This window comes from Molothrus ater, chromosome 3, assembly GCF_012460135.2.
Source record: "Molothrus ater isolate BHLD 08-10-18 breed brown headed cowbird chromosome 3, BPBGC_Mater_1.1, whole genome shotgun sequence".
Taxonomy (NCBI): Eukaryota; Metazoa; Chordata; class Aves; order Passeriformes; family Icteridae; genus Molothrus; species Molothrus ater.
This window is the reverse complement of record NC_050480.2, coordinates 14,250,080-14,538,437: the sequence shown is the minus strand read 5'-3', so window position 1 is coordinate 14,538,437 and position 288,358 is coordinate 14,250,080. Positions and strand designations below refer to the sequence as shown.

At 39.5% G+C, this 288,358-nt stretch overlaps 1 protein-coding gene across 3 annotated transcripts; it reads left to right on the top strand.

Annotated features, from left to right (window-relative positions):
* The first annotated feature begins 88,037 nt into the window (after nucleotides 1–88,037).
* On the top strand, nucleotides 88,038–97,416 carry ETAA1 (ETAA1 activator of ATR kinase). Of its 3 annotated transcripts, XM_036380854.2 has the most exons (7): nucleotides 88,038–88,250; nucleotides 89,795–89,932; nucleotides 90,199–90,275; nucleotides 91,810–91,928; nucleotides 92,228–94,037; nucleotides 94,257–94,368; nucleotides 96,156–97,416. In XM_036380854.2, exons 1-7 carry the CDS (start codon nucleotides 88,067–88,069, stop codon nucleotides 96,269–96,271), a joined length of 2,556 nt encoding a protein of 851 aa, XP_036236747.1. In that variant the 5' UTR covers nucleotides 88,038–88,066; the 3' UTR covers nucleotides 96,272–97,416. The 3 variants fall into 3 exon arrangements, with proteins under 3 accessions (XP_036236747.1, XP_036236746.1, XP_036236748.1); XM_036380853.2 differs by having other exon boundaries at nucleotides 92,228–94,368; XM_036380855.1 differs by lacking the exon at nucleotides 94,257–94,368 and having other exon boundaries at nucleotides 96,156–96,272.
* Nucleotides 97,417–288,358: the final 190,942 nt, after the last annotated feature.

Genomic DNA, 288,358 nt, shown 5'->3' with positions numbered 1-288,358 from the left:
TGCACTCCATGAAGCACCACATGATGGCTTGGAAAAGATTCCAAAGGTCTTAGAGCCTAGTAAAACAGAAAGAGTAGGAAAGGTCAAAGACTGTGTACTAGTTGGGTAAAATGAAAGTGTATTTGTTATTTAATAGTTTTGTTAGGAAAGCAAGCAAAGCCCCAGGGCTGAGCTCTGCGCTTCGCTGTCCAAAGCTCTGCCCAGCGACAGCATTCCAGGTAATAAGCACACCCAAGTGAAGAGACCTTTATCCAAGATGATACAGAAGCATCCTCTGTTGTCACTCTACAGACTCTTCAACACCCACAGCAAAGTTTATGAGCAATCTGCATAATAAAAACCTACACCTGCAGTTCAGTGACCAACCACTGTGCAGACCTGAAGATGCCACTCACCACAGCCCTACTACAGCAGGGGAGCAGCCTGTGCTGCCTGGCTTTGTAGCTCAGACAGAAATAAAACTCAGGGCAGCTTGCAATCTAGAGAAGGTGTTTATTTTAACTTCATACACATTTCTAAATTTAAGAGATCCTTTAATATGCCATGTAGTTTTACCTTTTTTTTTTCTTCTTCACTGAACAGATTGAGAGAGTAAAAAATCTCAATAATTTTTTCCGAGATGTTGGTGATGCCAAGCCAGAAAAAGATCCTTTATGTTTTATGCTATGGTGACACTGCGCTTACCAGAGGAAAAACTTATGTCACATGCAAAAATCAGGAATTCCTCTTTTTTCCCTAATGCCTACTAGCACACTGGCTGGCACGTGAGCAAACCCGCCAAGAGCAATGTTTTGTCCAATGTAATTTTCATCTTCCAAAATTGCTTAGTCTGACTTTTCATGCCACTCACAATTTATTTCATGATGTGCACAAACGTTTCCATGAGCAGCACACCTCTCTAAGGCAATGTAGCTAGTGCTAAGGAAGGCTGCAGCTCACCCATGTACTGAGACCTGGCTGTGGAGCATCAGCAACTGGGTGGTGAGATGGTATTTTCAAAGGGCTATCCTTCAGGAGTTAGAAAGATTCTGTTTGCAAGAACACTGCCAAGCAGAGCAGGTAACATTACTAACTGCATAGCATATTTTTTATACCCATATGCACAGCCTGAAAATACTTTGTTTTCTTCTTTTCCTCCTTTTTTACACTTAGACTCCTGAAACCAGCTTTTCTATTGATGTAGTAACAGGGGAATACACTTTAACTTACACTTTTCTCATAAAGCAGATGTCTTTTCTTGTGAGAATTGGCGTATTTTTACCCTTAGAATGATCTCTGCTTTTATATGCCTAATTAAATTTTAGCGGTCCCTTGCTTAAATAAAGATTTATTAGCTCTTAAAATAGTAGCATAATTCTTCCACCTACACACTATCCTTTAATGCATTTACAAGCAGACTGGCTTATTCACTAAAAAAAAAAAAAGAAAAAAGTGGATGATTTAATGTTGTTATGTTATTGGTGTCAATTACTAAACTTCACAATAGAGCTTTCTGAAGATACTACTGTTTAACCCTGGAGCTGTAAAAACACTTGAAGAAAGAGAAGCTGTCCATCTTAGAGCTCAAGTACTCAAAAAAATTCAAACAACAGAGGCAATCAGCAAATTTCAGTCCCATGTTCGGACTCTGTCATAGTTGTGATATGAGCTGACACAATTGTCAGTTGAAGGAATCCAGGGAATTATTTTAAGGAGCTGACATTTGCATCATCAGAAGCACCTACTTATATGTTACTTCTCATTTCTCTTTATGAATGAGAAAGACAAAACCCATATATAACAGTTTTGCACACATAAATTTATATATACTTATATTTATATACTATATTATATAATATATTTATATACTATATTATATAATATATTATAATATATACTATATTTATATATAGACAGAAAGACAAATATTAATACAGGAAAGTGCTGTGTTTCCCAAATTGTTGGAAATAATTTCTTTATAGTTCTGGGGTTTGGCTTTTTAAAAAATCCCATTTATTCTCTGGGATTAGAAGATTAGTAGTTTGTTGGTCTTTCATTAGTTTTACTTTATTACAGTCGTGCTTGCTAAAATATTTACGTCACAGGGAATATCCTTTTCACTGAGCTGTAAAATCTCACCTTTCTACCCTGCACACTGACATCTTTGCACCTTGTAAACACCACTACTACAAGCAATTGTGTTCCATGTGTTTGTCAGATTGCATCAGGAATGCTAAATTTCATCTTCCTGCTATAGTTTTAATATTGTTCAGTAAAAACTAAAGCTTTTGGTAATTTCAAATATATTTTATGTGCAAGAGATGACTCACTCATTCAATTTCACTCTTTTACAACAGAATCTCTTTCAAAAGTCACAAAAAGCATGTCACTCAAAAACATGCAATATATGAATGTCATAAAGCTGGCCTCACAAATAAATCAGCATAAAAAATCCTCTCTTACTGAAATTTGTCACAGTAAACATCAGAAGCTGTAAAGTGAGACTAATAGGAAACTGCCTTGTTGTGCAATTGGCGTGTGTGTGTGTGCCCAAACATACACATGCACACACACCCCATCCACAGCTTTGTACTTTTCAATATATGTGCTATATGTTCAAAGAGCAACTTGCTACAGCCAAGATGCCATCAAAATCTGGAACAGACATGAGTGAAAAAGCCTGGAAAACTTTACTTTGAGAGTAACAGTGTTGTAATATTAGTACGTATTGCCTTTACCTTGCAATCTTAATTACAGCCACCAGCTGCTGAGAGTACCTCTGTTTTTCATGAATGTATGTCAAGGTCTGTATAATTTGTTAAATACATATATAGGATGCTAATGAATACACACAAGCCAAGTCATGTGAAAACCTCTGTGACCAATAGTGACATTGGAAAGAAGGCACCGTGGTCAAGGCTGGGCTGGAGGAGCACATGTTCTCTACATCCAGGGCTGTTCTTCAGGCAGCCTTTGGATGATGCCTGGATAAGAAAACCCTGCCTGATGAAGAAGAGAGCCACACACACATTCAAGACTAGGATTTATCATTGGGAGCCAAGTTGGCCACATCTACCTGGATTTGATTTCTGGACTCCCTCTGACACTAACCCTAGGAGGAGTACTCCAGGGGCAGGAAAATCTTGTAAATATGATTATTGACAATCCTGAGCAAGTTACTGTTTTGCTTGTTTGGAGAATGCAAAATTTCCAGCTCAGCAAGTATGTTACTGATCTGAAGATATTTAGGTATTTGAAGTGCTAAGACCCTCAGAGAGACTTACTCAAAAAACACCAAATGAAGCAACTCTTGGATCATCAGTCCCGTGAGGAGGAATAAGAAGTCTCTAATTCTGTCTGTTTTCCTTCTCTGTTTTTGAGGTACAGGTAATGGTATCTATTCAAGATGCATAAGTATGTAGAACATACATATGCTCTTTTCTTATCTACAAACCCACAATTGAATGCTTATACAAAAGAATCCTCTGAAATAGTTGTTTCTGTAAAGAATTATTCTCCTATATGATTATGGCTGCCAGGTAGGACAATACTGTATTTCCAGGAATGGACAAAAATGTAATGGTATTTCCCTAACAGTTCCATCCCTTGATATCACTGCATATATTTAATTGCTGAAGACATGATGTTTCAGATGCTAAAACATGGAAACAACAGTATTGAAGCAAACAGCAAATATATTCCACTCTAATGGAAGACCTCTGCTGCTTGATGACCAGGCTGGGATGCTCAAAGGGATCATCCAGTTCCTAAGAAATTCCATAGGAATTATCAACGAAGTCTTTTCAATTGCTGTTTTTTAAATAAGTCACTTCAGTAAGGGGAAGGTAATGATTTCTAGTGGCATCTCCCAGATTTTCATTGCTTGCATGCCTTTAGCACCATGATCCCCCAGCATTCATAATTGCTGCACACCTTGTCACATGTCACTGGTGACATCTGCACATATTCCACTTCAGCTTAGTAGACATAACCACTGCTGCTTGCAGTGGGCATGGAAGCTTTAGAGCATTAGGGGCTGGAGAAGGGAAAAACAAAACAAAGCACAGTACCACAAGCATGCACCCGACACCCTCCAAAAGGTGAATCAAGTGTAAAACAAAGGAGCCACAGGTGCAGCTGGCCCAGCTGGGTATCTCCAGGAAGGGTGAAGTCCTTCCTCCAGCTAATCTGAGCAGATAGTAGCCCTCAAGTACAACAAAATCATGCCATGTTGACATTAAACAGATCATCTTAGCAGATGGAAGGAGAAATGGCGGTTCATGAAACTCACATAGCATTGGGGAAGGACTGGCAGGAGGTATAAGGGAAAAAAAGAAAGAAGAGGAATAAATGGAGGGGATTGGAAGATACAAGTCATAGCGGTTCTTAACCGTTACAGTCAATGTTGCTCCAAATTTATGAAGCTATAGTACTAAGCACACAAATGTAACAGAAAGATATGGGTACATACACACAGTCCACATTTCAGCTCAGTGGGGAAAATAAAAAAATTTTCCCATTGTTCTCCCAATAGTCATTCTTGAGAATGAGAGGACACCTGAGCAATTTTGCCAATTGACCATAATTAAAAATCAACTTCTGCTTCTGCTGAAATAAGTGAGGTCACAGAGGACACATTTAAAGGGGTAAGAAAGATGGACTGTAGGATATAGCCCTTTTCCATCTACCCATAAAAGCTCCCTGCATATACTAATTTCTGTCTTTTTTATGAATTTAACAACAGAAATAATGATTGTGTTATTCAGATTCTGCCGAGAGGAATTAAATCCCCAAACTTTTATATCATCCCATTTAAAACACTCTTTCATTTGTGGTGCAGTTTCTTGTGCAATGCACCACAGAATGAGTCTAAAACTAATCCTCCAAATGCAGTAAAAGTCTCATGCAGCATCCTCAGAACTCTCCCACTGGCTTGCAAAATTACATTAAATGACTTTTTGAAGAAGTGAAGAAGGAGCTGCTGCTGGGACATTTAGTCTATCAAAACACAAATAATTAATGGTTGAAAATACGTTTTGTTTAATAATTGCTGTTCTTCATTAGTGTGAACCAAGGACACAGACTATCTGAGACAATAGCATCTGCACCCCATATTTCATTATCACCAAACTTCACATTTCACACAAAAGCATAGCTAGCAAAGCCTTACAGCTTTAATTAGTTTCTGCCATAGCTGTGAAGGTCAGCCAATTATTGTGTGTGAAATTTCAATATGAAGCGGCTGAATTGAAGACAGCATTGCAACATTGTGAAACTCTGCAATGCTGTAAATCTAGCATGATAGAAGCTTTTTTTCAAAGAAAAACACCCACAAAATAACATAAATTAATCATCAGGTATGCACAGCTTCAAGGCTTATTGGCTAATTTAACATGTGTTGGGGGGAAGGTAATTTTTGATAGCATATTATGCTTTACTAGGTTTCTTCTTATCAGTGTCACCAACCATGACAAAACACTTAGTTGGGTCCTCTTATTTCCTCTATTTCCATGAGGAAAACACAGGGGTTTTCTGGGATTCAGAGTCCGACTGTCAAAGGAAAACAATAGCATTGAGCCAATGAACTTCAGCCATCTAGAATGAGGGTCATGAGATGTAGAGCATGCCCTGAAAACCAGGCCTTTCAAAAGTTGTCTCATTTAGACTCCAGTCCCATGGTTAGCTTTGGAAAATCTTGAGTCAAGGGTACATGTGTGTAAAAACCTATATGAGAATTTGGATTCAAATGATACATAAATAATCTATGCCCCAGCTGGCACTGAGGAAGTATTAAAGGATGCAGAAGGATGCACATACCTCTAACCCAAGATACAGCCTCTTTGCACATGCCATTCTTGCCAAACACAAGTAATTTATGCAGTGTGTTGTGCACTGGGATTACAGATGTGCAGAAGGTATAGCCCGAACTGTGAATACATTCAAGGCCAGCCTTACTCTCAAATCTGGACAGTGGTTGTTTGTTAAAAAGAAATATCTTTTGCCTGTTTCTTGTTTTTTTTAATAGATGAAAACTCTGAGTAAATTTTATCATTTTACATAGTGAACAGCGAAACCTTCGAAGATGCACTAGAAGCTATTTCTTTTTATTTGGGTACCACCAGATGACACATTCTAGTCAAATAATAATGATACAATGGTTCTATATACCTCTAGCTCCAGTGAGCTAATGAGATCTGTCCTTGATTATAAATTTACAAGTGAGATTACTGGGTTTCAATGGGAGAAAAAAAGGAGGGCACAAAGCTTAGGGACTGGATTTATTTTGTGTGTTGTTCCTATGTTTAAGTCCTTTTTTTTTCAATGAAATGATCTTGACAGAAAATATATGCAAACCCATTTTTAATCTAGCCTGGGACAGTATATGCAGCTCTAGTAAACACCATAGTTTTATTCATGTGGAAATACCTGCATGTTCATATGTATATATGCACATCACAACCAATTCCCCCTTTCTGTGCCACATTTTTTCCTGCCATTGGGCTGACCAAGTGGTTGTGCAGAGCCTCTGCAGACAAAGCAAAACCAGCAAGGCAGTTTTACTGCTCAGATTCTCTCCTGACTTCCTTCTTTCCTGGCACAAAACACATTTGCAGCTATAATGTGACTCACAGCAGTTATTGCCAGAGTTTTTTGTTCTTTCTTTTTAAAAAAAAAAATAAAATGCATAGCTAGCATTAGATATTCAAGCATCAGTGCATATATTCCTGGAGTTATCAAAATCCCCAATTTTTGGTTGCCAGAGAACTGTATCCCAGGCTGCAACAAAAGCAGCCTGGGCAGAAGGTCACGGGAGGTGATTCTGCTCTTGTGACACCCCACCTGGAGTCCAGATCTGGAGACCCCAACATAGGAAGGATGTGGACCTAATGGAAGGAGCCAAGAGAAGGGTCATGAAGGTGATTAGAAGGATGAAGCACCTGCACTGTGAAGACAGCTGAGAGAGCTGAGGTTGTCCTGCCTGGAGAAGAGAAGGCTGCAAGGAAATCTTACTGTGGTTTTCCAGTACCTAAACAGGGTCCAAGAGCACTGGTGAAGGACTTTTGACAAGGGCATGGAGTGACAAGACAAGGAGAAGTGGCTTTAAACTGAAAGAGTAGGGTTAGATTAGATATTTGGAAGAAATTCTTTACTGTGATGTTGGTAAAGACTGTCACTGATTGCCCAGAAAAGTTGTGGTTTCCCCAAGCCTGGAAGTGTTCAAAACCAGGTTGGATGGGACTTTGATAAACCTTGTCTAGTGGAAGTTGTCCCTGCTCATGGCAGGGGAGTCAGAAGTAGAGGATCTCTAAGGTCCCTTCCAACCCATACCATTCTATGATTGTGTAATCATAGATTATTTAGAATTAAAACCATCACCATGATAAAGAAACATTTTTCTTGCCTCTTAAATAATGCCTTTTCCAACATCATCAAATAAATCCATGCATGGAGATATAAGTTGTTTAGTTTGCATTGATGCCTTCTAACCAACAAAGGCTGAGCTGGCTAGAACAGGTATCAAGGGTAAATTAAAAAAAAAAAAAAAAAACATAATGGAGATCCCAGGCCAAGTCTACAAAAGGAAAAAAAACAAAAAAAACTTGTAGCCCATAACAGGAAGGTATTTTCTTTTACTTTCCTTAGATAAGAGTGGCTAACAGCATAAAACCCAATCTTGAATTTCTAGGTACTGCTTTTTTACTTCTAAACACCAAAGGAGTTAGTTATGCCAGAAGTAAAAATCATATGCCAGAAGTAAAAACCAGACATCTACCATCCACTACAATATGAAACATTCACTGAAATCTAAAATAGCAAAAAATAGAAAATAAATAACAGTAGCCCCAAAGATGCTAAAGAAAATGTGTATGTATATAGTTTTGTATGTGCATAAGTTAACTCCATCTTGTGCATAAGATACATTATTTCTCTTAAAAGAAATCAGTGAAAGAAAATAATCTAAATATATTGTCATTGTTGAGCAACCCAATGCAGAATAGAACAGGATCACCTGAGTAAAAATCAACTCCAGAACAGAGGTGAAAAAAGAAAAAAACAGCCAGACCATGCACAACCAATACACATTCACAGAGAAGAAAACCAAATTATTATTAGTGAAACAGACTGAAACCTTTCTTAGGCAGTTCACCCAAGGGAGCAGCAAAGCTCAGTAGCTTGGCTGAGGGCATCTTTTACTAAAGGTCAGGCAAAACTTCAAGAGAAACCTTGGGGATATCTTAAAGTTGTTCCCTAAGACAGGGGATGCCTAATAGAGGTGGAGAGTTGAGCAGGTTTCACTATGTTTATTAAACACACACTAAAATATTGAATATGATAACATTTGCTGAGCTAAATCAAACATGCTCTAAGTGTGAATCAAATCATCATTAGACAATGTAAACAAACACTCGACACTCACAAAGACACAGAAAGCCTTTCTTGCAATCCCAGCAATTGAACCCATCCCCAGAAACACCCCGCTGGCACCAGGAGCCCCCAAGCCCTACTTGGTTAAGGACACTGGGGACAGGCAGGGTCTTTGTGAGAGAAGCTCTTCCTGCTAAGAGTCTTCCATGCTCACTGACCCCACCCTGGCTCTGCTCCAGCCGCAACACTTCCCTGCAACAGGGTCTCCACTCAGCCCAAACCACCAGGGACAGGATCTCTTCCAGTCAGCCTTGCCAGCAGCAGCTGCTCCCAACCAAACAGTCTCTCTCTGGAGAAAATGTTCTCTCAATGCCAGCCATGCTACAAGAACAGTGGCTCCTAACATCAGCAGTCTCCTTTCAAGAAGAAATACAGGGAAAATCCTCACAGCCAGTCTCTTCCCAATGGGAGCAGTTCACATGTTGATCCAATGAATAATTTCAAGCTGGAAGATAAAATATTTAAAGCGAAATAAAGGCACAAGATCTTCAGATGTTCACAGTTTTCAAGCCAGCCTTCAAAGCTCACAAGCTCACTACCATTTGCCAAGCAGGATCAACATGAAGAGTATGTTTAAAAGAAACATGAACAATTGCACCACCAAATCAAGAGGGACTTCAAAATTCAGCAAAAATAGGAGAGAGTGGAACTGCTGAAATGCCAAGGTCAGTAACTGCAAGCAGAGGTCCATCATGGTGCCATGCTCTAATGTATGATTCAATTGATGCCCATATTACACAAGGAAAAACCACAGGAATTGTCATATTGGACAGAGCCCTCCATCAGGAAGCCAATACAAAAATCTACAGTGCTTAAGCAAAGGAAATCCTCTGGTGAACAGATAGGGTGTAGCACTGTCCTCACTGTCCTAAGTTTCCTCCTTACCCTATTAATCAGAGCACAGTTTATGTTCCAAAGCCTGAAGGTCTATTTGCCCTCAGGGTTGTTTTTATCTCCATCTAATATGAACATGCACAGAGATGTCTACCTGACCTAAAATGAGAACTGTGAAATATGACCAATTTCCATGAGGTTACTTATCCACTGCCTGCAAAGTGATTCTCTTAATCCATTTCAACTGACTCTAATTTTCTGAAATAACTTCTGATTCTTGTTTTTGTGGAACAGTTAACAGGAACGCTTAACTCATCTTTTTTATACCATTCTACAAATCCAAGCAGAGATGCACTGTTTCTGTGAAGAGGATATAGGCAATCCAAAATTCCTCACTCTTGCTGCAGGCTAAGGGCACGTACGCAGGCAATTGCTTTTGGATCAGCTGATGTTCGATAACTTTTTAACATTCACACCATTGAGCATCTCATATTCAGAAAAGCCCATTACAAAACTTGCAGTAATGCTTCTTGTTGATCAAAAATTTTTTCAGAAGTCCAAATAAGTTCTCAAGTGGATCTTTTCTAGCCATATTAAATGTGCAGAAAATAGGACAACTAGTGCCTGTGCTACTTTTTGTCTTCTGGTATAATAGATTCCTTTAGCACTTTCTTCCCAGTGGTTCAGCCTCTCTACTTTAAGATCCTTCACAACTCTTATGCATATATTTTCAGATGGTTTATCATCATGACATCATCTGGTAGTAATATTTCTTTTATTGACAAGTCAATCAATCAATCAATGGCTCATCTTTACTGGCTGAAAACTGGTATTTGCTCAAGATATTTGAAATGAAGATAGAAGCAGAAAAATTTGACTTCTCTGCAATGTCATTAACGTATCTCTATGGCAGTTTTTCTCCTTCACAGATACATTGAGGCTTTGAATTCATTGCTGTTTGTGCTTATCTGATTAGATTTCTCACCATTTCTTTCCTGCAGTGTAGTCTGGTTTCTATAAGACCAGTTCAGTTTTCAGAAGGATGGTTGTCTGCTGCAAGTCACTTCTTCAGCTTAAATTTTTATATAGGCATGCAAGATTTCATACAGTGTGCTTTGAAACAGCACAAGTTTGAATAAAGCTTTTCAAACTGTTCCTCCCAAGATGTCACTTAGAGCAGCTTTCTCAAATGTTGAAACTATTATCATGCTGTGCTGGCCTCTTCCACCCTTCACCTTCTGCTCACCCCACCATAAGCCCACATCTAGGGGCAAAGCTCCATGGTGCAGCCTGGGCAAGAAAGGTGTACATGTATGGCTGGAGCTCCTCATGTTACATCATTCTCATTGAAGGGAAAAAAAAGAAAAAAGAAGAAAAGGAAATTCTGTTTCTGATCCTTGTTTTTGTGAAGATACAATCAGAAATATGATCCAAGAGCGCTGACTGAATGCTGTCTGCTCATGCCTTGAAATGTCTGGCAGCATGAGTTGTCACATGATTTTTACTCATTTTTACAGTCTTTCTCCTTTGATCTAGTAACAATAGACAATGGGATGCATCAAGTATATTTCAAGCTCATTCCAGACCCTCAATCATAATACAACAAGGATTTCGATTCTTAATTCTTTTTAACAACTGACAACTTTTTCTATGGTATACTGTCAACACCCTGTCTGTCTACTTCATCTGGACCTTTTTGGATGACTGGACCAGAAACATGGGAAGCTATTTTTCCTACCGAGCTTCCAGTCTCTAGCAGTGCCACTGTATTTTATCTGGGCCACATTCCTACAGCTAGACTTCAGCCTAAAATCCCTGGGCAAATATGCTGTGCATGCTTCAGCATTTTGCTCAACATCCCTGCCCTGCAAAACAGTGCACCAATGTCTCAGTGGCAGTTTTACACAAGTCCACAAGGAAAGCTGTGTCTGAGAAGAGAATAGCCCTAATGGAATGACCTTTACTGGGACTTGACACCTGCTACCTTGTAAGCTTCTTATACACAGAGCTTAATCCACCTGGAGGCTTTTTTCTTGATGGAAGGTGATAAAAAAGCTGTTAGTCTGTAAGCTCTGTCTTAAAATCAAAGCATGCAAGCTCCTTGGTATTCTGAAGCTTAGGGCACACAGAGGGGAAAATATTTCTTAGTTCAGGAGAAATTCTCAAGTTGCTTATTAGGAATGAACCCTGGTCTCAGAAACACTTTATTGGTATGAAAGTAAAGAAAAGGCTTCCTGATAGTAAGAAGGGGCCCCATTCTACAGACAAGATAATGTAATATTGATCATAAAGCTTTCCTCAGCAGACAAAAAGAAAAAAGTAGCCCAAATCTAGAAATTTACAATCCACCAAGGATCTAGCAGATTATATTCTGGACATCTTAAATGTGAATGCTCTAAAACATGCATCAATCTACAGTGATGAAAACCTGCTCCCCTCTGATTATAAATAATTCCCTCTTTCTTTGAGACAATCAGGGTCTAAATCAAAAATTTCTATCTGTGTGATTTTTTAGAATGATAGAAAAGGGGGGAAAACAGAGTAAAAGACAGGCCCTACTGCAGCACTGTCCTGGCACAGCTGTTGGGAGAAGCCAGTACACAAAGACTTAGAATAACAACAGAAGTATTATTTGGCAGTTAGCTTTTAGAACTTAAAGAGTAAAAAGAAAAAAAAAAACAACCAGGAAACAAACAAAACATCCAAACAACCTCTGCAAAGAACTGACCTTCTAAACAGATGATCTTCCTGAACAGAAATGATCTATCACTAACTGCTCAAACTGTAGAGGCAGCACCAGTGAGAACTGCAGAATGAAAATGCAGTCGTGGCTGGGAGCTGAACTCATGTTCTTCAGGTCACTATTTCTCGCTCTCTTCTCCCACTGTACCAAATGCCATCTCCCTCAGGGAAGCAAATCCTTGGAGCTCATCTTCCCTCCTGCCTGAGCCAAAGTGCATCAAAGCCACCAGCTCTGGCCTTATACAACCTGGAAAAGGAAATTGTACAAACCCGTTATTACACACCATGAGAGAAAGCTCGAAAAAGCTCTCTTCAGCTGAAAGCTTTTCCTAGCAGAAGTTTCAATTTCATGCTCCCCTGAGCACTGTTTCCAGGATTTTTATTTTCTCTGCAGGCTAATGTTGACAATCTTCCATCACCCTGGAATCTTCAAATACTTTGTCCTTCTGCAGTTGGCTCAGGTGAGTAGCTTACTGTTTTAAAGGGTTGGACACAAAAAGTTCAGTTTGGAAAAATTTATAAGGAGATCACTGTTTAATAAATGCTGTGAAATAAAAGGAAGATTTTTTTTTTAATTGTTTTTATTTCTTTTAAGGTGGATGACACATCTGTTGATGGCTTTAGTCACTTAGATCCAAGGTTGCTTGCCTGTGAGATCAGGGTTTGTGTTTGCTACACCCCACCTGTGTCATAAACACCAGGCTCTAAATGTAGCAGTAGCTAACCTTTGTCTGATGGGTTTTATAAGGTTTTATATAGGCCATTTATATGAAGTGAGTGGAACACTGATCCTCCTGTTCAAGTGTTCTGAGATTATACAGTATTAGCATTGCTGAGATTAGTCACACCGTGGCTGCTGTTAATGTAGATTGTTTGATACAGAATATTTCCCACTATACACAAAGCAGCTCTGTAGGAAAAACCAATTCAATCAATTTGAGCAGCCCTTCTTGTGCTACATTGGTATATTATGTATTGGACAGATAAAGTTGTGATTCTATCTAATATATTCTTTAGCTGGTTTGACTGATGTACTGAATGAATGGAGATACCTAATGCTATCCAGTCCTGCTGCTGAAAGATAATGGTATCATTATTTGAAAACAGACCGAAAAAGGGAATGGGGGGTTTAACCTCTGCTTCCCACATCTGGAGTAAAGATGGACGGTGCAGTGTGGGAAGGAAGAAAATCAAGCAGAGGAGACTTCTGACAGCAAGCCAAAGAAAAGTGGAAACTGAGGATGATGAAAAGCTGATGCAATGCCATCAGCTGCAGAAATTGAGGTAAGCCAGCCTCATTTTCAAGAGGTACCCTGCAAGCGGCAAAACACTTAGATAAGCAAATTATCTGAGCCCCAGGCTTTTTATTCTTTTCACAATTTTTATAAATATTGATTGGGATGGTAGAAGCACCTATTTCCCTGAGAGGGCCACCACATTCCCTGTAGCTGTTTGCACCAACTGGCACAGGTGAGAACTTGCAGGTTCTGTAGTGGCCACTCTAATGACAGTGCTCCACAACTCTTGGCCTGTCAGATTTGAAAAATAAAAAGGAAAAGAATGTTTGGGACTTAAAAAAAAAATCAAGTTGATCTTCTGTTCTAAATCTGTAAACAAGTAGCTATTGTTTCCAGGGTTCAGGCTGACTTTCTAGCACTGGCGATGTGCAGAGCATTTAAAAGCACATCAGCTTTTACATAAAACTCCTTGGAGCCAGGAAGGGGGGCAAGAAATTCTCTCCTATGTTGTATTATAAGAGGAACACAAAAAGTAGCTCAGAAGAATTATTATTATAAGACACAGCAGATGATGGAAGTGCAGCATCACAAACAGTTAACGTGTAGTCTGTCATAAATGGAAAAGTCTGAGAAATGGAAGCCAATGTCATAAGACCAGAGAATAATGGTGTCATCAGGTGCCATGTTTTGTTAAATCTTGTATACAAACTCCTTTGATTTCTTCAGTCTCTCAGTAGCTTTGTGTTTGTTGTTCCTGGTGGGTTACAATAGTGTGAGATTTACTGATGACATACCTCAGTCTGGAAGCAGCACCATTTATAGTACTTCAACCCAATTTATTATTATCAACATACATCGGGACGCTTTGCTAGTAATGTGCTGTAGTCACTTTTTGGGTCTAGTGCTGATGCTAGTTTAAAAATTAAGAATATAGTTTCCTATACCAAAACACTCCTATTCAGTGACAGCGAACAATAGTCCATCTAAGGAATGCATGCATATGGAAAGAACCAATACATAGTGTTTGTAGAATTTTTCATAGCAGTATGATCATGAAGACTTCAAATGAAACAGGTACTTGTGCAGTTGGGACTGCACATAGGCAGAAAAGGTGGGTAAATTTTTTCTCAGCTAATGTAGTTACTTTTTAATGAACCTCCCCAAGGTCTTTTACATAGATATTTGTCTCAGTATTAAATACAATTTTTTAAATTGAATTAAAAAAAAATTAGAATTAATCTTCCCATGTGATTCTATTTATTTTTACACTTTGTCTCTATGCTAATTTTGGTGTGTTTAATTAGATCTAGCTATGTCCCACACTGCTCATCTTCAGCAGTACTTCAACTATTACATCATCTCAGCTGTTTTTCCTATATAAATGTTCTACATGTAGAAATCTTCAAGTAAAACCACTTGGTTTTATTTCTTAATCACACTATGACATGATGATATTTATCAAGTTCTATAAATGAGCTACCATAGTTACACTAAATTTAATAGTATTTTGGCTTTTTTTTTTGTTGTTGTTGTTCTTTGTGCAGGGTTTTGTTTGGTTGGTTTTGCTGTTTGTTGGTTTTGTTTTTGTTTTTCCACCTTGTACAAGAACCTAACCTTTAGCAAGATAGTAACTAGAAGCCAGACTGTCCACTAGGAGCCATCATCAGCTACTGCCTGTAAGGATGCTCCAGATGACCTCCAGAGTAGTTTTCTGAAGGAAATTATTCCACATTTCTATTAACTTAATGAAAAATATCATGTGAGCCTTGTTGAATCAGAGCATTCTTCTCTCAGCCACCTTTGCTTTGCCAACAGAGACACCAAGTCAGGAAATTTTAAGCCTGGAGATTCATATCAATGAGCCTCAGACATTTAACTGAGATGGCTAAATTAAGAACCTAGTTCTATGTGTCATTACCAATATGAATTTCAGAATGACACCATGACTCATGTAAACTCCAGACCTATCAATAGGGAGCAAGGAATAATAATCATATAACAGAGTGTTTAAAGCAGAGGGATGGACTTGGAATACAGTTGCTCCCCATGGAGAGCCTGAGCCTACAAGGAAGGATTACCAGCATTTTCTGAATTTCAGCTTCCACAGCATACATACTTCTTTCAACATTTCAATATACACTCTTTTTTTCATGTTTATCATCAATATTAATGCCTCAAGAATTAGAGTAACAGTGATACTTGAAGTGGTTCCTACAGTACTACAGACTGAGCCAGTATGTTTCCAGATTGTTGACTGATGTCCATAAATTCAGAAGAATATTTTAAAAAGCACTGTATTTTTTTATCCTCGTGTAAAACTGCAACCTGCTAGATTAATATTGTATATCTGATGCTATTTCTCAGGTGTCAAATCTTTCAGTATATGAACTTGCTGCTGAAATTTCAGGGAAAAATAACAAAATAACCTGAAATCTGCCGTTACCTACAAGAACAGTGAAAATATTATCATTTCATTACCATTTCTTTCCAAACAGATTCTCAAAATTAATCTGAAAAAAATGGTAAATATTTTCCCATCTTTACAATAAATGAAGGTATCTGGATTTTAACATACACCCACTTTCAAGGAAATATAACAGGAGGATGTATGCTGAACAGTGCGCTCATTAATTTCACAGGTTATAAGAGGTTTTTACCTTGAGTAATACCAGATAAATTTTTCTGAACTGATTTGTAATGATAATTTGATGTATCCCTAAAACACCATCAACAGACCCTGCATCTGCCTGATACTGATGTTAAGGAGGAAGAGGAACATGCTCTGAAAGATTGATGCCTGATCTGAACTGAACTGTCCACTGCAGAGAGAGATCTCTACTGGAGATCCCTACCCACATCAGGCATGAATTCAAATTCAGTCCCCAGGAGGTTTTCAACAGCAAACCCTGGGCAATTTTCTAAGAAATTTGTGCTTTATTAACAAAACTTAAGATCCAGACTAAGATGAATTTAATGTGCAAAAATTTCTTTCTTGCCTTGGCACCTCCAATTTTAAAGAGCTTGTAAAGCCCAGAGACAGTTCCTGGGTAAACTAAAAGGGTTCTGCTCATCCATAGCCACACAACAACGCATTCAGTATTTTTCCAACTTTTTATAGCAGATTCAGAGATTATCCATTTTTACTTTGTGAGGAACAGGTCACTGTTTTCATGTGTAACAGCACTGACATCTTGAAAACTACAGGGTTTTTTCCCAGCCATGACATAGGAGCTCTTTAGCTAAATTTCTTTGTGGCATGCATGCCACAGATTTTCCATCCATGCCTTTGATTTGCTTCATCTACTGTCTAGGAGAAGGTTAATGACTAGGAAGTATAAATAGGATAATTAAGATAATGCTAAGATGAACAGCCTGACATTGGCTTTATGAAAAGCTATGAAAACACTGATTTTGGATGAGATATGTATAAAACTAAGAAAGATCAGAATTAATGCTAATTAATACTAATTACTTCATTAGTTTATGGTGGGGGGGGGGAAGAAGACAGGTTTTATCAACCGATTGCTAATAAAATTACTTTTTGGTTAAAGGCAATAACATTGACTGACACACTTCCATAACGTGTCTGAGTTACCCAAAAGAAGGTTAGGACTCTGATTATTGCATCACATGATGAAGAGTAATCCACTTTTGAATACGAACAAAAGACATCCATGTGCTGATCTCTAAATCAGCAGGAGATATGTGCAAGATGATAAATAGTTGGCAGCCACAAAGATAAAATTAATAATTTAAAAAAAGAATGCTTTAAGCAAGGAAAAGATGGTATATTTTTAACAATTTGAAATCTTCTAGAAAGAAGCCTTCTTAGTGTAAGCATCTGGTATGCTCAGATAGTAAACATTAGCAGCTTAATGCAAAATTAAAAGATAAGGTGCTTTGGTTTGTATTACAAAAGTAATAAACGTGAAGTTCTTTTCAGGCCTTAAAATGAATCTACTAGCATGGTTCCAGTGGCACTCCTCAGCATAATCTGAAATAAACTTTCTTTGATAAGTCTCCTGTCTCTCAAACACTCTCAGAATTCTTAACTCCAATGTAGTAGGGTCTGTTTCTGGCTATTTCTACTTGAAAAGTCATTTTCATTCCTTCTGCCCCAAACCTTTCCAAGTGTCATTCTTTAGGAGAGTATTTGGTTTCCTAGAGGCTTCCTTGATTCATCCCCTTACTGTGCCCCTGTGCCATTGGGTCAGTTTCCACAAGCATCATATTACCAACCTGACATAAGTTATTTACTGTAACTCTTTTAGATTCTGGTAACATCTGCAGCTGGCCAAAGTCATTCTTGCAGCATTATACCTTAAAGCGTACATCTTATTTTCTACCATTATGCCTTGAAGTGCCATCCACCTGCAGTGTCACCATGCAGTGCCTGTGTTTGGGGTTGTGTTCTAGCTGCTGTTCTCCTGCAACTAGAACAAATCTACCTCATACTAAAGGATATTTAAGTATTAATCTGATGTGCTTCATCTGAAACACACCTTGAGCTCCTGCCTGTCAGGGGAAACTGTCACTGACAAAGTATATTGGCGGCCTTACCACTAGGTTGGACCAGTCTCTGGAAATACCTCTCTCTTTTATAGTACCACCACCAAACCTAAAGCAAACAGCAAAACCGAACTCAGACAAAGAATTATGATCGGAAAAGCAGAATGAACATAAGCATGTATGGTACCTTTGTAGATCCAAGAGAACTGGTAGCAGATTAGATTAGCATTTTCTTTCTTTTCCAAATCACGTTTTTCTTGAATGCAGTTTCCTGTTTATTTCTGTACCAACCTTAATGAGTATTTTGACCCAATGTACCTTGTGATAAATGCCGTAATCATCCATTTGGAGGCTGTCCCATGTTCTCAAGACCAGAGATTTTTGGATGACAGCCTTTTATTTCATTTTCATTTGGCTTCTGTTCCTAAGCACTTTGCTTATTATCAGGCCCTTTTGTTGTGTGTACTCCAGTTTCATCCTACTAATTGGCTACAGTGTAGGTCTATGATCCCTATCAAATTAACTTCTACTGTAATTGATCCTGCTAGAATCAAATTGCTTGCATAATCTCCTCTTTAAGTCATGTTTTCACTGCTGTACACTTAGTATCAAACTTTCAGTACTTTACACTTTCCTCAGTGACTATGCATCTATAGCTATCTTGGACAAAAGCTTCGCTTACATAAAAATTGAATTGAATGCCTTTTTATAACCACAAAACAGCTGACAAAATGGTCAATATCTAATGGTAAAATTAAAAACCAGTCCACTCAGCTAAGTTAGTTGACTTTGTTCATTTTAGTTCGATGAGAGCGTTGGAGTAAGTGGACATAGTAATACTCAAGATTTCCCATGGTGGTATCTAGGCATGGGTAGTTAAGAGTTTCCTTATGGATAGGTTAGCAAACTTGTAGATGGCTGGGAAACCCACTTCAAATGCCCAAGAGATTTTATATACTCAGTCATTAAGGCTCTTATAGCCAGTGAAACCTTCACCTAAGCCAGGCATCTGGCCATGCTGTGGAAACACATTTCTTTTGGTTTAAGTAATGTAATAAGAATCCACTCAAAACCCCAAAACATTGTTGAAGATTTCCATACAGATGTTGTTACCCAGAACAAAGACACGATGAACAGGTGCCAGGATTCATGGTGGGGAAAAAAAAAATACAGAAAGAATGAACTCTTGGCAGTGCTTAGGGGCTGAGTGAAAATAATTAGAACGGGAAGTACAGTCAGCTCAGTAAGAAGCTACTTTAGCACTCCTTTTGCTATTTTTATTTGCACTGGTTAATACCTTCCTACGTCTTAAAATAACTAGGCCAGCTTGTCAGAGGGAATGCAGAACAGGGTGTTAATCTCATCTCTGCCTCACAATTCACCAGGGTCAGCACTTCCTAAATTGGAATTATATATCCTGTCCTATTGGATGATGTCAAATAGCAGGTTCTGTACATTGTTTTAATGTTAAATGACAGAGAAAAGTCAGATTTTGGCAAAACACAATGGACTCATAGCAGTCACCCACTCACTTGGTGGCCTTCAGCAGCTGCTAGCATGAAGTATCCAAAACTTTCCAGCACCTTTTAGTTATTACAAATTCTTGGAGAAACTGATTAGTATAAAGACTTTATTGCATAATAGATGATAATAGAGAAAGTTCTTCCTTGTGATTAACTAAGCCTGGCAGGCACAATATGCATGCTAGGAATTTCTTCTATAGAAAATTACTACAGAAAGCATCAAAGTATTCCCTTTCCGTTTGGGGTGAAACTTCTAAAAGATCCTACAGTATCTTCTGACAAGCCATTGGGTGCCTCTGAGCACATAAATTGCACTAAGATCTGGATACATGGAAATTCAGGGCAACTTTTTGTCAGATTAGAGTGACAATGATGAGGAAAGGTAGGTGAGATACCTAGTTGTGGCTCAGGAAAAAAAGACCCCAAACAACAAACTTGTATTAATTTATTCCTACAGACAGGTATTTCTGACTTTGAAATTCCTATTTTTTTGCATGTGTATCTCTCATTGAGTCTTCTTTTTGGAGTGCAGAGCCAGCCAGATTGAGAAGGGAAAAATTGAAGTTACTTAACAAAGAGCCATTTGCATTAATGAGGTAATAGGCATGTTTTAATCATGTTTCTCTTATTACCTGAAATAAAAGTTATTAGAGGGCATAATTATTTGGGTTCATAACCATTTCTTTATTTAGAGTTGCCTTATGAAAAACCTGCCTTTAGTGAAAAGACTTGCTTCCAAATATTCAGTGAGTCCCATAATTTTAAACCAATCCTCATTTCTATGAGTGATACTGAAAACAAGAGCAATTGTTCTACTAGAAAACACCTAAGCCCTTCCACTTCTCTATTTTCACTTCATTCACACACCATGTATCTACACATTAAAAATACTCAGAATAAACATGATTTTGGCTGCACAGTTAAAAAATAATAAAAGCAAACTTACAAACAATTTATCATATCAATTCAAAACACTGATGATCCTTCTCCTCCAATCCAGGCTAAAACTGGAACCAAATAGAGCCCAAGGTTCTATTTCATTTTCAAGAGTCAGACAGGGCCTAAACATGCCACTTTACATAATTCTTGGTCAGAGACATTCCTTTGCCCTTATACGCATGTACAGGGTCATCCATACAATATTCGTCTTCTGACCTCAGAGTCTGCCCAAAATCATGTTATTAGTTAATGTCTCATGTGCAAAAAACTGCAATAACCTGCAGGAACTAGAGAGGACATGATTTGTTAATGATTTCAGAAAAAAACCCAACATCCACTTTTTGCCTCTCTTTGCACTAGAAAGAAACACCACATACATACACAATCAGCTAAGACTAAATAGAGACCTGTAAAATGTTATCTATTACTCTGTATAGTCAAATTGCTTTTCTACACTATGTATCCAGTTTACCTCTACACTGTTTGTTTAAATGCAGCTCACTCATTACACTAACAACAAACAGAGGATAAAATTTTTCCTTTCAAAGCAGAGTAGCCTCCACAGGACATAATTTAACATTTTACACTGAGTAGAGAGAAAAATTTGCAAGAATGTAAGGCTTACTATAAGATGCTCTCTATAAAAATATAAGCAGAGAACTCCGTACTTACACCACCGAGGAGTACAAACTTCTCTCATAAAACTCCAGATACCTGAATAAGTCTCTGTGGAAGAGCCTTGCTGTCCTAGACTCCCTCTCCACTTGCAACAGAGACAGAAATAAATTTCCTAACGTGTGATAAATTCCTGTCCTCCCTCACAGCCTGTAACCAAACCTTTCCTTCCTCACAATATCTCAGTGAGACTGAGAAGTGCACATGCAATTTCTTTCAGTTCTTGATTTATTATCTACATGGAGACAAATTATGGCTGCTTTATAAGAACACAGATGGGAAGAAATGGCCTGGGCTGTCCCACCAAGACAGTCCTCTCCTCAACTCTCCATGTTTACTTCCCCTGAAGTATTTGTAGAGAGCAGTCACAGTCCTCCTCAGCCATCATTCTGTTAGTCCAAACAAGCTGGAGTCCTTTGTTCTCTCCTTATAAGATAGCTCTGTATTTTCCTGATCACCCTAGCAGCCTTTTTTTGACACTTACTCCCTGTGGAATTAATCCTTCTAGATTACATCAACCCAAACCACACACATTTCTGTGGATACAGCTCATTTTGACCTTATACAGCAACAATACTACTTCCAGGTCCACTGGAAACACTTGGTCTCACCCTTCTCTGCATCCTGGTTGCATTTTTTGTGGTGGTGTCAGGCTGGTGAATCACAAAACTCCAAAGTTACACAAACAGACATCAATCTGTCTTCTTCATTCATATTTCCATGCACAGCTTCTGGCTAGTCATGCCTGTCCCTTAGCTACAACAGTTCTTAATGAGTTAAATGAAACAGGCAACAAACATTTTTGTCCTAGCTTCACTAGCTGAGATATTAAACACAAACTGAGATTGTGTTTCCCCAGGATTAGCCAGCCCCATTCGGAAGCACAAAGCCATCAGCAGCACAGAGCCATAAGGCTAACTGATTCTTCCCACCAAGAGTAGCCAGAAGTTTGTGCTGTCTCTTCTTTTTTTTTTTTCTTTTATTTCTGAAATATTTTATTCAGCTTGCTAGAATGACTGAAACCAAGAAATCCAAACAGTTTAATGATACAAAGTGGTTCATATTAGTGTCTGTCTTGTTTTTCTCAGTAGTTTAATGGATCAATATTAATGAAGAGAGAAGCTATAAACATCACTAATGAGGATGAAGTCGAATATCCCTCACCAGAGCTGTAAGAACTTGAGCTTGCACCAAATGAAGATGACATCCACTATTAAAGGCTGCATTTTAATCCAGCCACAATAATAAAAGTGAAGTTAGTGCTATTGGTAAATTTTAATAGATGATGTCTTACAAAAGCAGCCTACTTGAAATTCAGCCCAAAGACTAAATTAAAGTCAAAACCCTAGTCAGTTAACTGTGCTATAACATGTGAAGAATTGATTTTCTTATTTTCAGCTGTCAGACCTGCTACAAAGAATGAGTTTTAATTCTGGGGATGTTATTAAACTCCTTGCTTAACTGGCAGAAAAATGGAACCACTAGCTAGGCAACAGTGGTACGGCTGTCAGAGTGAATGACACCTGTCAGAGTATGATGAATGACCCTCGCTGCCCCACAATCCCCTGCTCTGTCACTCAGGTGAGGGCCATTAATCTTCATTGAGAGCCTGTCAGGCCAGGCAGCCACGACGACAAAACGTCTTCTCGCATTTGCCGCCACCACGCACGTAACAGTGCAATATTTCTATTGTCACAGCGATGCCGAATTAGCATAATTTATTATGACTTCCCTCCCCCCAAGCCCCCTCCCCACCCAAAACCCAAGTAGGGGAGAGATGTGATTAGACAGATGGAGGGTAGGCCCAGACTGCCAGCCCTGGAGCCCCCCGCAGTGCTTGATGAGGAGTGGAGCATCTCCACAAACCAATCAAAAAGCTGGCAGTTCAATTACAGAGTAATAAAGGGACATTCATCATTCAATTAGGCACCTGTCATGGTTTCACAAAAGGGAAAACTTCTAACCTGAGACTCCAGGGAGAAGATGCTACAACCAGGAGGCAGAGAAATAAATGAAAAAAGGACAAAGTCAATTACTGGCCAAACCAGACAGAAGGAAATATGTTAAAATAAGGGAAAAGTTATCCCTGGGCAAAATTCAGAAAAGTTACAAGACCTTACAAAGATTATAAAGGGCCAGCATTAAAAGAGCTATGCCATGCTATGCAGTGACATGCACACTATCAGTTTTCCCCCCTTGCCACATTCAATGAAAGCTGAATTTGATCATGAAGAACGCTTTAGGGAAACAGGATTATGGTTTAAAAGCCCCGATATTGTTACTGCACACACCATCTTTAGAAAGAACATGCCTATTCATCTCACCTCATTGCTGTGCCTTGTTTCAAATGCTATAAGCACCTGGGGTTATTCCTCTTATCATGTTAAAACATTAGTGATTCCACTAACCACTGACAAACATAGGTAAACCCTTTTTGAAAACAAACAAAGAAAGCAGAAGCCAAAAAAACAAACAAAAAAAAGAAATCACTAACATGGCATATAACTGCCAAACCTTTGGCATGTACACCAGAGAAACTAAGCAGGCTTGTTTTATTCAAAGTTATTTTGTTCAATTTATGTGCTTCTTAGTTTGCAGAAGCCAGATCTTGAAAGTTATCAAAAATTAGAACATGGCAGAGATGAGATTGTTTGTCAGGCAGACTGGAACTAATGTGGATTTATCCTGTTCTGCAGCTGCAAATAACAGGTAAAAAAAATAATAATATTAGATTGCTGAACAGCTGCTTGTGCAATAAACTCTGTTAAGTTGATTACCTGCCTGCTAAGAAGGTTTATAGTAAATTGCAATTCTAACATTAAATTATCAGAGCAGCTAAGGTTTGATTTGCTTGGAAAGATGTAAGGCTAATCCAAAAATGTTCTTTAGAGGTGATGAATGAAACCCAGTACCACCAGCTGGAATGGCTAGAAAAAGCTAGAGAGTCTTGATTTTAATCCAACACTCATTTTCAGATGGGCTGTTCGAATCCTGGTGCCTGCTTACAGAGAGAGCACAGGGGCATGAGGAAACCTCCATTTATCACTGTACAGGGTAATGCTGCCTGACTCCTCATACCCCTGCTCCATCACAGTGAGCCCAGGAGCACACCACACTAACACATCTATAAGGTTTCCAGGAGACAAGCTAGCTCCTGTGTGGGGTTGCAGTTTGACATGTGCATGTGTCACATCGCTCATGCGTGGGTCAGGCTGCAGCTCTGAGTGCTCATCTCGTATCAGACCACAGGATTTACATCTCCAAACTATGTTAATGATTTTTAACATTCTATCTAAGTGAGTTCATGTAGAATAAAAATAAGGAAACTCTTTGGGAATATTATGTCAATTAATGAAGACAACAAATATCATCAGATAAATATTCTCGGGTTTAGCATGTGACTAACTCTAAACACCAATTATGTGCAGCAATAGTCAAAGCTGGTCTTGCTGGGGAAAGGGCAGAAATCATCATTCTGCAGTGTTTTCTTTACAAAAGGATCTGAATCTACAGCAGGGTGCAAAATAACATGAACTACCTATTTGTGCATTGAATACATTCCCCCATGTCTTTCTGTATTTGCATTCCAGTGCCTAATGAAGTTCTGATCCAACATAAAAAAGAGGCTAACAATGCCTATGTGCCTTGCCCACAGGAGTGCTGCAAAGATAACTCTGGTAAGGTTATAAACTGGTTTGGAGATGAAACATGCTACATAGCATAAATACAAGCTGCAGCATTGTGTACTGTCCTTATTACACTATTTTGAAGAAGTCATCACAGACTGTTGCATCAGCTTTCCCATTACACCAGACACAGGGATTTTTGTTTTCCCCTTTTGATATAAATACATTCTAAATACAAGTGTGCAAAATCCAGAAGGTGGAAGAGAAAAAAAGGTGCCAGAATTGCTGAACCTCATAATTTGTAATTCCTTCCCTATCCTTCCCCCTAGAAAATACAGTTCATCAATACAGTGGCTGCCTTTGAGATTAGTTGCAGTGTCAAGTTTTTCAACAGAAAAAAGGCAGGGAATGGTGCATGTGTCTCAAAGGTGTTTGATGGTATTGGCCCTTGAGGTTTTCTGCATACAGTTCCACTGCTGCTGTGCAATGGTACAAAAAATTAAAAGCCAAGGGTCCAGGGAATAGGTTACAAAATTAGTAATTTGTTGTTCCTGCTTTGATGTCAAACAGAAAACAAACAGAAATAATATCCCTTTCAGGAAGTCTAAAAATAACAAAACAAAACAGAGTCAAAAATACCACAACTGGTTTCAGATACAGAGTTGCAATTATCAGGCTCCAAAACATCCAATTTGCCTTCTCTTCTGCACAAGCATACATCATAAACAACCTGGGAACTTAAAGACTAAAGGCAGGGATTCTCAGAAGTCCTGTAAGAGGGACAGTTATGGAAGCGGGAGAGGAAAGAGCATGTCTGATATATTCCGAGTAGGTCACTACTATTTGAAATTCTGTTTTGCCATATAATAACAACATAGTGTCACAATAACTTACTAAACCCTAAAAATTAATTAAGAACTGCATAAATTATTCTGAGTTTCCAGTGTGGTAGCCTTTAACAAATCAGGTTCTCCAAGGCTGTCATGTCAGTGATCTGGCTTACTAAGTCTTAATAAATGCAGCACGGTTATCCAAATGCCTTCAAAGAGCACAATTTACCTATCTTGTTCCTGTGGATACTGTACAGTTACCTCAAGAAACAGAATTTCCCAGGGAGGAAGTGTTACCAGGGGTACGCGTCAGCAACACCACCAAAGGAAAATGAGGATATAGGGAATTAAAAAAAGGTAATCATATTGAGACAAAAGGGAAGACAGTAAAGTACCAGGACAAAAGCAGGATGAATAATTGATGAGCTGGTGGTCTACAGGAGAGTTTCATTACTATTATCCTGCAGGTTCATTAAGCACTGTCCCAGTCTTGTCTTCAAAGGTTCCTCCTGAGTTTTGATTAGGTGCTGCAAGTCTTTTGCTTAGACATCAGCACTTCAGGCCTTCAGTGGTGACAACCATTTCCTCAGATTCAGTCCATTCAGCCAAGCACCTTTTGGAACTGCTTTTTATTCCCCTCCCACTAATCACAGGTCCCTTACCATGACAGCAAATCTTAGTAAATAATATATCAAGATAAATGATAATTGTTCTGTTTTAAGTGTCTCCTAATGAGCATCATAAATTAAAAATTAATATTGCAAAGACTGTATGAATAGCATCAATGCCATAAACAGAGCAGCAGGGATCAAGAATGCAAATGAAAGTGAAATGTGCCCTTATCCACCCCCCATATGAAAAAACTCTGGAGCCAGAAGACTGTAGGCATTACAAAGCTAATAAATGGCTTTAATGAAGTTCTGTAACAGGCAATTTCTTCTTAATCTTCCTTTCACCTTCCAATATTTGGCTCTTCTGGATTGTGACATTTCTTTTGTTGTGTTTTTTTCCTCTTTAAACCATCCCTCAAGAATTATTTGTTTCTTGTGTATGTGCAAGAGTAATCTCAAATTAAAGCATACTGCTACAGCAAAACCTGGAGAATGGGCTGGTTGAGAGATTGCTGATCCTGATGATCATGCAGAAAGCTAAGGCGATTTGGCAGAAGCCATTCTGTTGTGTGACGTTGCTATTACCATTGTGCCTTCTATTCAGAGAGTGCATTCAAGTGGTGTCTTTTTCTGGGTGACTGAATAAGGTAAGCTTAGCTACACCCTTGTACCTCCACGTTTCAGCTAGAAAGAAAGGAGGCAGCTGGAATTTTTACCCTTCCTTCTTCCAAAGCCTCAGTGTATTCAATTTAGATGTAGCGAAAGTATTTGCACAAGCAGTGTTTGCCTCCTTTTCTAATGGCTGGACTAATCTGTAGCTGAATCCCACCACCTTCAGTTCTGTAAATACTGAAACTGATCCTTTTGAAGCAAATGTCTTTGAATACTGTATTTGTATCATCATGGTGCTAATTGTTCCTAGACAGTTAATCAGGTCAGACTTTGAAAAACAAACAACATACTAAGTCAATAATAAGCTATGAATGGCACAAGGAACAAGTTTGTGAAGGAATCTGACACTAGAGAGGATTAAAACACTTTGATAATTGGCTTTTTTTTAAAGACATCTGGCAAATCTTCTAGTCCTTGTCCATAACTAACAACCAGGGGAGTGCAGAAAATAAGACTGAATCATTCAGCACAGACTGAATCAGTAAAAATTTCATTTCACCACCCATTCTATCCTCTATCCTAATTCCAATCCTCTCCCTTTTTTTTCTTGCTTGCCTTTTTGTCCCCTCATCTAGCAGCTCTGAGGTAAGAAAAAGTAACAACAGTGTGTTAGCCTGCTCCCTAAATTATACCAGACGTGGGAATAGTTAAAGATAGAGAATAGAAGTTATACATTATGAAGAAAAGCAATTACTGATAAGAGGCTACTTTTCTGTCTCCATCATTTTTAAGCCTAAAGCAATGGAAGTGCTAGCCACTACTCTGTAATTAAGGCTGAAGTCTGCCTTAGGCTGAAGAAGTTGAACTTCTTTCCATGATGCATCCTGTACAAATAGAGAATATGCCCTTTAAAACACAGAATTACTTTGGAGAATTTATAAATATTTCACTTCTATAACAAAATTAAGACACCCTTGCTATTGTATTGTTCCTGTTGAAATAAGTACCAAAATAACTCAAATTTGAGATACTACAGCAAAATCTCAGCATAACAGAAATACTTTTTTCTAGAGCAAATGGTTCTCTTACTTTCTCTTGCACACTGTCGGACAGGACTAAGACACCTCTTAAACAAGACTTCAGTAATATCAGAAATAACTATACTACTTCTTAACTTCTAGAAGTTCAGGATTTTCTTAAGTTTTGTGGGACATTTATGGTCTCCTAGTGTTAGGACTTCCTCGGTGGAAGTCTTTACTTCTTCCATCACCACATCTCAACAATTCAGAATTGCTTGCCTGGGTCTGTTGCCCTGGCAGAAGTACAGGCAAAGCCATTATAAGCAGAGAGTCATTAAAAGTTGGAGACTAATGTATCTTTGAAATCCAATTTCACCTCCTTTGGGACAACAAACAATAAAATCCATTAACCATAACTGTATGGTTATCTCAAGGCATCACGAGACAGAAGAATTAGTGCTATTCCAAATTTCAGGAAGCCTGAATTTGTTTTAAATGTGATTTTGTTTCTAAGGTATTTGGATTGATAATTTTCATCTTTACTTAAAATATTACTGTAATGTCAGTAACCTTTAGATTACTAAAACAGTCCGACCACGGTGAGTTCTGTTTTAATTGGCTGGTGATATCACTGCAGCTACACTTCATTTATTTATGCCAAATCTACGCCAGCTGAGGATCTAGACATGTCTGTTTGCTCCCTTGACTTTTTTTTTAAGTCCATGCAAACCGTGAGCATTATACCCAAGTGCAATTCCTCTTTTCTACCAACGATTGGTTTTGCACTGGCACCCTCAGGTTTGATCTGTGCTGAAGACACCTGCTCTCAAGGCAGTGAACTGGGACCACTACCTCATTTTATAAGGGCCACTGAGCAGCTGTCACATGATAGCAACTCCCAGGCAGTACTGATCTGTAACAAATCTGAGCTCCTGACGCAGAGGTGAAAGGTTCTCTATCCAATTACCAGCCCCCTGAGTGAGACACTACTGTTTTGTCTTGAAAACATAAATAAATATATGCAAAGCAATAAACAAGAATTAATTAATACAAAAGTTGCATCACTGTTAATATTTTGCTATGCACCAAATCTTGAAAATCCCGTATATCACTGCCACCAGCAGACATTCTGGGCTCTGGGCCCGTGTAAAAAGCCTATTAAGGATAGACTGAAGTTATATTCCCCCTTCTTTATTCTTACATCCCTAATAGAAAACAAGACTATCCACACAAGTTTTCCATGAGGAAAGAAAAGAAAGTGGTCGATTTCATGTTCTCCCCTATGAATTCACCTATGTAAATAACATTTTTTCTGCAAATGGGTCACTCATAAGCATAAAAATACCCTTTTTGTGTGAAATAAATAATTTTCTCTGCCTGCAAGTTCAAGAAAAAAAAGGGCACTTCACAATTAAGAGCCTGATAAAATGAGCTATAATGCTACTCAGTTGGGGCTCAGGGAAGAACACACTTTCCTTTGGTTCCATGCTATTCACATTATTCTTGACAGTGTCAGTAAGCAGCAGCAAAAGAGTACAGTCTTCCTTTATTTATAGTAATACTAAAGCTGCAAGAGAATTCTTATTTTATTCTCTTCCAAATATATATAATAAGACATTTACCTTAAGCAGCAATAATAGAAAAAGCTGCCTTAATGATTTCATCTTAATAATTTACTGCAATTACTACATAATTATATCAATGTCTCTTTTTAATTCTCATAATACAAGCTTTAACTAAGGCACCTTTTAACAAAGGTAAGGAAAAAAGTTATTGGAAATGAGTCACTGAAAGTTCATTTTCTCTTTTAGGCTTCAAATCATGCCACGTGTGGCCCTCTGGGTCCAGGTAACTGTGGACTGCAAAGCTCCAGGCTGAGTGGCAGCTTGCCATCCATCTGCCCATCTTGCCAGCATCTTTCTCTGTCCCACCCAAGAGAACAGGAGTCTGGTAGAAAACATGCTGACAAGAGAGCAAATGAACAAAAATGCTGTGCAAGTCCTAATTTCAAGCAGCAACTTTACACTTTTTTTTTGAAACCCCAAACAAAACACAGTCTTTTGCTACTATCTCCAACAATTTCTACAACAATGGCTGTCCAGGCTTGTAACAATGACAGTGGAATCATTGACTTGGCCAAATTGAATCATTTTTGTGCACTTGGCAGAGGTTTCACAGAGCTGTTGCACTACAATCCATTAATGCTCTCACCTTCCCCGGCACAGACAGCCTTGAAGGCAGTAGAGCCAGCACTGAGAAGAAGACCCCCAGTATCGGTGTTACAATCCCCAATGTCTGGGAAGAATGATTGGCATCTGACTCCATTGATTCAGAAGGCTAAATAATCATTATACTATATTATCTATAACTATATTACACTAACAAGAACTATCACTAACTAACTAGCAAACCCATGACTCTCTGTCCGATTGTCTCGACACACACATGGATCCGATTGGTCAATGAATCCAAAACACTATCACCAGAATCCAATCAAGCAATCACCTCGATTAAACAATCTCCAGAACACATTCCACATGGGCACAAACACAGGAGCAGCAAAGGAGATAAGACTTGTTTTGATCATTCTTTTCTCTACTTCTCTCACAGCTTCTCTCAGGAGAAATCTGAGATCAATAAATCTCTCTCTGTTCAGAGGACATGTGAATACCACATCCCAGGGGTTAGCATAGGGTTGGGATCTCAGTTCCAAACCCCAAGTCTCCCCTTGCCTTGCTGTGAGGCTATAGGCAAGTCTTTTTTCAGCTTCCTCTTTGCTGAGAAAGCATAAGGGTATGAGTACTCTTCTCAAGCCACATTTTAGATTATACATCTATAGATGCTGAACAATGCTATTGCATAAAAAAGGAGGCACTCTGTGTGCACAGGAGAACTTCTTTGTCCCTTGTGAGTGGGACCACTTACATAACAGAAGTAAAAGGAACTCTCTTCTGTGACTTTTGTGCACCCTGATGTACTGTGCATTCATTTCCAGAGTAGCAGTAAGCAACATGCAAGAAAAGGAGAAATAATGCAAAGTGTCAAGGGAAGGAAATATTTTTTTTCTTACCAGCCTTTGTGGATTAAACCAGAGTCCAACTTGGCCCTTCAGGCTGCAGGCTGGGGTCAGCATTTGCCTCTTAGAGGGAGCTGACTATGACGTGGTGAGTTAGTTTTTCAAGAAGAACCATGTAATCTCCCTCCTGCACTCACACAGCTGTCAGGAGGGGGCTTCAAGGAAACCCAATGCAAAAGTGCACCAAACAGCTCCCAATACTGCCCTATCAAAACTAAACCTGAAATCATGGTGTCATTTACTCCCCTCAGATGAAACCACAATGGAGAGCATTCAATAACAGATACATTATGGACACTTGCTAAGAAATTATGTTGCTCCATAAACATTTGTTGGGAGTCTATCACATTCAGGGTCATTCACACTTCAAAATATTGTATATAACACTGATATTGATCTCTGTTTTAAGAATGAGTAGCAGGCCTTCCTTTAATATTTGTATGCCTTAACTTGGAAAACATTTCAAAGTTGACTTGTGCATTAGAAGATTTTAAGATAGACACTAAAAGAGAACATGATGTTTACAGACCCAAACCTAGATTCCCCTCTATTGCCATGTTTAAATTTTTAATAATAGCATTTAGCCTTTTGGTATCTCATCACTCCCAGAGGGGCAATAAACTTGCTTTAAAGAAATTTACCTCCCTTGGTATCAACTGTCAAGAATCAAGCATTCTACACTTTATCTCCAGTCTATAAAGATTGTGGTTTGGATTTTTCCCAGCTAAAGAAAGATAGGATGCCATGTAAGCAATGCTTACTGACTTCACAAGGAGGAAAATATAGTAGAAAACTAGTCTTGACAAGACTCCTAACTTCCAAGCACCTAAAGCTTCATATGCAGTAAACAGATCTTGTCCTACACAGTATTAGCCCATGCCAACAGCCACAAAGTGAGCCTCAGAAAGCCCAATACAGTATTCACCAAAAAATCAAAGCGAGTTGGATCTGTCCTTCAAGATCCAGAGGATTTGATTTATTTTTAAGGAAATGCATTGGTGACAATTGACAGGGTTGGAATGATGAGGAGGGAGCAGGAAGGGAGTGCCTTTCAGCCTACCTACTCTATAAATCAAGCATATTATTCCCCCAAATAAATATATAAATGAATGACTATTTTAAAACTGATTTGCCAGTTTTAAAGTCAGTCCAGAAGGAATAATTTTTAAGAAAGTTGCTAGTAAATGGAAACAGGTGGCTATAATTTGACTTAAACTGCAACTTTAACTGTAGAGTTTGCTATCATGAATACTATAACAACAGATGCACAGTTGCACCTTGGGATGAATTTATTATGGCCTGAGAAACATAATCATGCCATTCAGACCATATTTTGTCCATATGTTCGTGTGGTTTACACCCCTGGTTTATTGGCATTGTACTTGGTTATATAGCAGGAGATTCCCAGGATCATAATTTGCACTTACTGTTACAATTCAGGAAAATCCCTTTGTAGCATGGGTTTCCCATTAAGGCACAGACTCCCTTTCAGAGCAGGGAAGGAAGTCCTGGGTCACAGCCTTTGTGAGCACTGACAAAACTTAACATCACTTTACATCGCTTTGGACGCCCCTCATACAAGAGGTGTTGCAGACCTCAAAGAAACAGAAGAGAAAATAACCTGAAGAGTACAGGGACTACTGTTCAGGACATTTTGCAGTTATAAAAACATAAATTTTGCTGCTATCTTATCCTGTAATTTATGGGATGAATATTGTAATTCATTGACTATCATGACTTATCTTTTATTCATATAGTTACTATTCTATTACCAGAGAGGGAGGTTTGTCAAAGGTTAATTATTTTAAATAGCTCAGGCAAATTTATTTTGATTTGTACAATTTTTGAATAATCAAAGGACTATATATTCATACTGCCTTATGAGGATTCATTTTTTAAAAAATAATATTCCTTGATGATAAAGTCAGATTAAATAATTGCTTTTGTAAGGACCAAACCCAGATTCTTCCAACTCTAAATGTAAAGAAGCTAATAAAAATTGGTAATGTTTTTTCTCCCCTTTCAGTTTTACTGTAAAAAAAATCCCTACCAGTCTTACGCTGCTGAATTATCCTTCCCTCCAGCAATCTATTTAGAAGTAAAGAGCATCTTGCCACAATCTCAAGACCTCTGTCCCCAGGGAAAGGACTATTCATTTTAATTGCTTCCAAAGCACCTATCACAACAGACTCTTGATCTCTGCTTCAGCAATTATAAAAAATAAGTAGGACCATAATATTGAACTACTGATTGCTCAGAAGTTGCCTACTGTTCTGTACCTCTTGGCTCCTAGAGATGTTCATTTGTTATCAACTGAGACAGCCATTCATCTTCCAGCACCTAAGGTAAAAGTAGAGATTTTGGAAATGATCAGCAGATCCACTCAAACAGAAAGTGCTCCAAACACTCAGAGCTAAATCCCAACATTGTGCTGCAGAAATATCTGCCTTTCTGCTGACCCACAAGAGAAGCCTGATGGCATCTGGAAAAAAATGTGCAGTGGAAGGCTGTGACATGGACTAGTATCATCAGGATGGCATTACACCCTTAAAGTCTTTTAAACACAAAACTTATTTTTTCTCCTTTTAAGAAAACATCACTTTGCCTATTTCTGTGTCTGTTTCCCTATAAGCAAAGTGGGGAAATTGATACTTAACCTGTAGGAGGGCTGGAAGTTTAAATCCATGCACAATCAAATGCTGTGAAAGCCTTAACAGAAAGTGCAAAGCAGGTGTTCAGCACTTACTAAAAAAATAATTACTATTATACTGAACTTCTGATGAGCCTGCTGGAGCTTTAACAGCAGGGAAGATGATTCTCAAGGTTTGAAGAATCTTCATCTGGAGCATTTTCTGCACTTTATGTTGGTACCTAACTAGTAAATGCTGCTGTTGAGACAGAAATGCTCCTTGGGAGGGTGCAGTATCATAGCAAGGGAGGCACAGCTGCTGTATCAGCACACCTGTGTCTTGCAATTCCAAACTAAAATTTAAACCAGGTATGGTGTGGACCAGACTTCTGGAGGGAGCTTCACTTTCAGCAGCTGTGATAACCAGGAGACCACAGCATGTAGCCCATACTGATACAGACAGATCAGACCCTGTGCTGCTGAGAAGAGTGGTGCTGCCTGAGAAGCCAACAAAGCACTAGTACACCCCTGCCAGTCTCCCTCTAGCCCAGCCAGGCAGCGTGGGGCACATAACCAGCCCATCCATCCTCCCTCCATGCCAGGCCTTAGGCAACAGGGCATGGAGAGGGGTGGTTTGGGGCAACAAAGAAGGGAATAGATCCTGCCACCCACCTTGGCTTTAACACAACTGCTCTGCACCCCTGGAGATATTTACCTCCCCCATCTGAGGCTCCCATGGGGGAAGCACATACATCTTGGCGGGTCTTGGCCACCCAGTACCATCAGGACTCAAGCCAGCTTTCACTGGCTCCTTCCCAGCTCACCACCACCTCCCCCATGACAGGCAAGGTTGCATTCAAATTCTGCCCTCAGACAACATTGTGCCTTAGGGGCCCTATGCCAGCATCTGCTAAGACTTTAGCCAGGGAAGACAACCGCCTAAAAAAAAATCTACCTTGATTAACCTTGAAGCCTGGTAGCTGGAAAATAAAAAAATGTCCTATTGTTCTATGGTCTCTCAACTCTTCGTGTTTTCATAAACTCTTGGACAATATTGGGGGTGGGGGGAGAAGCAAAAAACTCTGGGGAAACAGCTGATTAGATTCTGGCAAGGCGGACCAAACATCTGCTTCAAACAAAAGACATCTGCATATTTCACATTTATTTTTCATAATTTACAGAAGCAACCTGCCAAAATTTAGCAAGGGAGAATAAACTAGCACATAATTAGCTGAAGTTTGCTTGCTTTAGAAGTTATTAGCATGAAGCCCAGTAGCTCACCTGGGAAGACATAAAGGAATGTAGATAACTACAGTTTGATTTTGTAAATTCAATTTTCTATCTGCTGTGCCAGGCCAAAAACCAACGTTGCCATGCCAATTAAGGCAAGCCAGCAAATGTCCTGATGTCCCCATGCCACACAGCTGTCTCAAAGGCATTGATAACCGTGTTTATTAAATAAGGATCGATTAGACAGACATTTTTTGCTCCAGTTTATGGGGTAAAGAAGGCTGCAGGTCAAAGAGCAGAACAACACCAGGGTTTTTTTGTAAAATCAGGAGGCATGCTATGTACTGTGTGTATAGATGGTAAAACAAGTTCTGGGGTAGTAGGCATGAGAATTTTTCGAGGCAGCCAAGGAGTCTTCTTTAAAAACACAGGAAAAAAAAGATCCAGGGATGTATCTGCCCTCAGTGAACTACACTTCTTCAATTAAATTTTGCCATTTATTGGATCATTTGATAGCTAATACAATTCCAATTTTAATAGAGTTAAGAGGAATAGTATGGAATCCTGAGGTTTTGAAATTCTGCCTTGAAATCAATAAGTGCTTCACTAAGTATAGTTACTAACTCAGTATTTGGCCTGTAAGGGCAATAAACAGAAACAGGCAGAACTTCAGAGTGAAAATCCCGCCTTTGCTACAAATGGGAGTGAAAAACTGCTGTTAACTCTGACACAGGCAGGGTTATACCCCAGAGTTGAAACAGGAATAGAAGACAATAGGGAAGGACTTTTTTGCAAACTCCAAATTAAACCCAGGTTCATAAAGCATCTATAAATCTTCTGGATGAACCAAATGGAGGTTTGCCCTTCTCTCTCCAAGGAAGGATTTATTATTTCAGACAGAAACCATGGGAAACTCACTCACTTGGACTGAACTCTGCTCCACGTTTCAGATTTATTTGAACCAAAACACAGGGAGTGAAAATTTAACTGCCAAAAAAATTCTGTCAAGCCCAAAGGAACAGAAATTGCCGGATACAGCACAGCTCTAAAAGAATTTCAAGCCCCTAAATCTGAGCTTTATGGCTTGCACCTTTTCATAGCAAGAAGAATCCAAGATCCACTTTCAACACTATGAACTTTGTAGGAGTGGGGGGGAATATATGAGAGAGTGAACTAACACCAGTCAGATCTGAGAGGGTTAAGTTTTAGGATTTTGCTTCTGAATGCTGAAGGACTTGGGCAAGAGTGGACACAGAAAGACTGGAGTAGGAACCTCTTTGTACCAGATTGAAACATTCTCACCTAAATGCAGATCAGCACTCTGAATCATGCCCATTACTATCTTAAGACACTTTCTTTTTCCCCATGCAGACATACTGCAATTGAATCACACAATCAAATCCATCTAATTTCACTATATAAGTGACAATCTCTAACATAATCATCTCTGCAGTATTAAGTCATACAGATGCAGCATTTGGACATGTATTAAATCTGACTGTTCCATAATAGCCATCTTATATGCTGAGTTTCCGCCACCTTTGCTACCAACACATTTCAATAAGATAATCTCCTTTACAGGTGAGGAAAACTGAGGCTTATAGTAGCAGCACAATATTACCTGTTGGCAGAGGCAAGAGCAGGCCAGAGATCCCACTGCAGTGCCAACAGCAATTGCAACATTATTTTGCCTTTTAAAAAATGAATATTAAAAAAAAAAAAAAGTTTCAATGGAACCAAGCAACTAAAAGTGTGCGAAAACCTACATTTAGTGCAGAATAGGTCCAATTAGAGATAAAAATAAATAAAATATTCACTCCTTTCAAACATGTACTTAGTTTTTATTTGAAGAAATTCCTAATCTTGTTTGTCTGAGAGATTCAAGATCACTGCTGATGTTCTAGGTTTATTAAAATGGGATTACTACAAAACTGAACTGCTTCTTCCAAAACTACTCTATTTAATCAAAAATTTGGAAGTAAAAATGTAATTCCAAAGAGTTAGAAGCAGCTCACTAAAGATATCAAACTGGGACTCAAAATCTCGGGACTTTTCATTTTGCAGTGAGAACACTGGAATATTGATCTTCCAGCCAGCCTGTAACCAAGCTTGTGTTTACATATTTCAAATTCCCCCAAAATTTCATGTTTTATCCAGATGTAGCCATTCTGAACAAGTCCCATCGAACTTGAAATGGCAACCAATCCACTGGTGCTATGGAACTTTGCTAGAAAAGACCTCTTCCTTCAAACTCCATTTACCTCATTACCGTATTTCAAATCTTCTTAGCTACTTCATTTACTCACATCTAAACACTTCCAATTTGGTCAACACAGCTGACCCATTTCCACTGCCTTGCTTGAAACAGTCACAAGACGAGCTCCTGTTGCTTGTTCAAACTGCTAAGCCTGTCTTGATGCCAGCTCCTTACAGCCACTCTATCTCTGACAGAATCATAATCTGCAGAAACACTGAAAGCAAAAAATAACATTTTTTTTCACTGCTCTGGACATAGTGCAAGAAGAGCAGAAACAGATAAGGACAGTGGTAAGCAGTAATAAGCAGCCTTGCTCATAGAGTGGATCTGTTGCAGTACCAGTTGTGCCAGCAGTAGCTTCCAAATAGTGAAACTGTGTGGGTCCTTTTCTTAACATTATGTTGGATCTCGCACATATGACTTCCTTCTCCTGCTTTGTCATTATTAATTTTTTTAATTCATTTTAATGTAATGATTAAATCAAAAGGATTAAATGTTTAATGGTATTTAATGTTTCATTCCCATACATTAATTTGTCATGTATATATATTTTAAATTATTTAATTAAATATGTAGTAATTAATTTTAATGACCAAAATTCTCCTGTGGGTTAAATAGAAAAGGAGGCATTGAACATAAATTTGTAGAGTAAATAAACAAAACACAGACAGCCTTGTAAAGCAGAAAGAAAAACAATGTTCTTATGGCTGATCTGTTTCAAGAATGTTATGAATTGGAAGCATTTACTATTTTAAAAATATTAATCATACACTCTCTCAATTTATTTACTTATCTATGTTCTTCATGTAAATCTTTCTCGAAAATGCATAAACTCTTCAGAATTATAAACAAAATCTGAAGTCACATCTGGTATTTCACCTGTTCACACTGTAATTACTAACTTTGCTGAAAGCCTAAGAACTGGAAGTTTTCATTTCTATCTGCACCTTTTAGGTGGGATAAAACTATTTCATATTTTGTACAGAAGTATATGAGTTTCCACTACATGAGGTAGGCTGCAAACATGCCTGTATTCCTGCTTTGACCTCATGGATGTTTGCCACAAGTTTCCTCACATTTACAACAAAAAGACAACAAGAGCAGATACATTGTGTGGCTGGGTATTAAAATACATAAATGGCTAATGAATTCACATTCCAATACACCCTATCATAAGCTTTTGACTACGTAAACCATCAATCTTGTGTCACTGTTCCATGTTGTGTCTTGGAAGACTAAAGATGCAGACAAAGTCAGAGAAGAGCTACCATTGTTTAGCACAATACAAGTAGGAACTAAGTAGTCTCTGCAATATCCTGACTATATGCCGTGTATTTTCCCTCTTCTGCAAGCTGATTTTAGTTTACTTTGTCATTTGAGATATCCTGCACAGCCCAGCAGTCTGATGCTTTTCCTTAGTTTCACAAAGAAAAGGCTGAGCAATTTTCTTTTCATTTTTAACACCTTCACAAGACTAAACAAGGCCTGACACAAGCAGAGATCCTTTGATGGTACCCAGAAATCACTTCTTGTCATCTTATCACTCTCTACAGCTATGTGACAGGAGGCTGCAGTGAGATAGGTGTTGGTCTCTTGTCCCAAGTAATGAGAAACAGAACAAGAGGAAATGGCCTCAAGTTGTTCCAGGGGAGGTTTAGAATGATAGAGTGCTTTGGGTTGGAATGGACCTTAAAGATCATCTCATTCCAATCCCCTGGCCACGAGCAGGAATACCTTCCACTAGACCAGGTTGCTTCAAGCCCTCTCCAACCTGGCCTTGAACACTTCCAGGGATGGGGCAGGTACAGCTTCTCTGGGCACCCTGTGCTAGTGCCTCACCACCCTCTGGGTAAAGAGCTTCTTCCCAATATTTAATCTAAATCTGCCCACTTTTAGTTTAGAATGGTATTACAAAAAATTCTTCAGCAATAGGGTTCTTCAACACTGAAATATTCTTCCCAGAAAAGTGGTTGAGTCATCATCCCTGGAAGTATTTAAAAGACTTATGTATGTGGCACTTAAGAGTCATGGTTTAGAGGTGGACTTGGCAGTGCTGGGTTAATGGTTGGACTCGGTTTTAATGGTGAGACTCCATCTTAATGGTCTTTTTTAACCTAAACAATTATATGACTGTCTAAGAACTGTGAGAAGAAACAGTTACTAGTGATGCACCTTGATGTCTTGCTACAGATCTTTCAGTGATGCCGCACCTCTGTCCTTCTACAAGTTTCTTTTTACTCACCATTTGAAAGCAGAGAAGCCATTTATTAAAAAAAAAAAAAACCAAAAAATTGTTTCCCACTGTGAGGGAAAACATTTTTTTATGAGCAATTAACATTCTCTGAGTTCACAAGAAAGCCCCACACAAGTCTAACACTGTTTATTTTGTCCCCTTCCTGGAATAAAGATCAAAGCAAAGGGCAGTTTTCAACTCCTTCAGGAAGAAAATGAAGTAATGCATATCTGCAAAAAGCTCAGAGTGCCCTTTCCAATTCTCATCAGTGCCACAAAGACAGGTGAAGAGCAGTGGTCATACTACAGGCCCTCTCATTACAGGCAGTCACAAAAGGACACAGACAAGTGCAGCAGTAAAGTTTGCTGATGACTGAATTTCTTTCTGGACATTATCTCCAAAGGTAGGTGTGCTGAGCCAAACACACTGAAATGCTTCACATTACACATCCTTGAGGTCTGCTATTCTGGGCAGAGTTTAAGAGTCCATGGGTTATGCAGAGGACCTGGTTTTATAAACCAGCAGGTACTAAGCTTGGCTGCTAAGCATATAATGACACTCTGAATTGCAATACATTTGATCATCTCCCAAGCTCCTTTGGTCACACAGAGCCTGGGAATACACTTATATACCTTCAAATGCCTGCTAAAAGGCCCACTAATTTCTCCTGCAGCATCTCATCATCTTGCACAGCAATGATTATTCTTTTTTCTTCTCCACTGCAGCCACAGGACCATTACTAGGCTAAGAATATGATGAATGCCCCAAAAAAGGGCAAACATACATTTCCAGAGTTAGCACTAGTCATTTTGGAGCAGGGTTTTAGGCTGTCTTGCCGGCAGCAGCAATTGGAAGATTCAAGAAGCAAAAGCAGGAAGGTTGCTGTTTTCCAAACTTCCTTCTTCCAGCAAGTGCATTTAAGACCTAAAGGGGGGTTGGGGGGGGCAGAATCTATCATGACAACAAAATCCATGCTGATCAGCTCTTGTGCTAGCCCTTGTCCCTTCTTTCTGAAAGCACTGGGCTAATTCACCAAGGTTATTAAAAAGGGCAGGCAGTTCTGCCTTGCAGCAGAGCAGCTGCTTCCATTGGGAGGCAATCCCCTCAACACTGCTCCAGCTGAAGCTGTAAAGTCAACTCCAATTTGAAAAGAAGATGCAGGTATTGTGCTATGTTCTTTGGGAAATGCAGTGACCAAGGCTCAGATCCCCTGAAATCCAGTTCCTCCTGACCAGAGGATATGAGCATTAAATGATCTATGTCTCACTCTATAAAAACAGCATCTCCAGGAGCAAAAAGCCTTCTCATGTGCCAATCTGGTTCTGGTAAGGGTGTCATCTGGTCATAAATATTCCTTGGAGATTTTCTATGCAGTCACTGATCTGAAGCAAATCTGTTTGGACTACAGAATTTTTAGCACAATATCACAAGCTGCTGCTGCAGTACACACAGAGCTAAAGCAAAGAGGATGGTTTTTTCTATCAAAAGATCTCTTTTGGTGAAACCTGAACAAAAACATCATATATTGATACTTCTGTAACAGAACAAACAGAAATGAACACCAGCTGAAGAGGAGGACAATGGCTATATCAGATGACAAACTGATGCAGTCATCATATTGATCAACACCAACAGCAGCCAGTCAGTTCCTCCTCTTTGGTGAACTACCCATGAAGAATTGTTTAATTACAACAAGAAAGTGTTAAAAACATGTGCCTCAGTGGCAATTCAGAATGGGGAAACTCAGAAGTCCACATCTGAGGAGTGGGCAATTAAAAGAAAAGGCAAAACAAAAGAAAACTTGCTAGGAAGGAATAAAAAGAGATTAAAAAACCCAAAAATGCAAGTGTGGTAGTGGACAAAAAAAAAAAAAGTAGATTAAATAATAAAAAGCAGGAACAAGTTTGACAATAAAAATGTACTGCATAATTCAGGCTTGTAGAAGAGTATGTGAACAGAAATAATCACAAAAGGTACAAAATTCAACATGATCACTTGGAGGGTGGGAGGTTTTGCAAGCAAACACACTACAGCAAAGGAGAATCTCAAAACATTAGAAATAAACATTGAAATTTTATGCATTGAGTTTCAAGCTTGTTTATAGGCTTCACATGTTCTTGCCTCTTTGTAATCCTAAGAAATCAGACAGCTGCATTGTACACATGGTATTTTCAAGTGACGGTGACATTTCCAAAGGAGAAATCTGTTCAACAATTTGGTATTTGGGTATCTGTTATGAGAAAAAAGCATCAATATCAATCCCAGTTGGAAGAAAAAAATCATACCTAAGGCTTTAAGTACAAAATCATTAAAAAAGGGAAGGCCTTTTTAAAATTACTTCACATTGACTGATTTATCTTTATAAATTATTGTAAGCAGTTGCCTATATAAAGTCAAGACATACAAGAAGAAAAAGGCTGTTTCTTCATTTCTTCATTTTTTTTCCAAGCTTCCATCAAGGTACAGTCAAAAATAAAAGAACAGCTGAATAGCTTCAATTAATCAAAAAGCTAAAAATTTCATGTTTGAAGGGTTTTTCCACATCTTTATCAGTCTGATTTCAACTTTCACACAAGTTCCCAAGTAAAAGTATCACACCATCACCCCAGGAAGTGTGGGGTAGAGAGAGAGGAGGGGAGGGGCAAAGAGAGAGGAGATACAGAGCAGCAGAAAAGGTCAAACACTCCTGCGCTTGGGTTTTCCCTGACTCCTTTTCTTCACATGGCTTCTGCCATTAACTTACTGTAAAGTTGGGAGCAAAAGTACATCCTCTGTGCAAAGGGTCTAAAGCAGCTAGGTCTGGCAAAAACTCCTCTAAAAGTCAATACTCAAGCACCCACAAGTATTTGTACTCCCTTTCCCTGTACACCTGAAAATTGAGAAAGTCGGGGCCTGATCCAAAGCCCACTGAAAGGTCTCATCAACTACAACAGGCTCCAGACCAACCTGAAAAAACAAAATGCTTTTCTTCAGACTGAGAAGCATATTGATGTTTTTTCTACATTTTTTTCAAGCCTCATTAAAGCCACAGGTGTGGGGGAAACTGTAACTAAACAGTAACAAAAATATTAAAGACTACTTCACCTATGGGCCTGGGAGGGAGGTTTTGTTTGCTTTTTTAACCTAAATATTTCTTTTGGAAGCACTAGAAATGCAGAGAAAGACAAAAGGAAAAGGGTTACCTCATTTCTGTCATGATCTCATTTTTTATCATAGCCACTTAGTCTTCTGCAAGGCCTGGAGGCACTCAGAAGACTGAAATACTTCAGCAAAGAATAGGCGAGGGGTAAAAACTCAAATTACAAACAAAATATCTATATAGCTTGTGCCACTTCTTCCAAAGCTCATTTCATGTTTGGGCCTTCAAATAAGGCTGCCCTTCATTGGCAGCAGAAGCCCCTGTATGAGGTCCAAGCAGAAGTCTATCAGACCTGCCTATGAAGCACTTTGTTTTTGTTTTGCTCTGCAGCAATTCTTTCAGCTTAAAGTTACTGACTTACCCCCTGTAAAAATACTTCTTGCAACCTGTGACGACACTCTCCCTTTTTACCTGAAGTTGGTCTAGCTCCAAAAATTATGGTACATCATTGAAACACTCTGAGACATTTTGGCGGCAAAGTTTATTTTTTTTCATAACCACAGATGGAATTTCTTGGGGAAAACCGACTGCCAAAATGGCCAGGGTCATTCTGGGATTCAGTCAAGATGAATGTTGCTACACCTTGCTTTCCTTGTATTTCTCTGAACAGCTATTGTCAGCCGCACAGCCCTCTCCTGACCCACATCCAGCGGCTCTTGTTGTAATCTCCAGTGAGCAAACCTCCCACACATTCTTCAGTAAGATTATCCTGTGTGTTACACCTGAGGAGCTTCACTCTTTGGAACAACTGCCAGACACTCTGCTCTGTAGCAGTGAAGGATTTCAGAAATGAAGGTAGAGAATTTTAAGGTTATTTCCCTTGCAGGAAATAAAGTGCTTTCTGTGGCCTGGTTTAATTTCACTTCAGACTCACAGATTTGTCAATAAAAGAAGCCAAAATAAATTTTCTAAGGGCATTAATCAGAAGTCCATCAGGGTTCATACAAAGACTGATTTCAGTAAGCTTTTTACCAGACCACAAATAAACAAAGAACTTGCAAAAATAGAGACAAACTTCAGCATAGTCCAGTCTTGTAAGACAAACTTATAAACCCCCAATATTTTCCACTATTTATTCCTTTGATTCTTTCAGGACTATACACTTCTCTTAGGGAAGAACATCTTCATACAGTACCATATTGTGTGGACTCTCTGAGCTTCACTAACTGGTTCTTCAATCACCTAAAACTCTCCTCTATACCACATGGAAAAGGAAACAAAGGTTAAGTCTTTTACAGAGCAAGCTGTCAGAAGAGCCATCAGAAAAGGGTATTTACTGAAATATGGTTTGAGTGACAGTAAAACTTTTATCAGTCTTTGTCCTCCTTTATACAGTAGTCCAGGTCCCTTAGACTGTTACAGCAAAACAACCTTTAAATTTAAGTGGGGTAGAACAAATACTTCATAAAATAGAAATGTGAAAATTTACAGGTTTTAATAATTTCTGGAAAACTTACCTGGACTCAGGAGACATATTTAGAATTACTCTCTCAAAGCTTTACATTTTTATTCTGCTGTAGATATTTAAGCACATTTGCACTATTAGCCTGAGTGCTCAAGACTGAAAAGGGAAGAAATGTTTTAAGATGATCGTATACTCTAACTTGGCATTTTATTTCTTCACCAATATTAACTTGATACCTTAATTTCATTTCATTTTTTATACAGTGACTAGGCAGAAAGCAGAGCTGTTTACAGATAGACCTGTGAAGTCTTTTTGTACAATACATCTCTCATCACACAGACTGGAACAGTATTGTAGTGTAGTGTGTGGGGTAAGTACATTGTAGTGCTCCAGGGCCAGATTTACACTGTTACTTTGTTTGGTACCTTAATACTTTTGCAGAGATGGTCCAAAGTAGTTAACAACAGAGAACAATTTGTTTCTCAGCACTGATGCTAAAACAGCATGACAGAATTTTCCCACTCCTAACAGAAGGAGTCCTGCACTCCTAACTCCTGCAGTCCAACAAGTTTTTATACTATTTTGATCTCTAAACAGGTATTTTTCTCATTCCAGAAATCACTTCCCTGAATCTGATTTTTAATAGTCTCTCATAGCCCTGAGTATTTATCTGTAGGTGAATATACTGAAAATTCAGTCATGAAAAACATAAACACCTCTTTTCTTATGTTGGATAAGGGAAGGTATAACTTTATGATCATTTTTCATCTCACTGATAACAGTAACGTTTTGTTATTTCAGAGGGAGAACTCTTCCCTTCAGCAGAGGTTCTGGTCACAACTTTTCCCCACTTCCCCCTTCCCGGAAGAAAATATTCATCTACTGGCATGCCATAAACACACTTTTGCATTTATAACAAAAATGTAAATGATTCAAGCACTAGCAGAATCTTGTGTGTTCTGGCAAAACTGCTGATTTTCATCAGAGAGAAAGTTTTGGCTCAGGTTTAGAATACAGTACATTCTTTGGCACAAGGGACTTGCAACCTCTTTGGGAAAATGCAGGCCTGGGATACCTGCCTAGAATGGCCCATGAAACATTTACCTTACCAATAAAAACAGAGGCCCACTTAACTATTTCCCCTAGGGGCAGGTATTCATCTAATCACATCTGGAATCCTTTCCTACTTGGTTCCTGCAGCTAATGTTGCTCTGTCATGATCTGATGGTTTAATCCTAGTTATTAAACTGCTTATTCTAGTTGATAATAAAAAAATGTGGAAAAATGCCTGCCTGTCAATGCCCAAGCCTCAGAGCAAACACTGTGAAGTGGGCCCCCTGCTTTCTCTAAGCAAACAGGGAACACCATTTGGAATTCGGAGTCACAAAGAAAAGCTGTCAGATCTAATGAAAATATTGGCAAATTTACGAGGATGATTTTTTTAATCCCTAGACAAGAAAAAAAAAACAAATACACAACAACAAACCTCCGCTGTTGCAAGTCTAATTTTTCTTACTATGCACAAAGAACTTCTTTTCAGTGGTCTCAGCAGACAAAAAAAATATAACACATACATAATGCATACATAATATCTGAGCCAGCTGTGATATACTTTCACTGAAAATGTTTTTAACAATAAATGATTTGTTAACAGATGCATCAAGTTCTTCATGATTTTACAGGAAAAAAAGCAAAACCACAACTCCAAGTCCTTATTTCCCAATGCTTCATTAAAACCAAATATTTTTAGATCCAAATGATAAAGCTTTGCCAGCAGCCTCTGCTGACTAATAAGCCATTTTCTGTTGAAAACACAATATTGATGTGAAAATTGCCAACTAGCTTTTTTCAAAATTATATTTATATAGCTATAAATAAAACAGACATACCAGATAGACAACACACCACATGTGAAAACAAATTGAACTCAGTAAAGCAAGAGGTTTCCATCTCCATCAACACAAACCTGAACCTTGTCCACACATTCCACAGTATGGGACTAGATGGATTTGTCAAAATCCAGCAGCACAGCCCAGAAGTAATCCATAGCACAATTCATTCCCTGCCAAGCAGTATGAATGTGCACTAATTTGATCACAAAAGATAATAACCTCTAAAAATCACTGACTTCAAATAAAGTCTGAACTGTTAAATACAAAGTTCAGACTTTTGATTTCTGGCCCCACGTAAAATTCTTATTTCAGACTTCAAGGCCAAGGCCATAATTTCATCACTCACTGTCCCATTTAGAATATGTTTTCTCTCATAATTTGTTCATCCAATTCATTCATCACAAATAGGCATGGAAAACACTGTAGCACTACTGCTTGGAGGTTCTTCTCCAGACACTTTGACAATAGTTCAGGTCTCACTTCCCTCATCATGCCAGTCAATTCTGATTCAAGATGTAGAAACTAACAAGTCAGAAGAGCTCTGTGAAAAAATACACAAGTTTCCATACAAAATAAGATATTTTCTGGTAAGAGAACAAGATGCTAATTTTCCACCTGTTCCACTATTATTTATTGTTAATGGAAGGAGACTAGAACAGAAGCTCTATTCTTTTTGCTGCAGAGGTTTATTTTCTAAATATCAGGCAAAAAGTACATCTTAGAGCTAATTTTACTGAATGATTTCAGTTTTATTAACTTTAGAGAAGTACTACTGTATTATAAATGATAACATCTACTGTCAAGATGATTATATGAGTTTATCTTTTGGTAAGACTCTTGTCCTTCCTCTCAGACAAACAGCACATCTCACTGTATGTCTGTCCTGGGGTAACTTTATGATGCTTGTATCCCCATTCATCTCTTTAGCCCAGAAATAAGTTTGCACTTTTAAGACTGGTTCTGAGAGTGAGGCTGGGGAGAAGAAGTGCGGAGTTTGTTATCAGAAACTGTACTTGCCCCTCCGCATCCTGCTCCTGGACTGTGTTGACTGCAGATGGACAGACAGTAGGACAGAGCTCTCCTTTGCTTTTAGCTACTTCTTTTAGCTAGCTGAGGCAGAGAAGTTCCCTAAAGTGTGTTTTTTCTTTTTCTTGGAACTGTTTATACCTGCTCTGGACAGAAAACCAAGAAGACCACTAACAGCTCATGCCTGTGGCCCACGAGGGCCCAGGATGTGGCATTCCCAGCACAGAAGGGTAATGTAAGAGACTGAGTGAACTGAGCTACACCCCACAGAAACGACTCTCTTGAATTTGCCATCTCTTCAGAACAATGAGAGGTTCAATTGTTTAATATTATTAATTTTTTCATGTTTATGAGTACTTTGCTTGTTAAATAAACAGCTTTTTCCACTTTTCTCACAGGAGATTTACCTCACAAACCCATTGTGGGGGGGAGGGTCCGCTTGAATTTGCTTTCTAGAAAAGACCACTTCAGAAGTTTCCTCCCAAAATCTGCCCTAAACCAGGACAATGTCCCACCTTGAAAGACATCTCAGAGGTTAGGAGTCTGACGCTAAATAAGGGTATTTACAGATTTTGGCAGGGTGAGAAGTCCAACACTACCTGTCACTGCTGCTGCTGCCCTTAAAAGGACTGAGAAAAGTCACAGCAACAGTGGGATTCAACAACCTTTGCCCTCAGTTAAAGGATAGAAGCTGACCATCAAGGGTCATGGTTACAGCTGAGTGTTCCCAATCTACAGGGCAAGCCTCTTTATGCTACCAGTTTTGGTCCCCACCTTCATCACAGTCAGAGGGCTCAGATTGCCTTGGCTCCATTGTTTTGCTGGGATAGTTTCCTGCCATTTTAGCACAAGCACCCAAGCTGAAGCAAAAGAAACAGCAGAAACACAGGGTCAGGAAGTATCAGCAGGCTATTAGATCACCTCATCCATCTTGTGGTACCTCATCTGTAACTACCTAAATTAGAAATACAGTCTCTTTAGTCCCATACATAATCAAGAGAGAAAGATTCAGACAGAGTGTGATTCAAAGTGCCTAGGGTTAGTCCTTTCACAGGAGGTTTCAGAATGGAAGCTTCAGCCTTCCCCGGCAGAAGACTGCAGAGATTAACCTCTAAAATTAGGAGTGTAGATCAAGCCAGAATGATCAGTCCCTAAACAAAACAATTCTTGAGTTGAATCATCCACTTCTACCAAGATTTACCTAAAACAGGCAAAATTAAATCAATGCCTAAAAAATATATCAGGAAACCTCAGGGCAGGAATGACAAAGGCATCCATAAGCTGCACACAGGCTAATGACATCCTGGCAGCCATCTGGCAGGAGAGGACTCCAGTTCCTCAGACCTGCTAATACCTATTTCCAGCAGCATTTACTCACAGAGGCAGCCGCTGCTCATTTGGCTCCTGGGGCTTCATGGATTGCCTCACCTCCAAAGGGGCCAGAAAGCAAGAATTTGAATTCCGAGTGCCTTTTCAGGTAACACATCAGATTGCCTGCTGCTATGATAACGGACAAATGGGATAGTCTAAGATGCTCCCAGACACAGATGCCAGGGCTTGGCATTTCAGATAGATCAGTTCTTTTATTTTTTCTTTCTGTTAACAATGAGCAGGACAAATGAATCAATTGACCACCTTTGAAGGATGTGGCACTGTATTTGAGGAACTCTGTGCATTGCTTGAAATTAATGGGTTTTTATTTTCCCTATGCTCATCTCAGCAATGTGTGTTCACAACAGAATGGCCAGGTCTGATCCAACATCCAAAACTTCTTAACCTTGGTCCAAGTCTCAGCCATTTAAGCCAATGGTAATGATCCTGCTGGGGTCAGTCATCTGTGATTATAATCCTCCTTTTTTTTGGTAATCACCACCCGAGAGCGCTGCTCCGATCAGAAGAGGACCAAATGCTGCCATGCCATCCAAGCCACATCTTGAGACACAGTATACATTGCCAATAATTAGGTTTTATTTACTTTTCTAGTAAGAAACACAAAGAGTCAGGGTGTGGTGGCAGTGGTTTACTGACAAGCTTGATGTGAGCTTCTTATGAACTGCTAAGCTTTTGCTGAGTAATATTGACACAACACAAAATGACTGACTAAAAAAACCTTTAGACTATACCATATGACTGTTTCAAAACCAATGGCAGCTTTTTGACAGATGCTTCAGAATTTCAGAAGTAGACCTAAAAAAGGCAGATTAATGAGCAGATGATAGTGATGTAGTAAAGTTGCACAATAAATGAAACTTAGCAGATGGCTCGGCAACTATAAAAATCTCCAGATTCCTAGATTAGATAGACAGAGAGGACACTTCCTTTATTTTCTTAAATTATTTCTGCCTTTTCCTCATGACTTTGGCAGTATTGCTGCTATCTTCTTTTTAAATAGTGCAACTTTCCAAATTTATTTTCCCTTCTGCTTTAAGCATATTAGATCTCATCAGACAAACTTTCTACTCTATCACCATGAAGGAAAACATTAGGGTGCACATTCAAAGCTGCATATGCACAGCCCCATGTTTCCTAGGAAACAAGTGATTGCTCATCTCTGCGCCAAAATAAATGGATGCATCAGTTTCAGCTTCCTACAAACATTAGTACTTGGACTCAGGACAGAATGCCAGATACCCCCAGCACACTATCAGTTGTGGTTGTCATCATTCTGCCTCTGCTGCTTGTCGGCAGTAGAGGAACCAGCAAGCCGGTACGAGAGCTGTGACAGATCTCCAGCGCAGGCAGCAGTGGTGCCGACCTGAGGACAGGCAGTCAGAACCACCAGCGCTGCTCCCTGCTCAGGGCCAGCAGAGCCACATGCATCCGTGGGTGCTCCCCTGTAGCCATCTGGGGAGGAAGGAAACCAGTGCCTCCCACCGCAGGACCTTCTGTTGGTCTTTGCAGAGATGGACAGGAGTCGCAACCCAGGAGTTTTGGCTTTGGATTATCTTCACTGGCCAGCTCCAAATTTAAGGCAGCCATTCTGACATAAACTGAATCTCCCTTGGGTATTTCCACATTCCCAAAAAAGATACAAGATTTCTCTTCTTTCATTACCTCCAGAAGGTTCCTCCCTTTAACATTATTTACTTTCATGATTTTATGGAATTATTTTTTTCTTAAAACCATATTCCCAAATTGACACTGATGTATTTCTAAATAACATTTTACTTCTGACAATTCTGATATTGATTTAACACTGTATTCCAGGAACCTGACTCTTAATAGCAGAGTTACTGCAATATTAAGCTAAATGCTTGTGACAATTTGACCCTCAACGCCAATACCACAGTAAATAGAGCTCTAGCTGATTCCACAGAAAGGGCTATTAAGGAATATATGAGCACATTTCAAGTGTTCTGCCATTTCAGTCTCTCAATAGCACATATATTAGGAGCTCGACTATCAAAATCCAAATTTTCTGAAAACTCCGTGTCATCTGAAAGATGGTCATGTCCCCTGACATCTATTAATTGCCCTGGAAATTTCCTCATTATTCAAAATGTCGATTATATGAACTTATTCAATGTCTCCCCTGACATTTGGATAATCAAGGTTGTATTGCATATGGGCCATTCTTGAAAATCTTTGAAGACAACTGACTACCCTCATGAGTAAAGGTTTACAAGATCAAGCCATATAGCATGTATGAAAAACATTCATCAAAAATAACATCAAAATAAGTTCTTGTATATGATCAAATGTTAGTATCAATAAATGAGTATCATGGTAATAAGGCCTGAGGGTATGGGTCCTTGCTAATATAGCATTATTAGTACTTGATATTGATCAGCCAGACAATCTGAAACCTCTTAAATAACTTAACTGCTTTTTCTTTAGAGAATGGTAGCATAAGTTTCACAAAAGGCTACTTTGCAGAAATGTGATCATTTAAAATTTTCCACTACTTCTTCCCTGTAACTCTTTTCCATGAGTTGCTCCACTTTGTCATTGTAAAATCTTCATAAACTGGATAAAGGCAAGCTCATTAAAGAAAACCAGGGGGAAATAACCAATATACACTGCCAGAACAAAAATGAAACACAGTTTGGAAGCTCAAAAGATGAATGCAATTTTGCTGCCAAGTGAAGTAAGTTACATGACCCCTTTTGTCACAGGATACCCAATTCCGTGAGTAAAATGGAAAAAAAAAAAAAAAACATTTTACAGGAAAAAAGCATTTGCATGCAGTGTAAGCAAAAGTAACCATTCATTCAACTATTCATGCCAACAACATTGCTTCTTTAACAAGTGTTTGGGTGTGCAGGGCAAGGTGCTTAATTCTGCTGCAGCCTGGACCTAAGCCAGCTTCTGTATAAATCTTACTCATGGCAACCTATTGGATGGGATCAACAGCACAACTTCCTTCTTGTCATTTCTTCTCGCACTTAAGAAAATTGAGGTTTTTTTACTTTACACACTGATGATTATATCCTCTGCCCTCGCAGCACTGAGGAAGGCTATAAATAAATTTTCATAAACTGTAACATTTTATGTGCATCCAAAGAAATATACTATTATTATGAAGACTACCAGTTTCTTCTTTCTTCATGTGGGCAAAAGAATAAAGTCCTGAACCCAAAAATGGTTTCCTCCACTGCTCATACTTCCTACAGTAAAAGCAGCATTACAAAGCTGTAAGTCCTAGACAGCCTTCACTCTAGAACAGTCTCTCAAGTTTAACTTCTTGTTTCACTCATTCCTCAGCTATGCAGCACAAGTGCTGCAGTTTAAGTCTATGGAGAAAAGAAGGTGTTTTTACCTGCGTCCTGCAGGTCTTTTAGGTTTGGATCTATTGCCTTGGATCTCACCTCTTGTTTTGGCTTAACAGAAATTTTTCGAGGTATTTTACAACCGGATGCAGGAGGTCATAAATAAAGCTTGAGAGCACCTTATGTTTACACTGAATATTGTACATGGATCTACAGTGTAGTGTCACACACATAAATAAATGCCAAGACTAGCATTCTTTTCTGACAAACACATAAATGAATGTTAGGAACGGAAATGTTTTCTCTCTCTTGCATTTTTTTCTCCTCCTGTGTGCAGCTTGGTTAAAAAAATCAATGGGCCCATGCAGCTAAATGGCAGCATTATATGGCCTACAAAAATCGTGCTGTAGGATGCAGAGAGGAAAGTGTTGTTGGTCTTAATATTGAGAAAAAAATGTATTAGAAGTCCTTGAATGCTGTTATCTTCCTTCTGTTTAAAATTTGCAAGAGATATCTTTTCAACTTAATAATGTTATTTGCTAAATGCACATTAGTAGCGATGCCCATCTAGGGATAAATCCAAATTGCAGCATTCCAATATGATAATATAGTCCAGCAACAAAGAAAAAAAAAATCTTTCTCTGTTCTCTAAGCATTATACACTTTGCTTTAGGGCATAAACCATACATTCAATTCCCCACCAGGAGTTGCAGCAGCTTTACTCCAGAGAATTACCTGGGTGGTGTTCTGCCCTCTGTTATGGGTATCCAAATACCCTGCTGGAGGAGGATGAGGCTAGGGGCAAGAATTCAAAATTCAAAACCCAAATACCCACCTCACTGAGAAGGGAGGGATTCAGAGCCTGCAGCCCTACACCTCTCATCCCTAAGGTGCCTCCCTTTACTCTGGTAACAGGAGAAATCACACCAAGACTCTTCATCCATCAACCACAACATGTGAACATCCTCCATTCACTCCTCCAGCATGTCTTGACCACAGATTATGCACAGGTGCAGGAGTCGTCCTCCTCAAAATCACCCCAGTGGAGACAGGCTGCATTCCTGGGGAGTATCTCCATATCAGAAAGAAACCACTGCAGTATTACCAGGTGCCACCTTGCATCAGCAAAGCATTTCAGATTTATTTTTTCCCCCCCACAAGCTTCAATTAAAATCATTATATGACACACAGAACCACCTGTGTCTTCCACGTAATCGGGGTGGCAGGAGCTGCTTTTTGTTCTAACCAGGTGTCATGAGGGAAGTAAGAATCCCTATTCCCTCTATACTAATTTCTGTTTAAAAATAAACAAAACCAATACCAACAAAAAACCATAGCAAGACTTTATAGGTCAGATAAAAACATCCAATTACTGCAGTCAGAATTAGCACCTCCTCAATGTTCAAAGAGGGAGCTTTACACACTGTTCCAACTTCACTCTCTGTTAATCATTACTTCACTTTCCAGCCAGAGGAAGCATCAGAGATGTGCTCAGCAGCCTAATTTCTCATGTATCTGACAGAAGTACATTTAAATGCCACTTGTCAGCATCTGAAAGATGACAACACTTGCTTTGCACACTAGTAACAGGTGATTAATTCAGGCTACAATGCAAATGAAATATTTGCACAGCAGTAGTCCAGCCAGATGGAAACATATATCAAGGCACAAGTTGATCTTGGAACACAGTTACTAACATGCTGTATTAAACCCATTCCCTATCTGCAGCATCAAAATTTTCAGCCTGTGCATTTATCCAAGATCAGATGAACTAATAACTACTAGAAAGACAATTAATAAATGCGATAAGATCTTCCTTTGGGAAGAACACTAGATTGCTCCATTAAGATTATTGCAGCTGCAAACGTTAATAAAGGCATATCACTTTGCTAATGGGACCATCACTTCCAGAAGATTCCTTCACTGTCATATAAACTTTATATGAATGCAGCTAATTTGAGTTCATTTACTGGATCATACAGTGCCAGACTTCTCACTGCAAAGCCTCTTTTGCGTTCATATTTTGTAACCATACCCCTAATTGCACTTCCATTTCTGTCCACATTCTGAGCTGCTATATAACAGCATTTCCTTCCTAAATTAATCTGTTCTTTTGTATTTTGAAATTTCTTAAACCAGTCTTTTTCTGAATTAATTTCTCCAGAAAGGAGAACTGCATTTTGTCAAATTTTCAGACAGACTTTTTTCCCACAATTCACCAATTCTTCCCTCCCCGCTTCCCCTCTCCCTCTCAATGCAATTTAGGTCATTTGAATACAGACATCTCCAAGCCATGGGTGCAGCCAGGGTATCACACATAAGTGACCTACAAAGAGGTCTGGTGGGGACTCAGCTGAAAATGTTCATCCTAAGGGATTTAAAGAAACATCATGTAATAAACAACATTCTTTCTTCCCACTCCAAAGTGATCACATAAAAGAATTCAAAGTGCACATCTTCTTGGCTGCATGCAAAGTCATTGCTTTATTAATTTATGACAACACAACAACAAGATGGTAAATAACATCTAAAAGTAACAGAGGGAGAAAAGGATTTCCCTCTGCTATAGAAAGGCAAAAGGGAGCTTCAAATGTATTTAAGGAGCCAGAGTTATAACCAACACATTTTTCAGGTCCAGAGGTTTGTAATTCACCCCAGAAAAATTCACCTCCCATAAATTTCAGATTTATATGCAGATCTCAGAGGAACCTGGAGTAAAATAAGATTAATTTCATGAAAAACTGCTGACAGATAATGGAGTTGTAGTCCAGCCTCCTGGGCACATTCCTTAGGCAACAGAGTAAGCTACTGAGCATTGCTCCTCGCTTCTCTGCTTATAGTTGACACTTAATGCATATTTTTGTGGAAATTAACAACTGCACACCATCCCTCCTTTAAGCCTCCTATACACACATACATATATATATCTGCTTCTAAAACAACTGGTATGAAACCTACACTACTATTTCTTCAGGAAACAGAGGTTCAACTGAAGGATCTTCCACTAAATGAAGGTTTGAGCTGAAGGTAGACACTGGGAAATCTGTACACATGTGTTTATTGTCCCTATGTAGACAGTTTTGCTTCGAAAGCAAAAAGATTCTTTTACATCACTGCATAAAAAACAGGGGTCAGAGCAGCAGGAGACTCAAGAATTACTGGGCACCAGAAGAACTAAAATCAAAGGGAGATCTGAATTTGGAAAAAAAAAATCATGTGCATTCCATGAAGGAGTCTTTAGCATTTCTAAAGCTGTCACTTCAAAGAACTCTGTAGTTCTTACTGGAGCTACTTACTACAAAATTCTGATAAAAACTAAGTGTTAGGTGCAAAAAAAAATCATTTTGAGACCTTAAAAAAAAAGCCCACAAAAAATTTAATTTCCAATAATAGGATATAGGATGTAGAAAGGACCCCTGAGTCACTGAGTCTACCCCTCAACCACCCCACCCTGAATTGCAAAACTCAGGAAAGACAACACCCATCTCCAACAAGCAGGCTGGTGGCACTCTTTTGAACCTTTTTTCTCAAAGGGTATCCCTCAACTGCCAAAAAATACTTGGGAAATCATAAGGCAGCAGAACTCCATCACACACTAACTTCCTGAAGGTGCTCTTTCCTCAGCTCCACAGAGGATTTTAGTTGGCCTCAAAGTAGGATATAAACACCAGCCCCGACCTGACAAGATCTCAGGCACAATATTCCTTTCTCAGGCCTTGTAGCGTAACCTGAAGTCCAAATTGCTCCTGCAGCTCTGTGCTCCAGAGGAATCCACAGGTGAGCCCTGAGACCTCTCCTGGTCAGCTGACAGGGCTCTTCTTGGATTTAGCATGAGGATCCCTCAAACACAGCTCCCTAAAATTTCCTCTTGTGGTATGAAGCACACAATGTGTCTGCTTAGATGGGGAAAGCGTTGTCCTTCTCTCTTTTGTATGCTTTCTGCACCAGCTGTCTTCAGGTTGCCAGATTAGACCTGGAAGTTTTCAAGTGCTTAATTAGGAGAACCCAATCCAGGTTTGACTTTGCTCTGCACGAATTTCCTAGGTCTAAACTATGTTTGTATTGCAAGCCGTATTCCTCTGGTTCAGCCTTCGGCACCAGCCTGAGGTACTTCTTTTCTAAATCTCAAAGTGGATGATGAGGAACAGACACCTGCAGAGTATGGCTGAACATATCTGCTGGCACAGCTGCCCTCAGGATGGAAGGAGGGTCTCTCTTATTGACAGAGGAAGATGCCGAGAGCAAACAGATTCCTGGCTTAAGCCCCTCAGCTAAGTGCTTCATTTCAGTGTGAGATAAAGCCAGCCCATTTCTACAAGACACTTTTTAGGAAGTTTGACCTTCTCCAAAAAAATGACACACAACTAACTTCTAGCTGTGATGCCCATTACAAAGCAGAACTTTCAACAGAGAAACAAGACCTATTCCTTCATACGCTGCCAAATAAAACTTCTGAAAATTTGTTTCTCCTCCTAAACAATGGTGTTTTCTCACTCAGTAGCTATCACACTCTCTGGCTCTCTGATACAGATATTTTTTCTCACTGTGCTCAGGGCTGAGTAGCTTGGTGGGGTAAAAGCCTGTACAATATTAAGAAGTAACTTTAGCACATAAAATAATTTAAATAATTTCTTTCTTATTTTCTACCCCATAAATGAACAATCAGGTTTTCTTTAGCAACAATAGCTTTTGCCACAACCCTAGGGGTGGGAACCTAAACCATATGTACATAAAAAAGGTAACCTCAAGTTTCCTCTTCATAGCTCTGATGTGGAATACCACAGGCACATTTAGTCGATTGTCCTTCAAATGTCTTCTGTACATGTGGGTTTTTTTTCCCCTTTATGCTTGAGAAGATCTCAGAGATTCAGCTTCAGGGAATGCAGTGGAGTTAGACTCCTGTTCATTTCTGTTAGCTGAATTTATGTTGTAGGCTTCTGTTGGGAAGTGTCATATTGTTGCATGATCTTAGTTGCATGTAAAGTGGTAGTACTCACACTGGCTTTTCCCTTCCAAGGAAACTGCATTTCTTTGGATGGCTATCACTCAAAACACTTGGCACTAAATCCAGAGAACTAGCTAAATTGCAATGTTAATTATGAAAGAAGTGGTGGTGAAGTTTTCATCCTCCTCTTTGTCACACTGTTTCCTCCAGCAAGAAGTTCTGCATTGACAGTATACTCTGGCCAGAAATAAGTCCCCATCAGAGGAGTGAACCCAAAGATATAAGAATCTCACCATGTGCCACTTCACACACAGAACGCTGTAGGTTTTGCTCCTCAAGCTGAAAGTACATCTCAAAAGACTCTACTTCTCTAGATTTACCCAGAGAAATATACTATAAAAGCACATTGCTGAGGTGAGTAGGTGTTAGTCCAAGCCTTGTAAGTTAAAAGTAACATCTCATAACCTCTGCTTAATGTAATGGGTAGTCGAAGAAATGAAGCTAATCCAGGCATAATGATTAGTCTTAGTGTGAGTCATGACCCTGGCAGATGCATCCTGAACTAGCTGCAATCTATATAATGCATTCCCAGGAAGACCAGACAACAAGAAGTTGTATTAGCACATGGTGTTAATACATGTACCAGCAGCCTCAAGCCCAGCCAAAAAGAGCAAAGGTCTTCATTTACTAATATTCTTAAAAGGATAGCAATTTGTCTAAGATATTTATTATGCTTATCATAATCAAAGAGCTTGATTTCTAGAATTAATCCTTTTATTGCTAACAAAAAATTTTACAATGAAAAAAGGTTGCTAGAGTGGATGAAGTCTCTGCAATCCTATGCAATGCATAGGATTAGCCATCAGCAATACAATTTTTCCTCCTCCTTCCCCTACACGGTGTCAGGGTCATGTAAAGTCAAAACACTAATTATAGGACAACATCAGTAGAAAGCAAAGCAAGCTTAGCTGGCCACAATGGAAACACAACAGAGGCCAAGGTAAACCCATCAAAACAGCATGATTAGGCTAAAACAACAACAGGAGACTTGTGAAATCAAGAGAGAGTATTTGTGCCTTAACCCACTTCTGTATTTATGAGATTGATTCTGGAGATCTGAATAGGTTATTGTAAGAAGGGAAACCAGAGCAGGCAGATTAGGACTGCTTGCAGGATCCTTTGAGGGAGATCTACAGGTTTGAAAGCATTTCATGGGTGGATTGTCATTCAGGAAAGGCAATGCCCCTTCCAATGCAAGGGAACAAAAATGTTTACCTAAATCGGAGCTATCTGGACTGACAAGCCTCATGTCTCCAGGCAAGAACAGGAGATATGGAACCAGTTTCTTCAGCCTGGGAAAGATCTTTTTCCTGGAGAGCTCTGAATGTCACTCAGCTCCTGACTTTTTCAATCTGTCAGACACTTTGAACAGAGCTGCTGCTTTAGGCTTTCACTGTCTACTCCAGATTTTTTCTTCCCTTCAGAGCTGTCAGTTCAAAAGGAAACTAGTCTGGCAACAAACTGGACTTTTCAAAGTTTGTCCTCTATTTTTGGTCATGTTCCAAATATTCTTTAAACAGCCATGGTTTACTGAGAAGAGGGAGCTGTAATCATCAGGCAAGTTTTGCAGTGCACAGTACCTGGACTTTGTATTGCAGGAATGGTGACATGGCTGACAGGACTAGGCATGTAAAGGTCTTAAGAACTCCAGTGGCAAAATTGCCAAAGAATTAGAATCAGTATTAAAGCATTTTGGTATTCAGCCTGCTTGTTGGTACAGAGCAGAGCAGCAGTCTAACAAGCTACTACATGCCTGTAAACTGAGTAGAGGAGCAGGTTAAATTTTAGGTCTAATGATTGCTAACAAGTTCCTTTTTATCACATCTTTAGCCTCACTTTAAAATATCATTTGAAAGGACTAGACATACAGTTTCAAATCAAAACCCAGCTCTGGATTCCTCATCTATTCTATCATTTCTTCCTAAGTTGCCTGTCACTGCAGAGGCTGAATACCAGCTAGCCTCACACCGGGGAGTTCAGGTGTCCTCCTGACCTGTACTGCAATCTAGAATCTGTATGGAGAGTAAGACCAACTGGGAATGGTGCCATAAAATTTCATTTGCTGAAGAGGCTCTTTACTAAATTAAACCAGTCAGAACTAAGCTGATTCATAAAAGCATGCTGCATTTTTTAAAACTCCACTTCTAAGTTATTCTCCCATTGCTTGAAAAACATACACCTATTGATTAAGGCCTGTCCTAACACACAGTAGCTCTTCAGTAATGCTGAAGCCAGAGCAGTTGTCAATATAGGGTACCTAGATCATCCAAATAAAATGAAAGATCTTTAACAGTCATGAAATACAGTGACTGGAGATATTGGTATAGCAGAAATTCCATGAGAAAACCAATGAAATGTTTTTATTCCTGCAAGCTGGGTTTGGTCCAGCTGAGGACAGTGCTTTTCCTGAGTTAGGCTGTGCAGGTAATGACCCTGCTGCATGTGAGAGAAAAAAAAACAAACAATAGTCAGTAACCTTGAAAAGAAGAGATAAAATTAGTTCTTCACAGTAAATTTTCTCTACATTATTCTAGGCAACTTTCTGGAGTCTTTCCATCCTTAGCGCACTGTAAAACAAATCCAAGCATTACTTTATCCTCTGTAAGTTCCAGGGCACTTGCAGCAGGAATAGCATGAATTCTTGTATTAATCTGTCCTGGATAACAAGCATTTGCTGTACCACTCTGTCCCCCAGGAATGAATGTCCCAGCAACTTCTGGACCCAGATGTAGGGCCCAGAGCAAAAGCAGAGGCATATAGAAAACTGACTATGGTCTGAGTCATACTAATTTAAATTCTTCCTATTCCCATAGTTTCTGGGGAGTCAATGGGTCAGAGGCTCACCAAGCTACTGACTGCCACCCCACAGAAAGCTCTTCCCCTCCACATAGCAAATAGTCATAACTAGATAGGTTCCTTCCTCCCAAGTCTCTTGCAGGTTTTAATGGCTCACAGAGAGACCTGATCTTGGTTCTGGGCTCCAGCAGAACAGAAACAAAAAGGTGGCTCCTAAAAAAGATGTCACAAATGAAGGCAAAGTATAAACCAGCACACGCCTAAATGGGCTCAGTGTTTTAATTTGTAGTATGCTCACCCCCGCCCCCCTTCCCGCCCCCATAATAGCAGATTATTATTCACCTACAGTAACATCTGCTCTTTTGCCACAGTCTCACCAGTGTCAGAGCTGTGCTGGAGCAACTTTGATATCCCCATCCAGGAAAACCTCCAGTGAGGCACAGTAGTATAATGCCCTGGCCATTGAGAGTTGTATACACCAGATGGACACTACCAACCAGAGCACTTTAAGCACATACACCCTACAATTAAAGCAATCAGTCAGCCTCAAAGAGGAGAAAGAAATATAAGCAGGGTTTTTTTTGCAAAAAATTCAGCTTCACAATAAAAGCTGCAATGCTGCTCTTTCAAAAGGTAAAAATTGTTTAATTTCATTAAGAGCATTAATTCTTATTTTTATTTTCTGACTTTGTTTGTTGTTTTGTTGGGGTTTTTTTGTGGCACGGTAAACTACCAACACTGATATTGTCTATTTACTATTTTAAAATACCAGAGGCCTATCTTTAATTCATTGAAACAAATTTATTGTCAGATTCAAGACTGAATTTTTTCTCTGAATTTATTTTCCCCTTGAACCTATCCTTCCCCACCCTAAAGTTTCAGACTCTGCCACAGAAAAGCAATGCTGTTTCCTGAGCTCCTTTGTGCAGAGTATATACAGACACCGCTCTAACCTGTATAACTTGAATTACTCCCTTCAGCATTTATCAGGGGTTAAAACACCCTTGGTAAGCTGAGGAGTTAAGTCCTCTGAGAATTCTCTCCCATTCCTGAGAGATGTTGCATTGCCTGGAAGCCCCCAGTCACAGACATGTTCTCCGTCAGCGTTGAAGAGGGCAATCTGGAAGGGCTAAGTGAAGCAAAGGCACAATTAATGTAGTCCTCAACCCAGGGGCTGGTCAGGAAAAGGAGCTCTATAACAGCTAGAACCTTCCACAAAGAAGAGAAATATACCTGCCTGGCTGCAATTCAAGGTCCTGTCTGATACAAAGCGGTGCAAGTAATTTTGTGGCAACCACAGCAATGTATGCCAAATTTGTTTCACCATTATTTCACTTTTCCATCAGATCAGGGTGCTAAAGGTGATGTGCCAGCAGTTTAATCAGTTTGCCCCTCAATTTCTTCTTCCTTCCTGGCTTTTAGTATCTCATCTGACAGCAAGCTGCCAGAGTTCAAACAATCTCGGCAACACTCACAAACCATATCCTTTTTGTTGTTCATTTTACAAAATTAAAAACATTAAACATTAATGTCTCTTGAGTTTCCTCTCCCCCTCAACCCTCCCACCTCCTGAAGTAAAATATGGTTTTGTGATTCCACATCAGAAGGAAACAATACTCTGTTGTGCCCAATACTTTGTGGGTGTGGGTGTTTTCAGGAACCACATCTGAGAAGAAATCCCAGAGGTTATTGCAATCATTCCTTTCACTCCTGGGTACTCAAGCACAGGATTGCCTGCAATCAATTTGCTCTTGCATCCTCGTATTAAACTCCTTGTGTATAAAAGTATCACCAGCACTTTCTATATTAATCTATGTAGCAATGTTCTAAAGAGCTTTTTATTATGCTGCAAAGAAATTACAATGCAGAGCAAAAGCCACTAAAGCCTACCTGAGCATTACCACCAAATATGAAAGTTGGGTCTGATCCTTCATCCAGTGAAATGGAGGAGTCTTGACTGCACTCACTGACTTTTCAGGGAAAATTCAGGTACATGTCTCTGTAGTCTACCCTAATCTTATAACAAGGAGGATTACAAATCTACAAAAAACATTACAGGAAATTACATCACATGTAAAGCATATGAACAGAGATCCTGATTACTTTCAAGCTCAGGTTTTTGTTGGTTTTTTGGGTTTTTTGGTCAGTTTTTTGGGTTTTTTCTGGGTGGGTTTTAGCTTTATTTTTTTTGTTGTTGTTTTGTTGCTGTTGTTGTTGATTTTGGAGTTTCTGTTTGTTTTGTTGTTGTTGTTGTTGTTGTTGTTGTTTGGGGTTTTTGGGGGGTTGATTTGTTTTTTTGGTGGTGGTGTTGTTATTGTTATGGGGTTTTTAAGATATCAAATACTTGAATCAACAAAGATCCCAGCATCATAGGCTGGTTTACAAGTAGCCCTACAAGAGGGTTTAGCCCTTGAGCTCTATGCCCTGAAATTTTCATCCGAAACGACCCCAATATTTGCTAATAGTATTAAATGTACTATTTAGAACTAGTGTTTGGGGAGCATGAGGGATTAATACAAAAACTTGACACTACTTTCTCACCTGCAAATTAAGGAACTCATACCACTCTTCTGTCTAGTCTTCTCATTCCCAGACAGAAAGTTTGTCAGGCATTCTGAGCTAGTCTGTTTCCAGCTACACACAGGAAGCATCTCTGCAGACAGCATTGCTGGATATAAGTGAAGTCCACAGGCAATAATCTTACATGTGGCCTTTGAGAATTTTCCCTCTGGTTAACTTTTCTACAAAGAATATATGAGCAGGACATGATACTTCACTATATTTTTAACAATTTTCAAAAAGGTTGGGAGTGTAGTAGTTCAATTCCAAAAAAAAAAAACAAAAAATTTTCAATTTGTGTGCTGAGCTGTGCCAATTGAGAGGACAAAAATCCTGTGGCCCTGTTTCCTCTTCCTGGCTGGACATGCACACAGACATTTCTACATCGTACATCAACTTCTTTTTAGCTCCATGTGCCTTTCCCATGAATGCTCAGGCACCAATTGTAAAATTCACTTTGATGAACATCCTGAATAAAGCACTGTAGTGATTCAATCCCAAAATCATACAAACCTACCTAAAACAGAAGCTTCTCAATATTTGAGTAACTATACACAAAATTACCACAAACCAATGAAAATGTACATTCTATCTGCCCACTTGTGGTAACTTGTGCAGGCTGGATTTGATCCAAATATCTTGCAGGGAGATTCGTTAGCTCTGCGTTAATCCTTCACATCAACTCTAATCCTCTCAGTAAACTGTTTGCATTTTGCAAGTTTTCATCATAAATGACAAGGAATTTTAGGTTAGATATCAGACAAAACACAACAATGTAAGAAAGGAATAAATAAAGCAAAGCTATTCAGGGTCTGACAGCACTGAATAAGCCAGCAATATCACCCATAGGGCAAAAATAAGAACAAGAATGAACATGGGACTATATGTAGCAGGTTTTCTAAAATGCAATATAGGTTTGGAAGAGCCATAAAAGCAAGCCACACAGTAAGCAAATGCAGCTGTAACTGAAGTTTTATGAGTGATGGATTCCAAGAGTAGAAAAAGAAGCAACTCTAACCAGAAAACTGTAAAAACACGGGAGAGTTTCATGCTGCTGCAGGATATTTGAGTGTATGGAAAGGGAGAGGAGAGGAGAGGAGAGGAGAGGAGAGGAGAGGAGAGGAGAGGAGAGGAGAGGAGAGGAGAGGAGAGGAGAGGAGAGGAGAGGAGAGGAGAGGAGAGGAGAGGAGAGGAGAGGAGAGGAGAGGAGAGGAGAGGAGAGGAGAGGAGAAGAGGAGAACCCTGCAGCCTCTGAGACCAGTGACAATACTCACAAATGGTCACACAAATGCTCAGCATATCCACAGATATAACCCAGCCCCAGCGGCTTTTCTCACACATTATAAAGTCTTCTTTCTAAGGCTGGTTCATCTTATTTATTTCTGTTCTTTTTTAGTCATTCTGTGTAACTGACCCATTGATGGCAAAAATGCTGCATCATAACAAACACAGATATACTTTTAAGACTTCAAAGAACACATCTTTTTCCTGACAGCCTTTCAGTATAGCCATTTTGGTATAGTAACAATCTTTGTCATGAAAATTGAATTGACAGTGATCATAAAAGAGTGAAGTTCTTTAAACAGGCCATTTTCCAAGGTATTGTCAGGTAATTTATGTATTGTTTTAGGCTAAATCTCAAATAGCTATCCACAAATCAGTATCAAAATTATGTGCTGCATCAAAAGCAAATCTGAATTTGTGAACTTAAAAAGAACATGAATGAGAGAAAAAACAGTAGCAGAAATGAAATTCAATTCTGTTAACAGTTTTTCACTTCAGTTTCAATTTACACTGTGTTAACCTAATGAAGAGCACAGAAAGGAGATCATCACATCTCAAGTGTTTATGTTTATGCACCTGCAGCTTAGAAAAGTTATTAATACAACAGGGATTCTCCTGTTACACTTTTTACTTTCATCATTCATGCATTTGCAAATATAGACCTTTCAAAACTCCAACAGCAGTGACAGTACTTCCAGCTGCACAGGATCTACTGGTTTTCTGAAGGCCATCAGGACAAACAAAAAAAGTCAGCCAAAGGTTCTTTTTTAACAGCCACACAAGCTTTAGGGCCCAGCTTTTTGTGCTCCTAAGCTCTGGCTTAGAGCTCACAGAGTCAAACCCTTAAGTGTGGTATCAATGAAAAATAAGCAGAGGCTCCAGAGCAGAGAATAGCAACTTGAAAGCCCCCGCCACAAATCACCCATTTCTGGAGGTACATGGACTCCATCAGTTGCATATCACAGAGTTTGTGAGCATGCAGCACTCAGACGAAGCCACTGCTTGGTCTGCTCAAACAATTTCCTGCTGATGACATGGGGAAAAGGTAACAGTGTCCAAGAACCTCTCTTTCCCCTTTGGCTTTTGAAGTCACTTCTGCACTCTCTGCTCATGATCTTTGATTTCCAGCATCACAACTGCACTGGGAGAAGCAGAAAGCACACATATTTTTTCTCACTTTTCTCCTTTTACTGGTGAAAGAGCAGATGGCACAATGGCAACATATTCTCCTGTGACCTGGGAGATAGAAGTTTACTTCTTTACTGAATTACCCCCAGACATCCCAATCCCAGCTGGGACACCCCCCAACATTTTAAACCAATACCACCTGTGCTGTTCCCTCATAGTGAGGCTATCAAGATCTGTCTCAAGCTGATGGAAGCACCTTCTGAGTAACGTCTATGAATTCTGGAAAGCACTTTAGAATTCTGACTGTATCTTATCCTCTTGCCAGCTCCTTTGATTGTATAATCCTTATGAGACTCTCTTCAGACACTGTACAACCTGCAGCATAGGGTTCTGTTTGCAGAGGCACCTTTTCCTTTCATTGAATCTGCCTCTAGCCTGACCTGTCTTCACTGCCCTGATAACACAGAATTCAGTCCAAGAACAAGGACAGCATCATTTCTTGTCTTTTTCTTTCCTCTTCTACACATTCTAACTGAAATACAAAGGGTCATGGCTGCCTACTATATGCAGGATCTGCCTGGTTTTAAAACAGCAAAACACAGGCCTGGTGCTCTTTAACAAAGGAATAGTGTTCCATGAAAGAAACCATGCCACAGGATGCACAGTGTCATGGCATGCCCATCTATCAGATTTCTTTCAGACTGGTTCAAAGTTTGATGTCAAAAGAGAGTGGCTAAAGTCAATTCCATATTAAATAGTATCAGGCCTTTAGCATTACTTGAACACAGGATTTTCAAAGTGTAGCTTTATAAATCTCTACTTTGTAAACTGAGTGCTTTTCAACTAGAGCTCTAGAACCCTAGAGAGCTGTCTTTAGGAGGCTTTGATCTTTCTAGAGCACCTATCTTGTGTATCTGTAATTGCCCTAGTTTAACAAGGCTCATAACATTTCAAGAAAGAAAAAACCCCTTTTATTAAGTCTGTTAACCTAAGTGACCATAGTGATGGAATGTGTTGCTGTGGGTACCCTGTAAATCCCCTGAAAGCAAAACCCAAAAGAAGAATCTCCTTGATGAAATTAAATGAAATATTTATTAAACATGTTGCCAATGTCCCAGGTGGTATGAAGAAGCTTTGTGGTATGCTGAAAGGCTTGATCTTTCTAAGTATTATGAATGCTGATTTAAATGATTCGGTGAAAGCTGAGGAAGTTATGGCTGAAATTTTGGCTAAAGATGACAGGTCCGGGTTTCAAGTTGCACAAAGCAGTCTGAGGGATTAAGCCAACAAAACCCACTCAAAGATATCCAGTTTCAAAAGGGTAATCTTCGTATCAGTGATTCACACTCAGACAATGGTGAGGATTCCTCATTACTCTGATTTTGCCATATTAATCTTACTTTACAAATACATGCAGTGATTTATATCATGTTTAATTAACTGATTGAGGGCTCCTGTGGTAAAATGGCATCACATTAAGCTCTGTCCTTATGGCAAATGCGAATCACATCTTTAGCCTTGCAAGAACAAAATATCATGGGATTCACTGATGACAGGATGTAGGAATTGAAATAAGGTCCCTCCTGTTGTTTGAGAATCCAGTAAGGGTGGTTGCCATATGCTCATCATTTCCAAGGGAAAAAAATGACAGGATAGAAGAAAGAACTGCTCTAGTTCATCCAATATGTTCAAATCTCAGATGAAAATGATTGTACAGCAGTTCTGTACTGAGGCCAAGTTTTACATGAAAGTGCATAACAAACTTTCAGGTTTTTTTTTTGTATTTAAATAAACTGCTGCATGAAATGACTCCTTTTTTGGAGAAAAAAAAAAAAAAACAGAAAAAAGAGATGAACTAAATAAAGAAAGGCTTCTCTGCCAGCAACATAAGACAACACAAAATTAACTTAGCTTTTGCTATGAAGAGTTATTCCCCTCAAGCATTCACAACCTGTTTTTGAAGATAAAAACTACAACTGTTATCGTCTGATAAAATTAGATGTTGTATATAATTTGCTACTAACATTACCAAGATTAAAAGCCTTATGTTATTACAAAGTTTCTTAAAATTCAGAAAGCATTTTATTTTTAAAAGCTGTCTTATTAAGAGACTGCAATTTTTATACTTACAGTGAACCTTGCATCCAGTAAACTCCCTAGCCACTGACAAATCATTTTACATGAGTCACAGTTTGCTCCCAGGAATTCAGTGGATTTTTGCAATTTGTTTCTATGGCAAAGAAGATAGTAGTGGGATGGGAGAAGCAGGTTTTGCATTTTACAAAGCTAATATGCGACTTCAGAATGTTCTCATTCCTCTCCAGGACCAAGACTTTTTAAATTTTACACACAAGAATGAGAGATGAGCAGAGTATTTAAAAGGTGGGTAAGTAAAGCACTCAGTGCTGCCTGTTTCGCCACTCTCTCCCATTTTCCACAAACTGCCTCAGGTCCTAGTCTAGTCCAAGACATCAGGGACACATCAGGTCTCAAGACCTCCTGCTTGCTAGCAGGATTCCACTTTACATAAACAGTTAAATGCACAGCAAGCAAACAACTCAAAAACCTCATTCAGGGCACTCTGTAAATCTTCAGGTCAGTCTGTAAATCTCATGTTCAAGTCCCCAGGCCTGAACCTCGATTTTCCACATTCCAGGTGAGTGCTCTGACCGATCGCGGTGCTACCTGATACTCCAACTTTGCCATCTCCTTCTAGTCTCGACCAGAAATTCCATCCGACGGCTGACAAATCTCTTCTGATGAGTTTCTTTGAAATCGATACCTGCTTGCAAAAGAAAAAGTTTCAGTTTCCTCAAGCCAGCCTTTTCAATCAAAGAAAGAGAAAATTCCCAACCCGTCCTAACCATTTCACTGACGGCTAAAATTGAGCCACTTTTTATAGCTGGGCAATCGTCAACTGGGCTGGTGAGTTTGGCAATGCAGCCAAAATCAAGGGGTGACATTTTTGCCCACAAACACCTGGGCAAACCATCTTTCCCACCAAATGTGCTGAAGTAACAAATCTGCTGACTCTGTAACATCGTGCTCCTGTGCCCCCTCTTCGTCCTTTATCAGAAGTCACTATGCTGCACTGCTGCTAGAAACATTAACATGGCTTTGTGATTAGAACAGTTATGTACACTTTACAGTCAGTCACGTCATCCTGCCCTTGTTCAGGTCTCTTAAAACTGAGTAGAAACAGGGTAATTATTTTCCCTTTGTGATATATATATAAATTTCAAATCTCGTCATATATCTTCTCAAAATTTCACCATGAAGTAACCTTCTCCCTTCTCTCTGTGCCCATTACAACATTTGATATTTTTAAAAGCTTTGAAATTGTTTTCCAAATGTGAAGCACTGACAGGATATCAAAACCAGCTTGGTTTGTGCTTACTTAGTAGGAAAACTGCTATCACAATAACTGCAAATAAATGTGTAGTATTTCATATTTTCTGTTAATAATTTTTAAACTGTGCAGGGATTTTAACACCTGTGCCATTAGTCGATGATAATTTCTGAAGTTCTGAAATGCATTTTTAAATTTAAAACATAATTTCAAAGGTATTTTTAAATAAAGGAATTCAACATAATCTATAATGATTTCTTGCCTGAAAAAAAAGAATGTCTAAATATTCTAATAATTCTGATCCAATGATAGGAGAAATTCAAATTTGATTGCACATAGAAGAGCATTTTGATGCTGAACAAACTGATTTTAAGACACAGATATATCTGGTTTCATATTCTGAGAATATTTTCACATTCTATGGAAAATTAGCTACCTGTAAAACATACTTTTCATTTTACTGTTTTAACAGGCCTTTTAAAAGTTTAGCAATATTTAAGATACAAATATTGATAGAGACAGAGATATATGTAATATAAAATATCCTGAGCAAGGATGATTAACTATTTTTGGCTAATTTTTGCCTAAAATTTACTATTAACTATTTCGGTAGCTAAACTGCATTTCCCTTCAAAAATAGTTCACATTTGAATTTTTTTATATTTAGAGTAGAGCTTTAAGCTATGTAAAAGTACCTTGAAATATGTGCAGGTCAAAGTAAAGCTTCATTTTAAATATTTCAGACTGTTATAGTTACTGCTTTGAGATAATGTGACATTTACAGTAATTGCTGAAATTCCAATTACTTTAAGTAAAAGCTGCTTCTTTTGCAAGCTGTAAAAATATAAAGGTGCATTGATACTGCATTGCTGGAGACAGAGTCTGCAAGTAAAGGCAATTAAATGTGAGTTTGATGATACACAATGTACTGGACTAACATTAAAAAGACTTTTCCATGTTTGACTGTTTACCAGTTTTGTCTTTAAATAATAGTCTTCTTTTGGCATGTAATGTATATCTGCTTGCACTAAACATAATTTATGAATATTTTAACACATGTGTACTCAGTGGGGTGTATTATCATACTGATATAAATAGAATTAATGAGCAGTCAACCTGCCACATGTCATGACATATGACAGGGCAGCCAGAGCATGGGAATAATTCTTTCTGTTTCATATTAGAGCTTCTTTTCCCAGTTAAATTTTTGTTCCCAGATGACAACAGACCTAATTTTCTAAAGACCATTTACAAAAATAGTAAGAAATTACAAACCTGGACTAATTTATCATGGGTCATTTCAAAGAATGATTATTTTTATGCCATTTCAAATGCTTAAATAAACTTCAAATGCTTAAAGGAAGCAGCTTTTTTTCTGTTAATTTTTAGGAGTTTCACAATGAGAGATTAGATATCTGCCTCAACTTTCCTTCTTAACAAGCAAACATTTTATTTGTTGTTGACTTTGAATTTGTTTCAGTGTCATGTTATAAGTTTCATCTGTTAAGGGTCTAGAATAGAATGACTGCCTAAATACAAAGATGAAGTGTACCAGGTAAACAGAATTACTTTGCAGAAAGAGATACAGATGCACGTAGGTAATATCCTTTTAGGCAATTATTCATTCTAATTTCAAAGGCTAGGTAACAATCTGATGAACATAACTACTAACTTTTTTTGGATAAAGATATAGAATAAGTTGGCAGAACACACAGAATACAAGGCTAGGCCAGATTCCCTGTTTGGCACTTTATTTGAAAGAAATACTGAAGTGTAATATCAATTCTGCTTACAAACAGCTGCTCAGTCAGTTAAAGGCTAAGGTTCATAACAAAATTAACAAATTAATATCAGTCAAACTGACCAGCTAATATCTAATTAAAGATTGCTGACTTGAAAAGTTTTCAGCAAAGAATGCAAATGCTCTTTGATGTTGCAGTGCTGGGCTACTGACAACAGGGAGGAAGGTACATATGTTGTTCCTTCTTCTTTTTGATTTAAAATCACTTTTTAAAAAATTACTTTACTGCACATGAATCTTTGAAGTCTTGACTCATTTTCCAACAGGAACAAGAGGGTCTCCTAAAGATGGATCCAGTTCAGGTTTGAAGACTTGAAAGACATAAAAGAGACTTATATTGGAATAAGGAGTTGGAACAATTATATTAAAGAACAAGGAGACACTCCAAGTTTTTGTGTCCGAATGTTTTTCCCGGCAGGGCAGCATGTCCCTTGGGAATCCTGCTCTGTCACTCTCAAAGAAAAGGGGCACCATCTAGTGCTTTTTTGGAGGAAAAGCTGCTAATACCAGTAAGGATGTAGCAGGGGAGGAAGGAACACGCGAGGGGGAGGGAGAAGAAATGACATTCCATTTTTTTCAAAAGACAAAGAAAACCTGTTGGCCTGTTTCATCTTCCATTTTGAGGCACTGCAGTATTTAGCTTCAGGCTGTAAGTAAAAATTGTCAGCTTTCACAAGGTGGAAGGATGGATTCCTAACAGCTAAAATAATATATACAATTTAAAATGGAGAGGGAGTTGGTATACAGATATTTTCCTGCTTAATAGGTATTTCTTCTGCCTATTACTATATCAAAACATTTCCCTATCACTTCTTTTCATTATATAGTCCTTCTTTTATTAATCTAAACAAAAACCTTTTTAAGTAACATTAATTTCCTTGAAGACTACACTGTGCTGTAGAGTTCTTGAAAATGTTCTTACAAATCATCTTTCCAGAGTTCACCCATAGAGATTGTATGAAAAATTATTTGTAGCACGAAATTGTTTACAGTGCAAGAAGATCAAGTTAACCACTGGCCCTGCTACAAAAAAGCTTGAGAAGTTTTATCTGATTGGCAAAATATGCTCATATCTGAGTCCAGGGAAAGAGTGCCCTTTGATAAAATTTCACAGCACTAAAGTCTCATTATCTGAATGATTTTTGAAACTTTTTTGAAAACAACTTAGGGGGAGGGACGAGGAAATATTCTTTTCTGCTGTAGCTTAGGGAATAGATGACTTTGGAAGAATTGTGAAATAGTAGCTCAATATTGTTTAATTTACTGCAACTATGAATTGACAGAAATTGTATTAGTCAAACTAATAGGTTCTCAGTGAAAATAACCAATGTTTCAAAGGTACATCTGCTCTTTGGGAGCCCCAGGCTGGAAATATTTGTTGTGAACTACAGGAGCTGCTGCCTTCAGACACCCAGAACAATCCCAGATTTACACAGAGTCAGAGCTCAGGACATGCTGAAAAATTGAATGTGCTGATACTCCAACCAGAGGCCCCAAAAATCACAGTTAAAATCAGTGCTTGTTTTTAACTTCTGGGCATAATCTTGGATTCCCTGGGTGCTTCAATCTCTTACTCAAATGTTTTTGTAGCAACAAGGGAATGTCAGACCAGTGCATAAGACTAAATAAACAAGAAATATTTCTAATAAAATAGTGCTGAGCAAAGCAAATATGTGGCTTGGTGAGTAATTCTCAGAGGGAAGCCTATCTCAAGAAACAAAAATATATTTTATGTTGCTATAATGCTTTTCTTGTGAAGTTGATCATGCCTCTTAAGAAGATTTCTCACACAGAAAAAAAAAATGCAGGTACAGAATTAAGAGAATTGACTAAGAGCAGGTAAATGGGGAGCAAATATCAGTAAAAAATGTCAGATTCCCAAATCCTAAATGGGGCTAGGAACCACATGCAGGTCCTGACAATCATGAAGGAGTGCTCTGGTCTAGTGGTCTGACTACAGGATGGGGAACCATACTTGGGAGATACTTGCTCTGCAGAAGATTCAGCACATCCATTCAGGGCTTGCTGTATGGATATTCTGAGCACCCTTGTTTTCTAGTGAAATCAGGAGCTTGGAGCTTCTGGTGTTCGGATCATGGACCCAAGCTGCTTCATTTTAGGCACCTATATTTCCAAATGGCACTATTTAACCTCTCTGCCTCAGTTTCCACATCTGTAAAACTTGATAGCTATGCTTACCTTGCATGGGTGTCAGGAAGATTATTTCAGGTCTCTAGAGAACTTTGAAAAGGAAAAGCAAACCAAATTGAATTTATTATTATTTGTCATTTTTTTATCCCATAAAATAGAAGTCAGATGCAGCCCAGACTGTGAACTATAATAAAATGTTCAACTAAGTCTTCCTTATATCTCTAATGACAAAAGAACTGGTGAATTCAGCATGGCTTTGCAGGAAGAAAGCAGCTTCCCCATCTACTGACTTGGCAACACTCGGGGTAAGTAATAAGTTTATGTCTTAAATAACCACTATATTTACTTAATTATTATTATTCTCTATGTTTCTTTATATTTTTAATTCAACTATCAGTGCAGTTCACTGTATTTCTGATGATTAAAAAAAACCGTCTCTTAAGCAGAAGAACTTAAGCAGAGGGAACTTACTTCAGTGGCAAGAAAAAAAGTTGCCAATAAAATCTCTCTTTGGGGTTTTCCTTGGTGCAGAATGAGCCTCATAAGATTCCAGCCTGACTCAGTCTTGCCTTGGCAGGTTTCAGACCTTCTAGAATTGATAAAATGAGCCCATTAGAAAAGTCTACATGAGTTTATCTCTAAATCTGAAGAATAATGGGACACTTTACCTAATACATCCCCTTTAAAAGTAGCCAATTGCCTCCATGTTGGGTACTTTCACAAACTCTTAATGTATCTCCAAGTTTTTTGTCTGAAGTTTCCCTTCCCTTGCTCAAAGTATGCCATTTTTCTCTGGTCTTCCCAGTGTCACTTTCCAGACTCTATAGCTCAGTGAAACCCTCTGGTAATGACAGCACTGGAGGGATAATATACTTTCCTGATTTCCTGTTAATAGTAGCACTTGATCCAGCAATGAGTGCCAGCTCAGTGGCAGAAGGATGCTTTAATATTTTCTACAGGTAAAAGGATCAGTTCAATTTATAGCCTCGGCTAACTCAGCAGTTTTGCTCTGTCTTGGCACAGAAATGGGTGTTTTAGTTAAAACAAAGGCAAAAGAAAAGAAAAAAAATTCTCCTTATTTTGCTCAGTGTCCTGCCAAACAAAGTACAATTATATTTTTCTCCCTGAAGTAACTTGTGAAAACTGCAAAATGCAATGAAGGAGTTAAAATAACTGAGGGGAAGGAGGGAAAATAGAAGAGGCTAAACAGCAGCATCAAAAAGGAAAGCAATTTGGTTTTCTATTTTATTAAGAGACACATCATCACAGACTATCCAACAATACATGTACCCTTGCTGAAAAGCTGTTGATATTCTACATTAACCTTTGATAGCGAGAAGTGTATTTCCCCTACTGTTTTCCACAATAAATTACATTCTATCTGGCATCCAAAGCACTAGGAAGTGTTCAGCCAGCTGGAAGCACCAGATTGGCCCAACATCCCTAACGTTCAGATTATAAATAAAGGGTACCTCATACTGCTTGTGTAACAGAAACGAGAAATGCAGAGGAAAGGCAACTTCCCCCCTGCCCACAGAAGCAAAAAGAGTCAGTTGGGGAATGAAAAACAGGAATTCCAGAGGGCAGGGTTTCTGCAGCGAGATGCAGTCTCCAGCACCCCAACCCTCAGACAAACGCAGGACTTCAGCAGAGAAATGAGACTTCACCATTTGCATGTTTACTGAGGATTTGCACATTAAAAAAAAAGCCAAGGGGAAGTATATCTGGCTCTGCTCTTCCCAGATGGTATAACCACACAAACACAGACTCACACAGACACATATCTTCCCACTCTTTAGGCAGCATTGTCTGTTCTCTTCCAGCCGTGAAAATAATTAGCTCAACCACAACCTCAGTTTCAGAGGATGTGGTCAAATGTGGCATGCTGCATGTTTCTCCCACACCCTCAAATCAAGGGATATTATGGCTATAAGTATGTAACAGCATTGTGATAAAGTTGAGGAAAACCCTGCCTGTTGTGATCTGGAAGGTGAAGATATCAAATAGGAAGAGAACAAAAGACAGTCTGAAGGCACAAACTCCAGTATCTGAGAAAGTTTATAAATGGGCTTGTTGGGTCCAACTGTTCTCAAGGAAATCACTTCATTAGCTTCAGTGGGAGCACAACTGAACCAGTGCTGAGAGCTGCTAAACCAACTCTAAAGATGGAAAAATTAACCAAATCTATTTATTCTAAGGGCTAGACTACGGTGGTCCCTGTTGAGGATGTAATGGCAAGTCAGACACAAGGAGCTGTTCTCCTCACCACTTCTTTTTGGTAGGGGCTGGCCACAGCTGCAGTGCCTGTGCTCTCCTGAGGGCCAGAATTAGTCCCAAATTGGTATATTCCATCTTCATTATCCCAGCTATTATATAAACATGACTATATGCTTGCTTACTTAAGCTGAAAAATGGAAAAGAGGAATTAAAATTAAGGTTAATAGAGCCAGATGGAGTATTCCCCATTTACTTCACCCTCACCATGGCTACTTCAACCCTTCTGCCTTGAGTGGATGCTTTCTCCCATAAAAGCCCCGTTTTTCTCTTTTCCTCTCTTCTCTCTTCCCTTATTTTTTTCCCCTGGTGTCCTCTTCTCTCCCTCTCTTACTGCTGCTGTGGCTGTTTAAGTTTCTCTATTTGTGGTGCAGCTCGAAATTTTTGATAGACACTAATACAGGAGCTGTCTTTCCCATATCTATTAAACCATGGGTAACAGCTCTGAAAAATTTTATTGATATTATTTTGGAAATTTGCTTTGTCTTGTGTTGAATTTCGTGACTGGAAGGATCTTGAAACTGGGCAAAGAAATGGCCAGAAAGATCTCTGCTAATCTCTGCTCTCTCCCTAAAGTTGGTCTATGCCTTATTTGGAAAATTTCCATTTAATTCCCCTTTAGGCAACTGAGATGCTGCCTGAAAAGCCTCTGATCTGTTGGGATTTGTAGGCCTGAAAGGGTTGCCGAGGTGAAACACATGCCACAGAATAAATCAGGTACCCTGATTTATTTCAGGAACATGTATTTGTGATCTGCAGGAGGACAGAGGGGAGGCTGAGTGCAAGAATCAGAAGTTTGGTACTGCCTGTACATCCCAGGTTTAGACAACTCTTTCATGTTGTCGTGGCTGATGTTTCCCATGCAAAAGGTAGTTTGTTCAAATCAACTTCTTGTCCCCCAAAAGATTGTTCGGAGTTTTTTTAAAGAAATGGTGCTCCATCCCAAAGAAAAAGAACAGATGTACTGTTTTTCTCTAACACTAGTTATACCAGTATGAGATTTTTCAAAGAGAAGAAAGACACAGAGAAAAAGTTTTGAAGAGAGAGGCAGATCCACAGCATTTGCATCCATGCTTTTTTTTCACTGTTGGGGACAACTTTCTGCACAGCTTGTTTAAGGATTCTGGATAGTGTAGTCCCAGCAGACATTTCCTGTACTAAGACATATTCTCATTAGAATACATATCCCAAAAGGGAGTATTCAAAATATTATTTATCTGCATATAATCACTGTATCACGCCATGTATCCTTTATTTTAATTTCCACTCGCTTGCTAATTACACACCACACTGAAGGTCTCACAACTGCTCCCCTTTCAGCAGCTTTGTTTGAAAAGTGTCTGGCAATAATCTCCCAGCAGTGTATTATCATGCCCTTTTCATCACACTATTTAATCAATAGGGTAATGACCTCATATAAGCTAATTCCAGGACCTAGCCATGCCATGCTAAATAAATGAAACAAACAAAACTCTAGGCTACATGTCTCCTGTTTTAAAATCTTGGATGTGAACCATTCCAGCATTAAAAATTATTATAATATATAGAAATGGCAAATTCTTCACATCTCTTGCCACAAAAAAAAAAAAAAAAAAAAAAAAAAAAAGAAAAAAAAAAGAAAAAACAAAACCATTCTACACTACTGTAGGGAAATAGCTGCTTTCTTTAAACTGACATAATTGCAAAACGTGTGTTTTTGGTCAAGTGTTCACAGGAAGATTTATACTGATAACACTGACAACAACCCATTCCCCCATTATATCATGTCATCACTTACAGGACCAAATGGTGACCACCACAGCTAATGGGATGAAATCACATGCAGCACACTTCCAAAGCAGAGGTTGGAACTAGAGTTCTTTTCAAAAGGACTTCTGTTGCAGTGAGCAGAAGGAAAGCAGCTTCTCTCCATTTCCTGAGCTGTAAACTCACAAAGTGTGGTTCACTTTGATTTGCATTCCATGTCTGGATTATACTCTGTCTAATAAAGTGCATGTGAGATGTGCTTAGTAATGTGTGAACCCTGGAGCACATGTAGCATCACTCTTGTGAGGTGATTCTCTTTTCCAGAGGAATGGGGGTAGTAAATTGAGTCTGTCTGCTCTTTTTAACCACCATTTTTCCTAATACTAGTAGGAATTTAATTTCAGAAATAATTTTTTACATTGAATTTTGCTGTAACTGGTCAACAGAGAGAGGAAACAACTGACTGTCTGGCACATGGAGTGACTGCGTATCCCTTCTATTCTTTGGGAAATCAGGGCAAAACATTCACAAGACCACACAAATTTCACCCCATAAAACCTCTGACAAAATGGCTAGGAGAGAAAATAAACTGTTTTCATGACATTAACGCAACTGGAGTAGTTCAGGGACACCTGAAAAGAGGATGACTATGCATTAGAAGCATAAACCACATAATTTTGTGTTACCATGGCATTATCACCATACACTGCTTTCACATGAATGCAGATCCCTCCTCCCTATATAGTGTGAAAGAAAAATAATAGTTTTTAATCTGTTTTATCCCAGATATTACCTGAAACCAACCATATACCTTGAGACAAATTTTTACTGGAAATTTTTTGCTGCATCAATGCCACTTAGGTTCTTTTGGCACCTTCCTTTTAGGTGTGTTATGAAAATGACAATGTGCCAGTCATCCAAGCTGTCAGCACCAGCTAAAATCTGTTCTGAGGCAGAGTAATTTACACTTGGATGAACACCTCCCAAGAAATAATCATGTAAATACCTTCACGATGAAATGCAACTCATTGCTGGTTAGATAACTCCTATAACGAGCCTAAGTGTGATCTGTCCCAAAGATCTGAAATTGCTTCAGTGCAAATATTCTTTTAATATGATGTAGATGTTGGAAAGGTAACTATGTAGTGCTGTGAAACGCTTGCTGTGTTGCAAGATATCTGTTCTAGACTACAAAACTGCATTTTGGAAAATATTCTCTCAAAATGTCCTACATGACACTAGTCTGGCAACGTAGGAATTTTAAAAAAAACAACCCCCTCAGAACCCTAATGAACTGAAACTCTCCAACTAGCCCATTTGGTAGTCTGGCCCCTGCAAAACTATTACCTTTACTTCTGATGCAGTGGAAGAAATAGCAGACAATAGCAAAAAATGAAGGAAGTTGTAAGACTAAGGAAAGAGAAGAAAGAAAATTCCAGACACCTCCTATTGAGGTGAATTAACTTCCAACAGTGGATGGTTTTACTAGACATTAACTTGATCCCTGATACTTATCAGAAGGCTTAGAATTAGGCAGTGTGAAATATCATTGCCAGGTGACACCACCTTGCCCTCCCATCAAAATCCTTATCCAAAAAAAAGGACATATCATTGAACTATTTCTCTAAGCCATCTTTACAGAAAATAAATTATTCCTCTAATTGTAGACATTGCACTCCACCATTTGTTAAATTCAAGAAATCCTGATGCATCTTGTGATAGGATATGCTTCTACAATGGCAACACATCCCTCCAACAGATGAACAGGAGTGGCTGGAATGAAATATAAGACCCTCTGTCCTTTGAGGTGCTGCTCAAAATCTGACAGAGGGATCAGGCAGGACAGGATGGTAATGACTTGCCTTCACAGCTCATCACTTTGATACCAGGTAAATTAGCATTTTGGTATTTCAATTGCCACCAGTAGTTTCTAAGATGACATTGACTTGAACAGTCTTGCAAGAGTATTTCTTCTCTGTCAGGTAGTTTTGAGTTTTGGGGAGTCTCCATATCAGGAAAACACCATTGTGTATATTTTCTCCTATTGCTTTTGTTCTGCGAGCATTCTTTTAATTTGAAGGCAAAACATCTTATTCCGGAGCATTCTGCTCATGCAACAATATTAATTAAAAAATATCAGGTACTTACTGAGCAAGTAGTACAAGGTCACAGCCTTCCCTTCAGCCCTGTAAGCCTTTCTGCAGTCAGAAGGCAACAGACTACCTTGGTCTGTCTGTTTTCTATCAGACATCTCTATTTTACAAATAAAAAGAAATGAGAAAGATGAAGAAAAATCAAAAACGTGGCAACTTTTCCTCAGATATAAAAACACAAAAAGTTTAAAGCCATGCATGTTTGGAAAGAGAAACACACAATCTAACATATTTATGAAATGTTTTACTTTAAGTCCTAAAAAAACAAAACCAAAAAAACCTGAAAACAAACAAAAAAATCCCACCAAACCAAAACAAAAAATAGCTAAAAAAACCCCAAAACCATTACCTCCATTGTGCAGGTTGCAGGACTTGACCATACGGACAAGCTGCATGGAAAGGACATCTTATCAGAAATGGCTCTAAGTCATCCAGAGACCTCCTGGTGTCTGATCAAGGATTGAAGGAGTACCCCAGAGAAAAGTCCATCTGATATAGATGGAGTGGAAACAAATAGAAAAATCTAAGACATCAGAGCCTCATATTTTTCACAGTTTGGATGTGTGTCAATATTAAAGTTAAAAAAAAATAGGGATTTGATAAAAGGATCTGATAAAAAAGCAAAAGAGGCATATAAGGGATAACTAACCTGATAGAGAACTAAAAGGGATAATCAAATTAAAGTTGATCCACATGGGTTTCTGGAAAGCAGATTTTGTCAAGCTAAATTGATACTATTTTCTGATGTGATTACAAATGGGACTGCTAAAGGCAACCATTTTGATAGATGCCTGTAAGAGAACTGGCTTTGCATCACACTACAGTTTGACTGAAAAGCTAAAAAGCATAAGAGATGGGATTCATCCACACTAATTATAGCTGTCTAAAAGTTTGCCAGCTTGTCTTAACTTCTCTATGTTCCCATTATACTCTATGAAAAGAAAAAGACACTGTCAAAAAGTGATTTATGGTTTTTCAGATAAGTCCATCTTTCTGCGAAGGTCTCCATCTCTCTCCATTGACTATTAAGAGCTTAGAAAACTAGCAATCATTAGAAACTAATTTTTGGATGGCTAAAATGAGATACAGTGAATCAGAATAGCATCCTAAACTACTTATAAACTATGCAGATATATAAACTATATCTAACCAATCATTATGTGATTGGGGAACAAGGCACTAGTATTGGAATTGGCTCTTGCCTCCTAGACTACTTTTCACTTTTTTAAAAAAAAAAATTCACAATATGGGAAGATGACTAAAAAATGGAAAATCATGGAGAAGACAGTTGGATTAGGTGACCGTAACCAGATATTATGTACCTCAGTATAGCTAACAGGAAGGCCATGGATCAAGGAATTAGTACAATGAGACAGATTTAATGAGGAAAGACTCAACTCTGGAAAAAAGAGATCCCACAGAGGAGGCAAGGTTTTGGAATCACAGGCCATGACAAGTAACCAGATTACTATGAATTTTTAGAGTACTGCTAGAGTACTTCTAAGAGTACTGAATTTTTGGAGTAACAAAAAGCTACCATACTCATCAGATGTATAAATAATACTAAATAGGAATCGGGAGGTTGTATTATCTTATTTTGCATCAGTGAACTGACTAGTAGTTTCACTGTGTTCCTGGTGTTGTTTTAAGAAAGACTGTGAAAATTTCCATAGATTATGAGGAAGCCAGGGGAACAATTATGGTATTAGGAAACATGTCTTACTACAAGAGACTCGAGGCACTCAATCAATTAACTTATAAGAGTAAAAGTTAAAGGATTATTTGATCACAGGCTACAAGTGCCTCCCACAGGGAAGAAAAAATTGATAATAGAGGGCTCTTCAATCTAGCAGGCAGAGAAAGAACAAGATCGAAGGGCTAGAAGTTATAGCAAGACTAATTCAGTCTAAAACTAAGGTGTAAATTTTAAACATTTAGGGAATAACTTGAAATAACTTGAGAAGAACTATGATTTTTTTATTTTCTGTCACCAGAAAATAAGTTTTAATCAACACTTGGCCTTATTAGAACTTTATACTTCTATTTCTAAGCTTATTAATACATTAATTCTAAGAATCTCAGAACATTACTATGGAGAAAAAGAACACATGTTGTAAGCTGGGAAGTGCTCACTGCAATTCATAAACAGCCAAGAGATTTATTTTCCATTTGACCACCAACTGACAGACTCTCTACCATGAAGCTTCCCTAACTGATACACCTTGTCACTACTCCACACTGTGCAAACCTTTTTGATTAAAGAGTACTAATTCAAAATGGATTGCACTAAAATTAGGAAGCAGGAAGAAATCATACTTTGTAATTATCCCTTGCAGAAATTCCTTAGTACAATACTTCTGAGTCATTTTAGGCATGCCATTGTTTTCCAAATGTAAACGTAAAACCCAAATCACAACATGGTAAAGATCTCTCGGTAGGCAATTAAAAATCAATCAGCAAATTAGATCAAATGAACAAGAAAATAAGGCTCAGAAAGACATTCGTTCTAATTAACATAATATTAAGTTAGAAAAGACCTTTTCATATATTAAAAAATTGTCTTTATTCCAACTATCAAACCAATCAATAAAAGGAAACACTTATTTCTTACCTTGTTATCCCCATGACCAAAGCCAAAAGGAAATGACAGTAAGAGTGAGTCAACTGCCTGTGCAACTGTATTAATTTCTTATTATTTCTAGTCTTGTTAGCTATTTGAATCCATAATTTAACCAGATTGTATTAAATTTATGGGGATTCTACCTATATTGTGCTTGCTCTATACTTGCTGTGTCTGTTAAGAATCTTCGAGGTTCTTAAAAATAAAACTAATGTGATCAAAAGTCTCACCTAGGTTTCTCCTTAACTAGATGACTCCTAACTAAAGCACAGGGCTTTACCATGGAGACAGAGGATGTCAAAATAAGAGAAAAAGTAGAGGGATTCTTAAGTCTGTGTTGGGGATGATAACATATACTCTCAGGGAAGGAAATAGCATTATAGGACACCTTATTGAATAAACCTCTCTGGTTAAGCGGAAATGCTCAGGCAATCAGACAAGGAATGGGGCATGGTTGAACCTAATTAGATAGATTGCACAGATTAAAAATACCTGCTATTATAGGACAGTTCCTAAAATATTTTTTTAAATGTCATATTACTCCAGCAAAGACCAACCATCTCAACCTTCTGGACATACGCCACAGACTTGTGGGCAATTTGGCAGCTGGGAGATGACCATGATTCCCAGCAATCCAGTGCAGCAAACATGTGGATGGTTCCCTGCCTTACCCACAAGTAGAGCATTGTGCAGCCCTTCACAGATGTTAATGTGTTATCCAGATTCATAATATCCAGTGACCCCTTTCCAAGCAAACATAACTTCCCTGTCCATCTCATGAGACAGGCCTGGTTTGGGAACAATCCTTGCACAAGAGCTGCATGGGGTGCAGTGTTACAGGCCAGGCAAGACACAGTTGTGTTATTTACTTTTTTGGGTGGGGGAAAGAAATCTAGAAAGTGTGTGTAATGGTTTAGAAACAGGCTTTGCAAACCAATTCCACAATGAATGTATTTCACTTTGATTACCCCTTCTAGCCTGTAACAAAATTGAGGCAGTATTTTGTTTTGCAGAAATTAGTACCTTCAAGACCTGCAGTGGATTTATTATTTCTGCTAGGGCTTGCACTTCCTTTCTGATCCATGGCTGTAAAATCCAGAGGGACAGAACAGCACAGAAAATTACTGCAAAGATGTAGTGTGACATAGGAAGAGTCAGAGGCATTATGTGTGAACAACACGACAAAAGGAAAAGCCATCTGAAAATAAATGAAAAAAATAATAATCAAAAGGGTGTCTAATTCTTATCTGGGCACTTGTTTGCTCACTCTATGAATTCGGATGACCAAGCCATGGCATATAAAGCTGGAAGGGACACTGGGCCCAGAACTCAATCCTGCTTTAAGGAAGGTGTCATTCCTCAATGAATGCTTGATGAAGCCATCATTCCAGAGAAAGAAATTCTTCCACCAGAAAACAAGTCAGGCATCAGAAACATAAATTTTTCTCTTGCTTCATTCCTGAAACCAGGGCTCTAAAATTCCAAGTCAAACCTCTATATCCAGTACTAGCTTGAATCTTGTCACCAAAACAACTAACAATGGCAGTTAGGGCACCTGTAGGGCCATGAGGAACCAGTCCTAGACTTCAAATCATTATACAGTGATTACAAAACCACTATTGGGAGATGGTAACTTCTAATCACTCCAGCATTAAAATCAGCAGAAGTTTATGTTGCATAATAAGAGTAACACACACACATGGAATAGGGAGACTTCACTGTTAAGCATTTCCATGTAAACTTGACTTATAGTTAATGGAATACAGGCTCAAAGGATAATGCATAGAATTTATAAAATGAAAGCCTCAAAAAAGGCACTTTGGTAACAGAAATTGTTTTTTCAATTGCAAGCAATGTTCCCTCGACACAAAAATAGTCTATCCAGAAATTGCTGAGTATATTGGAGAAACAGAGAGAATGACTGCATTTCGAGAACTTCATACTAGTTTGATCATTGATTTTTTAGTAAGCTATTTAGGCTAAACATTCTCCTGGAACAGATGTATCATCAAAAGCTAAACCTGCTTTAAATAAATAAGCAGTGCATATTTTCTTCACTAGAATTCATGATCAAAAAGCTCTCCTCTCTCACCATCCACTGCTTTGTGTTTGGTGCTGACAAAATGCTTCACTAATTTACACTGTAGCGTGTGAGAGTTTTAGCAGGTTGAGGTCTGAAATACAGCTTAGTTTTTGTCACTGATGAAAAAAAAATCTACAGGATATATAGTAGATCCACATTTGCCAGGCTTTCCAAACAAACTGGAAATCATTCTTTCCTGTTCTTTAAAGAACTCTCTAACTTGTTTTCCTATAAGGAATAAAAAAATTCCAGAAACTAAGAGAACAGAGCAGAAAACCTATTTGTCACCACTTGATAGCCCGGAGCTATAATATAGCAGGATCAACAGATTTAAGCAAAACAAAACAAAAGAAAATCTTGCTGCCATAATTTCTATTAACAGTTTTTGATCCTTGTTTATATCTTCTCTTCATATATTAATAATAAGGTAGCAGAGGATGCATCTCAGCTGGGAGAGCACATCCTCCATGCCACAGCAAACAATAATAGTATGGACATGAGTAAAAAACAGCGAGACACTCTGAAAGCTCCTTGGCATAAGGAGAGACATAGCAAATAACTGAGTGGATGGGTGATGACTGCCTCAAGACTCCTCCTGATAATTCCTCAGTGCAAGCCAGCATAACACTGATGTGCCCAAGTGATCATACCTGTTCCAGACAAAGCTGTTGAGCTGTATCTAGGCAGCAGTGCACTGAAACTGACTGGCCCAGCTAAGGTTTAAGGCATAAGTCTCCTCTGTCTTGCACAACCCTGACTCTTCTCCTCAATGCAGTTCACTCTGATCCCTGGACAAGAGCTGTGGAATTAAGTCTACATTACAATAAATACCTGAAAGGCCCTCCCAACGACTATCTCCAGTTTTCTGCCAGGGGTCTGAACCTCCAGTGCTCCCTACAGATCTCTGCAACTTGTAGTCTGTTCATTGCCTGACCTAATTCTTCTAAATAGCTCAGCCATTTTGGCTGACAATTTCCTCTAAATGCCCAGACACCAAGCAACGGAAAACTTTCTTTAAATTCCAGTTAATGAGCAATGGAAAATGTCATTGCAATGAAGTTATGCAGGTACTTAAGTGCTCTGCTGGATCAGGTCTTTGTGAGCCACATTTTAGTCCCACATTTGATGAGATGTTCTGAGTGTGATTAATAAATTAAGATGAAGCTCTATGATAAGAAGAGGGGAAAAAAAAAAGAAATATATGTAAAATATTTTTAATGCTTCTATGGTTCTTGGATGGCATGGCAGAGAGAGAGGGAGGAAAAGAGAATGCAAAAGCATAAACTAGGCTTGTGTAAATTACTCTGACATATAATAGCTCTCTACTAAAAATTCCCAAGCAAGGCTACTTCAGGTATTTTTAAGGTCATGTATCATTTACTGTCTAGGTCAATTTATGCATCAGCAAAAATTGCTGCAAACCTTTCTGGACAGCACTTTAAAATTAAAGGTATGTGTAACTGTTATAGCCATATTTTTTTCCTCACCAGTTTCTGCTCTGCGACCACTTCACCTTGGAAAATTAAAGTAACATTCTATAATAAGTAAAGTCAGTATGATATTTCAAGGCAAGCCAAGGACAAGCTTTTATAACTGTACTATCAAAATGCTATTAATAAAAGCAAAAATACACACATGATGCCTGCCTTCCTCTATGGATGGAAAAAAATATTATCCATTAAGGTAACATTTCAGATATTCTCTCAGTTTTTCCTAAGGTCCCAAAACCAGCAAGGAAACACAAATCTCTTCTTGTTAACTCATGTAATCACACAGTGCTCAATTTTAGCAAACATTCCAAGGCTTCTTAAGATAACGTGGATAAGCAGGATTTCTGGGATGAGAAAAGGTGGAAAATATTGTACTTTCATAGTTAAATGTTATAAAGGTATCTTGTTTCATTTTTGTTTGGGGATAAAGATGTATTTATAAATGCATCTTACATTAAGCATCTAAATTCTCTCCTCTGTTCATATAGTTCCCCTCACTGCTGTACCATGACTCCTTAGTTTTCCCCAGGACAATCCATGCTACAGTAAGTACTATTATCTCCTATGAAACCAGACATAGCAGGTGAGGCAGTGCAGCAGAGAAACACCCAAGCTGGCTCTGAAGGGGAAGAGCTGGCTAGAAGAGATCAGGTTCCCTGAGTTACATCTCTCAGTGCCCATCTGCAATCCCTGAGCTTTGCTGAGTCTCCCTCTGTAGAAACACATGACGAGACATATAGGTACATAGACATTACTTAACTGCTCCTTCCTTAGGAGAAAACATGTTTTAAAGTACCATATAATTGTCCTTAGTTTTAGAGTTTGTACCCACACCATTTTAAAAACAGATTAACCACAGAAAATATGGCTTGGAGAATTTGCTTCTTCACCTGGTCTCAGGTGATCAAAATGCATAGACACATGTTTTCATTGGAGATAAATTATGAACATGCGTGTGTTTTGCTTCTTTCATTTCCAGTGGTTGAAAAGAAATTAATTTCAAAATGAAACACTGCTCACTTTAAAAACATCACAGAGCATTTAAAAACATACTAGAAAAAAAGCAGTATTTTTCAAATTAATTTCATTGTTTATAATAACTTCCATACTCTCATAATTCTTGATATTTTCATTGAAATCATTATTATTGATTTTCCCTTTTCCCCAGCCCTAACAAGAATGAACGATTAACATAGTCACTTCCCTTTCTTTGTTATATTTATGCAATACATTAGATATTTTGAAAAACTCACTAATGAGACATATTCCGTCCAAGATAAAAATCCTCACTTAAAAGTTCTGGGTTCAAAGGACTTTAAAAATGAGACTTTCTCAGTCCTTTTTTCAATGAATTCATTACACCAGTGGGAAATTCTTAGGAAACTTCTCAGATCTGCCACATTCATTTAATTTAATTCTAGATTTTGTCTCATAAAATACAGTGAAAAGTTCTCAGGCAGTTTATACTACTATTAAAAACTGAGCTAACTTTATTATTCATTCAATCTCCTGCATTATTTATCCCTTTTGATTTGAAAGTAGGACTCACAACTGCAGCACTAGGAGTTTGCTGCAAGTCCCTGGAACACAGCCTCACCACAATTAGCCATTGATCCAGCTGCTCATGCCACACCAAGGGAATGCAAACTCCCTCCTTAAGGCTACAGCTCCACAGAGAAACCCTCCAACATCACAGACTTTTAACACTACATTCCTAAACTTAATAAACAGTATCAGCTCAGAGTTGAGTTCTTAAGCTGCAGTAATATACACACACTTTTATTCATTAGGAAAGTGGGATTTCTTTCCCATTATAAATCTGTTTATCTTATCTATACATAGAGATTATTTTGGGTTTTGCCATCTTTTGGTAACACAACTTTACACAGGCTTAAATTGATGCAAAAAGATCTCCCATGCAGAATGAAACACATGTTAAATATGCTTCTATTTTTTCTCCAAAATGCATTTACTGCATGAGTAAAACCTCACAAGTGTGTGAAAGACCTGTGGCAAATATTCACATTTTATGAATGGGGCTAGTGAACAATGAGCTCAGAGAAAGGAAGAAATCAAAGAAGGCACTGCAAAATTTGTAACATTCAGTGAATATGACAGATGTTACTTAATTTTAATTACTGATGACAGTATTTCAGATTATGCTTGTTAACAGAAAGAAATACAAGGTAGACCACTGTACAGTACCCAGCTGCTAAGAGGCTGCCAGAAAGTGGTAGGAGACATCAAGATCTAGTAGTACTTTCTAGTAAGTGTGTCAGTTTCAGTGTTTTGCATTCCCTTAAGATGTATCTGCTGCTACTGTACAAAATTTCTTCTCAGTATCTATTCCAACCATAAATAAGCAGCAGGTACCTTACATAGTGCCTATTGCATGAAGTCCAGGGAAGCCATTTTTTAATAACTATACTGCAAATGGGCAATGAAAATATCCTGCACAGCTTTGCCACACTTCATGCTGATGTACAGACCTACCCACATTGGTATGATTACAAGACAGTAGCAATGTTCAGATATCTATGATGGATTTTGAAGCCAAAATCTTGACTTGCTTTTTCAGTCCTCTTTGTATTTTACAGTCTGCTCGATACTTTACAGGTCTGGCATAAACAAGTTAACTACTCAAATGTCACAACTTTCTGTGCTTGCTATAAATTTGCTACATATGTGATATTGTTTCTCTATTTAATACATAGTACCTATTTTTTTTCTTGTTAAAATGTGCTCTCTTGGCTTTAATTACACATGAGAATGGAGAAGTGAAAAAAAAATATTGTTTGCCTGAGGCCTCAGGTGAAAAGAAAAGGTTTCATGGCTCAGGGAATCAGTCTTTAGTGACTTCAAAACTTCTTACTCCTGATCCACCCTGAAACCCACTGCTTACATGTTACAAATTAAGAATTATCCCAAAGTAGTCCCATTAAATTAAATGAAAACCAGGGAAAAAAAAAGAGTAGTTCACTCCTTGACCCTATATGCTTAATAGATATGTTTTTATATTTATTTTTAGAGGCTCAGAGAGGAAATATTCACATTGTTACATAACATATACATATGTTTGCATTTATACTGCTTAAAATAATGATGTAGTATCACAGTCCCTCAGGAACCCCAAGCTAATTTCTTATCTACCAAATTTAGGTTCTGTAAGCCTCTCTTCACCAGCATCACCTGCCTCACTGGGATTAAATGATTTATGCCTGATGGGTTTCACAGAATCACAGACTCAATTAGATTGGAAAATTCCTCTGAGATCATTGAGTCCAACTTATGACTGACATGTCAACTAGACCACAGCACTAAGTGCCACAACCAGACTTTCCTTAAACATCTACAGGGACTGTGACTCCCTGGGCAGCCCATTCTAATGCAACCACTCTTCCTGTGACGAAATTCCTCCTGATGTCCAACCCAAACCTCCCCTGGCACAGATTCATGAAATTTTCTCTCATCTTGCTGCTGGTTGGCTGGAAGAAGAGACCGACCACCACGGGGCTACAAGGTCCTTTCAGGGAGCTGTAGAGAGTAAGTAGGTCACCCCTGAGCATCCTCTTCTCCAGGCTAAACACCCCCAGCTCCATCAGCTGCTCCTTGTAAGAATTGTTTCCTTGACTCAGTTTCATTGTTTCCTCACCAGGTTCATTGCCCTACACTGGGCTCGCTGCAGCATCTCCATGTCCTTTCTGAATTGGGGGGTCCAGAACTTGACACAAAAGGTGGGGTGCTGCTTCATCAATGCCAAGTATGGGGGAAGAATCACCTCCCCTGGTGCCCTTCCCCTGTGCTCCTGCTGGCCACACCGTTCCTGATACAGGCCAGGATGCCACAGGCCTCCTTGGTCACCTCTGCACATGCTGGCTCATGTCCAGCTGCCAGTGACCACCACCCCCAGGTCCTTTTGCTGGATCCCGTTTCTAGCCACTCATCCCCCATCTTCTATCACTGAATCGGGCTGTTCTGGCCAAAGTGTAGAACCCCCCACTTGGCCTTGTCGAACCTCAGACTATTGGTCTTGGCGCATCAATCCAGTCTCTCTCAGATCCTTCTGTAGCATTCCCACCCACCAAGGTATCAGGCCAGAATTTCCTAACGGTATATTCGAGGCACCTCAGGCCAAGCCGACAGCAAGAGTCCGCAGGAGGGCACATCCTGCCTCTCTGCCCATGGCTGAACTTTTCCTCCCCCAGCTCTAGGGACAGCCGGGTGTCACCGCTCTACGGTGGCGACAGCGCGGGGCAGGAGGACCCGGCGGCGCCTCACGGCCGGCGGGGCGGGGCCTCAGTTCTCCGCCGCTTCCGAAAGCCCGTCCATCCGCCCGCCTCCACAGCGCGGGGCCAATGGCCGCTTGAGGCGGCACGGCGGCGGCCAATTGGCGGTGGTCTCGCGAGCCCGGCAAAATGGCGGTGCCGTCGGTAGCGGGACCGGTGCGGTGCCGCCGTAGCGGCCGCCATGCCCAGTAGCCGGCGGAGGGGGCTGTCCCTCGGGCCCGCCGCCCTGAGGAGGCGCAGCGGGGGCGAGGAGCAGCTGACGCGGCGGCGGGCGGAGCTCCCCGCGGAGGAGGGGCCGGTGGAACGTGGTGCGAGCCGAGGCCTGCCCGCCGGGGAGGCGGCGGTGTGCTCGCCCCGCGCTGCAGGTACGGCGGGAGCGGCCCCTGGGGGCCCCGGCCCTGCCCGCCGTCTCTCGAATCCGCGGGGGAGGCGCGGCTGAGCCGTGAGGAGGGGTTGGTGCGGTCTAAATCTCAGCTCGCCCGGCTCGCGTGCCCTGGGAAGGGGCTGTTACTGTCAAGGGCAGGCTGAGCCAGTGTGCCCCGGGGGCCAGGCAAGCCTTAACGTGTACGTACCTGGTGTATGTTAAGAAGAGCATTGCCAGCAGGGCAAGGCAGGTGTGCCTGCTCCTCTGTTCAGCCCTGGTGAGGCCACATTTGGAATACTGTGACCAGTTCTGAGCTCCTCAGGACAAGAGACATGGAGTTCCTGGAACAGGTCCATCAGAGAGCTACAAAGTTGGTTAGTGGTTTGGAGAATGTCTTTTATGAGGAAAAGCTGAGGGAGTTGGATCTGTTTAGCCTTGCAAAGAGAAAACAGGGCACATCATCAATCTGTGTAAATATCTAAAGGCAGGGTGCAAAGAGGATGGACCAGGCTATTCTCAGTGGTGCTGAGCACTAGCATAAGAAACAGGCAGAAAATGATGCACAAGAAGTTCCACCTAAATATAAGGAAGATCTGTACTATATGGTGACTGTGCACTGGAACGGGTTGCCCAGAGAGAGTGTGGATATTCCAGAACTACCTGGTCCCAGGTAGTGTGGAGAGATATTCCAGAACTACCTGGTCACAATCCTGTGGTGTGTGCTCTGGGATGACCCTGTTTGAGGGGGAGGTTGGACAAGGTGACCCACTGTGGTGCCTTCCACCCTGACGTATTCTGTGATTCCCACAGCAAATACTGAGAACTAACTGAGGAGAGGATAAAACCTTTATGGCCATGCTAGGCACTTCAGGGCAAAACATCCTCTAAGATGTTCCTCCCATAGTAATAGCATCTTCTAAATTATTTCTGTAGGCTTTCACATCTACAGCATCATTTCTAAAGGGTAGGGGTGACTAGCTGAGTTTCACTTAGGGTGTTTAGTTCACTTATTGATCAAAGGCAGTTGCAAGCAGGTTTTGTATACCTACATTCCTGCTTTTAATAGTCCTAGCTGGAAGGGCCCAGGGGAGGAAATATAGACAAATGTAGGTTATGACCCAGAATAATTTGGATGCCCATTAAAATAGTAGTTCAGCTCAGAGTCTGGGTGAAAGACACAAAGCAAGCAAGAATACAAAATATTCTCTTATAGAGGTATACATAATTTTTCTCTTAACATAAGATTAAGTCAATGTAAGAACTGACATCCTTACAATCGGATCTTGGGTGGAAAGGTGTCAGTATCATGTAATTTTCTCTTATCTCTGTGGAGATATGATTGGCAAAGCTAAGAGTCCTGTATTTCATGTCTAGTTTTGTACAGTATTCCTGTTGTGAGTAAAGGAATCCTGGTGAGTGTGAACTTGATTGTTATTCTTGATGTTCCTAATGCATCTTCTTTTGCCTTGACCTGTTCTGTGTTTTAAGTGATTTTTGCCTCTTATTTGTTGTTTTCTAATAAAGATCCTCTTTCTTTTTACACAGAACCATGTTTACATAAAACACCAAAGAGATCATTGAGTAGAAAATCCCGAATACCTACTTTCAGCTCTCCTATTAATGACACTGAGACACAGCAAGAAATCTTTTGGGATTCTCATTCACCAGTTGCACACAGATTAGGTAATACTAAAATCCAGACTTCAGGGCATCTGTTTGAGGCATGCAGTGGGAGTGTAGCAAAAGTTATAAACGATTTCTTGGAAAAAGGTTATTTTCTCTTATAATGATTGTTTGATTTTACTTTCATTAAAAACCCATAAATTCTTCAATACAGCACTGAATCAAGCTCCCATGTCTATAGGTTTATTTGAATTATTTGAGATGTACTGCACTTCATAAACTGGATAGATTATTCAAAATTTCAAGAAGTTTGTTTGTTTTCATAGGCAATGGAAAAAGCAAGCAGACTACCAGTAGATGTGCGGTAGAAATTTCGGAAATTGTTAATCGTATTGCTCCTCAGGTAATCGTAACTTTCTAAAACAATGCTGTGCATGTGCACTAATCAAAAGAGAGTAGTGTTTCAGCCTTAGCCTTGTTTTAGTTACAGTAGTGTCATGGTAAGAGTTGGGCATGTAGAAAACTAGTTTATAGAACGGGATTGAATTAAAATAGTAAGCATAGCATTTACTGATTGTTGTGTGAGTCACAGATGCTGTAGAAAAGGGCACATGAAGAGACTTGCAGCAGCTCTATTTTGGAAAGCTTTACTTTCAGAATGCAAATTGCTGCCCTTGGTCTTAAGAATACTGTTTATTTACCCTTAATTACTCATCTGTTAAAAGGTAAGAGTTTTTTCAAATACTAGATTGACTTGGCAGTTGTTTTTAAGCATTTTGAAGAGTCTTGATTGACTGCTGATTTACAATGCTGATTTTTGATGACCAAGATGAGAGATATTTTGCAGTAATATAAACATAGTAACCTTGCTTCAATACTATAAATAATTTTCCTCTTTACCCCAGTATCTCTTGCCCTTTCCCTCTTGCCATGAACCTGATGTCCACAGCCCAGAAAGTCAAAACCAAAGTTCTGTTGCATTTTAAGTACAAGAAGAAAACATTTAATTCCTAAAATAGATCTGTAGTATTTAGCTTGCAAAACATGCCTGCTTTTTTGACAGGGCTGTTTAAAATATATTTACTGTTTAGCGTATTTGTGATAAATTTTACTAAAAGAATTGGAAAGTCATTGATAAGGAGTGCCACTGCATGCCTTTTAAATAATTACAGTTCTGCCATAAATGTAATCTGCTGCTTATATTCTTTTTTAAACAAAAATAAATTTTAAAAAATGTTAAATTTACTAAGAATAAGATAACCTATTTAAAACTACCCTAGTTAGTATAGTTCAAATTACTTTTGCTGGCTTACACACAGTAATTTCCTACATCCCATTGCTCTGCTCCTCTAAACAATTCATCACAGTATTGTATCTCCTTCATTTCAGAATTCAAATTCAAGCCTGAACTTTGAAGCTCTGAAACAATTTCATTTAGTTTCTAAATGTCACTTAATTCTGTTTAAAGGCTCTTTTTGTAAATTAGTTGTAGTGGAAGAAGTCAGATTTTTTTCTGTAAGCATACAGAATGTAATTTATTTTAAGGTCTCTAATTTGTTTGTGCTGCTGGCCTCAGCGAGCTCCTTAGTAGTATACTAAAGTAAACTAGATGACTGCTTGTAACATGAATGTGTGTAAACCTGAATTAGACTACTAGACTTGCATGCCAAAAGTATAATTCAGTTATTTTAATTGAAGTTCTGCTTTAAATTGATATACTTAAAGTGATGCAACTATCAGTGGACAATGTTGCAGTAATCTCACTTAACTTGTTTTTGCTCTTACCTGTGCTTTTCAACAGGCTTTATCCAGTTTATTTAGTTAAGCAACTTTTAACTCATGTAAGATGTGTGTCTAATCCAGTCTTTATCTGAAATAAATTTCTAAATAAATTAATAATCTAATTTCTAATTTCCTGAATAAATCTAATTATTCAGGATGAAAAAGCAGGCTGTAATGAAGACTCCCTTTTAGGAACATGGATTGGTGAGGATGCTATCCCCTGTACACCTATAGTAGTAAAAGGGCGAGCTAGGACAAAGTTAAGTTGTACAAGGTAAGTTACAGTTTTTTCTTGCTCATCATAGCTGGACTTTCATGAAAAGATTATGTGGTCTTCTATGTATAGTGAACCATATAATTGTACATTAGCATATAGAATGCTTTTAACTGTGGGCTTGTTATGTCTTCTTGCAGGGGGTGTATATTGACTGCATATTGGAAGCAGTGGGATTTAGTCATACCTTTGTAGTTGTTAAACTATAGAATGAGCAGCTCATAGGGTCATGTAACTGAACTTGGCCAAACTTTCTCAGTAGCTCTGACTTTATTTTCTGTATTTTCTTTTTAATCCAGAGATCTTAAAATAAAAAATCCTGAAGAGGAACTCATGAAATTGGCTAAGGAGTTTGATAAAAATCTAGTCGAGTTAGATGCTGTTCAGGAACAGGAGAAGCTTGGTCACAACTTCATCCAGAGCACCTCAGAGTCTTCAAGTAATTCTAAAGATGAAATAAATACGAAGAACCAGAAATCACTCCTTGGTGAAGGATCTGAAGCAGATCCTACTGCGTCCCTGAAACCAGTTGGACAGGGCATTGGCATCCCTGTGGCAGAGCCCTGTCAGTCCAGCAGTCAAAAGTCTGTAGACCTTGAGGCTGAAGTAGCCCTTCATGCTCTTTTTGACTCTTCTACCCAGAAGTGCAGCGGACAGTTGAGCCAAGGACTGTCAGATATTTCTTTAAATAATAGTTTTCATAAAATTAAAAGTACGTTGGAGGAGGAGAATCTTCCTGAGAAAGTTGAAGAGACACAGCATGGTAATTCCGAGGCATATCAAAAAGATACTCTGTTTGCAGTAGGAAGCATGGACCAGACTGTACCAAAAGCTGATACTGACATCCTGACCAAAAAAAATCCTCCTTCTTTGAAGACACAATTGGTAGCCTCTGCTAAGCTTGCTGGAGTAGTTAATGATGACTTTGATGACTGGGATACAGATCTTTTGGCAGACGACTCTTTTGTGATGCAAATAACCCAAAATCCTGAACTGCTAAGTACTGAAGAACCACCACAAATTCCTGCAAATCCATTTGTGCATGATTTCAGTGATGCTAGCAGAGCAAAGCAAAGAAGTAGTGGCAATTCAGTAACTCTTTTGGGGACTATGAGCAAATCTAACTGTTTGCAGTATTCACCTTTGAAACATTCTAGTAAAAATTCACAACATGTAAAATCATGGTCTTTACAAAAGCCATGTAAGACAGAAAACGCCAAGACAGAGACCAAGGCCTTGCATGGTAAATGTGATGTTAAACCAGATAAAACTAAATCTGTTTGGAAGAGTACCCAAAACAGTGATTTGAACCATATTCCTGTTTCAGTGCAGTCTGAAATGGAGACTGGAAACGAATCTACTAAGCCTAAAAGCGATGCTCTTCTTCTTTTTCCTTCAAGATTTAATCCTCACAGACAATCAGCAGGAAAACCTGGGAATAACACTCATACTATTTCCTGTCAGTCATCCAGTGTTTCTACCAACATGAAACCTAATGGTCTAGCCAAAGTGGTTAACCAAGGTAATACAGGTCACTCAAATCAAGTTGAAATACCAAAAAAATGTCCTCTGTCATTTGATGACTGGAATGAACCGAAATTCTCTGATGAGATACTAGGTATGTTTTGTGGATCCGATAGTCTTTGGGATGCAAACTGTGAGGATGATGAATTGTTATATCAGGTGTGTGATGATATAGAAAAGCAAACTCAAAGCCAGGATGTTAAACAAGGAAATGAAAAAATTAAAACTATTCAAGGAGGTAGTATTAATTCCAGATCAAATGCTGATAACAGTTTCCCAGCATCTAAACAAGGACTACCCAATCTCCTCTTGGTGCAAAAAACAAATGCAAAACAAGAGGCTCTCTCACTAAATGATGCCTGTAGGAATTCATCAAAGACAGTGCATGGGCTGGCCACAGCAGGTCATGTCATGAACTGTAAGAACATCTCAAATCCTCTGACTGCGATCTCGGGTCCTTCTGTGGAGTGTAAATACACACTCCCTAAAAACTGTAATCAAGATACTTCTGAAGATACTGCAAAGACTGTTTCAGGGAAATGGTACAGGTCAAATTCTGTGCCAGCAGGAGAGACAGGTTCTGAAGTAAGTCCTGTTAATGCAGTAGATATTTTTAGTAGAAAAGCACTCGACAGCTCACATTTCTTGTATAATGCGGGAAAGATTCCAAGTAGCACCTCTGGTAACAAAACTTCACTTGTGCCTTCAAAGTTTAAGTTCCAAAAGATTAACAATTCTCAGGGTGGTCATCATGTAGGGTCTGAAAGTTCAGGGAATCATTCTGGCATTGGAATTACTCTGCAGGATTTGGAAGGAAGCAAGAATCAGGTGAATGTCACTTTGCACCGCAAGCTTGACAATAAGAAATCACCTTTCAAGAGGCATCTTTCAGAGTCATTTGCACAGACTACATCAGGTATTTGTCTTTATTGTATCACTGTTAGACCGTTTGTTCCCTTTCTGTAGTCAGAATGTCAGAGAAATTCATACTGTACTGCAGCTTAAAACAGGCTTCAGTATTCATCTATTCAGTTGAGGTGCTACCAGATGTTCTAAGGAGAATCTGGACTTCATTTTCTCAAAAATTAAATTGTCTTGATGCATATCTTGAATTCCTGTCCTTCAGGACACCTGTTTCCCTTCCACTTCTCTAAATACCTCACACCCTCTCTCCATAGACACTCAGGTTCCCTAGGATCAATTATAGGCTGATGCAGCACTCAGCATACCATTTTCTTAAACCATTACTTAAAAATACTGGTATTTTGATGCATAGTAAAACCCTAGTTAATGATGGGACAGGGGAAGAAGACACCAGGTGATACGGAATGCCAGTTTCTTTATACTACTGTACACCTGGAATTTGGAACCTCAAATCACTTGATACTTTTCAGAGCTCAGCCTCTGTTGTTTGCTCTGTGGCTGAAATTGCCAGTGAAATATTGTTGTGTTATCAGTCTAAATACTAAGATGCCCTTTCATCCAGAAGAGAGGTCAGTCACTTCTTTATTCCCAAGAGACCATCAGTAATAGTCCATGCTCAGTGTTACTTACTGGGGAAATGGAGAACCAGTCAAGTACCAGTCAGTCTCATTTTTACTTGATCTCACAGCTTGGCAAAGTTTTAATCAATATTTATTCTGATAAAACATGCCTTTAAAAGTGTCCTGTATTAACCTCCATTATAAAGAAGCAGTGTTGCAAAAGCAACAAAACAATCAATTATTGAAGAATGAATATTTTATGTTTCTTCCCCAGCAGAGAAGCATATAAATGGAAAGTAGCAATTTTGGATTATAAGGGGAAAAAAGCAGAGAGATAACTAGTTATTCTGTGGAATGTTCTAGAGAGTAAGGGAATGAATGAAGATAGCATAGATTTTCTGTACAGATAAACCATAGCTTGCTTCATCTTAAATTTTAAGGGAAAGGGCGTTAACAAAAAAATTGATATTAAATGGTCCTTTTGAAAATTGCTATTTAATTTTTCATGGACACTTTTGTGAGCAAATATACTCTTTGTTCTATTTATTCACTTCGAATACTTATTAAAAATACATTAATTGGAAATTGGTGTATAAAAAATGGTAAAATTATTGATATGTTCAAGGAGTGTTCCTGTTTGTTCCAGTGAGGTCAGGATTTTATAGTATGGGAATTTATAGTTCTGTAACACACCATATAAAATGCTATGCTTAGCTATCATGTTCTTGTCTCCTTTGCCAATTTTTATTGCTACTTTTGACCTTTTTTCAATCTATCTTGTTTTATTTGTGTGACACTGGTACTGTATCTGACCCCTGTATCTATAATATCTCCATGTTCATATCTCTGCCTAACTCACTAAATTGTAGAGCCCTTTTCACTCTGATAGCCTTAATTTTCTTAATCCATCACCATCTCCTATGTTGACTCTGATGTCATAAGGTTCACTTGAAGGGCACCCAAGTAAAGTTTCCTTGAAGCAAATGTGTGCATCCCAGTGTTTTCATTGGGAGGTAGTAATCAGTAGCACTACAAAGGTCATGCATCTTTCCCCCTTCCTGCCTAGGGGACAGGATAGATGAGCCTTTTTTAACTTGGGTGCCCAGTGTATCAGAATAGTGTCCTCCTGCCATAGATCTTCAAACACTGGAAATGGCTAAGTTAAAATACTTATTGAACAAACCTGAAGCTCCTAATACATGTTTTTTTTTATTTACAGTGTCTGTGGTAGAACAAAAAAATAGAAAATGTTCTCAAGAGGAGATTGAAAGAAAAAAACAAGAAGCTCTTGCACGAAGAAAGTCCAGAACACAGGCATTCTTTAAAGATGCTTGAACTTGGAGTGTATTTTGTCTGTGGAGTAAGCTTTTGGTAGGGAAATACTGTAATGCTGGAAGACACTTTTTGAACTCTGTTCACAGCTATTGATGGCATGTATTTTCTGGTTTTGAATATAAAAAGATCTGGAACTGAACTATAACTAATACTCTGGAGGTACTTAGTTTTAATTAAAAGCAATCAGTTATAAATGTGTAGTCCCAAACTCCATTCAGCTAGATGAAAATTCTGTTGAGGTCACATGTTGAAATTATATTGTCTGAAAATCATGAAAATATTGGTTTACTCACATAATGAAAGTGTCAAAAACAGACTGGATGTGTTTTGGCTGTATTACAGCAAGTATTCTAATCTATAACAAGACTCTCAAGTACACACAGACTAAGAAATACTAATGTTTGCTCTCAGGTAGAAGAAAGTTTTAAAATGTTGAGTTAAATAAACTACAATCTAAGAAACATACAACATCAAAAAATGATGGAAATGAACAGACTTTGGAAAATGTGCTCAGTTTGTCTCTTACTAGGAGTAAGAACTGTACATAGAGAAGGAAGAATTTATTACAGAAGTTTCATTATGTGAAAAAGTTTCCTGCAGAGGACATGTTATATTCTTTTAAATTCCTTTCAGGAAGAACTTATAAATACCTTAAGGAAATTAGACCACCTTTTTCTAAAGTCACATCACCAACCTAATTAAAAAAGGTAGCCTATGCCATTTTACCAAATCATGAGCAATACATAATACATCAGGTGAAATCTCAACTATGCCTCATTTTAGCCATCTTGGTTGTACATATTTTCAAACAAAGGCTAAATTAACAAAGGTTAAATTATAAGAATGCTGTGTCATGTCAGCTTAAGGGTGTGATAGAATTTTTGATCTGATAGATGATGTAGGGCTCAGACTGCAAAAACTGCTTCTGGGTAAGCTGCAAGATATTTTTCAACTGAGAAATATTTATATGTAAACATGTGACACTATGAAAAGTGACTGTAATTTTTCTTTGTAAATAAGTAACTAGGAAATGTTCCTCCAAAGGTTGGGGGAAGCTTTTGGTTTCTGTAGTATGCCGTTTTTGTAACTCTTGAAAATGTAAGTATTGTATATTTGTAAGTCATCATTAAACTTTTTTTCACATTTTTCTAGTCTGTTTTTGAAAATACTCTACTACAGAAACTGGTAAAAGGGAGTGAAATGGGGATTCCATATGGGCTTTACCTGAAGCCCTCACTTGGTAATTTCCCTAATTACTCGATACCTCAGTTTTCTACCCATAGTGGTGACAAAGTGCTTCCTTTGATCCATTTAAGCTAACAGTCCTTGATGGACAAACTGTTTCAACATACAACCAGCTGCAGTGCAGTCCTGAAGTATTTACCTGGGGTCTTTTTGCTTGTATTAACCACTGTGGGATCAGTGTCAGTTGATTAAGGTCACCAAAGCCCGTGCAGGTGCCCAGTAAGCATTATAGTCTGTGGCTGCAGCTCCCTCCCCTGCGACTGTTGAGCAATATAAGTTGGATTCATTTACTGATCTGACTGAAAATTAACCCAGAAAAAACATTTTTCAGCTTTTCAAAGAAGTTCATCATAATACCCTCCACAGCTAACATACCAAGAAATAGAAAGATTTTGTTGTATCATCAAGCCTCTGCTGGCAGTTTTGTGTTTAAAAGATTTGCATGTTCATATGCCAAATAAACGCCAAAATATGTAAACCCCAAACAGCAGCTATTGGAGAAATTTGATTTATCCAGACAATATAATTTGCTCTGTGTATCTGAGGTATGCTTTTCTTAGTTTAGACTCTCCTAGAACACCACAATCCGGTAACAGGCCAGATGTCAAGCAAAAGGCAATGAGAAAAGGCTACTACCATCAGTATTAAATATGAGAGTTACAAAAGTGGCTTTTAAGGTACTGATGCACGAGAATGTTAAATTGAGAAAGATAAAAGAGAGGCTTTTGCTACAACAGTGTTCAGCTTAACCATCATTCCCTTCCCAGTATGTTTCCCCAGATACAATTCTGTAAAGAAACCAGGGTAAATTTTGTTTTCAGGAATAATTTTGTTAATTACAATTTGAGAAGATGAAAGGAAGGAGCTGTACATGTTGAGTATTTTTTTTAGGAAGGTTTCATTCTGTGATGTGAAAGGACTGACTTTTAATCAGGCTTGAAATGGGGGTAAATAAAGGATAAATAATACAGGCTAACCACATTATAGTTCCCCAAGCTCTGCATGGAAATGACACAGCCTGAACACTGTGTGTTGTTGAGCAAACTCAGAAAGTTTAAAACCAGCTAACTGCTGATTTTCTCAGCATCCACAATAGAAAGGTCCTGGAGCTGCCCACCTAAAATGCCACCACTGCTCTGTCCTTGAATATACTGGCCAAAATATACTGGCTCACCCTTTATCATGAGTGTCAGTGCTGTAAAATAAGAGTTCAGTGTATGACAAGGGGAATGCTCTTTCCATGGAGCGTGTGGAAAGAACCCCTTGCAAACTTTCCAATGCAGTGAGACTCCAAAAACTCCATTTTTACCAATTGTCACTTCTTACCCATTCAAGTACTTCCTATGTGGTGCTTATTTAAACCATATTTAAAGAATCTGCTGGTCAGTGTGACACATACCAATTTTGATAGTGAGGTAAATGCAATTTATTGCCCTCTGCTTTTAAACTAATCATGATGGAGAGACTTTGTTATTTATTTGTTATTTATTTTACTTTTAATAAGTGCCTATTTTTTGATGGTGAGACAAACTGCCATGGTTTTTTGGTCATGGCCTGACTATCCCCAAATGCCCTGCTATACCATCTCTCAGTTAACAAACTGAATAGAATTACTTCTTTTTGTCACTTGACTTGCTTTGTCCCCTCACCACTGAGAAAGAACGTTGAGCAGCAGGCTCATGACCCCACGGATTTTACAGGTTGTGCTCAGCATCCTTTGTGCTTCCTGGTGAGTTCTGGTGGCCCACTAGTATGCCTCAATCATGGAGTCTTTTGACTGACTGTGGTAGACAATAGATCTTCATTAGGAAAGTATCTACATAATTTTAATTAATACATATGTACACTTAAGAAGTTTAGTATTTCAATAGCTGGCATTTCATTATGAAGCCACATCTTCCTCCAGGCAAAAAAGTCCTATACAAATAGTAAAAACAATCTTAAATCCATTCTAAATTAAATTATGACTGTTTTCTTAAAAACCCATCTTCTCATTCAGAGCATACCAATTTTTTATGTCAGTAGAATTATAAGTGAGCTAAAATGTAATGTAAATGGAATTTCTGTATGTCACCATATCTAAGTATAATTTTTATTCCACAGATATTGATGGATTTCACAATGAGTGATGTTGCTTGCTAAAATCCAAGCATTATCTTTCTCAAGTAAAACCTGTAGTGGATTTTTTCGTTTCTTTTAGGAAAGGCAGATACAATCAGGAAGAGGATCCATTCACCATTATTCTCCATATCTGTATCTAAAATTCTACTCAAACATACATTCACACCTTTCCTCTTCATGCTAGGAAGGGATCACATTTAAAGCATTTGAGAAATTTGGTAATACTGGGGTTTTATTGTGTTAGTTGTATCAGATTTTCAGAGGCCAGCATCCAGCAGCTCTTCAAATTTTGGCCTATAAGGCACAATTAATCTTGCGGCTGCAGTTCAGGAACAGCAATGTAATCTTATACTATGTGTACCACTTATTACATCTAGACCTTTATACCCAGAGGAATAACATAGATGAATTCATTGATTTTATCTTCTTAAGCCTAAAAAGAGCTACAATTTTTCAGCAAAGAATAGCTGGAAGCAGAAGATAGTGACCTAAATAGTAGAATTCCTAAGATAAAATAGAAGAATATGAACACAAATGCTTCATTGTTTGAGAGCTGTATTGTCTGCAACACACTCCAGTGAATCCAGTGTTTGTGGAAGAGGCCAAGGCAGATATAATCTGTGGAGCTAAAAATGACAGCCTGAGTAAGTAGACATCAGAGAGGAAGCTGGGAAGACTCTGGCAATTGTGCTGTAAATCATAACTGCAGTATTTGTTCACAGCTCTGGTTTCGACATGTACTGGTGGTTTTGCCAGAAAAGTCCTGCCTCCTAAAACATTTAAGGATATCTAATGTACTGTTCTTATGGAACTAAATATAAATTTCAGTGACAGTTGTCTGGGTATAATGTCAGTATGGAGCTGGCAGACCATTAAGGGCCTGATCCTGCTCTTGCAGTGAATTCCTTAAAGCAGTGGAGGTAAGGGGGTGACTCAGTTGAATAAAGAATCAAGCCCATGCATTTCACTATTACAGGTAGTTCTTGTCTTTAGCACTAGCATTTATCAAAAATATTATTGATTTTCAAAGTTTCAAAGTTTTTTGGGGAAAAGGTTGCATTTCCACATAACTTCTAAAGACCACAATTAACAGCTTTCACCTCAAACAATGTGGTTAAAAGAGGTGAAGACTAAAGGATTTATAGATTTATATTTAAATGAAGGTTGTCTGCTCTTTGCAGCTTGTACTCCCTAAAGGAAAAACTTAAGTTTTAACCCTGGGAAATTAGGATCTGTGTAGACATGGAAATTAAGTTTTGCATACACTGCCACACTCCGTGGACAGAAGAGATCCAAATAAATATCATATTCTAACTGATCATGGCAAGTTAGGTTTGAGGTGTTGTACTTTCTTTTGGCTGAGCAGGGGGGATTGCTTACATGCCTCAAGCTGAGCGTACATCAGGCAAGTTTTGTAGCTCTAGGGCCAAGTATCAAAGGATATTTAAGCACATTAGGAAGTTACTCATGGGGAGTCACATTGGTGGTTCAGAGGGGTATGATAAAGAGCCCAATGAACAGTTGGTTTTGAGTATCCCAGTAGATATTCACTATACCTACTTAGCTGCACCTTTTGGTGTTAGAGGCCTTCAGAAATCTGAAGCGTGACAGCAAAAAAAATGGACATAATGAGGGACAGAAAAATGTGTTCTCCAAGCCACGAGTAAGCGTTCAGAAACAGTAAATGAAGTGTTAACTCTTCTGTCATGGTTTCACCCCAGCCAGCAGCCAGGGCCCAGACAGCCACTCCCTCACTGCCCCACCAGCAGGGTTAGGGAGAGAATCACAAAGGTAAAAGCTGGAAAACTCCTGGGTTGGGATAAAGACGGTTTAATAGGGAAAGCAAAGCAAAACAAGGAATTAATTCACTACTTCCCATGGGTAGGCAGGTGTTCAGCATCCCCAGGAGAGCAGGCTCCCATTCCACCTAACAGTGACTTATAAAGACAAATGCTATCACTGCAAATGCTCCACCACTTCCTCCTTCTCCCCCCAGCTTTATATACTGAGCATGATGTCAATATTGTCTGGAATATCCCTTTGGTCAGTTGTGGTTACCTGTCCTGGCTGTGTCTCCTCATGCACCCCCAACTTCCTTGCCAGCATGGCAGTACAAGAAGCAGAAAAGGCCTTGGCTCTGGGTAAGCCCTTCTCAGCATAAACAAAAACATTTCTGTATTACCAGCCATGTGTTTAGCATAAATCCAAAACTCAGCCTCACATCCGCCACTGTGAAGAAAATTAACAAAGAAAATTTGTGCCAGCCAAAATCAGCACAACTTCCTTCACCAATAATGACTTGCAAAGGATCATTCTTAGAAAAAGTTCTCTCTCATGTTCTATATCAAAATCCTGAAATATGTTTAGAAATTCAGAAATTTGAATTCCTGACTTTTTGGTTGCTTCTTTTAGGCTATACTGTACCTGGATAGGGACATTAGGGATAGATGTTTTTGTAAAATCTAATGCTGCAAAAGAAGACAACATTAACTGGAATACCTACTTCTTTATTGAACGATTTTACTCTATTTTCCACCTTGCTGAAATTGTAGCATGCTCACTTGTCCTGTGACTTCAATGTACACCACATATCAGAAGTGACAGTCAAATCAACAAAGACCTCAATATCCAACATACAGTGTCAAAAGCTTTCAAGATTTTCTCCTTTTTTGGACTGCCAGATTGCCAACCAATAGTAAAGAAAACTGTGCCTGTTTATGGGCTGGGAGTGGAGTCTCACAGACCTATTTTTGGTACAATTCTTTTTCTAGGCCAACCTCTTAGAGAAGCCTGCTATCCATATATCATATGGACATTTTTGAAACTCCTCGGGGCTCTTTTCTTCTCTTTCCCTTTTGTAACTGTAATGCCAAAATGTCTGATGTGATGTGCTGTGTAGTTCTAACTAGGAATCTTGTCCTATTAAAGCTTCCACAACAACCAGACTCCTGCTCCTTTGTAGGAGACTGGAGCAATCTACTATTTCAAATTTACATTTATTTTTAGTTAGATCTCTACCTCAGATATTTTCTTCTTTGTAAGTCATGCACTCCTAACATTTCAGGATCCCAAGTTTGATGTGCTAAAACTGTGCAGTCTGTAATCTCTGGGTATGGAGTGGAGGAGCAGTTGGACTGCTCCTAAAGGATGTGTGTGGAGTCAGAACAACAAGTTCATATATGATCGATAGAAATCTGCAGACCTGAAATTTTTTAAAGGCTCCTCATCACAGATGAAAAATTTGTAGAAATCAAAGCAAACTTTGAATACACTCCACCACAGTGTCAAATCTTGATAGTGTAACACATTAAAAAGGGTCTGACCAAATGGCAGTTCTGTAATAGATAACCAGAGAGATATAAAGAAAACTTGGAGGGCAGCCTGTGGAAAGACTTATGGAGGTGAATGGAAAGAAATTTGACAATGGTTTAAGATAATGTCGATCAGTGTAGTCCAGATAAAGACAGACCCTTTTTCATGTTCTTGAAAAGTCCGAGGCACCAATAAATCTACATAAAACATCTGTTAGGTATAAAACTGTCAAACAAGTATACATTTGGGAAATGAAAATATTCAGACATTCATGAAAGGGAGAGAGATATTCTTGGAAGACATATATTGGTCATCTCAGTAATTTGCCTGTGTTCCAGAAAAAACACAAGTAGTTTTGTGAGCACTGAAAGCAACTGAGCCTGATTTCCTACAGACTAATTAATGGAGTTTCTAAAAGATGTAAGTTCAAATTTAACCTTTTCTGGTTGAGTCCCATATTATGAGAATCTACCATGGATTCTCTAGCAACAATGATTGCCTCCACGAGTTCTTTGGCAGATTCAAGGATTTTTTGAGACTTTCTCCTCCCTCATCTCACTCAGTTTCATCAAACTTCTGAAAAATACTATTATTTTTTAGACTCTAAAGAGCTGACATTTTTCTCACCCAGTCTACTCAGTGGAATTTCTCTGTCCTTTCCATTTCATGGTAGTGTTGTGCCCATGATGGCCTGACCACATATGAGAAATGGTTGCTTCTAACCTTCAGATCTGATTTTTTGTTATTCACAGGAAGTATTTCAATTAATTAATATTTAATTTGGTGCTAGAAATGACAGAAGATAGGAGAGGGCCTGGGACTTTCATTCCTTTCATTCTCACCCTGAGAAGTCCTCTGTATGACTGTTTTCTCCATGTTGTTGTCAGTCAACAGCCATACTGCTGATAGAAGCCAGGATACTTGATAGTAACAGCTGAAAGCAGAAGTCCTGCTCTGTTTTATATATGTGTACATATTTTTATTAATTTTCTATACAAGAATATCAGCTAAAATCAAGAAGTAAATTATTTTAAAATGAAGGTAGTTTCAATATTTACTGCAACTTAATGACAACATTGGACAAGAATTTATTACACTGAGCCAGTGTACTATATACATTGTAGGGAGGTACCATGGGACTTATTTTAAAGAGTAATTTAAAGTTTATGTTTTAGACTGGTCCTCAACAGGATCTTAAAATATCTCCACTAAGAGAGCACATTCTTCAAAATTGATTACAATAGTAGCTACAGTACTAATGGAGACTTACTGTAATTTTTTGTGTTATGGTATAAATGACTTGCAAGAACAGTCTTGAGAAGTTTTGCTCTAATTTAGTATCATAAGCGAAAAAAATCTACAGAAATATTTTTTCAGGGGACCTACTTTTCCCCTTTATTGCTACCTAGAAATATGCGCTTTATATCCCTATATTCACACACAGCATCAGGAGAACATTGAAATGTCATGTGCGCTGCAGAACCAGCTTGCCCAAGAAGTGGACAGCTGATAAGGATACACAAGACTGAGCTTTTTCCTTCTTCCTGCTCACTGCTGACTTTGTGCATACTGATCTCAGGGAGGTTTACAAACTAATGGTTTCCCTGTTCACTGTTACCTTGGTTTTCTGCTGGTACCACTCACAGTGTTACAGGGAGAGGAATGTGTTCTGAATGTCTGTGTTTCAGGGCCTTGATGTGAAAATGCCACCTGACCTTTGCAGCATAGCTGCATCCCACCACAGGGACATGTGAATTACCTCTGTGAATACACAGAAAGTAGCTAGCCAGACAACTAAATTCTCATTTACACTGACCTTTTTTTACTGCAAAGAGTAGTAACTGCTGCTGCCTGTCAGTACTTCAGGCCTTGACTACCTTAGGCTGCTGTTTGACTGTTTAGCAAACTTAATTCAATAAAATGGCTGATGCCATTCCCTGACTGAGCAATTCCTAGAAGAAAATGTCAGTAAGTTAGCACAACACCCTGAAGTGAATGAGGAGCTAGGTGTGTTCTGGGATGAAGCTGCTTAAAACCACAGACACAAATGAAATAGGCTATGCCAAAACACAAGGGGATGTTTTTTACCACCTAATTATCCTGTGCGGCAACTTTTTAATGGACATAATTTGTAGGTCTTCACTTAGGTGATAATAGCTATATTTCATATTGCTGGGGCACTATTCCATTTTAACCTTATGCCAGGCATATGCTTGAGGATGCTTCTACTTTATAGACAGGCAGGCTGTCTCCTAACTGTTTCAAAGTAATCTAAAGCAAGATTTACAAGCACACAGTGCTGTTAACAGCTCCAGAGGAACTCTAACTAGCCATGAGTAAATAAGGTCCATAACCAAAAATGCTGAGCAGCACCTCAGCTGGTATAAATTGTCACAGCTCCTCCGTGGAGCCGGGGGCACTTTGCACAACCAGATTTGTGCACAGAAAGTCAACCTCTGATACAGAAAATGTCCTTTTACTACAGAAACATGAAAATTTTTTTTTGAGCTCAGTGGTAAATTTGTGGTTTCTTACTCCAGCCCCACAGGTGTGCTTCACCTTTTGCTGGCCGAGATAGTTGTTTGCAATGGTCCACTTGGTAACAGAGATGCCTTTTTAAGTTCCTTTTTCTAAGGTGTATTCTAAATGCCTGGGAAAATTTACTTGCAGCTGGACAACATCACAGAGATGCCTTTTTAAGTTCCTTTTTCTAAGGTGTATTCTAAATGCCTGGGAAAATTTACTTGCAGCTGGACAACTCACACAGCACTTGGTAGCCCACACAGATTTTCAGTGTTCCTAGGCAAGCATAGTACTGCATGGCCAACCAGCACTATGCTGAAGGGGTCATGAGGCTTGATTAGCCCTGACTGGCTCAGAGGCCAGGCATTTGCAGTAATTACCTTCACAGAATCACGGAATATTGTGACTTTAAAGGGACCCACAAGGATCATCACGTCCTACTCTTAAATGAATGGCCCATACAGGGATCAAACCCACAACCTTGGCATTATTAACACCATGCTCTGACCAACTGAGGTAATCCTGGGCACTAGAACTGAATCATGTAAATCATGTAAATGTATTCAAATCAATTTTGTGATGGAGAGGGCAGACCTAGGCCTGACTGCTGAGGGACAGCCAGCTGGTCCTGCTGCTAGCACACAGACAGGTGTGGGAGAGGAGAAGACAAGATTTTGTGCCACAGGGACACAGTGAAGGGATGGTGGTCACTTTCCAAATTTCTACACTGTGGAGAAGCATTGATCTCTGAGTCAGAGGTCAAAGCTGGCTCAGAACTGAAGTATTCTCAAAAGAAAACCTTTCCTATCACTCTGTAAAGAAAAATGGTTCAGCATAATATATGGACTGCACAACAAGGAAGGTGGAATACAGAGGTCATGCAGTGGCTCAAAACATTTAATCTAATCTGATTTCCTGTACTGGAGGAGTTTTAACTATGACAAAGGTTGTGACGTGGATCTGGAGACTGAATTCTGGATTCTTCCATTCATTTTTCTGGAACTCACCACTTAAAACCTTCCGCTCTAGACTTTGTCCAAACTGTATCGTGGTCCTTACACAAAAAGAGAGTAATTTGCAGAACACAGAATATACTGGTCTGAAGTTCATAACATCAAGGGTAGCCCTGTATGAACTGGAAAATGACTCACTTGTCCACAAGTACATCTGGACTCTTGAGTCAAGGCCTACAGAGCTTCTAGTTCATGACTCTAAAGAATTAAATACTTTGCATCATACTACGTGGCATCATTCTCTTCCTCTGTCAGAGGGAATATTTCTGATATCTCACTTAATGGTCCACACACTGCAGTATTTTGTTACTTCTGTCATAGGGAGTTCAATTGTTGCACTCATCCGGCACTCCTTTTATGTTGCCAGGGGAAACTTTGCAGAATAAAATAAAAACCTATGCAAAAAAATCACCCTGCTCTGTAAAACCAAGATAACCTCATGCTAATTCCTACATGGCCTTAGTTTTAAAAACTCACCCAGTAAAAATTCTGTGTAGCAAGGCTTTCCAAGTCCCAGAAAGTAATTGGGTGTACCAAGAACTCCTGTCCTAAGTTTTAATGCAAAACTTTCAAAAGAGTAGCCAGTGTGTTTCAATGCTAGATAAGAGCAGTTGTAGAATTTGCAGCTTTCGGCTTTACTCTAGGCTTCAAGGCATTCCCCATTTGCTTTTTTTAATTTTTTTTTTACTACATGAGAAATGCAGTTATTTCATTTCTTAGCATGCTGACTATTCTGTGTTCTTAACAGCAATGTATTGTAGCACACTGAGGTAGTACTGAACATGTAGTTCATGCATGTCAAACATGAGTGCCAATCTGTGCTCTCTACCATCTCCAGGTGATGTTGGGAACAGTGACTTCACTGGGTCTGTACCTGGGCATGAGGGGACATTACAGTAACAGGCCTCTGGCCAGCATCACAGTTTTTGTCTTCCAGCGCATTAAAGCCTCTGCTTGACTGAAAGGCGCAGTTCAAAGCTGAGAGATGAGTTCTAATGAAAGATTTCAGGAAGCAAAAGAAAGAAATTGCTGAGGGATGACCAAAAAAAATGCTTCTGACTCTATGGAGCAAGCAACACAGAAGAAAACACAGAAAGGAAAAAGGGGACAGAGGAAGTCTGTAAAAGAAAAGAATGGGAGAAGCAGTCAGATAAATTGAGTGGAAGATAAATGGCAGTAGAACCTCAAGCAGTAGATTTCACACAATTTTTAATGGCTTGCATTTCTTATAGCAGGCAGTAGAAAATCAAGGAAGATGATGGTTGGTGGAGACAAGGCAGAATTAGCAAGCAGTACTTTAGATGGAAGGAGAGGAAGTGGGGAGATCTTGCTGACATCATCCATCAATAACAGAGATTATCATAACATTTTTAGCTTGTGCTGATGAAAAAAATCATGATTGCCACTGCGATAGAGAAGACAATCAGTGGCAGAAGGGGCAGCAAGATAAGAGTAAAAGATGGTCTAGGAGACAACTGAGGAAACAGCAAGAGTAACAGGATTGATAAAGGAGATGTGGATCTGAAAATCAGCAAGAAGTGGTAAATAACTAACCTTAGGAAGTCAAGTCATTATGTGAGTTACAGCAGGATGCACAGAGGCAAATAACTGTGATGTGCAGAGGAGACATGCAGAGGAGAATAACTGTCAGAGAAAGGCAAGTTCCTCAAGGATTCTGACATGGACACCTCTGTGAGGCGATGGGGAGAGCAAGTGGCAAAGAGAGACAGAAAAAAAATAAAGGAGCTGTCAGTGAAGGTGCATATCCAAAGCAAACTGAAATGAGAGCAGATTACAGAAGCCAGGTGTTGGGAGGAAAGGATCAGTAAAGAAAAGGACAAAGATTCTCTTTAGATGAAGCCAAGTACAGAACCTGGAGAAGTGTAGATTCTCTTACCAGAGACTGAGAAGCTTCTTAGAAATGGCAAGAAACAACAGCTTCTGAGAAAATAGAGGCAGACACAAGGAAAACAGTGGGTTGTTAGAAAGATAGACTGAATTAAAGAATTTCATTTTTTCAAGAGCAAGAGCATCCGTGAAAGTAGAGTTGCTATGAAAACAGAGTGGTTAAAAATAAACAAGAACTGAAGAATCAAGAGATAACAGAAGACAGAGAACTTGCACTGTGCCTGGAGAGATATTATATCAAGTATAAAGAGAGGGAAGGGAACTGGAATTTGAGGAAGACAATGCAATACGAAGCTGGGGGCCTTACTTATTCACTTTCTCCTTTAAAAAAAAAAAGACTAGATCTGGCAGAAGGGGGACAAAGGTTAGCAGAAAATGACATTTTGTTAGTCATGAACAGACACAGAGGATTTGAATCTCCCATCTCAGTCTGAACATCTGTATGAGAGGCAGCTCAGTCTCTGGAAGAAGTCCTGACCCTATTAAAGTCAATGACAAAACTCCTGTTGCCTTCAACAGAGCCAAATTTTCACCTTGTGTCTGTGGCCATTCCATTGAGAATTCCAACATAAATGCCAATTAGTGCCAGTTTCAAAGATGATATCTGTGATACAGATATGTGCTCTACTGGAAGATGAGCTAAGATTATCAAACTGACTTTGCATAGACCAGTAAAGCGTAAGTGTGATATTCACTAACAATTTACCGAGGCAAATAGATACACATACAGAGAAAAACCTGAGATCTTGCATATGTCAAAAGCATGCTAAAAATAACACCATCATTGATCTAAAGACAAATAAATAAAGAAAAAAAATAGTAACTCAACCTATGTGTGGCAGGGCTAAATTAATAAATCAGTAAGTTAAAAGGCATGCATAAAATAATGTTTAATTTAAAAAAGGGGGGAGGGGAACTACTTTAAAGAGTAAATTATCTTATTTTTTTACTGAATTAATATAAAAAATAAATTACTTGAGGATAAGGCATGACTGTTGGGAGGCTTTCAGATGCTCAACTTACATGACAGCCACTATTAGCACATTTAAATTAATAGTTTAACACTAGTTGGAATATTAAACAGAATGTGTCATTTTGATTTGGCAAAATGTCCATCTGAGTATTATACTCAATAATGTGCTGATCTGAAACATTTGCAGGCTGGATACCACAGTACTCAAAACAGTTACTTTTTTAATGTGCGTATAGATGCTCTATATGTCTTTATCAAACCCCATGCAGTCACTGTACAATTTAATACACAATATCAATTCAATTTCCTGATAACAGTGAACACCTCCCCCTTTATAAGTCTTTGCAAAACACCAATTTTACAAGTGACTCTGTTGATTCATACCTGTGTCTTCCAACACTACTGTCCCATTTATGAGCGTAAATCTGGGCTAATCTAAACCATCCTCCTGGTTTGCATAAGTTTTATGTAGATCAGAAACTCTCCCAGAGTGGAGATTGCAAATCTCCACTCTGCTCTATTATTCTCATATAAACATTCAATCCACTCTGTTTAGACCAGTATAATAATTGCTTAAAATCAAGCAAGAGAAAACCACAATAAGACACAAACTACAGTAACATATTCTGGGTAGCAAGTAAGCCACTAAGAGATTCCTGCTCCAAGGCAGATCTGTACCTCCTTCTAAGCCAGATTCTGAATAAATATATGATCCTATCAGGAAGCCATCACATTGCTAATCAAATGCACAGGTCCAGACACTGACATGGCCTCTGAGCAGCTGATGGTACACTCAGAGGAGACTGAGGCTGTTGCAGCAGAAGGGTTGGAAATCTAGCCTGATCGTGCACTGGCAAGTCTGCATGTGGAAGCTTGCACATTACTTGCTTACACTGCACTTAGCCCTAGGAAATACACTAATCTTTTCACATTGTACACACCAAATTCAACAACAGCTTAGAAAGAGAGAAAGAAAGACATAGATCAGTTTTTAACTGTTCCCATTATGCGTGATAAAAATGAAAATTAGGATAGATAGTAAGGTGGAAACTCACTTCTCTTCTGCCACTATGTGGAATAAGACCTGCTCAGCATTTCAGTACTTTTAACGTGTGAGACCATGGGATGAACAATCCCAGTTGAAACAAGATGAGCAATCAGGCTTTTTCAACCTCTGTCACACTGCCAGATTGGCTCTGCTTTTGCTAGCATGCAGCTCTCTCCTGATTTCAACCACAGTCTTGTGCAAAGATCACAGGTAGAATACAACGGCCTGCTTTGATGTACCAGTGTCAAAGAGAAAGGGCACAACCCCAAAGTGCTGAACATGATCTGCCCTGGTAGCTGAAGTCAGTTTCTGAATGGCCATCCCAACACTGGAGGAAGAAAACTGAGAAAATTAAGAGATTTTCATCCTATAGCTGCAGACTAGACAGGTTTTCCATATGGAGAAACTGACTTGTCCAATTCAGAAGAGAGGTAGGGGGGGGGGTTGCGGGTGTTGTGCTATGTGTGTATATGACAAGTGAGGAGAAGACAGGTTTAATTAATCTTAAACGCCTTAGCAATTCAAGAATTGTAGCTCTGGATCAGTTCCTCTACTAACATGATTAGCAAATATTGACTTTTGAGTACAATAATAACGTGTCATCTGAAACCCTTGATAAGTAACTTAAGTACTTCCTTAGTTTACATCTTATTAAATTAGATGAGGTATGGTTGAGACACACAACACAAAGCCATTAAAATGAGAAATCAGACCTAAGGATTTTAGCATTGATTGAGAAAAGTCAAAAGTTAGAATAAAGATGAAACTCTCTGGCCCATATTTTGATCTCGATTCTTTTCTGTGAGTATAGATTGCCTCACTCAAGGATTTACGCTGATGCTAGTGAGGTATTCAAAATTCGTTTCAGTATTTGCTAAAATGGATATGTTTTCTTTGGAGTTCTTTAGCATGGAGTGAAGTATTCTTTTTCCATTTTTGAATACTGTAATTGTCATAGTTATAACAAGTGTAAACATTTGCTTTTTGTGTCTTCTTGGCATGCAATCCATCACTTGATTATGTATGATGACCATATAATGTCAATTTTATGGAAGGTTAACTGGCAGAAGTTTTAAGCTTTTGAAGTTAATATAAGAGAAAAAAGAAAGGTGTCGCCCTTGTATGCCTGTGAATATAGTACATATAACATACTCAAATCTGTTTATAAGGTTTAGTTTAAAAATGTGTACAGCAGCTTAACCAAGAGGGGAGTTAAAAGATGTGATACTCCTCAGATGCAACCTGACAAATCTTACTTTATTGATTAGTCTTCAAAAGCAGTGGGGTGAGAGCTCTACACTTACAATAGACTTTGGAATGAGTAGTGGGGGGGAGAATAAAAGCTCCAAATGTCATCAAAGCAAATGGTCTGTGAATGTTGCTTCAAACTAGTCATTAGTTGCCAGGGTGTTTTGCCACAAAGCTTGTAAAGAGGTTTTCCTGGAGGGGAAGGTATGACAAAATGCATTTCTTGGCAAGATGACTTCTGCTTAAATATCAGGACACATTAATTCTTGCTTGATACATAAAATTAATTAGAGGATTAACATCTTTTATGAAATTTTGCCAGAGATTTTTTCCTTTTTACTGGGAATAGACCCCAGGCCTTTTCTGTACTCTAATGAAATTGCAAATTGACTTGTGTTCAAATGATGCTTCACTAAAACGAATAATTAAAAATGTATTGCTAACAATGAGATGGGTCAGCTGATCTTTTCAAGGATTAATTAGTTTCAAGAACCATCTTTCACATGTAACACGGCAAAAGCCAGTGCCAGACCACCTTTTTTTCATGCAGTAGCTCTTCTTGAAGTCAATGGACCCATTCTTCTCCCAATTATCCAAGGTTTTTTTCCAGATTCAATCTGTTTAGAGTGGGTTTTCCTCTACAACAATTCAGAGAGGAGTTATGCCTGAAGGAGTTGTGCTGTTACTCTATCTACAATTCAACGAACCCAACTCCTCTCTATTAGGATCTGATCCAAAACCAAGCTGAACTGATGGGAGTCTCCTGTTTGTCTTCATTAAGTTTTGCCTAAAGATGAACAGTGTAACATCAGTGTAAGAGCTCCATGACTGTGAAAAGAATAGTGTTTAAATTTTCCATAGGTGAACAAGTGGATAAATGACAAAAAGCAAAGACTAAAGGGAATAAGGAAGCCTGTGTGTGATTGTGTCCATGTTTTTCCACAAAATATGAATATGAAAATTCAGGTGCTAGGAAAAATTACTCAACATAAACTTTTCAGAAGCAGGGCAGGTATTTAGTTATCTGATTTTTTTCAGGAGTTTAAAGTGTTTAATTTTCAGAAGCATCTAAGTGTAGTTACTTTAGTTTCCATTTTAACATGTGCCTTGAAAAGTCCCATTCAATGCCCATCTGCTTCTCCACACCTCTTTGAAAGTCCTCATTAAAAACAGTGACTTGCACACTCTGGCAACTAACTCTGGTGGATGCAACACAAAGAAATATTTGGAGGTTAAGAGCAGAAAGCTGGAAAAACTGCTCTGCTACAGTGATTCTGTCCCATTTGGTAATTGAGTTAGTTCATTTAGAGCTGATGTGGATATTTGTGCACAGTGCTGCCCTATGCCATGTAGAAATTTTCTCAGGTACTCTGAAAACTTCACTTTAGCTTCATGTAAAGTGAGATTTATAGAAGCATAAAAGTGCAAAGGGAGCTCATGATTAGATTCAAGGACCCAACTGGTAACTTGCTGCTGAAAATCTCTTTCACTGATTTTCCACTTTTAAAATATTAAATGTCTGACTTACTTCCCTAGTGTGTGCAAATAAACATATTTCACTTTTTAAACTCCTTGATCACTTTGTGTGTTTGTAAAAGATCCCTTTCTGCACTGAGAATTTTTAAAAAGGAAATCTAACATTCAATGTCAGTGTTTTCTCAAAACACCTAAATCTCAAAACACTTATTTCTACTCACATTTTTCTGAGTTCCTGTCTCCGATGGATTTTTCAGATGTGTTTTATGTTGTGTTATGATGTTTCTAATTTGGGTGATGAAAGGTTAAAAGATATACCTGTATGAAATTACTCAGTGGCTCCTGTGAACTAACATCAGAGCTCATTGAGTATGATCACTCTGTCATTTGCTTTGGCTACAGCAAAGCTTTCAGATACAGTAGGACTAAGCTGGGATCCCCAGAGCCTACTATAGAATTTGAAGTGGGGTAAAAAGACATAGTTTCCTTGCCTAAGACCTGCTAGCCATATGTAAAGAGATGATGCTCTGGAAAATGTTGTTTTTCTTTGGCTGCCCTTTTAGTCAGATCTCCTCACTGCTGGCATTGTGCAGAGTCAGCTTAAAAGGTGTATTTAGCATTGAGGGATTTGGAAATACTGCTTTATTGTGGTTCATACTCCCTACATGGCATTCTGAAGAGATGAATAATAAGTGTGAACAGGAAGAGCAAGTTTCCAGTCCTGTCAAATTAATTAGAGCAGTGTAGAATGAAGTGAGGTTTGCCGTTGGGTAGGTTCAAAACAGACAAAGGGAATCAGTCAGGCATATACAAAAATGTTACCCCACTTCTATTATTATTGGTTTCTCTTGAATCAGATATAAAATGTAGCTACGTTTTGTTAACCATAGCAAAACATCTTTCAAATATTGTGTGTAAAAATAGAGTAAGCTAGAGAGCAAAGACCTGCTGTAGCAAAAGTTGCCAAGTGATGACGCTGCCCTTAAATCTGCTGTTCAAATAGTGTTTGCTCACAGTTTTAAGGGAATTACTGACACCAAGCTTAATGTCATTTAATTCCGTAAAGACATTTTAGAGATTGACTCAGCTTGCAGCTGTAAAACAGTCCCTCTGATTTGCCAACTGCCTGCTTCATAATTTTCTGAGACTTGCCTTTTTCCTTACAGCAGCCCAAAAAAGCCATTCTTAGTGTCATACTTGGGCTCTCATTCATGTCTCTTCCTAAGTCTTTTTTTTAGACAGACATCAACATGGTAGGTAAAAAAGGGTCTGATCCAAATCCTGCTTCGGTCAGAGGAAAAGACTCCTGCTGAATGAAGTGAGGGCTGGATGAGATCAGTAGACCCTCTTTTCATTCTCTTCCCAGACAGAAATAATCTCTATTGTGCATTTCCAAGCTCTGGTATGAAATTACTCAAATTCTGGGGCTACTGCTTCTCCTGAAAACTGGCCCCCAGACAAAACAGATCATCTGATAAGAAAATTGTTTGCCCTGTTATCACAACCCATCCTCTATTTTCTTTCCCTGGAAAATCCTAATTTTAACTGCCCCTCAGTTTGTTTTCACATTTGAAGTGATCATTATGCATATAACATATTCATCCTGCACTTTGCATTCGTGTACATTTAGGCCTTTTCATACTTCTTTCTAACAAAGCCCTTTGTATTTTTGGAGCATTTTATTATTCTTCTGTGACTTCACTCCAATGCCTAAACCTTTGTCTTGCATATGGTATCTGTAGACGTGAAGTCTTTACCACAATATCCTACAGCAACTGTCCCCATGGACAAGAATATTTGGGTGAAGTTAGATTGATCCTTACTCACCCTACACTACTTTTTGGTGATAAGGGGAAAAAGATGGATTCAGGCTCTAATTTACATCATCCTAAAGGAGAGGTTTAAAACAGGTGAGACTATGTCGTAAAGGGGTTCTCTACTAGGAATCTTATAAAGGAGTCTAGAAGGCCCAGTGTGGCTGTAGAATACGTTTACCATAGACATATTCCACCCCATGAAGTGAGTCATGCTTTTGGAAATGTGCAACTGGAAATGTTATTCAGAGTGGCTTTGAAAGGAAACAAATGTTATGTCAAACAAAATACATCTGTTGTGAAAAACTTATTCCGTTAACTTCTTATTCAGGGAGGATAACAAGTATTAGGCTTTTTTATAATCTTGGAAGTTTCTCCTTTGATATTTATAGAATGGAAGGTTGTGGTTGCTGCTGATGTTTGTGTTGAAAAGTGTTCCAATGAAGATATACCAGATTTCTAACATAAATTAACAAAAAATTATGCTGAAACATGAATGAAATGTTTCAGCATTCCCTGCATCCCACTGTCAGCTTAGCCTCAGGTTTCTTTTTTCTAATTTTGGTTCATAGACAATTTCAAACTTGTTATGCTCAGCCTGACTCAGAACAAAATCTCACATTAAATGTGGGATTTCCACCCAAGCTGACATACTGGAGTCTGCTCCCTCTCCATTTCTTTTTCCATACACAGCCTTCTTCAATCTTTACTTTTGTTCCTCTCTTTTAATACAATACAGGAATATTCACTCCAATTTTCTTCTATTTGCTGTCCTTTCTGAAGCTCCAGTTTACATGTCACTGTTGACATCTGATAAGTACAGCTTGTTCTCTAGCGATCCATGTGAGGGTGTGGGAAGGAGCACAGAAGGTCAGGGAGTAAATGTCATCCTTGTGCATTTCAGTCCAAAATTTATCTGATGTGAATCAGCACTGCTTTGCTGACTATTGCTGTGTGCCTCTAAAGAGCTCGGATCTCACCATGGTACATTTCTGGGCCATTTAAACCCAAGGAACAGGCACATCACTGAATGCTCTCTGCTTTTTAGGGTGGTGCAGTGACATGGGAGTCAAAAATGCTGGCTCACTGAAAGAAAACATGATGAGGAGAGCTTCAAAAAAACTGTGGCATTCCTGCAAGCAGGCTTTTGCCACTGATTTTCTTTCAGTTCCCTAACTTCAGTTTTTGGCAGCCAAGGAACTCCTGCTCTAGGACCTGGAGAGGGAAGATCATCCACAAAGGGAATAGTTTTGGTGCTGTGGACAATAAGAGGTTTGAGGCCTGAGACTTAGAGGCAGACACTCCCTTCTCTTTTCGAGATGATTTCAAAATCCTTTGGGTTTAAATCCAAGCTGGAAAAAAAAGACATTTTGCAATTGCAAAACCCTCCATAAGCTGAGTGATCTTTCTCCCCACAGCTCCATCTGAAACAGATGGAAATTTCGTTAGTGAAGTGACCACTTAATTAAAAATATGTGATACCAAATTAATACCATTTCAGCAGGTACTTGGAAGACAAATGAAGACTGTCTAACCTTCTCCAGGTGTCTAAGACAACTATTTATTGTTCTTTAAGGTGTCTGGCAGCTGTTAAGTAATTTAAATGACGCTTGTCAGCTACCAAATAGAAGAAATAAATGAACACAAAAGAGCAAGATTTCAATTAAAGTTCATCATGTAAAACAGGCCTCATGCCTTCCCTGACCACAAAGATTAGCTTTGGTGTCTGGAATTGCATTTAATAAACCTCCTCCCTTGACATGGAACATCTGCTCCCTTTAGGACTATTGTTTTACACCCATAAATAAAACATAAAATTATGTTTTTGTCACTCTTCAGGCCAGATCTTCAGCTGGCATAAATCAGTGGCAAGCAGTCAACCTCAGAGCTCTGCTGACTTAAACCAAATGAGGATCTGGCCCTTGATGCTTTGGTGCTGAAGAAAATAATGGGTCTGGGCAGAGTGTGCGGGACATTGTTTATCAGAGAATGTGTGTGAAACTACATGAAGCAAGTAACCACAAAGCATGATTGATCTCTCCAGCATATTTTAACACTTTTTTTTTCAGTGTTTACTGAAACCTTTTAGGTAGTGCAGTCTTCTCAGATATCATTTTATGTTTGAAAAGCTTTCTAATTCAAAATGAAAAGTTACGCATCGCTCCAAAGTTACGCGCCGCTCCAGTGAATCTCTAGCTTCAATTACTTGCTGTGCAAATGGTTGGCCTGCATTTTGACCAATGTTTACGGTGCTTGGCAATTTTTCAGTAGCTACTTTACCCTGATATGATTAATTTCTTGCTTAATATGAGGTTTTGCATGTGTAGAGCTAAAATAATCCTATGAGGCAGAAGAGAAAAAAAAGAGCTTGTGTGTTTCAGCTTTAAAAACTTTTGAAACATAACATCACAATTTTAAGTGTGCCAATGATAATACAAGTTAGCAATAGATGAAGACTACCACAAGAGACATGAAGTTCCTGATGGGATTTGGTCGCATGAAAGCCATTACTTGGCTAGTAAGGTTAGTACAGTAGATCATAGCTGGGCAGTGTCAGGAGTAGAGAAGCAAGAAACAGACCTGGAGTTCATCATGCATGAGTGCAACAATAGAAGGAAGAATGGCTACTGGTACTTGTTAGCTTTCATAATGTCAAATCCTCCTCTACATACCAGTATCCCTTTGTACCAGGAATGTTCATATGTATAAACTTCTCTGAAGTTAAAGGCAACATAACTTGAATAAGGGAATTTTATGTTTTGATTTAAGCCCCTGAGAAATCTCACTGTCATCAGGCTGGAAATCTGCGTTTGTGCTTTGCCTTCTGTACCAGGATCAAACATTACAGTAGGAGACTAGATAGTGCCACAACCCTAAAAGCACAAATATTTTTGACAGGATGTGAGGAGAATGAGGTGCTCAACCACTGATACACAGTGGAGCAGAAGGACATTTCCATGGGCCCTGGCACCCAGGTCTCTTTGGGCTCTTTAAAAGGAGAGATACAGAGCATTATCACCAAACTGTCTGCCTGCTTCTGCCACATCAAGAGATGCAATTGCTCTGATTCAGTTCATCATTTAGAGTAGGACTCTAAATGCAGACACATCCTCTTCAGTGGTTTAAGCTGAAATATTGTGTTGTAAACACCTGAGGCTCTTAGGCGGGCATGTGATCTCATGTGCTGATTCATGGGGCATACCATCTTCAGCAGAAGTTGCAAAAGAGATCACTGGAGGTAGTAATTTCTTAAACCAACTTCAATGGAGGCCCTCAGATACCTCCAAAATCTCAACCTCCATACTGTTATTTAAAACAATCACATAGTCATCTTAATAGAATGTATGTCTACATTGCAAATTCCAGTAGTCAGACTAGCTGTAAATGAGCTAATCATAAATGAGCCTGCTTTCTGGTAGGATAAATTTGCCTATATGGAGCTACCACTGTCAAAAAGCAGGGTAAATTAGTCCTCTTGGTATTCTCTGCTGGCTCATCTTGACTGTGTCCAGTATCCACAATGGTTCATTTACATCCAGCTTGGACATTTCTGCATTTCTAAATGTGGACATACTCAGAGCAATATTGTTATTATTTCCTTAACATCTACAAGATCAGAGGAACTGAGTCCAACAGGGATTAGTTACCTTTTGCCTTTGCCTTTTAGCTCAGAGCGGGGGGCCAAGTCAGCGAGGACAGCACAGCAGCATGACCTCAGTGATTTCTGCTTACATGGAAGCACCCAAAGAAGATGATTATGTTGGGTGATAATGAAAGCCGAGTCATCCTGAACACAGGAAATTACCTTGCAGCCACAAAGATATGCTACAGAGAAGCACTTGATGCTGAGACTTGGAAGAATTTTTGATTTTTGACTTTTTTAAGTCAGCTAGTTTTAAGTTAGTGCTTTCTTTTTTCTTTATTTTAAAACAAAACAGCAATATACGTGGGATTAATTGATCTACACTGGATAACTCAGATAGTTTGGTCCTTCAAGCTCTGAAGAGACCTAATTAAAACATTAATCAGCTTTTAACATTCTTATTTAACATCTAAAGGCAATGTTTTCACAGATCTCAAACATTTGGAGTGGTTTTGAATGAAAATCTTAAAAATTAAGAAACTTGTTAGAAAATAAGCTGAATTAGCTGATTTCAAAACTAGTCCTGAAGCAACATCTATGCCTGAAAAGCAATGTGGAACTTCACAAAGCACCTACATGGACAAAAGAAGCGGAATGTTGAGCAAAATTCACTCTATACTTAAAATTTCAGATCCAAGATAGATAGGAAATTACTCAGCATAGGTACACTTATCTACTTCCATTGACATTAAATGCTTAAGGCAGGACAGCTTGTTTCAGTCTGGTGAAGCAAAATAAGTTATGCTGATAAAACTGCACTGGCACTTCTGCATCTGACAACAAGCACATTGGCACAGCTGTTGGGCAAATAATTACACCCAGTTTAAAACCCACATGCCAGCAAGCTCTCTAACAACAATTCTAAATATGCCACGTTAACAGAATTCTATAGGTTTCAGAAATTAATTTCATCCAATAGTGCAGCATTTTATAACCAGACAGAACGAAACATGAGAATCCACTCCAAATTTCTGGGTGACTTATGTGATCTTCCTCAGTACAATGAAGACTGAAGAAGACAAGTTTAAAATGCCCCAGTGCTATCCAGTTTCCCACTCAGTGTTCTGCCTTTTCTAGTCTTTGCAGCAAAAAAGGGCAGAGCAATCAGCATGTAATGAAATCTCCTCCAAAATGTGAATGCAGTTCTTTCTTTTTCTGTATTTACTTACAGATCAGGGTACCCCTGAAGAACTATAAACAGCTGAGAGCAAGAAATAAAAGGACCTCTGAAAAGTTTTATGTCCTCCAAACTATAAATGTCAGGTGGCAATACTAGGCAGTTTATTTTTCTGCAGAAATATATAATTTTTTTCCCATGAAAATATTTTCTCAAGGAAAAAAAACCCAAAAAACAACACCCTAGCTCATCACTGGCAATTTTATGAAATTTATATAAACTTGCAGAAATATTGAGGAATGTCTTTGATAAGTTGAGATGACAATTCTTTTTTTTCTCCTGCCCAAAAGAAAAGAATGAGCATATTAAAATATGCTCACATTTCTAGGTTTTTGTGGTTTGGATTTTCTCTTTTTTTTTTTTTTCAGATAGTGGAGGGGTAATGAGAAGGACCAGATAGAAAAGTATGTCCAGACATCTGTATAAAAATCCAGATAAGGTAACATTTTGTTATAGTAGCAACAAACCACAGTGGGCTAGGTAACTTCAGGAACAGCATTTGCCAAACCAAACATTACATTTTTACCAAGGTAGGGGCCAGCATGTGATAAGAAATGCTGGAATTGAACATGTGCACATGGCTGGGAGGCAAAGGGCACACACACCATTTTCTGAAGGTGGAATTCCTCACTACTGTGCTTTCCCTCCCCAATTAAGGGTTGAAATGAGCCACTGGAATCTTCTGTATATCCTGGGGAAATGAATGCCCTGGCTGCTTTCCAACTCATATTTCTCTCTTTCTACAGCAAACAAACAATAGGCCCAAAGTAGGATGTTGTATGTCGCTCTGGGGAAAAAAAAAGAAAAAAAGTGAAGTATTGATAAACTGAGATTAATTTTTACAAAAATGTTTGTATCAAGTGCATATGCCTTGCCTCTTGGCCATTATGGAAATGTCAGGGGTTTAATTGGCAGCTGTGAATAGCAGCACCTGCAAACAGCTCAGGGCTTGTTCCTGTGGTCTGGCAACATTCTTACTTTATGCTTTAAATAAAGGCTTACTCACTGAGACAGAAATAACTGACAGTGGATGATTGATGATTGCCCATCACGCGATGGGCTGACATCTACCATTCACTGAATCCATTTACAATTCCACTTCCAGATTTCATTAGCCGGGCCAAGACATCTAGGAACAGGATTGATACAGATGGCAGCTCAGTTACAGAGTTCAGCTGATGCTGATCATATGTTAAGCATGGAAAACAGATTACTATGAGCTCAAATCTATCTCATGTGGTACATTTTGGAAACCCTATCTGTTTACTCCAGGTAACCTTTTATAGTTCTATTTATCCTGCCTTGTTTCAAACCAGATAGCAATTTTCCATAGTGGAGAATTTATAGTGCCATTTACAACAACGCGTTTATAAAAGACTTACCTCCGTGAAATATTAAGACAAGATTTTGGCATTCTAAATGTTTCCTTTTTGCTTAAGGAGGGTCAAAAAATGTGAGCACATAAAATCTGTCATTTTCCTCATCACAAATATCCTCTTCTGAGCAAAAGAAATGGCTCACTCAGCACTGCACACCTGTGTAGGTCTCAAACCCCAGTGGCTGTGGAGTTCAGAGGCAAATAAAGAAGTTTCCAGCTAGAGGGGCTGGTCCCACATTGCTCAAAACTCCTGCTGACCTCCATCTGAGAGGAGACATAGCATCCTGCTAGTCCTTGTTTTTAACTCAAGTTCATCAGGTTCATGGGCTCTTCTTCAGGAAGGCTGAGGAAATGCAATTTTCCATTTTCATTAAGAAACTAGGCCAAATATCAAATCTGAAGTTGTTTTCAAATCCCAGAAAGTCTGGAGCTGGTCAGACACAGGATTTCAAGTCAGCTCATTATTAGCATGAGGGACACTTCCAAAATTCAGTGCTCCCTTCAGATCAAGGACTAGGGTTTGGACACTTCTCCTTTGGTATTTGGGTGGAGAAGTAGAAAGTGGTAATTTTATTTTGGCAAAGGTAAACAATCAAAGCCTAGAAAACACTCAGCCTATTCCATGCAAATAAACAGCCTTAAATAACCCAAAGCAAGGAGAGTAAGCAGAGCAAAACACAGGTATAATATCTCATCCCCGTAACTAAGGGTGTCACTTTCTGTGTTGATGCAACTGTTCTATAACAACCAGGGCTCTCAGGGCAGCTGCCAGAAGCTTCAAGGAGACAGCCTTAATTTTCACATCCACAAGCTTGATTTAACATCAGCCCAGCTTTCAAAACCACCTGAACATACAGTAGACCTTTTTCAGCTGCTCTATCCTTTTTTTCCTTCTTGAAGTCATTGTAGCTTCACCCTCTTCCACAATGCCATTAATAAGGTCTTCTGAAATCCAAATTTCTGCTGTTCTTATTCATACAGCCAAAAGATGGTGCAGTGGAAACTGGTGTTAATGTGAATCTTTAGCAGGTGCAGAGATTGCCAATATCCAGGCTGATACTTGCAATGGCTTTCTTGAAAGAGCTCTGTTTTGTCTCAGACTTTCTGAGACAAATCCATTCCTTCCATATTTCACTGAACTGTGTATATTTAGGCCACTACTTCAACCTCCCTACATAATTGCATTCTGACTATCTTGTAAAAAAACAGTGGTTCTTTTCTTTATTATGATTATTTAAAACAATTAAAGATGACCACACACAAACTTGAGAATAAACACGGTGCAAATATTTATACAAAATATACAAAAGCTAAGGCTTTTATATGCTAAATATATAATGCTAAGGCTTTTTCCCCCCATTCTAGATGAAACATAGAAGTTTTGTTCCAGAAAAAACATTGTCCAGTTTAGCTAAAGACAGCAGGAGCAGCCTTCCTTGCCACCTCATTATATAAAAAGCTCCACGCTTCTTGTCTCTGGGCCTTCACTTATGTGGGCCACCACTGGTGGAAATAGATGACAGAACAGAAGTTTTCCAAGAAATACCCCTAAAGGTGAAAGAAGTACATTTCTGTAATATTTTTAAAGTCAATAATGCAAAAAAGGTTTTTAAAGCTTGTCATAGATACACATAAAATACAGCAGCTATAACAGAAACAGCAACACCTTGCTTTGGAGATGAGGACCTCCATGCACGAGTTCAAACAGGACATTGAAAACTAAATTTTTTATTCCTGCTTCTGTAATTCTGGCTTAGTTGATAGATCTTCACTGACTTTTTTGCTATCTAGCATAAACCTGGTGGTAGTGGAATAATTTTTGCTATTCTTTGTAAGCATCCCATTAAAAGAGCACTAAGAAGCTACTTCAGCCTGGCGCTCAGGGCAGTGCTCAAAGCCCCCTCTCCACAGCAAAGACTGGAACCAACACTTTAAAGTAAAACATGTGCCCTGGTGCTCTGTTGAGCAGGGGCCTAAAAATATGACAGATACACCCCAACATCAAGAAGAAGAAAATTCCACAACTGGCTTAGACACAAGCATCTACTTAACTGCCATCTAAAATTAAATGAGATACATCCCATCCAAAACAACCAAAAATTTCTAGAGAAATCTTAATCATGTCCCAGGATGGAGACAGTACAAGTCTACAGATCTTTCTTTTTTTCTTTTTAACTCCTGTAAATCCTGCTTTATCATTTTTCAGGCAGGAAACAGATGAAGCTGGAGAGTTATTTACTTCAAGTTATTTACTTTATTTAAATTAAATAGTGTTTGAAGGATTCTCTGCCTCATATTTGCATCTGGTCTGAGGATGCTGCAGCGTGGCTTGTGAAGTCAGGGAAAGGTTTGTCCAGCAGGAAAGACCTCTATTTGTAGGTGGAGTGATGTATGGAGTGTGGATGTGATGGAGTCTTGTCATTTAACAGGACATGGAACACTTCCCTTACAAACTGGAGCACCTGCCCCTATGAAAACAGGCTGAGAAAGCTGGGACTTTTCTGCCTGGAGAAGGAAATTGTCACATTCACATTTTCTGAAAAATCCCTTCACCCATGATTTTTCTCCTGGGAAGCTGCAAAGCCTCAGAGAAAAATGAAAACAATAATTATCTCATTTCCTTGTCCTCTGTTTTGCTCGCGTGGAATGTGTTTGGAGATTGTTTATCCAACAGGTGATTGTTCAATTGGTTTCTGGTGTGAGTGTTTTCACTCATTGGCCAATCAGTGCCAAGCTGTGTCAGGACTCTGGAGAGAGTCAAAGTTTTCATTATTATTATCTTTTCAGCATTCTGTAAGTATGCTTTCTGTATTCTTTAGTATAGTATAGTATTCTTTAATATAATATAGTATCATAAAATAATAAATTAGCCTTCTGAAAACATGGAGTCAGATTCATCATTCCTTCCTTCATCTGGAGGGAATGCAAATACAATAGGAAATGATGTGTGGACACCTCACAGCACCTTCCAGTATCTGAAGAAGACCTACAGGAAAGCCAAAGAAGGACTAATCATCAAGAACTCTCGCACCAAGACAAGGGAGAACGGGTACAAACTGAAAGAGGGGAAATTTAGGTTGCGTATTAGGAAGAAGTTATTTACTGTGAGAGTGATGAGACATCAGAACAGGTATCTCACGAAGGTTGTGGATGCCCCAACCCTGGCAGTGTTCAAAGCCAGGTTGGATAAAGCCTTGAGCAACCTCGTCTAGTGGAAGGTGTCCCTGCCTATGGCGGGGAGGTTGAGATGATCATGATCTTTAAAGTACCTTCCAAGGCCTTAACATTTTATGGTTCCATGATTCTTTGACATGGGCTGCCTTCAATGTGGTTCAAAGCTCCAAGGCAGACCAGCAGTGAGCGCAGTTAGAGCACACCTGCATCTGTGGCACCGAGTACAATAATCTCCAGGACACGAGTGATGAAGAACATCTTGGGACAGTAATATTTGCTACTAGCCTAGCTAATTACCTGAGAAAATGTCTTGGCAGATGTTTAGGTGGTTTGTTTCTTTGTGACTTTGTTGTAGTCTTGTCTTCAAATGTCCCTTACAACCCTAGGATTACAGGGGAGACAGAGACGCCTCCAGCAGCATATGCCAAAGAGTCAGCTTAGCCCCCTAATTCTTGATTGATTTTACTTTTTTCTCAGAGGTATCAACTTTCCTGTACCAAATAAATGCTAGCAAGAGGAAATTTTTGTGCTTTAAATTGTCTAAATCCATGTATGTGAATTTGGGACAAACATACTGCCAGGGCTACTTCTGAAGGTAAAATTTCCAATGATTTTTGATACTCAGATCCTTTAAAAAATGGGCACAACAGGGGAAGGGAAGGGAAGGGAAGGGAAGGGAAGATGTAAAATAAATGGCACTGTAAATTGCACAGACAAAATGTATTAATAGATATGGGCTAAGGTGCTACTTTTCAGAGTGTCCCAAGAGTTCTAGCTTGCAATTAATATTGTTTTCAGCTCATTCTCTTAGTTTTATTTAAATAATGATGCACCCATATATAACACAGCAAAACACGTGATGGAAGGTAACCCTGTAGAAATAAAAATGTGCTTTGGATCAGATTCTTGTTTCTATATGGATGGTGAACATTTGATCTGTATTTATTGCACTTGGACTGAAGTGTGCAGATGAGCAAGTATCCTCAGTTGGGCAGTTAGCAGATCTTTACTTATAATTTATAAATAAAGACTATACATGAGGGCAGACAACAGAGTAATGAAAACTCTGATTCAAGAGCAAAACACTTGTGAGTTCTTCAGGGAAACACACTGAAAAGGCAGAAAAGTGTGTCAGAAGTTTAGAAAGGGGACCACCAAATATGTGTAAATAAAGTTCTGTTGCAAGGCCATATTTTTACAGTCACAAAGGTGTTAAGAAGCCTAAGCATTAATGAGAATCAAACCCTGTTGCAGAAAAAACAGATGTTGGCTCATAGCCCACAGAAAAATTAATGGCAGATAGAAAAATAGAGCTATGACTTACCCCAACAGTGGAACCCAACTGATTTTAGCACAACCATCCACCTTGAGAATTTGACTTCAAAGGCATCATACTTTTACACTGCACGGACAAGGTGTGGGTGGAGGAAAAATCCCCAAGGGACAACAGTATCTGTAACAATTTCCTGCCAGGCCAACCTGGATAACTTACTGATCAATCCAATCAAAAGCACATTTGCAAGACAATCCTAAGTAATTTTCTCTGGTTATGAACAACATCTTGTGTTTGAGCTCCGCAAAAAAGTTTTGAGTTGACTTACCTATGCCTTAACTCTCTAAGAATAACCCTGCTGCATAAATTCACACTGAGGAGAAATTAATAGCCCTTCAGGTGAACTGGAGGTAGCCTCAAATTCTGGAAAGATATGTTGACCGTGATTTTTTGAAATTACAGAAAATTCATCTTGATCATTTGTATATGCAAAAATTTTTTGTAATGTATTTTTTTTAATTTAGAAAGAGACAGCTAAAATAGATAACTAATAAATGTTACTGAGAGAAGAGAGACAAAATTATCCCACCAAAGGCATGTAGTGAACATTCCCTATGCAGAACATCAGCATGAAACTTCTCTGCTTGAATTATGATACTCAGCAATGGCATTGCAAACAACTATTTTTTTTCCAGGGGTTCCTAACTCAAGTTTAACAGATTGCTGCATGCTGACATGTGGTTTCAACCTGGGAGCGAGCATTTCTTTTATAAACAGCTTTTCCTTTTCTTTTAAATGGTCATTTCTTTTTGGTTTCACTTGTATGTAAAATTATCTGGGATGCTTTTTGCACTTGTGTACAGTAACTCAAAAGCAGCTTTCATTGGAACAGTGAAATTTGGAACAGTGAGCAGTCAATATTGCCCTCTAATTGCTTTTAGCATTTTTGCAAAAATAAAAATGTCATTTTAAATGGCTGAGATATTTCAGTTTGAAAAGTGGGTGGCTACTGAACAGGCACAATAATGGCATGGATTTTTACTTTGTGTTTGGAATACACATATTCAGCATAATGTGAAATACACATCCCCAGATTGGGGCTGTACTAATAATTGATTTTTTTTTTCACTTCAATGGCTAAAATAGAAAAATCAAATCTGTTTCAGCTGATATAGAACATTTTTTTCTTCCTCCTCTCCCCCATGAAAACTCAAAAACATTTTCCCATAGGAGTAATACATAAAAAATATCTCCATTTAAGGGTCAAAAAATATAAGATGAAATACATTTAAAAAAAGCACTACATTGCACACACTGTACACAAAGAGAGAAGGACATGATCATGTTCTTCCCTTCCTGTTTCCCCCACATGTCACACTCTGAGGACACATATCTTGCAGTTTAAACCCCACTTTCTTTAGAATCCTTCAATATATAATGAATTGGGGATGCTTTTAATACTAGGCTACCAGGGACTATAGGAAAATCTGGTCCATTCACAGTCACTCTCACTGGTTTTCTATGGCCAAGGGAGTGCATTACTTGGAGAAGCCTTTACTTAAAATGTGGACTTTAAGATTTTGCTCCTGAGACCTGAAGATAAACTAGAGTACATGCCCTTAGTCTACTCTGGATTATGGCCGTATCAATTCTCTCCACAGGCCAATGCATATTTAGCAAAACCTTCCATCTCCACCAGCTTTGACAACACAGACTTGTATGTGAGAATATGTCTTGACCTTCCCATGAAGGCAGTTATGGGACAAAAAGGCCACAGGAGCACAGGAGAGGGAGGAGAAACTGCTCTAGCAGACAGGTAATGGGAAGGGAAAAGTGCCACTTCCTTTCTCTGCTGATGTTATGGGTGGCCTTGAACAAACCCAGGCTTTGCCAATGAGTGGCAGGGGAAGAATGCCTGTTTTGTGAGATCTGCCATTTTGCATTTGTGGTCCTGCACATAAACCTGAGTTTAAATAACCACAGGTGACCTGACCAGTTTATACTTAGGTACCACAAGCCTTCCTACACCATGATATGGCTTTGTGCTGCTTTGAATCTTCACACCAGCATCTTCTCTCCATCATGAAGCAAGTTTCAAGGTTGTGACATTGTCAAAAGTACACTGTTTTCATTTGCTATTCATTGTTTTTAACATGCAAATTGGCAACATGCTTTTGTCCTATTCTTCTACATTCATGAGGATCAAAGTTCTATTTTATGGCTGGGATTGGATTTTTTTGTTTACAAGAAGCTAGAGATGACTCTATGTTCATGTGACTACAGAACCCAAGGCTTTAGAAATCATCACAGGAATCTCACTAAACATCATGTGCTGACAGCAGAGCAAATAGTGAACATTCACTTGTCTGGTGAGATTGTATATTACTTCAAGACCATCAAGAGCCACAACCATATTTCTCTAAAAGCCAACAGCAAGTTGGGGCGGAGACAGCTGAACAAACAGGCATTTTTCAGACCTTTAATCCCTTTGAGGAACCCCCACTGTATCTCTCCCATCCACCCCCTTTGTCTGAATGGATCCACTACGGTCACTAAGAGGTGTTTAAAATGTCTCCCTAAGTTACAATATGCCATTCTAGGTCCTTTTCTGACAGGAAATCCTCAGCTCCATCTATCCAGATGGAGTTAATTTGGCTGAACTATGCTGCCCTGGGTGAAGGATTTTCAAATATAAATGGTACAAATGCAACTTTCTCTGCCAATAAAGTCATCCTATGTTACAATTTCCACCATCTCTACCCCAAGCCTGCCTTATAAGGAGTGTGTTCCTTCTGCTGAGATTCATTCTGTCATTAATCTACGTCTTCTTTCAATGAAAAAAGAAATATGGAATGAGATTACCAGAATGGATGGCCTGGTGCAGACTAGAGAACACTTCTTTTTAATAGGGATTTAAATTTGACATCAGTTAAATGTCTTGTGCCATCATGTTTCAGCTCTGTTATGTGGATTCTGGACCATGCTACCTACTTGGATATGAATGCACTGGGCTCATTTTAAGGCTTCTCCCCTGGCTATTCAGAGGAACTGAAATTCCATATCCTGCTCCAAAGCTGGCTCATCTGGCCAAGAGAGTGGCACAGGGTAATGGAAGTTCTTTCCAAGTGGGATGGGCAGCCGCTCTTCACCGTTCCGCTGTGCTGTCTGCCCAAGTCAGCTGGGAAAGGAGGAATGACAGGCAAAAATGAAAAGGGCTGCTTCCAGTACCTGGACAAGCTTCTGCACATAAACCTGCCAGTCCTGAGCTTCTTGCCTTCCTTACAGTTACAGGAAACACGAATATTCACTTGAGTTACCCTGTTGTGAGAGGATAACAGGGTAAATGCAGAAAATGTTTCTTTCCCCCATAGGGGCTGATCTAATTTTCCAGCACCCAGGTATAATTAAAAGGCTAATACTATGAATCCAACTGCAAGAAAAATAGCTTTCATCCAACAGTGTTCACATGAGACATGAAACTGCAAAGTGGAAAGATCCTTCACCTCATACTAAAACTGATAGGAATTGTTTTCTTTCAAAAACCTCAAAAAGCCTCAAAAAGATGACGTAAATTTCTGGGCACTGTGACTATTTCTACTGTCTTTGAGATACAGCACACGACAATTTGGCTGCTGTGCTTATCTCCAAAGAAATCACTCTGGGTACTGGGAAACTAAATGCAGACTTAAAAATAATAATCCCTTCCCTAGTGAGAAGTATGTGTTAATTTTCCCTGCTATCTCTCTTCCTAATATTGTTGATCAAATCTTTGATTAAAATAACATGAGCAGCTGAGCCTGTGTGACAGGGACGGAACTGAGCAAGTTTGATTCAGACTGTTACAATAATTTGGATTTCTTGAGTGCATTGTGATAATACAGTACGCTGAAGAGCTAATATTCGTTCAGTAAGGGCATGCAACATGATTCTTTTATTTCCTGCCTCTTTCTCTCCCATGCAGTGATTGCTAGATACTGGGACATGTTTTTATTGTTTCTCAATAATATTGAGGCAGTACCTAGAGTTTTCACATTTTCATTGTGTGTTTCATAAAGGAAGTAAGATTCTGCTTTTGTTCAGAGAAAGCAATCACTGAAGAGACAAAGAGGAAAATAACCGTGGAAAAAAAGGCTGGCACGGAAATAAATACTGTAGTCCTTAAAATTGCTAAATCATCTTCCAGCTATTTATAATAGTCATTCCAGTAATGTCTAGCAGGTATTACACTACACCTGTGAATACCTATGTGTATTCACATAGTAACAGATATCCCCTGTTCTAAAGAATTATAGTACAAAAATAAGATGGGAGAGAAAACAGAAAGAGGCAATTACCTGCCCAGCTTGGTAGCAGCCTGGGAATTCACCAGCTCACTTATGATTTCCAATCCAAGCTGCTGGGCCACACAAGTGTAACTCACTGGCAACCACAAAACCTTGGTCTTGGTTTTGACACATAAGAGGAGATGTATGCACAGCAAACATCTTCAGTGGATACACTGAGATGCAAGGTGAATGACAGAAGGAAAAGCACACGTAGGATTTTCCATCTCTGGCTGTAATAGTCACTGAAGAGAGCATGTTAGGGATGGAATTGGATGGGGGGCTTGAAAGGAATGAGGGACAGGGGTTTGCTGACAAATTTGGAGAAGATATACTAGTCATGAGAGCCAATAGGAAAACATCTTATCCTTTGGGCTGTATTTTCTCCTATAGAAAAAGATCAGAATCATCCATTGAGCCTTTCATACACCACAGAATCCCTCACACTTACCCTAAACTGGGAAGGGTAACATGGGGTTTTTCCTGCTTTAGTATCCTCTTTTCTTTTCTGGCTTTGACAAGAGCTTTGTTCAAAAGAAGACTTAATAAAAGACCCAAAGCCAGGTGTTACATAGTCAAAGACAAATGCTAAAACAATACAAACAGGAAAACCAGATGGAGACAACTGAACTTTTCTGCCAGTCTTTTAAAGTTATTCATTCTCTCCTGTCCTTGTACACTGCTCGCAGGCCACATCCAGTTTAAACTCACAGTTGCAAGAAGCTGCTGGAGCTAAGTTTCCACAAAACGATTGTGCAGCTCTCTCAAAATAAGATTTCTCAAAGATTACTCAGACTCTGCATCCGAGTTTGAACGTCTCAGCCCTTACATACAGGTTTGTATGTAGACACCAGTTTTCCACCTGTTGACCTCATTATTATTGCTTCATTTATAAGGGAGAGAGTTTCTCAGTCCAAAGATGGCCAAGAGGAAAATTATAGACATAAAAATATCATTGTTGAAAACTGACCATGTTGGTCCATCATCCCTCAGCAGCTGCCAATCCTCACCCACTTCCACTTTTTAATAAAGCTACCTGGGTATCAGGAATGCTCTGGATGTTTAAATAGAAAACATTACAGGTAGTGGGTAGTGTCATATGTAAAGATAGGGCCATGCCTAATGCTATAAGAAGAAAATAGCTCAGAAAAAAAATACACTACAACTCTGGGGGGAAAAACTCTAGGGCTTTAGCATGGCCCTGACTTGTATTAAATATATAAATTCATATTGTATACATACAGAATATATGTAGATAAAATCTTGCTGCTACTTTCCCAGTTCTGTAATTCAGTACTGTATTTCAGGATAATCTTGAGCTGCTGATGTTTGAAGACCCCTAGAATCGAATCATGCCAGACCACCAACAGACAAGAGCTACAGAAACAATCTGTGTGCCTGTGGCAGAGGCCCACTGTCCAGACAGCCCACAGCCAGCCAGTGCAGCAGCTGATTGGGCTGCCAGATTCCTGACAATCCCAGGCACACAGAAAAAAAGGGACAATAAGACCACAGATAAATTGTAAAGGATATGCTTTATAACTAAAAATGGTGATATTGACAGGTATGGGATAATAATCCTTGAGTTTCTTATTTACAGGGGCCAATGGATGTACAGAGGAAAAATCCACGTTTCAAAAAGACTGAGGGAAAGCTAGAAAAGTATCAATGCTCCCAAGGAGCTGGAAATTCTGATCCCAATGGTGTTAGCAGGTGAGGAGTTGTCAGAAACAGCAACCATCACTGGGCAACCCCCTAAACCCATATCCAATGCAGTGGCAGCTCTGAAAGATGAGGTGATAATTAGAGCTTGAAGACCAAACACAGAACAGTGTTCTCTGAAAATATTCAATGTACCCGCCTTCTCAGTCACTTGCACTCCTTACTATCAAGCTTAACTCCTTGAGCTGTTAGAGAAACTGGTTGTCTCCTGAAATTTAATGGCATTCATGAGACAACCAAAACCCCAGAGGAAAAAAACTGCATTTTCAGGAACATTTCACCTTCTGCTTTTGAAGTCTATGATAATATTCCTATTATATGAAGTGTATGATTTTATTCTCCATATCAATGAGTAAAAATGTTACGCTAAATCCAGTCCTTTTTAATTGCTGAAGGCTGTAACAAATGCAACATGCCATGGTCTAGTCCTGCATTTATAGTGAGTGTCTACACGCTTGGGCATTCAGACGGATTTCTTCTGCAGATCTAAATATATATTTATATACACGCAGACACACACTTTGCTCAAACACACACACACACACACACACACACACACACACACACACACACACACACATACACACACATCTGTATAAATATAACCAGGCATAGGACTGTATTTATGATATAAAACTATTGCTTCCCCTTTAATACCCAGCTCATGAATAATTTGCAAAGACTGAAGTATTTTCTCCTGCATCACAAAAGTTATTTGTTTGGCTTCCTCATTTATCTTTGGCTCAGATTTGCAATTTATGCCTTCTCACAGCTTTCAAATATCTAACATTTCTTTTGTCCCTTGCCCATAACATTTAATTTCTTTCCCACTGATTATTTATCTCTGCAATTTAAAGCTATATTATTTAATGCTACAAGCTATAAAGTATTGGGGGATGTCATTTGTATGAAAGATGCTGCACAAAATAGAACTGCATTGTCCTATGACTCCAAGTTCTTCATAAGTATATACGATTTCCACAGTCATAGCACAAACATCTATTCTGTATAAATATATTGTTTATTTTTTAGGATATCAAAACATACATGCTTTGAAATATATAGAAACAGAAGTACTTTTTTTCCCTGCTGAAATATTTGATCTTTAATGTCTTAAATGAAAAGGAATCAGAAAAAGCTTTTGCTCAAGTAGCAACAGTGACCTCTAGTGTGTTTTTCAAATTTCTTCCACTGAATTTACACCCATTGTTCCTTTAACCTTTAGGGCATTATTTAAGAACAATTTTCCAGATAATATTTGGACTAATTTTCTTATTGACTCTACTCTATACCAGAACATGATTCTTGGGCGATCTTCTTTTATCCTTGTAATCTATGGTAAAGTAACTCTGTCTTCATTAATGACTGTAATTATCATATATAAAGTTGTCATTTAAATGAGCAATCATCTCTCTCACACATACGTATGCACACACACAAATTGAGCCTTATTTGTAGTACAACTTGAAATTTGGCTAAATATCCTATTTAGCTTCAAGCAGTAAACATCAGGAGCACAGATTGCATTGGTTGACAGAGTTTGGCAGCCAAGACCACAGTTGGGGTTTTCTTTCCCCACAATTTTTTTTTTTTTTTTCCCAACCAGACTAATCTATACCGTGCACAGATTGTTTTTCAGATGAGAAATGTTGGAAAAACACTCCATAGTGCATACAACTGTTAAATTGGCACTGCTGTCACTAAGCCTATGTCAGCACTTCCAATCTGAGATGCTATTTTCAGTTTAAAATTCAGTTACAAGAGCTATTATGTACTGGCACTTTGTGCACGTGGCCCTTCAGGGAAGGAGGTTATTCTGAACTACAGAAGCATGTGTTGCCACGATGGGTAGATTTTTGTGCATGCTGGTGTCTGGGTACTCGCAGATTTTGGAGGCACATTGCAAATATTCAGGCCGGACCACTGAGCCCTGTTGAACTTTTAGAAAAGCAAATACATGATCTATTTATGACACCTACTTTCCCTTTTCTTCTACAGATGTCAAAGCCAGCTTTTCCTATTAATAAAATGTTTCTCTAAGCTCTTTTGATTTTGAAAAGTACAAGTGAATTTTTTAAGAAGTCCAGTCATCATCAGATGAAACTCCTTGCAGGTTAAAGAGAACAGAACTGGGAATACATTATCAAAGTAAATCATCTGCAGACTGTGTGTACAAGTGAACAAAACTACAGACACAAAGAGTAGCTGAGCCCACTTATATGCAAAGACAAGCCTACATTCTACACCCCAAATCACGTCTGTCACATGGGTACTGATATTTTCAAGTGTGACTGATTCTTTTTCATCCTTTCATGTTCTAATGGAAACACTATCCATCCCTGTAATTCACTAGCTGAGAAATAGTTTAGCCATAATTTGTACTTAACCTCAAGCAAGTGCAACTATTTACATGCCTAACAGAGGATGCATCCTCACAGCCTTTCTGTGTCTTCTATTTTACATCACCAGCAAAAGAGCATCATCTTACTTCCTTGTTTCAGAGACAGGGATCCTTGTGATCCATCAAATCACTGAAGTGTATGTTTTAAGAAAAGAAGATGACAAACCAGGATTCCATCTTTCAGTCATGCTGCAGAACTTTCAATTTTCCTTCCCACAAATGTGTGAATTAAGGACACATGATGGTGATGGCCTTAATTTGATTCCTCTGGCTTCTCTCAAGTTGAGATAGCACCCCAATGTCATTTTTTCTTTTAACTTAAGGAGTATCTGAATCCATTCAAGGCAAGGGAGGAAAAGCTTTGGTCACATATTTAGATGAAGAAATGAGTTTAAGAAATCGTGGGAAAAGATGCAAAGGGATTACAATATGTAGATCCTCAATGTGCTAATTGCACTGCTGTGGAGGAGGAGAGTCATATTTCTGCTTGAATAACAGAAAAGAAAAAGAGAAATAAAAAAATTAAGTTTCAGGGACCCTATAGGGGTCTCTGGAAGGGCTTAGACCTACTTTCCTTGCATATCTTGACCCATCTGATGAAAATCAAGGCTTGGTATTGAGAGAAATGAAATGGGGGACTATGGCAGTGCAGTACAGATGGTAAGAGTGGTCCTGCAGCCTCATGACAGAGCAAGAGCAAAATGCTACCCTGCTCCCAGGTAGACACACACCTGAGGTAGATGAAACATCTTGTGACCTCTAGGAAATACGAGTGGGACATTATGGCTCTAATCTCTTTCAGGAAAGGGGATCACTTTGTGTATGGCCAGCCTCAGGTTGATGCAGGGAAGGAGGTGGGAAGGAGGCGTATGAAGCTAAGCACACAAGCCTTTCCCACAACTTAGTGGAACTGCATCTCCAAGAGCCTGGCTTCAGACTCATGTCAGGTCTCATTCAGCAAATATTCCCCAAACCTGGCATCATTACTGCTCCCACTCTGTGTTACTTTCCTCAGAACCCATATTGTTAAACTGGACTCTACATCCTCTCCAAATAAATAAAATCCTGTATCCGGCTGCACAATGATGAATGCTGGTTTCTCCTAATAACAAGGCACAGCTCCTGGAGTTTTTAGAGCTTTTCTTCTTTTCCCCTTACCCAGCCTGTAAACAGCATAAATTAGTAATCAAAAAGATACAGCACTCTAAATCTTTTATGATGGTGTGAGCAAGAGAGATATTTGCAGACCAAAGGCTCTAATACACATATTTGTAAAGGTGGTCTTTGTTTAAGCAGAAGAATAGAAAGGCTGGAGGTTTCTCCCTCCCCTCACCTATTCTTTGTGAGCTAATTACAACCTGAATGAGCTGCCTATCTCAAGGTCTTTCTCAGGGCACTTTCTTGCACAATACCACAGATCTACATCAATTATCGCTGAAATCTCTTTTATTATTTGGTTTTAAAATACCCACTATGAAAAAAGTTATGCTGCAGCCCCAAAAAACTTGAAATGCTGCTGGACCAAAGATGGAGCACATAATTCTTGATCCTCTTTCATTTTGCTCCTCTTGCAGAGTCAGAAACATACATGCATGTGTACACATCCTGTACATTTATTGCGTATATTGCAGTAGGCAGAGCTATTCAAAGCCTCACATTAGTAACCATGTGCCTGGCTTTTATCCTGTCAATTTGGAGCTTCTCCCAAGTTTAGACTGACCACTGGGACTTTGCTAAGAGAAAAGGCTCTCTCCAGATATTTGCCAAATCCCAAAATATGATCTCCTGTTTTCACATCCATGTAGATGGCACCATCCCTCTCAGAGCAGAGACCTGTGGGTTTCACCTGGACTGAATCAAGTCCCTAGTTTCAGGATATTTTAAGCAGAAAGGCTGCTCTGCTTTAACCTGAGGTCCCTGGCACACCTCAGTAATAGAAGCTCCATATAACAATGGGGCCAGTGAAGCATGATTCTATCCTGGTTACAGTTTCCTGTTTCCTAAAATTAATGGCTCCAGGATTTCTTGACCTGGACATTCTACCTATTTCATTAATAACCAGCAATGGACCTCTTCTAATAAAGTTGCCTAATCCTATTATTTTATTTGTTTTGAATTGAGTTTATTCTTCAGGTCTCTTCAACATCCTGTGTTCACGAGTAGCATAATTTCATTACATGCTATGTGAAGAAGCACTTCCTTTAGGTTTTGTTTTATTAAACTCCCTGCTTCAACCATTTCTGGGTACCCTCTCTGTTTCACATTTATTTCTTTCCAGGCTGAGTGAGGGCTCTATGGGACCCACAAAACACTCTTACAGCAGCTGAGGAGGACAAACTTCATGTCTCCCACAACACAAACTACAGAGCTGTTATTGTGAGGGAGTCACTCTCACCACCCAGCACGGATACTGCCATCCCTGCCAGCTTCCACAACTATGATACAACCCTAAATTATGAAAACTTCCATCACATGTCTGGACACAAGATCCTTGCAGCAGGAAAAATAGACAACAGCACTGACCTACCACAGCCCTAGTTACAGAAAAGCCTGAGTTTTGTGGAAGAGGGAAAAAAAAAAACAAAGCAGTTGAAAGTAAAATAACAATAACCTAATTTTCACAGATGTTTGAGCCTTGATTCACAAAGAGTCAAAGAGGTGCTTTCCAAGCTTAAAAAATCCTGTCCTGGAGTCAGGTCTACAAGCACAAACACCAGCTTTATGGCAAAATATTGGCAAAAGTGAGGGCACTTTATTGGTCTGGAGTTAAGTAACAGTGTTCATGACAGCGCTGAACAGAGCCATTATCTCAGATACCCGTGTGGAGAGGAGAACCATTGTCCCTGATTAGCACATGCAAGTCCATTGCAGGTGAAGCGATGATTTTCCCAAGAATCTCTGAGAGAATATGTAGGTAGCAATGATGGCATCTGACCTGAGAAAGCTTCCACAAACATTTTATACTTTTTACACTTTTTAAAGATGGGATGAATCTTACATCCTGTAGTCCATCTTTTGAACTGGAATGTCTTGCTAAGTTGGAGGTTTTTTATTTGATTCTTTCTCTAAGAAAGAGGAAAGAGTTAAGGATGGGGTGGGAAAAGTTCAGTATTTCAAGGGAAAGAGAATAATGGTTGAACTGGAAGTCTTCCCAGTTATAAAATAAACACTGACATGTTGAAGACTAACTGTATTATTTTTCCTTGTTGTTTTGTGGTTTGTTTTTCCCCTAATAGATAGTTTGCTCCCATCCATCTGATTGCATTACTTTGCTCAAGTTAAGTTTGATATTTCAGAAACCCAGACTTTGCCTTCCAAGTAAGAAGAAATCGTACTGGCTTCAAAGGTATCAATATTTCATCAGGTCTTTGTTCAGCACTGGTTTTAGATTTTCTTAATGGTGCACTTTACCAGGCAGCATTTTCATACATCATTAAACAGCAGCTATAGCACTTGTGCCCTGTTTCTGATTTACCGTAGATAGTAATGTTTAAGATCACATTAAACACCACACATGCTCTCAGCTATTTGAGCAACATCAGAGTAATGAACAGTCAATAGTCTTACTAAATTAGTACCCTTTGCAGCTCTCGTTACTGAATCAAATAAGTATCCTTGGTCCTCTGGAGAAGGCAATTCTAATGCGAAATAATGAATATAGTGTCTAATCAAACTTAGGGGTTCCTTTTCCCTTCTGACATTCAAGAGTAAATGATATAAATTATGTAAAATAGATCTAATACTTCCAGCACCCAAGTCCTGCAAGACACTGCTGGATAACTACCTGAGTGGCTGGGACACCAAGGTCCAGCCACACACTAATAAAGTTTGTGAGCAAGATAAGATAGAAAGTCTGTTCTGGGATTATAGACATCCAAACAAGAAAATAGGGTTGGAGTTCACTTTTCACTTCTGACAGAGGCTTTGGGCAAAACAGCATATAATCTACTTCCACCTCCTATATGCAATGGAAGAGTATCACCACTTAGTAAATCCTAACCTGCTTTTTATGGTATCTATGTAGCAACATGGGAAAAACGCTTTGTATTAACTGCCCAGCAATGTTAAAGTTAAATCCTTATCACAGGGGTCTAAAAATGTTGTTGTGCTTAATTGCAAGAGTCAACTAAAAGGAAAAAGGATGATGAATCAAGATAAAATACGACTGATCAGTAAATAACTTGCAGACTCTGGCCAGGGGGTCTCTGACTATAAGAGACCCTGCACTTACCTCCCTGAATCTAAACACGAAGCGAATTTTCACAGTTGCTGATCTGCCAGTGTATTCCAAGCTACTGGTACCTAAGTACATATATAGATGCCCAACTTACTCTCTTTTTATTCTTTAACTCATAAACCCTATATGGGCATGAAGAGCTAAGTGTTTGCTCTGATCTCCATAGAAACAATACAGTGCTCTGAAAGAACAAACCATAGCATATAATTTAGGAAGCAGATGCTCTAGGAAAGCTGTGCCATTGGCCTATGGAACAATGACAGAGGTAATAGAATTTATGCTAAATTTAGAGGAAATTATGTTTTCTCTTCCTTGTCTTCCATTTTCAAAATATATCACCTACCAATAACATCATTAGCCTTTTAAAGCACTCTGCAGTTTCTTGCTAAGAAGACATTCTATTTTTTTAATGAAAACTTATGTTTCAGAAGTACAGCTTTGTGATTCATCCTCAATATTCTTTACAAGTCACTGTTCTTATTCTTAATGCTTAACACTATCACTCTTTGAATGAGGGTGGCCCAGTCTTACACAAATAGCAACAGGGTGTGATGGTTGTATTCAAAAGCTGAGCCTGATTTAATGCCTGAACATCTAAATGTATCACAAAATACACTTTTTAAACTTCATGGAAACTGCTTTCAGTTCTAGACAAAAAAATTTAAATCTCTGAGATCAGTCTTCTACCCCTTTCAAAAATTCCCTTATCTTCTTTCTACCTGATCCAGCAGATGACAGACAGGATGGGACTACAACTGTGGCCTCTGTGCTTAAAACTGATCTCTCAAATATTAGACCTCAAGAAAACATGAACCAAGAGACACCTTGTTCACACTTTGGGTGTTCGCTTCCACATCCTTCCACCAATGGCTTGCTGCTGAAATTTTTGTTTTGTGTAATACTTCAATATATCACAGCTACCTTTAATTGTGCTGTCACTAGAGACACAGATACGGTGCTGCTTTGACCCTCATTATCACACTCCCTTAGTTCTCAAAAGGAATTTTCTTTGAGGTTGGACACCTAGTAAACCTGGACTTCTCTGGAAAACCCAGCATAGTTTGGTTATGAAACACACAAGATTATTAATCTACGGTATAAGAGCTTAATTATCTCAGTTTTGTATTTAATCTAAATGTTTAGGAGGTCTAAAATTTTGTTTATTAGAAGCCTTAACATCTGCTTTATTCTCTGCATGGGTGTAATCTTTGTCGCACCAGTTTGCTTCCGAAATGTCATGTGTTTTCCAAGACTATCCAGCAACTTAAAACAGATCTGTTCCACACCTACAAATATAAAGTCAGCTGGATGAAGCACTGTGCAGTTGCCTTCCTCTTCTTCCAAATCATAGAGATAAAACAAAATACAGCAAGAAAACGCAGTTGAAATTTTTCCCATAAAGGTTTACATTTCCTTTTGAAAAATGCTTCTATTTTTATTCATATTTTAGATTCTCCATCCCTTTTTAAAAGAGTCTCTTTTCTGCAGTAATTTAAAACTGCATCATCTCCATATGAAACTGGAAAACAAAAATCTACCAAAATTAAGCACAATTTCCTTGTCTTTCCTAGAGAAGGGTCAAAACACTATCATGACCATTTGTGTGTGTTTGTGTATGGTGGGGTGATAGGGAATTTTTTAAAAAAGAAGTGAGGAAACAAATCACTTCCCAATGAGTTTGGCTAGAAAAAAAAACACAATGTAAAGCCATGCACTCACTTCTTCATAGTAACTCTCCCATGAGCTGTAGCTTGTTAGGAGGCAGCTGATGTTGAAGGCACCCAGTATACACTTCACGATACAGTTCTCCTTGAGCCACAAGCTGTTGCAAGGGGAATGGCATGGGATGTTCCTGTAGGATGGTGCAACTGCCAGCCACAGCCCTGGGTTGGTATTATTGCAGGACACCATGCACAGCACAAGGCCCAGGACTATTGTACCACAGCCCAGTATTTTGTACAGCTGCTCAGAGACTCACAGTGGAAAACAAACATGTGCAGCAGCAGGCTTTCACCCAAAGTGCTCTGGAGTCAAAGGAGAGATATTATTGATTACAGCTGGCTGTGGGTGAAGCCTACACATAGGAAACAGAACTGATACTTATCAAAACCAAAGAGGCTGTTTTTCTTTCCTGCCTTTGATTGATTTTGTCATTCACTTGCGATTCCTTGCTACTTTCTTCTGCACAAGGCTTAGCTAGAGAGCCTCAAAGAAAGCAATTGATCTCAAACTGTGTTTGAATAAAGAGAATTAATTTTATGTTTTATACCCACCCTTGTTTTGTTTGAGCTCTTAAAATAACAGTGATTCCAAACCCCTCCTCCTGCCCAAGTCCTGCAATGACATGTACCTTTAACTTTGTAGGCAGTTGTTTGTTAGTTCTGGGTTCAATAGCTACATAAAATAGCTGTACAAGTCTCTGCACATTCGGGACCTTGAGGGTACACCGTTCTATGAATAGTAATAATTAGCACAGATTAATTTACAAGGAGAAATCAAGTTAGGGCTTTCATTTCATTTCCTTTAACTGTAAAAACAAGCCAACCACTCAACCAAAATCCCTAAAAATACCCTCTATTACCTGAAGGTCTCATTCTTTTTCAGGGATCTTCCAAAGCCACTTGTACTCTCTGAAGGTTATGGCCCCTGGCATGCAGAACCATCAATTTTAATCTCCCTGGCTTATGCAGGCATGCAATCTTTAGGAGAAAATGTAAGAGTTTTCCTAGCATTCATTGGTAGGAAGGTTCCTGTTCCCTTCATCATAACACATAAATCCATCTTTGCTCTTCATCTGAAAAAACTGTGAAGGGCTTATACATCCTGACAGGACTAGCCAAGGTTCTGCGTATCCCTCATCCTACTTAGCAACCCCAACTGTACACAATGCTTTAAGTTTCAGATCCATCAAGCTGTCATCTCTGCTATCCGCATGTAGAGAGATTTTGGCTCAAGTTGGAAGTTTATGAGCAAGATTAATCAGTGCTAACATCAGGTTCACATTTAATTCTTTAGAATAGCTGTGTTCTTACAAGGTTTTGACCTCAGCAAGACACAAACTCTGGGGGATGATCTCCTTTCATGAAGTTTCCGAGGTCTGTAATTGTGGAAATCTCTCAAGACACATCCTGATGATTTACCTCATCTTACAGATACATGACAAAGCACAGAGAATCCTGGTTGTCTCACTGAAAGCTGCAGGAATACACATTTACAAATCTAAAACTTGTAGCCCAGAAATGGAGGGAAGTACTCAATTTAGGGGAGCCAGGTCCATTCCCAGTTCTTAGGTACCAAAACTTTCTTGGAGACAATGATATATTAGTAGGATACAGTGCCCTTTTTTCTTCATCTTGGAAAGACTGTATGAGATTTAATATTCCTTACTTATTATGGGTTGTAAAATGTTGTTCAAAAACTTAGGGGGAAAAAAAGGTACTTCTGAGCCAAGTTCATCCAAAATCCAAGACATCTGCGAGATTGCTGCAAATATTTTACAGCAATATTCGTTCATTCATTCATTCCATTCAAAGGAATTGGATTCAATTATGTTTTTACCTTTTCTGTGTTTTCTTCCTGTCAGTGTTCCAGTGAACAAGTTTGCTGGCAAGAGTTTCCAGAGGGAGTGACCCCAAATGATGTATTGAAGAACTGTCTTAGAAAGCATTTTAAGTACATTTGCTGTGAATATTCCAACTAGATGTCTGATCCTAAGTGCTGTGTTTATCCAGGCACAAAGTGATACTTCATGGGCTGTTTGGCCCGTCAAAATGAAAGAACAGACCTTGAATGTGTGGCATATGCAGGGAACAAGGAACAGATCACTCATAACCCAGGGAGCAGATGCACTTGGAACAGCCATAGGGGCACTTCTGCCCATCCCAGCCACGCCACACTGATGCAAATGTGGGTATCATTGCTGACGTCTGTGGAAAGGGATCATATCTTCAGGAGCAAGAAACAAAGAGGCAGTGCAAATAAAGAGTTTGTGCCTAATATTTAGCAAAAGCCAAGCGGAGGCATGCATAGCAAAATCTACAAGAGGCTGAGCTTCCTTATAGGCTTGGGCTGAATGCTGATGCTTCTGAAAATCAGTCAGGTTAAGCAGCCAGAGGCAGCTGGATATGCAAGCAGGAAACACTCCCATATGGATTTTTTGCTACAGAATATGGCCTACTAGCCCAAATGATATCTAGCCTGGGGAATCCTATGCTGCAGTGGGTGTTTATGTTCTTATTTTAAAGGCACACTCTCTACAGAAATCCCTGCTCCTCCTTTACTTGACTCTGAGGAGTCAGGCTCAAGTAGCTGTGATGCATGCAGCTGAGCAAGTATTCATGCAAACTTTATAGCCACATCTGTAACCTTTCAGGGCACTATAGTTTCTTGCCAGATTACAAAGATAGAGAAAATACTGAGCTGCACATGCTCAGGTCCCAACAGCTGAATGTACACACATAGGAGATGCCGGTACAAAGGGCCAGATACTCCAGCTGCTGTCTATCAGCCCAATTTCATAACGGGGATCCCTATTTTCAATCTGACCCATGAGTGCTTACAAACAAGGTTCAGAATCATTTCCTCAACACAGACTGTTAACTATCCTGATGGCAATGAAAGCTAGGCTGAGCTTTCCAAAGGAAAAGGAGATTTAAAAGTTCCGTTCATGATGCACACTTCTATCTCACAGGTTCATGTACTTCAAAAGGCATCTTTGGATACTACTGTCCAAACCAGCATTTTCATTCATGTGGTCTGGGCTAGAACAACTGCTTTGAAGAAGCTATTGTAAATGCAAGATAAAATATCTAGGAAAAGGTTATTTTCCTAGGAAAGCCACTTCCCAGTACAGATTAGATCAATCTGAAAAGTTAGCTAGACTTCTACAAGGATGCTCCCTGGATACAGTCTACCAAATGAAACCTCGCCATTCACTAAGTAGTCTTCATGCAGGAGTGTTTAGGGATGAATGACTTTTAGAGAGGAATGGCTAAGAAGGAAAGACACAAATATTACAACAACTGTGTGCTATTTTAAGAATCTTTTAAATGGAGAACCTCCCCTGCTACCATATCCATCATATTTAGGCTTTCAAAGCACCTAAACTAGGGTGTTGCTCTGATTAGCCCTTTGGGCAAGCTGCTTTCTTTCTGCTCTTTAACTGTACAGGGCCACCAAAAAAAGCTGGCTAACAGTCCAGAAAATACAGTGTCAGCTTAGTCAGTGCTGTATCTCTTCCATCAACTGGACAGATCAAACAGATATGGCTGGACAACTGATTTCTTTTAGCAAAGACAGTCTAATGCAGGTTTGCATCCCTCCTCCTTTATCCTTAGATAAATGGCATGACAGGAGGGAAAATTGCTTCCTGTCCACCATGAAAACCTAATGGGAGGAAAAAATCAAATATGTTCATATCATTGCCAATAGCTGTATTAACTCCAGTTGCAGCAATATGTTCCGGAAGAAAGGGACAAGAGATAAAAGTAAGGTGAGATACCACCCCTCCATCTCACGCCAGATGGGCAGATTCTTTTCTCAATGTGTTCTGCTGAAAGTAGTGGGCACATCTGCAACCCAGTAGCACCACCTCAGTGAAAAGTGGAGTTTTGATTCACCTTGCCAAGTCCAGGTGCCTACAGCACCAATATTAACCTCTGAGTGAGCTGCAGAGACTCTACACCAACAGGGCAACCCATCCTAACGTAGATATCTATTCCAGGTTGGGTCGACACCAAAAGTTCCTTTGTTGCTTCCCCACCTGTGAAAGAAGTCCAGACACATCCCAATATAGACTCCTAAAACAAATGTGCCCAGAGGCAGCTGAGATGAATGCTATTACAGGTATGATTTAGATATGGAGTAAATTCCCAAAGATTAACCTGCAGATTTTGAGTACTGTCATTATATCAAAAAGATAGAACACTTAAGCAGTATCCCACATGATTTATTCCTTCAGTAGAAATGAAAAAGAAAGTTTTCCTAGACTTTGCTTCACTAGTTTTGCTTTTGTTCCCTCTTACTTCTGGGTGGGATAGAAAATATGTGATTTTTTTTATGTCTAATTAACCTCTCCTATGATATCACTCAATTTAATGGTGTCAATCAGTGGATGCATGTAGCTCCTAATATTCTGATATTCCACGTTAGACCCAGAGATAGCCAAGAACCACAAAGAGAGATTAAAAGAATTAAAAAATAATTCTGGCTGTATTCTCAGACAGCAGTTTTCTAGCTCAGGGTTGAAATGGGGTGATATGCTACACCAATATTTTCAAGCATGGAAAACCAGGGCAAAATAGGAGTAATCTGAGCTCTTAAGGGGTTGGGTTGCTTTTTTTTTTTTCACCCTCTTTAAATTCCAAATGTTCCTATCTTGCATTTCTCAAGACCATTTCCACCACATCAGCTATCCCCTTTGCAGAGAGCAAATTTCACTTTCTTGTTCTTAGAAGAAAAAACCAAAATGCCTGTCCAATTTCACCACAATTTGATTTTCTCCAACACTACAGAATTACAAACCCAGGGGTAGTTTGTGTTCAGTGACTTCCTGCTAAAAATGCAAAGTGTTTTGCAAGCTTGGACAATGACTGCTAAAACCAATGGTCCAGATTCACCTTGGCATTGCTCTATTTCTACACTGCCATAATAGCACTTTAATCAACAAGCAGAACTGACATAAAGCACTGATGCATCAGGCCCATCATATAGAGTACACCCACTTAATCAGGTAATCAACTTAATCAGGACACTTCCCAAGGAACCAAATTAAGCCTAATGACACCAAGTGGCAAGGACTGCTGCTTAATTGGGATAGTAATTCTGCTTATGGTAATTGGGATGCCTGCAAGTGATTAAATGATACTGAGCTAAGAAGCGACAATCTCTCTGATGCTCTGAGACTCAGTGATTTGTCTCTCCTCAAAAGCCTCTGTCAACAGCAAAACAAAACTTGTAGAATCCTTTCATTTTGGTATTCTTTGAACAGAGCATTTCAAGATGGAAATAGGAGCATAGAAACAAAAAGGAAAAAACCTTATGTCAGAATCCAGCACTAGGGATAGTACCAAAACCCCCACCAAAAATGATATAAAAATCAAAACAAATGCATAGTGGCACATTTTTCTCTGGGGGAGACATAACTTTAAGTCATTAAAAGCTTTTTTCTGCCTGCCTTTTGAAATGTGCCTGTAGCTGTTATTTCACAGCACAGCAAGATTTTGGAGAAATGGAAGTGCTCAGACTCATGGCAGCTAAGGACTTCTTACAGATAAGAAGGCACATGTGAGGAGCAAAGGGGATCACACAGCTGCCACCCATGATTTCCCATCCTATTTTAGAGCAGAGAAATGAATGATTTGCAAAGTGCAAAGAAAGAGATGGCTGAAAATTATAACTGAAAAGTATTTCTTCTTAAGATTTTTTTTCCTTTAAAACACCTCTAATTGCTATCCAGAATAGGCATGAGATGTTCTAAAGTTAAAATCTGTCCTTCCTTTGAAATAGCAGTTGAAAATCATAAAGTTCTTCTGGAATTAGGTCACTGATACAACAGCAGCCCTTCAGAGGCCGGACTTAAAGGACTACTTAAAAGTGCTTTTTACTTTCTAGGGGTCACTTTGCACCATTTAATTAGTAAAAATGCAAGGTCTCACAGAACACTCTAAGAAAATATGGCAGATGAAGTGCAGCTCCTTTTATACAGTGTGTTTATCTGCAAAAATGGAGAATATTTGTTTTTTCTCATTCTCTCCTGTGATATTTTCCTACCCACCAAACGCACAGGTTTGTGGCATGGTTGTAACTCCTTTCTTCACAGTTTTTTATTGAGATACACCCCTGCTACTTCTCCTTCAAAGCAATAAGCTTTATACAATCCATTCAAAGCAATAAGCATTAATGCACCCCAGCCCTGAGATCTGTATCACCACAGCCCTCCTAAGCAGAGAACACTCCTTAAGCCTTCTGCCCTCAAAGATTTACCTAAAAGAATAACTATATCATTTTTTTTTACTTTAATGAAATTTAACAATTGCCTCATTTTTGTGGCTGGGTGAGACCCTCATATGCAATACTCCACTTTTCTTTCAAAAAGACAGATTTGTTTCCTGCCACTTGGCTATTTCTTTTCCCTGGGCTTTGCTATGTCTTCTTTTTTTCATCTCATACTTCCTAAGTCAGTGTACTTAGCAGACACCTGTATGTTTTCAGGTAGGCTGGTTTTTACGTGACTGTACTGAACATTTCAAAGGATAACTCAGTCTTACTTCCATCAGCATTTAATCTACTTGAACCTGATTTATTGCCTTGTCATGTTACCCGTTTTGTTAGAAGAACAAAACAAGTGTATGTGCAGTGTGAGACTAGAGGGGAAGTTGACATTCCTGTTTTCCTTTATCCATTTGCAGAAATTCCCAAAAAAGTACTGTCAAAGGAAAGGGTAAGAGATTGAAGCTCTATAAAGGGAATTATGAACTCCCTGAAGACCTACAAATAGACAGGCCTCTGCTGATTCGTGCTTCTCAGATCTGCCTGCCTGCAAGAGGGTTCCCAGAGGAGTGCCAGCAGGGAACAGCTCTGACATGCTCCCAAAGCTATGGCATTTGTGTTTCCTGGTTGCTTCTGAGCACTCCAGTAGGACTTTCCCCTTCATTCCCTGCTGGTTGCACCAGGCTTCAGGAAGCAGTGAGCAATAGCAGAGGTTAATTGCTTTTAACTAAAACCTTCCAACATGGTCAGGGAGGCTGAGAGAGTACCATTGCAGTTGTGTTTGCTGGGAGATGCAATTTGCTATGTGAACTCATCAACTTGGCAATCCTTCTCCCTCCCTCTGCTTTTGCCCCTTTTGCATCACATCTGATGAAATCAAACTTGCACAGCAGTTGCTGGTGAACCCAGCTAGATGGCCCCCTCCCCCATTAGCACGTACAAAACACAATAAATAAATTCTAATAAATATATCTTAAAATCAAAACCATTTTGTGTTGTTTAACTGAGTGCATAACTAGTCCTTTGTACACATATTTGTACAAAGTGTTGCCTGTAATTTTAAAGATGCTTGCCTCAGGGAGGTTTCATTTTTCCATTGAAGTCCCCTTGATTTACTGTACGCAATATGTTACAGCTTCCTTATTTGCTCCTTTGGGACAGTTACTGACAGTAAATCTCTATTAAAATATTCTTCCATATGGTTGCATGAAAATTTTATTGCAGTGAGCCTGAGGCTGAAGGTCACAGCTGAGTAGCTGCAGTTAAGTATTGCAGTCTATGGACTCTGAGGTACATCTGTTCTGGGAGCTGGAGCAAAATTAGAATTTTACTGTCAATAGCTGTTCTCCAAAACTGGTTCTATTTGTTTACCGACACAGGCCCATAGCAAGGCAGTACCCACCACTTACACATTACTGGCCATTGTGGCTGCATGATTTAGATCTTCAGATCCAATCCAAAAATTACCAAGTCTAGAGGTCACTGGAGAGACTCCCTAATGTATATTTCATTTACAAGATATGAAAATTTAATTTTCTCCCACATGATTTGACTCTATCACTTGCTTACACACTTTTTGGCATGTGTACAGTGAAAGATTTTCTGGGCAGTATATCACACAAACTTTATAAGAGATACAAAAGTACGATTTTTAATCAGCCCTTTGAAGCAAATAGCCAGCTTACAGGAACACCTTGCTGTTGCTTGCATAACCAGGTCAAGAAAAAACCCCTATCACTCACATGGTTTGGATGCCATCAGATCTGCTGGTCAGTACCTTTGGCTCCTGATGTAGAAATGCCCACAATTTGTACAGCTTGGAAAGCTGTCTGAAAACAACATTCCACTGTGGAGGACTACAGAGTATCAGAGTGTTAGGTTGTTCTAAACATTAAATTTAGCAATTGTTGCCAGGGTCAGCCAAATGTTAATCTACTGCTTGTATTTGTTTGAAATAAAAAAGGAAACACTGAGGCATATTTCTAAGCCCATCTTGTTTAGCAATGTGACATCTATCAGAATGGCTCCAAGCCAAAGCAGGCCTTTCCAATATGCAGCGTAATTTGGAATTTCAAAAAGAGAAATCAAACCTAAAATGCATTTGTGATTTTAACCGACATTAACAACATTTTTAAAAGGTTACACTGTGCAGTTTGATGGCATTGTGGAAAACTTCCAGCTGAGAGGTCTGAGAAGGTCAGGAATAGAGTAAATTTTGAGCCACTAAAGCCTGTTAGAGAGATGCAGTAATTTGGAGAACAATCAGCAGAGCTACAAACCCCCAGGGAATCTGACGGGAGATTCCATAGAAGGGGATCTCACCACTGGTAGCACTTGTTCTGACCTTCTGGGATAGAGGTAATTTTCTGAATGCAGCCAGTAGACAGAAGAGCTGGCAGAGGAGGAGCTGGGGAAAGTGTGATTTATACAGTGTATTCACAAAGGGGAATTTCCAGTGAAATTTGGATCACTATTGTGAAGCAGTTTCTTGAAGGAGAGGTGATGAATGTTTAGAATCACCTTGATAGGTGTCAAACTAGCTTTTTTCTGAATCAAAAGATGAACACCACTGCATGCATTACATCAGCCCAAATTCATAACATTACAGTATATCTGGCTGCAAGGATACCTCAGACGCCTACTGGGTTTTTTAAACTATTTTTTTTTTAACAACAGCTATTTTTGGGTTGATGTCCGTGCAAGAATGTACTTCTACTGTAATTACAGCGTCTGAAACCAGGCATGGCACATACAGCAAATGTTGAATAGCTAGAATTTCAATTTCCAATCTCACTATAAATTGCCCTCTGAAAATCTTGTACCAGTCAACCAATTCTTAGATCTCCACCAAACCTGCAATACTTTTTCACATCTTGAATACATATATGGCACAAAGTAAGTTGTTTTCCTTTTTGTGGCCAAGCTGTAAGGGATGAAGAATGACTTGGTTGATGCCTCATCAAACTGCAGATGAGGATTCCTTTGGAAATGGTGCTCAGTTCTCTAATTGTATGTGATAGCTTCTACATACTGACAATAACACAATTCAATCAAAAGCCAATGCCTTCTTTGAGCTGGGAAAGTGCTATCTATAAGCAACTGTCTGGATGCCCATTCCTAGTTCATTATGGATTTTAAACCACACAGATATGTATCTTGCAGTATAGACACCTATTTTGGTTTTACAGCTAAGAGTTAATACTAGTAAAGCATCTAATTAGTAAATTAGATGCTTTGGTACTCACAGGCTTAGTTAGTTCACTTGAATCTTATTGTTTCAAAGTAGGAGAGATGTGAACTTGCCATAATATTTTACCAAAATAGATATGTAATACGAGAAAGTAAAACTAATTCCCCACTGCTCTCTCCCACCCCCTGACAAGCTGATAAAATTATATTAGGTGATTAAACATAGAAATAAAAAAAAGGAGGCAGACATAATGACAAACTGTAATGAAGTTAAACAGCTGGCAGACTCCTTGGTGAATTTGCCACCTGATGACTTGTACTAAGATGGAGGCAATGCCCTCAGCTCACTGATCAGCTGGCAACCCCTGGTGCAAACACCAAAGATCCCATTCAGTTCATTAACTGGCCTGATGGAAACTAGCTCTCTCTCTAAAAGGACAGAAACCATCCATTTCTCCTGTGCATCCAAGGAGAAAAAAAATCAAATAAAGGAAAAACCTAAAGATCTCTGAATAAAATAGAGTAGTGCAAGACTAATGCTCTTGGATGAATTCTGGCTAATTTGCAAGATTTGCCAGAATTAGTGCTGGCAGCACCAGGCTCATATAACAGACATGACGATACAAATTATCTTTAGCTTGAGAGGAATGGTTTTGAAATACAGGAATTGGTACATTCCTTCCCACTGAGTTCCAGGTGAAGTAAGCAAAAAGAATCTTCTAAATTGTATGTTAAGGAAAGCAGGAGAATAGATAGGATAGCCAAAGTTATCACCATCTGATTACCCATTGACAAGTGAAATTCTATTTCCCTTTACTGCTTATAATCACCATCATCAAGTACAAAGCTAGAGCCATCCTCTCCCTGGCCCCTGGCAAAATTCCCATGACAGAACGCACACATCAGCACCACATGCAGAATGCACACAGCAGATCCTGATCCCGCAAAGCAGGATCACACGAGGGTTGTGCAGAACCACCTGCCTCATCCCCAGGACTTCTCAAAGCCAAGGACATGCTAAAACATTTAGAGGCTCAGATGTGGCTGGTATCTGTACCTCCCATGCTGCCTCCATCCCTACCCAGTAGAGCTTGCAGGCCCCTGTGCAAGTGTTTGCTCTGTGTAAAGTCATTGCAATACAAGATCCTCAGTGGCCATAAATGCAGCATTACAGGTCATCTTACAGCTCCCTCACTCTTCTACCCAACATGGCTTTATACAACTTAGAATTTAATGCTTGGTAAGAACCACAAGTAAACACTTCTCTTTGCAGGACTTCTAATGCTGGCTCAGTACAAAGACCTGTGTTATCACCTACTTGTATTTCTGTTGCCGCACATTTTTCTTACTCCATCCATGCATTTCCACACATAATGCTTGCATAGGGTGCTAGCCTTGGGGATGGGGAAAAGCCCCACTTTTTTTCAAAATTATCTGATTTGTTAGAAATTTTTTCATTATGTGAAGCCTGTTTTGATGAAAGGGATGGCTTCTCCTTTAGTATTCATATTTTCCATAGTAATAATCAACTTCTCACTGACCAGCAGAGCAAGGAGCTTTGTTGAGAACCAGAAAACAATTTTTTTACCATTCATTCACTCTTCAAGTTCATGCTCTCCACAGAAATAATGTTAAAATATTCTCAGAAAATACATTTTTGCATTCTAAAGATTATTTTTTTTAATAAAGACTAGGCCTTCATTGCTCAATTTTGAGATCTACAGCTGAGAGAAGAGCTTATCTCCAGTCAGCTTGTGGAGCAGAACTGGAGTGTGCCTCCACAAGCCAGACACCCTCACCCTTGAAACTATTTTGGTTTTTATTGCTGAATTGATTTCTTTTTCCCCCTGCTCTAAACTCTTTGTATATCCTTCTCTTTCATGCTAGATTACTTCTCATATGCTTGCCTGTTGCATAAATACTATTTGTTTGATTATGTTTTACCTACATCACTATCTATTTTTCTTAAAAGTGCCTTTTGCCCCACATTGTTTCCCAAGTTCTCTGTTGCTCATTACCAGGCCTAATTGCTCCTAATATGTTGTTCCTGGCCCTTGCCCCAGCTCAGCTATCTTCTTGTTCCCCACTCCTCACTTTCCTTCTCTGTTTGTCCCCTTGCCCCCTGCTTTTTCCTTTAGTGCCCAGGCCACCCACTCCACCCCAAACTGGAGTATGCAGCAGGCACCCAGCAGGGCTGTCCCACTTTCCCTTCACCCAGACACCTTCCCATGAGCAAAAAATACATACAGAAGCAGTAGGGCCCTAGACATATATCAAAAGCTTGATGCACATAAATTAAAGCAAGTTGATGACTAATTTATTTACTCTGTATCTATTAAACACAGCCCAGACTGCCCTGGACATACTAAGGCTGGAAATTAGAAGAAGGCTTATAATTCATGAGAAGAAAGACAGCCTCTCAGTAGGAGTAGTGAGGGCAAGAAACCTAAATGGTTTCAAGATGAAACTAGACAAGTGTTTGAAAGATATCATATGATGTGGTTGCCTTCAGCAGCAGGGGACAGGACTTGATGACTTTGGAAGTTCCTTTCAATCTTAATTCTTATCTTCCTGTGTGGGCCAAATGTCACCCACAGCAGTGTGAGGATAAGCCCTACGGAGACAAGGCACTGGAAAGGCAGCCATAGGCCAGAAAACAGGGCTGCAAAGAGAACTGTTAAGACTAGAGTACCCTGATGAAGGGACCCTGAAGTACATTTCAAAAGGATGACAAGGTGTCTCATCTGCTCAGATGTGGATGGAACATCCTGTAGTGCCTCTCTGCATTTCTTCCACACAGAAGAGATGCAGCTTTCCCTTTTCTGAAAAACTTCCTGCCTTTGGCTGGGAAAACTCAGGCTCTGTAGCAGTCAAGGCACATTTCCTCCGTGTACAAGATTTCAGAAGAATTGACACACTGAGTGACAATTTTAAGGTAAAAACCAAATCAAACTGCATCCACTGGGTTAAGTTGCATGCTTGCTTTTTCACTGGCTGCAGAATGAGGCCTCACAGTGACAGCGTGGGCACAAGCTCACAGTGGGCTACGACCCAGCCAGAAGAGCTCGAGGAGGTACCTCCTCTCAGCTGAGCTGGCCCTGCCAGCAGTCCCCACTGCAAGCTCAAACTGTTGGTTGTCTTATCAGAATGTTGATTTTTGGCATCTTCAGCAGAAGAAATACCAGTGGATGTACTTTGCCTTGCAATAGAGGCAGCTGCCAGTGAGGACAGAGATACTCAGCTGAAGGGCGGTCACTTGTTAAGCTGTTTTAGCTCACCTGCCCCAAAATGCTGCGAGTGTTAGCAGCTGGGGATGACATGGTCGGCAGTGATGCTGGGAGGGCAAGCTGACATTTGTGAATCATTCAAGACCCCTGTAACACAACCTGCCGAACCCCCATCAGACCAGCTCTGCCTGTCATTTATTATTTGCTTCTTTGCCTGCAGCTCCTTTTGAAGGTTTAAAAGCTTTTGGTTTTGATAGTAAAAGGACATTTGTGCCTTGCCTTTGGAAATGTTAGTCCCTGTATTGTTTGGTCCACAATAAAAATATGTGTTTCAGTTTGATTTACTGCTCTCAGTTTACTTTGTCTTAAGTTGGCAGCGTTTCCTGGGCTGGATTTTGCTGATGGCCTTACAATTCCTTTTTTTTTTGTATTAGAACAGCCAGTTTTTATGTCTGTTATTTTAAATCCAGAACCATATTCAAACTGATTAGGAGTTGTAGTGTTTGAAATCTGATTATTTACAGCAATGTCTCTACTTGTGGAGGCATTTTCAGTACAAATTGTCTGAAAGCAGACACATGGACTCAATTGAATACATGTTTTTAAAGTTACTTGTCAGAGAAATTCATCCTTCTGGACACTTTGGAGCTTTTAAGGGTTTGTTTTTTTTTTTCTTTATAGTCAAATTATATTTAGTCAAAAAAATCCCAAAAAAACGCAGCACCAAGCAGGTTTCAGAATGCAGGCCTGCCTTGTGAGCTGCCAGCACGGCATCCAGGCCCAGGCATCCCATCCAGGATGAGAGTGTGAGCAGGCAGACCTGTCACCTCCAGCCCCCTCTGCCACCTCTGTCTCCCACTCGTGCCACCTGAGCTGCACCAACAGCTCCAGGAGCTCCCCATGTCCATGACTGGCATGTGCTAGAGGCAAACCTGGCCGGCCCACATCCACTTCTCCCCTCCCACATCTCTCAAAGTTTCTGTCAGGTGCTTGCAAATCTCCAGAGCCCACCCACCCCCACGGATACAGCCCTTGGCTCAGGAGGTGACTTTAGGTCCCTTTTCCAAGCTAAATATTTTGCCATGTGCAATTTAGTTCCCTTCATGCAATGCAAGAATCAAGGCACCAGGCTTCACACAAGAGCCTTGGGATCTGTAGCCTGGCACTGACCTTTCCAAAGCAGATAAAGCACCTTAAATTCCACCTCAAAACTCCCTAGTCTGCTGGTCTATTACCATTCCCTTCTTAATACAAAAGCCCAAATAAAATCTAGCAAAATACAGCCAATAAGATCCTCAGAAGAAAAAAAGGAACTCAGTGGAACAGCTGGCTGGATATAAAGTCCAATAAAAACGAGGCATACACAAAGTTTCCAGGCCAGCACAGAAATATTTTTCCTACCAAGTCAATATGCAGTATTACACCTTTCTGAAACTGATGTAAAGTTCATTGAAGAAAGATATTTTGTGTTTTGTCTTTATAGGCTTTGAACTGTTTGTTAAAGTTGTATTCCCTCTGACTTCTGATGGATTCAATGGGAATCAACAGGGCTGGAGTTGGGGCTCCTGTAGTAGAAACCAAACTTTGTTTTTCATTAAAATAATCTTCATTCTGGCTGGAAAATTCCTGAAGTCATGGGACACACAGCCAGGAAAAGGCATAAATCCTTGGACACAGAGATAGAATGGCCAAAATTCAAATGGGTACCAGAGTTGTCATAACTCTCCCAGCAGACTCAGGACAGGGCCAAATCAGATCTCCAGTCTGTTCACTCCCAGAGTGAATGGATGACGCAAGTCCTCACAACAAAAGTTCCCAAACACTCAGAACACTCCTCCCCCAGTGAAAATGAACACCAGGCCTACAGAGAACTAGATTCCCTTCAAATATGCTTAATCTTTAATAGCTGTCTCTTTCTTTTCTGAACCAGCACACTTTTCTGTGGAGAAAGAGACAAAGTAGAAGTATGATGGCAGGTGTATTTGCTCCATTTTCCATGCCCTGGCTGGAAATCACTGATTTTCTATTTGTAACACAATAAACTAAAGACAAAATGGATAAAAGTATTCAGGCCAGCCCCTAATATTTTTTTCATCCACTTAAAAATATAAGAACATAGTGCTGCTTTAACCATGGTGGGAATTAAACCTGCCATATCTAGATTGACTTTGAGCAATAGGTCTTGCTGCTTCCAGGGGGTTCTTTCAGAATAGAGTTGATCAACAGGCCATATCAACTCTTTTGAGTTATTTCGTATACCACACACACTAAATCACTTGAAGCCAACATATCACTGACACAATTGACCATGATAGCTCCTTTGGAGCACTTACAGTTTATCATACCAATGGGGTTGTCAGACATGCTTGCAAAGCCTGTGAGATAAACACCTGTGTTTTAAAAATCCTTTAGTGCAGAAGCTCATGGCCATTTTGAAATGCTGTGACTTTCTTTCTCCTCATTAATTGCCATCCTGTTAAGCATCTGCTCAATGACCATCTAGCTGCACCATTCTGGCTGAAAAAGGTGGGATTACCATTCTTTTTAACTGAGAATACTACCTTTAGAAGGCTAAGGAAGTATTTTTGCATTGTCAGGATTTATTATTTATTCTATGGTCAAATCTTGGGGTCACGAATGAGAGACTTCCTTCAGTTGCATTTGAAATCCTATCCCGAAACAATTAATATGCTGCTTTTTCACATTCCATGCTTACTGACTAATTTGATTTCAAATGGTGTATGTTACTACAGTTCCACTGAAGAGGATGGAAAGAGTCCAATTTACACCATGCAAGAAGCTGGCTCCCTGCCACTGAATAATAGGTAAAATCAAACTTCTCAGAAAAATTTTATCAACATACTTAAGGCCTTGAAGATAATGCACACAGTCACAAAACCACAACTGAGTTATTAGAACACCATGACATGCTGTATGAAATCCAAACAACAGCATTTCAGAAAAGAACACAGGCAATATTTTTGGTCTGTAGTGTTTGATATGAGATTTATATGTCTAAATTTTCTTCAGAAAGTAGCTTAATTGGCACTGCTCATAAACACTTACAAATTCTGCCCTAGACATCACCAGCCCATTTCAATCTATCATCTCAAATGCAGATTTCAATGTCTAACTTTTGGTGCCCACTGTGTAGAAGTTGGACACAATCTCAAACTTCATGGTTTGAAGCTTGAAACATGCAACTGATAAATGTAAACATGCCACAAATATCACAGAATATACTGTGGTATCTATATGTCATGCCTTCCACTTCTATCAAGGAAAAAAACCCTAATATACTCAATACTAAACTGAGATCAATTTATATTAACATAGCAGGAAGCAGAAAATCCAAACCAAGTTGTTGTCTATCTTAAGTAAAAGCATTGCATCAGCAATTCTATTTACTCAATCCAAGGCTGCTTTCATTTCTTGCTTGTTTTGCTATATATTTCTATTGAGGGAACACTTTCTCAGCAGCTTTTAGTCACTTCTTAAATGCATTTTATGAGGAGACAAAGTCAAATCACTATTACTTAATTAACACAATTGTGAAGACTTCACTCCAGCTACACAATAGCTCTCCTGATCTTCCAGAAGGATGCATGACTTCATTATTGAGTATATTGTTTCCTATAAACATATAAAACCCCAACAATAACAATCCCATCAGCTGAAATGAAGTTATCTGAGAACAGAATTAAACTCTAAATGACCCTTTGCTCCACTCCATAGACCTCTATTAATAATTCTAATCTAATCAGTGTGGATAAATGTACTGTTGCAGCCTATGCCAGGCACTCTGCCAGGAGGTCCTCCTGCAGTCCATCTGATTCATTCCAGCCCCAGAGCTTCTCTGGAGAAGACTCATCTTGCATGGAGAGGCCACTGGCTGACTTGTTCTGTTATCTTTTACTGGCAAAGTCATGTCCTTGCAACTGAAAGACACTTTTCTTTGTAAATAACCCTGGAGTGAGTGATAGAGCTTTTGCCAGACAAAGCCTGTAAATAGCTAGGCATTATTCATGCCAGGCCTGAGAACACTGTGTCACAGCTGACAAATTTATGGTAGATATGAGCTCACCTCTTCTACAAATATATACTTTCCCAGCAAATTCATCACATGTTTTAATAGCCCCGTACTGAATTTGTCAGCTGTCTGTCCCTGCACATTGTTTCCTTTGGATTCCTGTCAAGGATTGTTTGTTAAAACCACCTCCCTCTTCCATCCTTCAACTACTAGCCCCAGGAAAGATCAATGATGACACATCTATTGATAATATTTTATATTCAACTATTTGGGTCATAAATCATTTTAACAATGCTGATATGTTTATTGAGTGTCTGCTGGAATTGCAATTATATAGAAAATGATGTCACCCTAAATCTTGGCTTGTTGGATTGCTTTCTATTCCCTCCTTCCCACTTCCACCCGACTTCATAATTAAAACATGTCACTTTTTATTTTGGCATTCCCACTTTAGAAGCAGTGAGAACTCTGGCATTTTAGTGAAGGTGTGAAGTCCCAGAGCCTGTTTCCCCCATTGAAACCAAACATGCAAATGCATCTTCCATCAGTATGTGAAGGGACTGCTTCAAATCTACCCAGATCCCTAGTGGAAAGCAGAATGGAAGGAGGGGATGGCAGGAGGACACCACTTCTGCTCTCCACCCTGACTCAGGATCTTTCTCCAAGCCCTGCACAGTTGTCTCTGTCACCAAAGTCAAAGCGGTGCCTCACAAGGGAAAGAAGAGGAGAGAAATACTGAAACCCTGTGGTCATCAGTTCAGCAATAAGACTCAGAGAGGTTAAAAATCTTCCCCCTGGCCCTGTTCTGCCTGCAAGATTTCCATTTCATGCAAACCACTCTACCTGCAGACCTTTGGTTCAGAAGATTACCAGGAAAAATCCGGAAAGCCAAAAAAGAAATGCTGCTTCTCCTGGGTTTGCAGTTTTCCTCCCTGCACAGCTGCAGCTCCAGGGAATTGACTCCATTGCACAGAGAGAACTGACTCCACCATTCAGTTCTCTATATTATTTTGGCTTTTAATTTATGAGTACATCATGCAGTTACAACACTTGTAAAAAAAGATCTATAGCTTTGCAATTCATTTAAGACTGTTTTCCTCCTTAGTGAGGTTGTGTTATACGCACCCAAAGAGAAGAAAGAGAAAGCAAGAGAGTGTTGGCCAGCAGGAAAAGTCACATTTGCTCCTTGAGGGCAAAATGTCATCATTTATTACAGAAGACTCAAAAAAAGTAGATTGTTTTTTCTCCCAAAAAGCACTCAGCAGGCAGGATTTACTCTACTATTTACTCTACTTCATCAACTTTCATCAACTTACTAGATTTAGTGGCTGTCTTTATTATTTTATTTTTTTTCTTTTTTTCTTCTTCTTTCTTCTTCTTCTTCTTCTTTTTTTTTTTTTTTTAGTGCTCTAAACATATAGGAGAAATCATCTTGGTATGTGGGAAAGATTTTTATAAATGCACAAAGGTGAAATGAGCCCAAAGTATTTTTCCTTGAGATGTACATTTTCCTTTATGTACCAATATACACAGAGTTGATTTTGTCATTACCATTGATGGGACACACTTAAAATATATTTCAAATATGCAGCCAACTACTTTTGAGGTAACCCACTAATTTCAGATTTTTATGACCTGCCTTCACAAGCCTATAAAACTGGACAAGAACCCTGATGAGAATTTCAGGCCCTATGGAAATACATTGAGAATATAGATTTTATGTGGTACACTGGCATATCAACATGTAGATTTAACCTTTTTCATAGCTTTCCAGAATGTGATGCTTCTAAGGCCAGATTTAAATTTCTTTTATCCAATTAAAACCTCACTGTGTCAAAAGATAGTACTTTAGATCTACACAGACTGAAGCAAGCACACAGCCTGGTCCTGGATTTCAGGTAGTGGGTCCAGCAAAGAAGAGTAAATCTACCAAAAAGGGCAAAATTTAGAGCTGAAGTGAAATCTCACTTCTGGCTTTGCAAAGGATGCAGATACATTTACTGTTTGGATTTTAGAACATCTCTGAAAGTCTTAGGAGAACAGGTACCACAGACCAGCAAAAATTTCCTGTGGATAATTGCACTTTTGCTTTTGCAACTTGCCTTGTTCACCCTGTAACTGTTTGAATGAATCTTGGCTGATTCAATTGGTTAACTTTCTTTAACAAAACCCCCATATCAGACAACTTTCAGAGGTTCTCTGGCTTTTTGTGGACATATTATGGTTTCATAACTCCGAATGGTGTTTTCCTGTTTCTGGTGCTTCCATTTTCCTTAACACTGAAGGCTGAGACACCTTATAGCCTCTTCATCTTTATCTTAATGGAAATTCTGGTAAAGAAGGGGGAAGTTAATCCTTTTCCATTGGGAATGAAGAAATGCACTAGTTTCAGGGGGCTTAGCCTAAAATTTACAGAAGTCAAAAAGAAAGTCTCCAATTTTTCTGGCCTCCAATAAACTGCACATTCCATTAGAATGACTGCAGGCATAAATCAGCTCTGGGTTAAGCTGTCAGATAACCCACTAGATATCTACTTATCCCTATTTGGTTTCAACAACATAATTTATGTACACACTCTTCAGTACCTTGTGTATATAGATAGATGACAAATCTTGATACACAAAATTACAATAATTGTGGTTTCCACTCTGAACTGTGTCTCCTGCTGACTTGTGCAAGCAGAGGCCAAATATTCCTATCTAAGAAAGGCTCTTAGATCTGATTGAGTCGCTAGGCAATGTGAACATGTGATGGGAACCAGGCAGACCAGGGTTCAAAGTCCTTCAGAAAAGGTCACAGGTCCACCCAACTTTGGGCAGTTAACTACAGTACCCACTTCTGTAGCCTAAATCACCTTAGACCACCTTTACAACCAATGATGTTTCATGGCTTTTTCCATTTTGATGATTTATTCTAGTTAGGCCCCCTTATTCTCCCAATTGTTTCATCAAAATGTACCAAAGAGGTAGCTGAGATTAAAGTACACCATTTAAATGTAAAAAGTGAGATGTACATGCAGGTGATTGCAAAATCTAATTTACTGGGATAAATAAGTGTAAGGATTTGAGATGCCTATTGCTTCATCAAGTCTTCTTTAGAAATGTAGTCCTAAAAATCTTCAAATCCATTTGCATCCAGGGCCTTGTTCTGCTCACAAAGAGGGTGATACTTTTCCAAAGGGTTTTAACAAGGAAAAAAATATCATATAGATGCCAGAGTTTGGTTCAAACTCATGTTAGATACTGCCTTGGCTCCAGTCCCACTTATAGAGATCCCTATCAGGAGTTCATATGCTCATGCCCTTTTAAAACCAGGCTGAAGTCTGGAACAAGCACTTAGGTAACAAAATACACTGAAAAGCATGAAGAAAAATATTAACAATGATGATACATCCTTGAAAGTATATTTGATACATTATTTGGCTGTCTCAATTATCAAGGGAAATTTCCTGCTTACAACAGATTCCACAATATTTCAAGCACAAAAGGGGTTATAGAGTTTGCTATTTTTGTTATATTTTGGGGCAGTATCCTATCTGTAGGCACAGCAAACCCAATTCTCCAAAAGACTGTGAGAAACATATCTTCTCCTCTATCAATTGTTTATATCAATTTTAGCTTATTCTGCTAAACTTTTCTGTACCATTTGGGGTTTAGATACTGCTAATGTTTTTGCACTTTAAAACACAGGATGGACAGGATGGGAGGAGGGGATTCATTCTCACATTCAGTTAGCAATAACCAAGCATGTGCTCTTGTATGAAACTTTTGCCAATTCCATTATTTTATATACAAAATGTCATTATGCTCCAAAGTATTATCACTTCCTTTTTTCCCAGACAGTGACTGTCTGTAACATGCTGTTCTGGAAGAGCTCCCTCCCAGATTCTGGGTATTCCTTCACTGTTTCTCACCACAAAAACAAAGGAAAAAAAAAAAAAAGGTGAGTACTGGAAATCCAAGCATATAAATTCCAAGGACATAGGTCATCTACTAGTTTTAACCTAATTACTGGTCTCCACTTGCACTTCACTTGCACTTCACTTACACTTCACATCTTCCCAGGAACAAGGCTTTAGAGGAACTGGCTATCTTTACACACTGGGTTATATTGTGAACCTTAAACAACTTCTTATGAATGGGCTTTTCCAACAGGGTGAAAGCTGTATTTGATTTAACTTGATGTATATTTATGTGACAGAATCTGACCAAGTTGAACCTTGTGCCATAACCATAACATTTGCACTGTTATACCTGGGGAGGAAAGCCCTCCCACTAGAGTACTGACAGAACACTAGTAACAAGGAAGTTTACATAATAAAATCAAGGTTTAAAGGTTTAAAGAATCTTTACATCTGTCAGTAGAACAGAGATGACATTCCTCCTTTACAAGTATGTCACACAGCTTCAGCTGCAAGTAAAATATTAAGGATAAGACCAAATAAGAGTCTGTGTAGTAAGTTCCTGAAGGACACTTTTCTGGGAACCCATCTTCTACGTGGCCTTCTGAATACAGACATCAGTGTGCTCTTGTCATCCAGCATGGCGAGATGTGAGCTGGTTCACCCAGAAAAAGCAGCCTTAGAGCTGTGTTTACCATAGCACTGGCACTGCAAAACACTCCTTGGTGCAGTCACTGGCTTCCATACAGATGTCCTTCCCCCATTTTCTCTCTTCAGCCCTTGATGGCCAAAATTTGCAGCCCAAGGGTGTAAGAGGCAGGTGACAGAAACACAGGAAGACACAATTAATCTCTACCTTGGCACCATTATCAAGGAGTCTTTATTTTCAAAGAATGCATATATAAGAACACCCACACTGACTCCAGTGCCTGACCATGGACCAGGAGAAATGCTGAAGGCTCCTGGTTTTTAAACTCTTGGCAAGAGCTGACGCCACTTCCTTCACTGAGCTGCTGTCAGACTCCTAAAGACCAGTTCAGCCATCAGCACACAGAAGGTTATGAATATAGTGTTTTTCTTCTCTCAGAGCTGCCAAAGAGTGTGCCAGAAACAAAAGTACTTGGAGGGGGAGAGGATGGAGAGCAGGAGATAGAGAAGGAAGTAAAGGTAATGACTGCTTCATTTTCTTGCTGAATGAAAGTGTCAGGCAATAAAAGAGGGTTGTAGGAAAGTACTGTGACTCATTTGACTGGCCAAGGTCCTCTGAATAACCACCTTGAGGAAGTGAAAATTAGCACTGCAGGAGCTCAGGGAAAACTCAGCTGACAACCCAGATCACTTTTTAAATGGTAAAGTAAAAGTGTCTGGTGCTTTCAAACCTTTGTAGCCAAAAAGGATGGGGAGGGGAGAGAGACTGCAGGAATCCAGAGCAGCTACAAGGTCTGAGATTATCCTGCAAGCTTTCTTTCTTTAATGGATCTCTTCTTCCTTCACCCCAGCAAGGCAGCTAGCCCTTGGTATCTGGGAGTGCAGATGGATCAGCAATGTCAGACATGCAGCTGTGCATATTTAACACACAGGGATCTTATTATCTATTTGCTGGCTAGCCAGAAGTGGGCTGATCTTGGAGGCGATTGCTCACAGTTGTAGAGAGAGAAAAATAGAGAGTAGTCCACAGTCGTTAATCTTACACAACAGGCTGCACAATGTTAGAGCCAGAACTGCTATTCTCCTGCATCTGTCCCTCCCACTAGCCCTAATCACTGCTTATCAACTCTTATCCATTACTGAGAAGAAAGTTGTCTAGGTTGAAATTAGATAACACAACAGCACAAGCAGCCCTGCTGCATGAAACCACTGCTACAAATTTTTACTAGTTTCAGGTCTCTAACAGTCCTTTGGTCTTGCCATTGGCCAGCCAGTTTGGAAAAAGGAGAAAACTTGAGTTTGGATGCTGGTCATTGCAATTTTAAGGTTGGGAATTCATTTCTAGCTGACCATAAGGCCCTCTTTTCTGGAGCTCTTTTCCAATACACCTTGATTGGTGGCAAACGTACATGGCACATACAATCTTTCTTCCCTCACAAAGCAAAGTCGTAATGCCTAGGTGTTCATTTAACAATACCACTAAAGCACACAGCTGAATTGATGCATGGGAAACTGTCCTATTTGTAGTTCATTTTAAGTTCAGCCTATTTATAAGAGTTGTAATGAGCCACAGCATAAGGGCTTGGGCGAGCTTGAGCCCATGATCACACTCCAGTTTTTCCTTTCCTCTTATGTTGGAGGCAAAATGGAAACATCAAAATAGTACCTTGAAATAAGAAAGTAGTAGCAATCTTCTCAAGGAGGTGAGATTCAACAAAGAGGCTGGGGTCTTTGTCTGTGTGTAATCCTCAGGGTAAGAAGTAATGAGAGAGATCTGTGGCGTTTCCTAAAGTAGTAACATCCAGTAGAAATAAATAAACTCATGAACAGTAAGTTCTACCTCACAAAATCAACTAGCAGAATCAGCTCATTAGACCTAAGTTCATCCAATTTCAAGCTAATCAAGCTTGTTCACCTTGGGAAGTAGGCTTTAGAAGATATTTAACTTCACTGTATCAAGTGAAAGAGGTTTTCTATTTCTAATGTGCAACTAGATATAGGAAAAACATCTGTACTGGGAAACAGCAGCGGGGATGGAGAATCAAGCAGGTATTGGAAAACAGCCATAGCCCTGAAGACTTTCAGGATGTTTTCCAGAATCACTGCAAAGTAGAAACCAGCCCAATTAGAGGGACCAAAAAAAATTATAAAAATTGAGGAGAATGGAGAGCTGATGTGGAGAATTCAAGAACTTTGCAGCTAGAAGTGAGATTCTTTCAGTGAAAACAGACCACTTCAAAGAAAAACAGCAATTTCAAAATTTAAAATATGCGTAATAGTAGATAAAGCTTGGGACCACTTGCAGATACTTGCACCTTCTCAGTGTTTTTAATGGCAACCTTGTTCCATTAAACATAATGTAAAAGCAACAGCCTAATCTTCCAGCAAACAGTAACAGTCCTAACTCTAAAATAAAAATTGTTACACAGCTAGAGAAGTAAGAGACTTGATGCCTGTGAAGAGAGCCTTAAGCCACTTTCATCCATGGAACAACAGAACTTTTCTGATTTTCTTCAACTGCCTGCAAAACACCCACCTGCCTTATCAAGTCTGAAACTCATCATCACCAGACTGAAACTCATCATCACCAGAAAGAGTGACTATAGCTGACAAGGAAGGTGCAACAAGGGAAAACTTTACTGAACATAGAAATAGCTTGAAAACAGAAAAAACACCTCAAAAACCTGCAAGGACTTTGTATGGAGACTGAACTAGGAAGAAAGAAGACAAGAGTTTGAAGGATTTGAAGCAGCCCCTGACAATGTCAGTCTTTTCTTCTACTGTGAGAAACTCTGGCCTCATTGAAAAGGCTGTGATTAAATACCTCAGGTTTTAATGAACAAGATTATGTTTCACTAGAAAGAAACAAAGTATCTTATCAGCCTACACTGCACAATGAAGAAGAGGTCAAATTCAAATGGTACATTAGTCAAATATCATCTGAACATTCACTTCAAGCTCACTCTTTTGATGAAGACCACAGCCAATAATTACTAATGGATAAGAGAGGTTTATTTGATGGCAACCTGACATTCACTATAGCAGATGCTGGCATTGTTAATTGATCAGAAGGATAGTAAGTGAAAGAGTTACACTAAAATTAATGTTGTTAACAGAGAGATGTAAATGTGGTATTGGTCAGCAACATTTCATAATTAGGTCATTTTGGGAGCCTTTTGGGTCACTGATGATGGAACAGCAGCCAAAACCACCAAATCTGCCTGCTGTGACAGATGCCCAAGTTACTGTTGGGCATAAACACCACAGGTGCTGGGGAAGAAACAAACCTTACAGCCTATAAATATTTTAGACATGGCAGATGAATAATAAATTGGTGAGAGCAACATAGTGACATGAACTCATGTGAAATTATACCACACACTGTGGACAATATGGCCAACTGCATTAAAGCAGGACATTCTAAAAAGCATACTTAAGAGCTGGTCATCAGTCTTCTTGATCCTGTTTCACATATACCTAATATCTGGCCTGGATACAGATGATGAAACCAGCAAAATCAGAAAGGCTGCCTCTTGCCATGAAGAAACTAGAAGAATCAATTTCTGTACTATTGTTCATCAGCTGCTAAACTTTCTGTGAGTAAATATGGCAGCCTCATGCAACAGAGCAAATACAGATAAGGGAATATCAGTGATGGAAGGTGCATACCAGCAAGAGTAACAACATCTAAACACGAAGCAGAAGCTAAGAAGTCCCTGTCACCACATATTTTGAACTTCCTCAAAATAACTAAGCTCACAAACTTTAACTTTTGCTTCAAAATTCAGAAAATTTTAAAATGACCAAGTAATTTCATCTTCAGACTTGGCGCATGCAGTAAAAAAGGGAACTAAACCTGAACCAACCCAGTCTGGTTTTATGTTATGAAACCAAATTACTACTAATGAAGTTCTGGCAAAAACAAGTCATTACTGTATTTCCTGTTAAAGAAAGGAATTTCAGAGCCCCAGGGCCTGGGTAAAATAGATCTGAAATCCATATCTCTCTTCTCAATTTCTCCCAAAGGCAAACCTTTTAAAACAGCCACCAGAAATACCATTAGAAATAAAGAAGTAAAGAAAATTATCAAATGACAATGAGACCCAATTACAAACTCTGAGAAAAAAAAAAAATCATTTTCCCCAACTGGAAAAAAAATCCATTCTGCCAAATTGATTGACCAATCCATTTTTGGCTATGCCAAAAAAACATACAGAAACTAGTCAGAGCTCCTCTTCTATCTCTGACTGGGTTTAGTTTAAGCTTGCCCTGACCAAATTTACAAAAATGAACTACAAGTAGAAGACAAAGATGTCAAGTGGAGGAATATAATTATAGGGACTTTTCAGAAATCACTGGTTAGGCCAAATGCCTTTTTCCCCTGGCTTTCAGATTATATAACTCTGTGATTTACATTGGAACATTCTTTAATTAGATCAGCGCCAAATGACTCACAGTATTTTGTCATTTTAATGACAAAATGAAAAAATATATTTCTTTATATTTCTCCATTTTGATGGGTTAATCATTGCCTATCACAGTTTATGACCTCTATCTTCCTTATTGTGTTTTGCCTCCCATCGGCTATCCAAGGTGATGTGAACTTTGTGCTATTGACTTTTCTCACTCCTCTGGGGAGGTTGTCATGGAGAATTAAGCTATTGACAAATCAACAGCCAACATGCTGAACTCCTTTCTGCACATCATCATTAGGAATGTGAGAACCAGCCAACTTCTGGATTTTGCAGAACCAAGATGTTCCACATAAAAGAACTCCTGAAAACCTATTTATAGGAGTTTGCTCTTATTTAAAGTTCTGCAAATCTGGAGTGAAAAAAGGATTTAAATCTGTAGCTTAACAAAGACATTTTAGTAGCAGAATCAAATAAATGAATTGCAGATTTCCTGCAATACTTTTAATCTCTTCAATAGACATAGTTTTGTTTCCAGAAACTGCTGTTTTCATCAGATGCAACTGAGGAAATGAACTAGGCAGAGATAATTAACACAGTGCTAATTGCAATAAGTGATGAATAACAATTATTTTTCAAACACAATAAATGTTAATTTTGTCTTTTTTTTCTTATTATTCCAAAGTATGGGAAATATTCTTAACATCTAGATAATCAGTCCATCAAAAATATCAAGCATGTCTTACTTGTGAGTCAGTACTCTAACACTCCTCAATACAGAATCTCCCATCATTATATAAAAGATACAAATTGACATAAAACTGATATAAAGTTTTTTTGCTTGACCAGAAAGCAAAAAAAAACTATGACTTGTTTACTAAGACATGATAGCTGAAGAAGAGATTAATCCCGATTCCTAATTCAAAGGTTGCCCTCCCCTCTCTGTTGGTCTGTTTTCCTAACATTTTTTCTGGATATGGATTCAATTGCACGTTCAGTTTCAGCTTCTTGCATTCTGTATTTGTCCAGGAGAAAATGTTGTTCCCATGCATGCCTCAGCTTAAGTGAAAATAAGTCTTTCAATGTACCATTAAATATACGTCCTTGTGCTCCCCCTCAAATATTTTCCCAAATTTTAATGAAAATGTAACTTCAGAAACCTTTTCTTCCCAAAGCTGTTCCACTGCCAAGTAGTAAAAATAAGTCCAGCTCCTTGTTGTTGCTGTGGTTGTTGTCAGAGTGGATGATGAGCCAAGGAACTTGCACTATATGTTCTGTTTCCATTCCCGAGGGAGATGTTGAGATAAGCTCCTCCAACCAGGGTTATGGATACAGTACCAGAAATGTGGGAGCTGGACAGTCTAGAAAAGCGAAGGAAAAATCTCCAAATTCAAAACTAAAGCTCTTCACATCCAAGTCAACTCCCTATTTTTTCAATGGCACAATGTACAGCTTAACTTCAGGCCTGTAATATGAAAATATTCAGTTCTGTATTTGCTTTCCTGTAGCACCAGTTCCTAACCCTTTTTTCCTATTTTAAGTTAGTTGTAATCTTGCCATGTCTTTTGTTTCATGTCAGCTGATGAAAAATCAGTCAAATCATCAGATAATTTCTTTTTTATTTAAGTAATGGTATTTACATTTTGACAACTGCGCTCCATCCCCTCCCCTCTTTTGTAGATTGCACATATCCTTAAATTATTACTGTTACTAAAAGGAAAATCCAGGACGAGTGAGACCCCTGAGACCCTGCATCAGCCAACTATATTAATTAATTAAGCTATATGGTGCCATGCAGTGAAAACTTAAAGCTTGTCAAAGTTGAGATCTCTGTGAAAAGAACATGACTTTTGGAGTAGTTTTGACTGTGGACACTAAAAATTAGCTATCTAAAAATAAGGCGAGCCAAGGTGGTAATCTGAATTACAGGACAGTCTATGGACACAGAAAAGACACAACCAAAGAAAAATGTACATGTCTAAGATAAGCAGGTGTCCCACCAGGTCATGTCAGGTTGTTGTCATTGTTTTTATTGTTATTGTTGTTAGTATTATTACTGCTATTACTGTTATTTCCTTTTTTTAACTCTGCTGCTCCTCAGGAAATGTCACTAGGGTGAGTAGTGAGCATTATCTGGAAACCCAGTCTCAGACATGGAAACAATCAGGATACAAGCACATAGGCAGGGTTAACTTTGTGATAACAACTTGTGATATTCCTTCTTTTTCATAAGACCATAAGATAAGCTCACCAACTTTTCCTAATGTTGTTCTCCCTCTGTTTTTTATTTATTTCTCTTTTCCAATTCTCCTTCTACAATACTCCACCTTCTTCCTTTCTCCTCTGCTCCCCATTAATATGGAGGCATGGAATGGTTTAGGTTGAAAAGGACTTGAAAAGCTCATCTGACTCCAAACCCCTTTCAATGGGCAGGATACCTTCCACTAGACCATGTTGCTCAGATCATATCCAGTCTTCCCTTGCCAATAATTATCCCCTGCTTGAATACCATGTCTGAATTTTTTTGTCAAAACCAAAATAATCTAGATGCTCTGAGAATGTTTGAAGAAATTCTTGTATGAATAAAGTAAATTAATAAACAGAGAGTCTGAGTGAGAAAAGAAAACAAAACTAATAAGCTACAACTCAAATTGCTTGGACCTCTCCAAATATATCACTTTGCCCAGACCAATGTATTAAGAAGTCCCATGGAATTACAATAGGAATGTTTTCATGTGATTTTTTGTTCTAGTCCCTCACTCTGCCTTCATTGCTGTTTTTTCATGTTCCCATCTCTCCAATGCAGTGACTCCTAAGCTTGCCCAAAACAGACAGAAAATTGGGAGTCCAAATTTATGGAAGGTGTTCGGAAGCAAAGACTTCTGAAATCCCAGTGAGAAAGTCTGATATATTGACATTAGCTTTACTCTTGAATCAGGGTGAAAAAAGAAAGAGTATTTACTTGGAGCGAATTCAGGTTTTATTGCATGAACAGGAGTCTCAAAACTGTCTGTGAAAGTACAGTTGCAAAAAGAAAAAAAGCCCCACAGAAGCCAGGGTGATGCAAGGCAGGAGAGAAAAGAAACATGAATAACTGACAGCAACAACTGCTGGGAAGTCAAAACAACCAGCAGCCTGTTTTGAGTCCAAAATCTCTCATCATGTGTAAGCATTCAAGTAAATCTGATCTGGAGAGAAACGTATCTCTGGACATGTACAAAATTAAACCAAATCAGTTTTCTTTCAGATTCTTCACTGAGACTTTTAAAACAGAAAATGTAATTCATCAGCCAACTAGATACAGATTCCACAAAATCCTACAATGTGAGGTCCCATCTCTAGTTTATGTACTATTTATAAACAGCTTCCCCAAATCCAGGGGGCTGGTGGAGAGCATGTTGTTGCAAAGAGCCATGCAGGAGCCAGGGGAAATGGGATGGAGACACTCTGCCATCAACTTCGGCTAGCAAAATGAGTTTACAGGTTTTTTTATTAAAGGCTCTCCTCCAAAGGAACATGTAAGGCATACCTCACATCCAAGTGACAGTCTTTGACTGACTTCTCTGGGAGTTGGTCAACCCCAGATTTGTGCTTATTTAAATGAGAGAACACACAAAGAAAGTATTCAACTGTTTTCTTTCATGTATGAAATACAAGGTAAAAGACTACCATTACCATATGGATTCATCTGTCCCTTCCACTTACTAGTCAGCAAAAATCTAAAGCCTTCCTCTTTATCCCTTTGACACAGCCTGTGGGTTTGTCTGTGTCTCAGTATTTGGAGAAGAAGGGACCCGATTAAGAGATCTGTTGGGCCATCAGTCAAAATAGAGCCAAGGGTCTCATTTCTTTCTGCATTAATATCTTGCTGGTGTTAATTGCAGTTACGGGTGAAGAGGCAATACTGGAGAATAGAGGATGTGAGTGTTTTGCCATTACTGACTACCTCACATCACACATTCAAAACGAATTTGCTTGTCCCTGCAGTCCTTGAGAGGGGGAAAAAAAGCCTGTTGTTACTGACAGCTGCTCTTCAAAGGTCAAGGATTGCAATAGTTGGAACGCTGCAGGTCAAGGCTGATGCAAACCATACAGAGAAACTCTTCTTGCCCTCCCTGCAGCTTGGCTGTAATAAATGTTATCTGTGTTTCTTCTTTATAAGCTTTGAATTCACATAAAAAGGATGAGGGAAAAAAGGAAAAATAAAGTAAATAAAATATATTTACAATGCAATCTCTTCTCTGCACACACCTCTTCCACTCAGGCAGCTATGAAAGCTGTCCTCCTGGCAAGATAAACTATCATTTTTTAACAAGGTAGATGGATGCCTTCATACATTTTTAAGGTTAGTACAGGATATATTTTGTGGTTTATTTATAATGACATCAATTACACTTGCTCCTAAGTAATAATTCACTCCTTTATAATTATTTATGAGGTTATTTTTGCTTTTTTGGAAGTTTTATGTTTATTGATGTGTTTGGTTAACGAACACTTAAATGACATGGTCAGTTGCTTTGCAAGATGCTAGAGAACAGCAAAATCAATATGTTCTGCACCTGAGAACAATCGTCTTAGTTTTGTAGTAATGATTCCCTGAGCAAGGTCCCAGGAGCCTGCAAGATAATTGCAATTCCACATAGTCAACAGTCTGTTCAGATCTATATAATCACTGTCTTTAGCTGCTTCATTTTATTTGGTTTTGTTGTGTGTGATCTTTTCCATTAACATCTCTTCTCTGTGATCTCAGCTGGCTGGTTTTTGCCCCCCAAACCCTCCCTTAGCTTTCATTTTAGAACCTCACCTTTGCTGGATTCAGACCCCTGTGCAGAGTACAGAAAGCAGTTAGTTAAGTAGCTGTTTTCTGCCACTCAGTTTATCTTTGTTGATTGCTACCTTTGGAGAATGAAAGTTCACAACACTCTGGATAAACATTAAAAAAAAAAAGACATAGTAAGACTCAGTATCCCCAGATGAAGATAATTGATCTCCTCAGTTGCTCTAATATGCGGGGTACAGGACACAGACAAGTGTTAAGGGAATAATATATTCTATGGGCCCTCTGTGCTGGGAGGCAGATAGCACTCAGCATGGTGAGGGATGGTAAACAGGGTGAGCTCTTCCAGTTGAGAAGCTGGCAAAGAAATTTGTCTTCAGGTTGCCAGGTCTCCACAGATGCAAAGGAGGATACGGATGGTATTTCATCTCTAATGTGGCTTGTGATCTGGCTGTGGCACAGTGTTTTTTAGAAGGACAGGATCAACAGCTCACGACCTTTTTAAAGTGGTGATTGTATCTTTAGCGTATTTGTGAAATGCCTCATCCAGCAAATGCACTAAGGTAATTAATCAGGTATATTCCTAAGTTAGGTTTGCATGCAGAGCACATAAACCAAAAAGAGCTTAATAGAGTAAACCAGCCAGGAAAGCAGAGCAGATGTAATCTGTGATCTCTCACAGTGTGGGCCTGGACAGCTGGATGTCTATAAGACCTCCTTCAATACTCTGCAACACATCCATAAAGACATATCAGACAGTGCTGTATGGTGTTTTCACAGAAATGACAGTGCCTGTCATTCCTCAAGGCCTTTGAGGATTTGACAGTGATCCAACATGTTGGGGAATCTCTGTCTTCCTGTATCACCTCAAGCTAGAGAAAAATAAAAGCCTTAAATGGAGCGACACAACACTCAGAGTGAGGTTTTCTCCCTGTGAGGCTGAGGTGTGGTTTGTTTGTCCACTCTTGCTGACAGTCATCTGCCGCACTGATGGGTTTTGAAACACAACCTAATCCAGTCTATTACCTTCCACGTTAGCTCAAGGACTAATCCAAAACCTCAGCTACTGTAAGCACCCTGTTGCAGAATGTCCAGAACAACTTCCAAGTGCAGATGCTTTTAGAGCAAAGAGAATATCTGAGGAGAGAAAGGATTTAACAAAAAGCGTAACTAATGATCAGAGTATTTCAGTTTGAAGCTCAAAGCTCAAAAGAGGGGAGATTTCCACATCCTAAGTATGTGAGAGCTGAAAAACTATCAGGGTATTCTCAGCAGTCACTTCAGAAAATGTAGCTCTGAGTCCTTCAGTTAATATGAAACAGGACAAATCATCTTCAAAATGGACCAGATAACACCCCCCCTTCCCCACCCCACTCAAACATATTATTTGGACAGTTACTAGGTGGTAGCTGACAAAACCAATTCTCCTGCTTCATTTCAAAAAATTTAAATTGCCATAATTCTTATGACTTTCAAAATAGATCAGCAGCAAAGTTAACATGAATAAATCAACTGGAAAGATGTTTGTAAATCTTTATCAGCCAAAGGGATATAGTTACCTGCTTTAAAGGAAGATAGCTGACTTTTCTACTTCCACTAACTGTTGCCAAGTCTCATAAAAGTAAACAGAGAATAAATCCTCTCAATCACTGAATATGAATATTCTCCTGGGAAAATCCAGCTGGCATCCAACTTGATTTATGTGCTTTAAAAGAAGCATTTGTTTTATAAGCCTAGGGTGGGCCTTAAAATATAAGTTCATGTGTAAAAAATATTATGGCTCAGGACCTGTTTCAGAAAAAAAAAATTACATCCTCTTCTCAGCTTCCAACCATTCCCCATGCTGAGAGCAAAGGCATGTGAACTCAGGGTCATGATATGGGCTCAGAGGAATCTGTTAAACTTGAGTATTGAAACAATGACATCTACCAGCCATTACCCCTTTTCAGGCTGCTACTATGGCTCCTAATCTTTGCACTGAATTAAAAATCAGGGCCTCAGTATTGGTAGGATCTGAGCCTGTGTGACTTTTCTACAGCCAGTAAAAAAGAATCTAAAGCCTTCCCACTTCTTTGCTGCTTCTCATCTGTGTCACTTTAGGTGAAACAATACTTCCCCAGCCTGTATTTCATAGATGCTCCCAACATCCATCTTCTAACATGTAACACCAAATATTCCACACCTGTCTTTAATGAATAATCTCCAATTCCTAACTAATTGCATTGCTGGCAAATTCAGGCCAACTAAAAAACCCATTGCTCTCCTAGTCATAGAGTATTTCCTAAATGTAAGAGGGACACTGTGTCTTACAGCCACTCACTGCTCTTTAATTTCTTTCCTCATTTTAGATGTCTAAACAAAATAATTACAGAAATGCACATATTTTATAAACATAAATATTTATATAGGGAGGCAATATTATTAAGCAAAGATCAGAAACAGTAATGTTTTGTGGCTGAGGAGGCTGGAGATCTGTGAGCTCATAGTGTTGGAAGGAATTGAGGTCATGTTAAGAAAGGTTTGAGGGGAATGGTGGATAATAAACTGTTAACTTCTCTGTGTTTTGCCTTTATGCCTGATTATTTGGCCAAGTAACTTACTCCCAAACTTGAAAATGTTCTGTATGCGAACATACCAACACACACGCACATGAAATACACTCATTCACTGTATATGAATAGCCCATGCCATTTTATTTTTGGTCGTGTGGAAATTGAGTGAACATTGCCAAGCCTGATCTCAGTTCTACTCTGTAGAGACCCAAACTAAAATTACAACTGAAAAGCAAATGCGGTGACCTTTAAAGGAATTGAGAAGAAGCTATTTCCTGTACATTACTAAATGCTATATTTTAAAGGTTCTAACCTTATTTGTTACAAGTGTATAATATCAAGAAAACCTTGTGAGTGAAAGTTCTGTATTCATCACATAGCCCAAGTCACTTATAGAAGATGGGGAAAGTTATTACTTTCTCCCTTGCAGACATTAAAGTTCAGCTCCCTTTCCTGTAGTGTTTTGCAGTATTAAGTAAGGTACAGGGATCACTCAAAGAATTACAGGCTTCTCAATAGAAATATAGGTTCCTTCAAGCAGCCATAGATGCATCATCAAACAGAGAGAGCAATTTGTGAGATATGCATGTCCTACACAGCTCAAACAAGCTAAGGGGAACTGGGCATTGCTATCTGATATTGACACAGCATAAACTGTATTGAACAAAATAGTTCTTTCATGAGAATTATAAGAGAAATTGATTTACAAGATGCATTTCAAAAGTAAAAGATAGGATGACAAGAGACAGGTCAAATCCTTATCATGCCACCCATAAGCCTGCAGTTTAATTGCATCAAGTAACAAGCAGTATGGGATGCTGTGTTTATTTAGTGTCTGCCAGTCAACAGAGACTTAGTGTTTTGATGCTTAAAAGGTCATAAAGCGAAATGTTAACTTTGCTATATTTATTATTATTATTGATTGATTTATATTGTACCTTTCATATGCATAATGGTACTCTACACCAAATAAATCAAGGAGCATAAAACCTTCATTATGGCAAATAAGAATGAGAACAGACAGAATCAGAAATGCCAATAAAATGCAAAAGTGGTTGGTAAGCAAGTGTGGAGTTTATCTGATTTTTATAAATTTGTCTGGAATTCACTGTATGGATTATTGTAGTGTCAAATATCTCACAAGAAAATACAACATATCAGGTAACAGACAAATGGAAGAGGTGGGAAATGCAAATACTTCGAACCAGTATTTTCATATACTTACAGTCCTGCTTACAAATTGAGTCAGGAAACAGCACTAAGAAAATATGTAAGACCTGAAACTCCTTAAAAACCACTGTAATATTCATAATCAAGAAATATCTAATACAAAGACAGTTTGCCACCACTCAGATCTCATTCCTGCTGCACAAGCCCCTGCCCCTGTGAGCTATAGAATGACCTTTGCCTTGAGCTTGCAATTAAACACATAGTTTATAGAATCATTGCTAGATATTACATGTGAAAATAAAATTTTAAAAAATTATTAGAAGCTCCAAATATACTGCACTAATTTTTTTTTTACAATTCATTTTTGGTCATCTAAAATCACCTTCGTTTGTTTCAGTAGAACAGGATTGTGATCTTAAAGAGCTACAGGCCCTGGCTGTGCTTTAAAGCAGTACAGGAAATCACAGGCACAGATATGGTACTTGACCTTTAGTGGTGCAATGAAACCACTAAAATATATGTTAGGCTGCAAAATGCTGAGATCTTCTACCGTGAAACAAAACAGATATTGATTTTTCCTATACACCTTTTAGCAGGACAGTAAGTCAAACATAGTTGGTGCCAGATGATTCTGGTTTGTTGAGATATCATGCAATGTGTTCTGTAAAAGTCAAGAGTAGTGGGATTTTAGTGCTTTTGCAGCTTGGTTTTCTGAATTAAATTAACCAAAACCCAGAGTTAAATAAATGTGCCAGCAATGTCTCCTTGTACCTAACGCAAAGCGAAGCTCTGTAGAAAGCCAGGTTCAATAAATGAGGGGATGGAACTCCACTGAAAGGATACAAGGCAACATTTAAGTGAACACAGTTGGATTTCTGAGTTAACCACTGGGCAGAAACCACAGGAAGACTTAAAAAGATCTCTGTCAAGTAGAGGAGTCTATGCTTCATCAAAAAAACAACTGCAAAATTCACCACATATCAGTGTGGAAAAACTTAAGGATTTGGGCATCAATAATTTTTTCAGTTATTTAAACTAGCTTACCCTGAAATGGAAGCACAGCAACCTCTACCTGACTCTTTAAGAACAAATGCTTCTCCAGGAGCTTTTAGATGCAAGACCTGATGGCAACAAGCTAATACCAGTTTCATATAACACATATGTTTCTGCATTTTTTGCACCCCTGAAAACAGTGTGGATTTTTACAGACAGATATGTGAGCTCTGATCAGTTTTTGTGACTTTGGATATTAGTCTGCAAAGCTCTTCTCCCACCTCGTAGCAGGCCCAAGATGCTGAAGGCACACAGTACTCTCCAGTGCATCCTTTATGCTCTGTTGCTGCATGATTCTACCTCAAAAACAAAGATCTCCATGACTTTGCTACTAGGTGCAGTGGAAATGCATGTGAGGTCACAGAGGCCTCAATGAAAACAGCAGGAACTCTCAGATTAAAACTGGTTTTCCATCTATCCACAGAACTCTATACATTCAAAATTTGTAATGAAAATCCATATACATCAGGTCTCCAATTCTTAGTGACCCTTCATAGATCACTTACATGGTCTAAGAGTGCTTGTGGACTCAGTGCAGGAGTCTCGGAGCAGTCACTGTTTCTCTGCATTTGTTTGGTACCAGTAGGAGAGGCCAAGTGCTCTCCAAACGTGTATCGATCCAGCTCCAAACCAAGCTACCCACACTGCCCACTTGGAATGCCTAAGCACCAGGCAGAGCAAAGATCCTTAACTGAGATACTCCAGACTTTCTCATAAAAGTACCTACAACCATGTTGCCTTCAAGTCCTTGAGCTGCTGCTTCTCCACTTCAAGCTGAAGTTTTTCAGGTCTACCAAGTCTGTGCTATCAGACAAGCAGTGGCTCCTGTTCTCTGAGCAAAGGGAGCAACATCAGCATTGGTGACCCAACCCTATACCAATGTCAAATGAGTGCCAGTCCGAGTAGAAAGGCCACACACTAACAAGAACAGAAGTCTTCAGCTGACTCCAACAGGAATTTGTGCTCAGCAGGCACAGAAAGTTAGCACTCCTGAACATTATTAGTAACTGCAGCTGGGTTCTGCTCAGCTAAATCTGCCTCATCTAAAAATGACCACCAGAACATGAAAAAAACAGAGGAATTGCCATACCTTAAGTGAAAAAATATGATTGAATAAATCCCAAGCATAAGACTTTGTGCCTAATTAGTTAAATCCCCTTAAGACATTAAAAAAAATTGCTAAAAAGGCTCTCCATAATAAGACGATTAGATAACATGCTCACTATCAAGGGAAGTTTTCAGTTTCACTGCAGTCCATTTTTTAACATCTTGGCAAAGACCTTTTTTCTCCCTCTCGTGCTAAAGACCTCCTACTGATGCTGTAACTTTAGCCTGGGAGCAGCTGGCGACTATTTCTGATGAATGGCAGGTGAGAGAGTTTTTCATGCAAAAAAACATGCACACAAAACTGAATTCTCCATCCTCATTTCCTTCATTTAGCAGCGTTAAAGAAGCCTAAGACAAGGCAGTTTGGGAAAGTTAAGTGCTCACCTTACACAGGCAGACTTTACAAGCGGGCAGAAGAAAAGAGGGAAAGTGCTATGGGTAGGGCCTGTCTGTCCTTTGGCTTGGCATCAACATATTCCTGTCCTACACAGAACTCTAGCAAGGCTAACACAGGCCAGAAGGGTACCTGAGCAAACAGATAACAAGAAATATCTTCTGGAGCTGACCCAGAAAAATTAGGTTTTCTTCATAAAGTAAAAAATCAAAATCAGTTGAAGGGAGTAATTAAAACATTAGTGTTTCTCTCCATGTCTGTTTTCCTCTTTTTGATTCTATTTTGGCCTTTTATATATTTAATATGTTACATTTATATGTATCTTGGACTTGACACTTTATTTCATAATAAGAAATTGGAAAGACTGGGTTTTTACAGCAGTTTTTGAAAATTTTTATTTCTTTTCAACTATTTCAGCTGTAGTCCACTCTCTACCAGCATGAAATGTGTGAGAGAACCTGTGTCAAACTTTATATCCAAACCTTTATCCAATAGGTAGATTTAAAGCATAGAAATTTAAAGTGCAGCTGGATAATATTGTGAAGATGCTAATCAAAGATGCCTCAGCTGACAATGGTTGTCATGGACTTTTAGCACACTGTGACTAGAATCTGTCAGCAGAATTAAATGTTTTAATGGGCTGTCTGAGGACTGACTGCTCAGTCTATCATTTCAGGTACATCAAAGTTCCTCCTGATTTCTGTCCATGAAGAATGTGAACACGAAAAATGCTGAGTAGCCTCAGTTGACTCATGTTACAGAAATCAAGGGCATTCAGAAACAACCAGGACTCCCATCCCTTCCTCCCCGCCTTTTTTTTTAAGTTCATCAAAATAAATTTTTGCATTGCTTCAGCTTTTCTGTTTGTGCCAAGTTCCACAATGAACCTGCTTCATTAAACTGACATTTTGCAAGTAGTTAGTCCTGAAAATTGACTAAGCCCTTTTGGTATAAAAAAAATTATCCTAGAGGCAGCAGAAATATTAAATGAAACAAAACAAAACAAACAAAAAAAAGGGTAATGGAAAAGCAGGAAATCTGATTAATTTCTTTTATTCACAGAGCAATGCTGATGAAGCAAGAGAGCAATTTTATTCAGCAGTGAGGTAATTTACTTGGCAAAAATAGAGACTACCTGAATCCCAGCTGAAAATCTAACCCATGCTTTTAGCCGAAGTTCAGAAATATTAGGTAAGTTCACTTGAACTGTGTTTTCATATCCCACTCTCATAATGACAGATTGGCATCCATACTAAATTAGGACCAGCCAAGAGGTGGATGGGAAACTTAAAGAACAGGAAGAACAGTGTAGACATGAAGCAAAGAGGGTGATTAATTTGGCAGGAGATGTTTTATGAGGAAATCAACATTCCAACTTAGTTACCTGGCAGTTTGGGGCCATTAGATTGGGTATTTGAAATTGCAGCCATGTTACCAGTCACATTAATTAATTTTATTACTCTCTATTTAGTTAACTAAGCTCACCCTGACAATCAAAGTTTCTAAGGAAATTTGGAAGTGGGATTTAAAAATAACTTTTCAAAGAAAATATTAGTTATGTATAGTATAAGGATACACCATCGTATTACATTTGTAGGAAGACTGGAAGTATACTGCATGCAGATTCATTTAAACAGTTTGAAGATTTTTCTTCTCTATCCTTTCTGCAGTTTTATGACAAAAAAGTGTGTAGTTGTACACTCAGAGCAGTCAGATATTCCACATACCCTGCACATATGGCAGTGTGCCTTTTTAACTTAATACACCATGCTGAACTGTATGCACTTCACTAAAGTGCCTAAATCAGATGAGCAATTCCAAGAAACAATTCATTGTAGCCAAAAGTCAAGCTGCCTCCCTCTGTTTATCTCTACTGATCCTAGAGGGAGGCTACAGAAATTAAAATCTTACTTAAAACCTTATTTAAATCCTTGTACTATCAAGGAATGAAACCCGGCTTTACATGCATGTTATTTTGTTGATTTAAATGCAAATCTGTTTTGGCAAAAACTCCTACTGCCATGAATTTTTGTGCATTCTAAAAATTTCAAAGTATTAGTTAATCTTGCCAGTTACTACAAGGCTTTGTTTTTCTTTCTGTAGCAAAACCAGGTAAATTTTTCATTATGTTTCTTTCCAATATGCTTGAAGAAGTCACAACTGTTACTGCTGCCTAATAAAGTTAAGTGCCTGCTCTGAGTAGAAATACATCAGGCAGGGACTAGCTTGCATTTCATTCTCAGGACAGAAAGAACATGATGGTTGTGAACTGAAAATGAGATTATATCAAACGGAACAAAAGATGTGGTTGCAAAGCAGCCAATTCAGAGCTTTGCTGCAAGGTTACTATTACTACAGATGACTCTTTCACCTTATAAACCATGTTTTCATTATGTTTCTGATAAAGGTACATTTGGAAAAGGACTGTTTCCTTGCCCTTTGAGAGGATTTTGTTTACCACTTGGGTTGTGCAGCACCCTCACATGAATTTCACCAATCTAACACAGATCTAACACAGAAAGCTGCAGGACAATACACTGCAGTCATGGAGCCTTTTGCTCCTTATATCGTAGCAATTAAAACAAACAAAACTAAACAAAATCTAATCTTCTCCGTGCTGCAGGCTGATACATCCCCAAATCCTTAATCTCTCCAAGTGCCCAGCCTAGTTTCTACAATACCATCATATATTGCAGTCCCTGTCCACATCTGGGAATGTACGCTAATCTGGGAACTCTTGATTTAATATATGTTGCCACACTGCCCTTGACCTCAGAAGGACTTTGAAGTTTTCTGGCTGGAGATGAAAGTTACAGTATGTGTGGCAGGGCTGGGGTGTAGAGTAAGAAAGAATTGCTAACTCAACAAGTTGTTAAAACACACATTTCCAAGGCTTTTTTTTTTTTTTTAGAGACTAATAAACACACACTATTTCCAGGATTTCAGTCCTCTTGTTCAGGTTGATTAGATGAGAGATGAATTTGAACAGACAGATAGATTAAATCAAGAGTTATGGGTAAATTATTTCCAGTCCTCCAAATCTTGCCTGATGGTATCCATTTCCTAGTTCTCCTTAAGGATTTCTGCTGGACTGTTGCCTATAAAGCTTCCACCCTGGTGCACATCAACAGGTCATGAGTGGCAATTAGATGCAATCTGAAGATACCTTCCTGAAGAGGGCTTTATTCTTTGGAAGTCATGAGAGGAGACCAGATTCAGAGAACGTACTTGTTGGCAATGTTACTCTTTCCAAAGAATAAGGAATTCGCACAGGCGTTTGATAAAGTGTGACCAAATCTGTGTGAAAAGCAAGAGGGATGAAACTCCTTGGGATTATTGTTTGCCTCCCTGTCATATGTTCATGCTGTTTGGACCCAAAGCAGACATCTGTTGGACAGCTTAGTCATGTTGTAAAAAGGCCAGATGTAATTAAAATCTGCACTCGTTTCTTGCCAATCAAAAGAACCTGAAAAAAAGAGCTCCAAACCAGACCACCAGATCACAGTTTTCTCTTTCTCATAAAGGATCACATTTTCATGAGCAGAAGACTCATTCTTCAAATTGCTGCATAGGCAAGCAGGCAGGTCTTAGCAGCAATAAATCCTTGCAGATCTCTTTTTGGACCAGTAAAAAAGTACTGCATTTTCTTCCTACCAGCAAAAAACAGGATCAGCTTCTGGCATCTCTCTGTTCCTGGAGAATACTAAATTTACAAAAACAAATAAGGAGACAGGAACTCTTTTATTATGTGATATCCATGGATGAATGAGGTGTCATCCTTGACACTGAGTATCTAATATTGAATTAATAGTATCGTAGAATGGTTTGGACTGATAAGGACATAAGTTCATCTCATCCCAATCCTCTGCCATGGCCAGGTTGTTCAAAGCTACATCCAACCTGGCCTTGAACTTTTCCAGGGATGAGACATTCACAGCTTCTCTGGAAAATATGTTCTAGTACCTCACCATCCTCACAGTCAAGACTTTCTTTCTAATATCAAATCTAAACTTGCCCTTTTTCAGTTTAAAGCCACTCTCCCTTGTCCTGTCAGTCACTCCATGCCCTCGTCAAAAGCCCCTTTACAGAACTCTCATAGCCCCTTAAGGCACTGGAGGGGGCTCTAGGGTCTCCCTGGAGCCTTCTCCAGGCTGGACAACCCCAGCTCTCTGTCTGTTTTCATAGGAAGGGTGCTCTGACTTTGGACAAAGAGGAGTCAAGTAGCCTCATGCAAAAAAAAAAGGGAATTAAGGCAATCTTGTGAAACAAAGAACTTGTAAAGGTTAAAGCAAACAAACAAACAGCATATTCTGGTTTATTTATGTCCAGGTGGGATAAACTGTAGGGATAAACCAACATCTGAGAGATTCAGGTCAGACACTTGCAAAAAGTTTCTAACTCTAAGAGTGCAGAATTGAATTAAATTGCCTGGGAAAAAGCAGCACGTAATAAAATTTTCAGCATCAGGCATTTTTAGGAACAAGTTCAACAAGCATCTGTACAGAAAGATTGTTTAGAACATGATGAAATCAATCCTACTCTGGGCCAAGGACTAGATGAGTTGATCTAGTCATTTGGGTGACTTTTACCCCAAAGATCCTAAATTCTATGTTGAATCAAAACATTTGTTTTGCCCGTACCTCCTGTTTCTGTGGCAATTGCAAACTCTTTTCCAGATAATTAGTATCTTAGGATTACAACAGAAGGAATGTAGCATTACCAGAAGATTTTAACACCCTTTAAAGAACAAATCACTGCTAAATTGCCAAGTAAGAGAAATAGAATGTCATGTTAAGGACTCCCCAGCAAACAGAAGTGCTTAGCAAACTTTAAGTTAAGCAAAATCATTTAGCCATCTTGATGAAATGTTTTATGATTTATGGTATTCAGACACAGGGAACACCATGAAAAGGACCAGCACACAACCTTCCTCCCATCCTCAGTGATTTGGTTATTAAGTACTATTATTTTCTGCAATGATGCCTTAGAAATACATCACTAAAACAGATCCACACTGTCACAGGTTTACAAAGCATTTGCAGAACATATTTTCAGTACCTGAAGTACGTGAAGACATATGGGGTATTAGTAGGATTTTCCACATTGTGATGCTGGTGTCACTCCTTTGAATTAAGTATCAGAACTAAACCCTCCTTTTGTGGGATCCCAGAAGTACTGAGTGTAGGTTAACACTTCCAGCACCTCTTCCTTTCACAATTTATTTCTGAAACACTATGCTCAATGTGTCCCTGGTCAGAACTCTTTACTGCTGGAAATTACTTGAAATTACTTCTAATTCACTATTTTACCTAGTGTTTCCCATTAATTAGATCTAGGCAGCTTCCTTCTTAGGACCTTACATGGACCTGAGCTGTTTTTTGAGGCTCTCTGCGCTGACCAGGCAAAGGAGACACAGCTCAAATCCAGGCCACCTGCATATAGCTGCTTTCTCCTGGGTCACTCACATCCACATAATTTCAGAGGTAAAGGCCCTTTCACAGATACACACGTATTCAGTGAGAACTCTCTATGGAGAGAAGTCCTGCCCATGTGAGTGGATTGAATGGTATGCTTTAAACCACAAGCAGGACCAGCTACTGGTGGCTTCCTTTTACTGTTCCTGCTGAAGGGCTCTGTTCACCACAAATGGGCTGACAGATTGATGAAACCTTCAAGTTAAAGAGATGAACAAAACAAATATTAAACCAAAAGAAAAGGAACTATTTTAATGCTGTTCTTTCATACTTCAAAAAGTGGTTCTTCTGTTTCCTTCTTCCCACTTGCTCTATCATGGGTAGTATGTCTTAGGTCATTTAGAGGTGGTTAAACGACCTTGAAGTGCTAGTGAACTGATGCAAAAACTAATTTTTCACACCTAATTAATACGAACACTTAAGAAAGGGAGAGTTTTTTATTTTGGATTATTAAAATGAGATGTATTGGATCAGAGATGGAGTTAGAGTCACTGCAGGACATCATCCACATGAGCCACCGAAAACTCCAGGTTGTTAAGTCTAGGCTACTTACCAGAGCTGCCTATAGCCAGCAGACAAGGATAACTATCTTTAGTGTATGATTCAGCCCATCCTAAAATAACTGTCAAGGACAATACAGGTTTATCATTCTATGGAAGTGATAATTTTTCTCCCAACAGCTACAGATATACAACTAAAGCTAACTAATTCCTAGGTGTTTAATTTATATTAAATGAGGAAAATGTCCCTAGAAACTCAAAAGTCAACCTCAAATTAAATTACATTTTTTGAACAGGATCTCTTCTTTTTTTTTTTTTTTATGTTACAGGTCCAAAAACTGAACAGCCAACCAAAATATTTTTGTCATTTTTTTCAGCTCTTCCAAAAAAGTTGCAGGACACCTCTGAAAAATTTCTATTTTGATTGTTTCCTAGTTTTACAAAGGGATACACGAGCTACATAAGTATCCACAAATTTATCTTGAACAACTTATGAGCTGTTTTAGACTTGACCACCAAATTAGCTGTGGATAATTAAGATTTAGCACTGCTTCCAAGTAATATTGTAACACTAAACCTGCCTCTATCTATTTACATATCCTTCCTTTCCTCCATTATAAAGTTTTGAAGTGATTTTTTTTTTTTCAAAGAATCTATTTAGTTGCTTAGGTTTTGGCGCTTTTCTTTTCCAGTTTGTCTTATTTTTTCAGACAGCACATTCAGTATAATATTTTTACATCACCAAACCCACTGTGCTTTTATTTTCTAGTAACATATGTGCTTTCCTGTGGTACATTTGTATCATCTGGTTTAGGCCAAGAATTTTCATCTCAATGGACATCTCTGAATTCAGAATTCCACATAAATTGCAGGAAGAAACAACAGATCTAAAGGGGTAGTTATGGTTAAGTGGCAAATTTCATACTTTGTCAGACTGATGGAAGAAAACACAAAGGTATCCTCATTGCTCTAGGTAGCCATTTTGCTGCCATCTAAAAAATGTTAACAATGCAGCACAAGGCATTTTGCCAAGAGGTACTATTTCAAGCCTTAAAACTCTGAAACCCTTATGACATTTTAGAGATTTAGGCTTTGAAAACTGATTTTTGCATTTTATTTGCCTGGATGCAGGGTGATGAAAGATCTGGTAATGTCTCCATTACTTCAGTCTACCACATTTCACAACAAAATGCATCAGCACTGCATTTTCACGGTAGACAACCAAAAATTTTTATGGGCTTTATGACACCACGATAGAATGTAGATTTTGGTATAGGATTTAAGATCTTATGTAGCTTATAAACAAACATATATTATTCTTTCATAAGACCAAAATTTTTAGCCAATCTTCATATTCCTTTTAGAATTTTTTTCATTTCATAGCCCTTTTCATGCAGTCCCTTCTCAGATATAACTGTAACTTTTGGAAATGATGGTAACCTGTACCAAATATAGCTCAGTATGTGATCTTAAAAAAAGAACTAAGGAATCCATCACCATCTCCTTAAGCTTTTATTCTGCATTCAGGCTCTTAATCCTGGCATTCCTGTGGCTTCTCTAAATGCTTCTCCAAAACATTGGAATATTTCCAAGAATAAGTCTCCATTCTCCCCCACCCTGGCACACTACATCAGCCCCATTCCTCTCTACTGTACACAGGACAATCTGGTAGGTCAGTTCCTAAATCAATTATGTCAGCCATAAAATATGCTGGTTTCTCAGCTACAAACTGGATACAAATTGCTTTACTGATATGTGTTATATAGACAAATATTTCAAATCAGATATCAAAGCTCAGCTACTTGTCTTATGAAAACAAGTCTTTTCATTCCTATTTCTCAAAAGTAGTTCAAAAATAGTCTAGCAATCAATAATTCTTCCTTAATTATATTACAGAAGACCATTTTGATTTATACATTATCATTGTTATTTATGCTGAAGAAAATTAAAATATGGACAAGCAATTAGTGCTGAGACAAATAACACTGAAGCGAGGAAAAGACCTAAGCCCTGTCTAGTCCATAGTCTAATCTTCAGCTAATTGGTTGCACTCCTTCAGTTAAATCTCATAGAAAAGCTTTAAACACTGAGGCAGGCAATCCCATTTTAATAGGTAACAAAATCTTCTGAACTTTGTAGTTCATTTATTGCCAGCTGACAAGATTTTTGGATTTGCGTACATCCAAAATCTATGGTCACTTCATTCTCCTATAAACTCTCAAAAGTCAGACTTGTCTCTACTCATTCTCTACACACTTTCCATAATAGAAAGTGAGAGCTTTCCATCCTACAATAAGTGTTGAAGGAGTAATGCACCTTCTGGCAGTTCTTATTTTTTTCCATTAGCTGAAGAGTGAACAGGCACTTCCATAGAGCAGACTTGGACACACAGTTTTAAAAGGCTCAAGTCCAGTAAAACAAGCCTGAGCAAATCTAGGAGAATGAGCCCACGTTCTCAAGGAATGGTGTCACTCACCAAGCTGAATATAAATCCTTTGTGTAATTCTGCAAAGAAAAAGAAATCATGATATCAGATTCAAGGGTCACATTTCAAGGACAATGAGGAATTTCTCAAATACTAGAGAAAGGAACACTTGCTCTGTGTGTGTGATTTAGTGACTTAAATTTGTTTCCACTTTGAAAAATGCCTCATCGATCTTCTTGCCTGTCATATTAAAAATCCCTTATTCCACAAATCTTGAAATGGGTGGGTTGCTCAGGTTTGCTATTATCAGTGTCTGGAGTAGGAAGGAGAAAATATTATTTGATCCCATGATTCCATACCGACAAATATAATGAAAGAAGAGATGACTGCAGAGAATTTCATTGTTGGCTTCCCAAATGGTTCCTGCTATTTTACAAAAAAAAAAAAGAAAAAAAAAAGGAAGACTTAAATGTGTTGTAAGGCCCTCTCACTACCACTGTGCAGAGTATCTGTGTTGAAATTTGTCCGGTTCGGCTGTCTGTCTCTGCCCAGACAGGGTGGTTCTTGGGTGGCCCGCACTTCAAAGGACGAGACTGGACTCTTCAGTTTTTCGATCTTCAGATTGTTTATTATTTCTTATTTACAAAATTTTCTTTCTGCCCAACAGAGGTCTGACCTGCAAGGCAGCCAAGGGCACTCTGACCACCCACGGGGCAGTCATGTCTTTTTATACTAAAATCTACGTATGTCATATTTACCTTTATTTCCCAATACTTTTCACCCATATTAGCAAGTGCACCTTCACCATGAACCAATCTCCAAGTGCCAACATCACCACAGAAAATGGATGACAAGAAGAAGAAAGAAGAAGGATGAGACACGCCCTGATCCCTCCATCTTGTCTCCATAACCCCCCTGTACCAAAAACCCGAAAATCTATATTTCACCCTATAAATGTGTTTTTCCTGCAACACTCACTCCCAAGTGATTCTCACGTCCTCAAACAGGTGTCACTTCCTTAGATGGATCGAAATCAAGCCACCAGACACTCCTTGGCAACATTCCAGGATTTCCGAGCCCCCCAAGGGTTCTCTCGGTAACTCTGGACATCCGGAGTGATGTGCTGAGTTCCCACAGAAATTTATACCACAAGGAATGGCAGTTTCATAGAATCACAGAATGGTTTGGGTAGGAACAGACCTTAAAGCCCATCTAGTTCCAACCCCTGACACCCCCGAGGCAGGGACACCTTCCACCATCCCAGGTTGCTCAGACCCCCATCCAGACGGGCCTTGAACATTTCAAGGGATGGGGGATCCACAGCTTCTCTGAGCAACTCATGCCAGGGCTTCACCACCTTCAGAGGGAAGAATTTCTTCTGAATACCCATTCTGAACCTACTCTGTAAGTTCAGGTTACCTTCTGCAGTTTAGGGACTACAGAAATCTTGTAGCAGAATTAAGAGTTCAGAATGAATGTAAGAGTAATCTGAACTATATTTTATCCACCAAAAAATGGGCTCCTGGAAATGATTTTGGTACTGAACACTGAGTTGTGGCAGTTATAGTACCTAGTTTCCATCCTTGTAAAGTGCCTCGAAAGACATAGTAAAGAATGTTTAGAATCTTTGTTTGCAGTCAGCCTAGAGACACGGAATGAGCTGGTTTCTGGCCTATACAAAATCCTACAGGATTTAAAGTAGCGACAAACATGAATCTCAGTATAAATGAATTTGTGCATATCTAAAGCTGTTCCTGGTGTGAATACACATTACTCACATTTACTTCAAGGAGCGAAAATATACCTTTCCATCATAGTAAATTTTTTCCTATTCTACCCTGGAAGAAGTACTCATCTTTGACTAGCTATGTAAAAATAAAAATAAAAATAAATTACTCCATAAATAATTTATATTGATCAATTTCAAATATATACTCAAATGCAAGACCTATAATCTTACATACCTCAAGCGAGAAAGAGGAGCTAAAAAGTTTCACCTTTTACACAGAAACTAATTCTTTTAGAGTGCAAAAATGCTCTGATAAAACAGAATATTTCTCACCAGAGGGCTCCTTTTAAAATGAAATATTTTAAAAACAGAAATACTATATGAATAAAAACATTAAAATAACCCATGCAGGGATGACCTCAGTTTCAGCTCTGTAATGAAGTACGTATTCATTATTGCTGCCCAAGATTAATGGATTTATTCTATTATGCATACAGCCTTCAGAGAGAGAATCAGGCAGTCTTAACTGTCATTTCTCTAGCTTTTAGACCCATTTGGTCCATGAAATCTTCTCTAAGTCAGTCAATTCCAATCACATAAAAATCTCCATTTTTATTTATTTATTTGTGATTTTTTTTTTAATTTTTCTCTTGTTCCCAAAGAACTACGTCAGTGGTGACCCCCTGATTCCTACAGTGGAGTTGCATCTTTCCCAGCCCTTGTGATACCCTGAGTGCTCAGAGATACCTTCATGAGAGCATCATGAAGAGAACAGCCAGAACGAAACTTTTCATACCCACGCAGTAGATATAATCCATACCTAGCAACTTCCAACCTGCCTTTTCCTCTCTTCCACCTGCACAGGCTCCTCTCACCTGTGAATTCTGACCCCACACACTGCTGACCTGCTCTGAGGCCATCCCTGCCTGCTTCATTGCCTTTGCAGCATATTCTAGGATTTAGCCCAAACATTGGCTAGATTGGGGCACAGGAGCAGAGACAAACCCAATAAATGGGTTTTGTTCTTTAAATCCACATTCATTCCCATCCTCACCACAGAGGAGCAGCTACAGAATCCCAGGGTTATACAGGACAAGAAGATAGCATAGCCTGGACCCATCATTTCATGTATGCATACATGAAATACAAGAGCTCTGCAAAGCTTAAAGCATTTTGTATAAAGCACTAGAAAAGCTCCAACCACCTCCCCATCGACCATCCTCTGCCTACTCCAGCCACAGGTTGCTGCTGGTTTTTCTCAATGATTTAACTCCAAGCATTTAAAAGAAAGAACATTTCAATATGTTTTTCTGACAGATAAGAAATTACCTGGATATCAGGAGTTATTGAATTCAGCTTTAATAGTATTAATAAACATTTCTGATTAAATTATGAAATCGATTTTATCATTTTGACCACTACATTTTTACATCAATATCATCATATGACAGCAAATGTAGTTACCGCTTCCTTATTGATCTTAGACATAGCACTCCAAAGTACTCATTTGACTATATTACAAAATCAAACTTGATTTCCTACAGTACTGTAGTAACTTTTGGCCATGTGAAGAACCAATAACAAATGAATTTTCAAGTCATTAAAAGATATGCTTTGTTCTCAAAAGCCAAGGCACAGTTCTGCTGCATGTGTTTAGCAGTTTCAAGGCAAGTTTCAGTTGTTCTTCTTCTATGTCAAATAATAATCCCTCCTGTTCCTCTTGATGAGCCATCTATCAGGTTTCTTGTGAACAATCTAAACACAATTTATTAATGAGAAGGAACAAAGTGCTATTTATAATGCTCATTCAAGCAATCCAACAAAAACACAGAGTTTCTGTAGCTTGGGAGCATTAGTCTTGATCTCACCCTCCCCTCTGTCAGGATAATAGCTGTGTGTTGGGCCACTCCATCTCCCCATAAGGTTTAATGTTCTGTTAAGAGAATGCATAATTCAAAAGGACCACTGTTGCTCTGATACATGCATAATGGTAAATCAAAGGTGTAATGTGCTGGATATTCATGTCTCAGGGTTAAGAACAAGTCTGATCAGATTAAAGAAATTCCAGTACTGGGATTTTTGGCTGCTGTAAATTTCTGCAGGCCCTCCCATATCTGAACCATTCTAGGCTGAAGACCTATGAGACATCTTCATTGACATAAGCTGCCTTCATGGAAGAGGAGCAGCGAGTTGAGAACTTTAGTTGTTTTTTCAGATTGCATTTTTGTAATCAATCTGTGGAGCTGCTGATATGTTGCCCAAAGCTGCAAACAGTCAGTCATGTTTCTTCCTCCCTAATTGTAGGGGCATCTGTTTCCAAATGTAACTAATCTCTCCAGGTTTTGTGGGCTCAGGGGGTGGGGGGGGTCAGCTGGAACTTATCTCTTATCCTTCCTGCAAGATTTTTCCCTAATATTGATGAAAATATTTAAGCCACTGACAAGTATTTGCCTTGACAAGCCTGTGAAGAACTCACTGCACCCTTGTCTGTCTCAAGATAAACTATTGCCTGAAACATGACATCATCAAAGGACAGGATCTTGTTTCACCTTGCTTTGATTAAAAAAAAAATAGACAGAAATACAATTGGCTCAAAAAATTCACAATTTAATGAGAATGAGTGATTTATATAATGCTGGTTAAATCAGTCACAGCACAGACAGGCAATACACTGACTCCATACAATGACTCTGGGCCCTGTAAGTGCTGCTGTACCACAGCCGGAACACACTGTACATCACACCTTACACTGTGGTCTGCTGGTGGCATGGGAGTACCACTATTTTGTTCATGTGGTTTATGCCAATGTTCTTTTTATTTTCTATCCAGCCCTGTACAAAATTTCATTATGTATTTCAGCAGAAAATGCCGCAGTAGGTCATCCATCAGAAGTGGAGTATGACAAACCAGCAATCTGAGCACACTGGCATTTGCTGCCCCTCATGACAGATTTGTGTCTGTTGTTTCAACTCTGAGCCCTTTTGCCAGAACAGCTTCTCCAAATCTTTAAAACACGAAGTCTCTCATTTGTCTGACATTGTTTCAGAAATCCCTTTTTTGCTTTCGGTCACTGATTACCCTTCCAAAACTACCCCTTTACCTTCTGACAGCTCTGACTTCACTCAGATTCTGGAAGTGTAAAAGTACCATATATACACCAGACACTTTGGACTGGAAAGAAGGCAATAGCTCTGCTGGAGTAAATAAACCTTGTTGACTTATCACCTGTTCAAGATGTAGCCTCAGCTGCATGTGTCTTCACTGAACCACCTGCATCCTGCACTGGAGCTCTTAGGTCAACACCCTAATACCCAAAATCTCCTTGAGGACTCCTGATCTTATACAAAGCAGTGAGAAGTTTCCCAGCACAGCCTAGCAAAAGTGGGTTAGGGTACCCAAGGTACAAAGAGCAATTCAACACCAATGTCACTGCAAGTGAAGGCATTGGCCTATACAGAAATGAAAAAAACAAGCCTCTGAAACCACCCAAACCTATGGTGGCTTTTCAGCCTTCTTTGGGAATTATAAAAAAGCAAGAGTGCTTCCCACTAACTTCTGAAAATCTTAGTCTTATGTAGGCTCTTTGAAAGGTGTTTCTTATAAAATTGAACATTTCTTTTTACAAGTAGTTACACTGATGAAACATGGAAGTGTGGATATCCTTGCTCTACAGAAGCAATCAGCTGGGGTGCCATGAGTCATCCCACCTCATCTTAGCTAACTAAAAGTTCACAGCATATCATCTCATCTCAGGTAGTTATATGTGCTCCAACTGTTAGAGAAATTTTTTCAGAACATAAATCATCCTATATACAAGGGACTGCATTAAGAGGATGAATCACCAAAGAAAGAAGGAATTTCAGTGACTGACTTAAACTAAAAATTAATCTCTTGACAGGTAAAATCAAAAGAAAGAATAATTTTCCTAATCACAAAAAAAAAAAAAAAGAGAAAGCTTGCAGCAGAATAGAAGGCAAGGATTTTTTGCTTCAATCTCACATTGATATGTGAACCATCACAACATTTATTCTTTGCTGTGCTGCCATCCTGCTTTGGCATCTACTCAGCATTTATCACCAAGGGAACGATTCCAAGGGCTCTCTGGGCAAAGTGATAAATTTGGCAATTTCGACTCAGATCTAGGTTCTGAGCCCTGATCATAATTCATCATTCTTTTTTCAAACCAGCTTTTCCTCAAAAGGTGCCAAAAGACCTCGCTGCTTCCTTGGTATTTTACAGACCTCTGTTCTTGGGCCAGAAGCAGCTCATATTGTCACTAGCCACAGTTTATCAAATCACAGATTAAATATTTCCATCCTCTGACTCCATTTCCCTCACTTCGGCAGCCTTCCCAAGCACATAACTAAGTTAAGTAATCACATAACTGAGGAATATAAAATATATTTTGGGATAGACTGGGCACAAGCTGCATATACTTCAATTTCCAGGACCTACAAACAGAAGCTTCATTATTATGCTTTCACCACTACACCTCTGATGCTCAAGTAAGGAAATAAAAAATCTGACGTTCTCCTCCCAGGTTAGCTGAGGTTAAACAGGTGGTTTTGGTAAGGATTGCAGTTACATTTTGATTACACTAGCCGACATTCTTACATCACATAATGCAATATGATATACCCAAATGGATGCTTCAGTGCCAAACTGGGGCCCCGAGCTTGATGTTGTTCTAATCATGTTTTTCATTAATCCCTTTGACCTCCACAAAGCATCACCAACTAAACAGAGGCTCTCACAGCTAAGTGCTGGATTTTCTTTTGAGGGTATTTTTTTTCTCCTTTTTACTTCTCAGTGGTGCAAAGTAAAAAGGAAAAATGAATTTTCAAATTCAACTGTGATTATTAAGTCTGAGATTTGTCTGAACAAAAATACATCTAAGGAACAAGTTTATTGCAGTTGGATGGTATGCCTTGTCTGGTAAACTGATCTAGTCTCCAAAAAGAAAATCTCTAAACATCTTTAGAGGGCTTTGGACCCAGCCTTGGCTACAGGAATGCAAGCATGAAGCAATGTATGCTGCTTTATAAAGAACTAATATTGAAGGGGAGGCTAAAGGGAGAGGCCAATTCTTGATCTCATCCTGGAGTCACTCCACAGACTTCAAATATGGCCAGATTCTGTCTCCAACCACACCCTGGCAACCTCATTTCCTTTATTAGGGTTGCAATGGCTCTATCTGGGGGGGAGAATTTGACCTAGGGAACCTCATTCTTTCCTGGCTGGAGGCCATCACCTCAGGAACTGGGGGTCTCCGGGGCTTTTGACTAAAGAGAAGCCAGAGACTTCTATGAAATTACATTAGGGACACTGGTGGCCACTGGAGTCTTCTTATGTTTCCTGCAGAGAAATAATGTATTTGACCAGAAAATAGAAGTCTGAAGTAGAGTGTGAACTGGAGAGATTTCAGCTTGGAGAAGTTTCTCTGGCAATATGGACAGCAGCAGAGCTACTAAGCAGCTCGCCTGCTTTTTAGCTCCGTAGGTGGATTTTCACACTCTGGAAAGCCTTTGACAGATGTTCATTATTATGCACAGCAATAACTAGTGTATATTAAAATGAGCTGCTCAAGAGGGGAGGAGAGAAATGATGCACCTGTTTATGCACCTTCCCTTCTACTGCTGTTTCTTTGCTGAAAAATAACAATTAATTTACGTTCATCTGCATAAAAGAAAAATACTTTGAAGAAGATTTTTTTCTGGCAGCATAGGCAGCTGAAGTCCATTTCAGGCATTCAGCCTATCTTCCAGGTACCCATTTTTAAATTCACCTCTGAATTATATTGTGTCCACTTGGAGGTACCATGCCAAGGGCCAAGGTACGTCAATATACATTTTCTGCAGCCTGCCCACTCCTGTCCTGTCACTTACTTAGTCCCAGCAGAACTCTTCTAGTATCTCTTTTATAATGTTCCATTTTTCTCTGACAAAGAGCTATTACATATAGTAGCCCTTTCTTTCCTCAGCCTTTTTCAGATTCCCAACTTAGACTGCTTCAAAGTCACCGTTTTCATTACTCTTTCTCATTTCAGCATGCAAGCGAAGCCCAAACTGAGAAACCAGCAGAAATTTGCCATTAACTTCCATGCACTCAACATTTCTCCTTTGCCATCTATATTTTGAGGAGGTAGCAAGAGGAAGGAATTGTGCCCCACCTCTGACATCAATGATAGAAGATAATGAGTTACCTCTGAGAACTCCAGGCTTCTGTGCAGGCCTGCTTGTGCAGTACAGAGGCACTGCAGGAGTACACACAGAACCCTTCAGAATGACTGGGGGAAGGAGGAGTGGCTGCACTCCTGCCTCTTGAACCCTGGGAGCTGCTCTAATCAAGGCCATGGCATGGTTCTAAACCATCCATGCTGTTGCTGGATGATGGTTTGTAATTTCCCTGCCTTCCAGTCTTTTCCAGAAGATTCCCCAGGGCTCAGAAAAGTACCTAAAGTGCCTAGACCCATGGAAACATAATCAACAGGTGAAACAGGATGGAAAACCAGTCAGCAGCCATTTTAGGACTATTTAAGAGCTAAGGGCAGCTTCAGCAAAGATATTTGCTGTGGTAAAGTCAAAGCAAAAAACAGGCTACCCTTCCTCACTCTACAGCAAGAAAAGACTGGGTCCCTCAGCCGTCCTGTACACTGTCCTGTGCCCTGCTGTCCAGACAACCCTCTGTCTGCCAGACTGGCACTGATGCTGGCCATGTCAATGGACAGACAGAATTTAAAACGTGGCCCATCAGTAAGATACACAACCCAGAAACACAGTGGGAAAATTGTTTGCATGTAGGCTTTTTGCATTTCCTAATTTTATTTTTCCTTTGCCATGTGAACTAGAGATGGACAATGAAGGAAATTCCACATGAGCAGCTTGAACACAAGCCTCTAATATCAGTAAGACTATTTGAGGAGTAAGGCTCAGGAAGGGTGTCAGAATAAGACTCCATCTGGATTTATTACTTCATACTGTTTCCAGATACTTTTCTACTGCATCCACAACAGATTATTCCTGACACTTTTAGAGGGCCCCTGGCCCATTTACTTATTGATCTGATCTTTACTAGCAATGAAACTAGAATTCTTTACTTACTCAACTTCTGGAGAGTTAAGAGGATACCCTTTTATAATATTCACTGAAATTGCTCCTTGACTAAAATATTCTCTCATCAGTGTTTTTCATGTGTTCAGCAACATCTGCAGGATGTGGAATGAACAGAAACAAACCAGATGTTGCATAAGGTAGTGACACTGAGAAACATAATTATTACAGTATCTTGTTTAATTTTTTTGGTTCATCTTATGCCTTCATACATCAATAACTTTTACTGCTGAAACAGAGACTGACTCATCTAAGTTCTCTCTAAACAGATTTACAATAATTTGTAAAAATTGACATATACCTCCCATTAAAGCCAAATTTCCTTTAGCAATTTCAGAGGAAAATAGATTAAGGGAATGTGAATATTTATCTCAGCCATCAACATTTATTCATTTAGGTAATTATCACTTCATTATGCTGTCAAAGAGAGCATGCAGGGAAATTCACCACTGATGAACCAACCACCCCGGAAGTCCTCCACCCCTCATATAAGTTTGGGGTGCCAGCTCATGCCCTTGCCAAGCATTTGTCACAGTGATATGACAAGGGCCAGAAGTCCAAAAAGGTACAAAGGGAATCTCCTGCGCTGCGCAACTGACTAAATGCAGCCTGATCCAACAGCGCCCCCAAAAGCAAACCCAGAGAGCTGGACACACAAACACCCTCCCAGCCTACAGACCCAGCTTGCACCTGCTCCACAAACTTGCTATTTCATTTTGAAAGCTGCTTACTCCATTAGAAGAAGGGAAAAAATAGAAAAAAAATTTAAAATATTTAAAAAAAAATAATTCAGTCTCACAAATGCCTGCTACAGTGCAAAAATCAGGAGGGTCTGTTAGATAGGGAAAATTTTCCAGTTATTTTAACTCAGGTGTCAGGAATTTCATAGGGGGATAAGAAGACCTGCAAGCCCTGCCAGATTCTGAGGGAACAAAGTATAACTAGATTAATATATAAATTTTATTAACTAAAATGTAGCTGAATACAGTCATTTATTATCAAAGTCTTTCAATTGTTTAACAAATTGCAACATTTTGGTCTCACGGGCCCCCTGCCAAGTTGAGGCCTAATTAAGGCGGTTGGAAATGAATAGTGTTCTAATTAGTTTAATTACAATATGATGAATTATTAAACAAATTTTTAAAAACAATGTGCAATTAGCCTTTTAGCATTCAACCCACATTTTCCAAAACAGGAAATGAAGGGGAACATGCCTCTTTTTATCAGGAGACTGGAGGCTGAACCATCCCAACCTGGAAGATACCGAGGATGCAGTCAGACAGGCTGCCCCCCTTCTCCTTTCACCTCACTTCAGGCTTTGGACATTGATTCTAACACCTTGGGCCACATCTCTGGGAAAGCAGATTGCTCAGTCCAAGGATGGACCAATTCTCCTTTTCAGGTTCTTGACCCAAGTTTTTTCCCTGTTCCTCCCCTTAATCCTTCCCTTCACTGGAGTTGCATAGAAAATTCTAAGTTATTACATTCATGGCCATACTGACTTGCTGAGTTGGTTTTTTTTTTTTTATTCTTACATTGCTAAGCAATGAAGAATCAAACTCCATTGCTCACAAACAATAAAGGTGTACAAGCTCCTATGTACAGCACAGAAGAGCTTTCTGGCTGTAACCATTTAGTCTCTGCCACATAATACCAACTGCACAAAAAACATTTTCCATTTTCTGAGTTGGCTTCTCTTACATTTATCCTCCTAAGGCCATTTTCTCCCTCTGATTTGTTTTTTCATTTTCTCTACCACTCCCACTGCACCACTCCCCCACACAGGAAATCTTTCCAGAAATACACTTGCACCTGCATAACCTCAGTAATGTTGCACCTTTGGAAGTGAAAGCACCATCTGGTCCTACTGTAGAGAGGTTCATTACTGAAGGAGTGGCCAAAGGTCATCATTAACACTGCCAGGTATATAAGCAGAGTTTGGCTCAATTACAGCATAGCTACTGCTAAGTAATAGAAGAGGAGGTATTAAAAACATAGGCACCATTGAATGGAAGGAAGGAGCAAAGAAGTTCTTTTTAATGACATGAATCCTTTAACAAATAATCAGATTAAAAATGATCCACTTGGTATTTTGATGAAAATGGATTTTCTCATCCTGTGAACCAGAAAGAAAATGTGGCAGTAAAATAGCTTTTGGCATGACTTAATTATCCCCAGAAAGACTCAGGAGCCTGCTCCAGTAAAGCACTTAAATGCATGCTGAACTTTAAGCACATGGGCATTCTCAAGGGACTATTCATATATCTAGAGATAAGCATGTGCTTAAGTGCTTTGGCAAGACACAGATCAAATTGAAGTCTCTCTTTAGGGCTCAGAGTCACAGCTAACACTTCTCACAAGCATGACAAGCACTTGGGGTCTCCTCTCCACCTGGGCGCTTATAAAGTCCCCATTGTCCAGGCTATCTAAATGTTTCCCAATAAATGAAAATAATCAATCACCATTTCCTTGCTTCCTGACTGGCATGGAGGAAGAAAATTTAAATAGGTATGTGTATCTGTAGATTAAATCAGTTTACTAGAGGGAACCAAAACAAGGAAATGAAGTTGCCATATGTTTCTGCTTGTGCTGAAGCTAGTGGTCATGCTTGTTCTTCCTGGAAATTTGTTCCACAAGCTTAGTCTGGATACTGCCAGAGCCTTCATTTATTTGTCAGCAGTGGCAAGGATCCAGTAGATGAGGCTCTTGCAAGATAAAAGGGCTGCGGGGAGCACTGGCCTCTCAAGTTATTAGGTTCAAACATACCAAAGGGTTGAACTCTCAAAGAAAGCGTCCATCCAAAAGCCACACACTGAGGAGCCACTCCAAACTGTACAAGGCGATATTGCCTTAAGGACTTAACACTTTTTTGAAGAACACATGGTCCTAGACCCAAGTCTAGGCATGGATGCTCAAACAAGCTGCTGGGGTCTTGCTGCTGGGGTCTTGCTCCCTCTTAGTCACAGCTACAGGCATCCAGCACCACAGAGGTGCCCAGGTTAGAGACTGCTGCTCAGTCCAAAGACCAGTGCTTTCAATACAGAAATAAACTGAATAAACAGGTTTCTGAATAATTCCTCTCATCTTTTATCTAAGTCTTAAGAGAAATATATAGCTGGCTATGTACCTTCCTACCAGCTTCCCCAGATAATTTTTATTTTTGCAAGACTGGAGCTGTAGGCAGAACTTCTTATAGGACCCTAAAATACTTCTTATAGAACCCTAAAATCAGCCTTCTGGCTTGAGGAGGATGGGGAGGCAGCAGGCAGGCTGGGTCCATCTGTTCAGTATCAGCCATGCATTCAGTGAGGTGAGTGCTTGAAACAGGTGCCTTGCCAGCCATGTAAGCTTATAAAAACTAAAAAAAAAAAAAAATCCAATAAGCAAAAAAAAAAAAAAATTTCTGGCAAGAAAAAGGTTAATAGAAACAGTAGGCATAAAGATAACTTGAACCCATCATTAAAGAAATTCAGTTATTTAGTCAATTTTACTTATTTACAGGCTAGAAGATTAATGAGCTCAAATACAAACTGAGACAGTAATTAGGTTTCAAAAACATACTATAACACAATCAATCATTGCTTGGAAGTATAATGACATTAGGGTAGAGCCCTCTTTCAGCTGAAGTTATTAGCATGTGATTGGTGAAGACCGGACTTGAAGAGAGAGTCTACCCCAGGGTCCTGTAATAAAATGAAAGAGGAATCTTAAATAAGGAGAAACTATGTCTTTGACCCTTTGTCCTTTGCCTGTAGATGTAGAGATACTGAATTCGAGATTTAGGGCTCTGTAACAGGACATTAGGGAATGATGGCATTTCAAAAGACAGTTGGTATTTTACTTTAAACAAGACTTTACTTGAGACCTAATACGACACAAACGGTATGTATATGTCCTCTAATCTGGTCTTTGAGGCTATTAGCATCTCCTTCTGAGGAATTTCACATCTCTTCTCAAAGTCTTTGCAAACACATCAACTTAGAGAAGGAGTTCCAAATGTCACAGAATACAAAGTGGGAGAAAAGGCTAAAAACAGTATGAAAGAAAAGCAGAAACCGTACAAAAGCGAATTTCTCAATTATTGTTGCTAAAGCATTTTAATTTTGCTGAGGAACCACATAAATGGCTTTTATATAATCTCTTTGTGAGGAATCTCGGTAAATGTTCCTGAAATCCAGCATCAGCTGTGTTCACAAAGAAAGAGACATTGTGACTTCAAAGTTTTAAGTCCAATTTCAAAGACAGGTTTTATGCATTCATCAGCTGAATCCAGCTCCCACAGAAATAAGTGGTAATTCTCCCACTGACCTGAATAAAAGTTACAACCATGTGTATAATTTTTCCAATTCCACCTAAGTATCTAAAAATCAGACACTTCAGGCAAAGGTTTTTAAAAGAGGCCATGGCATTTACTCATTCTCTAAAATGTCTTCGAAAATTATTTGCAAAACAATGTTTGAGCAGCTAAATAGAGGTAGCCTAATTTTAAGAGATAACAAGTAGTCCCAGGTTTCAATAATTTCACTATTCATCAGGTGTTAAAATCATACTACCTCCTTTCACATACCTATATACAGGGTTAAGTACCTAAGTGTCAAAGTATGAAAAATGTCAGCCTCTACCCTCACATGCACTTCTCATGGTATCCAAGTAAATACACACTTCCACAAATAATTTATGCATCACCACCACATCTAAAATGAAATCTTCATAATTTCCTTCACCTCTAGGGCTTAGTGGCACATCCCCTGCATTTTGCTACCAGCATCATTCTCCACAGACATCTAGTTGCTATTATTTATTCACTGTGGTATTCTCAGCTATCCCAATTCCCTAATGAACAATTGAAATGGATTGTAATAAGGACGTGACACACAGGAATAAGAAGCTGAAATGTATTTCCCAGCTTCAGCTTTCTAACCTGAGGGAAGGTTATGATGGTTGACATGACTGAGGTCAACAGCAATCAGTTCTAGTGGTTACTGTCACGTAGTCAGAACACTTTTGACAGCATTTCAGAGCAATTCTAGTGGTTGATAAACCAAATGCAGAAGAACCTTAACTCAAAATGTACTGTAAATAATCTTGAAATGCAGGGGAAAAAAATACAAAAGCAAAACTATATTTCAAATCAAGAGTGTGAAAACATAACAACATGCAACTCAAATCAATACAATCAATCCTGGTAACAAGAGCAGTCAATGCAATTACATTTTATAAAATCAAGTATCCTTCTACTATGAAAACCAAGAAAGGAAGGAAATTAATGAACATCCTCCTCTCTAGCAGCATATGACAATTACAGTTTCACCAAACACAGGTAAACAAGGAGCAGAACAGTGTGTAAGATCTGGAAACCCTGGCAAAGGAGCCAGTACCATGTAAAAATCTTTGGTCTGATGGACAAGATTTTACCTGGTTGTCCCTCTGACCATGTACAAGTAAGCTAATTTTCACCCACAAAGAGAAAAATGTAATCTTTCTAGTAATATTTTTTTTAATTTAAGCTGCTCAGCCTTCTTTCTTTCTTCCTCCCACAATAGAAATACCAGTGTGATGTATGACATTAAATCAAACTATAAGATTACTACTGCCCAGGTAAGAGAACTTGTGAGTTATATTTTACCTTTCCACCTGAATTTAGGACACAAAAAAGCCTGGATGTTAAAACTGACTGTGTTGTTTACCCATCTGAAAATTATTTCCTGTTGACCAAAAGTGAATTTAAGGCATTTTCAAAAATCAAATAATGCTTCTAGTTATTTTGTATAAGAATTGATAACATGTTCCTCCTCCCATCCCTTCCCTTCCCTTCCCTTCCCTTCCCTTCCCTTCCCTTCCCTTCCCTTCCCTTCCCTTCCCTTCCCTTCCCTTCCCTTCCCTTCCCTTCCCTTCCCTTCCCTTCCCTTCCCGGAACTTCCCTTCCCGCAGAAGTCAGCACATGCCCTGCCCATGGAAAGCCTGAAGCATAAGGATCTCAATACAGGAAGTTCCCAGGTGGGAATTTTAGATTTCCCATTAATTAGGCTCCATGCCCAGAATGAAATGATTCCTTTCTTATAAAAACATTGCTGCTGACCTGAGCTCTGTGAAAGAGACTGAATGAAGAGACACAAGATAAGAGCAGGCAAATGGAGTCTTTCTGATGACCCTCCTTAATTAAGATGATAGTTTTAGGATGGAGAATATTTAATATTGTGGTAGATGTTTGAAGGTGGACTACCAGGTCAGAGACCTGCACCACCTAACTGTGGGTATCTAACTGTGGGTGTTGAGTCCTTTACCCATCTCCAGGGAAGTTCTTTCTGTCCAGAGACAATGCAGGAGCTTTGGTTGCCAAATAGGCTACCTGAGGAAGGTGCACACCAGCAGCACACAGAGCTCACCTTCCAAGGATACATTAAGTGTGTGTGCATGTCTGATTGAAGGAGAAAATGTGTTTTAGCAGATCATGGGTAGTATTTCCTACCATCAGGCTTTGCACACACTTATCCCTATCACCTTCTCCCCAGCATCTGTTTGGACATCTGTCCAGAATGCCAGAAGTAGCCAGAAATGTCATTAATTTCATTCAGGGTTGCAAATTGGTTTTAGCCATAACATAACATAACAAGAGGTGGTTGATCATCATTGCCTGTAAATTATGAAGGATAATGACAGTCTTACAAAATTTAACCATGAATGACTAGTTTGGTTTGTAGCACCCGAATCTAAAATATTGCAAACATACTTCTAGCAGATCATTTATTTCCTATTTAACTTCTATAAAAGAGCTGCAGATACAGAAAATTATTGATACTTCATTATGAACTTGCATATGGTAGAGAGCTAATACAGTTTAGCTGCATTCTTCTTTTTCCTCTCATGGAAACCATTTGATCTTAACACCCCTTCCTCCTGGCAGAGAAAACTGAACTTAGTATTTCCTGAGATTTCCAGCTTAGTGGCTACTCATCTGTCATTTTTTCATCACCAGTGTTTTACACATGTATGTCCAGCCTCAAGCAGTCTCACGATGACAAAAGTATTTGTGGATCCCTGATTTGTTACCTGCATACTTTCCTTGTAGTATTTCCTCACCAGTTTTAAAGTGTCTCAGGAAATCTCCATGGGATTCCATGGATCAGATAACATGAAATGGTCTGTAAACCTGACAATTGTGAACTACTATGACTAAAAAGTAATCCCTAGGCATCTTCTGGATCATTCATAAAGCTGCATATTCAGTCTTGAAGACAGTTATGGCATGATCAAACTAAAATTATTAAGAAAGAAATTACAGAACACAATTCTAAAGGTGAGACAGAAACACAGAGTATGCCTTGCCATCCCCTTATTTAATATTTTTCAAGACAGTAATGAGGATTGAGTAAAGCAAGTAGTTCTTAGAGAGAAACAACCTTCAATTTCAACATAGTTTAATGGCTTTCAAAATTAAGAATACTGCTCACCAATTAGAAACAAAAGAGAGTCATTAAGCAAGGACTTCTAAGTTCTTCAGCTTGGCAAGTGATGCTCAGGTAAACCTCCGGGAAAGCTGATGAGAAAGCCAAGCAGCACTGCATGATCAGTACAGCCCGCATCACATGATGGGAAACCAGCTAACACTGAACAGCTCCAGCACACCACCACTGGTGCTGTGCGGTGATGCTGTGAATCCCTGTCACTGCTGCACAGGACTCTGACCCTGAAGAGAACTGGAACAAATGTGGATCTTCCCATCTGAACTCAGAGATCCTGGAAAAATACATGCATTCAACTAGAAAGAGAATTCCTCTTGGTCATCACTGATGTCAATTTCAGATTAAAGGAACTATTTCTCACTACACAACCCAGCTGACTAGACCACAAATTAATCCAGCCAAATAGCTGAAGGTACTCATCTTCAAGCAGAGAATAGTAACACTGATGTAAGGTCTGGGCCATGGTCACAATCATTGCCAGCTTCCCTGGCTTTACAAAAACAGGTCGTAAACCAAAAAGTCACATAGACACAAGTCAGGATGTGTCATACAAGACCAGCTTGTATGAGAGAATGTTCCAGCAACTTTTGTCAACCCAAACTATTGTGGTTGCTGCAGCTGGGTTCAGCTTCATGGTCTCAGCAAAACCTTCAAAATTGATGAGGCTTTGAGACAGAGCAAAGCTTCTTGTCAGCGCTTCATACCTCAAGGCATCTGTATTTATAATTCCTGCTACTTAACACAACAGATTCTAGCATGACAACTCCTAGAAAACTATGCCGGGGTCTTCATTTCCAGGATTTGCACCAGAGCTTAACTAAATTTGAAAGCATTTGTATGGCATCTCTGCTTAAACTGCTGGTTGATGTTCTATGTTTTACTGTCTTAAGTAAAGTTTATTATGACAAGTCAGTGAAAGTGCTTTTAGTAGGTCAATAAATCATGGACCTATCAGATCACTGGGTGACAGCTATGCAAAGCATAGAAGGAAATTTGATATTATTCCAACAAAATAGCAACTGCAGCTACTTCCAGCTTAGCTACATAGTCACATTAGCCAGTTGATTGCAAATTGAACAGGTAAATAATTCTATTTTGTGGAAGGAAAACAAGCTCGTTGTAGATTTGTATTTGTCTAATATTTTTTAGAATTCTCTTGGGTGTGGGAATTATTATATATTTTATGTAAAATGAGCCTCTGGATGCCCACCATGAAGTTTGCTCTACAATCACCTAGTGCCTAATGTGGAGGAGGGGGAAATGGGCTGGGGAAAAATACAGAGCAGCTAAAAAAAAGAGAATAAAAAAGGTTTCTGAGAGATTTAATTCCATTTTGGCATCTCTTCAACCATATGGAAATTGAAGGGATGTTAAAAATGTTCTAGGACATGATGCACAGAACAAAGGGGGGAAGTTTCCCTTGCTACTGTCAGGAGACTAAAATAAAAAAACAAGCAAACAAAAAAACAACCAACCAAACAAACAAAGCAAAGAAAATAACCAGACAACCGACTTTTTATACACAAGACAAGAGCACTCCTGTCAGATCAGGGTGGGTGCCTAAACTCTATCAGCAATGACCCAAATGAATTCTGAAATTTTTTATACCTGATCAGACACATATGAGAAGTCTCCTTTAGACAATGAAGCAGAGACTGAAGAAAAATTCTCATGGATGAACTATTATTGGCCTTTTCTGCTCCACAGTGCTTTGAGATGCCTGGTATAGCTTTTGAGAATAGCAGCTGCTTGTTGCCTAGTGTGGCATCACTCCATGTCCAAGCTTTGGGTCTGGACCCAAGAGCTGCAGCCTAAGAGATGCTACATTACAGAGGGATTCATGGCTGGAAGACATCAGGGAAGGGCCAGGCCGAAACCAAGTCTAGCTGAAACCCAGCCTAGCTAAAATTACACTATAAAATTTTCCTGTTTTCTTCAAATGTAAAGGGCAAAGCCATGTGTGTTTATTCTGGATGCCTTTAATGTAAATAAAGGGATTGAACATATATAAATCTTTTTGTGAGAGGACTGCTACACTTAAAACCTTGACAAAATGCCCATGGATTCCACTGCCATCAGAGCTAACCAGTGAATCTGTTATACAGCATGATGGTATTTCACAAGCAATTTGGAAAATTAGAAAAAGCTTGGGAAAAGCATTTTAACCTGCTCTGCCTTAATTCAAGATCTAAGCCTCTCAATCATTTGTACCTCTTCTAAGCTGAGACATATACCACAGTTTTAAAAGTGAATCAGAGTAGAAAGTAGGATGACTCTGTGAAGTAAGGCAAAAGATAACTACCTACCAAATCTAGGTCTTTGAAGAAAATCCATTTGACGTCGTAGAAGGTAATGTGTGAATGTTTGCCTGCGGCAGCAGGACTTTCTGGGGAAACACTCAAAATCAAAATTATATCTGCAAAAGTATGTCACCAGGATCTCACATGGAATAACATTGTACTTAAAGGCTTGGCAGGCAGGTGACATTGGCTTTGGGGAATATTACAGGGTCATGTGCAAACCCAAATCATCTAGGTGCACTTGGGGAGCACAGCCAGAGATGCTTGCATGGCATACAGGGAGAAGTGGCAAGCTTAACCAAGGAGAGAATTGAAAAACTGGCTGCAGAAACTTGTCCTTTACTGCCCCAGTTGAAAGGCTGAGCCACTATACTGGCACTCCACAGACTTACATCATGGTGCCAGACCTCAGCAGCCTTGGACAGATCAGTTTTTTCCTGCCCCTCTCTTCTCTCTTGGATATACTTCCCTTGAAAGTATAAGTCCACAAGGGTGAATTATCATACGCATTCAGTTTTAAAGTTATTGACTGTCTTATGTGGAGACTAAGACAGAATCCCTGACTGGTCTTTTCACTCCAGTTGCATCTTCAGTTTTTCTTGTGGGGTCAGTCCTACTCTTCCTAGTACTGCATACAGAAAAAAAGGGAAATTTTTAATCTTAAGAAGACTTTCTCAGTATCTGAGGCATAGAAGAAGATGATCTATTATCACACTCCATCCTTTACACATTAAAGCATCATACAAATGACTGGCAGATTGAGGTCTGAATGGAAAAACCACAAAATAACTGCATCTGTAATGCAGTGAGATTTACAATAATGACTGAACAGAAACACTAACCCTAAAAATTATAAAAAATAATAGATGGATTATCTCAATTTTGTTTTACCAAGTATGAAAAAAGACAGGGAGAATGGCAAATAGGAAAACACAACATACACAGCTAATCTAAAGTAAGTAGGGGTACTACTAAAAAAAGGTGCTTACAGTGAATCCCATGATTCAGTGGAATTAATTATAATTAATTATATATATAATGCAATTTAATTAATTTTAAGTTTTGTAAAAATTTTCTCTATAAAATGTGGGGTCCAGCAGTGGAGTATAAAGAGCGGATGGCACAGTTGGCTTAAAAAATGTTAAGAAAGGTGAAAATGGAGAATTGAACAGGGGAAGATCACAGCAGGGGTTAAGATAAATAATACATTTTTAAAGTACATGCAGAAGAAGAGGGAAGTGAAGGAGACAGAAGGGCCTCTTAAAAATGGCAAGAGTAATTTATTGACACAAGTAGTAAGGGCATTGTTTAAGGGGAAAAAAATTAAATTAATTCTTTGCCTGAGTGTGCAGAGAGAAGAGGGGACAGATGCCAGAAAGAGACATAAATTTCCCAGAGGAGAAAGAGAAGTGCTTAAGGAAATCAAGATCATACTAGTGCTGGTGATCAAGAAAGTGGAATGTTGGGGGAAAAAAAAATTGCAAGAACAAACATGTTGTATCCCAAAATCCAAGGGAGAGAGGAAGAAATACTGCAGACACTTAGAACCTGGAAAGCACTTGGTGGGAAGCTGTATGTGCTGGGAGAAATCTGACACTGTGCTGCCATATGGTTAAAGCTAAAATCAGGTTGTAGATGCCATCCAGCAAGCTGGTATTTTTGCTTCAAAGACCTTTTGGCAGTAAAGGAAATTGTACTAGCAATAAAAAGGCCAGTCTTCTTTGCTTCCTTCTTAGATGCCTGGTTTCCTTTCCACCACCTGCTTTTTGCCAAGTCAGCCTGTGACAGAAGGGGTGTCTGTGAAGGAATGTTCCTGAGGAACACTTTTGAGGAGTGTTGTCACCACACTTCCCCACAACATATCTCAAATCCCCTGTACTGCAGTACAGTACTTGGTACTGCTTCCAGTGTGGTTTCTACCTTTGAACTACCTTTTGAGCAGGTCTAGAAAACAGAAGCCTTACCAAAGGCTTGGAGAATCCTGAATTGAAAAATCAGTGACCTTGGTCCATAAAAGTGACAGATCCTGAAGGTCTTGGTCCCACACACACCAGCTCAGCTTTAAGCACATGACTCTTCCATCAATGCTACTGGAATTGCTCTCAAACATCCAAGTACACATTTCTGCTCCAGTCAAGAAGCAGTAATTAAACTAGGCCTACAGCATGTGTATCATACAAATGAAAATAGCAAACAACAGCATAACGACTAATGTTGGAGGGAGATGGTGTCAATGACACTCACTTAAGCTAAGAAGTCAGGCCCTGAAAGAATTTGTGGGGAATTTGGCTACACTAAGAATAGACAGTACTTGGAGAAGCAATGGGGCAGCTGCTATTCATAGAAGTTTAGAATGGTTCTTCTAAACTTAGTCTGCAAGTATTCAAAAGGGGTCAATACTGAAGGATATGCACAGATGCTCCCAGGAAAAAAAAATTGCTGATTGATCAGCATGATCAGGCAAGATGCTGAGTGCCAGTTCCTCAAAGGAGCTCCACTGATCTTTACCAGTTGAAATCTAGCCTCTACATGCTTTTTTCTACATCTAGCTACATGATTTCAGAACTCTGAATCATGCAGAAACATTTTTTCACTGTGTAAGATTATGGCCCCAGGGCCTAACCTCAGTGACATCAAGGGCAGACCTTTGAACAGCTCCAAGGGTTGGTATGGACTTCTAATGGACACATTCAGTCTCATCATCTACAGCACTTCCCAAATTACCCCTGAGTAACTGGCTGTACTTGCCCAGGGATGGCTTTGATAGTACTCCCAATCAGAGCACAAACTAAGGCCATGAAAGTAAAATGAGTTGATACCAAGTGGAATTGCACACATCAGATATGCAGGCTGTAGTTGTGGGGAGTACACCAGTGAGGATTCAGTGAAACGTCATGATCACTGGCCAGGGCCTGTGCTCTTTGGGTGAAATTCTGCCCAGCTATCACTTGGCAACCTTTGCAGACAATAATAACATGCCAAAAATAAACAGAAGTGCAACTGAGAAATTTAGGAGAAGACAAAAATAAGAGCAGAAGCTGTAACTCTTTGGACAATTTATAATTTATGACCATTTCATGGCATGAGTTCAACTGTGACCTCTCAGCTGGCAGCTGTCTTTATGCTGCTTTCTCCTTCCACCTGCCTAGTGAGAAAACAGCCATCCTCTCTGTGAGCATGGATAAATCTGTCATACTGACTTACACATTGAACTCTCTGGAGGGAGACTGAAGTAGTCCAGGGAATAAATCTAGGCCTTGGAAATAGTAGTGAGGTTGTCCGAATGAACAGCATCTCCTTTTATCCCCTTTGGTGTGGACCTCACTGACTATAATTATAACTGGCACTATCTGACATGCTGAGGCCAGGAATCCTCTGCAACCTGATGGGTGTCTTGCTCAGGACAAGTCAAGAGTCAGACACAAAGGGCATCCAGGACTGGCCAAGGTATGTATCTGATTAGACAGTAAACTGTATTCTGAGATAAAGCCAAAATCCACAGAGCAGCATCCTCTGCTTTCTGGTCAGAACAGAACGCTTTGGATGGAAGTGGTTTTGATCCACTGGTTCTCTGACTGGGCCAATTGCTCTAAGTACAGAGCTCTGCTTAAGTTTTCTGCATGTGTGAGATATTTTTTTAAGGCAGAATGATACAAGGCAGTCTCTCACTATAATCTAATTTTTAGCTCCTCTATTAATTGATTCAAGTCTTGGACCATAAACGATGGTTTCAAACAAGACTACCTTGAGACCCAGTTAGAGACTCCAAACTAGGATTGTGAATCTTTATTGTGCAAAACTTCTTTCTTTTCTTCAGAACTTTCTGCAGAAAAATCTGCAGCTCTCATCTGGTGTGACAGCCCTAGGCTTTAAAGCCTTACACAAGGACATACAGGTGGGAAATAAACAGTTTTACAAGAGGAAAACGTCCTTGCAGAAGTGTTCAGATCATAAGAACAAAGCACTGAATTAGATCATTAGATTTTAAGGTCAAAAAAGTATTATAGGTTTAGATGGATTAGTGGGGTCCATCCACTCCTCCTACCCTTCTGATGGGAATATGGCAGATAATTAATTGATGCTAAATATAATCCATGCCAGAAAGACATCTTCTAATAAAATCCCTCTGAGGCAAAGCAACTTCATATGCTCCAGCAAAGTGTTTTAACCAAACCAAATGGCTGGCTGTGAGTGGAGCTTACAGTTAGTAAAATAAGTTATTATTATTTTCAAATGAACAGTTTAAGAAACAAGTATCAGACAGTACTTTTTGCTTATGGTTGCTATTAAGAATCTATACCTTAATAATTTATAATGGCTTGGGGCTGTGATTTACCCATGTAGTAATAGGTGGTAAATTCTAATAATTCTACCTAATAGTAGTTCAACAGGTAGTCAAGGAATTGCTCATCAATGTAGTGTTCTTTGGATACCACCTACAGATGTGCTTGGACACCTTTCAAAGAGATTTACATCTTTTGAGTCACATAGAAACAGGACCTTAGTACAAAGGCAAGGAAACTACAGTATGATACAACATTATGGCCAGGACCAACGCCAAGGCCACAAAGTCCCCTTCAGGCAAGCCCATTATTTAAACCAGACATTAGTTTTATTCATGCAATTTCTTTCTCCTGTTTCTCTAGTTTGTGTCTGATCTTGATACTGTTTCATGAACAAGGAAAGTCAACCAAAGACATCTGCAAAGCCACATTCAGCATCACCAGGCCATGGTTTTGCTCTGGAGAAAGCAGTAAATGATAGAACAAAAGGGTGAAGAGAGGCACCTGCACCCACCTTTTCTACTAGAAATACTGCTGTATAGCAAGGGTTATTTTTATTTTCCTTCCAGGCCCTGAAGAGTGCACTGAAACTGTCCTATATTATTCTCACCCCTCTATAATTTTCTTTTTCATCCCTGCTTTGTGTAAGATTTAGTCAAGATTTACACTCTGCAATTTTATCTTGAGTGTTCCTCAAACATTATCACCCACACCAGACACAGCTTTCTCCTATTGTGCTTAAGTTGTTTCCACCCTTTTTCCTGCAGTGCTTAGATTCCAGAGTTCTACAACATTTGCCATACCTTAACTAACTGGGGACACTACAATGCAAAAAGAACACTGTTTGTCTGAAACTGATGAAATCACAAGGCTTTCTATCCTCTTATGGCAATAACACTCAAATCTTCTGTTCTCCATATGTCCGTCATTAGTAATATCAAGACTTTTCTCTCAGTCTTTATCCATATACCTGCTTTGTACTTATATCCTTCCAAGAACAAGGAGGCCTCTGATGGGATGAAAAAGAGCACTGACCAAAGGAGGGCTCAGTGTCTGCAAGGGTTTTATTATAAAATTGAGTGCCAAACCAAATAATCAGAGGCCCTTGGTAGGATTCACCTTCCAACTACTTGAAAGACAGTTTGAATGGGGTTTTTTTTGCCATTGAGGCATCCTGGAAGCAAGAATTAGACTTCAAATCTTCAATGGACTTTCCTAAAGGAAAGAAAAAAACAACTTGTCATGAACTTCTGTACAAGTGTACCTGTCCAAGTACCACAATAACGTTATGAACAACTGTGTGAAGAAATCATGCAATGTGCTACTCAGGCTGCTAAAACCAGATGTTCAAAGGTGCTGAGTACACTCAACTTCCCATGTCCTGAAGTGAGCAGGGGTACTTAGACACATTTATTACCTTCCAGAACTGGGAACTGAGAAAACAACCTTGCATGTGCCTTTCTCTTTAAACATGCATTTCCATATTGCTTAATTGTCTGCTTCTGAAAGCATTTGATTAGAAGCTGTGTGAAGCACATTCCAGTAACAGACATAGACTGCAGTTTCCAAGATTTAGTTCCTAAAAGCTCTGTGGTAATCATAATATCCCACATACTGTTGACATTACAGTCATGCAATGTAGCATAACTCTGCTGGCTGAGGTAATGATCAGGTGGCATGTGAAAGAGGGAAAGAGGGAGAGGGAGAGGAGGAGAACAAGCTGTTGTACTGCGTTTTTATACTTTGTAATACTTTGAAGTAGCTTTGTTTTGTATCCCCATATTTTTCCCAAATGGTTTATCCCAGACTGTACCCCCCTGCCTTTACCTGTGTTATCCCTCTCCCAGGATGAGATCATCCCCAAACCCCCACGGTGGCTCTCTGTTAATCACTCAGCATCCCATCCCCTCCATCTAGAAGCTTTGGTCCAGGTCATCGAGTGATTAGCCAGAGGCTAGGGGTCAGCCCCCCAAGCCTTGCCCCATACGCTGTCCTAAATGTCTATCCCCCAGTACCCATCCCTTAGAGTCACTTATTGGTTGGTAAAATGTTATTTATTTTAGGTTTCCACCTCCCTTTAAATGTAACCTTGGCACATCTCCCAGGGCTCTCAGCAGGAGGCCCTCTGAGGTGCAGGAGCTCCTTCGGGACTCCTAGAATAAAACCTTGGATTAACCCCTGCTAAGAGTCGGCCCTTTATCTTCTACTGATGTCTCTGGTGTCTCTTCTGCTGCAAAGGCGCTGTCAGCCCAGGTGCCCTCAGTACCCTTGGGACACGGGAGAGTGTCTCCCCGCCAGCCCAGGTGCCCTCAGCACCCTCGGGGCACAGAGAGTGTCTCCCTGCTGTAGGCTGTGTCGGGGCTGCCCCCCCTCACCCCCCCCCCCCGGTGTCTGCCAACTTGGGACTGGCCGAGGGTTCCTGAGAGGCTCACAGAGGGACTGAGACATGTGGTGCCCAACGTGCGGTATGGTCAGGATGCAGAGGAATTTGAAAAAAACCGTCTTTGATGTTTTTTGTGTAAATATATTCTGTATATATAAATATACACAGCTATATAAATATGTAAATTTACATATAAATATGTATATATATTCTGTATATATAAATATATACAGCTAAAGACCAATTCTGTGGAAGCATGCTTGGTGAGGGCATCCCTGGTTGTAGAGAGCCCATGTCCTCAATAATGTTGTTGATTTGATGGAGATCATGGAGAAGCCGCCACTTGTCTTTATTGGGTTTTTTAATGACAAAGACAGGGGAGTTCCATGGTGACGTGGTCTCCACGATGTGACCTTTTCTTAGCTGCTCTTCTATGAGCTCTTCAAGTGCCTTTAATTTGGTTTTATTGAGCGGCCACTGAACTACCCGTATTGGAGTATCAGTTTTTCAAATCAATTTCTGGGCAGAGCGCCATTCAGTGACCACTCCCTGAAAAACCTGCGGGGTTTCTGGGATGTCAATTGTGGTTCCCCACTGAACCATCAAATCTCTGCCCCAGAGAGGCTCTGTATAGTGTAAAACAAATGGGTGAATGGAAGCCACTTTGCCAGTTGGTCCTTCAATTTGGACAATGTTTTTTGATTGTCTTGCCAGTTGGATGCCCCCTACACCTTGCATGTATTCTGCCACGTTTTTCAATTCCCAATGTGACGGCCACTCCTTGGACGGAATGATCATAACATCTGCTCTGGTATCTAGAAGTCCTTGTATAGATTTGTACTCACCACCTCGGTGCAACCCACATGATAACTTGGGTTTTTCTCTTCCCAGTACCTGAGTCCAGCAGACATTGGGATGAAGTTTATCTCTGAGGGTGTCTGCCTGCTCTTGGTCCCATGGAGGCTCAGGCACTGGGATGACTTGGGCTATTATTTGGCCCTTGGGCAAGTACACAGGTGGGTGAGTACAGTGGAGCCAAATGACAAACTGTTTCAGGTCTGATGATATGAGACCCGGAGGAATGTTAATTTCCTGGGGTGTGTGTTTTGTGTCCCCAAGGACAATGTACTTACTGTGGCGTTTCTGGCAAAGCTGTGTCCAAGTACCTGGCTGTTCAGGGTTAACAGTTATGAAATGCCAGTTAGTGTTCTTGAGATGGAGAGGCTCTGCAAGTGCCAATCTGTAAGGGTTATGGGGAAAATTGGTAGTTAGAATTGGTCTGGGATTGTCACAGTTAAATGGATGTTCTGTTTTGTCCAATGCCAGTGTCTGACCTGGCATAGGAACATCTCCTAAACTAGATATTTTGTCCCCCCGCCCCGTGCTGGAATTGAACCCAGCTATTTTTGTCATAGTGCTGAGAAAAAGAGAGCTCTTTATTCAGTTTTTTGAAAGGCTGTCTTTTGGGGAATTCTGATCTTTAAGTTTATTGTATTTAAAATCTAAAAACTGCTTTTTCAGAGGACAGTCAGGAGTCCAATGCTCTAACTTCCCACAAAGATGGCAAGGTCAATTAGAGTTGGAGGTTCTCTCCTGTGGCATTGTGACACGCTGAAACTGGCTGGTGAATGGTGGATCAGGGGTGTCCACAGCTGCAATCTTTCTCTGTGATTTCGGTCTCTCATCCTGGTCAGCAAGGGTGATGGTAACTTTCCTCTCACACACTTCTAGCATTGCTTGTAGTGTTGGTGTTGGATTGAGAGGTAGGCTCAGGATGGCAGCTTTACACTTCTCATTAGCATTTTCTTTAGCAATCTCTGTGAGGATTTCCATCCTGGCTCCTTCATTCTGAACTTGCAATTCGACGGCTTTTCTCAACCTTTCCACAAAACTCAAAAAGGACTCAGATGAAGATTGAGTTATTTTCAAATAGTTTTCAAGCAGAACATCAGGACACAGCCCAAAGAAAGCTTTCGGGCACCAAACTGTCTCAGTCCCTCTGTGAGCCTCTTAGGAACCCTCGGCCAGTCCCAAGTTGGCAGACACCGGGGGGGGGGGCAGCCCCGACACAGCCTACAGCGGGGAGACACTCTCTGTGCCCCGAGGGTGCTGAGGGCACCTGGGCTGGCAGGGAGACACTCTCTGTGCCCCGAGGGTGCTGAGGGCACCTGGGCTGGGGGCAGACACTCTCTGTGCCCCGAGGGTACTGAGGGCACCTGGGCTGACAGCGGGGAGACACTCTCTGTGTGTGCCCCAAGGGTGCTGAGGGCATCTGGGCTGGCGGGGAGACACTCTCCCGTGTCCCAAGGGTACTGAGGGCACCTGGGCTGGTCGCCTTTGCAGCAGAAGAGACATTAGAGACATCGGTAGAAGATAAAGGGCCGACTCTTAGCAGGGGTTAATCCAAGGTTTTATTCTAGGAGTCCCGAAGGAGCTCCTGCACCTCAGAGGGCCTCCTGCTGAGAGCCCTGGGAGATGTGCCAAGGTTACATTTAAAGGGAGGTGGAAACCTAAAATAAATAACATTTTACCAACCAATAAGTGACTCTAAGGGATGGGTACTGGGGGATAGACATTTAGGACAGCGTATGGGGCAAGGCTTGGGGGGCTGACCCCTGGCCTCTGGCTAATCACTCGATGACCTGGACCAAAGCTTCTAGATGGAGGGGATGGGATGCTGAGTGATTGACAGAGAGCCACCGGTGGGGGTTTGGGGATGATCTCATCCCGGGAGAGGGATAACACAGGTAAAGGCAGGGGGGTACAGTCGGGGATAAACCATTTGGGAAAAATATGGGGATACAAAACAAAGCTACTTCAAAGTATTACAAAGTATAAAAACGCAGTACAACACAAGCTACTGCCCACAGGGGAAAACTGCTGTACCTTGCTGCTCTCAGACCTTTCAATTCTACATTTCAGGTCACATTCTTCTCTTTTCTTACCTTTTTCCCCCCACAATATGACTTGTATAGTCACAGAGATACACAGTTCAGTCAAGAGATGATACCCCTGTAACATTAGATACAATTACATGGCAAAAACCTGACACCACTTTTGTATAGGTCAAAGGTGACAAAATTTCTGCAAGAATATTTTTTGACCCTCCTAACTGATGATTCTTCTTAGACTGAAAAACCCCATTTCTAAGCAGTTCTATCTTCAGGAAATTGATTTGCCATCCTCCCTCCCTTTTACACAAATGGAGGAGACCCTCTGCCTTGTCTGAACAAAAAAAAACCCTCTAAATGTGACACAGAATGGGGTGAAAACAGGTAAGTCAACACACCAAATATCTTCACCAAAACAGCAATATAAACAGTCAAACTGGGTCTGAATGCATCCCTTAAGATCTCCATCCCTCAAGACCATGTCTAACTAAACACAAAACTAACACCTTCAAGAAATTATTCTAATGAGCATGAATTTTCACAGAATAATCTATTTTTAAAATTTCACTTGCTAGAGGATAGATTCTAACCTGAACCACAATATTTATACTCATATTCTCCACTCCTGACCTTCTATACACACTGTATGAATAGAGTGCACGACTTGCTTGTGTTAGCAGCAAGGTTCCCTTCACTACACAGGTTGCTGTCCAGCCACCATGGTGGTGTCTGAAGTGATGGATTGAGAGAAATGAGAGAGTCATAGCACATGGTTCTACAACTGCAGCAAGCTGTTTTCTTCTTCTTTATCATTTATATCTGAAAATGAGGATTTTTGCTGGGCCTGAATGTGGAAACTCAAAAAAAACTTCTAGGGAATAGCAATAAGAAATGTTGCTTGCTCAGCAACATTTGGGAAGAAAGGAAATGATGTATTTTGCAACTTGAAATTATCCCCTTAATGAATTTGGCTCACTATTTTTAGTAAAAAAAAAACCCTCATGCTTTATTTTTGTAAAAAAGAAAAGTGTCAGCTGTCCAAAAATACTGAACAGCTGTCCTGAAATAGCAGATTTTCTGTTATGTGTTTTTTATTTCTCAGTCTGTTCCATAATTTTGAAATGACAATTACAGACAGTTCTATTTTGCTTGCAAGAAATATGCACAGTAAGGCATGTCCCTCATAATGTTCTGTGATTAATGTATAAAAACAGTCAGAATATATTTACACAATGGTTTGTAGAATTATAGAGATTGAGCTTGGTTTCACTCACAGCCAATGACTGAGGAGCACTTTAATCTGCTACAGGTGAAAAGGTAATGCAAACACTTGTGTTTATTTAGGACAACTATCGGGAATATTTCATGCCATATTTCATATACAAATACTCTTTGGCTGTCTCCAAGTTAAGGAAATATAAAGTCATTAGTATATGGTTTTCTACAATCTATTGTAAATATTAAAATTACACAGGTCATTTTGTTATGAGTAGAAAAGTTGTCCATTTTTTTTTAAAGGTTGCAGAGTTAACAGGTTAAACCAAGTGCTCCTAAGTGAGAGTTTTAGCTATTTGCTGCTAATAATTTCATGTTGTAATCACCTGTTGTTAATAGTTTTTCTTTAATTACCTGTTGTTGACGGTTGGAAATCCCTCTTTGTCGGGTACCACCCTGCTGCTTCCTGGAAAATGGCACCCAGGACAGTGAGGAGGAGGTGACATTGGGGCTGGTATGCAAATGAGGAAACACCCCACCAAATGTAGCAGGAAAAACCCCTAAAACAATGACCCACCATGGAATTAAGCAATCTAAGTGATGTCTAGAGGTGAGGAACAGAATCCAGTGTCTGCTAAGACCCTTTTTACCTTTCACCCTAACCTCAAAGATGTCAGCTAGAAAGAGGACCTCGAATGTCAACCTGAGAAAGCGGGAAGCTTCAGCTCTGCCTGCAGACCAGTGGATACAGCTGTGTTCCTTCTCTCTTCTTCTTCCGTACCACTTCTGGGAGCAGCTGCAGCATGTGCCCGACCCATTGTCTCTCCCCACCTGAGATGATTTTTAATAAAAGCATTAAAAAGGAGAAAGATCTCCTGCCCTATTTATTTCAATTTGACCCAAATTGAGATTTCTGCCTAGTTTCTTCACAATCTTGGCTTGCAGGAGACAATGACAGGAAGTAGTCTCCACCATGGCATCATAGTGCTGCAAATCCCTGGTATTTCAGGACATTCTTGGCAAAGGCTTTAAGCTCCCTAAAGACTGAGAGAGACTGTTGCCATATGAGTCAATGGAGAAACCCCCTTTTCCCTTGAAGACTAAACAATGGTTTTTAAAATGAATATTGAATTTTTTCCCCCCTGACATACAGGTTAAGGTTCTCACCTCCTGTCAGCTGGATTACAGTTCTGGCACTCATACAAGAACCCTTCCTAAGCAGCCTCCAAGGAAGAGCTTATATATGTGCTTACACAAGAGCTTGTGCTTAGTGTTCAGCAGGTCAGATGAGAAGATTATTTTATGTAGGCTTGGACTCATTTTCATAGCAACAAAGGAAATATCCCACAAGGATCGATGAGGTGAAGTGTCCCATGCAAATCCACTCATTCTACAGAGCACTCATTCAGAGGGGTCACAATTTGTTCCGTCTATTATATCTCAGGAGGTTTGTGTTCCTTCTGCAAGCTGAACTCCCAAATCTAAAACTACCTAGTGTGCCTCTTGCACTTCACACGCTAAGGCATTCATCTCCACCCCAAGTCCCTCATCCAATATTGTCTTAATTTTATTCATATACTCAGACAAAACACTGAGTCACTGAACACCTCAATAATGAATGACAGGCTAGAACTCCAGCAGCAGCAGTGCCCATGCATCAGGTAACATTCTGATCCCAGACACTGTCTCCTACCCACTCCTAACCACATCATCTTTCAAAAATCCCCATCCACCTAATCTCTTTCTTTGCTGAGTTTAGAAGCTTTCTACAGTTCATCTGTGCTCTGTAAAACCATGGAGAAAAAAAAGGACACAAAATGAAACAGGAGAGATTAAAGCAATCTCAGATATGTTCTGGGCCAAACTAATGTCTGATACAGGGACTACATCTTCACTGAAGTCAGTCACATGTTCACTTCCTCCCCTTCAAGGTGAGTTTGGCTCATGATATAATTTATAATTTGTTTGGCCTGACATCATTTATTGCCGGAAGCCTAGAGTACTTTAGCCCAGCCTTGCAGTGATCAGGAAACTGCAAAAACTGTTGAGCTACTTTTCATCTATTTTAAATATAAAAAGTGACCCAGTGTGGGGACCCTAGGAGGCATTCCATGGGTTAGGGAAACACAAGAGCCTTCCCTCAGGGGCTGTTGGGACCCCATTGGCTCCTTCCCCTGTTACTACGTCCCTCAGCCACTCCCTCCCTATTCCCCTATTGGCCATCATCTTTGTACAGCCCGAGAGCAGGGTTCAGCCCCTAGCTCTGGGGACAGTGAAAAGCTGGAAGCTCCCTAGGAGTGTGCCTGGGACCCTGAACATCTTACTAGGCAGCTGAATTAAACATCTGTGGATATTATGCAAAGGCCCTTTTTGCTTCCTGACCATGGACTTAACTAGCGGCAATTCTGGCTGCAACAACCCAAGTAGTCAGTCTGTGATGAACAGCAGTATATGAAGCATTGCACTTCTTTAGTCTAGGAGACTGAAAATATTAGACAGAAATTATGTCCAGTGGCACAGGGTTACTCTGAGAAATGAACTCCAGTTATTCATTCAGATGACAGCTCACCTCAGTCTAAGGGTGGCTATAAAAAAGCAGCCAGTTACTAATGCACTAAGGCTTGGGGACTTGGTACAGCACCTGGCTCCAGCAAGGACTTGTGTGCAATTTACACCCATGAGAGTTACTATCAAATGCAGGGATCTGAGTTAGGAGCTGAGGATCCACACATATTCAACAAAGACAAATACGACTCCTGAGGCAGTCAGACTTTAGGAAAAAGCCACTTCTCTGCCTCAATTGCTGAGCAATTTTATTCATTCTACACTGGGAGATATATATGTCCACACTTTTACACAGCTCTTCCTCTTGCCCTCCTCTTGCTCTCTGGAATGAGGGGAAATGCTAATCATGTTTATTGCATCATCTGAAACATGGGGAATTTCCATCTTGATGGAGTAAATGAGTAGTGATATTTGTGTGTCTACAAAAAAACTTTGTTGGGGATGGATTAAATGTATAAATGTGGCATTGTACAATCACTGAGACCAGTTCAGTCTACCTTATCAGTGACTTAAAAGACATGCTAACTGATGCTTGCCCTGAGCAGGTAAAAATAAAAGCAGATAATACCAGCTGGAATCCCTTCACTTCCTATTCCATGTGGCATTGCCTGTGCAGAGAGAGCAAATATGTGGACATCCTTGATACTTTCATTCTTGGAAAGGTATTCCTGCTGCAATAAGTTGCTGGACTGGACAGACAGCAGATGCTGAGGAGCTGATGGAGCCTCTGCCTCCAAAATAGAGTTGATTCACTGCCTTTCATCAACTCTAAACCCTTATGTTGAAAAACTATAATAATAAAATGATAACAATAATTTTTTTGGAAGTACCATTTAACACTTTCACATGGGACTCCTCATACAAGTTTCCACAGCACTACTCAGCTTTGTCCTGGAACAGAACACTTGTAGGCATTCAAACATAGAGCTAGTAGGCAGAGGGGTTACAGGGAACAAAGTCAGATTAAAATATCATTTCATCCCTTGGGTCTGCACGCTATTGGCTGTGAATGTAAAGGAGTTACCACACACAAGCTTACTTCTACAGGCTGCCTGGCAGAAATGCATTCCCCTTGAGTTAAAGATCTTTCACAGGGAGCAACAGAAATGTTCTGTTCCTTTAATATTTTTTCATTTCTTTTCAAGCATTTATACAAGTATTCAGGGGCTTAACCAGAAGTGAAAGTAATTCATTTTACGTTATGTGTATTAAGAGGCTTTGGGACTCTTCTACCTCTCTGACTGTTAAAGATTTTGTTAGCTGACTCTTTTTTCACCTCTAACAAGTAAATCCCAGGACTGGATTATTCTGTCTACCTGAAACAAAATCTCTTTTTGCATTGAAAAGCATTTAAATCACTTGAAAATGTATGGGATTCATTAAGCATATTTACCAAAGAATTTAGTTGTAACTGCTTATAAACATCTGTTGCATTTTAGCTCACTAATTGTAAATAACTGAAATATAATGGCACACACACACACACATCAGATGCCATCTCTTGGAAAAAGAAAAAAAGCTACGTTTCTCTTATCCAGCACTTGATTGCTAAAAAAAAAGTGGGGGGGAGGGAAGTACAACATAATGCTTGGGGAAGCAGAGTTGATTAATGAACTAGTCTGTTAAAACATCTGCTCTTGAGGACCCAGCTCTGAATCCCAGTGCCCCCAGCTGGGTCAGCACTTTTTCTGGTGCACAGAAGAGACATTAACTCAGACGGCCTTTGCTTTATGAAGGAAGAAAGAGTCCATGGAATTTTATTTGCCTTAGGAAAACATATCTTCCCAGATTCTGAGCACCAGTGTTAGCAAAGTTTGGTTAAAAGGAAGTATTTGATCAGCATTGCCTACAAAAAGAAATCAGGTAGTGCCACAATTCAAGAACCCTGAGTTCAAAATGTGCTTCTGGGAGCAAAGAATAATCTGATCATCTTTGGAGTGGAATGTCATAAAATTAAACGAAAAATAAAAGGAACCTGGGACTTCTCTGTGGCATGCTGAATAAAGGTGCTTCCTGACATTGTATTTGATACGGTCCCTATCAGCTTGTCACTTGGGCAAGAGGTAATGATGTCCCAGCAATAAATGCTGTAATGATGTTCTGAAGCCTTTGAACTAGAGATCACAAAAGCTGAGGGCAGTCAAAATGCCATATAAAGATAACTAAGCACCAGAGTGGAGGCCAGAGACAGATGCTGTGAGCTGAATGTCAGATCAAGGCATGAGATCAACAAGGTGCTTTAAGGGGTATTTCCTGGCTAACTTAGCAATCTCCAGAAACCTTTGTAGTTCTTCTTCCAAGCCTTATGAAAGAACAGAGTGTGGATTTTATAATGGACATGGAGATGAAAAACACTCATTTGAACTCATCAGATCTCACTAGAACTGTTTTGGGTACCTTCCTTCCCCAATGCAATGCTTCAATTAAAATTATCATTAATGATAATGAATAAATGACATGGTGAAATAAGAGCTTTCAGCTCTAAAAAAGTGGCATAACATTTGGTTTCTTGTCTCCAGTGCCAAGTCCCTTACAATATAGACATTCCTAATAACTCCTTTTTTTTCAACCTTATAAAGCTTATTAGCAATCATTTTCATCAATAGTAACAATTAATTAGTAGTTCACTCATATTTTTCACACAAGAAGTATATGGAAAATGAATGATAATTGTACAAAGTACTGTTCACTCAGAGACCTTAGCTTCACCTAAATGCAGCCTATATGAAACTGTGACAATTCAAAGCTAGGAGCAAAAAAAGCAACTATAAGCAATGGTGGAAACATATGTCCAGAATATTGAACCTTAAGCATTGCCAGAAGATAAGAAAGACCTGAGAAACTGTGCCAGTGGGCCTGTTAGCCCCAAAATCCTCAACTAAGCAAGATGTCTCCCTTTGGCTTTGAGTGCCAGTGCATTACTACAGCATTTCCTCTTGCAGCCACCTAGGAACAGGATTCCCAAGGTACCAGTGACGTTCTAGCAGTTTTAAACCACTTGTTTTTCAAGTCTTGTTTCAACTTTGTGACTCTGGGCTATGTTTAGTCTCTTACTGTAGATACCTCCCTTATATCATCATGATTACTTCAATTCCCAGGCTGCAGAAGGAGCCAGGAATGTAGAAGATCAGGCAATCAGAACGACTTTTTCCTTTCATGGACATAAATGCACATGCATTTATGTGTAAACAGATTATGATTTTTTCATAGTTGCTACTGACCTGATGCCATACTGTACAGCAAAGAAGATGGAATGTAGATATATATACATGCAGATACACGTACGTGTTTGTGTTAACATGGTACATATGCCAGAACGATATTATGATTACTTGGTGGCAAATAAGACAATATTGTCCCAGATGGGAAACACTAAAAGTGGCAATTTTTTCAACTTGAATGCAGTCTTCAAGTAACTCTTACTGTGCCTTTCACAACACAGACAGAACCGTGATCCAGTGTTTTCAGATTTCAATGATTAGCCATATGCATTTCACTGAATGTGCCGAGCAAGACACCACTGCTTGCATGGGAATAATGGGAAAATCTGCCTCTGATTACTAAAAAAGACGCTGTATTTTTCTCACCAATGATAGTTTGTGCTGCTGGTAGTAAAACATTTAACACTGGCTTATGGTACATCTCTCCCCAAGTTCCTTCACTCTTCAAGATATTACAGGAGAGAAATAACAAAACCATGCTGTTCTCACCTCCCCTCCTCCATGTGCCTCTGTGTGTGTGCTGCATCTTCTAATACGGTTTTCTCACTGTTTCACAGCATCCCATATATTAGCATTGGCAGGTGAGTCATAAGTGAAACCTGAGCCCTGATGTGCTGTGCTCTATAGAAATGGACTTCAAGACACGATCCCAACTACCTACCAGTTCTCAAAGATGAGATAAAAAATGGCTGTAAGGAGAAATAAAGTACAGAAGACACAAAATGATACATAAAGGAGTTAGAGGAATGGAGTCTGAGTCATCCTGCCTAGTGCATTAGTCTGAGGGCACTGCGCTTACCTCCATTTATCTTTTGAAACCAAGGCAGAAGAGAAGCTTGAGCAGCAAATTTTTTCAAATTGAGTGGACAGGAAATGTTAGAAACAAGCAGTAATGGGTGGCTTCTGACAAATAATCTTGACATAGTGAACACTGTAGAACATTAAAGCAACGTCAATATTTATTGTACAGATATGTGTATTGATTGAGCAGTAAAATGATCCAAAGTAATATATGCTATAATAATAATTGAACTCCATTCAGAAAAAGAGAACTGATGTGCAGAGAAGAAAAAATCCCAAAAGACAATATCCATACATTAAATTAGCTCACAGGGTCATCCAATTCCTGGACAAACAGGACCAGCTACTACAAAATACTGACATTTTGCATGAGCAAAACAAAAAGAAACAAAGGCCATATTTCTAAAATGTACAATTTACATCTTGTTGGGGTTTGCCAGCTTAGACCAGCTGAGAAACTGGCTGTAGCACTGTGCAGTTCAAATTCCATAAGGTACCCTGTATCCTCTCTCACTCTTTTGCCTTTTATTAGAAATAACTAATGACTTTCTACATTCAATATTACCACACAAAACATCAATTCAAACACTGTCCTGTGCTTTGACCATGATGGCATTGCCATTTACAGAACAGAAACTGCTAATTCAGAAAAGATTTGAATAAAATAAGAAAGATTGCAATTGCTTCCAAATTCAAACAAATGTGGCACCTCTTTATTCCCTGCCCCATCCCCTTCCTTTAGAGAAGGAAAAAAAGTATCCTTCTTTGGTATTTTCTTTTTTTTTATTATTTCTGGTGCAATTTGATTTCTTTTACTAAACTGGCTGTATATTTAAGTATCCGAGTTCACGAATTATCCACATAGTCTTCCCAGGTTTTGCATAATTGCTGGTAACAGTTCCAGACACAGGACTGCTTATACAGCATATTTCTCACTCCTTCCCCAGAAGACTGATTTTTTTTTTCTTCTTTTTTTCTTCTTTTTTTTTTTTCTTTTAGCAAGAGACTGATAATATTGAGTATTGAATTAGTAACGATGTTCCAATTGAAGAGTGATACTATTTGGCTTGCAAGTATTTTTAGGAGTATCCAGCCACATGGTACCTGATGTTGGACTGACTTGATGAGATAAACTTGCCTCAGAAGTCTGCAAACATTCAAACAGATTCAACTGAGATTTAATATTGTCCATACACCTACATCCAAAGACTGTATCTCCTTGCAACAAGCTTATGGAAGGTCTCAATTTACTCTGTGTTTAGTGCTGGCTACAGGCACATCAGGAGATTTAGAGATGACCATTTAAAGCAATGCTGACCTTTAATACCTTGCTTCTCTGACCCCTCTACATCTTAGTTCTTGCCTGTATGGCATGATCACAAACCAAATCTGGCCCAAGCCAGACAGATGCAAGCTGCTTTACTGGAATTTACAAGACCCATTTCAATCTGCCAAGTTGCTTCTCTCAGTAAATACAAACCACAAGAAAAACAAATATTAATCCTTTCACAATTTCTTCAAATAGCTACACTGAGAACTGGGGAGGTTTCCCTGTGACACTGCTGGGCTTTCTGTGTCTCAGAGAGATGATTTCAGCACTTTGCCTGACACTGGCTCTACCCTGGACCTCTGTAATGGCACATAAACAAATCTTCTGCAGTGGCCTTCCTTATGGTTCTCTCTTTCTTCATGTCTTTTGTAGTATACTTTTTTTGTGGGGTTTCTTATTTCACATATTTGTTTTTTAATTTTAATTTCTATTGCTTTTCTCTTTTGTTTAAGAACAGCTTAAAGCTGTTCTTGCTAAAAGTTGCTGTAAATCACATTGTAGAACAGGCAAAGTTAAACAGCCCAAAGATCAAAACTGGCCTGGAATAAGACCACAGTCCATCCAGTGTCTCCATGTAGCATGAAGTTGCAGGTAAAAGTCAGCACCAAATAAAGAAACAGCTCCCCTGACTTAATTGTCTTTCTTTATGTGTTTTTCTTGTTCTGTCCTCAAGGCAGAGGGGAATAAGTCTCAGACAGCAGCAAAAGTATCTCTAACACAACGCTTTTGTCTCTGGAAAGAACAAATAATCACTATTATCTCCCTGTTACAGAAAATACTTCATCTCCACCACTAAAAGGAAAGGATGAGAGGCTGTTAAACTAAAAATGTTCCTGAAAAACTAAGTACTGTTCATTTTATACCATTTTCTAGAATGATAAAAAGATATATAGCAAATTGTTGGTGTTTTTTCCATCTTCAAAATTTTTGGCTTTATTCTACATTTTATTACCTACTTCCAGCCCCGAATTAGGTTTAAATTTTTCTACCTGGCTCGTTTTTCCCCACAAGTGTAAGAAAGCAACCTCTGAATCCCATTAAGGAAGCATCTACTGCAGCAAACCTAACTCAAGATCTCCTATTCAATTTAAAGCTCTTATTTCAGAGAAATTATCATTTCCAGGAAATTTTTACTTGCTCCAGCAGTCAGTATAACACAATACTATCAGCATACTACCAAGCTTAGTTTTCTTTGGTGCCTACAGGTGGCAAGAGCAAGAGACCATGCCATGCAGCTTTGGGGTAGGATGCTCTCAAAATGCAGTCACCCACAAGCGTCATGCCAAGTCCAAAGATTCGGAAGGCCAATGCCATTGCTGCTACAATAGGACACTCCAGACCCCAGTGGATTTTGTGATAGGGTCTAGAGACATCTCAGTATCTGAGATTGTTGTCACTATATAAATAAAACAGAAAAATAAGAAAGAGAAGACATGGGAGAAAAGCAGAATCCAGACAGAGAAAGGGAGAACAGTCTGGTTTGATTTGGTTTTGAAAGGGCTTTTATTCTTTTCTCCTGAACTGAAACTGGTTGCATTTGGCTTGCAGCCCTGTTTGTATGGTGCAGATACACTAACAATTGATGATGTGCCTAGTGGTTCAGAGAAATTCAATTCAGACCCACAGATATGTGTCAGTCCCCAAGAAACAAGAGCATTTTTTAAAACTGACCCTTTAAAAGTGACCCACTAATTACCAATGAAATGATTCAGGTAGTAGAGTGCACTTGACTTTATTCTCAGTGGCAGCAGCAGATATGATTCCAAGGACCTCCTTTTACTTCTTTAGTTTTCCTGCCTCAAAACCTGAAAGGCCACAGTCAGCTTCTGCTCCTCAGTAGTTTCCTAAATTTTCCAGATGATATTTTGTACAATGATATGTCATTTCATGTTGTATCAATCACATTATAGTATGTCACTTAATATAGCATAAGGCACTATGATTGACACAATCTGAGATGACTTGTCACAACACAGCATGTCAGCTGGGACTTTTATATATTTTGGATTTATGTACACACACACTGAACCTTCAAAGGGGGGGTGTGTAGAGAAAGGACACCCTCCCTTCTTTAAAAGTTTTCATAACACTTTTCATGGTGGTGATTGATAAACATCTGTTAAATATACAGAAAATTCTCCTGTTATCTCTCTAGGCTGCTTCTAATAATAAACTACCAGAGCTTGAGTTTATTACAACCTCTATTTATAATGGACACCTTCTCCTGACATGTATCATGCCCTGTTCCTAAGAACAACCTTGTTGTTAGAGAGTGGCATAACACAAAAACTCATCACAATTAACCACTTGTCCCTTGGTGGCATCTGAAGCTAATCCAGCTCCCAGACAATTCATTTGGGACAACCTCACAAAGCGATCCCTAAGCAGCAGTAATTGGCTAATTCTTCCTACTTATGGTTATGTTATTTTATTACAGACAACTTTAAATCAGGCTGTCATCAGTAGTTCTTGCTGCCACCGAGGCAATTCAGAAGGAGGAGTTACCACACCCAAGACCACTTGTAGCCTGTCTGCAGAGGAAAAGTTACAACTGGGAGCACTGGAAAGGTGGGAAATCCTGCATTATGCTCCACAGATGTTGTGGTTTGCTTTGTGTTTGTTCCGTTCTCCCCCCCATGATTGTGTTAATGGTTCTGCCCAAGGTTTCAGTTTTTGTCAATCATTGTACCCCTCCCCAGTTTCCCTAGTTACCAAGTGTATCTTGTCTGTTCCCCTCCCCTGGCTGCCTGCCAGTCACTCGGCGCCCATGCCTCTTTTTCCAGAAGTTTCTGGCTAGGGCGTCGGGTGGTTGGTTGAGGGGCCAGGGCCCCACCCCTAACTCTGTTCCATTGGTCCCGTACCCTTGTCAATTCCAAATGTATCCACTGCACCTCTCCTCTGATTTGTTATCCCTAGCCCCGCCCTTTCCCTTTATATCCCGAGGTTTTCCCGGCCTCGGGGCTCTCAGATCTCCCTTTCCTGAACCCCCTACACCTTCCTCCATTAAACCTCCTTACCCCAAGAGACCTGGGAGTCGCTCCTTCTTTCTCGTCCGCAACATCTGGAGTATCTACCGTGCCAACTTGCCCGCAAGCTAAACACCGCTTAGGCACAGGGCCTTGGCTTCGGGTCAAGGCAGTGCCTGGACTGGCTGGAGTGTGGCTGGACTTTTCCTCTAGCCTGGGCACTTCTTTCTACCGGCCACCGCTCCACACAGGGGTTTGAGAACACAAACACAACTGCAGTGGAAGCTGTAGAAATTACAGGACTTTAATTCCTGGTGAAGGAGAGCAGGTTTTTAATGAAATTTTAAGGAAAGTAGGATAAGATCTTCAAGGAGTATGGTCTGGCATAGGAGCCCTGGCTGGGCACTAGGAATTGAGTCATGATATTATATTTTCGGTGTTCTTAGAGCTTGGCTGTACAGCAAGGCACAGACACCCACCAGCTAATCATCACCACAAAGAGAGTTAAGACATGTTTGTGTATACCAGCAGCTTTCATGTTGTTCTGGCCCATGTCTCGATTCTCTGTTTAACAAACAGAGCTTATACTTCGCCAGGTGTTTTGAAGCTAGGACTCACAAACAGCTGAAAGATGGCCTGTGATTATTGAAAAGTAGAGTACAAAAGAATTTCATGAGCATGTTAAAGTAAACTGGCTCTTTCTTGGACTGCTGCCACTTTTTGCATCTGGGGAAATAACTTAAAGTGGCAACTGCACAGCCAGATGCTGCAAATCTATCATTTTAAGGGGAGGGAGGGAGGCAGGGGGGAGAGAGTAGGGTTTTGGGGAATGACAGCACAGTGTGGTGGTACACAGAGATATTGGAACATACTCTAAATATGTCAACTCAGGTACCAGGCATGGTACATTCTCTCCAAGACAGCTCTATCATCAGTCAAAACTCGTAGCAAAAACTATGTGATTGACTTAGCATCTCCAGCACAGAGATGAGACAATTCTGCCATGGCATATGGCATATCCTGACCTGATGAGCAGCTGTACGGAAGTCAGAAGTCCAGGTATTTGCAGATATGCCATCTCAGATTACATCTGAGCAGTGGTGCCTGGCTAGAAACTCAGTATCACAAATTTGTTCTGAGGCTGCAGAACTACAGAGGGTGAACAAGGAAAATATTAATTACAGTAGATTCAGATTAAATTTGTCCATTCTCCCCAGAAAAGAATCTTCAAAGACCAAATGCTTCTGTTTTCCCCAATATGTTCACCAGAGTTTTCTGCAACATGGTAGTTCAACTCATATTTCCCATATGGTGAGACTTTTTTTTTTTTAATTCAACATGCAAAGCTATTCAAAATCAGTCAGTAATTGTGAATAAAGAAATGCACTATTCTGTCATCAGTATTTGTGCCAAGTAACACAATTATTCCTGCTGCTTAACCTACACTTACAGATGTGGTAGAAGCTCAGTGGCACAGAAAGAGCAAGACTGTACAGATGACACGGAATAGGCATCATGTTTAATTTTCAGTATACCTAATCTGGGAAATCAGAGTGTGTTAGTTTGACACAGCCTGATTTTTTAGTGGGGCTGGGAGAAGCGACAGAGGCAGCTTCTGAGGAAAAAGAAAACTGCTCAAAGCTTCTACTATATCTAGCAGAGCCAATCCCGGAAGGCTCTGATGATAAGCATATTGCTGGCCCCATTAGAGAAGTTGGTAACGCCTCTGTGAAGACATATTTAAGAAGGAAATAAACCACATTTCAGACTCTCTTTTTACAAGGGGTGGGGAGGCGCTGGGGCCATCCCAGTGCCACGAGCGGCCACCCAACAGCCAGGGCCATGCAGCCAGGGCTATGTGGCCAGGGCCATCTTGGCACAGCTCACAGTGAACTTTGCCTGCTTAGCTGCTTTCCTGCATGAAGAGAGGAGCTGAATGAAGCCAGCGCCGCAGCAGCAGGGACCACGTAGCCGGCAAGAGGCATGGTGAGCAATCCCCAGTATGAAGCCCAGATGAAATCAACCTTTCAGTGCTGCAAAACTCTATGAGAACTTTTCAATTGATAGAACTTGAGAACAAAGGAACCTATGAACAACTTTCTCCCTTTCCAGAAAAGGAAAAGATGCAGACATGTGAGGATAACAACATGGTGACACTAAGGTCAGTTAAAGAAGCGGGAGGATGTGCTCCAAGCATTGGAGCTGAGATTCTCCTACAAGTTGTGGTGAGAGCTGTAATACAACAAGCCATTTCCCTGTAATTCATGAAGTGTATGGGGGGATGAAGAGATCCACTCGCAGGCCATGAGAAAAGAGGCTCACACTGGAGTGAGTGGAGCTAAAAAGCTGTAATCTAGTGGAAGTCCCAGACAGAGAAAGAAGACCCTTGCTTCCAGAAAGAGAGAAAGAGGACCCTTGCTTTCAAACTAGCACACCTCATCCTTAAAAGACTACACCCCATGAACTAATAACCCATACAAAACAATTGTGGGGAGACTTTTTGCCTGTGGGAGGAACTCACATTGCAGCAGATTGGGCAGGACTGCTACTTGTGAAAATATAAACCACACTGGGAAAGTTTGCAGAGAACTGTCTCCCATGGGAAGGACCCCATGGCACAGCAGAAAAAAGATACTCCTTTTCCTCAGCTAACTGAAGAAAGATTTTTAGAAGTAGCAAAATGACTAAAGACCCCATGTTTTGTCTCTGAGCTGTTGGTGGAAAAGGGGGGAAGAAATGGTGTTCTAAAGGTTTATTTTATTTCTCATTACCCACTTTTAATTCTGTTAATAATAAATTTTCTTGATACTGTATAAATTTTAGCCTGTTTTGTCCTCAGAGTGTTTCTTTCTGATCCTTAACTCAGAAGCCCTTTAGTTTTTCTTTCCCTGTCCTCTGCTCAACTATAGCAGAAGAAAATGAGTGGATGGTTTTTTGTGGGTGCCTAGCTTTTAATCAATGTCAAACCATGACACAGAGACCCCAAAAGCACAGACTGTAAAACAGAAAAGACCCCATCCTTGGTCAGTTATCGCCACAACTCTCCGAATTACCAACTTAGCATATTTAGCATATCATAAATGGCAGTTACAAAAACCCCCAAATGAAACATATAGACCAGTAGGGCTTTTTTTTTCCTTGCTGAAGAATAATCAAAAGTTTAAAGGCAGAGAGATCAGGTCTGAGAATTTCCCCAAATTTTCCTGTAAACACAACCTTAATCATCATCCTTTCAGTGAGGCACACTCATCGCTGCTGCCTTTGCCCCATCCCACACTGCCTGGTCCTTGACTAGAGAGGCACTTTTTTCCCTGAGAGTAAACCATCTGAGCTAGGAAAGGATTTAACACACAAGTCAGTTGCAGCACAAACACTTGACTATGAGATGTGAGATGGACGTTGCATCTGCAAGGAAATGCTTTTCTCCTTTCCTTCTGCAGAGCAAAGCTCTCAGTTTTACACAATCCTTGGGTGTTGCTTATTGCTGGGGACTACATGTTTTAGGGAGAGAAGACCCATTTTCAATAGTTTGTCTGGATTGCAAAAACAGAAGACGGAAGGAAATAAAAAAAAAAAAAAAGCAGCTGTAGATTGAGAATCGTACCCCAAGGGCATGTGAAGAGCTGCACACAGGACACAGCGCAACAACTAGAGCCTCCTCACCTCCAAGCTGTGGCAGGCATAAACCCACTCTCCCTTATGCTGTAGACTCATGAGGAATTCCAGTTTACAAAATTATGTTTTTAAAGGCTGTATCAGTTTCCTGAGATGATGCAGGACAAGGTGTCAGTGGAGAGGGATAGCAGAGAGCAGGGACACGCCAGCAGGTTTAGGGAACCTGAAAGAGCTGTATCTCAAACACACAAACATTCACTTCAGTTAGGTGCACATTGCACATTGCATTTCTTTTAGTGGTTGAAGCAGTGCCCTGACATTCAGTCATTTTTTGCAGCAGCACTTGTCTGAGATAATTTGTTTCCACATGTTTGTTACAGAGCTGGCCAGAAAATTCAGCAGGATAAAAATAACCATGCAAATAAAACCAATTTATATTGGGTTAAATATAATTCAAACTGTTATCAATGCCAGGAAAATACTGTGTAGAGTCACTCACAGATACAGCACCTGAGCTAAATTTCCTCTGAAGCTCCTAGTCAGTACAATCTGAAGGTCTCATCATGAAAGGCACTTAAAAACACTGCTTTCCCCTCATATCATGTAAATTGAGAAGGCTTAATCCCCACAGAGTACATCTACAGTATAAAAAGACCCTCAATGCTGCACATAACCTGCATATAAATTTAGGCCAGTACTATGACATACATAACAGAACTCAGTCTCAACGTTTTTTCTGGCTTTGGTTTTCTTTTCTTGATTTGAACTCATTGGGAGCACCTTCCCTCATCAACAAGGACTTTGCAGCCTTTGAGTTTCTACTTTGCATTTCTCAACAGAACAAAGCCCATTTCTCCAAGCAAATTCTTGGTCAACATAGTCAAGTTTCACACCAGTTTCTCATTAAAATATTACACAGATCTTCTAATTTGATGTGACTTCAATGCTTATGAAACTGATCAAATGAACATCAAAAGTGGATCAAAGCTCCATCAGTAGAATATTTAGAAAAGCAGGAGTAACTATGCAGTTTTTGCTTAAGCACTGATTCAGTTTTAGTTGTTAATAGCCTCTTTGCAAGGGCTTGCAGGTTTGATTGCCAGCATCCCACTAGGTTTTATCTGAACTTAAGTGTGGCTCATTATTATAGCTTTAAGTGAAGGTAATATCATCACAAGCTCTGCAATGACCTCAGTAAAATTACAAATCATGATTTGGCCTTCCATGAATATTTCTACTTCTCTGTATTAAAATGCAAACATCACTTCAAGGTCCTCTGTATAGTTTAATTACATCTTCAGTCTGGCATAGATGATGAGTAAACCTATTTTTATGATGAGCTAGAATTAGCACCACTATTTCATTTATATAATTTAATGGAATAAGGGAACAGTAAATTCTTCCCCTGTAAGTGTAATAGGAGATTGCTGTCAATGTTGCTCTGAAGGAAGAAAAAGGCTGCAGGAGCAGAGGCATCACAGGCAGCTTGCTGCCATGGAAAACTGACTTGAATTAAAACAATTAAGACATTCAAGAAGAGAACTGCCTGGAACAATTCTTAGCAAAATATTTCTTTTAATCAAAATATGCTGATTTTATAGGAACATTTCACTGTGATATCTATTTCAGCAAAGTTTTCAAAAGGATGATCTCTGAGGCCTAGGCTGGACTGTTTTGTCACCGCGAAGGAAAAAAATCATAAACCTGACTTCTTCCACAAAATTCCCTCCTGTGAAATGCTCAAGAGCCATTGCCTCTGTCTTAATGAAGAAGAAAAAAAAAGTACTTTAAAACATCAAAAATTGTTGCAAACACTGTCATTCTCTGTCTGGCCACACACTGAAAGGCTGTGCAAGTCAAGATGGCATGCAAGTCAAGATCACACAATGAGGTGAAGTCTGAATCTATAATGTTTCTGCAAGACCTTTAAGATCAGATTACACACAAGGGGAGTAGGATGGATATAGCATTTTCTTTTATAAAATTTAAAATATTGTTATTCACTTCCTTTCCAATAGCAGCCCAACACAAGCCAATCAAACTGGTGTGGTACAAAGAGCTTAACAGTGACTACTGATGCAGGCAGATCAACTGTGAGGAGGTAAAGATATGTAAAAACCTCCAAAATGAGAAATCTAGCAAGTATTGCATCTTTTAGTTCACTTTGTACCAGTACTATGCACTTTTTTTTTTTTTTTAAGTATAGAAGAGTTGACATAAAGGACCTTGGAGATTTTACATCAGAAAAAATGTTTGCACCATTAAAAAAAAAAAGGTATTTGCCCCCCTTTAAGTCTTGCAGTGAAATTTCTCTTAACAAGGTCCTCAAAGGAATACTGAAGGAGGCTCTGCACCCACTCCTTGCCTCTCAGGGTCTCACTGCTTTAATTTCTTATCATGCCCTTCCTGGCCTCTAGCACCTTACCAGGGAGCTCATCAATCCCCCGGCACTTTCCACTGACCTTTCCCATATCACTCCAGCTGTCTCTGGAGCTCAGTTCTCAGGCTTCACTGCTCCAGGTTTCCCTAGCTGCAGCATGAGCAGTCATAGAGCATGATATCATCTGCCACGTTTCATTGCAAAACAACAAGTATTAACACTGGAGTTTTATCCCTTATGTTTTTGAAAAATCACACACCACAACTGTGGGGCACTCAGCAACAATACAGCAAAACCAGCAAATACCAGAGATTATGATATACATCACTAGAGAACAGAGTCCCCAGATCCTTCTGCAGAAAAATATCCAAGGAAATTTTAAAATGTTAATGGAAGTTGTTTGCCTCATATTGCATTCAGTAAACCTGGATTTTTTCAGGCTGCTGGAGGCATGTTTCAGAGACATGTACTTTGCTTCCCCAGCAAAGCCATGTTGTTGACTGCAGGGAGAGTAATCACAGGAACCCAACAGATCATAACTCCTATGATAGGGCATGAAGTGGGGGTGAGAGGGAGAAGCAATTTTCTTAGCTAACTTTGTCCCAAGCCTTTAAGGGCTTAATAAGATTATAACCAACATCTTGAATTATATTCTGAAATAAACAGGTAGCCAGAACAGAGCACAAAGCTCAAGATTTATGGGCTAATAGTAGGTGACCTTCAAGAGAAAGGTTGCTGCAGGCTGTGCTCACTGAAGCCCTTTCCAAGAGCAGCCCCAAGCAATCAGTGCTAACCCTGAGGTGATGAAGGTGTGGAGCACATGCATCACTGAAAAGCCATGTCTGCTTCCAGAACAGCCACAAATGAAAGAAATAGTGCCATGAGGATTGAAACTAGTGAAGTCTGGGATGGTTTTTTTTTATTTGGTTCTTGTGGTTGATTGACTTCTGTGTCTAAGCACAGAAGAGTCTGAAGGTTTTCGGGCAGCAGAGTATTATGAGATTCCTTCCTGTGTGGATTCTCTGGTGTTAAATAACTTGTGAACACACACTGAAGCCATGCCACTGAAACCATACATCCAATAAACGCTCTATTAGTGTGACACTTCCCTATCCAGTTTCTTCTTTTCCCCTACACTGGGGAAACTTAGTTACTTTTGAATTTAAAACTCTTATTTCACACAGGATTAAGAATGGACAACACTAAACTGTTATATGACATTAGGGGGAGGCACATGCACAGATATACACAGAATGCAGATAATATTGATTTTTCTTCAAAGCTAAAATGACAGCTGGCTATATGGAGCAGTTTTACTCTCAGTGGCAGTGAGAGGATTCAGTGATGATGTTTTCTGAAGAAAGCAACAAGTTCATCTTATGACCTCTAGTAAGTGATCAAGGGACATCATAGTCTCCAGTGACAGTTTGTGGAAATATCACGAGTCAAAGCAATGCATAAAAGTTTGTTTTGCTAATAAAGCTGTGGGTTGGTTGCCCATACAGAACTGACCAGCACCTGTCCAGACCAGTCTCTACAGACCCAGTAAGCAGATGCTGAAATTTTATTACTTCACACACAGCAAGAACCTATCTCAGCAAACAGGTTCAGACAAGGGCCATAAAGCAACTTCCCAACACCTTTAAAACCACAAGCTCCTCCAGATCAGTGCAAGCAGGATGGGCACAATAGAAATGACAGGTCAGAGTAAAGAACTTGGGATTTTCAATTCTGTGACAGAATATACTGCTAATTTCCAGTCCTACCGATATGAGAGATTTAACAAATGCTCTATACAAAAAGGAAAAAAAGAAAAAAATATGGAGAATTACAGAGTAGAAAATCATTTGCCAGACCAATTATCTTGATATAACTGAGTATTATAAATCAGAGGTAGCACCTAGTCCAGCAGTGCTGCTTTTCTGTGCTGAACCACAAACCAGTTACTAACAGATTTTATGCAGAGCTGGAACATACTGCTTAGTCCCACTCTCTCTCCTCACCGACTTAACTGCAGAAATAGTGGTCCCCAAGGCCACTGCTTGAAATTTCTATCAACTTTTCTGAAAATATAAAAAGCTCAGTAACCAGCACCATCTTTTAAGAAGCTGTGAGCAAAACCAGGGATTCAGGAGCAGAAGTAACAGACATTGGTTAGGCAGGTGGCTGAGTTTTACTTAATCCCAAACCTGTACTATGAGGAAACATGAAACCCAGACCACTCTCTGTTGCAATTAATCCCAAAGGTTAATTTTGTTGTCAGCATATTGTAAACAAAGGGGATATTTATTTCAGAGTCCAAGTCACAACAGAGAGAAGGCAAAGGGAAGGTACTTTACACTGTGGATTAAGAGAAGGTTGCAAGACTGGTGAAGCCAGTGCTGACAGATTTCCTTATTAAAAAGTGTAGCTTTGTGGAAGGCCTGCCATTGATGGCTCTGATGCAGCCCAGCTTCAGAAAACCAGGCACAATTGGCAGACTGTGCTGTGGCAGGGACAGTGGGGCTAAGGGGCACTTCTAATTTGTCAAAGTTGTATCTAATTCCACTGAACAAAGTTCGCAAAGAGAGATGAGCAGAATCCACAAATGATTGTTCATTCACCAAGCCCTGATGGAAAGATAGCCCAGCACACAAGCTGGGCTTTGTAGAGTAACCTGAGCTTCTCCAATCAACTTTGGATAATTCTGCCTTGTGGGCATAACAGTTTTCCTTGTTTCTTCTTTAATAGGATTATTCCTTACAATATTAAAAAGATAACATCAATGTCTTTCAGTGTCCCCATAAACTGTTTCTAGGTATATGAATGGATGGTTCAGGAGGTTTTGTTACTATTTCTGTTACAGACTTATGAAAAGTGAAGATCTAAGGGAAGAACATTTGTTCTGTGAATAAATTAAAATCTCTAACTTCCTTTTAAAAGGGAGATACTCAAAACTGACACATTTAGAGCAAAAAATAAGAATCTTAATTATGCTGAGCATGACTGTGAACCAGCCTCAGAATTCACTGTATTGGTGGGAAAATCTTGTCAAAACCAGGCAAACAATCCAGTATTTACAGTTGGAGAAGGCTTTTCATTTACAGCAATGGATGTTGGATCAGGCCCTCAATTACCCAGTTCTTAGGCAAGAAAGATAATTAATGCATATTAAAAAAAAATTCTCCAATTTAAAAGAGAAGCCATAATATATCCTATTTTAATGATAATTTCAGGAGACAAGAAGAAAGAGGGCAAACATCTTCTTTATTCCTTTCCTTTCCAAGGAAAAAGAGAATTTATTATTCAAAAAAAAGTATCATATTGTCATCTAACAATGAGCTCATTTCTGTGCTCACACATTATTTTAAATGCAGCAACCGGCACTGACACTGTATGAAGATAAGACTGATTAGAGCATGGATATCTTAATGCAGCAAATTAGGCAACCAAAATCAGCATCCACTTTGAATCAAAATCTGAGTGAAATCAAATAAAAAACTGAATGGTTTGCAGATACACAGCACTTTCATAAAATTAAGCTCTGTAGAGTTAAAGAACTTGCCTTAAATGTTTCTCTCAGCAGTGTTTTCATTTCTAGGGTACCTTATTTGGACAAGCTGATGCACTGCTCTTTGCTTCATTTCGAATCAAGCCACAGCAGGATGACCATTTAACATTGAATTTGTCTACACCTGGATCTCATACACAGTGCTCTAACCCAAATCTGGTCATTGAAAATTACTGCGTACTGGAAGGCAGAACAATTTTTGCCTAGAATGTTTCAGATCCCAATGCTATTAATGGGTTTTCCGCAGCCTCAGCAGACCCTGTACTCTCCACACATCAAACAGACCACAGACTGGATTCCTGGGATGTTATCCCCATAAGGATGACATAAAAGAATTTGCTTGATGCTACAGTTTTGCTTAAAGGTGGTGCCCACATTTTTAAATGTGGCTAGTAAATTCAGGTGCATCTCAGAATTTCATTACATATCACATAACCAATCTCATTTAAGGACCACCTATTAAACAACCTATTAAACAGTCTGAAATAGTCAGAATTATCACAAATTCGGTTTTGAGACAGACAGACAGACAGACAGAGACATATCTACCTAAAATATATATCTTTAACATTTTTAAAAATTATCTGTGTTGCCAATAAGCCATGATTAAAGTTACAGGGATCATTCCATCTCTAAATCAGATGCCCTAAAAAAACACTCAGCAATAATCTTTTTGTTAATCAGACCTCTAATAAAGGTTCCTCATTCAGCTGGTTCCCACAGCATCCTGCTCTTTGAGAGGCAAGGACAACTCTGCTCTTTCCTATGCCAAGAGAGAATATATATATCATGGTGCTGAATTGCTTTTCCTCCCCTCAAGTACTCGGGTAAATGAGAATGTGCATCTGCTTCCATTTTGTTTACATTTAATAAATACATGAATTTTCAAGCCAGGCAGGACCATTTATCTCCTAAATAATCATTTGACCTTCCTTCTAATCTAGAGCAAAGAATCCACTTCAGGGATTTCTACAACTCAGAAAGTCTTCATTTAAATATTGTATCTATCACATCTCTTGTGAAATACTTCCACTGATGATTTATGTTTATTGCTAAACATGTACATCTCTTCTTAAGCCTAAATTTGTCTATTTTATACATCCAAATAGTGTAAAACAGCATGGATCTTGCCATGCTGTTTTCTCCTAAATCAATGACTTTTGTTTTGGAAAAAAAAAGTCTGATAAGTTTTCTCATTAATATGTGTGTGACAGCACCTTTCACAGGTTTGACTAAAAAATTCTTCTCTTAACTGTAAAAATAATATAACCTTGTGCCTCTTTGACCCATTACTGTTTGTGCTCTTTGAACTGTCCACATGAGGTGGCATCCTGAAAACACAGTACAGAATTGTTTGTTATAATTCAGCACAATTTTTATTAAACTGGAGGCACATGTAGGCTCACCTCAGCTGATCATCTACAGTTCTGAGCCCACTTCAGGTAGCAAGTGATTTGGGTACAAAGTATCAAATGCCAGTCTTTTCAACAAAGTACAAAGAAATGAAGAATACCAAAGCACTGAAGATTGTGCCCTCTAACTGCAGCCTGGATATAAAAATCCAGATTTTGCTGCTGTACCCGTGCACTTGGGAACTGCTGGAGTTCTGGTTTCTCTCATAGGGGGCTGCCAGTATCTCTTCACCATTTACAGAGGCAGATAGGAGGCAGATCCATTGGGTGACACATGAAAATCCTTCTGAGAGAACCACACTTTGGAGGCTTCCCATGAAAGGAAGAAACATTTTTAGGTATTGTCTCGCTCTAGCCAGTTTTCAGGAAAGCTTTTGCAGTCTGCTCAGAGTTTAGCAGCAGGGAGAGCTGGGTGCAAACTATGGAGCACCCCTTTTAATAAAAGGGTGAAATAAGAGGTTAGGAAGTTGAGGTCTTTACTTTGGGTTGAATTGAATATCAAGTTGTACTTAAGAGCTTAGCCACAACCTGTCCATATATAAATATTATTTCATTTCCTCTGAAGCTCCTTCCACAGCTCCCAAAATCTTGTTAGATAGCCTTTCATGTCCTGACCTGACACTTCCAGACAAAAGCCAAGCCCCCTATGGGAAGGGCTGAATCTTTCAGCCACTCCACATTTTCTGGTGCAGAAAAGCTGCTAAAATAATGGTGTAAATGCTTTCATCTTTCTAACAGCTTCCAACATTAAATCCAATAACACTATAAGATCTGAATAACACTACAAGATGGTTTTGTTATCATTACTCACCTGGCCTTACCCTCATTAGGCTGTATAATAAAGAAAATTGTCACATGCATTTTCTATTTTATACATGCTTTTGGCAAACTCATTTTCAAGTTTTCAACATAATTTTTTTCTGCAGCATAACTAAGTTTTACTTCAGTTTTAATTTCTAATACTGCTTGTTGCTTGTTTAAAATGCCAACTTTTCATTAAACATTATATTGCCTTCACATTTTTTACAGGTTCTTTTTTTTTTTTTTGCATTACAGCTATTTGAAAACCTGATTGCTCTTTTAATTTTATGTATGTAAACTGTATAAACTGCCTTGACAATTAACCGTGATCCTATTTTCAAAGTTGGCAACTGTTTCTGATCATATTCACAAGCTGTATAATACCGTTTGAGGAATTTTGCTGTATTATTATAATATATCTAACATGTAGGGCCATATTATAGTGAACTCTCACATACTTAAACTCCATGGGATATGGCTAACAGGAGAGAAGTCTTCAATCTGATCCTGGATTCAGTGCATCAGGAAAACAGCACGGAGTAACAGGTAAACTAAACATATATGTGGGAAAAGACAGGATGCTGTGTTATTGCTGTTAGGTGGGGGAGTTAGAATTGCTGTTAGGTTTCTTTTTTTTAGAATGCAAGTGACTTGATGATGCCCATCTCTCCACAACTGTTACTCTTCAAAAAAGCCACAAAAACTAAAATACTTTCTATATTTTCATTTCAAAATGACACCTCACAAAAATTAATCTCTTCTTGCTCTCTGTTAGAAACTGATTACTAATATGAAAAAACACTTCACATTTTTATATACTTCAGATACTTTTTAAGCATTTTCCTGGAAGTACACTTTTCCTCCTACAAACAGTAATGCTTAAATGAAGACAAAAACAAACAAGTCTCAAAGCAGTAGGAACAAGTGAGGGGTTTGTTTCCACTGCAGGAAAGGGAGCTGCCTCTTCTGGTCCAAGAAATCTTTGTATCTGGGCAGAAATACTACTAATGTCAGGATGTCAGCACCTAGGGCCAGCTGCCCACATGGCTGGGCAGCTGCCAGGAAGAGGGCCAGCTGCCCACATGGCTGCCAAGTGAATGATGGCCATGTAGAGTTACTGGAGCTCTTCACTCATAGCTCAGAAGCAGCAGGGCCATGCTTGTGTGGCACCTGGCCAGGACTTGGCCATATGTCTCAGCAAAATAACCACCACAGTCCTTCACAGCAGCACTACTTTTGCCTTGGAAGGGCCTGCTAGCTCAGGAGTCTGAGCTGCTTTCCATTACTGACTATGGATACACCCAGTGGGAAAATAACTCTTCAAGGCAAGGAAGATGCCTTCTATACACTCCAAAAAGTACCAGGTACCTCCTTGGCTCCAAAAACCAATCAAGTATAATAAGGAATTAATCATATAAAAGAGATTGAAAATTTTACTCTGAAAGACAAATCTCTGCTCTCCCTCTTTCTACCCATGCAGACTCAATCTCTACTTTAGCTCAAACCATCCAGTTTAGAAAGGGGAATGAGAGATTCTGCCACTTTCTAAGGACTCAGCAGTACTAGTCAAAAGGGTGAGTGTTACAGAAAGACATTTATGGAAGTCGCTGGGACAATCATAATTTCATGGACAACCTTGAAAAGCTCTTTTGGGCAGATGTAAAGACCTTTTAAAGGATTTACACAAATAATTTATCAGTTATGTTGCATTGTTGTGAATTAGAGTCCATACTGCTGCTGCTGAAATTTCTTTATAAACAGAAGTTGCCCATTAATTTATTGGACTTTTATAATTGACTTGGGAAATACAGGCCATGAAGAGAGCTCTCAATGAGGAAGAAGTGACACATGGCAAGCATTGTAGTTTTCACATGATGTGCAATATTTTCTTCATTTGAAGAGAATTCTGGCTTTATGAGGACTAACTTCTCTTTTCCTTATACCAAATAAAGAATTTCAATGGAGAAAATTCTTTTTTATGATTCTCCACTACTTAATATGCATTAAACAGCAGCCCTCCATGGTTTTTGATGAAATAGGAGTCAGCTTCATCTTAATATTTCACAACCAATTTCACTGCCATTGGAAAAGAGCCCAATCCTTTCACCTTTACTATCCAGAATAAGCCTCACTTCATTTATTAGACACTAGGCAGAAGAGGGGGGAATAAAGTGTCCTCAGCATCAACAGGATTACTCAGCAGAAAGAAGATTACCTGAAAAAAAAACCCAACTGTGAAAGCATCAATTCCTACCTGACAGTGGAGTCAGTAACCAATAGAACTGGCTTTAAGAGATATTTAATCCATGCACAGTGAATTTAATCAGCTGAAAGGAAGGTGAACACTACAGCATGGTGATGATTCAGTAAGCAGATGTCTTTCTGCACAGTAGCTAAGAAGTGAGACCTAGAAATTCTTAGCTTTCGCTTCAAATAAAACAAATTGGTCCCTCAATTGCAAAAAGAAACACTTAGCTTAAGAACACCCCTGACTGATGTTGCAGACAGGATGGACCACCAGGGAAGGGGTGGAGACCACTGGGAGCTGCAGAAAGGTATGAATTCATTTTGGTGGTGCATTAGCTCTGAAACCTACATCCATTTAAATCTCACCTGTATCACCTCTCCTGGCCCATCGAGTCCTGCAAGGAAGCAAAGACACAAAGATTTGCACAAGTTGCCATTGCAGGCAGATTGTTACAGCACTGAGAGAGTAAAACTTTGAAGAAAAATCCTGCCACCCTGGCTTTCAGCAAGTTAGTGCCTTGATCTCACTTAGGGTATCAAAAGACCTTGCTAATGCAAATAATAAATGAAAATACTATGTTGTAACCTGCAGTTTGGTTTGGGTTTTTTTTTTAAATAGGTAAAAGGAAGATAAAGAATGAGGCTTACATTTGACAAGATAAATACATATATGAATTTGCCGTTTCATCATACATCTCTACCGTAATTATAAACACAGCAGCTGTGAACATTTCCTACTGCCTTGCAGTATTTTGCAGTAAATCAAAGTAATTTGCAGGTTCCACTGCAGTCTCAATGAATTTTTCAATTGCCTCTCTTGCATTTCAACTGAGATCATTTAGCTGAAATTATGAAACATGCATTAGTGATTAATGCTTCCAAAATTCCACATTACTGTCAAATCACTAATACATTACCTTTCATAATCTAATTTGTTCACACACTAAAGTACACAGAACATGCAGAGCTTAGCAAATCGCCTTCTAAAATGTCACAGGTTTGGGTTTTTTTAAATTATTCCTTTAAAGGAAAAAAACACCCCGCAAGCTTTCTTTCTGCCTTTTATGCAACATGTTCAGGACTCAACAAAGGACACAGTCCTTGTACACACTTTGCTATTGGTGAGACACTAAGCCTTCACCAAGACACAAAGCTCTTGCTGTGCCACAAGTATGTCCTGTGGTAAAACATGAAAAAATCTAATTGGACAGAACTGATTCACCAGTTACAGCGCTGGTGAATCAGTGAAATGATTAGAAATGTCATTAGAAATGACAGATCAAATCAGCCTCTTTTTTAAAATTATTTTTTGTCGGGTTTTTTTAGGGAGGTGGAATAACAACCAGACTGTTTACTTTTCGCTTATACACCAGCCAGCATTTCCAGCTTAAGTGGCAATAATTGAAAGTGTACCAAAGTCTGTGTCACTGAGCAGTTGAGGATAAGAAGGGTTGGGGAAACAAATAGAATTTTACTTTATATAAAAGTTTTATAGAATACCTGGCAACTCTTGAGACATTCCTACCTTTTTTTCTAGGAAAAAACAAACAAGTCATAAATACATTTATTTGAAAGTGCACAGCAGCACCCCACAGTACCAAGATGAGAGAAATTAGAGGTGAAATTCAATAAGAGTTTAGCCTTCAGCAGGATCAGGACTTCTTCTCTGAACCCTCTAAATCAGCTTATATTTCTTCATTGACTGGCCAATGAATAAAATCAGGGTATAAAGTTGGCCCTGAAGAGGAGAGTGGAGAGGAAGGAATGACTGACCAGTGGCTTTAGACATCCTCCTCCTCTCAGCTTTCCAGCTGCGTAGAGGTAGGTGTGTCCTGGGTAGCCCTTGGGAGCACAGAGGAGAAACATCTGGTAGATGCATCAGATTTTTCAGGGTAAGTGAGACTCAGAGAAATGAAGAAGGTGCTGAAACCTGTGTAAGAGACATAAGGAATAGGCAGAAGACAGAAACATGGTCACATGAAGACTATACAAGATGGACTAGTGTACACTTTAGTGAAGAATGGAACAGGGACAAAAAGAAAAAAGGGTTTTTTTTTTGTCCCACAACTAACCCTGGAGGAGGAAAGAGAATGCAGAGGGCCTGGCTATTCAGAAGCAGATTGATGTAACAAAATGTTGGCAAGAGATTATATGGAAGATGAAATGAAGAAGAGAGCTTGGGGACCAGAGATTAACAGGGTCTCATGGCAAACAAAAAGAAAATAGCATAGACAAAACATTTTCTCTTGTTCACCACAGGTTTTAGCAAACTGTTATGTTTCCCCAGATAAGATACAATCCACAGTTGTTCTACTTGGAGTTTGGGGAAAAAAAAAAAAAACTTTAAAGGCACATTTGTGTAAAAGCTTTGATGCCACTTGATGAAAAAGCAAACTCTCTGCTTGAAAGGCTCCAAAGGTCTCATGAATCTCAGCCTCCTCAAGATCTTCCCCCTCTGCCCCCCCCCCCCCCCCCCCCCCCCCCGCCATTTCCCTGCAGAACAGCCACGTAAGCAGTGACTCTTCTTTTCCTGGTCTCTGCGAGCTCAATCCTGTCAGTCTCTAACACATGAGGACCATCCTTCAGTTCTTGCTCAATGATGGCAGTAGAAGTTGACCACCATGCAGTCATGGTATTTTAGCAGTCCAAGCTGTACTGGCTTTGGAAAATTGACAGGGGGTGGGGCATTAGCTGGAAACATCCAACTGGCTGCCAAACAGGGCCAGCATACCCCAGTGAGGAGCTCTCTGTGCATGACTGCAGTTGACCACTAGTTTTTCCAAAGCAGAGGTGAGTTTTTGACTCCACAACCCACTAGTTTTTAGAGACTCTTTTCACATCTTGAATGCACCTTGTGTGCAAAGCCTGAAGAGAGCTAAGTGGCATTTCTAAATTAAAATGTGAAAAACAATGTTTGAGACATGCTAATGCATGCAGTGCCTGCTGTACGCAGCACTTAATACAAAATCTCATATAGGAAGTTTGTCTTCAGTATAAAATTTCACAACATAACTAAAACCAAACAAAACCAATCAACCAATCTCAAAAACTTTCGCTATGTTCCTGCATCTGCCACAGGCTGTTTTCACCCTGTCTTTCCCATCCCACATTTAAAATGAGGTTTGACACTGCTCTATCATTGCTGGGGCAGCCTTTAGACACTTCAGTGCTATGATGCAATGGGGTTTGGTAGGTTTTTTACCAACTAGCAAAGCTGTATGTTCACATGCCACCTTTCACCCCAGTGTAAATGCCTCATCTGTTTCCTGCTCAGACTGATAAAAGGGATGTCTGACCTCAACAAGTCTCTCAGTCCTGGCACTCTGAAATGTCCTCTCTCCCTGTGTATCATTCAGAGTTCTCTCACTAACAGGACTTAGCTTGGTTAATTAAAGTAGCAAATATAAAACAAATACGAAATTAAGTCCACAACACCCCTCATCTTTGTGTCCATTCGCCCTCATTCTGTAATCAAATACCAGGACTATAAATAGCTACATAAACAAGGAGAGACAGACAGCATACACTGTGGAAAGAGGCTGACCCGGGGTTGATACAAACTAGCACACACTGAGCCAAATCTCCGTGCAGGATTGGAATCTCAAGCCTTCCCATTACGACTTCACTGAGTATCTGACCTCAGCAGTACTGAGTACAAACAAAACCTGCACTAAAGAAGGTGAAATATTTTACCAAACTACATCACTGCAGGACAGAGAGGTACATGACAGCAAGGGATAACCCAGCCTGTGGGAAATAAGCAACTGTCAGCACTCACATGTGAGTGTTAAAGTTATATATTTTTAAGTGTGTATTTACACAATCTCAGATATCAGATGTTGAAGGTAGTCATATCAGGCTGGCTTCACAGTCCCTGCATGGGGGGAAAAAAGGCAAAATGCTCTTTCCTATGGACAGAAGGCAGCAGTGTAAAATCCCATGCAGCCTTTTATTAGCTGAATCATCCTTGCTGTAGCAGACCTAGGGTCTTTTGTACCTAATGTTTTCAGGGAGACAATTTTCACAGCATACCTCAGCTCCTTAGAATGCTCTCAGAGAGCAAAGTCAATCCTAGGTCACTTCCAGTGTAGTTTCCTTTGTACTAAATCCTACTTTCAAGAAAATTCTTGCTATGGTTCAATGGTATTTAACCTATCATATAATATCCAGGTTTACTGTGTTAGAAGAAGCAGAACAGTATTAAGCTTTTCCCACAAGCCTGTGATTGCATTTGACCCAGTAACCTGTATTAGATTAACATTTATTCTACAACTCCACAGCAAGCCTTGGACCTGGCTGAGCAGCAGTTTATTGAGGACACTAACCATTTTTACAAGTGGAGCAGGAAAAGGGAATTGAATCTAAGGGAGTAATTCCAAACAAGTATGTTGCTGCAGTGGTTAAATTGTTTATACGAGGAGTTGGGGAATTACATCTGACTGACCTCTCTTTTTATCTGCTTAAAAGACAAAGTGCAGGTCTCCATGGCAAGTGCTAACTCCTGTGGAATGCAGCATAAAAATGCATCATGGCAATAGAACCTCAATCCCCATCAAGGAAGGGGACCTTCAAAGGAATTTAAGCAAGTTAAAATCACCAGGATTAAAAAAGGGTTTCACATGAGCCTACAAACGTGTTCCTAAGCATTCCTGCTCACAAACCAGGCTCTCTCCTGCACTTGTCAAACAAGTTGGGGGACAGGAGGAAGGAGGTGGGGGTGGTGTTGCCTTTTATTTATTAATGTAGTTTTGCATTAACCTTAACCTCATGTGAGTATAGCCAGAATAGGATTGCTATTATCAGCATTTAGAATAGAAGGGGCCAAATCTTGTGCTCCACTGACTGATTAAATCCTCTGAGGACTTCAGTTCATACAGTTGAAACAGCTTCTAAATACTGCTGACAACAGATAAGCTTTAAAATCTGTTAGGAAAACCACTAGAGAAGGCTACTAGGGTTAGGCTTCAACAGGCAATACCTAGGTCTCTTCTATTTAAAAATTTACAGGGTCAAAATCTAGGCAAGAGGATTATCATAATTTCATTTCATGTGATGCTTCCAACATATCTAAATTTATTCATCATCATTATTATCTTCATCATCATCGTCATCTTATCTGCCTCTTTTCCCACCAGTATCATATAACTAGTAGATCTGTAAAGGATATATTAATAAAAACCCCAAACAAACAAACAAAAATTAACTACATTACAAAACGAATTAAATGAACTTCTACTTCTCTCTGATTTCTCCAAGTCAAAAAGCCACTCAGTTTCCTGAAAAATGCAAGCATGCTCCCAGAAAACAATGATGCAGCTGAGGGAATACAAACTTAATCTAGGATTTTCAAAGTTCAACACTAAAAAGGAGAAAAGGGAGAGAAGAGAAAAAGTCAGTATAATTTGGATTTATTCCGTCACTCTAAGAGCCTCTTCTGAATGCAACAGGAGGAATTTATAAACTGAACTCCAATCTTCAAAACTCTTGGAGAGCTGGACAAGAGCAGGCCTCTCAAAGAAAGTGGGGTTTTCTCTCTCACACCCAGAGGACAAATCTACAGTGTTTGCAGAAGATTCCAATTATGTTGCTGCTTTGCAGAGAGCAGAAATTGTGCGGAATAAGATCAATAAGATCCCATAAACAGAAGAATCCAGTGGGGAGCTTGTCTGGGGCAAGCTTAACTGGGGTGGCACATAGAAAGGTACTGGCTTGGTGTAGTTTTGTAGGGACACAGATTGGCACTCATTGAAGTGGATAGTTAGTGCAGGGTCTGGTGAGATGGAGTCAATTTTTCCCATAGCAGCCCTCAAAGTGTGGGCTTTTGCCGTGGTAGCTAGAAGGGTGTTGATAACAGATCAAGAGTTTTGGCTCCTGATGCATTGCTCCCACAGCATCAAGGCTGTGTCTCCAACATTCCTCTCTGTCATCAGTAGTTTGGAAGGGGCCAAAACCTTGAGAGGGAACATAGCCAGGGCAGCTGACCCAAACTGACTAAAGGGATATTCCATACCATATGACAATGAAAAAGAAGGGGAGGGGCACTCATTAGTAGGACATTTGCCTTTCTGAGAAACCATTTCTTCCCAGGAAATGGATGGACATCACCTACTGATGGAAAGTAGAGAATAAATCTGTTTTCCTTTGCTTCCACACCTGGCCCCTGCTTTTGTTTTTTAAAAATGCCTTTATTTTGATCCACAAGGGTTTCTTTCCACCTTATTTTCTCCCTCCTCATCCTGCTGAATGAGGAGGGCTTGGTAAGCACCCAGTCAAATTCAGCCCTCCACAATGATCAGAAGTTAAAACAAAAAAAATCCACATAAAAGCAGGGGAAGGTGCACAGGCTGGAATCATACACCAGTCTTGCGTCTTTTTTGTTTCTCCAACTCAGGCCAAGATTTCCAGAAAGGCCATAAATCCCAAACCACAAGGAATGCAAAAAGGATATAAATTGTGATCTGTTTATGAGACATTTACCTTTACTTGGTAAGGCTGTTTAGACCCAGCAGCACAACCTAATTTGACTCCATTCTGTTTTGGGTCCAATTAGAGGCTGATGAAATGCTCTCTTACACAAAGATAAATAGATGCAATTCTGCAGCCCTCAGTGCTATGTGATTATGTGGCTCTGGAGGAACTGTCCCTCCTCTGAGGACAGGTGGAACCTGGAGGTTAATCCTGTGAATCTGTTAGTCCTCACCCAAAAGAAATTGAGGATTTGGCCTGAGTTTTTCAAACCATTTTATTCAGAAGAGAAGAGGAAAGGTGGGGGAAGAGGGGATTGGGAAGGAAAACAATGCTTAAGTGCACCTGGGAGATGCTTTAAAGACAGAAACGGAATAGGCCTAGGTCTTAGATGAGAGTGGAATCTGCCCTCTGGATGCCACCTACAAACAGGCTTGAACACATTGATGAAACCGTTCAGCTGAAGCAATTCTTGTCAATACAATGAGTACTGGGTAGAAAGAACAGTGCTTACAAATGCCCTACTTTAAAGTCTCTATGCAAGGAAAACAAAGTATTTTTAAACAATAGAATCAGACAGTAAGAGTAAACTCTATGCAGTCCCTCTCTTTCCTTCAATGTAATCTCATCTTGCTCTTCCTCTTCCCATGCTGGGCACTGAGCACAGTTCAACTTCCAGGAGCAGATACGAATGGAGGGAGCTGGTTATAACTGGCTTTGTGGGTTTTGCATCCTTATGCTTTGCCTGGGCACAAGATGCCTAATGGTTCACCTCTACCTTCACCTGCTTTTATTTTTTTCACTGTGCTGGCCACTGAGCAGCAATATTTGCCTGGAATTTGTAGAAAAGTAACTTTCCCAAAAAAATAGAATTAAAAAAATTGCAAGAGGAAGATGATAATAGAGAAAACACTCACCAAGAGGGAGCTCTGTCTTTTCCACAGCATTTCCTGCTGTGGAAACGCCGCTTAAATGGAAAATGGGATTCTTCTTTCACTACATGCATTGAAGGACTGATCCTGCCCCTTGTAAAGCTGATGTCAAACTTGCCATTACACCACTGGGCCCTGAATGATGGATGTATCGTGGTGGTGGATGCAAATCGCCATCCTGGAAATTAGTGGAAGAAATCGGTTCTAATTTAGCCTGTTCAGCATTAGTGGGAGTCGTAAAGCATCAGGAGAATTCTCTTGTATACAGTGTGGGGGATTTAAAGTTCCTGGTAGAGAAAATGTGCTCAGGTAGAGCCATTTAGCAGTAGTCAGTAGCATTAATTACATGTGTAAGACACAATATGGCATCAATGCAGCCTTTGGATTCTGTACCCCTCATTAACTGTTTCCCCATTAACCTTGACTGGAATCATATTCTAAGCCTAAGTAGTAAGATTTTTCTTTTTATTTGTGAGCATCCCCATTTCATCCTTGAAGCTTCTCAAATTCTTATTCATTGTAAATGGTCCTGCTTGTAATAAAGTGCTAGTGGAAGTATTTACTGTTTGCTGCCTAATTTTGTCCTCATAGAAGTCAATGGATGCCAGCTCCAACAGTAGTTAATATACCTTTGAGCACATACTGTGACCTTTCTCCAACTCATGCCTGAATTCATTTTCAGATCTCATTAAACAGGAGAAATTATCCTCTGAAAGAGCAAAACCAGAAATGTGCAGATTTGCTGCAGAGCTACAGAGGACAGCTTGATTTAAAATGCAGCATGGTGAAGGGGAGGGAAAGCAGTGGAGGGAAAGCAAGATCCTTCTCATAGTCCCACTAACAGCCATATGAAAATAAACCTGAATGAGAAAGAAAAAGCTTAGACAGCCACTGTGTTGGAGCTCTTTTAGTCTTGTTTCTTGGATGTTTTTGGTGTTTGCTCTTGTCAGTGCAAGCAATCTGAATGAGGAGTTCAGCTGCCAGGATGCCAGGAATTTTCTGCTTGTGCTCTGGCTCAAACACTGCACTGCTTGGAGATTCCTCTTGCATAAGGGCCTAAATTCACATGTGGGCACAATGCACTACTCATATAGCCCCCCTCTTCTCCTATTGTGTACCCTGGAAGCAAACATCCAAGCAATCCTGTTTGTCTAAAACCAGTCAGGCAACTCTCCAAAATTTTTCCCATTCAGTGAGTACACAGTGGTAGCAAGATACTATTTATGCATTGTCTCCCTAAAGCCTTCTAAACCAAAATTATGGCTTAGTTGCTAAAAGTCGAATGTGCCTTGGCTGAGAGACAGCTGTGGGCATTCCAGCACAAAGCAAAACAAACCAAAAAAAAAGCTATTCCACAATATATCAGCCTGAGAGAACCCACAGGAGGGCATCAAGAGCAAACAGAGATCCAGAAAACTTGGTCTAGGGTAGCGGGGGGGAGAAGACCAGGGGAATGGAGGAGTCAGAAAAAAACTTAGAATACGTAGGCCACAATAGATAATGGGGAGAGGCAATGGCTGCCCTGCAATATGCCATAGCCTGCTACAAAGAAGAATATTCTTTTCTACCTCCTCTGAGGATAAGGCAAGAAATCAATGGGTTAAGTTACCGGAAGTGAGATCCAGGCTTGTCCTTAGCAAAGCCTTTCTAGCAGTAGGAAGAGTTTTCCTTTAGCAAAGATGGCCTGAGGATGGGTGTCAAATTTCTGTTGTGGGAGGTTTTTAAGAACAGATTTGCTGCATATCTGTCAAGGAGGGTTAGGTCTAGTTGATCCTGCCTTGCGGAAAGAGACCAGGCTGGATAACCTATTGTCCTTTCTAGCTTCATTTGCTAAGGTTCAGTGATACACCTTGCTGTACTAATATCAGCAAGCTAGATAGAATTAAGAAATAAAGCTTCAGTGTCTTCACATGCAGTCTTGTAAATTCTTAACAGGTAGGCAAATCTAGCAGCACAGGAACAAGAAATTTATTCTACATATCCTGACCAGGAAGTCCAGATGAGCCTTGATCCTGCAGCAGGCAGGGGGCAAGCAGGTTGTGAACCATGCTGGGTTGTGACACTTCTCCAAGTTCAGAATTGAGGCTCCAACATCTGCAGTAGAAAAGTAAAAAAAATGGTGCTGCCCTCAGAAAATTTCCTTTGCAAGGACAAGAGTATTTGTCACTATCTTCAATTTCAACCAGAGTTATAACAAAGGGCATAAGAACAAATTATGAAAACTGGAGCGTTCTAACCTACCTGAAAACATTTACCAGTGTGTGGAAACAAAAATTCTAGCAACTCTGACCAAATCCATAAACTAGCACTACTTCCAAGGTGATGTGACTAAATTCAAGTTAAACATATGAGATGTATCCACTGTGAGTCAGTGTTCCTGCATATTTACTGAATAAATGGAGCTGGATCATGCTTGGTTTTCTTTGTCTTGGGTTTTTGGGTTTTTTTAATCACTTTTGCTTCCTACCAAATAAGTGGAAAGCTTTGAAGTACTTGTAAACAACTAGCACATACAAGTATATATGTCTGAACACTTCCAGCCTATTACTTTTGACTCATGGTTTTGCAAACAGTAATGGTAAGGGATCAATATAGTAACTTTTATAGCCAACTTTTAGATGGCTCAGAAATACCCAGGTTTTGTATTTTTAAATACAGATGTGAAAATTTCATAGTGAAATATAAAGGGAACTTTATAGATTGTTCATTTTCACCTTCTATTTAAGTTGGTATTTAAGTTGCCTCCTTGGTATTGTAGTGATTTTCTCCTTTATGATTCAGTGTGCTTCCAGTTCTCCTACAATTCTTGCCTCTCCAGAGAATACCTACAAAATCATAAAATCATAGAATGATTTGGGGTAGAAGGGACCTTAAAGATCACCTGGTTTCACTCCATGTTCCATGGGTAGGGACGCCTTCCAATAGACCCGCTTGCTCCAAGAAGCCCCATCTAACCCAACCTTGAACCCTTCCAGGAATGGGGGATCCACAATACCTCTGTGAGAAACCTGTGCCAGTGCTTCAGCAAACCCACAGAAAATTTCTACCTAATATCTAATCTAAACTTGCCCTCCTTCAGCTTAAGGCCATTCCCCTTTATCTATGAATACTTGCCCTTCTAAAAAGTCTGTTTGTAGGTTAAGTACTCTTCCATATTACCTCTGAAATATGGGACTCATATTCAACCCTGGAGACCTGAAGGAGCTTCTGATTATATTAAGCTAAATAAAGGCTGTAATATCTAACCTGTCTTGGCATTTTTGTCAGACAAAAAGAGCCAAGTGCAGATCTTTTGGCCCCTGCCTGCATTTGTTAAACTCAATCCTCTATAACACTAGGACTTTAGAGATGGAGAGTTTGGACCGTGTCCATTTTTACTTGAATGTGCAGGTATATGCAGGTAACCATGGTGTTCTTTGTATTCTTGGCACTCTCATGGCCTCTCCATGTGGATAAGCAGAAGAACATCCAAAAAAGCAAAACATATGGTAGGCTGGGAAGGAGGGAAGGATGAAAGGAGGAAAGTTCCGGGAAGGGAAGGGAAGGGAAGGGAAGGGAAGGGAAGGGAAGGGAAGGGAAGGGAAGGGAAGGGAAGGGAAGGGAAGGGAAGGGAAGGGAAGGGAAGGGAAGGGAAGGGAAGGGAAGGGAAGGGAAGGGAAGGGAAGGGAAGGGAAGGGAAGGGAAGGGAAGGGAAGGGAAGGGAAGGGAAGGGAAGGGAAGGGAAGGGAAGGGAAGGGAAGGGAAGGGAAGGGAAGGGAAGGGAAGGGAAGGGAAGGGAAGGGAAGGGAAGGGAAGGGAAGGGAAGGGAAGGGCCATCTGTGCTATGAAAGAGGCAAAATGTGTCTGCTTGGCCGTATTTCTGTGAAGCGACAGCTACATCCAGTGGTCGCTGAAGCTAATTGACACAAAAGGTGAAAAGACACGGAGTTTGGGGGCGAAGGGCCAAGGCAAGGAGTACTTTGGTTCTCAATATAATAACCACTGCTTCTCTTCTCTGGCCTGCCATGTCCCCACACTGTTCTGATTTAGCTGCAGAAGACAAGCCTAACTACTATGAACTATGACAATAATATATTGTGTTTCTAATCACCCTTGCAAGGGAAAATCAATTCTGATTTTAGTAGTCTTTCTGTATGCCTTAAAACAAGTTTTTTCCTTTATTATATTTATCAATTCAGAGAAAATCTGTTGTTGCTCATTGATAATCTATTGTTCTCTTGGGAAGCTTTCTACAACCATTCAATTCTGCAACCATCACAGTCTCAAAAGCAGCATGTCCAATGCTCACATTACCTAAAAAAACCAAAAAAAGCCAGAAAAGGCCCTTTCCAGCACATCAGGGGCAGCTTCATCTGTGCAGAGACCTCGAGGTCAGAGCAGGAGTTCTTATTTCACAGTTTTTCCAGGCATTACACACATACATGGTTCTTAGATCCAGCCTGCAGTGCCCATCAGAAAAGCATGATGTGTTCTAAGACAGGAGTATTCACTTCTGCTTACCAATTCAAATAGACAGTCAGGGCACAGTGATTACTTGTTTTGCCTGTTAGCTCCCATTTGGGAAATTCCTATGGCATTTAACTGAAGAGAAGTTCATTTGTACAGAATTAGTTAATCAGCTTTATTTTTCTGCCAGAATTCTTGAGCAGAGTTAAAGATTAAGGAAGTAGCCTTCATCTAATCTAATGATTATTAGATTACTTTAATTTCAATTAATTAAAATTTAAGTTTGTAGAGGTTTCATCCTGCTTGCATACTGCAAAACATTCTCAAAATAAATGGAACAAGTCTAATGGCTGCATAAAACACTGTCCACCACCCTTCCAGATGACAAAGAAAAAACTGTATTCTGCCGCATTTCTTGGACACAGCTTTTTCTCCTCCATGCTTACATGCACCAAGAAAGGCAAGTGGGCCTAAGGCTGCAACATAGTTAATTAACTCTTTGAGTATCAACGGCTTTAGAGATTTGCTGAAAATGCTATGAAGTCCAGAAAGGTAGAAGAATAGGGAGAAGAAGTGAAAATGGAGAAGCAGAGTGCTGTAAGAGAAATGAAATGCATCAATGTGATCTTAGGCCATAAATATGACTCACTGAATCAACAAGAAGTCACTGGATGATTTTCAGGAGCTACATACAAATTCCTAAAATGGATCAAAAGTATTTTGGGCTATTTCTGCTCAGTCATTCCATAGAAGATCACTTTTATACCATAAGGTATTAAAAAAAGATGTTATGCAAAGATGCTCCCTCTCCTCAGCTCAAGTAGCAGCTCTATGTGATTTTCTAGTACCGAACACATAGGTGTAGCACGCTGAAAACATTTTGCCCAAGACTGCTGCCTCAACATGCTCCCACATGCTTCCTCCACATACATTTCCCTCCCCACTTCTGCCTCCCCAAGAAACTCCAAACCAAACAAAAGAGAAATCAATGTTAAAGCAGCACATTTCTGTGGAGTACAAATCCAAACAGCCCATAGCACAGTGAGACAGGGAAGCAATAAACTTCCTGAAGGTGACAAACAGGCTGATCCCTGGGAACTACCCTTCATGCTCGGAACTGATCACCAAAGCACAGGAATCGGCATTTAAACACAGGGTCCAAACTTCACAGCTGCACATCTCTTTCCAGCAGTGCAAACATAGCATCATCTTTGCTACTCCATCCTCCCCTAGTGAGGTGAAGAACGTGGCCCCCATTTACCAGTTGTTATTATTACTCCTTTTTATTCCTGGCCCCCCCTTCTCCCCCCCGCCCAAGGAGCCACTTACAAGCCTGAGGAACAAAGCACAGAAGGCACTGGCTTCCTAGTTCCTGTGTGTGTATATGTCTGCCTGCCTGGTGCTGTTAGGAATTGAAAAGTCTTCAAAAATACCCATGATACCATCAAGCCAAAACATTTAAGGAATCTAAATAAACCTCTAAGGTTCCCAAAATCAGCTTTGTAGTTGTGCCAATCACAGGCTGCCAGCAAAGCCAGTCTTCATCAAAATCAGAAGAGCTGGAATCAACATTTACTGTGAGGGGGGAGCAGAATTAAAGCCAGTATTAACTGTTAATGTATCTGCCTTCAATAAATAATGTCAAAAGGATACAGTTGAGTAGTTCTAGAAAAAGAAAAGGAAGGTTGTTGTTTTGCCTATTACAGAGTACTCAAAACCACAACATAAAGAATGTTTTTGAAAAAATGAATAAATTTCAGGGTATCTGGATAGCACAGGGACTTGAGAGCCAAGGTGGTGTAATTGGAGAGAGCTGCACTCACAGAACTTGAGAATCTGATTCAAAGTCACCTTTTAGGGCAGCAGGGATGAGGAACAGAAATTAATCTTGGGGTTTAACCATACTTTGACCACTCAAATGAGACACCTGTTTTCCTTCAAAGGAGAAAAAAAAAAGGGGGGGAGGGTATTGCTTCAGAAGACATTAGGTGCCAGTACAGTGTTGCTACCCTTGTATGGAGTAGCTGGAGACTAGAGACAATTAAAGCTGGCCAAATCAACTTGACAGACAAGAAAGTGACTATGCCATCCCAGAATACTTATGTCTCTCCTGCTGCGTCCCTTCCTGAGAGACGACAAAAGTCCTCATGTTACTTTGATCTGGATGCATTTATTTGAGGAAAAAAAGCAGGTTGTGGTTAGTTGGGTTGGTTTTTTTAATATTTGATTTAGTCAGACATGTGGCTGCAAAGAAAATGCAGTACTTGAAGACTGAAAGCCTCTGTGTTTATGGGGCATCACACAGACTACAAAGGTCACTCGGCTGTCAAGATTTTGTCATTCCTGATTTTAGAGGACAGTTTCCCTAGAAACATACTGGTTTTCAGGCAAGTGGAGGCAATGCTACTTCATTCCTCTTAACAGAAGAGGCAATTTTGGGCAAAGCATGATATTTCATCAGGTAAAAACTTCCCTGGACTGATGGGGAAAAAAAAAAATTTGGATTTGTAGGGCTGCCAGTTAACAGTATTCTTATCAGGAAGGAAGCTTTCAATAACTGGCGCTTTTCCTGAAGCTTTAGATCACCACAATGAGGTGGTTACATTACAACTTCACCTGCAATATTAGAAGATGTATTTCCAGCTGACAGCACCACAGGGATAAGTCTGAACACCGGAAGCAAATTGTTGTGGAGGTATAACCCAGTATTCAAAAAGAATATAAACTACCTATTCCTCTTGAATTTTTGAGCAGCCAAACTGTAGGTTTTGATTGTACAAGGCTGAGTAATACCAGCTACATTTGATCGAAAAATGCTGCAGTTTTAAGATTTTCAGTTAGTCCCAAGAACAATTAAAAAAATCCAATATTATATCTGGGAGCATCTTTGAACATGATGGTGACATCTAGCTTCCAGCATTAAAATGCAAAATTAATTTAAAATCAAAGTCCCTGTTGAAAATTGCATCACAGCAAAACGAAATATGCCAAAAGTAGTTTCCTATGAAAAGCACATTTTATTCTCCCAATTGAAACACAATTGAGATCCAAAGGTAGTGGGTTTGCCTTTTGGGGTTTTTTGGTTGGTTGCTTGGTTGGTTTTGATTGATCCAGTGAGCTCTCTGGTCTCTTACCAGGGCTTAGTCACTCAGCTCAGGACTGTTTACCTGCTACCTGTGGACACCTTAGCCTCTCACCTCCCCTTGCAGCAGGCACTGTAATAAGGATGAACTTCATCAGAAGGCAGGTCAGGCTTTCAACTGTCTTCCCCCTGCTTAGTCTAACAGGATCCATTTTTCCCAGAGCAACAGCTTTCAAAATGAACTATTATTGAGCACTTCCTGAAACGTGGTGGCGCAGAATGGGGGATGAGGCACCAAGTTCTGAAAGGTTTGATCCTTATCCAGAGGTTGAAATCGAGACCTTCAGAAAATTCAAACACAGTAGGAGAGAGCAACCTTCAAATGAGGATATTTGGCACTAAAGACAGACATCTCTTTCCGCAACATTAAGGGCAGTCATATTCTCTCATCATAGCAGAGTTAAGTGGTTTATTCAGATTCAAGTTTCTGATGATTTTGGAGTATTTAAACTGAAGAATGAAGGTTACAGCATGCAGTCATGTCAGGACAAGAAAACAGGTCATTTCTTTCTTTCCTTGCTACTGCAGTGGCCAAGAATTTTTTTTTTTTTTTTTTAGAATGGACTCTGGCAAAAGAGAAATAAATATGTAAATTATTTTCATCCTTAGAGTTCCTTGACCTCTGCAAGCATAAGGTGGATGTGATCCCATCAGTGCAAAGTTCCTTGACCTCTAGAAGTATAAGGTGCAGCGATCCCATCACAGATACCCCGTTCCTAAATCAGACTGCTGGAAAATCCCTCAACAACTGAGGAAGTACATTCACAGACATTGTAGCAAATATCTTGAAATAGTCATTACCCAGATAACCATGTCGTCCTCTTTACATTTTCCTGATTCTTTTTTATTTCTCCAGTCTTATCCTAATCTCAATCTTTTCATTGTGAAAGACCACAATCTTAGCCTATAGCTAAGGAGGAAAATACCTCCTTCTTAGCCATCCATATTACTAACCTTCTATCTTTCTGGTTTTCCAGTTTAAACTTCAATAGTTGAACAATATAGGAGATTTTAAGTCACATTTCTGCTCAGGAAGGGAAAGAAAAAAACATCAACAAAAACACCATCGTCTTTTACCAGAACAAGTTTATAAACCTACAATAAACTTGCCAGCAGCTTGGAAAGGAATACCATGTGGCATAGTGCCACTCTGCCCAAATATACACACAGTCTTGTCTATCAGTAGACAGGATAACAAAAGAGACAAGCAGCTTGCACTGAAGTAGATGCATGGCTGATTTAAAGAGTGATGTTCCCTCTTATTTTCTTATCTAAATAAAGGGTAGATTCTAGACTTTGTCGGATGCTCTTTTTGAATGTGTTTTATCAATTGTTTTAATGGCTCTACATTTCTGTTTTTCACAAAATCACAAAATCATCAAGGTTAGATGAAATCGTCAAGTTCAGCCATCAACTCTGCAACCATAATCACCTTTAAACTGTATCCTCAAGTACCACATATGGATGTCTCTTCCAGAGAGAGCACTTCCAGTGACAGTGACACCACCAGCTCCCCCCGCAACCTATTCCAATGTCAAATCACTCTTTCAGTGAACATTTATCTTCTAATATCTAATTTGACCCTCTCCTGGCACAACTTAAGGTCATTTCCTCTCATCCTCTCACTTGAGACATGGCAGAAGAGATGAACCCCTACCTCACTACAGCCACCTTTCAGAGAGTTGTAGAGAGCAGTGATGTCCCCCCCAAGCCTCCTTTTCTCCAGGTTTCACAACCGCAGCTCACTCAGCTGCTCCTATTAGGACTTGTTTTGCAGATCCTTCACCAGGTCATTTGCTCTTCTCTAGACTCGCTCTAGCACTTCAAAGCTCTTTTTGAAGTGAAAATCCCAAAACCAAACACAGGACTCTAAGTGCAGCCCCACCAGTGCTGAGTATAGTGGGACAATCCCTGTTTTTAAACTGCTGAATTAGTATTTTACCCCTCCAATCTTCAAAGAAAATTCAGCCCGTGCAGATAAAAGCCTGGCCACTGGCTGCAGCATAGGCAGATGATTGCAAACGTGCAAATCCTCTTTCGGCTTTTGTATCCTGCCTTGGGACCGAGTTGCCAATGTCCAGAGCAGGTATGAATGAGGCATTACTGCTTGCACCAGAGCCTGGAATAAACATACTCTTTGTGAAATTAGTACAAAAAATGGAACACATAACATATACTTATCATTGGTTTACATGCATTCTGTGCCCTAAAGTAGCTTGTTTGTGTTTGCAAAGGCTTGGCTGTGTTTCCCCAGACCTGGCTCAGCTATCTGCTGTAATCAGACACCATCCTGCACTGTTAGTCCTGGGGTCTGGATTCCCCATGCCTGGTCTAGCCTCTTAACCCCACCAGTTCAGCTTGATCAGCTTGTCAGCTTGATCTCCCTGGCACAAATGCTTATTGTTTAGGATCCTTATTTTGAGATGCTGCATCTACAGTCTCCCTGTTATAATCAAGACACATGCTGTCAAATCCCCAATAATGCAAATGTGTTCCAGTGAGCAATATCCCCATCAGAGACCTCAGCTTAGGATTTAACTCTTCATTAATTAGCTGAAAAGAAATATCTTAGAAATAGACTTTGCTCAGAAACAAAGCACTAGAGTCATGAACCTGAGCAAGAAATACCAGATACTGACCTGATCCACTCCAGTATCCAGAGTACACACAGTGTTTTGGGCTGCACACCATATCCTCCAAGTACCTTTGAACACCCCATTTCAATTTCTGAGTCAGACATGAGCCTCTGGCCAAGCATCTCAGCCTGTCTTGCCCACCAGACATCATCCTAAGCAAGATGTAAAGTATAGATAACAATAAAGTATGGCAAAATCCACTGGAGCTGGCATACTGAAGTAGGCAGTACAGATGCATATTAATTTATCACAGCTTGTAACACAAAGTAGTAAAAATCCAGAGACTCAAGATGTGGTCTATGTGCTTCCCTTGCGCATTATGTGGAGTGTAAATTCTGAACAGTGAAATGCACCATATGTTTCAAAAAAACACCAAAAATTGATACCAGTTCTCATTCTTCTGGGAAGTCTTACAGGGCAGTGATGGCTAGACACAGGGCCTGAACTCCTTTTTAATACAGTGAGGGCTCCTTCTCATGCAGATGGCTTATATTTCCTGAAAAACTTCCAGGAGTTAATTACAAGTTCAGAAAATGGAAAGGCAGAGAAACTTTTGGTGTTTGACCTTCTTCCACATTTTTGTCTTCCACCCAAGGACCCCAAATCCTCTTATCAAAACCCAGAAAGTGTTGCATACTATTTTCACTCAGGTAAGAAAAATTTTAAAGTGACAAGCCATATGAATTGTTAAGTGTGGAGTTCTACCTCTGCTACTGGCATATCTGTGCTGACAGAAGTAAGAGCTCAGATTTCAGAGCCAGCAGAACCTCTTATTCTAGGTGCTTGCAAAATGAGAAGTTTGCAAGAGATAGTGATGAACCACTTTCTGGCAGTTTGGGAGGTTTTAAAGCCATTTAAGCTACAGCAGCAGCCCTGAATCAAGGATGCTGAGTCAGCACTAGCCACATGACTTACAGCCAGCATCTTGGGCAGAAAGCCTGCTGGGAAAACTTCTGCTGATTACTTCCAAAACCAGAAATCCAAAGTACAAGATGAATCTTTGGCCTTCAAAAAGGTCACTAGATATTTGCAACACACAGCAGCTCTGCCTGCCACTTCCTGGGCTTTCTGTTTCATTATGGCATACAGACTCCTATGGAATACAGAACATTCCCATTGTGTTACAGCCTCTTGTACAACATTTCCTGCAATAAATATGACCAAATGGTATCAAATAAATGTGGAAGAAGCTGGAAAGATGTCAGGCACAATGGAGAAACTTAAACTCCATTGCAGAGCTTGGGAAATAATTCTGTCAACTACTACTTAGCCAAACACCAGCTATTAGGCAGCATTTGATTATTATTTTCATATTTGTAGCTCATACTGCTCAGCACTCAGCTGAGTGGATGAAAAATTACAAGAGTGGTCAACAAGCAACTTCAAGAAAATATTAAGCCTTCTCCTTCTTTCAAAATAATAATAAAGAAATGTTTTGATCAGGTCTGAGGCCTGCTTCCAACACTGATAAGCAGCTTTTTCCATCCTCAGCCTGTCAACCAGACATATTGATCTCAAACCAATCTAGAAGGACAATTCATTCAAAACTTAACAACTTTCAGAGCATGTAAAATAAATTTTCTCCTGTACAGAGAAGTGGGAAGTGGGAAGAAACCAGTATTGTATCAATAAGCACATGCAGCAAATGAATTTGATATTTTAAGTTTATTCTACAGAAAATCTGGGAAAGTTTGTATTTCTGTGTGCGCATACGTAACATACAGTCCTCTGTATACATCTGGGTTTGGAATAGACCTCATTTAAAAAGACAACCTTTACTGCATTCCCACATTGTTGGTACAGAATAATAGCACAGAGGTAGTCTGCAAAGTCGTCTCCTTTTTTCCTCCTCTTAGGCAACCAAGCACAAATCCACACAAATCAGTGACAACAATTCTAGAAGTCAAAAGAAGGGTGTCTGTTTAGTGCTTTACGCTTGAATTTATTATAATCAATTATTTGTTTTTAGGAGGTAAAAACAGGCAAGATTTCTGCCCCTGTACCACCTCCTGTTCCATCAACAAGGAGTTTTCCTTGCTCTACCCTACAGGCTGGGCTTGTAGTGATTTAACTAGAAGTCAGAAATGACCATGATGATCCTTTGTTGCCCAAATCTTCAATATCCTGGTAGAGTAGCAAGACTGCCAATGCCACTTCTTTGCCTCAACCAGGTCCCTCTCAGAAGCATCCAATTAACCAAAGGAATGGGCCATATCTCCTCCACAGGAGCAGCAGAGTCCTGAGTTGAGCAGGTGGAGCTCTGCAGGTCTAACACAAACATAACCTATTTCAGCAGTTCCTACAGAAGTTCCCAGAGATGATGGGAAGCCTGTGCCATTATAGGCAGGCAGGTCTAACCCACAGACCAAGCTGATAGTTTTTCATTTCATCTCAGCATTACCATGCTCTGATTTATTATGATCTTTTTTTTCCTTCTTCAGCTACAGCTATAGTTGGTCATGTCAACCACAGTGATCACCTGACCAGGAGGTGGGGGACAGATGGGGGGAATGGAACTTAGACAAGTCCACTTATGTCTTGGGAGGAAAAACAGTTCCATAAACTTAAAACAACATCTAGAAGGTAGAAGAAGTATGACAACACTTTTTCCATGTAAATAATGTCATACTTGTGAGGAGGGGCCCTTCAGTGATATTTCATGAATAGGCTCATTATGTTGTACTGGACCCACAGACAGTTCAGTTGCCTTTTTGCTTAATTATTTTTCTTATTTATTTCTGCTTGATGTGTTGTATATAATCAAATGCTTTATGATGTCAACTCCTGTTAAGATATTACACTGTGCAGAGGCATAATGTCAGTAAGGTTAACCAATCTGTATTTTCTGTACAGAAAAATCCTGCTGTGACATTTCATCATCATGTGATGCTCTGAGGAGGAAAGAAGGACTCTATCCACAGATATTTCCAGAGCTCTATATCAAAATCTACAGAATAACTTAAGGTTTGATTTCAGTGTCATCATCATCTTTTTACAAATAGAAAAATAAGAATTGCATTAGCAGGAGTGGGCTTGACTCCAGATGGAGGCCCTGTGGAAGAATTTGCACACAGTCCAGCTTAGCTCAGATTCGTATTGGCCTCCAAGAAAAATATTCAGGAGAAACATTAAATCCTCTGAAGGCAAATATTAAGATATTCATGAATGGAAACTGACTATTAATTATTTTTCTCTCTCTTTCTCTGCATTTCATATTTTTAATGTAAAATGTCATGTAAAGCCTGACTTTGATAAAAATGGCAGGAAATGTTCCTTGCTCTATTAAATTACCATGAAGACCAGCTTAACATCTGCTTGGCAAACCCTGCGTAAATGCATGGCATTCATATTTAATAAAAATATCTATAGCTTTGGTTGGTCCTGGAGACATTTCACACTTTGCTCACACATGGCGTTCCATATAATTATTCTCTAAAGGCTGTCACTTTAGTACTTTAGCAAAATAAAAGTTCCTAGTATGATTAAATATAGTAAGCATATCTTCTGGAACAGAATCTTCCTCCAGGAGACCATTTCTACTGACTCTTGTGTTATAAGGAAGTGCAGAAAGGAGAAAGTGGAAAAAAAATTAGAGGAAAATAGAAGACCTCAGTACTGTTTGAATACAGTCAGAATTGGTATGTTCAAGTAACACTACAGAAAGCAGAGCTCATTCAGAGCAAAACTGAAGAGGGTGCCACACTCATTCAGCCAAGTAATGACAATCACACCAATGGGACTACATGTCGTTCTACTTTATTAAGCAACTTTGGCATATTTATCTTTCTCTATACACTGTCTCACACCACTAATGCTTAATGCTCATTGGTTAAGTAGCTTGAGTTATATGTTAATAACTGATTGGTTGTCACTCTATAAACATTTTAGCTAAGGTGTGCTAAATTAGCAGTTCCCACAACTGGGCATCTGGTCTCATCCTGGCACAATGCTCATTTTTCTTCGTTGTATCTATTCAAGGACAGTACATGGTCTATCTTGTTCCAAGGACAGTACATGATCTTCAAAGTAACTCTGTAATCTGCAGGTCAGGGTTGTCCAATTCTTGTAGGAGAATAGCATGCCCTTGTTCTGCCAAGAATCTTTCTACACAAAACAAGTAAAAGAAATTCCTTAGCACTGTTTAGTCAAAGCATAACACCTACTTGCAGACAGTTACACTGAAAACCTGATCAATAAAGTTCTAATACATAAATAATCAATAAAGTAATTCTACTCCATTTACTTGATTGATTCCCACAATAATTCTCACAAAAACCCTGCATAGCTGTGTGCAGCACCTCAAAGATACCTAAATCCTTGTTTCCACCACCTGGAGTCTGCTATATTTCCTAATCCTAGAGGCTACCCTATAGGTAGCTCAAGCTGGAGCCAGATGCTCCAAGAATGCAAGACAGCAATAGTGTTACCTGCACATCCCATCCTAGTTGGGACTGAGTGCAGAGACCAAAAAAGGCCACTCTCAGCACTACTAAACAGACCTAAACCCTTCTGAATCACACTCTGAAAAGTATCTCAGCCATTTCCACTCTTTTCCAGATACCCTGATATCAGTCTCATGAAAGAAGAATAAAATCTCACTTTGAATGAGACAGACATCAGTATTGTACTGAAAGTTGTTTATATACAGAAAAAAACTATAATTTTCTTGAGGGGAAAATAAAAAGTGAAGGAAACAATAAACACAGCCCTCCATCATCTCGGAAACCTGGGACACCACTACAGATCCTACAGTAGAATCTAGTACTTAAAATAATCAAGTGGAATGATTGTTTGTATGTGTGTGTGTGTGTGTGTGTGTGTGTGTAGCATCTCCTGCTATTAACACTTCTCAACTCTTGCTGGACAGAAAGAGACAAGAAAGAAATTTTCCTAAACACTGGAAATGGAGAAGCTTCATCTTGAGTCAAGCCTTGGTATCTTCCTACCAAAGAAAAAAGTTTGTTTTTTTTTTCTTGTGAATAAGAAAGATTTTGTGTCAGTTGGCTCATGGAAGTGTACCTAACTAGAAGTGATGGGATGAAATTGAGTATGGGGCAGGGGAAGAGATGGCTATCTGGAAACATTTAGCAAAATGGCTAAATGTTAGCCATTAGGCTGTGGAATAGTCTCCCAAGGGAAACAGCTGAGCCCTAGTGAGTGAGTGAGTGTTTCTGAAACTGGCTAGACAAAGGATGGGGAAAAAAATTCAGTGTACTACAGTCCTCCATCTACAAAGAGCAGAAAAAATGGTTTTCAGTAAGCCTCTTCCACTGCTAATTTTGATGGCCCCCTATTTTGCTGAGCTCTCTGTTGATGGAAAATGAGTTCTATTTGACAATTTGTGTTTGGGGGAAGGGGGCATGCCATGACCCCATAATGAAATGCTCTGACAATGTGGAAGACCTAAACTCTCTCCATCATATTGCCCAGATCGGGGTACAGACAGCAAAGGAGCAAATGGGTTTCACTGAACTCACACAATCTTGCTATGAGTAAAGGGTCAAGAAGTTGAGGCAAACAACAATATGAAAGAATAATGTATTTAGACTGGTTTTGTTCCCTTTATTGTTTGGACTGTAAATATATATATATATATATATATATATATATATATATATATAAAATATATATAAAGATATAAGTATGGACTTCACTGCCTCATGAAAAAGGCTACAGGAGAATACAGAGTTCAAAACCATGTAAAAAGGTTTATGAGATGGGAGCTTACCCCAAGGATCTGTGTAATTATGAAAGCATCAACACAAAAATCAACCAAAGAGTAACAGAAAACTTAGATAAGCTTTAAAGACATAAAAGTTACAGATTACATTCTTGACCCGAACAGATCAACATGGCTTTCTCCAGCCAGTGGAACCACCAGGATTTACATCATTAAAAATCTGACCCCAGCCCTGAAGTTGGCTCTGGCGGTACAAAAGCCTTTATGATCTGAATGTAAGCATAGCTGCTCTGAGCACAGTACTTAGTATCACACTTTGACAATAATTTTATTTTCTTTAAAGAGATAGCTGGTCAAAAAAAAGTTGTGAATTCTGTGAAGTCCAAATTGACTTTTTGTGGGATTGCCAGGTCAAGATTTATCCTTGGCTCTTATATTCCTCCATAGTTACCTGCTAATATCTGACACTGAATGCACAATTACGTGAACCTTTGTATCTCACACAGAGGTTAGTTAGTTTTCTTAGTTATGATCACTTTGTGGCCCTGAATAGTCCAATCTTTGGTTAGTATTTCATGTAGACTTGCAATGAAGGAAAGATGGTGACAGAGAAGAGTACTGAAAATGCACCTTAAACCCAATGTCCTTCCTCTAAAGAAGGTAAGCAGGGGAAAAAAAGTCTCTTTTTCATGAAAAGTAGTTATGATCACAGAGTTACATTGGAGTACACTAATTTTGTGCAAAATTTGTGTAGAGACCCCTCAATATGGAGCCAATTTATAACAGTTACTGTTCACTAAAACAGCATTTTATAAGAGATAGCCTAGTTCAGGCTTATGGCTATTTTTCACTCACGCTTTCTGCTTCCCCAACTGCATTTCCAATGTTTTGCATATGGCTACATCGAAGCTAAGCCTAAATAAAAAGTTAACATCCAAAGAAAGAGCCATTACATCCTATAACAGTGTGCTTGTAAAGTGCATGTAAATTAAAAGTGATCTTTTGTTTAAAGCTTATGATTTCAGCTCTGAAGCTTTAAGGAATTTTTTTTTTTAAATCACAATCAAATTGTGTTAAAACAGAAACTGATAGGAAGATGTTCACAGCCAGAACTCCAAGTTGTGCTTTAAGTGATCAGTTTTCCTTGAAAGTTGCTTTAAATTTGTCGTATTCCACAAGAATGCTATACAGAGCTGGTTTTCCAGATATTCCAGTTTGAGCAAAACAAATGGTGACAAATCCCCCCCCTTAAATGTTTTGCTAGTCAGCTTTTCTTTCAGTGTTTACCTATCCACAGCACTCATTCAAACTTTGGTCTCACCTGCTCCAAATTCATCTAAATCACTCAAGACTATTTTGAAGTGTTGTCTGGCACCAACTGACAAAGTTACTGGACAGCTTCTCTCAGCTCTAGGGAGTGTAAAAGCTACAGTATTTGTGTTTCTAACTTTTCTTTATATTTAGTGTATCTGAAAAATTCGAATTGGTCCTTCCCTATATCACTGTCAAAATACTGTATAACATTAGTAGCTTCAACTGTGTTCTCACTGTTATCAGATACTTAGCAGAGTCAAGAAAAACAATATGCAACATGCTCTATTGGATAATCCCCCCACAAATATGTTTCCTCCCCTCAGAATTTTTCTGCCCTCCTGAAAATACCAGTATTCTATTCAAGTTACCATTTCCCCACCTTCCTCCTCCTGTTGCTTTTTTCAGCTGTTTTTCAATGCCGACTCAGAGAGAGAAGCACACAGTATTCTCATTCAGGCAAAGAATTATCCTGCTCTTCCTGCTGGAAAGCAGAACAATAAATATCCCTTTCAAAAACTCAAGCATCGCACACTTGTGAACAAGTTGCAGTAAAACTGCAGCAGAGCAGCCAGACATTGCTGATGCTCTTGCTGTTTGTCCCATACCCCTCAGCACAGAATTTGACACAAAGAACAGACTCAGGCAGCAACACAAGATATTTTGGGGAGACAGAAACCAGGGCACTTGAGAGAGGGACTGTATAAAAAAGTACTAATATGTTATAGCACAGTATATTGAAATGGTCAAGACAGGACTGTCTGGGGCATCATGCTTCTGTTTTTTAATGGTAATGGAAAGGGTAATGTTTGTGCTATAGGCCCTCTCAGCAATCTTTTGCAGCCTGAAGAACTCTTTATTTTGATTTGTTTAACTGGTTAATGAGGTTGGGGAGAAGTCCATCTTAGGGATCATTAGTTAAGGCTTTAAGACATGGAGACTGAAGAAATTACTGTCTGAGGAAGTAGAAAATCTTCCCACTTGTCAGCAAAACACATAATTACACCAAGCATATGAACTGAAACAGCATTTTTTGGTCCTGATGTCCAGGCAGAGTGCAGGTACATAACCTGAGGCAAGTACTTGTGACTTCTTATAGCAATCCCCCCTGCAGCTCAAAACCACAGAGCAGGGACAGCACAGAGGAAACCAGCACATCTCAGTAGGCAGATGTGATGAGCATGTTGAATCTTTGAGACCCTTAAGAGAGAAAATCTCCTCACATTTAACCATTGTGTAGATCATACCTAAGATGCTTGAAAACATGCTTGAGCATGTTTCTAAGCATAGGAAATGTTATTTTGCACTAACAGAGACAAAATTAGGTGAGAAACCTCAGATTAGTTAAGCGTAGAGTTTAGTTTTGCATAATAATACAACTAACAGAAGCAACAAAAATGATATAATTTTTTTTTAGAACGAAAAGATATTTTCCATGTCTCTTCTCAACTTGGACCAATTTTTCCCTTATGCCGGTATAACAACATGACAGTTTTACAAAGAAGAGTGGAAGGTAGAGACAGGGAGGTAACTCCAAAACACAGGTGTGTATCCAAGTGTGAGGTGTATTGAACAAATGGTTACTTATCCCTGAGATCTCAGTGTAGAGTCTCTTACAGGCCAAGCTGTTTACACTTTTTACACTTACTTATTACCTTTTTACAATTTATATACAAGTAGAACTTTTATATAAAGTGCAGAACTAAACTCCCTTACAAGTACTGTTCCAGGAGACCCGTTACTGAAAGAGTTGAATATAATGTGAATCTGCAGTTTTTCTAAAGCAGCCAGTTTGACACACATAAACACATGCAACTGCTTTTCTTTTGCTACTATCAGCTAAAGCCAACCAGTGCGTGCTGAATTGCCACACTTTACTTGTAAGAACAGACATGCACGTGTAGGTCCCTTAAGCAGACACAGATAGCTCAGATGCTGAAGTACAGACAACATGAGAAGCAGGAGTTAACTGAACTCTGCTGTGTGGGCTGTGAGGTAGCAGTGATACTCTGCCAAAAACTCCTGTGAAAAAACAATGAAGTTTAGCTGGAAACAGACTCAAGGAAAAGAAGAAGGTGATTGGAGAAGGAAAGTCCTTGCAGAGCAACTTGAAAAGCTGGTCAGGGTTCTTGCACAGCAGAAGTGCAATGAGATCTCAATACTGGCATTTCATTCAATGCCTTGCTTTCCCAAAACAGAGCTGATTGGAGAATTGGGCTTTTATCTATGCCAGAATACAAAACTATTGCAGTGAAGGTCAAAGAAGGAACTAACAACTGCCTGTCACCTCTGTTTTGCTAAAGTCAGCTTACAGCATGCTGAAGTTTGTGTAAATGTCTATTCTTTCTTTTGGAAGCCTCATCCTTATTTTGTTACCTAACTAAACTCTAAAAGCCTCACTATGAGCATCTCCTCAAAGATTCAGAAAAATCTGGCCTCAGCCCACCATTCCTCCACTCCAGCTAAGATGCACTTCACACAAAATCAAGAAAGCTTTAAACTTCTTGGGGAAAACTATGTTTCTGAAAATGATGTTAATATTAGGCTACTTTTTTGTCTCTTTCTCTCATTTCTACTCTGAGAAGTGAGGAGAATTCAAACTTACTCCAGCTTTAATATCTTCATACCTCCACGTGTGGCCCCTGGTGTCTCTACTCCAAGTCCTAAATTTCCTTTCTGGTCCATTATGTCATTTCATATGCTACCAGTCCTTCCCAGATAGCTGCTTCCTTAATAAAGTGACTAAGGACAACACCTTCATAGTGCTAAAAAAACTCAGGGAATACAGGTGTCCAGTTTTGGGTTTTCTCTCTCTCTCCAGGTAACCTTTTAGGAAAATACCTCCTTGCAGATTGTTAGTAGAGGAAGCAGCTAAGCAGTAAAATGCCAGGTCACTTGTGGGGATAAGGAGGTGTTACAACTGCTATATTGCAAGTAAATTTCTTAACTGTTAATGTAAGAGTAAGAAACAAAGATGTTTATGGCATTTTCAACACTGCCAGAAAAATCTCTCGATGGCATTTACCTTAAGGTTTGGGGCACTATACCAAAATCAAGTTTACCTGCAGGCTAACTGGAAGCAAGATCCACTAGCCAAACTTCACATTCTACACACTCATAAAGGACACATTTACACCAAAGTATACTTTGGTTACAGCCCTACTGAAAAAATAGCCACTATCAAAAGGAGTTCTTACTCAAAATTAAAACTGGAAATGAATTCAACCCTGAAAGTACATTTTTCATATGTGATATTTTGGGTAGCTGCTTCATGTTCCTGTTTTTGTTCTCTGGGCCAAAATACAATAATCAGGAGGATAGCTGGCTTAGACACAATTTCACTTTGGTTTTGATGTAACTTTGGCAAGCATCCTCAATCAAAGAACAGTTTTTTTCTGTACTTTGGCTGCTGGACATAGGTCTCTTAGGGTTTTAGCTACAATAGTTGTGTTCAATGTTAAGAAATATGGTTTTAAACATACAGAAAACCAAACCAAAACAAAAAGAAGCCTTACTCTCTCCCCATATCTTACTTGTGAGAAGTAAATACATTTAATTTCCTATAACAGCAAAGTGCAGCGCTTTAGGTACAATTCGGTAGAAACTGAATAAACCATTTAGCTGAAAAGTTTCAGGTAGTTTATAACACAGAAACAGAAAATGCTGTTTACATTCTAACAGCATCATTATACTTTCAATGGCATTTGTTTCTGGGAATTTTGATCAGCACAGGAAGCTCATTAGGTAGTCTGAGTAGATGTAACTACAGAAGAAATGTTACAGAATTTAGGATAAAACATATTAAATTACTGCAATCCTTCTACAGTTTTCATTTGATTCTGAATGAAGCATTTTGTCTTCCACAAAGCAGATCACAGATCTTTTACAAAATATTTTTCAGAAGAGTATTTCCCCAAAAATCTGTCAGGCAGCACTGAGGGAATAATTTCTTTTCAATTTGGCAGCTGAATTAAAACCAAGAAAAAAAGAAAAAAAACCCTTCCATTCATGCTGAATCAAATTAGAATAAGTTTTGGTTTTGTCTTATTGGGCCATTACAACCCAAGACTTCCATTTCACTTGACACAGATACTTCTATTAATAAAATGAAATCAGATATAAAGAAGACTGAAATGCATCATTTATTTCTTGGCTCAGAAGAGAACATCCAGAGAGGAAGTAGAAAGTCTCATTCCTGCTTTCTCCCATGGAATTTATAGTCCATACCTCCTTCCCCACCGACACAAAAACACCTACAGGGAGAAGTATTATTCTCACTTTGTTCAAATGATACAATTTAATGACAATATTATAATATCAAAAGTATTGCCTAGAGCCTAGGCAAGAAACAAGTTCTCCTACACAGTGCCTTCAATACACTCACAAAAGTCATTCCCTTCCCCAATGCAGCTTTCTTTTAATACAAAGTAAACTCCACCAAGAGGCGAGTGAGATCAAGGAAAACCCATGTGGTGCTATCAGGCTCCCGAGGCTACTAATGAGCCTTCACTGCCCTGATGGTCCAGCTGGGACCACCCAACCACCTTGCCCTTGCCCCTAATGGATGTCCTGCCTGCACCTCTCACCCTCGCCATGCCTCATCCTTGTGCTCCATCCGTCTGTCACTGGTGTTCGTTCACCAGTTCCTCACTACTGCCCCATGGTCCTGCTCAGGGACTGCCACAGGGCTTCACCGTGGTGGGGCAGCCACTGCCCAGCTCCTGTCCTGCTCCCAGCTCCCCACTGCAGTGCAGCAGACTGTTACTGCCAGAGCTTCTTCCACTCTGTGTACCACAGGGCAAAGCCCCACAGCTCCCCTGGTAGGCTGGGCCACCCCATAGCTCCTCCAGGCCATAGGATCCACCCTTTCACCTCTGCCAGAGCCTGCTTCTGGTCCATGTGAGCAACCAGTTGCTGCAGGAGAGCATGGCCCATGAAGAAGGAGAAAATATTAGTTGACACCATGATGGAAAATGAGGTTATGAAGTTACATAAACTAATGGCAGAATATTGTAAAAAAAGAAAATTAACAAAAAATGCTTCCACTCTACAGAGATTATATTCAGCAGGTTGCCTTTCTTCAATTTGATTAGGAAGTTTAAAAGGTCACGACAGACCACAGAACACTTGCATCCTGGAAATGATTCAGCCTTCAGAGTACAGACATGGAACGCCTTGCTGTAGCAGCCTGCTCTTCTTGCAGCTATAGATTGACACATGGAATTTTATGTCTGTGAAACATTTTCTGAGCTAGCATAATTATATTTGAAGTTTTAGCATGATGTAAACTGCTTTTAAGCCCCATAAAAGGCTTCTAGTGGTCTGCACAACAAACCACTCTAGAGCTATAAGCCAGATATTAGTCAAGAAAAATGTTTTGTTTTCATCTTTTCCATCAAACACTCAGAAATTTACCCAAAATCACTCACTTGTTTCATATGCATTTTCAATGTTGTGGAATGTCACAAGTCACAGGAAAAAATTCACTGCCACAAATTGCAACTAGCTCTGATAAAGAGCTATTTCTCTAGGAACAAGGGACCCAGCACTGCTGAGAAAAAACCACACCTAAATATAGCATGTGTAATAGTGAAATTTGCTCCTATTACTTCAGACTTCTGGGATCAAGACATAAATGTTAGTCATGAATGCTCTGTGACATTAAGTTTTCCAAAGATACCAAAACTTTGACCAGTAAACCATAAATTTATGAATGCCAGAAAACCTCAGTAGACAAAATTGAATCTTTAGGTTAGCAGAGGTAATTCCAGTGATATAATTTTATTAGCCTGTTACTATTTCACAGCTCAGAAAGCAGTAAGCATCTAAACTAAAACAGTATCTCCACATCAGGCAGGACTTTGTAAGGAACTATGTGAGCAATGCAAAAAAAAAGGAACATAGATTATGCAAAGCTCGGTGAAACAAACAGAACAATTCCTATCTTTTTTGCAACTGTACAGTACTGGTACCATCAAGAGTGCAAAATCCCATGACACATTTCTGAAAAGGAAAGGTTTCTCCCCACCCCAGTCTGCCCAGCCAAGCTCCTACTTGCAAAGAGCCCAGGGTTTGCGTGTGTGAGACCTTCAACACCCTGCAACAGGTTGCCTGCCTCTTTTTTGGGAAAAATCTTCTCTGGGAAATCTGTAGTGGGAGCTTACAGCCAGCAGTATAGATTTCACTTGCACAGATAATCACGCTCTAAAGGAACTGGACTACAGATATGGGGAAAAGGGGATTCTCACAAAGGAGATTACCTGTCCAAGGTCCCACTCTCTCTCTGCCACTACTCCAATGAAGCACCCCATCCCACAGCTTCCCAGGATCAAATCCATGTCTTTGAAAGAGGGTCACTAAATAAAGATACTATCTGACCAGCAGTTAACAACCAGCATATTGGCTAATAGCCTGAGGGAATCTGAGAGCAATTTATGCTCTAATACTCTGTTCATTAACTGTAGTAACAACCAATTTCAAGGTGATTATTGCCATTATAAGCTATGATCAATTTTTTAAACATGTTTCCATTTTTATCCAGCTTAAATCTGGTGCAATAGAGCAAGGGGAGCAGCTGTGTTGAGAATTAGACTTTTCCCCAGATTAACATCTGATTTTCCATCAAAGAGAATACAGGACACATTCTGTTAGGTTTCTAATTGTTTCTACCGTAAAACTCCACCACACTGAAATATGATCTCTAATAATTTTTAGCTTTAACTTCCTATACATAATCCATTTGACTAGATGGTCCTCAGCAAAAGCCGTTAAAGCAATTTGTTTCACTTACCTAGAGGTATAAATCAGCACTTAATTAGCTGTGGTTTATTATTAACAGCACTGGTGAGCTGACCATATGCCATGACTTCATCCTCTCACACAGAAAAATGAGAATATACTGATTGTTTTTATTATGTCTTTCAACACTCAGCCAGAGTTCGGATGAAATGAAGATGGAGAGTTTTGCAATGTTACTCAATGATAAACAATAATATCCTACAACTCTTTACCCTGTCTTTCAGGATTCACCTTTATATGCTCTTTTACTGGAAGCACTTACTAACATCTCTCACAGCAGAAGATATAAATATACCTTAGATTGTTTCCAGGAAATAAATTATACGTAGCATAGTACATTTCTATGTGGACCTTCAAATATACTGGCTTCAAAATGTGGCATATGTTCAACTCCCGAATACTTGAGAAACAGTATGTATTTAATGCAAAGACCAAAAATTAGAAATATCTTCCTAATTTTTTAGACTTCATTGAGTCCATCCTGCAAATCGTTATGAAGTCAGTACAGTACCAAATAACACAGGGTTTGATCCACTGCCAGGATAGCCTTAAATTCTTTAGTAGACACAGCAGCAAAATAAAACTTTCTCGAAAATGTTACAGATTGATGAACTGCTTTGGAACAAGTTCAGCTGCACAGACCTTCTCCACTCTGAATAGACCCAAAATGATCCAAAGATCCTTTGAGATGCAGACCTATGAACCATGGTGGCAGACACAGACACAACCTCAATTCAGCAAATAGCAAATAGCAAATAGTGGTTTATATTTGTCAAATAGGAGTAGAGAGCCTTCAAATCCATAGGCAGCTGTGAAGTTGTTACCTCTTTGGATAAGGAAAAGACTGTCCTGGATCTGACCTGTTTCTGGGGAGAGGTGGGGTTTGTCACCACGAGCCAATGAGTCTATTCCTATGTATTTTTGACCAAAGATCTATCTGGATGGTTGTACTCAGAGAGTTTTGGTCAATGATTTAGTGTCCGGGTAAAAAACAGTGACGAAAGCATTCCTCCATGGTTGGTATTTGTTGGAACCCTGGTTACTAAGAATTTTAGACTTTCTGTGCTGACAAACACTTACCCCCAAGAGAACACTACATTCAACATGAATCCGTGAAAAGGCTTCCAAAATTGAACAATAGAATTGGGTGTGTAGTTTGAATAGAAGTGTGTAATATTGCATGGTGGAAAACTTAGAGTCTAAGGTTTTCGAATATTGTAATACATATAAAGCAAGATAAAAGTTTTAGGGCAGAGGCTAGTCCTTCTTCTTCACCTTCTTCTTCATGGGTTTGGGTAGAATTGTGTAATTCAATAAAAAAGTTGTGTTGCAGGCCACAGGTGGTAGGTTATTAAGTTAAAGAAAAAATAATTTAGGTATCATTTCTTAATTAGACAGTTTATCCTTAAAAGGCCTTGTAGAGAGAGATACAGCTCCATTTTTAATTTGTTAGAGTGAAGTGCTGTAGAACTCACAGTTTGTGAGACTGTAATATAGATAAGAACTAATAAACATCTGAGTCCAAGCAAGAAATACCATCTTGCGCATTTAATCCTGACCTTAGCAAAAAAGAAGCGATGAATCCACAGGTATTGTTAGTGACATGGACCCTCAGCAAGTTTCCATTGACACCACACTGTGGGGTGTGGTCACATGCTGGAGGGAAGGGATGGCATCCAGAAGGACCTGGACAGGCTTGAGAGTCAGCCTGTGCAAACCTCAAGAAGGCCAAGTATAAGGTCCCACACCTGGGCCAGAGCAGTCCCAAGCACAAAGAGAGGCTGGGCGTAGAATGCCTTGAGAGCAGCCCTGAGAGAAGGAATAAAGAGTGTTGGTGAATGAGAAGCAACGTGAGCCTGACATGGGCACGCAAAGCCCAGAAAACCATCTTTATTCTGGGCTGCAGCAAAGCAGAGTGGGCAGCAAGTGAATGAGAGGATTCTCTCCGCTACACTCTGGTGTGACCCCACCTGCAGTGTTGCATCCACATTTGTGGTTTTAACCTAAGAACTATATGGGCTGGCTAAGACAAGTCCAGAGAAGGCCACCAAGGTGATCAGAGGCACTTATTAAGACAGATCTCTCTCTTATTGAAAGAGTTGGGGCTCTTCCGCCTGCAGAAGTCTCTGGGGAGAGCTTATAGCAGCCATTCCATTACTTAAAGGGCTACAAGAGAGCTGGAGAGGGACTTTTTACAAGGGCATGGATTGACAAGACAAGGAGAAATGGCTTTATACTGAAAGAGGACAGGTTTACCTTAGGTAGAAATTCTTTCCTGTGAGGGGGTGAGGCACTGAAATGGATTGTCCAGAGGACCTGTGGATGCCCCATCCCTGGAAGTGTTCAAGGCTAGGCTAGATGGTGCTCTGAGCAATCTGGTCTAGTGGAAGGTTCCCTGCCCATGGCAGTGGAATTGGAACAAGATTATATTTAGGGTCCCTTCCAACACAAACTGTTTCTTAATTCAAAGCCACATGCAGACTTCAAATGGAAATCTCAGACATGCTGAGGAGATGCACTGTGCCTATCAACCAAAAAGGTCAAGGAAATTAGCATACACTAACTCCATTGCAAGAGCCAAAATCCAGACGAACGGGACCTGTGGTCTTTTCCACTAACAAATTCAGGCTTCCCATCCCACAGCACAGAGATGTGCTGGCAGAAACTATGGCATCACTACTAGATCATTCCCTCTTGTGTCACCCAAAAGTTTCTTAGCCTCTCTTACCTGATGTGTGTTTCATTACTAAATCTCCCCCACATCTGGAACTGCGCTGAGACCATCTGCTCTTTCCTCACAAGTGGAGGGTAATGACTTTGGTCAGCCTGACTCAGTGCCCAAAGGAGTTACTCTGCTTGTTAAGGTGTGAGGGAGGGAAAGTAGGTGTGAGGGAGGGAAAGTAGGCCAAAAATTAGGACTGCTTTTACAGCTAAGGCTCCTCCAGAGAATTGTTGATTTCCCCCTATCTCATCCTCCTTGAAGCACCAGGCACTTGCTCACTGACAGCTGACAGCCTCCTCAGAGGAGATACCACTGAAATTCCTTGGTTGTTTCGAGATCTGAAGTGACCATGTTATGTCTCTAGACAAGATTATCCAAATAAAAAATTTCTCTGAGGAGGAGTGAATGCACCAAATTTGCTCCTACTTTCTCAGAACTCTTCAACTCTCAGCATGCAGTACTACACTTTCAATGTACCTGTGGTCACAGGCTGTTGCAGCGTGATTTCCTGTTTCACCTATCCCAACCCCCTCAGGTGTGCCAACCTTCCCCCTCCCCATTTTGCCCTCCTGCCTAAGAGCTGTCCATCAATCTTAACATTCCAGCAAGGCGTTGTGTGGTTGGCAGAAATTCAAAAGATGCTCCTCTGGTCTGGGTTCATTGGCCTGTCCTAGCATCTATATCCCTTGACCCTTCCCCTCCTCGCACCTGGTTGGCCCTTACCTGTCCCTTCCCCTCCCCCTGTCCCCGGGGCTCAAAAGGACACGAGACCATGCGGCCCTGAGTTCTATTGGGAGCTGTTACAACATTCAGAGGTCTACCACCCTGAAATAAAACTCTGGATTAAGACTCTACGATAACAGGCTGGTTTTAGGTACAGAGCACTGCAAAGGTGAGTGGCAAAGGGCTGTTCTGGGAACATAATGGAGGCAGGAGATGAACAGGAATTTACAAGTACAGGCAGTAGCTGGTCATATGCCCCACCATATTTTTTTTCCTCCATTACTTCATTGTCATGTTCCGATCAGGGATACCTTAGTTCTTCTCATCCTTGGTAAAATAAAATTCAAATCAGTCTATGCAGCCAAGGAGCCTTGAACCAGACCTATTAAATCAGCATCATGATCAGGATGTAGATAGACGTGCACTGACATCCTTAATCTGCACTACCTTCAGCCTGTTTGCTGTCACAAGTCATTCATTTGAGGCTTCTATGGAGATTAAAGAACCATTTAAAACTTGCTTAATTGACTCTGGAAAAACTCTCTGCTGCCCCAGCAACTCTAGTCTTGTGGCAAGAGGAGGAAAAAGTTACAGATCACAGAAAGCTAGTCTTGCGTCTAGGCATGGCTTTATTTTCAGCAAGGAAGGGAAGAAGCCACACAAACTCACGGCCTGAGTAGCCATAGATCTGAACTTGGAGGAAACTGGGAATACATGAATCCTTTCAGTCTGCTGAAAAGATTTCACTGGAAAGAAGGCCATAATCCAACAATTGTAAAATGTAATTTGAACAGTGCTGTTTCTCCATGGACCACAAAGGACAAAGTGAATGGAAATGACACACAACACACCAAGGCATGGTCCCCTCAGGAAGCATCACAAACACGGTGAGACTGAACAATAAAATGAAGTTGCACCATCACATGGCTTCCCTCAAGTCACTGGAGCTCCAGGAAAAGCGTCAAGTTCCCTGGTCCAGCAAAGAACTTCAGCACATGTGCAACTTGAAACTGAAAGCTATAGCACTGTGAGATAAGTGAGATAACATCACTTTTCATAGAATGCCACTGGTAGGAGAATATCCTTATTTTTCTAAGCAGTCTGGATGAAGGCCTTAGATGTCTGGCCCTTGGTACCTGTTCTAATTACATTTCCTCTCAGTACAGGCATTATGAACCAGAGCTGGATTTGTTCAGAAAGGGGGAAAGGATCTCTCTTTGGCACAAAGCCTCGTTAGCCAGTGTCAGGTGCACGGTTTTGGGGTTTTAATATCAGCTGAATGGTAAGGGTTGTTCCTTCCAAATACTGTCCAATACCCATTACTGTTAAATACTTGCTGATCTTGTAATCATCACATTCATCAGTTGCTGGATGTCATCTCATATTTTCCATGGCTTTTGGCACCTCTGTGTGATACTAATGATTAATGGCAGCAGTATGTTGATCTTTAGCTGCCAAGTGCTGCTGGCCAGCACCCTAAATTTTCAGTGGTTCTTCTCCCTGGCAGAAAGAACTGCTTCCAGTGTAATCAGGTCATCCATGAGCAAGGGGAAAAGAGACATGGGGATTTTTAACACATACATCTATAGAAGTGATATATCAGCAGTGAAAAAGTGCCTGTGCCAGTTCTTCAGCTTGATCATCAGAGAAGCCCACAAATGCTATGTAATTCATGGCAGCCCAAGACCTGGTCTTAATTTTCCTCAGCCCTCCTTCCATGATTTACATTTGTGCTGATCAATTGACACAGTGTGTCAAATGCTATCAAGCTGACTGATACGGTAAACAAGGACTAAATGTGCACAAAATACAAAAACAGCAAAGAATCAGGCCCTGTGTGTTTGTTAGGAGGCCCCTATTTCCCATGGGATACACTCCTTGTGTGTGAAATACACTTCCCAAGAGTTGATACACTGCTCTTCACTTCCAGGTAATGGAAATGGCTCTGTGTCAACTCTGCTCCTGCTGACAGCCCCAAGGGAGTTTGAGCTTGTTGCTCCTCTTAGCCCACAAACTTCCTTATTACATCCCTGCTCAGAAAACTGTATTTTACAAGGGTATCTTCCAAATCTCCCTGTAAATGCATCAGACTAAGTCCTGTCCTCAGTTCAGCCTTTGCCAATGTTTGTAACCTGATTTCACTTGCCTCTGTACAGAGAGCACACAGGTGTGAAGATGATCTGTGACATATCTTAGCAAAGCTGTGATTTGTGAGAGGATCTGCCAGTCCAAAGTAAAACCACATCTGGTTTTCAAAATGCTTTACCCAGTGCAATTCAGCATGCCTACAGTGAAGCCAATGAGGATGGAGACATTTACTCCAGATGTTTATCTGATCAGATGTTTATCTGATCCTTGGCAATCGTGTATCCAATGATTCTCTCCCGTTTCCTAATTATGTTCTGATCAACTTACTTGGAGCTTTTTTCCTCATAAAGTAAAGCTTGCTGAAAGTGCCTCTGCTTCAGGGACTCTTTTGAAATATATCTTAGCTTCCAAGGGTAATGAACTCTTTTATAATAAACGCCTAGCTATAATATGAACAATACTTGGCTTCCAGGAACTGCCTTATAATTACACGGCTCAGTATTGCATGTCAGAGGTTTGCTTCATCTTTAATATTTTATGAAGAAGTTCAGATTCTGACAGTAAAAGTATTTAACCCAGAGGACCTGGAACCTTGACTATTATTTTGCACAGTAGCCATCCAACTACACTTTTGTGCACCACCATTATCCCTGGTGCATACTCACACCCTTTGATACTCTCTAAGTAGACACAACCACATGCTGTCCAGATGGAAACCTGGCTGCATCATTACATTATATTGAAATAACCCAATACCACCTGTTTCTGCTGGGGTTTCTGCCAACATTTTCCCATAAAACATTTATTTTGCTAATATTTTAGTTGGTCACCTCTGAAGGACACTTGAAGTTAAAGATTTACCATGTGTGCAGCCATGAGGAAAACCCCAAAAAATAAAAAGAAAAAAAAAGAAAGCAACAAGGCTTTCTTTAGCAACAATAGCTAATGCCTATCATTTAAAAGGTGGATGTTCACCTAGGCACTAGGCATTAACACTCTGCAGGGACACAAAACAAAACACAGGTTTCTGGCAGTGTTCATCAAGTGAATTATCTTAACTGTCTTGGTACTCACCTCTCACATAATTAAGAAAAACTTTCATGCATGGAGTGGGGCTAATATACAATAACAGTAATGAAAACTCATTGGGGTTTTTTGTTGTTGTTTTTTATTAATCTGGATCTGTCATGTTATAAAACCCCCAGTCTCCTTTCTCTCCCCCTCTGCAGATAAAAAAGCTTATCCTAAGTGAGTCTGTATAAATGAGAAAAGCTTTACAATTCCTAGCCTTAAACTTGAGATGTTTAAAGTATTTATTAGATACCTTCTACAACAGCAATAGGATTTTTCAAATTTAGATTTTATATTTTTAGAGACATTTTCCTTAAAAAAAAAACAAACAACTTATCAAAAGCATTTGATAAAAATTTTCCTATCATGTTGTCACTCGGGTATATACCTTATACTCTTCAGTGTTGATCTCTGTTGGTACAAAACAGAGTGGCTGGTGGCTGGACTTCACACAAAGACTTTTTTATCCTATATAAATATTTTACTTGAAGAAAAGCAAAGGTTATTAGCAATCCACTACTCCCATTTTTCTTGATATCAGTTATTACTATTCAATTTTAAAAGCTGCTCTTCTCCTAAGGGAGAGGTAACAATGCTATGTAAAGTGACCAACAGAACCCCACAAAGAACCAGTAGTGTTTCTTGAAATGCTGTAGATCAAACACACATTAACTATTTGACAAATATAGGCACATCAGTAGAAAAAAAGGATGTGATCCAAAAACAAAATTCAGAAACAGATAAAAATTTTTACAAACTAAAATGTAATCCCTAATTACAAATGAGAATACCCTCAGCTGTTAGAAAACTATCTCACAATAAGGGGAAAACAACTGAAAAAATAAAAATGTGATTTTTTTCTGCATATTTCAACGTATTTAAGATACCTCCAATTCTATTAACCTACAAAATTAACCAATAAAAATCCACCAGGAAAAAATAACAGTAATTATAAAAAATAAAAAAAAGAAGAATGTATAAAACAGCTTCAAGTTCACTTGCTTGGATTTGTTCTAAATATAGCCCTAGCCATTTTTATCATGTCACAGAATACTTTTATAGCTTGTAAAAAACAGTATGAGAATTGAAAGGAAAGAGAAAGGGACCAGTTGTAAGATTAGCCCTGTTTTGTTCCTTCCTCCTTTTCATCTTCATTCCACATTCCATTCCCAATAAAATCACCCATTTATAACTGAATCCCTGGCTGTTGGCATGAAAGTAATTTAAATTTTTCCCTATTTTTAAAAAGCCAACTTATAACCTGAAACCATTACAGTAATTGATTAACTATCACAAGCAAAGCAAAGTATCTGACAGATTCTATTCACGGTCACATCCCTTCCCTGCAGACAGGTAGTTGGATAATTAAGCAATCCATTTCACTGCATATATGCTACACACAAAAGCAACTGACACATAATGAATCTTGCTAAGCTTTTGTTCAACATATGAAATACTGGATAATCACTCTTTTTTATGAAAGCACTTGACCTTTAAATTGATATCCCCCCCAAAAAAAGATGGTAATCACTACTCAAAGAGATATGGAATGCTCTGCAGCTAATTCAGAAGATCATTGCCCATTAGTCATTATCATATTTTTTTAATCTAAAGGTATTTGATTATAACAAAAAGAAAATACTATTTAGGTTGCTGTGAACGCCTATATTCTCCTCTTCATAAATCACAGTGACAATCAGAGTTACAGACTACCTGCAACATGAATATCATTTCCACATTTGATCCCTACTCAGAGAGCATCTTTATAATCTTTGAATGACAGAAAGCAAGATTATCAGTGACAGTGATTTTAAATATTATATATGTTGCATGCATCACAAGTTTTTTTTCTTAAGCAGCTGATGAGTATTATTTTCTTTTGTATAATACATTGGAAATATATTTCTGTTCTTCAGTTTAGGAAAAGTGAATGAAAAATGTTTAAATGCAATGGAGAAACTGCACAGCCTTCTAAAAAAAAAACAGAACACAAAAAAGTATTCCTTCCTTTTATTAAATTTTAACTATTTCCCTGTTCACTTTTTACATGGCATCACTAATCATATGCTGCATCCCAGAAATTGTACTTCAACTACAAGGACAACTATATGGTACAACACTGGCTGGATGACTCTGCTCAGAAGGAAGTGGTTATGGGGTCATACTCTACCCGGAGTCCAGCATGTGCTGGTTCACATCCTTATCTGTGACCAGGAAGAGAGGATGGAGAGCACTCTTAGCAAGTTTGCAATGACACCAGGCTGAGGCATCTATTGATACTCCCCCTGCTTAGAGATGCCATTCAAAGGGACACAGGCCAGAGGGAAGGGCACATAGGGACTTTGTGAAATTCAACTGTAACAAACACAAAGTCCTCCCTCAGGAAAGAAGCTCCAGGACAGAGTACAGGCTTGGGACAGGCTGTGTCTGTAGAGAAGGTGGCCAGTATATGTTTCCCCCAATATATATATAACTAAGATCAGAAACTACCTCTTGCAGTAAAAAGCTTCTCTGAGGACAAAATTGAAAAATCTTTATGAAAAAGAAAAGCTACAGTATGCTTTTATGCTTGTTTATTCTAAGCCTTTTAAACGTCATGGCTATTTCAGCAAGGTATGTGCAACAGATTATATACTGGTTTTTGCATTAGCAGTTACTTAGTATCATTGAGTACTCTTGGACTTGAAGCAAAAAACAATTAGGAAATCCTTTTCATGTAAGAAGATAATCTAGATGGCCTTAAAGGTCTGGCCAACAGATGTGGTAATCTGACATTTTCAAGCAGTCCCTTTCCAGTCAAATGCTCCCGATATTCTTCATGACTGGTTTACTGACATGGGTATCCATATACATATATGCCAGTCCAGCACAATTCAGTCTGATTCTCTCCCACATTTACATGTTAGACCTGAGACCTACATAGTTGGTGTGTGTAAATCACAATGCAGAGGACACAGTACATTCAAATTCTACTTGTTTTTTCTCCAGGATGTTTCGTTCCATTCCTCCCATAAGTTGCTTTTAGGATGTATTGAAATGTTCCCTGCCAGCACTTCTTTTTTTGTTGGTATAGTGATGCCTTTTTGAGACTACCTAAAAACAGAAGCCAGACAAAAATTAAGGGGATAAAAAGTGGTTATATTTATTGAAAGGCCTTCAGCTACATTTCAGGCAAACAAAGCCCTCCCAGGGGGTACACCCAAAAATGGACAATGGGTGATGGGTTTTCACACTTTTATAAGTTTGGTCTATTTGCATATTGGAGCTCAATCTTCCAATTACAGCTTCAGGTAATTAAGTCATTTACCCCAAGTTGCTCCTCCCCCAACTCACATTTGTTTGCATTTCTCTGGGCCTGAGACAGTGAGGTGTCCTTGATTCCCAGGCCTAGAGAGAAATTGTTGTGTCTGACCAAAATGGGAAAGCAGTAGCTAACACTCTATATAGAGTTTGGAGCTATATGCTAAAGAAGTGCAGGATTACAAATAAATGAAAAATACAAAAGCTAAAATCCGAAGGCATCAGTGGTGGGTTGACCCCAGCTGGATGCCAGACATGCACTACAGCTGCTCTCTCACTTCCCCTCCACAGCTGGACAGGGGAAAGAAAATATAACAAAGGTTTCACGAGTTAAGATAAGGACAGAGAGCGATAACTCACTGTCTTGGTTTAAAAGACAGTCTGCTGAGGAAGGTGGGAACCTTCCTGCAATGGGAAGACAAACCCTGCCCCCAAACTATTGTATGTAAATTATGGCTCTTCCAGGCAAAAATTCTGGGAAAAGGAATAACAGCTCTTTACTCGAATATTTATGTGTCCCAAGACAGACAAACAACAACAAAACAATACTAGAAGTTTCCAGCCCGTGAAACAATTTCCACTTTCTGTGTAGCTATGACCACAACCAGCTGGGAGCACTGGAGGCTCAGGTGGGGCAGAGGGGCTGCAGTGACCTCAGCAGTGTTCCACAGGAGCTCAGAAACTTCCTCGTGTATGCTGGGGGGGCAGGGCTCAGAGATTGCTCCTTTTGTAATACTGTTATAGATGGAAAATGAGATTATTGGCTCTCACAATTTAAAGGTAACTATTGTGGGAATATTAAGAAAAGCTTTAATGATGTAGAGTTATGTTATTGTAGTTTAGATGTCCTCTGTTCTCCCCATAGTTCCCTTCCCCCTGCCAGATTGCTGCCATCAGACAGCCTGGGCTGTCTAGGACAGGTGGAAAGAAGGTGTGCACATGTGCCCCTTGCATGGGGCAGTTGGGAATGGAAAAGCTTGGTGCTTAGGGGGTGTGGCATGGCAACACCTAACCTTCAATCAAGTTACAAGAAAGCAGTTTCCACCGATAAATGGCAAAGAAGAGAGAAGAGCTGACTCACAGACTTTGGAAGGGGCCAGGGCTGGCCTGATGCAACCCCCAGGGGTATAAAAGACTGAGCATCCAGCTTGAAGACAAACTGGCCACGTGGTATGCATGAGGGGCAGTTCCCAGCGGTGTAGCTTTTTCCTTATGTAGTCCTTTGTTGTATTTTTGTTAAGGTTTAATAAACCTCTTTAAATTTTCAAAGTGAGCAGTTGTTTCTCAGAATACTCAAGGGCAGCAGTCGGTGTCTGTACCATCAGCAGCAGATAGTCACAATGTAGCAATGTCCTGGGGGCAGCACACACCCTCGGGAGCAATGGGCAGAGGGGCAAAAGCCAGCAGAGCTGGGCAGCAAGCTACAGCACAGCATCATCCCGGGAACAGGTACACGTCCATAACACATTCACCCCTCTCTTCAATCCCGGAGCGGAAAGGCAAAGAGGTCAGCCCTCATTGCCCAGGCAAGTCTTGGGTTAGCCCCAACACCTCTCAGGGCATTACGCTCCAATTCCCGAAGAAAACCCCAGCGGGAGAGCCCACCCCACAGGCAAGAGTCCCAAACCCCAAAACTTCATTGGAATGCCAGAGCTATTAGCCACCTTTTTGTGTGTCTTATTTGCTGTCTATTCACCTGGAAAGCGGCCCCCTTCCTACCAATGTCTCCTTAGTATCAATGGGAAAAAAATCACTAAGAAACCTAAACCCGCCACAATCACCAAATACTGTCACAGCAAAACAGACTTGAATTAGAGATAGCAATTGAATTTTTTATTAACAAAATCAGAGCAGGATAATGCAAGTAAAACGAGACCTTAAAAATGCCTTCCCTTCCCCACTCCTTCGCAGCTCTACCTCTTTATCTAGCAGCGCAGAAAGATGGGAATGGGATTATGGTCAGTTCATCACACTGCTATTCCAGCTGCTGCTCCTGCTGCTGCTCAGGGAAAGTAGTCCTTCCTGCTCCCACATGGGGTCTTCCACAGCCTGTGGGTGGATCTCTGCATCCCCAGGGGTCTCCATGAGCTGCAGAGGCACAGCTGCTCCACCATCATCGTCACTGCAGGCTGCAGGGAAATCCCAGCTCTGGTGCCTGTCGCAACTCCTGCCCCTCCTTCTCCACTGACCTGAGTGTCTGCAGAGCTGTTCTTCTCACATGTTCTCATGTCACTTTTCTCTGGCCATAATTACATCTGTGCAATAACTTTTTATTCCTAAGTATGTTATCACAGAAATGTGACCACCATTCCAGATTGGTCCAGCCTTGGCCAGCAGTGGGTCCATCCTGGAGCCAGGTAGCATTGGCTCTGCCAGACATGCAGGAAGCTTCCAGCAGCTTCTACAGAAGCCACACCTGTAGCACACTACTGGGAGGGCTGTGTGCCCGTGGGAGGTGAAATAAACACGGGTGGCAGACTTTTCGCCTTTTTAATACCTTAATTAAAAGTGATCACCTCTAGGGAGGAAAACCGACGGGTCCACACTCGTGCCACCGCTACTTCCAGGAGTGATTTGGAGGCGGAGGAAGAGTGCAGCAGTGTTCACTGGTCTAAGAGCAGAGCTGGGGATTCCGTCTTCATGAGAGCACCGAGAAAATCCCTGGTTCGCTTTATCGGTTTCACTCCCAGGCTCCAGCCTCTAGCCGAGGTCCTTTGGCTAGGGTGAGGGGCAAAAAAAGGGTCTCAGCGTCTCTGCAGGCTCTGGGCTTTGTTCCTCACATCTAGACATCACTTTGATCTCTTAATTCTGTGTTGGCTCATTGTTTTTGGGGTCTTTTGGTAAGTTTGGTGGGGTGGCTTTCCCGTGGCATGCTGGCTCCGAGGTCATTTGCATGCCCTCTGATGCCCCCACCCCCATCCCCTCCTTTCACTGTCCGAGAAGGGTCATCCACCTGGCAGCAGGCAGGGTGGTACTGACAAAAGGAGTAGTTAACAAAAACAATACATTGTTTTTGTTAACAATGATTACAATAACAAACAGTTAGAACTCCACCCTGGCAGCAACTAGTCCAACCTGTTCACTCTGCAACCTTTAAAAAAAAATGGCAGCTTTTTCTACTTATAATAGGAGGGACTCACATTGCAGCAGTTTTGGGAGGACTGTTGCTTGTGAGATTGGAACCACGCTGGAGAAGTTCATGAAGAAGTGTCTCCCATTGGAGGGACTCCACAGCCTCACAGGGGAAGGACTCCTCTCCTGGAGCATCAGAAGAAAATATCAGTGATGAGCTGACCAAAACCCCCATGCCCCGTCTCCTTGCGCTGTTGTTGGGAAGGGGAGAGGGGTTGGGGGAAGAAAAGGCGTTTTTAAGGGCTTATTTTACTTCTGATTCTGTTATTAATAAACTCACTTTGTACCTCTAGGCTGATCCTATTATGCCGTTGGAGTGTTTTCTCCCAGTCCTAACTCAATTCATGAACCCTTTGTTAAATTTTTCTCTCCTCTGCCCAGCTGTGGCAGGGGAGGGTGAGTGAGTGACTTTCAGGGGTGCCTGGCATTTGGCCAGTGCTTAACCATGACACCTTGTGAAAGAAAAAAGGAGAATCTTAAACAATGTAGTATATGGTAGAGATAATTCATGCTATGTATAAAATATTGTAAGATCCAAGCTATGTGTTTTGACTACCCCAGCCGGGAGCAGAGTCTTATTTTTATTCATCCAGTTCCCGGACCACGTTAAGATAGTATCAAGTTCTTTAACATAAGAATGGAACCTTCCTGAGCGATGATCACTGACTTCCCTGGAATGCCAGGACGACTCAAGAGTGATTTCGCACCTCCAAGATTGTATCTACTACAGTGATCACCAGCGCCACCCTGTTACATGTGAATGCCGATTTCTCTGGAGGGCTCTGACAACATCTAGACACCTGGACTGGACTTTTGCCTAACTCTGCACATGTATAGCCCTGGTTCTGCATGTGAAGGGACACAAAGGAACATTCGGTCATCTCTGCCTCAGGCAAAATAAACTGTATAAAAACTTGCTGCGCAAAGCGGCATGCATGAACAGGGGAGACTCTGACATTCGGGGTCAGGTCCGTGTGTTCACCCAGCATCGATCCCGGGCTCGGCGCTGCCTTGGCTGTGGTGGTTTTTGCCAATCAAAATTCTGTTTCGCTGACAATTTAATAAATCATTGCTAAATTTTCTTATAAATTTGGCTCTCGATTTGATCACTTATATTATTATTATATCACAAACAATATTTTAATTCATTAATTCCTACAACAGATGATTTTGTATTTCATCATTTTATCCATAATATTTAAGTTTACACTTACTTATTTCTTTCACTCTTAAACTGCTTTTCCTTAGACCCCACCTGAACTCCCTGAAGTGAGACCCCTTCCAGCCCATACCAACTATAAAAGGAGTTGAGTACACTGAAAACAAGAAATGGAGGTGTGCAAATAGTCACAGCAAGAAGCACTCATTAAGTTATTCTGAGAGAGCTAGTCTGATGCTGAATGCACTCAAAAACATAGGAGTCTTTTTCTATTTAAGAAAATCAGCAGTATTGGAGATAATAATGATGTTTTAAATGAGAACTACATATATCTGAATACATCTGGGATGTTTGGGTTTGTTTTTTTTGCTGTACCTGTATCAACTGAAGTATCAAACTACATGTCTGTGGTAGGCAGTCATGTGAAATGCAGTCATTTAATCTTCAAAATAGTGAAAGAGTCACTGAAATTGCTGTATCATGATAATTCATCAGGTTATTCAGATGTTTGGTTGTAGGAAAAAGAATTAATATAGCTACATTTTGATCTTAAGAAATTTTAGAAGGTAATTGAAATTAATAGAATTAATCAAATCAAATCAAATCCTACTACAAATTCCAATATCACTGTTGCTTTGGTTTAAAATCAGATCTTCTGTGCCAATTATTTTCCTGTGTCTGCAGACGGACTGATGATGTTAAGAGGAGGTTTGCAAATTTTAAGGAATAAAGTCTTGCTCTCCAGATGTGCCAAACACTTCAATTTTCTTCCTACATGTTATTCACTATTCCTTCATACTGTAAATACTTATCTTTGAATGGGATTAATTCTTTTTTGGAGTTGCTGCTACTCTTTGCACTGGCTAGAGAGAAAAAACCAAATTGCTTAGACAGGTTTTAAATGGTAAAGCTGGAGCAATTAATCCCACCCAGAATTGAAGAAAAGGTCAAATCCAACTATTGACCAAGGATAGCATCACCACTGCAAATAAACACAAATTGAAAAAAATATGTATGTACAAACGTGGAATGTCACTGTGCATTCTGCTTATATAGCTCCCTGGGTATTCTATTTCAGCATTTAAACCCAAAATGGATCGCTGCAGGAAATCTTACTGTACTTGGACAGCAGAGGAAAAGAGCAAGGAGACATTTCAAAGGCAAAACCAGGAGTTAAACGGGGATTTTTTTCTCACCAACTTCCAACAAGAGCAGAGCTTCTCACTGGGACTGAGAAAGGCTTGACTGGAGACATCCAACAGAGGGACTGTAAAGCTCAGTCCCCCACAACACGCATGCACAAAAAAAGTAGCAGAGATCAAGGACATCCTTGTCCTCCACTGGGCAATAGTGAGCAAGTTATTCTTTTTAAATCCCTCTCAAAGGAGTCTGCCAAAGGAAACGTCTGAGACAGAGCGAGAAAATAAACTAGTTCTCCCCTGCCTTACCACAAGGCCTTGTTTACTAGATCATCCTTCATCCTTTACCTTCATCCTTCTCCACACCCTCCTAATTTTCTCAAAATTATACTGAGAATTTTAATTCCAAACCATAGAAACTCTGAAGATATGTCCACATGCATATGTGCAACACTTGTACATCAGTCCTGTACCAAAAACCCAGCCAATGCCATGTCATGATTAAGAGTCATCAAAAGGTACAAAAAGCTGCTTCAGTGGTAAATAATGCTGATAACCTCAACCCTACTTTGGTAGCTCTGCTGATAAAAGTCATTTCCCTGCCTCCAGGGACCCAGTCCATAATTCCCTGCAGGACAACAGCAATTAAGAAACAAATGTGAAAAACATAGAAGAAGCTAAAACAGTTTTAGAGGCCAGTGGAAAACAGAAGTGGCAATCTCATGTGAGATTCACCATCAGATCAATCAAACTCAGTAAAAAAATCCAGTTACAGAAACATGACTCTTCCATTATGCTTTTGGGTACAAACCTTCCACAGAAGCAGCTGAATTAAGTCCAGAACAGATTATTATTATTGTTATTATTGTTGTTATAGCTATTTTGTTTAATACTATGTTTTTCTACTGCCTGTAAGAAACGGCAGCTGAGGTGACTATGTCATTGTCAAAGTCAGTGTGATTCACAGAATGTGGGGTAGGCACAGTGGGATGTAGGATTCAGTGCCCCACCTGGAACAGATGATGCGCAGGGACATTGAGTAAAGGTTAATGCAATGAACAGGAGGCCAAAGACAGTTGAGGGTAAAGAAGTTCTGTAGGAATTGGAGCAGGAAACAGAGTAATTACAGGAAATGTTCTGGATAGAATATGAAATGTTTATCTTTCTGGTTCTTCTCATGTGTCTGTGTAGCTCTCAACTAGCACCCTTTGGTTTAGATACTATTTAGAGCACAGTGATGAAAGCAGCTGGTGTAAACTCTACTCTAGCCTTAAAAAAACAGCTATCACATGTAATGAGCTAAAAAACATGGCATTTAAAAAAGAGGCAGAGTAGGACTGTTAAAGGCAGAGTATAACTAGCCATGGTTTGAAAACTGTTTCATGTTTGTTATCTCACTGGAGATATTAATGCAGTAATGTTAATAAAAGAGTAGCGCTGCTGATAAAAGTCATTAGGAATTGCTGACTGAAAGTACACAGCCATGTGTTCTCCTCCTTCTGCCAAGGCAATCACAGCTGAAGAAGGTTCTTTCCTGCTACATACACAGTCCCCAGCTGTAGATGGGAAAGCAGCCACATAGGACCTAATTTATGCGACCTTTTTAGAAGTATTTTTACTGATAACATTTTCTAGGGCCTGATCTAGCCCTTAAATAGACAATAGGTAATCACCAAAAGATACTGGAAAAAAGAGGCCCTTACATGTGTTTATAAAAGTATTTTCATAAATCAAAGAATAGTCTAAAAATCTTGGTCCTTTAGCAATGGTTTTGAACGAAAAGCCAAGGCTTCCCCAGGTGTCAGCATTTTCATATGTGTTGAATTTGGACTGACATTACTTCGTACATATGAACCGACATACGTAAAAGAGTCCTGTTTTTGACTCTATTTTCTTTACTGCACAGGAACAAATTCTTTCCTTAGTGAGGCTGGTGTAACACTGAAGTGCCTCAGTCAGTTACAATGGGCACGTACTGTTGTCATTATCAGTACATGCAGGGAAAACATATTGTGAAATGCTAGAGAATTTATTAGGTTATTTATTGATGTGCTAGCTAGGTGACCTAAGACTATCATGAGTGCTTGTGTGGAGTCAACACCTTTCCATAACAGCACAGTGAACAAGGCAATTCCTGGTTGTTAAATAGCCTACATCTGCAATAGCAGACTGAAACAATCTTTCAAGTATATGTATTCCTTGATCCAAAAATACACACTTCACATC

Coding starts and splice junctions, on each gene's coding strand:
- ETAA1 (XM_036380853.2), top strand. CDS start 88,067: ATGCCCAGTAGCCGGCGGAGGGGGCTGTCCCTCGGGCCCGCCGCCCTG. Junction 88,251..89,794: donor GTGCTCGCCCCGCGCTGCAG/GTACGGCGGGAG, acceptor CTTTTTACACAG/AACCATGTTTACATAAAACA. Junction 91,929..92,227: donor ACAAAGTTAAGTTGTACAAG/GTAAGTTACAGT, acceptor TTTTTAATCCAG/AGATCTTAAAATAAAAAATC.